At 44.9% G+C, this 288,358-nt stretch overlaps 4 protein-coding genes, 1 non-coding gene and 2 pseudogenes across 8 annotated transcripts; 5 read left to right on the plus strand and 2 right to left on the minus strand.

Moving 5' to 3' along the window:
• The first annotated feature begins 5,196 nt into the window (after positions 1 to 5,196).
• Capn5 (calpain 5) lies at positions 5,197 to 59,514 on the plus strand. The gene is made up of 13 exons (XM_026387348.2): positions 5,197 to 5,303; positions 22,520 to 22,716; positions 29,094 to 29,225; positions 44,360 to 44,568; positions 48,218 to 48,410; positions 49,087 to 49,280; positions 49,829 to 49,906; positions 51,339 to 51,534; positions 52,183 to 52,305; positions 54,121 to 54,317; positions 55,342 to 55,457; positions 55,968 to 56,104; positions 57,203 to 59,514. The coding sequence occupies exons 2-13, from the start codon at positions 22,552 to 22,554 to the stop codon at positions 57,383 to 57,385; spliced, it is 1,923 nt and encodes a 640-aa protein (XP_026243133.1). The 5' UTR covers positions 5,197 to 5,303; positions 22,520 to 22,551; the 3' UTR covers positions 57,386 to 59,514.
• Omp (olfactory marker protein) lies at positions 34,863 to 35,354 on the plus strand. Its single transcript, XM_026387349.2, has one exon. It carries the CDS (start codon positions 34,863 to 34,865, stop codon positions 35,352 to 35,354), a length of 492 nt encoding a protein of 163 aa, XP_026243134.1.
• Trnaa-ugc (transfer RNA alanine (anticodon UGC)) lies at positions 50,540 to 50,612 on the plus strand. Its single transcript has one exon. It is a non-coding gene; the product is annotated as a tRNA-Ala (tRNA).
• Positions 59,515 to 74,057: 14,543 nt separating the features above from the next.
• Myo7a (myosin VIIA) lies at positions 74,058 to 135,100 on the plus strand. Of its 4 annotated transcripts, XM_026387271.2 has the most exons (48): positions 74,070 to 74,168; positions 78,311 to 78,463; positions 83,189 to 83,206; positions 85,033 to 85,217; positions 85,674 to 85,795; positions 85,865 to 86,007; positions 86,258 to 86,371; positions 87,398 to 87,551; positions 88,482 to 88,558; positions 89,185 to 89,304; positions 89,886 to 90,028; positions 90,845 to 91,055; positions 91,534 to 91,669; positions 93,953 to 94,059; positions 99,926 to 100,063; positions 101,709 to 101,867; positions 102,218 to 102,310; positions 103,893 to 103,987; positions 105,080 to 105,164; positions 105,489 to 105,707; positions 106,121 to 106,228; positions 107,275 to 107,484; positions 107,840 to 108,043; positions 108,289 to 108,465; positions 108,944 to 109,033; positions 110,258 to 110,385; positions 112,409 to 112,535; positions 113,205 to 113,324; positions 113,850 to 114,023; positions 114,753 to 114,980; positions 116,266 to 116,436; positions 118,917 to 119,034; positions 119,782 to 119,908; positions 120,897 to 121,066; positions 121,952 to 122,142; positions 122,711 to 122,835; positions 123,350 to 123,507; positions 124,254 to 124,407; positions 125,558 to 125,713; positions 126,182 to 126,287; positions 127,310 to 127,423; positions 128,487 to 128,574; positions 128,752 to 128,858; positions 131,092 to 131,277; positions 131,686 to 131,802; positions 133,132 to 133,215; positions 134,324 to 134,443; positions 135,011 to 135,100. In XM_026387271.2, the coding sequence occupies exons 1-48, from the start codon at positions 74,070 to 74,072 to the stop codon at positions 135,098 to 135,100; spliced, it is 6,519 nt and encodes a 2,172-aa protein (XP_026243056.2). The 4 variants fall into 4 exon arrangements, with proteins under 4 accessions (XP_026243057.2, XP_077653757.1, XP_026243058.2 ...); XM_026387272.2 differs by lacking the exon at positions 83,189 to 83,206 and having other exon boundaries at positions 74,058 to 74,168; positions 120,783 to 121,066; XM_077797631.1 differs by lacking the exon at positions 83,189 to 83,206 and having other exon boundaries at positions 74,058 to 74,168.
• A 15,891-nt stretch (positions 135,101 to 150,991) lies between these two features.
• Positions 150,992 to 252,257, minus strand: Gdpd4 (glycerophosphodiester phosphodiesterase domain containing 4). The gene is made up of 14 exons (XM_077797294.1): positions 252,120 to 252,257; positions 249,256 to 249,315; positions 224,118 to 224,216; positions 223,952 to 224,045; positions 223,046 to 223,123; positions 222,076 to 222,221; positions 221,624 to 221,706; positions 194,677 to 194,833; positions 173,691 to 173,912; positions 172,573 to 172,727; positions 161,539 to 161,686; positions 159,086 to 159,168; positions 158,126 to 158,178; positions 150,992 to 151,038 (listed from the first exon to the last, which is right to left on the minus strand). Exons 1-14 carry the CDS (start codon positions 252,255 to 252,257, stop codon positions 150,992 to 150,994), a joined length of 1,563 nt encoding a protein of 520 aa, XP_077653420.1.
• LOC113181714 (dnaJ homolog subfamily B member 6 pseudogene) lies at positions 166,732 to 167,444 on the minus strand (annotated as a pseudogene).
• LOC113181688 (cofilin-2 pseudogene) lies at positions 233,114 to 233,545 on the plus strand (annotated as a pseudogene).
• Positions 252,258 to 288,358: the final 36,101 nt, after the last annotated feature.

A 288,358-nucleotide genomic window follows, 5' to 3' on the forward strand; every position in this document is an offset into this window, starting at 1 on the left:
GAGTGTACTACAGACACTCTTTAGGTTTTTTTGTTTGTTTGTTTTTACTCTATCTTTCTTTCTTGACCCTGGGAATTGAGCATACGGCCTTGCACACGTTAGGCAATCACTCTACAACTGAGCTGCGTCTCCAGCCCACAGGTTAGGTTTTAATATCCAGGATAGTAAAAAAAAATACAAGCAGTGCTTCAGAGAGGGATGCAATTGAGGGTAACTTAAAGGTCATTTTGTCCTCCACACCCTCTTGTGTATGACATTCACTCTGCACTGGAATACAACATGATATTCCCGTTTCCTGGGCCCTAGGAGAACACGGTCAGTAACCATTCCCTGAGCGCGGGATAGGACTGGCTAACATGCTTATGTTAATATTCCGCCTTAGCACACCAGACCTCTCTGAGCCATTCCCCATGTAAATGAACTCTAAAAAGGGCTCTAAAAAATAGCTTGATGGGTCAGTTGGGTTCAGTGGTACACCCCAGTAATCCGAGCAGCTTGAGAGCCTAAGGCAAGAGGATTGTGAGTTCAAAACCAGCCTCAGCAATTTAGTGAGGCCCCAAGCAACTCAGTGAGACCCTGTCTCTAAAAAAAATACAAAAAAGGGCTGGGGATGTGGATTGGTGGTTTAGTGCTCCTGGGTTGAATCCCTGGTACCCTCCCCCCAAAAAAGCTTCATGGTTTGGTTGCTGAAAGTAAAAAAAAAAGGAAAAAAAAAAAAAGAAAAGAAAAGAAAGAAAAAAATAGCTGGGCACAGTGGCCCACACCTCTAATCCAGCATCTTGCAAAGTTGAGACAAGAGAATCAAGAGTTCAAAGCCAGCCTCAGCAAAAGTGAGGCACTAAACAACTCAGTGAGACCCTGTCTCTAAATATAGTTCAAAATTAAGCTGGGGATGTGACTCGGTGGTTAAGTGTCCCTGAGTTCAATCTCTGGTACCCCAAAAAATCAAAATTAAAAAACAGGCCTGGTGCAGTGCCTCAGCCTGTAGTCCCAGCTATTTGGGAAACTAAGGTGGGAGGACCAGTTGAGCCTAGTAGTTCAAGGTCAGTCTTGGCATCAGACAGAGTAAGAACCAGCCTCAAGGAAAAAAAAAAAGCAAATAGTCATTATCATGGTTTTTACCTGGAGATCCCTTATACACAAGAGCTGTATGGATAGGGGTTCTTTGGCCTAAAGCAGAGAAGATTCCAGACATTGGAAGGGCAAGGAGGTGGAGTCCTGCAAAGAACCAGGAAAAGAGAGATGAAGGGGTAGATCAGCTCTGGGAGATAAAGACTCCCCAGGTAGAAATGTGTTCCCAGTCACAGGGGGATTCAAGGAGAGGTCATGCAGCACTCAAGGAACCTGCAAAGGTAGCCTTTCCCTGGGGTGCAGCGTAGATGGAGTTGGGATGGGCTGGGACCCCAGTTCTGCCACTTACTAATTGTATGACTTGAGGCTAAGTGTGTCATCTGCAAAATGGGGATCCTGCACAGGGCAGTTGTGACAATTAAGTGGAAAAACACTTACACATCAGGCCATTAGTGGTGCCAGTAGATGACTAAGCTTATAAAAACCCACCAGCAGTGTCCCAGGGTGAAAGCGTCAAGGCCCCACCCCTTCTGCAAACTTGTTGGGCAGCCTGGCTCTTCCTGGCTGATCCTTTCTCCCAGGAGCTGGGCCAATGTTTGTCCCCTCACACACCAGGCTGGGTGCCCCGGACAGGCCACTGTCTCTCTAGGCCTTTGGACTCATCTGTTAGAAAAGGTGGAAGCTGCCAGAAACAGGCTTCAAGGTGGGTCATTTTAGTCCTAACATTCTAGGGTGACTGGGACTCCAGCTAGTCATGCATACAGGCCTCTGCAGCTGGGGACCTTGTGTCTTCACAAAATGAGGGGTTGGGCTAGGTGAAAACTACGTCCAAAGGCCACTATAAGGGCTCCACATGGATCCACCAGGTGTTAATGTCTAGGGGTGGCTGAGTTCGTTGTCTCTGTTCAGCAAATAATTGAAGAACAGGACAGAGATAGCAGGCGAGCAGCAGGGTCAATGCCAAAGCAACAGAGACAGACTTCTCTGGAGAGAAGGGGCCCCAGAGCCGGGAGTCCAGTGGGGGCATCTTGGTTTGTTCTTTTTATGGTCTCTGGATTTCCCGCCTTTCCTCTGGATGTCCACACTATCATTGCTTGGTGGCCCCTGTGTCCATGCATCTATTTTAGTTTTTTAAATTGGAGCCCCACACCTAGGGGTACAATATGCGGGTCTGTCTGATTGGATCCCCTGCTTGTGGTACAAAAGTACTAGTTCCCACTAATAACTCTCGTCAAGCAGGAAGTTGACCTCATTGGAAGACCCTCTCCGTGCTCCTTTGTTCTGGCCCTGCCACCAAACTCTTTGCTGGACATCTTGCCCTGGCTGCATACGCCCTTTCTATATCTCCCTCATAGTCAGTCCCCACAACTTCCTGGTATGGGTGCTACTATGCTGGTTCTACAGCAGGGTCGGGTCCCTTGCTCAAGGTCACATGGTTAATATGAGCCCAGGCAGACCCCATGCTCACAATCATTACATGATACCCCTATCTAGCTCCAACATTCTGAGATACGGAGAGGACCTGAGCACCCTCCTATCCCGGCTGTTTTGTGGGCTGAGGAAGACTCCCTTTTCAGACACAACCTCAACTCCACCTTGGAACATAAGAAGTCACCCCACAGAGGCAATGCTGCCAACTACCCTATGTCATGGGCCCTTAATCAGGCCCCAGGACTTACCTGTGCCTGATCATCATGCTCTTCAAGAAGCCCATTTTACAGACAAGGAAAATGAGGCCGTGAAAGGATAGAGGACTTTCCCAGATCAAACAGCTGGTAGCTGGCTGAGCAAGGACTGGAGTCCAGATCTGCTTAGTTCTCCCTGAGAATGAGCCTCTGCTCCTGACCTCCAGAAGATTTAGCCTCATGGGGGAAGCTAAGACCTGGCCAGCTCTGAAAGGGGCAGCATAAGTGGAGGGCCACAGCCAGAATGGGAAGGCTGAAGAGGCAGCAGAGCCTTGTGGAGATGGTAGCTTATGACAGGGACTTAAAGAGGCTTTCTAATAGCAGTAACTCTAACCTAGGCCTGCAGATGTCTGCAGATGCCTGCAGATGTAACTAACAACAGGATAGAGTTTGGCATCTCTGCCTTTATTTTGTCTGTCTCCTTTATTACCTTGAACTTTGTGACCTGCTCAGCTCTGCAGGTAGGCATATGGATCATTTAAGGAATGATCACCTAAAAACTGGTAATACAAAGTTAATTAACCCTAAATTCACCTAACCTATCTCATACCCTTTCAAGACTGGGCAAGATTTGCAGGGACATTTACAGCATCGTGTTTCAGACTCCTGGAGTGGTGCCTAGACATCTCCAGTTGTTGCCCTACACCTTCCAGGAAAAATGGAACTATGCAGGCACATCACCACAGGAGGAGACTGACCCTAAGTAGGAGCCACCATTTCCTGGGAACAAAATACAGTTTTGATAGATAAACATCCTGAGAAGCAAATGAAGATTGCCCACTCAAGCAATAAAGACTTCTGAAGTCACGTGGTAAACCAGAACTGGATAATGATTAACCAGACCACAGTTTGACCAAGACTTCTTAATTATGCATATTTTCACTCCCTGCCCCAATTCTTCCTCTATTTAAACCTGGCTCCTGTCGGCACTCTGAGACAAGGCTGAGATGCTGGATCATATTTGGCCTTTCCAATATGGCCATACTAACTAAAACTCCTTTCCTGCTTTTCACTATTACCTTTTCTGTTCAGTTTTTGGGGAGAGTGGCTGGACCTGGTTTGTTGAACCCAACCCAAGTCAGGCCTCTGGCCAGGACTCCAGTAACAGCATTAGAGCTGGGGTCCCAGACGTGGCAATATAGAAAAGGTTGCAACTGCCTTTCAGTGGTTTGGGGCTGAGGTGGGGATGAGCTCTGAGATGAGTGTTTAAGGGCTGGTGGTGGTGGTGGGGCTCCCCCAGTACAGGCAGTGTAGGGTTAGGGGAATGGGAGAGTGATATGGCTTACAGTCTTGACACATTGCTCTTGGGTGGTGGGCATCAGTTGCACATTTGAAAAGTCTTTGGCTGAGTAGGTGGCTCCCAAGGGGGGTTGAGCTACACTTGTGGGACATTTAGGTGGCCTGGGTAGAGGGGTGAGACAGGAGAGCAGGGAGAAATCTGGGTGACTGAGAGGCTGATGATATCTTTGATGGAGACTGGAGGGAGGATAGATGGGCCTGGGTTTCAACTGCTGCAAAAAATACACGATGGTCGGCTCAGTTAAGTCAGATAAGCCTGGGCTCTGCTGCCTCAGAGCCCAGGACTCTACACCTGCCTGCCCCAGCCCCAGCTACATGTCAGACTTGTTCTGCCATAAATCTTCTCAACCATATTCCCAACAGTCTGGAGTGGGTGGGAATGATAGTTCCCATTTCACAGATTAAGTAACCAAGGCCCTGTGCCTTCCAGGGTATTCTTGGAGACAGTCACAGAGATTGAGCTCGGGATCCAGACCCCTTCTGCTGCGGTCTAATGAGCACAAGTAAGTGCTCAGTATGGGTGAAGGAGCCGGCTTGCTCACTGACAAGGCCCTTTCTGCGTGTCATGGGAACCTGGATTTCTCCTCCTCCATCCAAAAACTTGAGGATGGATGGAGACGGGGAAGGGAGAGGGGCTGGCGGCCATCCTGCTTTGGCCCTTGCTCGCACACAGTACAGGATGCATTCCCAAAGTCAGCCGGCTTCCTCTGCACGCTCTCCGAGGGTCTTGCACTCTGCCCCGCCGGATCCGGTGCCCAGCAGTCAGTCCCAGGCCCTCGGGGTAGCTGCCGCCCTGGTCTCTGCCCAGGAGGGCTTCTGGGGATACTTCTTTACCGGGAACAGAAATAGGGTGGGAAGGAGGGAGCGCGGGGGTCCCTTGGAGATGAGAAGGGTAGGCGGGTGGACCGGCCCAGAGCCGCCCTCCCAGTGCACAGCGAAAACCCAGCGACCACCTCCGGGTGCGCCAGCCCCACTGCGCGGTGCCAGTTCGCATGCGCACAGTACTGCGTGCCCGCCCACCCCCCTGGAGGCCACGCCCCTGGCCTCCAATGGGTGGAGGCTGCGGGGCGGGGCCGGGCGGAGCAGCAGAACCCCGGGAGTCCGAGCTCCAGCCCCCGCCCGGGGCCGCCTCGGCTGCAGCTGATGCCAGAACCCGAGGCCACAGCGCTGGCCGGTCCAGTCTTGCTCCAGTGCCTGCTTGGTGAACGACCTCCCAGGAGTCCGGCTTGAGCCGCGGCGGCGCGGCAGGTAGGAGGCGCTGCGCGGAGGGAGGCGTGTGCGAGCGCGAGCTTAGGTGTGTGTGTTTCAGGGGTGTGTGTGCGGGTGCAGCGCCGGCCAGCGCGTGCCCGGTGAGCACAATCGGAGCAGGGGGTCGTGTACCCCGCGGACCCTGGGAGTGAGGTGAACGCTAGTCTGGAGGCCCGGGAGGCAGGGGCCTTGAAGATCCGCCGGGCCCCCAGGTCTCATCCCCACCTCCACCCGCAGCCAGAGGCTAGGGGCTTTTTTTTTTTTTTTTAACCTACTCTGGGTGTTCTGGGGGAGGACGTGCTTTCCTAGTGCAGACGCGCTGGGGCGCACTCAACACACGGGTTTGACTGTTTCTTTTCGTTTTCCTTACAAGTCCCCTTTCCCCTTCCCCCTCACATCCCTCCACCCATTCGACCTCCCAACCCCTCTGAGTTCCCCTTTCACCCCCGCCCCACCCTAGCTTGAGAAAGGCCAGGACCCCTGCCATCAGAGCCTGTTACCGTTCTTGGTCCACCTACCCAGGTTGCATGGGGGGGCCTCCTTCCTTGGCTGCTGGGCTGGATGTATGACGTTGGGGACAGGGCGGGGTGGGATGGGATCTGGGAGAGAATGGCTCTTTTTTGATCCTGTCCATGTTCCCACCTGATTGGGGGGTCTGGGGAGAGGAGCCTAGGGGACCAGAGGTGAAATGGGACTGAAGATCCTTAATAGGTGCCAAGTTCTCTGCTGGCTGCATTTCATGTGGTGAATTGCAGTCCCAGGCCCCACACAGATGAGGAGAATTGGGCACAGATGGGTGAAATGAGCCTCCCTATTGGAACCCAGGGCCACTGGTCTCAAGCCAGATTCTCCTGTGCCAGGGGTTGGAGAGACAAAAGCTGAGGGCACCTGAGTGCTGAGGGAGACTTGGTGTGAGACCTCCTGGTGGAACCACTGTGCCCTGGAAGGATCATGGCCTCCCAGGGTCCTTGGGCTGGTTCTTGCTCCTGTTTCCAAGTCCTGGGGTGGGGATGGAGACAGGGGAGTGGGTGGGGTTGGGTTGGGTTTGGTGAGTCCAGCTGCTGCTGCCCCAGGCCAAGCCAGAGCTTCATGCCACACCAAGAGGTAGGTGCTCTGGCAGAGTGTGCCCTGAAGTGCTACTTTTCTGACAGGGGCAGGTGGGTCAATGGATGAACCCCTATCTAGAGGGCCTGGAGTTCTAGGCCTGGTCTGATTCTTGACTGGGAACTGGGATTAGTTCACTTTCAGAGTCACCGGACAGGGTCTAGAAGAAGCCCACCAAGCAGAAGAGAAAGGGTGGGACTTTGAAGGCCTAGGGAAGGGTGAGAGCGAAGGCCTAGAGGTGTGAAGCTGCGTCCAGGGTTGGGACTACATGGGTCAGGTGTGTGTCTCAGCAAGAGCCATCTTAGGCTACTGTGGGGGTAGGAGGAGCCACCATTCAGGCAGCCTTCCCCTGCAGGCTCTCTGTATAGCCCAAAGCCCTGCCCCCAAACTGGGCACCAGGAGGCCACTCTAACACCACTCCCACCTGCAGGGTCTGTCTTCTTTCTCCTTGAGACACTGGCTGTTTGTCTTCCTTCCTGCCTGTGACCTTGAGGCAGAGACACTCCCCTGTCTCAGTTTTCCCATATGTGAAATGGGGCTATGTGCAGCCTATCACGGGGGTTGGGGGTTGATGAGGAGGACGTAAGATGGGGTCCCTAGAAGCACTTTACTAGGTACATGGTGAGGGGTAGCCATTATTTTTATAGATTTTTTTTTAAGAGAGAGAGAGAGAGAGAGAGAGAGAGAGAGAGAGAGAGAGAGGGAGAGGGAGGGAGGGAGGGAGGGAGAGAGAGAGAATTTTTGAATATTTATTTTTCAGTACTTGGCGGACACAACATCTTTGTTGGTATATGGTGCTGAGGATTGAACCCGGGCCACACTCATGCCAGGCGGGCGTGCTACCGCTTGAGCCACATCCCCAGCCCCGGGGGGTAGCCATTATTAATAGTAGTTGACAATCAGCATCATGTTTTCTTTCCCTGAGGAGAGAGTGGGGATAAGACTTTGGGACAGGAGCAAAAGGGAGTGGGGTCACTAAAGTGGGAGTCCCACTTGACTTTAATGGATGAGGGGAATTGCTGGACCCTGCAGGCCCCCCACATGGATGGTCTCTGGCTGACCAAGTCCCTTGGCCTCGCCAAAAGTTCCTATCCCCTGGGAAGAGACCGGGCAGAGCCTGCTGGGAGCTCCCTCAGTAAGTCCTGTGACGGTTCCCTTAGGAAAGCTCAGCAGGAGCCCTGGACTTCCCAGGCTGGGGAAGGAAGGGTCTGCCACCCCCTCCCTGCAGCCACTGGTGGTCTCTCTGTAGCTAGCATTGTCACCTCAGCCCCCTGCCCTGTCTCTGTCCCCACCTATGCCAACACATTGGGTGCCTTTGGAGCCCCTTCCTGCAGCTCCTCCAGCCTGCCCAGACACCTTTCTGCCCGTCACTCCTTGCCCTGCCTGGGTCAAATATTGCTTGCTGGGGTCCCCAGGCTTGGCCTTCAAGGCCCATCTCTGCAGCCTTTTCTCTGGATTGCTGGGGCTACCCTGAGATAGCTGCAATCTTCCCTTTGGCCTCAGGCCTTGCCTTTCCTCATTCATTAAAGGCAAAGTGGGCCAGGTCCCTTTGGGATTCTAATCCAGGTTGTCTTGGACACAGGAGTGTAGCATGTGTGTGTTTGCTGGATAGTAATGGTGGACTTACTGTTTCCCTTTCTCTTTGTTCAAACAACCTTTCTGGGGACCCCAGCTTTCCCAGGCCTGGATGTGTGGGGTGCCACTGGCTGAGGCTAGGATGGCTTGGAGGTATGTCTTGTGGTTTTTCTGCCACAGTAGGACATGTGGTCAGGTGAGGCAGAAGGGATCTGTGGCCCATCCATTGGAACCCAGCTGCCCATCACTGCAGGTCAGGCCCAGGAGAGTGGCCCAAAGCTGAGAGCCTGCTGGCCTGATCCACCTGCCCCTATCTAGCCAGCGTCTGCCATGGTGCCAGGTGACTTCTGCCAGTGAGGGACTCAGGTGATTTGCTACTAATAACAGTAACTAAGACACTGACATGCTTGTGACTTTGTTTTATGTTGGAGTAGTTCAAGGTGTAATGATTTTCTCCCTCACTCGCTGACTTGCCTGAACAGGGTGAGAGGGTGGGCTCCATTACCCACCTGTCCACTGCTCTTTATTTTATTTATTTATTTTTATGTGGTTTTGAGGATGAACCCAGTGCCTCACACATGCTAGGCAAGTGCTCTACCACTCAGCCCCAGCCCCAGCCCCTGTCCACTGTGCTTTAAGAACCGTGTTTCTTGCCTATTGCTGCTGTAACAAAGCACTAGCGAGCTAGTGATTTAAAACAATACAGATGTATTCTCTTGAAGTTTTGGAAGTCTTGCTGGGCACAGTGGCACACATGAGACTGTCTTGCTAGGCATGGGGCACATGCCTATAATCCTGGCAACTTGGGGGGCTGAGGCAGGAGAATTGCAACTTTGAGGCCAGCCTGGGCAACTTAGTGAAACCCTATCTCAAAAAACAAACAAAAAAGAAGTCTTTGTTTTGAGTCTTGTGGGGTTAAAAGTCAGGCTGGTTCCTTAGGAGGCTCAAGGGAAGATCCATTCCTTGTCTCTTCTGGCTTCTGGTGGCTGCTGGTATCCTTTGACCACATCACCCAGGGTCTATTCCATCGGGTCATTGCCTTTTCCTCTTCTGTAGTCACCTCCTCCCTGCCCCCTTTCTTTGCGAGGTGCTGGGAATTGCCCCGAGGGAGGGTGTTGTGCATGCTCACCATGCACCCTGCCACCGCAGAGCTGCACCCCTATCCCTGCCTCCCTCATAAGGACGCTGTGGTTACATTTAAGACCCAGCCAGATAAGCCAGGATAATCTCCCCATCTCAGGATCCTAAATCACATCTGCAAGTCCCCGAACCATATAAGGCAACACCCACAGGTTCTAGGGACTTGAATGTGGACATCTTTGGGGCCATTGTTTAGCCTACCACGGTTGTGGTGTCATTGCTGGCACCATGCCCAGCCCTCCTCCCGACCCCTGATGCCCACAGCTGCTGGCCTCTCCAGTCACAGTTCTCATTACCCCATGAGGTCACTCTCAGTGTCTCAGCCTGGGAGGCTGCAGGCAGGGTCTGCGGCTGCTGCACCTGTAGATTGGAAAGACCTTCACTTTCTGAAGACGTTGGCTGCTTTGCCCTTCCCTGGGTTCACTCTCCCCACCTGAGGATTGGCATATGGGTGGGACATCTCCGGCCTCGCCTGCTATCCTGAGTCTCTGATTGACCCCCTGCCTGGGCACGGAGAAGAGATATTGGCATTCAAAGCTGCTATGGGCAGGAAAGGACACACTTCCCGCAGTGAGCAGGGCCTAGGATTGCTGTTAACATGCTAATGGCCCCAGGCATGGTCAGCCATGCGTGTGTCTCCAAGGAGGGACTCAGCCAACCCCAAAGAGCCCCTGGCCCACATGCCATGGACCCTGCCCCAGCATGGGTCTCCATTTCACCCCCTCAGCCAAGGCCAGGTCATACCCGCCTTGCTTCTCTCAGGGGCAGCATTTTGTTCATTTATATATTTATTTTTAAATTTAAAATTTTGGGGGGTTGGGGGTAATTGAACTCAGGGGCACTCAACCACTGAGCCACATCCCCAGCCCTATTGTGTATTTTATTTAGAGACAGGGTCTCACTGGTTGCTTAGTGCCTCACTTAGTTGCTGAGGCTGGCTTTGAACTCATGATCCTCCTGCCTCAGCTTCCCGAGCTGCTGGAATTGCAGTCGTGCATCACCGTGCCTGGCCTCTCCTTTTATTTTTATATTTTTTCTTTTTTGGTGCTGGAGGTTGAACCCAGGGCCTGGTACATGCTAGGCAAGTGCTTTTCCACTGAGCTATAGCCCTAGCCCTTTCTGTTTTATTTTGAGACAGAGTCTAAGTTGCCTAGCCCTTGAACTTGAGATCTTCCTGCCTCCACAGGAAGATTACAGGCATGTGCCACCACACCTAGCTGCTCTTATATTGTTAGTCTGGCTTTCAGGACTCTCCACCACTCAACATTTCTGAGCTACCCCCTCCTTCTATTTGTCTGTTTGTTTGGTACTGGTGATTGAACCCAGAGGCTCTTAACCACTGAGCCTCATCCCTAGCCCTATTATATATTTTATTAGAGACCAGGGTCTCACTGAGTTGCTTAGGGCTTTGATAAATTGCTGAGGTTGGCTTTGAATTTTCGATCTTCCTGCCTTAGCCTCCAGAGTCGCTGGGATTACAGGTGTGTACCATCATGCCCGGTGCAATCCACCCTTTGAGAGCTGGCTCAAATGCAGCCTCCTCCATGCAGCCTTCCAGGCCCTGTCTGAACGACTCCTCCCTCTGGTAGCAGATCCCTCTGTCTTCCTGAAGTCTCCATCTCTCCCTCACCAGGCTGACCCCTAGGGCAGAGCCCTGACTCCTCACTGCCTCCTTGGACAGGCACAGAGCAAATGTGAGTGAAGAGGATGGGGGACAGACCCTGAGTGGGACCCCTACGGCTGGTGAGGGTCACCATCTTAGCCTGAGGGAGAGGTGGTAGGTCACACAGAGCAGCACTTTGACATGGGACAGGCTGCTGCCTCTGCCCTAGATGCTTCTCTTTCCCGTCTGAGCCTCTACGGTTAGAAGAGCACAGCTCATTTCTATAGTTGTGCAGAACTTGCTCTGAGGAATGGCACCTCAGTTTCCCTGCATGAGAAAAGGGTACCAGTACTCATCAGGTTTTCAACCTTGCAACCAAGAGGTGGGTGTGTTTTTCTTTTTTTAGGGGCATAGCTTGCTTCTGTAGGAAGTGGGGAAAGAGGCTGTCCTGTTGACAGACCCACCATTGGAAAAGGGCAAGGAGTGTCCCTCTCTCCCCCTTTCCTCAGCAAGAGCCTGGAGGCCAGAGAGGGCATGGGCTTGCCTGGTGTCACACAGTGCAGTAGAGCAGAAGTGGCTTTTGTGATCTGAATAAGTGCCTTTGCTAGATTGTATCCCCTGGAAGGGGTGAGTGGCACCTGTGTCCTGGACTCTGTATGTTACATCCTCACCCTCCCCTGGTAAGAGAGAGAATGCCCCTTGCTAGGAGTGCTCACTGCTGCCCCTCAGCCCAGGGCCTTCTCTACAGAACATGGTGCTGGCCTGGGGGCCCCTCTGTAGTGTGACCCACTGTCCTGGGTTGCCCACAATGAGGGTTTGTCCTGGGATGTGGGTCTTTGAGTGCCAAACCCATGGCAGCCATCTCCTGAGACTTGAGACAGCCTGGGGAGAAAGCCCCCACCTTCAGGTTCTCAGGTTCTTTCTGTCCCAACCCAAGGCCCAGGGAACCTGTCGCCCATCATCCTGCCTACATCCACCTCCCAGCTCCCTCCTGTTCCTGACACCCTGGACAGGACCCAGTTCCCAAATCAGGAACAGCTGTGGGGTCCGGCCTTATGACTCAGTCAGGGCCACCCAGAGCCAGGCCAGGAGGCCTGCTGCTTCCTCACACCCGGGCCACCGTCCATGAGGACCAGATGGGACCCTGTGCCCTATATGTAGGTCTGGCCCTGCCCTCTGGTGCTCTGGGTCTCCTAGCTGCCTGGTTGGAATTTTAGTTTTGTTTTTGGTGGTGCTGTGCGTGGACCCCAGGGCCGGTGCCTGCTGGGCAAGTGCTCCACCCCCCAGCCACAGCCCCACCCCGTCTGTAGCCAGGCAGGGAATGGATTGGACACAGACAGAAATGATAAGCGGAGGGGAGGAGAGGAAAGACAGGATTTCCCGGCCCTGGTGCCAGCCTGCCTGGTGTTGGCTGGAGTGACTCACAGGGCCTGGCCACCTCGGCTCTGGAGCCAGAGTCCAGGAGCCGGGAGACAGAGGGCCCGAGCCAGCTCTCCTTCCCCACCTGCCTCCCCCCATCCTGTTGTCTGTCGCTCCTCGCTCCTCGTTATGAGAGATGGGTCCTGGGAGGTCAGAATACACCAACAACAGAACAGAGACCTACGTTAAAAACATTCTTAAAATGGTGGCCGGCCAGCCGAGCGAGCGGAGGTTGGCAGTGAGGCGTGGGATAAACAGAAGCACTGGGGCTGGTCTGTGGCTCAGTTGGTAGAGCACCTGCCTAGCGTACTCGGGGCTCTGGGTTCGGTTCTCAGCACCATGAAAGTAGAACCACCACCAACAAAGCCCCCGAACAGAAACGCAGGTCATCAGTCAGCTACCAAAGGCTGAGCCTCCACCCTGTGCAGGCACCCCCATGGCATCTGCCACCCCTGGCCGGGGTCACTCCATCAGCATCTGACCCCTGCTTCTCGGTGTCCCCAGTGGGAGCTGACACCACTCAGCCTGGTGTCCCCAGCCCTGCAGAGCTGTCCTGCCATGCACACCCTAAGCCTCTGCCTGAGGCTGAGCTTTCTGGTCCTGCCTCCTCCTGGGGCATTTCACCACTGAGCCACATCCCCAGCCCATTTACTTTTTATTTTGAGACAGGGTCTTGCTGAGTTGCCCAGGCTGGCCCTGAACTTGCGATCCTCCTGCCTCAGCCTCCCATGTTGCTGGGATGCATGCGCCACCCATCATCCCCAGCTCAGCCTCCAGGAAGCTTGCAGCCTTCCCTGCTCACATCTCAAAGGGCAGTGGGGGGTGGGTCTTGACTGGAGTGGGGGTAGTAGGAGGTTGAGGAAAGGAGGTGAGGGGCGTGGGGGACTTTGCCAGGTTATGGGTGGGAGCGTCTCTGTTTTCTTCCATTGGCTCTGGATGACACCTACCCTGTCAGGCCTGTGCCTCATGAGGCCCTCCTGTGGCCTGTGGGGGAGGGGTCGAGACCGCCCACTGCCAGTTGGCGCCCTGTAGAGCTGGGTCTGCCTCCCACGGGCCTCTGGAATGCACTCCTCTCCGTTCATGTGTGGCCTTGCCAGTTCTTAGCCTTGCTTCTGGTATCTCTGCCCTTATTCGTGTCTTTTTCTAGTCTATCCTCCGTGTGGCAATGTCTTGTTTTGTTGCTATAACAGAACACCTGAGACGGGGTGGTTTGTAAAGAGGTTTATTGGGGCTCACGATTCTGGAGACTGGGAAATCCAAGATTGGACCCCAGGTCGCATCAGGTAAGGACTTGATGCTGCTTCATCTCATGGTAGGAGGCGGAATGGAAGCAGGCAGGTGGGAAAGAAAGGGAACTGAACTCTTGAGATGGGTAGCCCATTCCAGGGCTGTGACCCCATGACACCGCCCGCCAGGATCCACTTTCCAATGCCACCTCACTGAGGAATTCAGCCTCAGCGTCAGTTCTGGTGGGGACAGACCTGATCCAGCCATGCATGGCAGGCTCCAGCGGATCTCACTGAGACAGGTGTAACCGGTTCTTTCCCTGCTCAGCACCTTCCGGGGCTTCCTCACCTCAAGACAAGACTGATGCCTGTGGGGGGCGTCCAAGGACCTCTGACTGGGTCCTCTGTAGCCTCCTCTATGATCCTTTTCCTGAGCACTGTGCCCGCGCTCCTCAGGGCCAAGAACATCTCCTGAGATGGTCTGAGGCGGCTGTAAGCCCTTGCCAGGCCCCAAAGAAATCTGCAGGTATGGGCTCCACTGGGATACAGGACATCTCATCTGGACCCTCTGGGACTTGAGCGCTCTGAATGGCAAAGCCACAGTGTCCTGAGAGAGAGAGGAGGGGGCTGAAGATCAGAGAGGTGGAGATCTGCAGAAGGTCACACAGCCTGTAGATGACAAGGCCCGGTCCAGGCTGACACTCTCTCCTGCTCTGCCTTTCTGGATCATCCACTTAGGCTTCTAGTGTCCAATGTGACAGAGCTGTATCTGTGAAGAGCCCAGATCTGTGAGGGCCTAGGTCTCCAGATCTAGCCCTCCTCCTTCCCAGGTCCACTGTGCTGGCTTTTAAATACTTTTAATGAAGCATGACTGATCCACAGAAAGGTGCATCAATCATGAGCATACATGGACTACCAATGTGACAACCCCAAGCCAGACGTAGTGGCACAAGCCTAGCAACTCGGGAGGCAGAGACTAGAGGATTACAAGTTGGAGGCCAGTCTTGGTAGTTTTGCAGAGGGCTGGGATTGTAGCTCGGTGGTAAAGTACTTGCCTAGCATGCACCAGGCCCTGGCTTTGATCCCCAGTACTTGAAAAAATAAAAAATAAAGTGACCACCCCCACATAACCACCACCCACGTCACTAAAGAGTTTTGTCATAATGACAGAAGCCCCATCATGCCCCTTCCAGTCCCAAACCCTAAAGGCAGTGCATTAGTTTGGATCCCGAATGTCCCCCAGATGCCCCTGTGTAAAAGGCTTCATCCCCAGGGAGGGCCTCTTGGAAGGTGGTGGGACCCCGCAGGACACTGAGGGTGTGCCCTTGGAGGAGGACTCTGGGACGCTGGTCTCTTCTTCCTCTTTTTTCGCTCCACAGCCATGAGGAGGTGAGTGGTTTTGCTCCCCCATGGGTTCCCGCCATTGCCACCCAGATCCCCACCAGAGGCCTGAAAGCAACGGGTCCCCAATCAGGGACTGGAAACTCCAAAGCCCTGAGCCAAAACAAACCTGTTCTCTTTAGAAGCTGGCTATCTTGGTGTTCGTCCAGTAATGGAGAGCTGAGAGTGGTCACTCTCTTATTTTCTGTTCACTATAGATGAATTATGCCTGCGTTTCCTTTTTTTAAAAAATTAAAATTTGAATGGACAGAAATTATATATATTCATGTACAGTATGATATTTTGAAGTAGGTATACAAGTGTGGAATGGCTAAATCAAGCTAATTTGTTTGTGCGTGGTGAGAACACTCAAAGTCCTCTCTCTCAGTAACTTTTAAGATATGATACATTATTAGCTGGCATGTGGTGGCACATGCCTGTAATCCAGAGATGGCTGGAGACTTAGGGAGGAGGACCACAAGTTAGAGACCAACCTCAACAAGTCAGTGAGACCCTGTCTCAAAAATAAAAAAGGGCTGGGGATGTGGCTGAGGATCCAGCCTGGATGGAATCCCCAGTATTGAGGGGTGGGGGGAATGCGCCACATTGTTATTAACTATAGTCACCATGTTGTATAGCAGGTCTCTTGAACTTATTGCTCCTGTCTGAAATTTTGTATCTTTGGCCACTGTCTCCCCAGCCCTCCTTCCCTAATACCCACACCAGGCCCCTGACAGCCATCCTTCTATTCTCAATCAGTTCAGCATTTTTAGGTTCTACATATAAGTGAGACCATGCAGTTCTCTTCTGGCTCATTTAACCTACTCTCCTCCAGGCTCGTTCATGTTGTCACAAATGACCAAACGTATCTCCCTCTTTTATAAGGCCAAGTAGTATTCCATTGTATCTGTGTACCACATTTTCTTATCCGTTCACTGGTTGATGGATGCTTGTTTCAGTATCTTGGCTGCTGTAAATCTCTCTGCAGTGTAGCCATCTCTTCACCACACTGACTTCATTGCCTTTGGATGTCACCCAGCAGTGGAACTGTTGGATACAATGGTAGTTTTTTTTTTTGTTGTTGTTGTTGTTTGTTTGTTTGTTACTGAGGATTGAACCCAGGGGTGCAATGGGTTCACCCCCATAACTCAGTGTTTAATCAAAGAGATGTTAACCACTGAGCCACATCCCCAGCCCTTTTTTTAATTTTATTTAGAGACAGGGTCTCACTGAGTTGCCTAGGGCCTTACTAAGTTCCTGAGGCTGGCTTTGAACTTTTGAACTTGGGATCCTCCTGCCTCAGCCTCCCGAGAAGCTGGGGGGTTACAGGCACGCAGGCTGTGCCACTGCATCTGGCTATTTTTAATTCTTTAAGGAATCTCCCTGCCGCTTTCCATAAGGGTTCTCTAATTTACATCCCTCCTACCATGCGCAAGGCTCCCCCCCTCTGTGTTCTTGTCAGCACTTTTTGGTGGTAGGCATCAAACAGTATTAGATCCATTTGGTTTTGATTTGCAATTACCTGATGATCAGTGATGTTGAACTTTTTCTTTTTCATACCTGTGGGTCATTTGCTTGTGTGTGTGTGTTTTTTTAATGTCTCTCTGCGTCCTTTGTTCATTTTTAAAAAATAAGGTTGCTTTATCCCTGTGGAATCATATAAGTTCCTTCTATATTTGGGACATTAACTTCTTATCATGTATACAGTTTGCAAATGTCTTCTTCCATTCTGTACCTGCCTCTTCACTCTGTTGGTGATTTCTTTTGCTTTCATTTGGTGTAGTACCATATGCCTATTTTTTGCTTTTCTTCCCTGTGGTTTTGGGGTCAGATGCAAGATGATCATTGCCTAGACCAATGTTGTGGAGTTGCTCCATGTGTTTTCTTCCAGTAGTATTACAACTTTAGGTCTAAAGGTTAAGTCTCTAATCTGCCTGAACAGATTTTCCTGTTATGATACGTGTCTTCTGCATGTGAACGTCCAGTTTCCCAGACCACTTACTGAGGGGACTGGCCCTTCCCTGTTGTGTGCTATTGGCACCTTTGTTGAAAATCAGTCGACCATAAACGTGTGGATTTAGTTCTTGGCTCACTCTTCTGCCCCGTTGGTCCCTGGGTCTGTTTTTATATTAGCACCATGTTGCTTTGATGATTGTGATTTTGTACTATATTTTGAAGTCAGGTATTGTGATTTCTCTAGCTTTTGCCCTTGTTGCTCGAAGACGTCTTCCTTTCATTTTTTTTTGTTTTTTTTTTCTTCCTTTTGGGGGTCTTTTATAATTCCATTTCAATTTTAGTATTCTTTTTTCTATTTGTGTGAAAAATATCTTTGGAACCTCCTTAAGTACCAAAAGGTTGCACTGAATCTGATTGCTTTGGGTTGTATGGATGTTGTGACACTATTAATCCTTCCAATCCTTCAAGAAAGAATCTTTTCATTTATTTCTGGACTGGAGCTGATTTACAGGCTCACTGATTAGTAAGTATTCAAGTTTGTTGATTTTGTTGTTTTGATTCTTCCCTTTTCTACAGATTAGGGATTGAATCCAGGGTGCTCTACCACCAAGTCATATCCTCAGCCCTTTATAGTTTTTATTTTGAGACAGTCTCACTAAGTTGAGGCTGGCCTTGAACTTGAAAGAATACTGATTTTTGTACATTTCTCTTATGCTTAGTTTGTTGAGAGTTTTTCTCATGAAGGATACTTGGTTTTGTCAAATGCTTTTCTTGTATCTAATGAGATGGTCATGTACCTTTTGTTTTTTATTCTGTTTACATGTAATGTGTATCCCATTTATTGATCCTTGATTCCCAGGGATCAGTACCACTTGATCATAGTGAATGATCCTTTTAATGTGCTACTGAATTCTGTTTTCTATTATTTTATTGAATTGTTGTTGTTGTTGTTCTGGTACTTAGGATTGAACCCCATAGACCCACTACCACTGAGCCACATCCACAGCCCTATCTATCTATCTATCTATCTATCTATCTATCTATCTATCTACCTACCTACCTACCTACCTATCTATCTATCTATCAATCAATCAATCAATCTAAGAAAGGCTCTCCCTAAGTTGCTCAGGGCATTGCTAAGTGGGTGAGGCTGGTTCTGAAATTGCTCTCCTTCTGCCTCAGCCTCTAGAGTCACCAGGATTGTAAGGGTGCACCAACATGCACAGCTGTTGAGGATTTCTTGCATCTATGTTCGTTAGGGCTGTTGGCCTACAATTTTCTTTATTTCTGGCTTTGGTATCAGGATTATCCTGGCCCTGCTTTCATTGTTTGGTATTATGCTTGTGAGATCCGTCCATGGGGTTACATGCAACGGTTTGTTCATTTTCATCATCCTTTGGGAGTGCATTATGTGGATATATAACAACGTATTTATCTGTTCTTTTGTTGATGGACATATGGGTTGTTTCTAATTTTCAGCATAACGTACTACCAGGATAAACACTGGTCTACACGTAACTGGTGAATATGTGCATGTGGTTCTGTTGGACATATTCTTAGGTGTGGAATTACTGGGCAGTAGAGTATGCATTTGTTCAGCTACACTAGCCATAGTCAAATGCCTTAGCAAAGTGTACCAATTTGCATTCCCACCACCAGAGTATAAGAGTTAAACCTGGGATTTTCTTTTCCTTGGTATGGTGCTGGGAATGGAACCCAGGGCCTTGCATATGCTAGGTAAGTGCTCTATCACAGAGCTACTCATTTTTGTGAGCGTTTATGGCGTTTTTCATTTTAGCCATCCTAGTGGAGGATATCCTGGTATCTAGCTGTGGTTTTAATTTGCATTTCCCTGATGACTAATGAAGTCAAGCTCTTTTTCTTATCCATGTGGATGTGCTCTTTTTTTTCCTTGAAGCATTATTGGTTTACCTTGCAGTTAGATTTGCAGTCTACCTAGAATTAGTTTCCGTGTGTAGTGGCAGGTAGGCGTCAGGATAAATCTTTTCCCATATGAATAGCCAATCGACCTAGCACTGTTTATTAAAAGGGTGATTCTTCCTGAATGCACCATGCATGGCCATACCTTAGGTGTCCCTATGTTTGTGGCCTATCTGGCCCTCCTTATTCTTTTCTTTCTTTCCTTCCTTCTTTCTTTCTTCTTTTCTTCTTTTTTTTTTTTTTTTGATACTGTGGATTGAACCCAAGGGTGCTTAACCACTGAGCCACATCCCCAGCCTTTTTTTTGTTTTATTTTTTTTTAAGTTGTACATAACGCAATACCTTTGTTTAGTTTATTTATGTATGTGGTGCTGAGGATCGAACCCAGTGCCTCACCCATGCCAGGCAAGTGCTCAACTGCTGAGCTACAACCCCAGCCCGCCCCCCAAACCTTTTTATTTTTAGAGACAGGGTCTTGCTAAGCTGCTTAGGGCCTTGCTAAGTTGCTGAGGCTGGCCTTGAACTTGAGATTCTCCTGCCTGGGCCTCTGAGCCACTGGGACTATAGGTGTGCGCCACCACGCCTGGCCCTACCTGGCCCTTCTGCTCTATTCCACTGGTCTGCCTGGCCATCCAGCACTGTCTCAGTGGGAGAGCTTTGTGATCCGCTGGTTAACTGGTAGAGTGAGTCCCTTAGCTTGTTCTCTGCAAATCTCTGGCTGTTCCTGGTCCTTTGTGCTGATTTGAGGCCCTCTTGCTCCTGAACTTAGACTCAACTGTGCCATTGGTTTTTTTTAACGCCCTCCATTATCTCCCATCAGAGGCTCAGAGAGGTAAGTGCCTTGCCCTGCGTGCACTCAGCTCCAACTCAGTCTCAGCTCCGCCTGGGAGCTCCCTGCCCTTACCACCGGCAACTTTTTATTTTTCTTTGACTCAGCTTCTTTTTTCCCTTCTGTTTCTTTCTGCGACGCTGGAGATAGAACCCAGAGCTTCACCCAGGCCAAGCAAGTGCGCTTCCTCTGAGCTACATCCCCAGGCTTTTAAAAACAAAATTTATCTTGAGACAGGGTCCAGCTAAGTTGGCCTTGAACTTGTGATCCTGTGGCCTCAGCCCCAGAGTCACTGGGACTGCAGACGTGCCCCATCATGCCTGGCCCCGTCAGCTCTTGTGGCTGGTCCCCACTTCCTGCTTCCAGGTGCTGTGGGTTCCCTGCAGTTCCCCTAATGCTGTTGACCTCAGGGTCTTTGCATAGTTGGCCCCTTCCACAATCTGCTTCCAACTGCTCATAGCCGACTGAGGTGTCCAGCGTGCTGCTCCGAGTGGTGGCGTCTTGTTCAGTGCTCTCAGAGGCCCAAGTCCTGGCACCTTCCCTCTTCCTTCCATGCATTCCCATGGTCCCAGCTACTCGGGAGACTGAGGCAAGAGGATCACAAGTTTGAGGCCAGCCTGGCCAACTTAGTGAAATCCTGTCTCAAAGTAAAAAGGGCTGGGGTGCAGCTCAGTGGTAAAATGCCCCGGAGTTAAATCCCAAGTGCCAAAAAGAAAGAAAGGGGGGGGGGAGGGAGGGAGGAGAGAGAAAGAAAGAGAGAAAGAGAAAGGAAAGAGGGCAGGCTCTCAGGGCAGCTGGGATGCTCAGATGTCCTGAGCCCCCCTGGGCCCTGGCTGGCTGAACACTGTGTAATTTTGCTTGAGGATGGGAAGGGCCAGGCCTAGAGCTCAGGCCCATAGAGAGCGGCCAGCTGAGAGGCCAGCTTCCCTTCTCCTGGTCGTCTGCGGCTTCAGAGATAAGCAGTGGTAGTAGTTGGCTCCGATGCCTCGAGCTGCCCAGAGTCAGATGCTATAGGCTCTGGGACGGGGTTCTGATGCAGCAGGAGGGCTGTCAGCCCAAAGGCCCAGAAGACCCAGCATAAGGACCAGCCTGGCCCTCAGGGTGAGGTGGAGGGGCAGTGGAGCTGCATCTCAGCCCAAGGCCCCACCCGTTCTCCTGGGCCCTGTCTGGCCAGACTTTCCCCTTCTTTTCCCTGGGAGCCGGCCCAGAGAACACTCACCAATTTTGCTGTGTGACCTTGGCCACCCACTCCACCTCTCTGGGCCCTCTGGGCTCTGAAATACTGGAACTACAAAAGCTTGTTTCTGGGCTTCTGCTTCCAGCTTCTCTCATCTAACTCTTACAGCTTAAATTGCTTCCTGAGCTGTGCTGCTGGGAACCCAGAGTGTAATGACACGGCCAGGTCCCTGTGGGCCAGAGCCCTCTCAGGCTCTCCCAGGTCTTCTCCCCTGGCCTCCAAGGCTGGGGCTGGGGGGAGGCCAGAGGGCGTGGGGTGATTGGCCTGTCTGGACAGAGGGGAAGACAGAGAGGTCACATGGTTGGCCTGAGGTCACACAGCAGCCCCCGTAGGGATATGGGCGTGGAAGATAAAGTAGCTGCTGGTGCAGAACAAGGAACAAGCCAGCTGTCCTGTGTCCGAGTTCTGCTGTCCCTTCCAAGACCACATTCTGCTTGGTCTCATGCCTTCCTTCCTGTTTCCCCTCATCGTCCGCTTCCTGTGGGGCCCCAGCTCCCTCCAGGGTGTGTGGGGAGCCCTGCCTGCTCAGCCCTTGCTCCTGAGAGGCAGGGTTGTGAGGCCGAGGTGGAGGCACCGAAGTCTGAAGACTGGGCTGGAGTCCAGGCAGTGCAGGGGGGACGTGGGCAGGTGGCATCCCTGCGCCTTGGCTCTCTTTCTGAACCGTGGCAACAAGGTCCCCCTCCAGCTCTGTTTTCAAATAATAGACTCAAACTGTCATTCAGGGGTCTTCCACACGGTGTCCCAGGGCTCCTCCCTCCTGCTCCTCCTGCTCCTCCTGCTCCCCCTGCCCGGCCTTCTCCCAGCCTGTGTTAATTATAGCGGCATCTTCCAGTTATCCAAGCAGCACCATTCCCATGGCAGAAATGAGAAAATGGGGGCTCAGAGAGGCTGCGTGACTTGTTCAAGGTTGCCCAGCAGGTGAGGGGTGCAACTGGCCTCTGCACCTACATCAGTCTTCCTCTCCAACATGGTTTTGGAAGCCAACCTCCCGAGCCTCCTCCTCTCCCAAGTGAGGCCGGGAAACTTGCTTGAACCTTGATGGGGCTGCAGCATTGCCCGGGCAGGCCCAGGAGGAGTAGATCCTCGAGGTGTGGCACTGTTGCAGCCTTGATGGGGTGAGAGGGTCCAGCTAGCAGAGGTGGCACAGTCATTCAGGTGCTTGGTCTCTGAACACCTGTCAGTGTACCTGATGTGACAGTCTCTGCTCGCTGCTTGTTCCTGCCCTCTTCTTCCCTCCTGGAGGCTTTTCCTGGCCACATCCAGTCTCCCTTGTTTTTGGTCAGCGTGGGGGTGCGAGGTGCAGGGCACGGGCTGGGAGTGAAGGCAGGAACCTGCTCCCCACAGAGACACTGATTCTCGGTAGATCAGAACTACTCATCTCAGGTGCAGGGAGGAAACGTGCCCCTCCTGGCTAGAGGTGAGGGTTGGGAGGAAGGAGAACTGGGGATGAGACCCAGCTGCTCTCCTGTGGGTGTGGTGCCAGCCCCGGAGGGGCTGGGTTGGCCACTTGTCTGTTGGGTCCCCAAGGTCTAAGGAAGCTGGTTAAACAAAGAGGGAGGGAGGGGGCGTGGCCAGGCCGGCCCTGAGCCCTGACTGGTGGCCTGTGGGCCTGGCATCCCCTCCAGGCATCCGAGAGGAGAGAGCCCAGATTGCAGACTGGACACCGTACGCCGGCTGTGTGGCCTCTGCCCTCAGCTCCTCGGCTTACCTGGATGGTGAGGGTGGTGAAGCCCACTTCATGGGCTGGTGCTGACAGGGCCCCAGGTACCCCATGAGTGATGGCCTGTGTGCCTTCTTGTCCTCTAGGTGTTCTGCCTCCCCCTGGGGCAGCGGCCACCATGTTCTCCTGCGTGAAGCCTTATGAGGATCAGAACTACTCGTCTCTGAAGCGGGCCTGTCTGCGGAAGAAGGTGCTCTTCGAGGACTCCCACTTCCCCGCTACCGATGACTCGCTCTACTACAAGGGCAGTCCAGGGCCCACTGTCCGGTGGAAGCGGCCCAAGGTCAGTGTCTGGCCCCCATGGAGCTGGGCGAGCAGGCCAGAGACCCCAGGCTGAGTCTGCAGGGACACAGGGATACCTACCGCCCAGAGAGCAGAGGGTCCTATTTTGAGCCCCTGTTATGTGATGTGACCTGGGCAGGGGTCCAGGAGAATGGGCCCTCACCCCACAGCCACCACTGCCCAGCTAGGCCCACCGTGGAAAGTGCACCAGGCCCATTCCCCTCTAGGGTTGTTTTGGCCTGTGGGTGTGGCCTTGGTTTAGTAAAGTGTAGAATGATATCAAGTGTAAGGGATTTCCTCATTATTCTCATCCTCATGGTTTGGCAGTCATCTGTTCCTGTCAAAATGAAAGCGTTTATCATGATGACTGATAAGTAAGGATAAGGGCAGTAAGAAGTAAGAGCCTGTGCTTCTTGTTGTGAGATTAAAACAGGGCCTGGCTGTTTTAAGGGGAGTCTTTTCCATCAATATTGGTCCTGATGGACTCTGGCACCTCCTGGCCACTCCCCTGTCCCGGCCTCAGGACTGAGGCCGGAGTGTGGCCCCATGGGGTGACTGCTCTGTCCTGGGTGGGAGGCTGGGTGGGGAGAGGACCTTGCAGAGCGGGTGTCCCCGGGGGGCCGGCGTGAAGGAGAGACTGCTAGAGATCATAGCTCAGGCCCCTCCCCAGGTCCCATGGCCATGTTAGTGACATGGTGAGGTGTGTCCCACAGAAGGGACTTCAGTGGAAGACTACTCTACCTGCCACCCGGACTAGACCTGGAGGAGACTGTGACTCCTCCTCAGTTCTCAGATAAGGCATCTCAGCCAGGGGAGAGGCAGGAAGCTCAAAGCAGGTGGAAATGGCAGGCCCGGGTGCCCAGGGTGGCTGGGGCCAGGGCTCTGGGTGGGGCCCATGTGCAGGCTGAGGTGCTGGCCCTTGCTCTGAGGGTCTTGTGCAGCAAGTGACAGGATCAGGTTTGCATTTTACAAAGTCTTGGACTTTGGGGGAAAGTTAAATTTATTGTTCAAGCTCCTCTCCTAGGCAGGGTCTGAAACCCCTTTCAACTCACAAATCCCCATGCTCTCTTTTGGATTGGAACCCTTGAGAGTGAGGGGAACAAGCCAGGAGAGGAGGCCTGAACCCCAGATCACCCAGTGAGTCACTAGCAGGGGTGGGCCAGTGCCCTGGAGTCCTGCCTCCCTGGACCTTCCTGTGACACCAGGTGAAGGGTCTCTGGTCCTCTGGCCCCTGCATTCATCCTCTGGAATTCCCCAAAGCCTTCAGCCTGGTCACAGAATTTTGGTGGCCCACCCTCTCACGTCATTTTTCTTTGTCAAGTGGGTGGGGAAGGAGGCTACCCTCAAAGGGCCTTTGTAGGGTTTTGGTTCCGGGAAGAGGAGTGGACACTCACTCTCTGCCCTTTTCTTGCTCCACCCTTGCTTGCTGCCCTTGTCCTGGCCCTCTTCCTGCCCTGGACCTGTCACCCAGACTTAAAGATGCCCGTGGCCTGGGGACCCGGAAGGAGGCTGGTGAGGCCTGGCTGGGGCAGGTAGGGCAGGCTATGGCTCGGCCTGGCTGTGTGACCTGGGGGAGTCTCTGCCCTCTCTGGGCCCAGGAGCCCTGCCTGTCTGTCCACCTCACCACCTTCCTCCCTGGGCCCTTCCAGCCTGGCTGACAAGCAGGAACGGGGCCGCTGTGCTGTGGGAGGGGTGACAGCGTGTGCTCCTTGGTCTTGAGGGACGAGTCTGGGGGGTCCACGAGGCTGCAATAGGGGGTTCAGCTGTCTGTGGAGAGGCAGCTCAAGGACTGAACCCCCTGGGGAGCCACAGAGGACCAGGAAGTGAGACCACACGATGGGACGTTGACTGTGTGGATTTAAAGAGTGTGAGTGGGCAGCGCCTGGGCCCTGGACTTCTGCATGGCTGGACAGAGGTCTATGGAGCAGGAAGTCAAGCCTCTGTGGGCGGGCTCAGCTCCTGATCCGCAGCTCTCACCGCTGCCCAGTGAACCTTGGCCCTGGGGCAGCTGTGTGTCACAGGGAGGCCCAGCTCCTTCCTCAGCCCAGGGATCCTTTTTCACTTCTACCCCATTTCTGACTCCTTTTCTCTAAGTTGTTGTGACAGTGGCCCTCGGTTCTTAGAGGTTCTCCTCAGCCACCCTCCCTGCCTGGGGCGTCACCTCTTATTGACTCTGCAGGTGGGACCCAGCCTGGTCCTCTTCCCCCTCCACCCAGGGCACCTGCTTTAGGCCCAGCCCTGCTGCAGCTCATTGTGTTTTGTTTTTCTCTCCAGTACAGCAAACACCTGCCGGCCTCCTTCACAGGCTGGTCAGGGCGAGGCGATGGGCACTGTCAGCAAGGCCTAGGAGCTCGAGGGAGACCCAAGAGTATGGACAGTGCCACCTTCCAGCTCTCTCAGGCTCAGGGCTGGGTAGGGGGCCACCTGACATCCCTGTGGGGACAGAGTGCCCCCATCCATCACTCTACTTACCTCACGTGGAAATCAGTGTGGGGGTCACTTGGTGGAACACAACATGGGACAAGTGGGGGTCCTACAAACTGGTGGCAGCTTTGGAACCCCCCAGAACTTGTCCATCCCTACCCTCTGGGGCTCATGCCCATTTCCTGGGGTGGCCTCTGCTCTTCTGTTGTGCTGAGCAGTAGACCCCTGAATGTCCCCAAGCAGACTGTCTGCTTCGAGGCCAGGTGCCAGGCAGGCCTTTGCCCTGGCCAGGAGCCTTGGCACCCTTGGCACCCTTGGCACCGGGACAGGTTCAGGGCAGCAGGGGAAGGCTTGTTAAAGGAGGTGGCCTTGAAGGATGGGAATGGTGACAGGAGCCATGGGGGAGGCAAGCCTGGGGCAGAGGGTGCAGGTCACACAGCATGACTCACGAGAACACTGCCCTTTCCTGTCCCAGGCAGAGGTCCCCCTCCCAGTGTCCCCAGTTGCCAATTCCTTCTGTGATCTTGAATTCTGGAGCAGGGTGACCTGGGTGAAGGTGGGCCGAGAACAGGTCAGGGAGCAGAGGCCAGAGGTGCCGCTTGTGTGTGTGTGTGCGTATGTGTGTGTGTGTGGGGGGGTTTGTGTGTGGGTGGGTGTGGACCTGCTGCCTGTGCACACCTGTTTGTACCCTAGGACAGGGAACCTGAACTTCCTGTTGTGCCAGGGGGAGGTGACTGAGGGCTGCGCCTGCATCTGGTCCAGCCGGTCCAACAGGCTGGGAGCCACAGAGGAGGGAGAGGTGACCACAGGTGCAGAAGTCTGTGCCCTAGAGGTGTGTTGACCAGAGGAGCCTCCCCAGCCCTCCCGTGGCTTGGCCCAGGGCCAACCCTGGCACTAGCCCTCCCAATCCTGTTTACAGCCCCAGCAGAACCTGCTAGACCCTGCTCACCCTGGAGGTGGGCAGAGCTCACAGGCTGGTGGGGGAGACCCCAAGGCATGGATAGTGGTGGAAGAGGGCGCAGGCCAGGCCTGGGCGGGGTTGTGTCAGAGGTGGCCTCTGTCTCCGGCTGGCCCCTGTTGTGGGGAGTATTCAGAGTTCTCATTTGTCTCTGGAGCCGCTCCTCCCATCAGCCCTCTCCACGCCTGTTTGATGGTGGCCTCTGTGATCCCTCCAGGCTCGGGCTGTGACAGCTCCGCTCACATAGAGCTCAGCTCTCATTCCTCCTGCTCAAGGGAGACAGGGACCTGTGGACAGGTACCGTCCCTGACTCACTCTATGGTACATGTCCAACTGATGACCCAGGAAAGGTGGAAGGACAAATGCCAGTCTGGAGAAACCTGGCCCCATGGTGGTGGGTGATGGTCTGGGTATCCCCTGGCCCCTGAGCTGGGCTTAGAACAGATGCAGGGGGACAGGTGAAAGAAGGGTGGCTTTGTCACCCATAACCTGGCCTACCTGGAATTTCTAGAGCCAGACTTGGAGTTTTGAGTTTGAGTCTCAGTTAACCTCTTCCTCTGTGGTCCTGGGCAAGTGACCTAACTTCTCTGTGCCTTGGTTTCCTCATCTATAAAAGGAGATGCTAGCAATACTGGTCTTGCAGGGTTGCTTTGGGCAGTGCCTGGCTTGCAGTGTGTGCGTGGTCCTCGAGAGCTATTTCTATGATGGTTCTTTTACAGGTGCCCCAACATGGTCTCTGAATTCCAAGTGCCACCAAACTCACTTGGTTTCTGCAGCTTACAGCTGAGGACCCTAAGCCTGTCCAGGCAGGAGGAACAGGCCCAGGCCTCAGGTGCTCCCTCCCAGGCTGTCATGACCTTGGTGGCACTGCCTGGGCTCAGCCTCCTCCATGGAATGGGGCAGTCATGTCTGCCACAGGCTGGGAGCATCTGAAGTGGAGGGCACCTCACAGTCACCTCATGGCATGCCCTGCAGTGCTGGTCTCCCCCTGGCCTGCCCTAGCTGGGGTCCTCCAGATATTGAAGCTCCTCCTTCCTTCGGGCCCTCAGGCAGATGCTGAGTCATCACCAGGCTGGGCTGGGAGGCGAGATAGGAAGGCAGCTGAGAGGTCCTGGGGACAGGATGGGGCAGGCTGCCTCCCTTGGTCTCCTGTGACCTGAGATGAAGCACCCAGACCTGCTGTGGGGAAGCCTCCTCGCTGCTTGGCTCTGGGTCACCCTGCGGTTCCAACTGGAATCAGGGGTCGGGTCTGGGGAGCCGCTCATGTCCTCTGGGAGTTGATCCTTTCCTCCGTCCTGTGATACTGGTTTCTCTGGAAACCAGGGGATTCTCAAGCACCTTATGAGAGCTGAGGGGCCCTTTGTCCCACTTCCACCTGCCCAAATCTCCGCCACTAAGATCTGTGGGGGCCTTAAACAGCCCTGCAGGAATAACAGTCTGTCTCCTTTGCACAGGTGAGGAAATGGAGGCACAGAGAGGTTGAGCTACTGGCCCAGACTTGTACAGTTAATGAATAGGGAGCAGGAATTGGAGTTCTATCTTCCTGGTTCTGCTACCATCTACTGGCCACCTGTGGTAGGGCCTCAGGAGCTCTGTGGTGATTGATGGATGGAGCTCAGGAGCAAACTTGCAGGTGACCTGCTGTCACCTCCCCCTGCAGTATGACTAGGGCATGTTGTTCAACCATTCATCTGTAAAATGGGCATATATTTCCCCTCTCCGGGCTACGGTGAGGATTGACCATGGTGCTAGCAGGCTGTGTGGCACATAGAAGACCTGAATCAGTGTCTCCCTGATCCCACCCCTTGGGGGACAGTCACTTTCAACTCTGTGGAGTCAAGGTGCTGGTGAGAGAAAAAGAGGGGCCTGGGGTGGCCAGCTGCATATGCAGCGCTGGCCAAGGCCTGGATGGGCAGTAGAAGAGACCCCCTCTTGTGCCCAGCCCCACACTGCCTGGCCCACAAGTGATGCAGGCAGCCCCTGGCTGTAGGTGGGGCTCAGCTCTAGGCAAGGATTGTCTGTCACCCTGCAGAGGACTAACCAGCTGCCCACCTCAGGCCTGGGGTGGGATGTCAGCCACTATGGGAAGCCGGGGAATGAACCCTTTTAGCTTGTGTCTGAGGTCAAAGTCCATGGGTCTCCCACTTCCCAGCCTCAGGGAGCCTTAAAGGAAAACTCTGGGTGAGCTTGGTGGGAGGGTCTGGTGCGGAGACCCCCTGCCGGCTTCCCTGGGCTTCCAGGAACTAGGAAGGGCTGGGTCCCACAGTTACCAGGTTGTGTGAGTCACTTCCCGGTCCAGTGGCTGCCCAGCCTGGCTTCCTGTCATGTCCTAGGGAGTACACCCCCTGCCATGGCTGCCAATCCCCATGGGAAAAGCAACAGGATTTTATGTTCCACTCGGGCATTTTGTATGGTATGCCTTTAACAAGCCTCTGCGCTACTGTGGACCTCCATTCCTGAAATGGAATAGCAACTCCATACTCCTCAGGGGTGTGGGGATCAGATGAGAACAGGAGGGGCATCAACTCGCCCCACCCAAGCCCTCTGTTGCCACGCCCCACCCGCTGTTCACTCCTCCCCACCCTCAGATAGCCACGCCCCTGCCCTCTGCTCTCTAGGCCACGCCCTCTGCTCACTAGGCCACGCCCTCTGCTCATCACTGTCATTTTGGTGTTGTCTCACCTCCCCCTTCCCACCCCAGGGCACCATGAGGGCTGGCTGGTCAGGGAGGGCCACATGGATGGGAAGAAGGTGGTGGCCGGGGTCCAGCCTCCTGACCACCTTCTACAGCTTGTTCATCATCATGCCATTGGCAGAAGCGCGCTCTGGGTCAGAGAAGGAAGAGGGCATCCAACCAGGAACTGGGGAAGGCTGGGTCTGGGGAGTGGTCTGCCAGGTTAGGCCCTCAGTGTGTGGGGACGGGGAACCTCTGTGCTGGCAGCAGGTGGGCATCCTGTGCTCCTGGGGCCCTCACGCTCTCCCTGCCCTCTCTGTAGGACATCTGCGAGAACCCCCGCCTCTTTGTGGATGGCATCAGCTCCCACGATCTGCACCAGGGACAGGTGGGCAACTGCTGGTTTGTGGCAGCCTGCTCTTCACTCGCCTCCCGTGAATCGCTGTGGCAGAAGGTGAGGCCTGGGGACGGGGCTGCTGGGGCACTGAGGCAGCCTGCGGCCCTCACTGCCAGGCAGGTGTAGCCCTGATGTGGCTGGAGACTTCCTGAAAGCCTGCTCCAGGGCCAGGTGGTGACCTTGGCCCCTCAGCACTGGTCAGGCATCAGATTTGCCTTCCCTCCACCATTAGCTGAAGATCCAGAGGCAGGTGCTGGTAGCATCTGTGTAACTCTAGGGGGATCCTGATGTGTCCCCTCCACACTGTTGGGTGCCTAGTGTCTCTGGAGCCGAATATATACCTGTGACATATGGAACCTTCCTGCATGATTTTCAGTGTGGAGTCAGCTGTGATGGGGCTCAGGGCAACTCTGCCAGTAACCTGCTGTGTGACTTGGGCTGTTGCTATCCTTCTCTGGGCCTTGCTGTTCCCAGTTGTTCAGCATGAGTGGTCTGGACAATCTCCAGCTTCTTGACTGGTTCTACACTGCTGATGTTCTTGACCAGTCCGGGAGGGCCACAAGGGTGGGGGGAAGGTGGTGGCCCAGGTCCAGCATCCTGATCACCTTCTACAGCTTGTCCATCATCATGCCATCCAAAGGTTTGGGGTTGGAACAAATGGACTCTGGTCTTGCCATCTGGTTCTTTTATGGCAGCACTTAGCATTGGGACCCTCAAATCCAATGCTTCCTTTTGGGGAAAACAGGGAGGCTGGAGTGGAGGCCGAACTTGGTGAATTAAGGCAGGGTTTGTAGAGGAGACCTGGGCTGAGCACAGGATTAAGCTCCAGTGGTTGTCTCTTTCCCTTCTCTGCTCTTCCTAGGAAGGGGTGGGTGGTGGGCTGTCATGGGGCATTGAGTTGCCCAGGCTCAATCTGAACCCCAGCCTTACCAGTCGGAAGCTTTGTAGCTGACCTCAGGTTATTCCTCTGCAGAATCAGAGTAGTGGCCTTGCCAGAAGGTGGACTGACATGCTGTCCTTACCATGCTTGGTGTGATGTGACGCTCAGTGGACGCAGCGTTAGGAACATTCCTGGAATGTTTGTATGCAAGCAGGGTGCAAGGAGCACAGTGTGTTTTTCTTCATCCTCTGAGGCATCCATCAGCCATCAGAGGGAGCTATGCCCTTGGCCGAGGCTGGGACTCGGGTCCCTTTTCTCAGGTCTTCTTAACAGGGTGTGGCCTCTCACAGCCACCCAGTGGGCATCCCTGAGGCCTGGCCTCTGAGGCTCCTGCAGTGGTCAGGGCAGCTGGCTTTAGGGCTCGCAGGGCCTCAGCAAAGGCAACGGCCACAGCTTATAGATTTGGGTATTCAGGGGCATCCAGGCTGGGAGAAAGCTGTGGGGCCTGGCCCGATTCTCTAGGTGGAGGTCTGGTCTCCATTCTGCAGCCTCCAGCCCGCTTCTTTGAGTCCAGAACCAGGCCCCCTGCCCCTGAGCCCCAGCACCCCCAGGCGAGGACTCATGTGGGGCTGGAGGTGGCACAAGGGAATCCTTCGGGGCTGCCCCCCACCTCCCACCCGCCCTATAATTGCCTGTTTATCTGCTGTCTCCCCCCTTGAGGTGAGCTCCCCACAGACAGAGCCGGTCCAACTTATATCTTCCCTTGGAGCCTCACAGGGGCCAGCATAGAGGAGCCTCTGGAGAGTTTTGGGAATGGAAGTCCACCCCGAATTGTTCCACCCAGCTTTTGACAGGCAGCTCCACTGCCAGCCTTTCTGACAGTACCTCTGGGTCTAGGAGTGGGCTGGTGCCGAACAAGATGGGAGGAGCTCAGCGCTGTGTGCCTTGCCCCAGGCCTGGCCCTTGGTCCCTGTGGCAGCTCCCCATCTTTACTGCTGGAGGAAGAGGCTGAGACTCACAGGAGGAGGCCTGGTCTTGATGCTGTGCCTCCTTGGGCAGGCCTGCTCTTATCTCTGGACTGAAGTTTCCTCCTTTGAGGGGTTGGGACACCGGCCTGGGTGGTCTTCCAGGCTGCAGAGCCAGGAGGCTGGTCTCCTGTAGCTCAGGTCCCCAGCCTGAGCTAATTGCACTCTGCCTCCAGGTACTGCTGTGGCGATAGCCCCTGGGTCCTGGGATGAGGCTCCAGGGAGCTCATTACTGTGCCTCACGCTCCCTGACGGGGCCCTGTTTGTTGTCACCCCTCACTTTCTGGGCCTGTTGCCCTGCAGGGCCTCCCTGCCCCACCCTGTTTTCTCCCTGGAAGGGCAGTGGAGGGGACAGGGGTGGCGTTTAGCCTGGGTTGCACCTCTGCCCCCCCTATCCAGCTGCACACTCCAAGAGGCTAGGCCTCAGAAGCAGGAGCATGGTACCTGACACGCGCCCTCCTCCAGGAAGTCACCCTTCACTCTTCGTTCTTAAAGTAACCTGGGACCAACAGGCTCAGGATTCGCCATCATGGGAGGAGGACCAGCCCTTGGCTCCCAGCACTCTGCACACTTAGCTCCCGCCCTCGCCTCTTCCAGACACCCCTGGGCAGTGGGCTCCCCTTCCTATAGGCTCCCTGGTGGGGCATCCTGGCCTCCACATCTCACTGCGTGTTCCCTGCAGGCAGGGAGGCGGTGGACTTCAGGTGGCCAGGTTTTGTGAACCTGAAATCAGGAAGTGGCAGTTGATAGCACTTGCCAGGAGACCATGCCTAGGCTGGACCCAAGGTCGTCTATGAGCTCCCCTCCCTGGGAGCCTGGTGCAGCCAGAGCAGAGGCCAGGCCTGCTGCCTGAGCCATCGTGTCCCTGGCCGTGGGCTGGCCTAGGCCTTGGAGGAGCCATCCAGGCCCCCAACTGCATGGAAGTTGGGGGTTGCAGTACTGGGGCGGGTTTGGGAAAGGCAGAGAAGGCCGGTGCAGACAGTCTTGGTTCCATTTTGTGTTTCCCGCTTCGTCCTGGCCCTTTAATATCAGCAGTTCCTGTTCTCAGTTATTCAGCAGTTTGCTCAGTGCACGTTCATGGGCACCAACTGCACCCCAAGTGCCACAGAAGGTCCTGGAACAGAAGGTGTGGAAAAAGTCCCCAAACCACAAAGTCAAGTGACTTTCGTTACCCAGTAGCCTCCAGTGTTAAGGATTTTCAGTTGTTGATGTTGTTGTTTCTTCCATTTCGGTTAAGAAGTTTTATTTTAATTGTGCAAGTTTGGAGCCTGCGTTTCTCCCCTGAATTTGTTCCTGCGTCCAGCCGTGGGTGGGTCCTCCCCAGTGTCTGGCAGCTGAGTCAAGGATATCAGCGCATCCAGAACCGCCTGCAGCCTCCTGCCTCCTTCCTGCCACTCCTCCGGAGCCTCTGCACCCTCTGTTTCCTGCTCCCCTCCTCCCTGCACTGTCCCCCCCTCCTGTGGCCCCTGTCGCCCCCTCCCTCCTGCCCGGTCTGTGAGGCCCAGCCTCAGCCTCCTCCTGGTTGCACATCTCCACCCCGCCAGAGATGAGGCGCTCTCCTGTGCTCCTAGATCCTCATCCAGCTGTCTGCGCTGTCACCTGGGTTCAAAGGGTGTGGCACCTCCAGGATCCTAGCCTTTTATACCCCAAGAACTGCTGTGTTCTGGGGATCACTGTGCCCCTGTGGCTCGTGTCTCCGCTCCGCCCCTTACTCCCCACTGCCCTGGTCTTAGTTCTGGGTTCCATCTCTAATAGCCTTCACCTTCAGTCACCTCGGTCACTCCACAGCCACAGCCTGGGACAGCTCTAGGTGGTCTGCAGTCAAGGCTGGGTCTCTCTGGCCTCAGCTTCCTGCTCCAGCACATTGCTGACCTGACTTCATTCGGGCCTCAGCCAGTGCCCTGAGCTCTCCCACCTGCCTGCATCCTCTTGTCCTTGGCCCACGGTCCCTCCAGCAGCTATTCTCGTATCAGTGTCACTTACTCATTCAATAAACATTTCTGTGGGCCTCCTCTGTGCTTCCCTTGTTCTGGGTGCTGGCCTAGGGTCCTAAGCAAGATGGGCCCCGTCCCTGCCCTCTCAGGGTTGGTGGTCTAGCAGGGGACACCACAGGCAGAAACGAAGCCGACATACAAGTGAAAAGCAAAATGTAGAGCCAGGAAGGGTAGAAACTGTTCCTTCCCAAGGAGGAAGGAGAAGCTTCCCGGTGTCAGTTCATCAGCCAAGTTGTTCCCCCGCCCCCGCCCCTCCAACTATAAGGTCAAAGGTTCTGATCAGGCACTGAACTCCCACTCTACAGAACCAGGTACTGTCTCCTTTGGTACCCCCATGCCATTCATGTAGCTCAAGATATCACTGATTAACGTAGCTTTCATCCAGCAACTGACTCTGCTTGTGGTTCACGAGATCCTTCAGATTTTTTTCTGTTGTTACACTTGGCCCTGGGCCTCTTTCCTCTTTCCTTTGCATATTATGGTGGTAGCCCACCCCTCTGCCCCATCCCCACCTCAACTATGCTCACATACCCCAGTTCTCTTTCATGTGTCCTGTTGTGTGTGTGTGTGTGTGTGTGTGTGTGTGTGTGTATTCTAAACTCAAACCCAAGGCCTTCCTCCACCACTAAGCCACATCCTGCCTTTTTTTTTTTTTTTTTTTAGTTGTAGATGGACACAATATTTTATCTTATTTATTTTATCTGGTACTGAGGATCAAACTCAGTGCCTCACACATGCAAGGCAGCGTTCTACCACTGAGCCACCACTTCAGCCCCCTTGCCCACTTTTGATAACAGAGCTTCTACTTCCTGTTGGATGCTAGAGACATAGATGTTTGTGATTCTTCCTTGCCCTCAAGTCTCCTGGGGTAACGGGGAATACGTGATAGGACTTTGGTAGAAGAGAACTGTGGTCATGTGGTTGCCATGGCACAGGGTGGAGGAAGGGCCAGGTCAGAATCAGCTGGTCAGTGATTCTCAAAGCTTGGTTCCTGGGCCAGCAGCCTGGGAGGTGGTTGGGAATGCAAATCCACATCCAACATGGATTAAATCAAAATTTCTGGGAGTGGAGGCTGACAGTCTGTTTCCAAGTCCTACAAGTAATTCTGATGCACACTGGAATTTGAGAACCAGGCATCTGGGTGGGACATGATGGTGGCAGGGTGGGGGTCCTGGCAGCGGGAATGTAGGGGAAGACTCCCTGACATTTAGGAAGTAGAATGTACCAGCCTTGGTGGTTGGATGTGGGTGAGTGAAGGGGAGGGGAGCTGGGATGTTGGCTTGAGTGACTCCAGGTCTCCATCGGGTACACCTGTCTGGTCCTGTTCTTGCCCCCCATAGGGGTCTTCCAGCCTCTCCTGCGAGCCTCCAGCCAGTGCTCCCTCCTCCCCGCATTGCCGTGCAGAGCACTCCCTTATTCACAAACAAGCAGCTCCCAGCCCATCCGTGTAGTCAAGGTGGTTTCCACAGCAGTTGACATCAGCGTCCTTGTCCCCGGGGAGCCTAGCACCCTCCTGCCTGCCTGCCTGCCTGCCTGCAGCACCTGTATTATCACGTCCAGGAGTGGAGAGGAGGCAGGTGGACTCCCACTTCTCACCACACCCTATTTTGGAACTGGGTGGGGTCAGAGAGGGCCAGTGACCTGAGCGGAGGAGAGGAGAGGAGGGAGGGCATAAGGGGAGGTGGGGCCTCTAGGTGGCCTCTTCTCTCTGCACTGAGGCCCCAGCCCATTTGTCTCTTTGACATTGGCGGGAGCAGCAGGAGGAGCAGCAGCAGCAGCCAGCAGCACTTGGGCCATGGCGGAGGACGGGCCACAGAAGCAGCAGCTGGACATGCCGCTGGTCCTGGACAAGGACCTGACCAAGCAGATGCGGCTGCGCGTGGAGAGCCTGAAGCAGCGTGGGGAGAAGCGCCAGGACGGCGAGAAGCTGCTGCGGCCGGCGGAGTCCGTGTACCGCCTCGACTTCATCCAGCAGCAGAGGCTGCAGTTCGAGCGCTGGAACGTGGCGCTGGACAAGCCCGGCAAGGTCACCATCACCGGCACCTCGCAGAACTGGACGCCCGACCTCACCAACCTCATGACGCGCCAGCTGCTGGACCCCGCTGCCATCTTCTGGCGCAAGGAGGACTCGGACGCCATGGATTGTAACGAGGCCGATGCCCTGGAGTTCGGGGAGCGCCTGTCGGATTTGGCCAAGATCCGCAAGGTCATGTACTTCCTCATCACCTTTGGTGAAGGGCTGGAGCCTGCTGACCTCAAGGCCTCCGTGGTATTCAGCCAGCTCTGAAGGGGCCGCCCTCTGCCCCATCTGCCCCCACCCTCTTCCTGCCTGGACCTCCCTTCCCCACCTGTGTTTTGGGGGGACATTCTTCTAGCTGCTCAGCCTGGATTCTGCGTGGCCAGAGGCCCCCTGAGTCCATGTCCTCCCCTCCTCCTCTCCTTTTCCCTGGTGTCAGAGCTCTGGCTCCCAGAAAGATCCCACGGCTCTGTAGTCTAGAAGCTTCACTGACCACTGATGCCACCCCCTGTAGATGATAGAGACCTGGTAGGGGCTCATGTGGCAGATGGAGAAGCTATAGGCACCTGCCTTCTCTGCTTCATTGAGAGGGAGTGAGACAGTCAAAGACCAAGAGAGACAGAGATTCAAACCACCAGCCATCTGGCTTCCTCCAGAGACGGGAGATGGAGATGACAAGAGCAACCTCCTCGGGGAATCCAGGAAGAAGGCTTCTGCTCTCCGCTGGACGCAGCACCCTCGGCCACCCTTGTCAGGAGGTGAACACCCAGCCTGAGGACTCGGGAAGGTGCTGCTTCTGCAATGACCCAGTGTGGTCCCAGGATGCCTCAGGACCCTCAGGACATGGGGCAGGGTTGCTGCAGGGCTGATTTGGGTGGTGGGGGTGCCTTGGGGTTTGTCGCCCAGTGCTGGCTGTAGTGGAGAAGTGAAGGAGAGCTATATACAGTCACACAGATCTGTCTACCTGTATACACACATCCATCAAGACGGCATGCAGGGCTCACACAGTGCACACTAGGGTCTATTCCTGCCCTGGGGACACGCCTAATTTTAGATTATCCATTGAAAAATTGCTGCTGGTTCAAGGGTGACTTTTGGCAAGGGGTTGATTGACATGACCTAGGTTGAGCCCCGTTGGGGGCTTCCTGAGCTGGGAGTCTTTGAGATTCATACAGTGAAGTGGGAGCAGTTTAGTAAAGGGTTTCCTTCTGCCTGGGGGGAGGCTGGTAGAGGGATCCAGGGCCCTGGAGCTAGAGATGGCATGTCCCCTTGGGGAAGCAGGCCTCGCCAGCTCACTGGACAGAGAGAAGCAGGCATTTCCTTCAACTAGAGCAGCTTTGGCATTTTCTGGGCTGCTTTAGGGGAGCTAGGGGAGGGGTGGGTAAAGCCTAAAGGGGTGGTTACAATGGCTGATAATCTCAAGTGGGCTGCAGGTGACAGCAATGTGATGGAGAACACTGGCCTTGGAGGTCACTGGGGGCATCCACTCACCAGATGGGGAAACTGAGGCACAGTTACTGGCAGATTCAGTTCCATCCCTAGCCTCATTCCACTTCCCATTGCAAAGGCCCAAAGCCCCCGTTTGGAGGGGCCTGACCTGCTGCCTGGATTCAGACTCAGGCACCTCCGCAAGTGCCCCCAACACCTTGTCGCAAGGCTGGCTTTGTTTGGCCCTGGCCAGAGACATCCTTGGCCCTGAGACATCACTTGGCCCTGAGAAGAGATGTACTGAGACCTAGAGGGTCATAACCATCCCCAGTGTTGGGGCTGGTGGGGGCAGGCCCCCTCTCAGAGATGTAGAAGGTGGTGTCGGAGTCAGGATTCTGTAGTGAGAGATGGGCTGTGGTGAGCTCTGGGCTGTGGTGAGCTCTGGTCCTGTGAAACTGTGGCTCTGGGGTCTGTTCTGGGACATGTTTGGAGAAGTGCTGGCCTTGCCTATAGCCATTGCTGCCTTACTCTCTGCTAACTGTGGGATGGGAGGAGGTCAGACCCCGGGGCAGTTTCCCTTTCTGCCTCTTTGCTTGCCCTCTCCTCTCTGGACCCCCCAGACTGCTCTTCCCCACTCTGTCCCATCCCGACTTTCTGGGAGGTCCTGAGTGCCTCCACTGTGCCCGCTGTGCGTGCCCAATAAAAGCCGGTGTGTCCTGCCTCGGTGGTGTGCGTCTCGCCGTGAGCACCACTGCCCCTCAGGAGCTCTGCCGCTGCTCTCCCAGTCCTGTCCAGTGCCCTCCCATCCCTGGGCAACCCTCCATGAGCCTCTCCCAAAGTGTCTACCCCCACTCCCGCCAGCAGTCATGGATGAGGCCCAGAGCAGTCAGGTGACCGGCCAGGCCTCCCTCAGGCCTGGGTTTACTGGGCCTCCTGGCACCCCTGCAGCAGCTTAGCCAGCCTGTGTGGGGTGGAGGGAGCCATGCTGAGGCCATGCTGTCTCCAGTCTCCCTCCCCACAGGGCACTGGGCAGGGGTGGATGGAGCACTGGATGGCCAGGGTGTGGGACAGGGTCGGTCCTCTCTGCTACCTGCTGGATGGCCTCAGAGTTACCGGCCCTGGATCTTCTGTCAGTCCCTGACCCTGTCCTGGCCCCAGGCTTTCCAGAGGGAACAGCCTGGCTTTTTCTGTGAGTTCCCTCTCTGCCCTACCCTTTTGAGATTGTTAGACTAGTGACCAGATATGACTGATATTGGTACCAGTGCAGCTGCAGGGCCACATCGCCTTGGTGTCCCGTTGGTCCTTCTTCACAGCTCTGTCCTTACCTCCTCTGTCCTTACCTCTTGCTCATTTTGAACAGAGACAACTGAGACTCAGAGGAGGAGGCTTCCTGTCCAGATCATAGAGGGATTGGAGGGGCTGGACCAGGGTCAGGAGTAAAAGGTGGAGCACCAGGCCATGGCCCTGTGGACCTTTGACCCCATTGAAACTGTTATCTGCAATGGGCTGGGAAAAGGTGTCCCTCTGCCCCTTTCCTGAGATGGGGGTCAGAGGCTGCATTGTGGTTTTGCTTGGGAATGACCCTGCTTCAAAATGCTCCCCAAGCTGGTCTTGTAGCTCCTTTTCTCCTCCAGTTCAGGGCCTCCCCATTTCCTGCCCCCACACATCCCCCTGACAGCATTCGAAGAATCCCCCTCCCCCATCTTCCAGGAGTCTCTGCCCTCCCAAGCCTGCCTCCTGGCCACTGCTGGAAACACCTCTGAGAGTCAAAAATGTAGCCCTCCCTCCGTGGGAAGAGGTAGCACTGGCTCTGTTCTCAGGCAGGGGGAAATGACCCACTCTCCATGGAAACCACGAGAAACCGTCGGGTGGGGAGACCTGACACTTCCTGAGCCTCTTCCCAGAGAGGCAGCATGGTAAGTGGTGAGGGCCCCTGCCTTGCTATGCACTGTCCCATTGGGTAACCCTGGGCAGCCTCTCTGAGTGGCTCCCTCCTCTGGTGACTCAGTCTGATGACAAGGTTGAGTGTCAGTCAAGCGCGACAGAACTGGCACCTGGCCACCCTCTCTGGGTTTGCCTTTTTCTGTCCCAGTGACTGTAGAAGCGCGGCCTCACTTCAAATTATTCTGAGGAGGGTTAGGAGAACCTGACTGCTGAACAGAAGCTCCAGATTCGGAGAGGGGGAAAAACTGCCTGAGGCCATCCAGCAGGGAGCAGAGAGGCAGGCCTGGGATGAGCAGGTCTTGGTTCCTGCTGTCCTGATCTCTGGGCAACAGGACTCTGCCCTCCCAAGGAGACAGGGATGGCACGCAGCCTTCCTGGCTCCTCCAGTTAGAGTATCTGAAACTTAAGGAATTTCAGATTCTTGAATCCAGAAGCTGGGAACTGAGGAATCTCAGATGCCTAGCATCAGGAACCTGCTAGGTCTGAGGATTCCAAAAGGCCTGTGGCTCATTTTACCCAACTTGGGTGACACAGGGAGCAGCAGCCCTTCTTGCCACAGCCACTTTGTGGCTCAGAAACGCTCTGAGCTGGGCCTTGGGGTCCCAGGTAGACATCTGGAAAGCTTTCTCCCACGCCCCTACAGCTGCGCATACAGTCACACACACACACACACACACAGCTCCTGAGCAGTACTGCCCTCCCCCTCCCCGGGCTCCTCCTGTTCTCTGTCCCATGACCTGAGGCTGCTTGAACCTGGTGGGAGGTTCCCAGGACAAAGCCCAGGAGCTGGGGCACCAGGGGGCGCTGTGGTGCCCATCACAGCCCTGAGATTTGGGGTGTGTGCTGCAAGAGGCCACGCCCCCAGGCAGGTGAGGGAGGCTCCAAACCCCACCCAATCCCTGCCACCAGCCAGGTCAGCCCAAGTTACCCCACAGCCAGTGGTGCTGAGTTTCCCTTTCTCCCCTTGGGAAGGAGGCCACCCGGTGGCTGCAGCTCCCCTCTGCCCTGAGATTTGCAGCCTTGAGTGCCCACGGAGGTACTCCACAGCCAACAGCCCCATCCAGGTGTGCACAGCCCTACGCAGTATGTGGTGCACCTCCAAGGCCTTCTATTTGAGTTCTTGTGATGGTCCTGGGGGTAAGATAAGTAGATGAGGAAACTGAGGCTCTGAGATGTGGCCCAGTCCAAACTTAAGTCTCTGAGATGAGGTTGTGTGTACAGGGTCACCAACTGGTCAAGGGCCTCACCAGTGACCAGAGCTGGGGATTTTCCTCCCAGAAAGACTCCAACCAGCTTTGGAGCTGGGCCAGGCCCTGTGCCGGGTGTGGCGGGGGTCTGAGGAACTTCTCCCAATGGGTGGGGAAAGGGAGCTGTGCTGGGGAGCAGGAATGGGGGCTAGCACCTGAGGGCCAAGGGAAGGGGGTGCAGGCAGATCACACACACACACACACACACACACACACACACACAGGGGGGAGATGGCAGGAGGCATCGTGGTGTTTGGTGGTTGTGGAAGATTTCTGAGAAGCCCACAGGAGGGCATGTTGAGGGACAGAGTTGAGAGGATCAGTTGAGCCCACTCACAGGCTCCTGTTGCCAGGCCAGGCTGTGGTGTCCCTGATGACAGGGAACTTCAAGCCCAGAGACCACAAGAGCACAGAGCTCCAGCAGCCAGCAGCTCATGCCAATCTTACTGCTTCTATGCCCCCTGTCCCCAGGCAGCAGATCATTTCTTCTGTGAATGTTTCTGGATACAGCTCTGGAAAAGAAGCACTCTTTTCAAAAATAATAACCACAATACCCATATACAACGGAAACATTTTAAAGTAACTCCTTAATGTAGGTGGAGTATCCCTTATCCAAGATGCTCGGGACCAAAACTGTTTCGGATTTCAGAGTTCTTCTGATTATGGAATATTTGCATATCCTTTATCAGGGAAGCATCTCTTTTCTGAAAAATCCCAGATCCAAAATGCTTCTAAATCCCAAACACCATGTCAGTGCTCAGAAAGTTTCAGTTGTGTTACTTTTCTGTTACTTTAACAAATACCCAAGATGAATCAATTTATAATGAGGAAAAGGTTAATTTTGGCTCATGGTTTTAGAGGTTGCAGTTCACTCATGATTGAGCAGATCCATTGCCTGAAGACCTTTGGTGGGGAGGCAGCAGATCATGGTAGGAATAATGTGTGATGTAGCAAGACAGTCGGCCTCATGGCTGGGATCTGAAAGCCACACAGGAGACCCAGGTCCCACCATCCCAAGGGCACATCCCTCTGTGACCTAAAACTTCCCACATAGTGTCACCTCTGGGAGTTTCTACCACCTCCTGATAGGGCCACACTGGGATACAAGCATTTAACACATAAACCTTTGGGGGACATTCTAGATCCAAGCTCTAGGAGTAGGGATGCTCAATGTATATCACCAAATGCCCCCAAAGTATTGTAGCTCCCAGTTCAGGCTGCAAACCGTAGACATCTTACACTTTATTTGAATGAGATCAAAACCAAAGTCCATATTGGCAATTGGTTGTTTCTCTTTCATCTTTTTACCTTTCCCTGTAATTTATTTATTGAAGAAACAAAGGTCATCTGCCCTGTGGGATTCCCAGTCTGGGTGTTGGTGACTGTCTTCCTGGTGTTGTTTAACATGTGCCCTGTCCCCTGCGTTCCTGTACTTAGGACTTAGCTCTAGAAGATGGAGGAAATTGAGGTGCAAATGTTTTGTGGTGTGACTGATCTGCAGGAGATGCCGTGTCCTTCCCTGGGCGGTGAGGGGGGGGGCATGAAATGTCTGTTTATCTCTTTTATGGTGTGAGGAGCTGGTGTTGATCACTGTCTAATCCACTAACTCTCCTATGGTTATAGAAGGAGGTGGTCCAGTATTGTCACTTACTCCTCATTTATTAGCTGGAATTCTTTCCCAATTGGAGATTTCCCTTCATCTTCTATTTGGTTCACCTCTGGCACAGTGTGAGCAAAGGCTGGATCAACTGATTTTTTTAGTTTCAAGAAAATGAGTTAATTCCCTACTCTCCTCCAAGATGACTCATTATTTGTTTTGTATCATGTGGTCTGATAACTTAAACAGATTTGTTGTACTCCGCTGCAGCTGCTATCCTTATTGATGCTCTGGTGGCCCATTTGTGGTGAATGGGAACCTCCTCAGGCTGCTTCCTAAATCCTCTGACAGGTTCCAAGAGTCTTGGGTGGCTTCCTTGAATTTGGGCGTGGTGGCTATAGGGTAGGAAGGTGGAATTGTTTAGTTTCTCCCACTCAGTGTCCTCCTGGCAGCAGAGGGGTGAGCTCGTGGTGGGGAGGCTGGCTGGGGCTCACCCCACACCAGGTCCACTGGCTGTGATACAGGAGGGGAAGTCAAGGCCCCCAGGAATTCATGACTCACGATCCCCAGGCCCTGGAGCCTCATTAAGTGCTTCTTGAGCCACAGAGGGCTCAGGGCCAAGCCCTAAGTTTAGCTAGTGATTCTTCCAGGTCCCAGCATACCTCCCTGCACCCGGGAAGGCCTCCTCCTCCCTCCCCACACAGTCCAGAGCATCCGGAGCAGGGCCACTGGAGGGAGGCGTGTGCAGTGGAGAGGGAGGCCAGGCTTGGGTTCTCAGCTCAGAGCTTCCTACTTGTGCCGTAGAGATGATCGCCCCACCCTGCATGTATCTCCCCCATTTTCCAGAGACAGGGCCTTCCCATGTCACCCAGTCTCTGGCACTAAGCCTCTGGATTCAAGTAAACCTCTAGCCTCAGCCTCCGAGTAGCTGGGGCAGCAGGGAATGCCACAGTGCTTAGCTTGGCTCCTTTTTGATATAGCTTTCAGTCTTGAAAGCAAAATGGGGAGACAGAACGAGGGGAGGGGCAGAGGCCTTGGGGGTTTTTACTTTAAAAGGACAGAGTTGCCTGGAAAGAGAGCTGAGGAGCGGGAAAGGCCACGGTGGTCTTGAGCCTTAGGCTGGGACACTGGGCCAGGCTTCCTGGCTGGGTGTGATCCTGCTTCCCTCGCCTCTGCCCAGGGCAGCCTCTGCAAGAAGCTTCCCGGAGCCCTGCCGCCAGGCTGGCTGTGAGGCCAAGGCAGTTCTGGAAACAGTGACCAGCCTGCCCGCCGGGCCCCTAGCAGGGCTCCATTAGTGGCTCCAGTGCTCTCCCGGAGTTAGCATTTTCATTTTCGTGGTCTCAGATGTGCCGCTAGGGAGCATTTCCCTTTGCCAGTCTCCCTGCTGATGGAAGAGGCCTGTAAACAAAGGCGTCCTTAATGAGTGCAGGGGTGGGGTGACCGCAGCCTGTGGGCGGGCAGGGCCTCAGCATGTGGGGCTCCTGGCGGGGGTCCAGCTCAGCCTGCATGCCTGGGTGCCCGGGTACTTGGGCATGGTTTTCTTCTAGAAAGATCTGCTTAGGGTCTGGGTGGGCTCAGCCACACCTGGCTGGCCAGCCCCTCCTCCTGACTTGGAGGGGTGAGAAGTTGCCCTTCCCTGCCCACCTCCTGCTGCCCAGGTTACCTCTATCTGCCCTTGTGTGCTTGGGGGACATCCTCTGCTGGCTCTCAGATGCCCGCCTCCAAGGTAGGACCCCTGGTCCCTCCCCACTGGGGCCCTGCATATACCCATGTTAGCTCGGCTTGTGGCCTGTACGCCTGCCTCTCCTACCAGACTGGAGGACTTTTGAGGGCAGGGACCATGTCTGGTTCCTCTGTCCAGCAAGTGCTGGGCACAGAGTAGTCCACACTGATGAAGAACTCATTCTTTATAAAAAGACTCGTGTTTGAATCCTGGCTTCAAACCAGATCTGTGTGCTTACAAAGAATGCGTGTTTTTTCTGGCTATGTGGTCATAGACAAGTTACTTGCACTCTCTGAGCCTCAGTTCTCTGATCTGTTAAGTAGGGATGGATAATCGTAGGCTACCCATACGGTTATTGTGAGAATTAAATTGAGGGACTATGGTGGTCTCAGCACAAGGCCTGGTATTTAAATAATAGATTAATTTCTGAGTCTAAATCAACGTCTGGATTTTTGCTTCAGTCAGCACACAAGTATATTCAGGTCACTCTCTGGACCTGGCCCTGGCCAGGTGCTGGGTATATGCAGTGACCAAGAACAGCATGGCCTTGCCCTCAGAGGACTGCTGTTCCTAGTGTCAGTCACTGAATACAAAGTCACTCAGGCATTTAATGTATTTAGCTCAATAACTGTAAGTATCTAAGAGAAAGTGGCACAGCCGTGGGTCTGATGGATGGGTCTTGATCCTGCCTGGAGTCAGGGAGGGCTTCCTAGAGGAGAAGGATGGAACTGAAGGATGAATGGAGGTCAGGGGGTGAAGAGGCAGAAGAGGAGCAGGTGTAGGACTCCTGCCCAGAGACTGGAGCACACAGGGCTGGGGCAGCGGTGGGAGCAGAGAAACGAGGCTGAAGGGACAGGGGGCAGAGTCCATTCAGGAAGTAACACAATCAGGTCAGGGGTGCCGGTGTGTGTGTGGCGGGGGAGGCAGGTGTGGATGCTGGTACAGTGTCCTCAGGACAGGTGATGGGGCTTGGGGCAGGGTGGGATGGGAGGAGGCTGCGCCTGAGCAGCTGGCCCTGATGGAGACCTGCAGAGTGAAGAGGCCAGTGTGGCTGCCAGATTCCGCTCAGGCTGGAGCAGATGTGGCGGGAGAATGAGGAGGCGGGCGGGAGGGAGGGGGAGCCCATTGGAGCCTCGTGGCTGAGCTGGAGGAGCCCGAGGGAGCCCCAGCCCCGGAGCCTGGAGGAGCAGGGGCTGTGCGGGGGTCTTACTGAGTCCCACCGGGTTCATGGCGCTGACGGGTGCAGCGCAGGACTCCGCGCCATCCTGGGAGGCACACACCCCGTTCCCCTGGAGCTGGGTGTCCCCTCAATGCGCCCCATCGTGTCTCCACCCAGGTCATCCCAGACTGGAAGGAGCAGGAGTGGGACCCTGAGAAGCCCGACGCCTACGCTGGCATCTTCCACTTCCACTTCTGGCGCTTTGGGGAGTGGGTGGACGTGGTCATTGATGACCGGCTGCCCACAGTCAACAACCAGCTCATCTACTGCCACTCCAACTCCCGCAATGAGTTCTGGTGCGCTCTGGTGGAGAAGGCCTATGCCAAGTAGGTGCCAGAAGAGAGCAGGCTTGGGTGGCCAACTCCCATGGGTGGGCACACAGCGTGCTCAGAGCTCAGAGCCCTGGGCATGGCCAGCTAGAGCTGTGCTGCGTAGGGTAGAAGCCTGGACCCCAGGAGGGAAGGCTTGGCTACCTGGGGGGTGGGGAGCCTAGAGCCCAGGCAGGTGTTCTGCGTTAGTTGGGGTCAGGGCCAATGCTCACGCTCATAGCAGTGGGTTTCTCAAAGGTGATATGGTGGGACCTTCCCCAGGCGCCTCTGCTGGGAATGTGGTAACCGAGATCCAGCCTGAGTGTGGAGGTTGGGCAGATGCCCTGCTCAGAGGCCTCCCCCTGTCCACTCACCATGTCTCTACCTGACTGTCCATCTATACTATTTTTGCTGACCCCTCTTCCTTCTCTGTGCCAGACTCTGTGTCCCCAGGACAGGGCCTCACACAGAATGTGCATGAACAAAAGTTTGCCGAGCTATAGAGGGCTTTGGAGCAGAGTGACCTGTCCAGGCCTTTGCAGCACTGGGGTGGGCCTGGACAGGAGTGTCGGGGCCAGAGACCAGGCAAGCCAGATTGGTGGGAGCCGGTCCCTGGTTCCTCCTCCCAGACCCATGTGTCAGTCTCCTAACAGAAGAGGGGAAGAGAGGGAGAGTCCAAGGAAAGGAAGAAGGGAGGAAAAGGAAAAAACTAACAGTAAAAACAACCCTGGCAGGTTCCATTTTTAATCTTAAGAAAGCAAAGCCTGCCCCCTGGTGGCCACTGAGTCTCCACCATGGGTGCTGCCCTTCTGGAGAGAAGGCTCTGGTCTTACTCTTGTGGTTTTTTGTTTTGTTTTTAATATATTTTTTTAATTGTAGATAGACACAATACCTTTATTTAATTTTTTTATTTTTATGTGGTGCAGAGGATCGAACCTAGTGCTTCACACATGTGAGGCGAGCGCTCTACCACTGAGCCACAACCCCAGCCAGCCCTTGCTCTTGGGTTTTGGGTTTTTAAAAAATTTTTGTATTTATCATTGTTTCCTTCCTCCATTTCTCCCTCCCTCTTTCCGTCACTCCCTCCCTCCCTCTGCCCCTTCCCTTCTTGACAGAGTCTTGCCATGTTGCCCAGGTTGATCTCAAACTCCTGGGCTTAAGCAATCTTCCTGCTTTAGCCTCCCAAGTGGATGAGGCTGCTGGGGTGTCACCATGCCTGGCTTGCTTTTATTTTTTTAATAAGCAGTTTTGTAGTAAAATAAACCCAACACAACATTTCTCATTTTCATCGTGTGTACGCCCACAGTTCAGTGGCATGCAACGAACTCACCACCGTCTACACCAGAAACTTTTTATTATCTCTAATGAAAACTCTTACACATCGAACAGTAGCTTCCTCCTTCTCCTCCCCCAGTCCCAGGGGACCTCTGTTCTGCTTTCTGTCTCTATGAACTTGCCCTATTCTAGGTTCCTGGTGTAAGTGGAGTGCTGTATTAGCCCCTCTGTATCTGGCATCTTCTACAAAGCACCATGTTTTCAAGGACCATCCGTGTTATAGCAGATATCAAAGGTTCCTTTCTCTTAACGGCTGAGTGACAATCTCTACTTGAATACATCACATTTTGTTTCTCCATTTGTCCATTGGACTCCTGGCCTGCTTCCACCTTCGGCTCTTATGCATAGTGCTGCCGTGAACATGGGTGTGTCCATGTGAATCTCTGCTTTCGCTTCTTTTGAGCACACACCTAGGAGTGAATTACAGGGCAATTATGTTTAACTTTTTGAGAAATGACCAAACTGTTTTCCACAGTGGCTGCATACTTTGTGCTTGCTTATTTTTTTACATTTACTTTTTAAAAACACTTTTTTTTTTTTGGTAGTTGTAGATGGACAGCATGCCTTTATTTTATTTGTCTATTTTTATGTGGTGCTAAGGATGGAATCCAGTGCCTCACACATGCGAGGCAAACACTCTGCTACTGAGCCCCAGCCCCAGCCCACATTTACTTTTTAAATTATAAAATGAAAGATTTGTAGAAAGATCAGCCCCTGCCTTCCCCTTCCCTGTTTTGGTCTGAGCATCACCATTGTAGCTTGGCCCCTGTCCTACTCTGTCACCATTTACCCTCTTTCCTACTGGGCCTCTCCCTTCCCCTCTTCCCCTCCCCCACCAATGGCAACTCTTTCAACTTTTTTCTTTTTTGGTGATACTTTTTTAAAAATTTTATTTGTTCTTTTTAGTTATACATGACAGTACAGCGTATTTTGACATATTATACATAGGGGAGTATAACTTATTCTAATTGGGATCCCATTCTTGTGGTTGTACATGATGTGGAGTTACCCTGATCACATATTGAAATACAAGGCTGGGAAAGTTGTGTCCAGTTAATTCTACTGTCCTTCCTAATCTCCTCCCCCTCCCTTCCCTTTGTCTAATCTAGTAAACTTCTATTCTCCTTCCTACCCTCCCTTGTTATTGGTTAGCATCCACATATCAGAGAGAACATTTGGCCTTTAGTTTTGGGGAATTGGTTTATTTCACTTAGCCTGATAGTCTCCAGTTCCATCCATTTACTGGTGAATGCCATAATTTCATTCTTTTTTATGACTGGGTAATATTCCATTGAGCATATATGCCACATTTTCTTTTTCCATTTATCTGTTGAAGGACACCTAGGCTGGTTCCATAGCTTGGCTCTTGTGAATTGAGCTGCTGTAAAATTGATGTGGCTTTAACTTTTTTTTTTTTTAAGAAAAAAGGGGGGCGGGGCTGGGAATCAAACCCAGGCCTTATGCATACCTCCAGCCTCTTTCAACATCTGTGAGACATTTTTGTTTGTGGGTGACCTTATAAAAACCATGTTTCGGGGGTGGGGGTTGTTGTTTTTGTTTGTTTCTTTCTTTCTTTGTAGTGCTGGAAATTGAATCCAGGGTCCTGTGCATGCTAAGTGTTGCTGTTTTGTGTGTATATATTTTCAATTTCCATCAACAGTATATGTTATATATCTCTTTCTGCTTCTGAGTTTTCATTCAGAGTTTCTTTTTTTTTTTTTTTTAATCCCAGGAAATGGGACTTAGGTCCCTCTGATTTTATGGTTTGTCCTTCCTGGCTAATAAGTGTTGTTGTTGTTGTTGTTGTTTTTTTAAGTGAATCATGGTATACTTAAAACCACAATTGGAATTCACTTGCATTGATTTTCAAATGTACCAAGCAAGCGCTAGCATTTCCCAACCTCAGGAATTCTGTACATTTTCCACAGCTGCTTCATGTTCCAGAGTATGGGTACAGCTTTAGTTTTTAAAATCAATTCCCCATTGTTAGGTATTGAGGTTATTTCTGCTTTTATATCATTATAAATCATGTCACTTATCCAGAATTGGGGTGTCAAAAGGTATATGAGCCTTTAATGCTTTTGAAATGAATGGCTAGGTTTTGGGACATCTGATCTGTGAAGCTGGAGCTGCTAAGTCCTGGGGAAATTTGAGTGGAAATTGACGTGGTTCACTGGGAGTCGGGTCTGGGTTCTAGTGTTGGCTATGCTGTGGCCTACTGTGTGACCGTAGCAGTTTGCTTGAGCTCTCTGAGGTTCAAAACTCTCCCCTACAAGGTGAAGGGTGTAGCCCAGCTGGGATGCACTGGGAATTCTTGCTCACTGCTCCCCAGGCTGGCGGGCTGTTACCAGGCCCTGGACGGAGGCAACACAGCAGATGCACTGGTGGACTTCACGGGCGGCGTTTCTGAGCCCATCGACCTGACGGAGGGGGACTTCGCCAATGACGAGGCCAAGAGGAACCAGCTCTTTGAGCGTGTGTTGAAGGTGCACAGCCGGGGAGGCCTCATCAGTGCCTCCATCAAGGTGAGAGCCCAGAGCAGACCTCCATGTCACCAACCCTGACTGGGACGGGAGGTGGCCGTGAGGACAAACTGGCTCTAGAAACCTAGAAGGCCCTGACTTGTAGCGTTTTCTGGTTGAGGTGTGTAAATATTTCCACCAGGGTTAATTTCCAGTTACCGGTGTTTTAACAGTCAATTCTCAAAACCTCTGCCTATTTCTGGGTGTGGTGGCACACACCTGTAATCCCAGCTACTTGAGAGGCAGATGCAGACAGGAGAATCACAAGTTCAAGGGCAGCCTTGGCAATGTAGAAAGACCCTATCTCAAAATAAAAAGGAGGGCTGGGGATGTGGCTCAGGGATAGAACACCCCCAGCTCCATCCCCAGTACCATAGAAAGAAAAAAGAAAAACCCTGAATATTTAATGATCAGCTGAGCCAGGGTGAATCAGCTTCTGCCCTCCCTGGGCTGGCCCCACTGCAGACACCTTCCTTTACGAGAGACTGCTGCCTAAAGCTCTGAACACCCCACCACTCGGTCACCACCCAACCAGGTCTGCCTGTACGGGAGGGTGCAGTTCCTGTACCGGCCTGGAGGGGGCGGTGCGGCCTCCTTGCTCTGGTTCCTGGGCCTTTGCCCCCCTGGGTTCGGCTTCCAGCCTGGCCCCACCTGTCTGAGCACCTGTGTCTTCCTGCAGGCTGTTACAGCAGCCGACATGGAGGCACGCCTGGCGTGTGGCCTGGTGAAGGGTCATGCTTATGCTGTCACCGACGTCCGCAAGGTGCGCCTGGGCCATGGCCTGCTGGCCTTTTTCAAGTCAGAGAAGCTGGACATGATCCGCCTACGCAACCCCTGGGGCGAGCGGGAGTGGAATGGTCCCTGGAGTGACACGTGAGGCCTGGGGATGGGCACCACGGGCATGAGAGTTTGGGCAGGGATGGGGTGGGCTCCATGGGGGTGCTGATACTGGACCTGGGCCTCGAAGGGTCTGGGGGAGGATGAAATTAGAAAAGACTTCCTTTGGAGTGTTTGTGGGGCAGTGGATTCAGCAAGGACAGAGGCCTGGAGGACAGCTGACCTATAAGGACATAGTGACCAGTGTGGTGAGTGGGTTGGGAAGGAGGGTAAGCTGACAGTGAACGGGGTTGATGCTCTGTGCTTGTTCACGGCCATGAGGCCTGGAGTGGAGTAGGTGAGGCCCCGCATAGTGACAGGTCACGTCCCCTCCCTCCCTGTCTGCGGCTTTCCTTCCTGTCCTCCCAGCCCTAGCATGATCACAGCCCATGGGAGAGGGCAGACAGGGCTTCTCTGAGCAGGGCCCCAGGGGTCCTAACCACACTGCACTGAGGGTGGCCTCACGCTGAGCTGTCCCTTGGGGTGGTTCTGGTGGGGCCCGTCCTCTTATTCTGCTCCCTTCCTTCCTGGCACTCACATCCCAGCTCAGAAGAATGGCAGAAAGTGAGCAAGAGTGAGCGGGAAAAGATGGGTGTGACCGTGCAGGACGATGGCGAGTTCTGGTGAGTGTGCTGGTGCCTGGCACCTGGGTCAAGGGGACCACCTGGACCTGGCAAGGAACACCTGGTGGTGGGGGGGTTGGCTGCCAGGGCTCCAGCACAGCCCCATCAGAAGCTTGCTGTGTGGCTTGGGACAAGTCACACCATCTCTCTGAGCCTCAGTTTCCTCCACTGTATAATGAATTGGGCGGCAATGAGCCCTTTATCCCTGCAGTCCCCTCTGCCCACCTGAGGGACCCCGGGCTGCTCTTGGCAAGCAGGTTGAGGCACCAGCAGGTGGGGGACTGAGCACAGGGGCAGCAGGTGGGGGACTGAGCACAGGGGTACCCTGAGTGCTCAGAGTAGGGAGGGAAGAGGAGAGGCCTCGCAGAGGAGCTGATTCCTGAGCTGAGATTTGGGTACAGAGTAACCTTTGATGGTTGAGGAGAGAGACATGCCCCAGAGGTGAGAGGGCCCACCTCTCAAATTCGGGACGAATTCAGAGGAGAGAGCAGCGGGTGTCTGGCGTGGCTGGGAAAACAACGGAAGCCTAGACCGAGGAGCGTGGGCGCCACCGCTGCCTTCATTCCCCTGTGTCCTGCCCCGACTCTGCCAGGCTGTGTTGTTCTTCAACAGAACACCTGGTTTGTTGGGGCTGGGGATGTAGCTCAGTTGGTAGAGTGCTTGCCTTGCATGCACAAGGCCCTGGGTTCAATCCCCAGCATCACCAAAAAAACACCTGGTTTGGGAATTTAGCCCCTCCTGGAGACATATGGGTTGCCCACTGCGATGTGGGTGCCATGAGGCCTCCTAGGCAGACCAGGGGCAGAGGGCAGTGATCCTGGCACCCCATCGAGGACCCTCCTACAGATGCCAGGGGAGCTGCTGCCCGAGTCCACCCAGGGCCTTCATTCTGTTCTCCTGTGGACAAGATCTGCTTTGTTCAGTCTGGCTCAGGGGTCAGTCGAGCCCTTGGCCTGTGGAAAGGACTCCTGTTAAGGCCCTTCTCTCTGCACTTCCCCTGGCCCCGCCCAGGCTCCTGGAGGTGTGCATAGCACAAGGTGCCTATAGCAATGTCCTGGCCACAGTCACCCACCTACCGTGGGGTGCCCACCACCGCTTTATTGAGGCTTCCTAGCTGATGTACAATACAATGGATGGAAACCAGCTTTATACACTGCAGAGGGCAGTACTCAGTTATCCATCCTCTGTATGTGTACATACAGCCGGCCTTTGCCAGCTACTCCGTTAGAGTTTGTATGCCAGCTGTTATTGCTGTACTTGACTTCTGCACTAGCCCTGTGAGGCGCCTGCTGGTAGATTCAGCCCCATTTTACAAACGAGGAGACCATTCTCTGCAGGAGGCCATGCCCTACGTGAGCCATGGTTTAGAGCATAAAGGGTGGGCAGGCAGGAGGGCCTGGGGGCTGCCTGGCTCAGCCCCTTCCTCACCCAGGATGACCTTCGAGGACCTGTGCCGCTACTTCACCGACATCATCAAGTGCCGCCTGCTCAACACATCCTACCTGAGCATCCACAAGACGTGGGAGGAGGCCCGCCTGCGCGGCGCCTGGACTCGGCACGAGGACCCTCGGCAGAACCGCAGCGGGGGCTGCATCAACCACAAGGACACCTTCTTCCAGAACCCGCAGGTGGGCATCCCCAGGGATCTCACCCTGCCTCTGCAGCGACTGCAGCACCCCCCCCCCCCCCCCCGCTGTCCCTCCAGGGGCTCCTGCATGACCTCAGGTACATCTCTACCCCTCCTTGGGTCTCGGCATACCTGTGTGTACAGTAGACGGTCACAGCAGTCCCAGCTGGCTGTCACGAAGCCCTACACTTAAACCTGACCTGCAGACAGTAAAAATGAGGAAACTGTGACTCAGGGACTTCTGAGTGTCTGGTCATTTAGGACATTTAGTGGTGGAGCTGAGGATCAGCGCGTGGTTTCATGGTAGCATAGTCGTGCCTGTTCCTGGGGAACTTGGCCGGGCTCAGCTCCCCGGCAGCAGCCTCTGCCCTGCGGCTTCCTCACTCACAGCCTGTGAGCACTGCTCAGCCCTGGGAATCAGTGTGCCTTTATTGAGCATCAACTCAGTGTGCCTTTATTGAGCTGGGCCTTCACGCAGAGTAGCCATTGTAGGTGTGGGCAGGCCCATGTCACAGAGGAGGGACGCAGCGGCTCAGAGAGGTGATGGGACTGGCCCAAGCTGATGCAGCCAAAGTGTCTGGTCCTGGTTCAGGAACCCATTCACCCCGGAGCCAACAGGGTGACTGTCTCTCCTTGGCCATCCCTGCAGTACATCTTTGAGGTCAGGAAGCCGGAAGATGAGGTGCTGGTGTGTCTCCAGCAGCAGCCGAAGCGGTCTACCCGCCAGGAGGGCAAGGGCGAGAACCTGGCCATTGGCTTTGACATCTACAAGGTGAGGCCAGCTGGACCCCTGCTGAGGGTGAGGGGAGCACGGGAGAATTTGGTTTGCCTGTGCCTGGGACTAGAGCACCTCAGTCTCTGACAGCACCCCAGCTGCTCCGTGACATCATGGGGATACAGTGGTGTGGGCCCCGCCAGGGCGTGGCTTCTGTGGGAGCTCCCAAGACCACAGGCCCAGGTGAGGGAGGGGAGGACCGGGGCTGGGGCTGGGCTCTGAGGGCTGCTGCCCTTCCTCAGAGCTCAGAGCCTTCTCCTGGGACCTCCGTGTGTCAGAAACCGTGCCAGGACAGGTAGGAGCATACTTGAGATGAGCCAGGTGGGCTCACTGTGGCCACTCCCCCCAACCTGGAAGCTGAGGCCATCCACGTGTGAGGCCCAGTGTGTGGTGACAGGTGGCAGAGTGGGATCCATGTCCTTGTCAGACCCCATGAACTTGATGAAACCACATGGGTGTGCTGGGTCCCTGGCCTTCAGTGTGTTCAGTCACATCGAGGCGATCTGTTCACATCATTGTACTGCATTCGCCACAGGCTGGCCTGTTGTGACACCGTGACCTTGACATGTCACGGCCTTCACTAAGGTGGTCACGGCATGTTGTGGCACTTACTCTAGGACTTGCCTAGCATGTCATTTCATAGATTTGTGCCATGGTTTGGGCGGGCCATGGTACAGTAGTCCCCTCCTCCATGGCGGGTAGGTCCCAGACCCCCACCCCGTGGATGCCTGAAGCTGCAGACAGTACCAAGTCCTATGCACTGCAGTGTCACCAAGACGACCACTAAGTCACTGGTGCATAGATATGCTGGAAAAAGCCTAATCCTTGCCCTGAGGGGTGAAAGGAGCTAGTGGGAGATTTCACCACACTATTCAGAACAGCAAGAGATTTTAAATTTCTGAATTGTTTATTTCTGGAATTTTCCATTTAATTTTTTCAGCTTATAGTTGACTATAAGTAACTGAAACAGTGGAAAACAGAATCATGGATATGGGGGACTGCCGTACCTGATCCTAGTATAACAGTGAGAAACTCCAAGGGACTTGTTATTAGGGGGTTCCTTATGATCCGCTTTCTTTGTGGTATTTGGGATTGAGCCCAGGAGTACTCTGCTACCAAGCTACATCCCAGCCCTTTTTACTTTTTACTTTGCGACCAGATCTCACTAGGTTGCTGAGGCTGGTCTTGAACTTGCAGTCCTCCTGCAGTCCAAAACAGCTGTGATTACAGTCATGTCCCACTGCTTTAACTCCTTGCCTTCAGTTTTGTTTTTTGTTTTTTGTTTTTTTTTGTACCAGGATTGAACCCAGGGGCACTTAACCACCAAGCCATATCCCCAGCTCTCTTTATATTTTATTTAGAGACAAGGTCTTGCTAAGTTGCTTGGGGGCCTCGCTAAGTTGCTGGGGCTGGCTTTGAACTCATGATTCTCCTATCTCAGCCTCCAGAGCCTCTGGGAACACAGGCGTGCACCCGGTGCCCTTTGTCTTTAATAGCTTTTATTAAAATACAATTCATAGACCATCCAATTTACCTATTCAGAGTATATGATCTAGAGACTTTGGGTGTGGTTACAGAGTTAGAAACCACAATTTTAGAACATTTTCATTCCTGAAAAATGAAACCCCTCACCCAATCCTAGGACCTGCTTCCCCTCAGCTTAGGCAAAACCCTAATCCACTTCTTTATAAGATTAGCCCATTTTGGAATTTCACACGCATGGGTTCCATTGTCCTTTCCTGGTGGCGAGGGGACATGGGGAGGGCTGGGTATGCCAGGTGGCACAGTGGCCAGCCCCTCCTGTGTCCGCAGGTGGAGGAGAACCGCCATTACCGCATGCACAGCCTGCAGCACAAGGCCGCCAGCTCCATCTACATCAACTCGCGCAGCGTCTTCTTGCGCACGGACCAGCCCGAGGGCCGCTACGTCATCATCCCCACCACCTTTGAGCCAGGCCACACTGGCGAGTTCCTGCTCAGAGTCTTCACGGACGTGCCCTCCAACTGCCGGTGCGCAGGGACTGCAGTGGGCCAGGGTTGCGGGGTGACAGTCCATGCCAGGCTGAGCAGAGTCTGCAGTCCCAGGGGCACTTGAGGTCTGCCCAAGGTGTGGAGCCTGGGCATCCAGCCTCCCTGGGCTGACCGCCTGCCCATCCCCTGGCCCTTCTCCCCTTCCCCATGTCTGTCCTGGCCTCTCGGGCACCACCAGCAACAGCAGCTCCTGTGTGCGCTGCACTTCCCAGTTACAAAGAAGCTTCCACTCACCTCATTTGATCTTCCCACACCCCCAAGTAGGGGGCCTGGCCACTCTGTTTTACAAATGAAAACAGGGATCATCGTTAGAAAGGTGCCCGAGGTCATGCCGAGGTGTGGTCATGTCAGGCTGGCCCACTACCCAGCCTGATTCTAGCCTTGTGGCCTTTCTCCCCTCCCTGAGGGAGCTGGCTCTGGGGATCAGGGACTGCCGAAACCACCCCTGTCCCTGTGGGAGAGCAGACCTTGTGTATCCTCCACTAACCTCGCCACCTTGTCATGCAGTCCAGACTCACTGTCCCCAGGAGAGGGCCCTGCCCACATCCCAGCCCCAGGCAGCAGCTCCCCGTGTGGTCTTAGATGACCCCAGGCCTTGCCAGCCCCTGCTCCACCGCTTTCCAGTGTGTGGGAAGGGGCTTTCCCCTGGGGCTTTCCCCTGGGGAAGCCTGGTGCTTCCCCACCTATAAAAATGGACAAATAACAGTCTTGTGTGTCCCCAGACTTTTTGAGGATTAGAAATGACACCACCTATGTCACCCAGCAGAGGGCCTGGCACTCAGTAGTAGGTGCTCATAAAATTATTCCCCTCTCCCTACCAATGGGATGGGTGCCCTGGATAGGGATAGAGAAGGCAGGAAGCCCTGAGCTTGGGTGGCTCGTTCTGCCCATAGAGAAGGACCCAGGACTAAATGAATGTCTGTATTAAACCCTCCTCTCCGCTTGCTCACTCTGAACCCCCTTCTCACTGTCTCCCCGGGCCTCTTTGTCCTTCCTGGATTAGAGAACTGCGCCATGATGAGCCCCCCCGCACCTGCTGGAGCTCCCTGTGTGGCTACCCCCAGCAGGTGACCCAGGTACATGTCCTGGGGGCTGCTGGCCTCAAGGACTCCCAGACAGGTGAGCTCGCCCAGGGAAAGGTCTGTGTCTCCCCCCTGGCAGTTGCCCCAGGCCCTCTCCTTTCTCAGCCTCTAGAACTCTCTTCTGACACTCAGCTGGTCAGCAGACCTTTCCTCACACCCACTGCAGGCCAGCCATTGCTGGGGGATCCTGGCTCAGAGAGGAGTAAGGCTGCTTCTTGCTCCCAGAGTCTTCCTGGGTGGTAGGGAAGTCAGATGCTGGGACAGAGAGCTGGTAGGGAGGGCTCAGGGAAGGTGACCTGGAGGCTCGTGGAGGTACTATGGTAGGAAGCTTGAGACGAGAGAACCTCATGGATAAGGCCAGACATGGCCAGGGCCCTCCTGCCATCTGCCAGTGTCTGGAAGTTAAGGTTCCCTGGGGTGGGCCAGGCTCTGCTCTCCCCTTCTGAATGCCTGAGCCCAGGGAGGCACTTCACCTCCCAGACATCTGTCCTACCGGGGCCCTGCTCCAGCCTCCACCTTCACCCCAGCTCCCCCTCCCCCTCCCTAGGGGCTAACTCTTACGTGATCATCAAGTGTGAAGGGGACAAAGTCCGCTCAACTGTGCAGAAAGGGACCTCCACACCTGAGTACAATGTGAAAGGAGTCTTCTACCGCAAGAAGCCAAGCCAGCCCATCACTGTGCAGGTGAGCCCACCTGCCCACAGGCTCCAGGGCAGAAGACCTTTGCTGGATTCTGGTTCTCCATCTGTCCCTGCCTCCCCAGGTGGCCTTGGCATTCCCTTGGCTGCCCCTCCTGGTCACCCTCAGTAGGTGGGCCAGTTGTTTTAGCCAATGCAATCCCAAGACCCAGCAGGGTCAGTCTCTCGGCTGTGGACAGTGGTCATCTCTGATAACCTCGCCCATGGCCTCATAGCTATTCTTAGATTCCCCTGTAGTGGCTCCACCTGGGAAAGCGGCTGGAGACCAGTGTGGCTGTTTCCTAAGAGCTCTGAGCAGGGGTGGGAAAGCCAGTGTCCTTGGAAGGCCTTCCCACCCCTCTCAGGCTGGAACGTGATGATTTTGAGATCATTACCAGGAAGTTCTGTATCCCCCCAGGCTCAGAACAGCATCTCTCTGGGTGAAAAAACTCTGTGAACAAATGCTGGGGTACCCCCGGAGAGCCCCAGTAGATTTTCTAAGTTTTCTTAACATTGGGTCCCACTGGATCAAATCAGACTCATAGATATTGGAGTGGAAAGGACTCGACCCTCATATTGACCCTCATATTAAAGATGGGGAAACTAGCCGGGCACTGTGGTACACACCTGTAATCCCAGCAGCTAGGGAGACTGAGGCAGGAGGATCGGGAGTTCAAAGCCAGCCTCAGCAAAAGTGAGGCCCTAAGCAACTCAGTGAGATCCTGTCTCTAAATAAAATACAAAATAGGGCTGGGAATGTGGCCCAGTGGTTGAGTGCTCCTGAGCTCAATCCTGGGTAGCCCGTCCCCCCCCACCAAAAAAAAAAATGATGGGAAAACTAGAGCAGAGGGTGTATCACTTGTCCAAGTTCATCCTAGGTCAGCAGCAGAGCTAATAAGAACAGATATGACTTTATAGGTGGAAGAGCAGTTTGAGAGACGGGGAGCCTGAGACTCTGGATGGGGCATGCCCTTGGCCAAGGCAGACCACCCAGGGCTCCTTGGCCAGGCTTGCACTGCGGGAAGTGAGTTTGAGACCTAGCGGTCACCACCAGCACCTACCATAGACAATATGGCTCCTACCATAATCTTCTGTCTCCTCCCAGATCTGGAACCACCGAGTCCTGAAGGATGAATTCTTGGGCCAGGTGCACCTGAAGGCTGACCCGGATGACCTCCAGGCCCTGCACACCCTCCACCTCCGAGACCGCAGCAGCCGGCAGCCGAGCGACTTGCCAGGCACCGTGGCTGTGTACGTCCTCAGCAGTGCCTCCCTCACAGCTGTCTGATGCCTGCCCATCTACCGGCCCCAACAGTCTCACCACCACCTGCATGTCCCCACCAGACTTGGGACCAGCCTGGGAGCCAGATGCTGGGGTCCTTTTCCACTCTTTTACTGACTTGGTGTGTGACTTTGGTAGATCTCTACCCTTCTCTGGACCTCAGTGTCCTGAGGGCCCCAAAGCATTCCCTCCTTGTTGGGGAGTCCCCTCCCCACCCCAGCTGTCACCACTGCTAAAGGACTCTATCCGTTGAAAACATTTTCCCCAGGCTCTGCTGTCTGCCGAGGAGTGCCAAGAAGATGTCACTTGTTTACACACAAATTGCCATGTCCCCAAGCCCCATGTGTCCTGCCCCTTGTTTCCCAGGCCCACCTCAGTCTCCCAGAATTCACTTTTTCTGTCACCTACACTTGATTTCCAAGCTACTTTGAAAGAGCGCTTGCTAGGCACTTGCTGGGGTTCTGCTCAGGCTGGAATTTGGGACATGTGCAGGTGATTCCTGTTCGTTCTCTGATCCTGTTCACTCAGCCATCCATCCCCCGCCCCAAATGAAGAAGCAACGCTCACAAGTCAACAGGTGAAGGGAACCACCCAGCCCCCACCTTGGGCCTCTGTCTTCAGGTCCCCCAGAGGCAGAAGCCCAGGCAGGCTGCAGCTATCTTCTCATTCCAGGTTCTGATCCACTCTCAGCCCCTGGTTTGAGGCAGTGGCCCTCGTGGGAAGTAAAGGGCACCTTCCTGAGTCCCCTGCCTGGTGTTGGAAGGAATGAGCCCCGTTAGTGGGCCAGGCAGGCAGCGCGGCTCTGGGGACCCAGAGGGAGGCACAGGCTCCCCTTGCTGCAAGACCCCAGCTTCCCGTAGGAGAAAGGACTCCAGGGTGGGAGGTGCCAGGCCTGCTGGGGTCAGGTCACCTATTGGGCATGGCAGGAGACAGGTGACTCCATTGCCTCCCCAGAAGCTCTCCACCCACATCTTCCCCCAACAGCTAATGGGGCCACAGTGCTCCTCTTACTGCCTGGACCAAAATGTTTCTTTTAGTGTTCTCTGTATTTAAAAAAAAAAAAAAAAAAAGATCTCAGTTTTAACCAGGGGGGTTTAAAGGAGATTCTGGATCCCCCTTTCTTTTGATACCAGTTTTGCTCACCCTCTAATTTTATTTTGATTCCACCCGGGCAGGGACATGGGCGAAGTCAGGCCTTCTCAGAGGAGGTCTGCAGGAGGGTGAGGAAGAGGGTGTTTGTACTTGGGTGACTGCAGGCTGGCGCTGTGTTCTTGGAGAACTTCTGTGAAGTGCTGGTGCCGTGACCCACTGTACCCTCCTTGGACTTCGGACCAGGCAAAGCAAATGGAAAGTCCAGCTGGCCCCAGGACAGCAGTTCCTTTAGGAACCTGAATTTTCTACTCCAGAGTTCACTGTTCAGTCCAGTGTTCTGGCTGGAGGTGCTGGATTCTCTGATATTGCCACCTTGCTCTGGGGCTGGCTCTGCTCCTGGGTCCCGCCCTGGAATTGAAAGACCTAGAGGACCCAGGGCTGGAACTGTGCATGTGACCAGGAGCAAGTCACTTAAACCTCCTGTGCCTCTGATCTCTCCCTCTGCAAAATGGGGCCAATGATTCCTATTTGTCAGCACCCACAGGGCTAAACAAGGGCAAAGCAACCCCTTTCTCTATGTATCTCTGTATGCAACACACTATATTTTCCTGTAATCACCGCTTCTTGTCTGTTTCAAATTAAGATTCCTGAGTCAGGTATGCCAGCTTGGGCCTCTGGGGCTGACCCGTGGGTCTTTGCTCAGCCATAATCCCCTAGGTATAGGGGCAAACTGGGACCAAGTGGCTGATTTGTGTAGGTTTCAGCCTGGGGGCTGATCCTGGCCTCCCACCTACAGCAGAACTGGAACAGCAGCCCCTCCCCTCGAGGTGGGCCAGGCTGGTTCCTGGCTGTGCAGGGATCTCTGATCCCCAGGAAGGTGTGGGGTCCGAACAGGTGAGAATAGATGGTGGATCAGGGAGAGCAATTCACCCATGCGCCCAGGAGAGCCTCAGAGTCGGCATTCACAGATGGGCAGGGCTTCCAGCCCACACCAGCCAGACCTGGGCTTCAGTCCTTCTGGGGCCCACTGCCAGGCTGGGGGAGAGGAGGCCTGTTCTGTTCTCAGAATAAATGTTTCTGCAATCCAGAAATATCTTCTTGTGTCTGTCTTTCCCCCTCTGCAGGGGATGATACAATGGGTGACTGTCCTCTGGTCAGCAGGATAAGCCTACAGCCAGTCAGTGCTGTTGGCTTTACAAGCCTCACCCTGGGGACACAGGGAGACAGTCCGTGCTCTGGAAGATGGATCTCCAATCACGACAAACACTGTAGGAAGATTGCTAGGCAGTGTGGGACTTCCCAGGGGGCTCCTTTCGCCTGCTAGGTCAAGCAGGCCCAAGCCCTGATACAGGGGTGCAGAGGCAGCCGCACCAAGGACACCATTAAAGGGCTTGTGAGGCCCAGGTGGATGTGGGAGACCAGGCAGACCTGTGGAGGGACCAAAGCTGCAGCTGGAGCTGGGAAGCTGGGGCCTGGCTCCCCTCCAGGGGTCTTGCTTCCCTGGCTCTGTGGCCGAGGAGACTTCGTCCAGCAGGTGGTGCTGTTGGGCCATCGGGCCCCCACAGGCCCCCACCCATCCATGGTTGGTTTCCCTGCAGATGTACCCCAGGTATGGAGCCTAGGGAGACAAAAGTGCCCCTCCCTCTCTGGGGCCCAGAGCTATAGGCCAAGGGTGGCAAAGACAAAGGGCCAAGTCTCAAGAAGTCATCCTCCTCCCAGCCCCGGGCTGCACAATGCTAATAACAGGCTTTATGCCCTTCTTTGTCCTCAGTCCCTTTCAAATCACACACTTTACCTCCCTTGGTATGTGTTCCTGGTGCACTGGGGTTGCCCCAAGTTGTCTGGTTCACAAAGTTTCTGGATGACTGTGGAATAATGTGCACCCCACCCCCCCAGAACATGTTGTGGGGCTGTGTTGAGTTGGTGAGCTTCAGGAGGTGGCGTCTGAGCCCAACCTCGGGAGGTGGGTCTGGGGCGCGGGCCAGTGTGTCTGGGAGCGGGTGCCAAGTGCTGGGCTAGCTAGGACCCACCTCCTGCCATGGGCTGCCTGCCCCTGTGCTGTGGGAGTCTCACCCAGCCACCTTAGGAGATGGTGGGCTTGCAGGGAGGCAGGTGCACCTGAGCTGCCAGCAGTCAGCGACCAAGACCAGAACAGACTTCCTGCCCTCGTGCCAAGTCAGCAGGTAGCAGGTTTGGGCAAATGACAGAGGCACCTGAGGCCAGGAAGGGTGGGGGCCTGGGTCCCACAGGTCTGCCCAGGGCTCTGCACAGAGCCCTGGACAGCCTCTGGACATTAGTCCCAGCACAGCCCATCCCCCACGCTGATGTCACCACACCCAGACCTTGGAGGCCCCCTCCGGCTCCGCCTCCTGGGAGAAGGCTCTGGAGTGAGAAAGGAGGGTGGCAGTGCTGGCTGGACAGCCTCCCTGGGCAGAGAGAAGGGCGAAGAGAGACCAGAGAGAGTCGGAAAGACCCAGAGTGACACCCACAGCGGGCCTCGGAGTAAGACAGGCAGGGCAGCGTGTCTGCAGGCCAGTTACGCTTGTGCCCTGCTTCCTGAGTCCTCTGTGCCTGTGGCAGCAGCACCCAAGCCGGTGGGGTGCTGAGAGTGTGCTTCTGGGACCCAGGTAAGGCTGGGTTGCTCCCGGGCATGGGGAGAGGGAGCTTAGAAGAGTCCTGGGTAGGGGCTTCCTCTGGAACCCCTGCCCCCATAGCCCCTTGCTCCTGGGCTTCCTGCCACCCACAGGGGTGCCTCCACAGCAGTCCTTGAATGAAATTGTCCTAAGCCTGGAAAGAAGGAGGCTTAAACCCTGGAGAAGGGAAGAGCCGAGCGCATAGTATCTGCTGAATTGTTGCTGAGCAGGAGCTGGGGTGGGGGGCGTCCTGGAGCAGACATGCTCTGTCCTTGGATAAATCACTTCCTATTTCTGCCTCAAATTTCCTATCTGTGACATGGGGGTCTGAAGCCCATCAGCCAGGACTGTCCTGGGGAGAAGGCAAAATGGAGCATGGGCTTAGAAATATAAATGCCATCTGTGTTTCCTATCATCAATTTGAAAAGCAATGAGCTTGAACAGGGTCTAGTTCCCATTTTTAGAAATAAATCATATATCTCATAGTTTCTCCTACTGTGTGGGCCCTAAGTTCTACACCCTCACCAGCCTCCATGGTCCCGTATCTTTTGTAACAACTCTGATCTGCCCCTGGTTGTCCTGGCTCATGCTGGCCTTGGATGCTGGCAAGTGACCTGGGAGTCCTCTTCAGACATAGCTCCCCATGGCAGCTACCTGCGGGCCCTTGTTGAATTCACTTCCCTACCGGTACCCAGGCTAGTGCTGGTCTCCAGATGGACTGTGTGCCCACTGAGACCAGGACTCAGCACAGGGGTCAGGGCTCAGGTGTCAGGCAGTGTCATGGGCAGAGGATCAAATGCCCCGGCGCCTCTGAATGGGTCCTTGTGAAAAATTGATGTTCATCCTGAAGGACAGGTCTGGGGCCATCAGGGCCTCTTGCCAGGGCCCATGGGCCAGGGCTTTAAGAGCTACACCTAGTCCCAGGAGTCCTTCCCAAGCCCAAATCTGAGCCTAGCCCTGTGCTGGCCAAGGCTAGAGATAGGGGATGGCTCAGACTCAGGCCACACCCTGTGCCGAATCAAATCCCCAGCTTTCAGGGCAGAGGTGGGGACAGGCCCCGACCCAGAGAACAGAATACGTGTAGTCAAGCCTGGGATGAAGGGAGACACAGAGGACCTTGGAGGCATGGACAGGGTCAAGGGAGGCTTCCTAAAGGAGGTACCATCTGAACTGAGCCATGAACCACAGACAAGATTTTTCTTGTCTGAATTCCAGGTGGAAGGGCCAATGTAAGCAAAAGCCAAGAGGTCTGAGAAGAGCGGAATATTGAGTGACAGGTTGGGGAGAAAAAAAGACTTGAGATATGGGCAGGGCCCCGATTGGCTGGACCTTGAAAGCCAGACTTCAGGGGCTAAAGTTGCCTGTCCTGAGGGCAGCAGTGAGTCTGGCAAGGTTTTAGCTCAGCTCATGACTGTCCCCAGCCTGGGCTGCCCTTTCACCTATACTCCTAGGACCACCCTGAACGGGGAGGCCAGAGACCAAGTCCTAGTTCTGAATTGCCCTGCCCTGCTGTGTGAACTTAGCAAGGCTTGGTCTGTCCCTGGGCCCCTGTGCTTATATATTTAGGGTGGGGCTAGACTTGTTCTCTCCTGGGAGCCCTTTGGGAATCTCTGGATGACAGAGCGCCTGCTGTTCTGGGCAATGGGGCTGCTGACAGTGGCCAGGGCTTCAGTCACGTGGTTTGGGCTGTGGCCAGAGGGAGAGGAGCCAGGGAGGGTTTCCTCCAGGGAGGAGGGGCTGGAGCTTTGGGAGGAGCCCAGGTGACCCTAGATAGGCTCAAGGCTCCCTGGGCTGGCCTGCTCAGAGGCTTGACAAGGTCCCTCTCTCTGCAGAACCGTCTCTGGCTGGCGGCAGCAGGAGGACTATGGTGATTCTCCAGCAGGTGCGTGCTCCCGGCCCTGCTCTCCCTTCACCTTTGACCTCTCAAGGAGTCACCTTGTGGGGTGGCTCATCCTGCTGCCATCCCATCCTCTCTCAACTAGATGCTGAACTGTGGGTTATCCTCTCCAGGCCTTTCTCTTGAAAAACTCCTACTCTCTGCTTCAAGACCCACTGGGAACTTTCCCGCCTCTCCCAGGCCCAGGCTGGAATCTGCTCCCTCTGAGGTCCCTGTGGGGCTTCCTTTTCTCACCGACTCACCCCACTGGGCAGAAATGATGGATTTCCCACGTTTCTGAATCCCAGGTGTTTCAGGCAGAGGAACAGCATGTGCAAAGTCTCAAACGTGGGGAAGCCCTGGGGGAAAGGTTTGGCAAGTCTGCTTAGGACAGGTTGTGATCCTGAGGTGTCCTGAGGGCCTTAGGCAGCAATGGGCAGGGCTGACATGTCCTAAGCTGGAGCTCCCTGGGGTTTATGGAAGAGGCAGAGGTGCTGCCCCTCAGCTGAGCCCTCTGGTCCCCCTTCCTCCCCGGGGCCACCACAGCCTCCGACCCTCAGCCCTTTCCCGTGACTGGTCTGAGGCTCTAATGAGCTTCTGGTCTCCAGAGCGGGAGCCAGGAATGTGGGCCCTGGGCCAGGTGGGCCTGGCACAGGGCCCTGGGGCTTGTGGGGCTTGGTGCTGTGGGGCTTGGCCAGCAGCTTCCTGTTGTCCTGGGCCATCAGAGGTCAGTGGAGCAGACTTGTCTTGCAGCCCAGCAGCCACAAGGGATGTGTGTGTAAGAAGGCAAACTTCAGGGTGGGATCTAGAGGGGGAAGTGGCCCCTCGAGCCCTTGATCAGAATGGCCAGAATCGACAAGAGGGAAAACGTCACCTTCACTGAGCGTTTGCCATGTGCCACAGGGAGCTGGGTGGGAGGGGACAGAAGGAGGGCCTGGGCTTCCATGGCTCCCCAAGGGTGTCTTCCCCCAGGGATCTCTGAGGCAGGCCTCTGGCTGACTGGACCTCCTGTCCCCTTCCCCTACTGCCACCTTTGCATGCTGGCCCACCTCACTCTGTGGGGAGCAGGGGTCTGTAGATGAAGGGGCTGTGCCCACCCTCAAATAGGAAATAATCTTTTGTTGCTTCTTTGGTCCAAAAAATGTCCCAGCTCTGGGTTCCACAAGTGGAGGCCTTGGGCTTGTTCTCTGAGCTCCGTTTCCCCACCAGTAAGAGAAGATGGAGGCCCTCTTTTCCCGGGGCTGCTCTTGTGAGGCCAACGTGCCATGACCGTGCTCTTTCCTTACCTGCCGCCTGGCCTGGTGTCTACTCCTCCCCCCACCCCAGGGATCCCCCCACCGCCTTGGCCTCCCCTGCTCCGCCTCGCCTGTCCACGTCACTCCTTCTCCCTCCACTGCCTTCCCGGGCCTCCTGGGGAGCCCCAGAAATGAGGGACGACCTTCCTCCTCCTCCCCACACCCCGTCAGCCCCAGGCGTCAGCCCACTCCAGAGGAGCTCTGTGCTGGTGGGCTGGGTCAGCAAGCACACCACCACTTGACCTCAGAGTCCCTCCACTGTCCAGCCGCGTGGCTGTAGGACAACTGCTGCACTATGTCCACGTCTGAACACCTCCCTCACAGGAGTGTCTGGGACTGAGACACCAGTGTCTATGAAATGCTTAGCCCAGCTGCACAGAGCTCAGGAGAGCTCAGCTACCAGTGATAGCAACAGTGCTCCTGGCTGTGACATTTCCCCATCCTTTGTTTTCTCACTTTCCTTTGGATGAAAAAAAAAAATCTCAGGAGACCTCAACCAATACCATGGTTCTTTCTCCACAGGTAGGATGTCTCCATGTGGGACTTATCTAGTGACAGATTCCTCCATCCATGTACTTACCCATCATCCCAGCCCGGCCGAGCACCCCACAGGGTCCCAGGCACAGGAGATATCTTCCTCAAAATGGACTAAGAACCCAAATCTCTTTACTCATGAAAAAAGCTTATTCATTTGTTGAGAATTTTCATCATCAGGAGAAGTCCCCTTGGTCCTCCTCTATGCCAGACATGCTACGCATGATCTCATTCTATAGCGATAAGGCTGTGAGGTAGGGACCTTCATGCCCATATTGCAATGGAGAAGCTGAGGCTCCTGGTAAGCTCGGGGGGTCCAGATAGGACTGGGAGCCAAGATGTTGAGGGGGACAATAGCCAGGAAGAGGAGGCCCAGGGATGGGCTGCAGCGAGGGCCCAGGGGAGACTCGGGAACAGGCCCAGGGCTGGAGAGAAGAGGTCAGACTGCAGGCGCTGGGTGGCATTGCAGCTCTTGCCTAGTGACCCTGTGGCAGCCTGGACAGGCCCGTTGTGTTTATGGCCTGGGGAATGGAATGGGGGTGCGGGAGTGAGTCAGAGGCTGCCCTCTTCAGCCACACTGTCACCCACCCACCCAAGCAAGGTGCCACGGAGCCCTCCTATTTTCAGTCCTGAAAGAGTTTCCAGACCAATTGAAAAATAGCTGGAAGCCTGTCTTTTCTTTTTTCTTTTATTTAAGAAATGGAAGCCTGTCTTTTCCAGGGGTAGTGAGGAATTGGAGAGGCCAGGAAAGGGAAAGGAAGAGTCCAGGAAGGTCCTAAGGCCATTGCAGTAGCCCTTGGGAACACATTGGGGAGACCGACTGGCCGGGGTTGCAAGGTCCCTGGTGGGGGGTGGAATGAGAACCCGGAGCTCAGTGGTGCACAGGACCCGCTGCTCCGAGGCCTTCAGGCAGGGCTCTCTCGTCCCAGTCTGACGTGATTTCCTCTCTGCAGTGGGGCCAGGTTGGGGCCATGGGTACTTGGCCCAGATTTATGGGCAGAGGGAAGTTTGCAGATAAATTCGTGGGCTGTTGATGTCGGTTTGGGTTGATATTTTTAGTAAAATATAATGTCCTTCTTTATCTTCTGTAACAACTTTTTGTAAATATACATATCAAAATTTACCCAGAGCCTTCCCAGGCCAGGCCAGCACCCTGCCATGACATTACAGTCCCAGTCCTTTTCATTTTTTTCTTTTGAGACAGGGTATCCTAAGTTGCCCAGGCAGGCCTTGAACTTGTGATCCTCCTGCCTCAGCCTCCTGCATAGCGGGATTACAGATCTACCACACTGCAGCCAGCTTGGTAAACAACTGTTGGCTTTAAATGGGTTCAGAGGACATTAGTGTTGATACCCCAGCTCTCTTTTGGTTGCTACTTGCATGGAATACCACCTATATGAAGTCCTTCCCCTGGAGCCCGTGTGTGTCTTTGGGTCTCAAGTGGAGAAGCTGAGGCTTATCATAATTGATTCTGTGTTTTTATTGTCCCCTTAACTAAAGAATCCAATCCATTTACATTTAAGGCAATTACTGCTAAGGGTGGGCTTAATTTTACTTCTGCTGTTTTGCTGTTTGTTTTCTTGTGACCTTTCCTGTGACTTTCCCCTCTCGGTTCTTTTGTGTTTGACTGATTTTTTTCCTCATCTACTATTTTAATTCTCTTCTCTCTCCTTTTTTTTTTTTTTTTTTTTTTTTTTGTTCTTTTTGGTACTGTGGACTGAACCCAGGGTGCTCTACCACTAAGTAATATCCCCAGCTCTTTTTACTTTTATTTTGAGACAGGTCTTGCTAAGTTGCCAAAGATGGCCTTAAATTTGTGGAAGCTGGTTTTGAACTTGTGATCCTCCTGCCTCAGCCTTCCAAGTTGCTAGGATTACAGAAATATACCACTATACCTGGCTTTGATTCCTTCCTCATTTCCTCTTCTGTGAAGTTTCTTTCTTTTTTAAATTAATTAATTAATTAATTAATTAATTTTTATTTATTTCTTGAGACAGGGCCTAGCTAAGTTTCCCAGGCTGGCTTTGAACTTGTGATCCTCTTGCCTCAGCTCCCAAGTGGCAGGGATTAAAGTATGCGCCATTTCTCCAGGCTTTTCCCCCTTTTTTAAAAAAATATATTTTTTAATATTTATTTTTTAGTTTTAGGTGGACATAATATCTTTATTTTATTTTTATGTGGTGCTGAGGATCAAAACCAGTGCCTCATGCATGCTAGGTGATTGCACTACCACTTGAGCCACATCCCCAGCCCTCCCCTTCTTTATAAATTGTTTGTTTTTATTTTTCTGGAACTGGGGAAGGACCAAGGGGCATTCTACAACTGAACTACATCCCATCCCTTTTTATTTTATTTTGAAACAAGGTCTCACTATGTTGCTGAGTCTGGTCTTGAACTTGCAATCCTCCTGCCTCAGCCTCCTGAGTCTCTGCAGTTCTAAGCATGCACCACCATGCCCGGCTCTGACTTTCAACTTTACTCTATGGTTATCCTTACTAGTGTTCCTTTTTTTTCTTCATATGGTTTTGACTTACTGTCTATTATTTTATGATTTTTTTTCCAATTTTTCATTTTTGTAAATATACATAACAAAATTTACTGTCTTAACCCTTTTCACATGCACAGTTCCATGGTATTACAAATATTCATAATGTTGTGGTAGCTATTGCCATCATCCATCTCCCTAATCCTTTTTATCTGTAATACTGTATTTCTGTCCATTAAGGAATAACACTTTATTTTTTTCCCTAACCCAGCTCCTGGCCATGTCCCTTCTACTTTCTGTCTCTATGACTGTGACTACTCTAGGTGTCTCACATCAGTGGAATAGCACAGTATTTGTCTGTTTGTGACGGCTTAATTCAGTTAGCATAATTTCCTCAAGGTTCATCCATGTTGTAGCACATGACAAGATTCCTTCCTTTTTAAGGCTGAATAATATTCTATGGAATCAATATACCACATCTTGCATACTTAGTCACCCATGAAAGGGCACCGTGGTTGTTTCCCTGTTTTAGCTCATGTGAACAGTGCTGCTGTGAATATAGGTGCACAAATACTTCTTTGAGACCTGCTTTCAATTCCTCTGAGTATATGTCCAGAACTAGAATTGCTGGATCATATAATAATTCTATTTTAATTTTTTTCCCATGGTGGCTGAACTATTTTATATTTCTGCAGCAGCAATAAGAGTTTCGATTCTTCCACATCCTAGACAATATTTATTTTCTGATTTTTGATATACACACCCTAATGAGCATAGAGGGGCATTTCATTATAACTTTGATTTACATCTCCTTTAAGATTAGTGATGTTGGGGCTGGGGATGTGGCTCAAGCGGTAGCGTGCTCGCCTGGCATGCATGCGACCCAGGTTTGATCCTCAGCACCGCATACAAACAAAGATGTTGTGTCCGCCGAAAACTAAAAAATAAATATTTAAAAAATTCATTCTCTCTCTCTCTATTAAAAAAAGAAAGATTAGTGATATTGACTATCTTTCATGTGCTTCTTGTCTGTATATTTTCTTCAGAGAAATGCCTATTGAAGTCATCTGTCCATTTTTTTAAATCTATTTGTTTGTTTTATTGTCCTTCCATGTCCTTCTATTTGTAGCATTTTGTATAAGACAGGTTGACTAGTGACAAACTCCCTCTGCATTTAATTATCTAGAATTGTCTTAATTTCTCCTACCGGGTGGTACCAGCCTTATTTGGGTTTGGGTCTGTCCTCCCCCCCCAGGCAGGGAGCTCTGAGGACTTGTCTTGTGGACGGTATCCTCTGTGCTTTGCTCTGAACCTGAGCTCAGTGAAGGATGATTTTATGGACAGGTGGAAAGTGCTCTGAGTCCACCACCAGCAGTCCTTTGTGTCTGAGGAGCTGGTCCCTGTCCCAGTGAAGTCCAGGGGCAGGTGGGCAGGGACAGGTGTTCAGGGCTTGGCTGGGAAAGGACCTATCTGGAAAGGTGGATCCTGGAGAGAGTGCAGGAAGGGGTGAGGGTCACTGTGGTCAGTCAGCTTTGTGCTGGGGGAAGAGCCCTGCTCGCTATGACTAAGGGCAGGGAAGGAGGCCTCTCCCCGGCAGCCCTGAGCCATGAGGCACCACTGCCTCCTTCCTTGCCCTTTCCCTGCCCTTTCCCTGCTCTACTCCCTACTGCTGTTTGCTGGGGGAGCAGCTGTGCTTCCAGGAGTCCAGAGCTGAAGGTCAAAAATGGACACAAGAGAGAAGAGAAGGAATAAAGGAAGAATGGAGGGAAGAGGGCAAAGATAAGCAGAGAGAGGCCAGAAGGAGGCGTCACCTGGGAGTGACCCGGCCTGGGCCTTCCAGGCCAAGTTAGTGACCTCTGGCTCACCACCTAGCATGGACTGGAGGCAGGTGCCCAGTCCTGTGTGGATCACCCACTGTGGGTGATCTCTGAACTATCTGGTGGCTCAGTGTCCTGGGGAACCCAGGGGCCCCGGCACCAGGCCTCAGTGGCTCTTCCTTGGGCTGGAATCCCTCAAGAGCTGACCAGGGGCCAGGTGAGGAGGACCAGACACTGGCTCTTCCGGGCCTTTCCCCACAAAGGTGCCCCTGAAGACTGATTTTTATCCGTTTTCAGTCTCCAGAGGTAGCCAGCGAGTCACAGGCCACCCTCCCTTTAGTCTGAGTTCTATTCAAGAACATCCCTGCAGGGGGAAAATACTGATTTTTCTCCAAAACTGCCCCGAGGGTGCGTGCGGTTCCAGGTGCCAAGTCCCCCGGGGCCCCCAGGCTAGGCTCTGCAGCCCTGGAGAAGCCACCTGGAAGCCCTGCAGGTGGAGGTGCCAGGGTCGCGGAGATGGGAGGGGTCCGGGCGGCGAGCGCCCCCTCCCCGTTCCCGCCGCGGGCGGGCGTCACCTAAGCCGCCGTTGCCATGGGCCCGCGGCAGATGGCCCGGTTTAGGGTTCCCCGGCAGCGCGCAGGGGATTAGGTGAATTAGGGAGCCCGATCGGTGCCGCCGCCGCCACCAGACCCTCGGCGCCATGGAGGCCCCCGGCAGCCCCGCTGACCCCGGAGAGGCGCGCGCCCCGCAGCCGGGCAAGTGGGCGCTGGTGCGCCACCTGAACCAGGCGCTCAAGACCTTGGCCGTCCTGCCGGTGAGACCCAGGCCGGCGGGGAGGGCAACGGCCTCAGTGTCCCCGCGGGGCAGAAGCCGGGAAGGCGTAGGGTCACAAAGCCCCGGGGCGTGAGGAAGGTCGACAGCCCTAGGGTGCTGCCTGGGATCCCTGACACCCGGACCCCAGCAGGAACCCGGCCCAAGGCAGCCTCCCTCGGCGCCATCTGGAAAGTTGGTCACCGAAGAAGGTGGGGGGTGGGGGGATCCAGATGGGCTAAAGATTTACCAGCTTTTGCTGGGATCCAGAGCAGGGACTGTCCCCAGGTGCACAGAAGGACCTTAGCCATCTGATTACCCATTGGCTGACTGCCAGCCTTCCGGTCCCCTCTATTTAAAGGTTAGCAACTGGACACTGCGCTGTACTCATGGGTGCCTCTGGCTAGACACTTAGATCTCCCTTCCCACCTGTGAAATGGGGCTGAGAAAACCAGTGGCCCAGGCTGATAAGGGAGACATGTGGTGGGGGCTGGGAGTCCACATTCAGGTGTCCACATTTGGCAAACAGGGACTGAGCCCCAAGCCCCGGAAGGAGGGAAAGGCAGAAAGTGCTCAGGCCCTGTGGGAGTTCATATTGATCCCAGACTGGCCAGGGAGAAGGAGGGGAGCAAGGACAGCCCGGTCTGCAAGCCTCTCTTTGCATTCATCAATTCCTTCCATTTGAAGTCTGATGAAAGTGAGGTCCAGAGAGACTGAATGACTTACCCAAAGTCACACAGCATCAGTGGCAGAACTGAAATTAGAACCTACTGTGACGGTGTGCTGGCTTTTCCAGGGGTAGGCCCCACTGGGTTTTGGAGTACCCTTGAGAATATTTAGACTCATTCTAGGAAGTTATCACTCGGAGACTGAGATCCTGCGGAGCTGGTGGGGTCCTAGGGGGCTCTCTGCTCCAGCCATCCTTTTGACATCAGGAAAGCTGGCACTTGGCCCAAGTTAGCCACACTGAGGCATGTGCCTCGTCATAAATGGGATATCACTTCAAGGTGAGGTTCCCGGAGGGGTGCCTCTCACAGTGCATGAAGTTGTGCACCAGATGCCATCATGGTGGCCCGGGCACTGGCCACAGGGATGGGAGGGTTGTGGGATTAGACCTAGAGCCCAGGTCTCCTTCCTTGCTGCCCTCCTGCCCTCAGTTAAACTTGGTTTTCTTTCCTGTCTTCCTCCTTCCCTTCCCCCACTCAACTAGTGATTCCCTCCCACCCTATTTTTGGTTCAGGCTCTGTTTTCCAGAGGCTAATAGGCTTATCTCACTGGTTTGATGAGTGTCTGAGCCAGGTTCCCTTTTCTCTTTGGACCTCGGTTTCCTCATCTATAAAATGGGAACCCTTACTTCCTGGCTACATGCTGATTCCAGGGCTGGCCCTGGGATCACACCCCAGATGTCCTGTGGTCTCAGAATTCCCCCTGAAGCCTCTGAGTTACCATTTTAAATTTCTCCTTCAAGCTCTGACCTGGAGCAGAAATCTTCTAGTGACAGCCTGAGGTTAGAAGAGTCTAGTCATTTTTGCTTGCTGTGTGACTCTGAGTACCTGGCTCAGCCTCTCAGATTCTCCATTTCCTGCTTGTTTCAGATATATATATATTTTTAAGTTGTAGTTGGACACAGTGCCCTTATTTTATTTATTTATTTTTATGTGGTGCTGAGGATGGAACCCAGGGCCTCAGACGTGCGAGGCGAGTGCTCTACTGCTGAGCCACAATCCTAGCCCCTTGTTTCAGTTATTTTACTATCATTATTATTTTCCTGTGTTCCTTCAGTGGGAACCATCTTTTCTGTTTGCTGGGCCAAGGGACACAGGTTACTTTAGCTGTCCTCAACCTGTTGTCAGCTTTCCTTTGGGCCCATGAGTCACCCAAGGCCAAGGACCCTGTCAGTGCTTTCTCTTGTGCTCAGGGCTGGGCCCAGGGGATGTCAGGAAGGAGCACTGGGTCTGGAGTCTCTGGGGCCTGGGCCTCAGTCCTGGCCCTACCACAAAGCCACTGTATGAACTTGGGCACATTTTCGACTCTTGAGAGATGAAGTAGAGGCTGAGTGCTCAGCATGAGGACAATTCACGAAGGCCAGGGGAGCGTCCAGCTGCTGCCAGGCGGGCTGCTCTCCCTCCTCCCGGGCCCACTCTCCCTGGCTCTCACACCCTCTCACTTCCACACACTCACTCCTCTCTGAGGCTTCTGCTGTGCTTGGCTCTGGGGAGTCACAAATGGGAGGCTTGGACCAGCCTCCCCTGGGTGGGAGAGGCCCAGCCCACCCTCTGTGGAGCCCCAGGGGTTACTCCACTCCTCACCCAGCAGCCAGGGTGGGATTTTGAATGTCAATCTATCCTGACATTTCCCCATGGCTTCTTGTCATAAATTAGAAGAAGGTCCAACTCCTGTCTGTGGCTCACAAGGCCCTGTGTGACCTGGGGCCTGCCCTGGTTCCCACTCATTTCTTTGCAGCCTGGGCCTGTCCCCTGCCCTGGACAGGAGAGCAGCCTGCAGGGGCAGCTGGTGGAGGAGACCCAGCAGGGGTAGGGCAGGCAGAGGTGGGGGTAGGCAGCCTTGGGAGGAGCAGTCGCTGGTGGGGTAGGAAGCTCAGGGCCCTGGAGGATGGAAGGGGCAGCTCTGGGAAGCACCCCAGAGCCCCAGTCCTGCAGCTGATGCCTGGTAGACCAGGGTCTCCCCGGCTCCGGAGCCCCTCCATGCTCTCGGACATTCTGAGAGGAAGCTTGGGTTTTGGGTTCGCCGTTCCCTAACATGCCCTGACTCCTGTCCCAGAGAAGCAAATTTCTGATGGGATCAGGAGACTGAAAGAATCGTGAACTGACCTTGGACTCAAAGAGGGATGAGAAGACTGAGGCTCAGAGATCAGCTAGCAGAGCCTGGCCCGGAGCCGTTCCCACTGGGCCACCTCTGGGTCACCCAGAATCAGTTTCATCAGTGTTGTTTGTAATTGCTGCTCGTTATGAAGTTACATTTTTATTAGGATGTCTAAGTTCTCCCACACACCTGAGAAAACACCCCCCAAAAGAGTACTTTTATTAGGATTAGAATAAAATCTAATCTTTCACCCCAAAGTCAGCAAAGACCTTGGTATTTCTGGGCCTGGTCCACTCTGACCTTCATCTCTTCCTCAGCCCCTGTTGCCACACCTCCTTGTTGTTCCTTCCCACCTCCCTCTGTCCAGATGACTCCCCTGCCCTTTCTTTGGCTCCTGCTTCTCAGATCTCAGCTCCAAGATTTCCTCTGCAGAGCGGCCTCATTGGCTCCTGAGGCTCAGGGTGGCTGCCTGACTCTGCCGTTGGCATGGTAACTCCCTGGGAAGCACTCACCAATGTCCAAAGGGACTATGTTAATAAATGTGCTCTGTTATTTATTTTCTGTCTTCTTCAACTAGAAAGTAGATTCCGTTGTCACTGCGCCACCCCCAAGGTTAGGCCAGTTAGTGCCTTGGACACAGCAGGTGTTCGAGAGATACACGCCTGTCGAACACATCAGTGCTGAATGCGGTTGTTTGGCCTCTGTGAGCCTTCAGTAGGTGCTGAGAGCCAGGCCGTAGGCCAGATGCTGCAGGGGACACAAAAGTGACACAGTGTCCCTCAAGGCTGGGGCTCTTCCCACGAGCCAGGAGACAATGTGGCTGTCTCTTATCCCAGGCTGGGCACAGGGAGTGTACTGAGAGGAAACTGTTACTAGGATGGTGAGACTTGACCCTGGAGAGATGGGCCCTGCAGCCTTGGGTCCCTGACATCACTCCTTGGACAGAGACGTTGTACTTGGGTGGCTTGGTGTTTGTGCCTAAACTCCCCCAGTCCCTCATACTCATGTAGCGGGCAGAACCATGGGGGAGCCGGGCTTTGGACGGGCCAGGGCTAGAGCCCTGCTGTGTGCTGTTCTCCCTCTCTGAGCGTCTGCTCATTCTTCGGTGAAGTGGGGAGAATAATGGCTGCCCCAGAGGAGAGGCGATGGCACGACCCAAGCTCCAGCCCAGGGCCTGGCACCAGGCGTTTCCAGCAGGCATGGTTCCCCATCCTCCCTCTTCTGGTGGTGGGTGTGGGCTTGGGGGCATCCTGGAAGGGCTGTCTGGTTCGCCTCCTGCTCAGCCGTCCTGGGATTCTCTCTCTCCCCAGGGGGACTATGTGTGGATGGACCTGAGATCCGGGCAGGAGTTTGACGTGCCCATCGGGGCGGTGGTGAAGCTCTGTGACTCTGGGCAGATCCAGGTGGTGGACGATGAAGGCAACGTGAGTCGCCCCTCCCTCCACCTGCCCATGCGACACAGGCTGATCAGTGTCCCGAGGCAGGGCCCGGGAAGTAGCCGCTTCCCGACGTAGTCATGGGGCACAGAGGCAGTGCCTGTGCCCCCTTCTGCCTCTCAGGCACCCACCCCATGGAGTGCTCTCCTCCTTTCCAGCAGGAGGGGACTCCCCCTGCCCGGCTGCCCTTTCCATCTCCACAGCTCTTCCTTCCTCTCCGGCCGGGGACTGGGGTGAGGGGTGGGGGCAGAAAACGCCCCCCCCCGGGGGGGGGGCAGGGGTGCTTCAAGGTCAGACAGACTGGATTCGAACCCTGCTGCCTATTTACTAACTGTGCGACCCTGGTCACGGCTCCTTCTCTTCTGAACCTCAGTGTCTCTCTGTAAGATGGGGTAACAGTGAATGTGTCCCAGTGCAGCTGCCCATAGGGAGGCCGCAGCAGAGCACCTCAGGACAGCTCCGGTCGGTGGGGAAACGCCTAGAATCTCGCTCTCGGGTCGTGGCACCAGGTGAACTTGTCCTCCTTGAGGCTGCCCTGGGAATCCCTGGAAAAGATCCACCCTCGACCTGTCCTGGCCCAGAAGGAAAGGGACACGGGAGAGAGAAGTGTGATAGGCGGTGCTAGTGGGGCAGGTCTGAAGTAGGGCCTTCCCTGGAGAAGGTGGGTGGCCTATTCAGGAGCCACAGGGACACCCTTGGGCCTCTGATCTGTGTGCTCAAGTACAGCGCTGGCATGTGTAGGTGGCTTGGGGGACGTGTAGGTGGCATGGGGACATGTAGATGGGATGCAGAGTGCACCGTTGCAGCTTAGCAAGGACACGAAGGACGCAAGGGAATTCGACTTATGATAACTTGTATCGTTTCCAGTGCTTTGCCTGAGACACCGGCTTAGCCTCCTAGCCTGAGGGGGGACAGTCAGGACCAAGAGGAACAGGAGGCTCCGCCAGGGAAAGGACTCAGGGGTCCTATCTGTGGAGTGGAGGCTCCTGGAGGCTCAGGAGGCCCAGGGAGGTCCTATCCATGGAGTGGGCAGGGCCACCCCAGCTGCCCTTTAGGTCTTCAAGGGCTTACAGAGCCCTTTGATGCATGCTCTGTCTTTGGGTCCTCGTGGCATCTGGGAAGGGCAGGGTGGGCAGCGACTATTCTATGGAGAAACTGAGGCACAGAGGGGGACCCCTGCCTTGTTGCACAGCTAGTGACGTGGCTGGAGGCCTCTATGCCTGCGTCTCCCCTGCCGGCACACAGCCACAACGATTGGACTCAGTTTCTGTTTACCATGCTTTTGTCCCCTGGGCTCTAGAACCAGAGGGCCAGCCGTGTCATCCCTCTAGGAAGCCACAGTGAGGCTGTAGTCACAGCAGCAGGGAGCACGGCTCTGCTGTCAGGGAGACCGGCCCTGAACCCACCTGAGCCTGAGGGTGGGGACTGGGACTCTGCAGGCTTGAATTTCACCTGGGTCAGGTTGCACGTCAGATGGTGTCCCGTGACCTGTGTCACCTGATCCTGAAGGTCCCCTCTTCCCCTCCCCCACCAAGGCCCTGAGTGGGAGCCATAAGAGGGGGAGGGGCACAGCTGGCTGGCAGGGGGTACCAGGTGAGGGAGCTGGGGTTTGCCTCAGTGGCACAGGGTCTCAGGGGGTCTGGACCCTTCTTTCTGTGCCCCCTCCCCCAATAGGCCATTGTTCTTTACGTCTTTGGGCTCCCACAGACCCCAGCAACGTGGAAACAAGGACCCTGCAAGTCACATTTGGTTCCCCAGAGCCCAGCAGGGCACGTGCCCAGGGGAGGCTCTTGAGAAGGATGTGTGACAGGTTATGGGTCTAGTCCTCACTGGAACCCCAGGGCCCCCTCTGTCCTAGCCACTCCTGCAGCTTGTGCATGCTCCTTCCTCTCCTCTGCAGAAGACCTGTCTTCCAAGTTCAGTTCCAGGCCAGCTCTTTGCCAATCACACCCTGACCCTTGGAGTTGCCCATGCTCTCTCTCTTTCTCTCCCTCTCTCTGTGTGTCTCTGTCTCCCGAAGTCTCTCTCTCTGTCTCCCTGTCACTGTCTCACTCTCTGGCCCTCTCGGTCTCTGTTTCACTGTCTCTGTCTCTCTGTCCTGTCTCTGTCTCTCTGACATTCCCTTAGGGCCCAGCCTTGATGGTAACCTGGTTGTACTTTGGCCAGAGCCGTGGGGGCAGTGGACCTTGCGCTGAGGGCTGTGGGCCTCTGCAGGGCGTCCTCCCACACCGCAGGCTCTGGACTCTGACTTGTCACTGGAGAACAGGGGCTGTGATTCTCAACAGGATGTTGTGAGGAACAGGGAGCACACGGGGTCTTTATAAAACAAAAAGCATTCGAGGGCTAATCCCCAGGGCTAGCATTTGCCAGGCCCAGTTCTGCATGGAGAAGCCTGGCCATTAGGTCGGTCAGTGCTCCCCACAGCCCCAGGAAGAAGGCATCGTATCCCCATTCCCACTCGAGGTAGAAGCTCCAGGGGGTGAGGTGCGTGAACCTCCAGGGCACGCATGACTGGGCTCTTTCTTGGCCTCTGGCTGAGCTGTCCTGGGGAGATGCTGCGGGGCAGAGAGCTGGCCCAGGAGCCCTTTCCCTCTGGCCCACTCCAAGGCCTGGGACCAAGTCAGGCAGAGAAGATAGGCAAAGGGAGTTTTCCAAATGGATCAGCCTTTATCAAGAAATAGGGTGCCTGGAGAAGAATGTTCCACAGGGGACTGGAAAGTTCTGATGGATTCTCTGACCTCACCACTTGGCCCCCTGGTGACTCAGGGAGGCTGCTTGAGGGCCTGACTCAGGTTAAATGCTCCTTCCCTGGAAGGGCCACGAAATGCCAGGGAGGGCTCTGCCTGGCCCTGCCCTGATCCCTCTGAGTGCCTCAAGCAGGCCACCACTCTGTCCCAAGAGGTGGGCCCAGGCAGGGGCTTGAGGGTTTAGAGGGTTGAATGGGCAGGACTGGGTGACTGGGGGGCGGGGATGTGTTGCCCAGATTTCTTCTAATGTCTAGATAATGGGGTTCCTTATGCCAGAGAAGAGCCAGAGGAGGTGCAGGTGGGGTAAGACATGACAGGCATCACCTCAGTTGGGAGGTGGCAGAGAGGTTCCTTTTCCCCACAGTAGTCAGGTTCCTGTGTGGTTCCATGGAATAGGAGGTCTGTAGGGCTCTCCTCAGGCCGTGGCCACACATAGAGCATAGGTCAGGCTCTTGTTTCATGCAGGGTCTGTAAATGTGAGGACAATGTGCTGGAGACCCCAGGGAGGGCAGCTCCTAGCCCCCTGGGAAACCAGCCTTTTGCAAACTGTAGAGAGCTGATGAGCCTCTTGGGTGCACTCGTCTGCCACCTCCTGGCATCGCGGGGTATTGCAGGGGAGAGCCCGGAAGGCCCCCTGCATGTTTCCACTCCTGCTCTCGGGAATGGAAAGTTCTCCCCTTGCTCCACATAGGTCATCAGCAAGACTGGTGAAATATATCCCAGTGGGTCCACTTCTGTCATTGCCACTGCTACTGCCCTGCCCCCTAGTTTTCCCTTGAACCTGCTGCACCTACACAAGCCTCAGAGGCGCTGTTTTTACTGCTCCCCGGGCCTGACATTCCCTCCTGCCATCTTTTTACAGAGATCTCTTTGTCTTCACTCAGATCTTAGCTCAATGCCACCTGAGGGGACCCCTGACCACCCCATCTAAAGTAGCTCCCTCTGCAGTTCTCTATCACAAGTGCCCCTCAGTTTATTGTTGGCACTATCTGAAATTACTTTTATGTATTTGTTTACCAGAGTCTGGATTTGAAGCCAAGTCTGTATAAATCCAATTATTACACATTCCACTCTGTCCTGCAAAGCGACCAGAGGGAATCTGGTCCCTTTAATGACAACTGTCTGGAGGGACTAAAGTCCCTGTCCTGCTTACCTCTTAGGTCTAGAGATAACCCCTTAAGAGGAAGAAGAGCTGCCTTAAGGAGTGGGACAGGCAGTAGCCATGCTAAGACTCAAACCTGTGAGAACTGACGGTGTTTGCCCCCCAACTCCCACAGCAGGCCCACAGACCCCAGGCTTCAGCTCCTCCAGGGCCTCTTCCTAAGCAGCACGCAGCCTGGGCCCAGGCAAATAAGCTGACCCCAAGGACTGTCCCTCCTGCAGGAACACTGGATCTCCCCGCAGAATGCCACACACATCAAGCCCATGCATCCCACCTCAGTCCACGGTGTGGAGGACATGATCCGTCTGGGGGACCTCAACGAGGCCGGTATCCTGCGCAACCTGCTCATCCGCTACAGGGACCACCTCATCTACGTGAGTACGCCATGGCCCACTCCAGCCCAACACTTGCCCAGGGACCCAGGCTCCTAGGACAGGACAGGGACTCTGCCTGTAGCCACTTGGTCTGAGGCTCGTCGTCCTCCCAGGCCTTGCTGGTGGGCTCTGTGGCTGGAAGAAGGGCAGATTACACTCTAGGCGCAGGTGCCTTTGTGTGCCTTGACACCACTGGGTGGCCAGGCCTGGTCAGTGACAGGCTTAGCATGTTGTCCAGGATCTGGGGAGCTGGGGCTCTCTTGGATGTTTGCTGTGGGACTAACACTGGCTCCTCAAGATCAGGGGAGGCTGACTAAGGAGTTTGTACCCTTTGGAGGGAGGAGGAGGGCCTCAAAACCTGGATATTCACACCAGCCCTCCCTCCCTTCCCCAAGGATAACTGAGCTGGGACAGCCCTGATCAACGGGGTGGGCTAGAGAACTGCAAGACCAGGCCCTGGAGATCACTGAGTCTACAGGTTTTCAGGCTTTTTGATCACAGGAACACTTTATGTTGGTAAAAATTATTAAGGGCCCCTTTCTCTTGTCCCTGGAGGGCAAGTGGCCACCGGAGGTTCCTGGAGCTCTCTGTGGCCATCAGTCAGGCCTGGGCCAGGTGATAGATGAGTGGGGTGCCTGCCTGTCCACCTGCCTGTCAGAGGAGGCGCCTGTCAGAGCTGATGGATGCTCCACAACTGCCCGTGTGCTGAGGCCTGACCCCATGCCCACTCCTACCAGGAGGAGCTCAGGGCCTCCTTCACACGGGAGCAACAGGGGATGATGGGAGTCGTCCCTGTCAGGGATCCGGCTGACCCATGGCTTAGAGCAGGAGGTTCTAGGGTGTGTTTCAGGGATTTTACAGGAGAATCAGCTCCTCTCCAGGAGAGGAGTAAGTAGGCCGCATCCAGGAACAGGCAGACACAGAGTCTTGAGGGAAGGCGGGGTACAGGGGAGGCACCAGCCTGACTAGAGTCAGTGACTCTTGCTTGTGAAACTGGGGAAAGGTGGTAATAGAATTAGCTGCAGCCGCAGAGGTCAGCCTGGACATCAGGGATATCCTGTCCTTGAATGAGCTGACTAGGGATCAAAGAAAGTAATTCCAGAGGTTTAGAGATTCTCAAGTGGTTGAGCTCAGTGGTTGAGTACCCCTGGATGCAATCCCCATTACTACACCAAAGAACAGTTCCTAGCAGGCACCTTTCAGAGCTCCCCTCTGGGTGGAGTTGGGGGAGCTCAGAGGAGGTGAGCAAGCCCCGTGCTTGAATAGGGCTCTGGCCAGGGAACCCAGCCATGGCTCTCAGAAAGGTGCATCTTGGCTCATCCCAGGGCCTGAGACTCTGGGTCCGGAGGTGCGTGGAGGATGCCGCACCTTGCTGAGTCTGTGGTTTTGTATCTTGGTGGATACAGAAGAGCAGGGCTGTAAAGAAGCATCCGGGCTGTTGCCTACCCAGAAACTGGACCTGTCCCTACCCATGGCAACCCCGTCACTTCATGGATTGAGTTACCCTGTCGTAGCCCCGTGCACTAGGGATTTCTTCAGGTTACCTCACTGCTCACAGAGGAAGCTGGGTGGATGCTGTTCCTATCTGCCTGGGGCTTTCCCGGCCACAGATCAACCCTGAGCATCCCAGAAGAGGGGCGGGCCCTTGGAGGACACCTAGCAGCCCTGACTTGATGGTCCCAGAGCCAAGGGTCACCCCTCAGTCCTATGGGGAATAGATGGCGGAGTTGGTGGAAGCCCAGGAGTCCTTGATGCTGAGCAGAGGCTGCAGCCCTGACTTGGAGGTGGGAGGCTGGGTCCAGCCTTGGCAAGTAGCCCTAGGGGAGTCCCTGGCCATCCAGTCTTAGCCTTCCTGGGCACCATGGGCTCTTATGTGGGGACAGTGCCCCTGTGATTCTGGGTAGGTGTTTGAGTCCCAGGGAACACCCTTGTCTCCAGGACCTGCCACCTGCTATGGAGGGGTGCCCAGGGTGGCAGTCCTGGGGACTTTCCAGAAGAGGGGAGCAGGAGGTGGAATTGATTTCTGCCACATAGAGATGCCTGGTCTCTGCCCAGGACTTGGGGCTCTTAGGGACCACATGCACTGAGTCCTTGGCTTGGGAATAGTATTTCCTCCAGTGCTCCATGGAGCAGGTTTTATTCCTGGAGCAAGAAGGTCTTGGCCCTTAACTCTCTGCTGCCCTGGACCTTCAGAGGGGGCCAGGGTCTCAGGGCCAGCTGCGGCCAGGCCTCCTGCTCTCTTCCCACCACCTGCTGCCAGCTCTGTAGGTCCCACGGATGTGTTCCTGGGGGATGGGGGAGCCTACGTGGAGAAGGCAATGCAGGGGTTAGCGCCAGTGACCCTCGTTCACCCACCCCCTATGAGCTGCTGGGTGACCTTGGCCAGTCTCTCTCCTTCTGGAAGCTTCCATTCTCCATCTGAAAATAAAGAATTCACCTCCAGTGGCCTCCTGGGAACAAGGGGTGATGGAGCAGGACCTGTGGAGTCCGCGTCCCAAGAGGGTCTTACTGCTGATTGGTTGTCCTTGCTCTCCTGCGAGGGGGGGGGTCCTCCTTACTGAGGAAAGAGGTGTGAGTGTGTATTTTTAAATGGTTACACGTGCTACAAAACAGAGTTTTCCTTCTGACCCATAGAGAACCACTGCTACTGACTTCATACTGATCCCCCGAAAGACTACGAGTGAGTGTGTGTGTGAGAGTGTGTGTGTGAGTGTGTGTGAGTGTGTGAGAGTGTGTGTGAGTGTGCGTGTGGTGTGAGTGTGTGTTTGTGTGTGTGAGAGTGTGTGTGTGCGTGTGGTATGTGAGTGTGTGAGTGTGTGTGTGAGTGTGCGTGTGAGTGTGTGTGTGTGGTGTGAGTGTGCGTGAGTGTGCATGTGGTGTGAGTGTGCATGAGTGTGCGTGAGTGTGTGTGTGAGAGTGTGTGAGTGTGCGTGTGGTGTGAGTGTGTGTGTGAGTGTGACTGTGGTGTGAGTGAGTGTGTGTGAGTGTGCGTGTGGTGTGTGTGTGTGAGTGTGTGTGTGTGTGTGAGTGTGTGTGTAAGTTTTCATTTCCTTCTACACAGAAAGAGAATGCCCCTTTACACTCTTGGCCGCCTTGCTGTTAGCCACCTTGGGGCCCCTCCCTGAAGTGTGGCGAGGGCTGCCTCAGGGTGCTGAAGCCCCTCCCTGCTAGTTTCTGGGGACAGCAGTTAATGCTGTCCACTCGGCACATTAAAATAGTCACGCTTTCAGCCACTCAGCAAACACTGCTGAGCATGTCCTGTGTGACCTGCGTGGTGCCAGGCACTGGGGACAGAGGCCTTGAACCAGAACAATGGAGGTGTCAGGGACGTGAACTGAAGGGACTGTGTGGGGCAAGACGGGTCACAGGACTGCTGTTTCCTGGAGGAGGTGTCATGTCAGCTTGGACGGAGGGATAAGAAGGAATTAGCGGGGTGAAGGGCGTGGGAAGTGCGTTCCTGGCCCCAGGGTTTAACAGGGAGGCCTCCCAGCAGCAGCAGCGGTGGGAGCAGGGGCCAGGGCTTGGGGCCCTGTGGGCAGGGAAGGGAAGTGGACTTTGCCCCGAGGCTGTGGGAAACCGCTGGATGGAAAACATGGTCAGATCTTTTCAAAGCCCACCCCACCCAGGCTCTGAGTGGGACAGAGAGGGACGGCAGGGACAAGTGTGGGAGCCGGAGGACCCCCACTGTGGACTGCTGGGAATGAGGGTGGCCTTCGCCAGGAAGGAGGGGGAGGGGGCAGAAGGTTCTGGGGCCTCCTAGGTCCCTGCCCTGGACGGAGGGGGAGGAGGCTCTGTGGGCGCATTGGGGGGTTGAGGGGGAGCCAGTGGAGGGAAGGGGGAGTTCGGGTGCTGACATGCTGCTGAACATCCAATGGGGACCTCAGGAGGCGGGGGAACAAAGGGCCCTAGGTCCAGAAGAGGACCACAGGAGCCATGAGCAGGAGAAGAGGGTCAAGCCCTGGCCCAGGAAGTTTCTTCATGGTGTCTCAGTGCCTCCCTGTCCCTTTCTCATCACCGTCCCTGTCCTAAACTTGGCTACCGAGCCTCTCAGGGTCACTATCTGGCTCATTAGGTCTGAAAGGGTATCTGCCTCCATTCTTGGTGACCGCTGTTTGTCCCTCACGGCTGCCAGGGTGACCTTTTCCAACAGACCTCCCAAATGTCATGCCCTTCCATGCCTCTTGCCTCTGTGCTTGATACCCACTGGCGAGTCCTGTGGCTTTCAGGGCCCCCCAACCCCCACCTTGAGGAACCCAGGAGCTGCAGGTGAGCTCCCATGGCTCAGCCTCCCCAGGGCTGTGGGGAGACAGCGGGAGTCAGCCTCCTGCCCGTGGTGACGGCTGAATGGAGGAGCAGCCCGTATGAGCAGGAAGTAATAGCAAGCTGGTGCTCGTGTCCCAGGCTCCTGGCAAGGCTGAATCCTTGTCCTTTAGTCTTTACGGCAGACTGAGAGGGGGTGCTGGTTTACAGATGAGCAGAGCAGGGGTTGCCCTGGGCATGTCCTCTGTGGCCGGTTCTTCCTAGGCAGGTTCCCCACCTGGAGGTCCCTCTAGCTGCCTCCCATAGCTGGGCAGGACTGGGTTGTAGAGGGAGGTGGCCGAGGTCCCCACCTGGTCCGTCAGCCCGGCCTGGCCACGGGAGCATTGTCCATGGAGAATGCCCTGCTCTCCTGTTTCCCACTGACCGGTCCCATTTTCTCCTGCTCCGGGTGCTTTGCAACCTCAGACCAACTGTGGAGGGCGGGTGAGTGTGACGCAGAGACCCCTGAGGCTCTTTGGGCTTGTTCACTTGGCCTGGCTGCTCCCTGGCCCCCCTCTGCCTCCTGCTCCCCGCCCCCTCTCCTCCTGCCTGGCTCTGCTACGGGGAGTCAGCACTGCGTGTCCCTGCTTCTGGCTGGGGCTGCTTGGATGAGGCTTGGTGGGAAAGGGGAGCCCTGGGCCGGGAGAAGGGTGTGTCTGGCCAGAGCTCCTGGTCTGGGGGTCAGAGCCAGGCCTGGAAATGGGTCAGGATTGCCTGGCACAGCCTCCCCTGGCCCAGGGTGGGCTTTACCCTGGCCTGAGAAGCTGGGAGCCTGGCTTTCCTCGTATGGCCTCATTGAGGCTGCTGGAGCATGGTGGCAGCTCTGGTGTCACTAAGCCCTGTGAGGGGGTGGGGACAGGCTAGGCTGTCTCCTCTCCTATAGGGACACGCTTTTCTTCAGCTTCTCCAGGTCTTGAATGTCAATACATCCATCACCAATCACAGGCTGGGCCTGACCTTTTCAAGCTTTAGATTTGGGTGGGAATAGGGAGGGTCAGCCCCTGAACGCCTCTCCCTGCTCTGATAGCAGGGGCCAGGCCCTGCTGTCCCTCCTGTGGCAGGGCCCATGCTCATAATGGGGAATCTTGCCTATGGGTGGGCAATCCACGCACCCACAGAGTGTCCTCGTAGAGAGAACTGCCAGAAGGCTGGCCCTGTGCCTATGCCACCTAACAGATGGAGGTGCTCTGTCCCCCGAGCACAGAGGCTCCCTCGGCCCTGGAGCAGTGCTGCAGAGAACAGGCCCCCAGCCACACATCTCAGCCCCTTCCGCCCTTCTATGTATTTATTTTTCTTTTCAGTTCTGGGGATTGAACCCAGGTCTTGTGCTTTACCATGGAGCTACATCCTCAGTCCTTTTTTAGAATTTTATGTTGAGACGGGGTCTCACTCAGTTGCCTACATGGCCTTGAACTTGCAGTCCTCCTATCTCAGCCTCCCAAGTAACTGACATTATAGTGCCCAGATCCTTCAGCTCTTTTTGACTTATTTCCCTTTTCCACATCCACCCTGTCTCCCCTCTGGACAAGGTCCAATTTATTAATTTCTTTTCTTTTTCTTTTTTTTTTTAAGAGAGAGAGAGAGAGAGAATTTTTTAATATTTATTTTTTAGTTTTCGGTGGACACAACATCTTTATTTTATTTTTATATGGTGCTGAGGATCGAACCCAGTGCCCCACACATGCCAGGTGAGCGTGTTACCGCTTGAGCCACATCCCCAGCCCCCAATTTATTAATTTCACTCCAAAAGTATGGTTTCAGGGCTTGGAGGTAAAGTTGGGAGCCAATATTTAAGGTGTACCTACTGTGTGCTGTAAATATTAAAATATATCATCTCTCCAGGCACGGCATAATAATCCTAGCTGCTTGGGAGGCTGAAACAGGAGGATCTTAATTTCAAGGCCAGCCTGGGCTACTTAGCAAGACCTTGTCTCAAAAATCATGGTGATGCAGCTCAGTGGTGGAGTACTTCCTTTGCATGTATGAAGCCCCTGGTTCAGTCTCTAGGATCACACACAAAAAAACTCCCTTAATCTTCATAAAGTTGTCACATGTCATTTTGCTAGTCTAGAAGGCTAGACTGGACAGTCTTCAGGCCCACAGCTAGCTTGAAGGCCCTGCCCCTGCTCCTAAGAAGGCAGGACCCTACCCAGGTCTGTGGAGCTCCAGAGCCAGTGCTCTTCCTTCTGGACGGAGCAGGCAGAGCTGGAGCTTTCTGAAGTCAGTCTAGAGTCCGACTTTGAGAGCTCACCCTGACTTGTTGCCCGCAGACGTACACAGGCTCCATCCTGGTGGCTGTGAACCCCTACCAGCTGCTCTCCATCTACTCTCCAGAGCACATCCGCCAGTACACCAACAAGAAGATTGGGGAGATGCCCCCCCACATCTTTGCCATCGCTGACAATTGCTACTTCAGCATGAAGCGCAACAGCCGTGACCAGTGCTGCATCATCAGGTGGGCAGCCTCCTCTCCGCAGTCGTAGGAAATGCCACAGAATGCCTCAGGAACCATTGCATATAGCACAGAGAATCTCCTCCCTTTTCCCAGGTCTTACATCTCCATTAATGCTACCCAAGCCCACGCTAGCTTTTAAAGCCAGTCCTGCCCCCTACTGACGGCTCCTGTATGCTTAGTTGAAATCTCAGATTCCCTTTTTCTCTTGGGCAGAGAATAAAAGGCCAAGGCTTTGACTGAGCCGCTAATGTGTGCTGAGCTTGTGGCAAGCGCAGGTGGAGTTGGGAGGATGTGTCTGAATGCAGGGATGGAGGGTTGCTGGTGGGCATGGCAGAGCCCTGGTCTCCTTTAGCCCTCCCCAGCCCTGGAGAGTCCAGCTGTCAGTCATAGCACAGATAGGGTTGCTGCCTGTCTCAGCCTGGGCTGAGGCCTGGCCCGCCTCCCCCTCCTCTGCAGTGGGGAGTCTGGCGCAGGGAAGACGGAGAGCACAAAGCTGATCCTGCAGTTCCTGGCAGCTATCAGTGGGCAGCACTCCTGGATCGAGCAGCAGGTCCTGGAGGCCACCCCCATCTTGGAAGGTAAGACCAGGGCTCGGAGGATGGGGTGGGGATGGGTCGGCCTTGCCCATGACCTCTACCCACCCACAGCATTTGGGAACGCCAAGACCATCCGCAACGACAACTCGAGCCGCTTCGGGAAGTATATCGACATCCACTTCAACACTCGTGGCGCCATTGAGGGCGCCAAGATTGAGCAGTACCTGCTGGAGAAGTCGCGTGTCTGTCGCCAGGTGGGCCCTGGGGTGCAGGATCAGACTAGGTCCTTCCTTGGCACAGAACCCCAGCCTCTGTGGGTGGACACACACCATCTGCCCATCTCTGGCAGGTGCTCACCTCCCTGTACTGCTGCACTGTGGAAGCCCCAGCTCCCCGGTACAGCCACTTGCTAAAATAGTGAATCATGCTTACCCTCTTTCCCCTCTTGGACCTTCTGTTTCCTGATGGCCTCCTCCGGCCCCCTCACCTCTGCCCACGCTGCAGGCCCCGGATGAGAGGAACTACCACGTGTTCTACTGCATGCTGGCCGGCATGAGCCAGGAGCAGAAGAAGAAGCTGGGCCTGGGCCAGGCCACTGACTACAACTACCTGGCCATGGTGAGTCCCAGGCAGGCACCCTGGGGAGGGGACACTTGTCCCAGGAGGGGACACCTGTCAGAGTGAGGTGGGGGCAGATCCAGACCACACCCACACAGCCCCCAGCCCCAGGCCTGGTGGTAGGAACTTCCATGTGGACCTTCTCCTGTCCCCTGACCTGCCCCAGCCTATCTGGGCTTGTCTATGCCATAGCCTGTCCCCCTCTGAACACATGCCAGCTTGCTCTTACATCTCAATGAATCCTTACCACAGGCAGGCTCTTACACACAGACCCCAATGCAGGGACACATGGACATATGCACCCACGTGTCCACGCAGTTGAAGAGGTCTGCATACGGACCTGGCCATGCACATGAGCTATGTGTTGTCTTTGAGGACGTGAGGACAGGGCCCTCTGCCAGGTACCCCAGGATTGCAAGGAGCTGGCTGCAGAGGCCTCAGCCTTGAGAGCTTGCTGGTGACAGGGTCCGGTGCCAGCTTCTTGCTGCTGTCTGGACACCAAGGAGAAGTGGGCCTTGGGGCCATCACTGCCACCCAGCATGGGGTGGGGGACCTGGGGGCCATGTGCACATCCCTGGGGAGAGCCTGGCCAGGCCACAGGGATATGAGTGTGGCTCCAGCACCTGAGGTATGTGTGTGCTGTGGAGTGACAGGCCTTCTAGACACACTTGGACACACACAGCAAGGGGCAAAGTCCACCTGCAGATCCCTTCCCTCTCCCACCGGGGAAGACATCAAGCCACTGACAGGAAGCATGGTAGGGCCTGGTGCTGTGAGTGCTGGGCAGGTGACAGGGGCAGGCCTGGAATCTGTGACCTGGCTCCTCTCACTTGTGGGAAGTGTGTTCTCGTCAAGCCCAGGCAGGAAATTTCTAGACTTTCTAGACTTGGTGCTCACTTGGAGGAGTCGGGGCACGAGCCCTGGGCTGGTCTGGCAGAAGCGACCCTTCTGCTCAGGTGCTGCCTCCTGGGTCCCCGTGGTCCCCCTGATGCCCTCCTGCTCTCCACTCTCCCCTTTGCCCCCCAGGGTAACTGCATAACCTGTGAGGGCCGGGTGGACAGCCAGGAGTACGCCAACATCCGTTCCGCCATGAAGGTGCTCATGTTCACCGACACGGAGAACTGGGAGATCTCCAAGCTCCTGGCTGCCATCCTGCACCTGGGCAACCTGCAATACGAGGGTGAGGCTGCGTGGTGCCCAGCCCTGTGCCACGGCATGGCACCTGGCTGCCCGTGGGCTATTGGTGGTATGGTTTCTGTGCCAGTGAGTACGCTCTTTGGGACGGAGGTTTGGGAGATTTGGAGAGCTCTGCGGCCCTGACACCAGCCTTAGGTGTGGCAGCACTATGAGAAATCCCACCACGGTGGGATACAGGTGAAGTTATATTAGGAGTCGACCATGGCCTTTTAAGACCCCTTCCCCACTTGGTTTCTTCTTTACAGTTAAATGTCTTAGAGAATAAATCTTTGAACTAGTTCCTACTGAAGTATGAGTGACCAACTAACCATTTTCTGAAAGGAAGAAGACCGGGGAAGGGAACAAGCTCACATATCTGACCCTCCCTGGGTATCACTACACCTGGAGAGGAGATGGTCCCCTGAGGCAGGCACTGACTCCCATTCTGCTCTTCCCCTGGTGCCCAGTATGGGTCCTGGGCACAGTAGAAGCTCTAGGAAATTCATTCCATGAATGAATGTTCTCAGCATGAAGGCCGTCAGCATTTGTGAATCTTGAAAGATGAAGAGAAAGGGTGCATCAGGCAGAGGGAAGAGCATGTGCAAAGGTCTTGTGGCCAAAGGTCTTGAGGCTGATGCTCTGGAAGCGTGGGGTGGAGGTGGAGAGGTGCAGCTGCTCTCTGCTGCGTAGATGCCAGGCAGGTGCCAGGTGCTAGCATGCAGGGTGCCTACCCTTATGGTGCCCACAGGCTCTTGGTAAGAACACTCATCAAACAAACATTGACCCAGAGAAGCACTTAGTCATGGTACTGCTGCCCTCTGGGGACAGGGCAGGTGCCTGAGGGTAGTTGTGGCAGCTTGGTCCTCCTAGGACTGTCCTCTTGTTCCCTCTGCCAGTCCTTCCTGCCCGACACTGCTTCCTTTGCTGCCCGTAGCCCGCACATTTGAAAACCTGGACGCCTGTGAGGTCCTCTTCTCCCCGTCGCTGACCACAGCTGCTTCACTGCTGGAGGTCAGTGCCTGGCCTCGTAGCCACTCCTGCTCCTGTCCCTCTGAAGACAGTGTTGACTTGGAGCTTGGCGGCTGGGATGTGGGAACCAGGTTGTCGGAGCCCCTGGTTGGGAGGGTTGTTTAGGCTCAACACTGAGAACCAGATGTGTTCAGGGATTGGGTCCCAGGGAGCAGATCCAGCCTAGGACGCTGTGGGGGCCAGGAGGCCTGGGCTGGGGGCCCTGTGATGCTCTGGGCCGTGTGAGCCTGTGTGTCCTTCTTGCATCCTGGGCTCTCAGTCTGCATTTCTGGGTCAAGGGCCCTAGTGCATCAGTGCCATCTGTCATGCTCAGCAGGCACTTATCACCTGGGCTGGGAAACTGGGATAAATAAAGCCAGAGCTGGGGGGCTGGTCCTAAAAGGGACAGGTAACATGCTGATGGGTTGAGAGGGACCATCAGGGAGAGAAAGTCCTTCCAGGCAGCATCTGGGTAGTTTTGATGGTGGAAGCATTTGGCTGAGGCCATGGGGAAGGGCATTCCTAGTGGAGGGAACATTTTGGGACAGGCTGGTGGGAAGGGGGAGGGCAGTCCAGCTGTGGGTGGGGGAGAGACGGGTGGCAGGTGAGCACCTGCGTGTCTGCACCAGGTGAACCCTCCAGACTTAATGAGCTGCCTGACAAGCCGCACCCTCATCACCCGTGGGGAGACCGTGTCCACCCCGCTCAGCATGGAGCAGGCGCTGGATGTGCGAGACGCCTTTGTCAAGGTGGGCCCTTTGTGGAGGCTGGGTTATTGGTGGGCAGGACGGGGGAGTCCTCATAGCTGGCCTCGCTCCCCACCTGCCCTGGGCTGGAGACCAGGCTGGCACCACCCGCCTCCCTCTGAGTCCCACATGTCCATATATCCCATCAGAGGTGGCTACTGTGCTCCTGGGGCCTTTCAGCTCCCCCCTCAGGCCCTAGACCCTGAGCCTGCTTTGGTCAGCTTTCCCATCCAGGGGACGCTTTCTTTGGTCTTTGCAGAATACATGGGCCCACCTGACCTGCCCCGAGTCCTCCCTATTTCTATTCACATTCTTGCCCCTCACCAAGTCCCCCAGGCTCTGGGGAGACAGATGGACGGAGAGGTGGGCGCCTGGAGGAGTTCTTTCCAGCCTGCTGGGCTGGGGAAGGCTCTCTTGGGGGGGGGGGAATTGTCCCAGCAGGAGGGAGTGGGGGAACAGTGTGAGGAGGGGCCTGGGGCTTTCAAACAGCAGGTCATTCCACAGCCAGGGTGGGGCAAGGCCACATAGGTCCAGAAGCCTGCTGTCCCCAGAGGGGAGGTGCGACTGGTGTGGCCACCTTTCAGGGCATCTATGGACGGCTCTTTGTGTGGATCGTGGACAAGATCAACGTGGCGATCTACAAGCCTCCCTCCCAGGAAGTGAAGAACTCCCGCCGGTCCATCGGCCTCCTCGACATCTTTGGGTTCGAGAACTTTACTGTGAACAGGTATCTTGTGGGACTCTGCTGAGGGAGGAGGGGTTTCTTTGGGAACATGGATATGAGAACTATCCTGTTGCTCCCGTCAAACCACATGGATGAGGATCCAGGCTCTTGGAAATTTTGACTTTGGTCATGTGGAGGTCTTTCTTCCCTCCCTTTCCTCCCCAGGGTCAGCTGAGGCCAGCCCAGGTGGTGGGGGAAAGCCCTCACATGGTCCTGGACGCAGGAGGTAGCCTCTGGTCCCCAGGCCCCATAGCCACTGCTGACCACCCAGTGTCCAAGCTGCAGGGTGCCTTGAAACAGGTGAAGCTGAACCAAGCTTGAGTGCCAGGGTCCCAGCCACCCTTGGGGACCTGTACCTCTTGAGAGCCATGAAAGGGGCACAAGGTGGCACAAGTGGGACTGGGGACAGCCAGCTCTGGCCCACTGCCTAGCTGTGTGGCCCTGGCTGTGTCAGCACTCGAGGCTCTGCTTGCCAGCCTTTCAGCCCCCTCGCACCTCTCGATGACACTTTATGGTCCACCTCCCCAGCACCTTGGCTCCCCGCTCTTGGGTGCTCTGACAGGCCTCTCCATGGACCTGATCTGAAGTCTTACCTGTCATTTGACCTTAGGCAAGCCCTTTGCCCTTGCTGGGCCTCAGCATCCTCCACTGCAGGTGGAGGGGTGGCCTTGACAATCCAGCCTCGCCTTGGAGGCCCCAGAGGCCCTGACAGGAGCACCTTGCTGCAGATCGAGGCAGAGCAGCCACTGGGTGGCAGGGCCGGGGCCTGAATGACACCCCCTCCACCCCCTCACAGTGTCCTCTTCCGTGTCCCCGCAGCTTCGAGCAGCTGTGCATCAACTTTGCCAACGAGCACTTGCAGCAGTTCTTCGTGCGGCACGTGTTCAAGCTGGAGCAGGAGGAGTACGACCTGGAGAGCATCGACTGGCTGCACATCGAGTTCACCGACAACCAGGACGCCCTGGACATGATCGCCAACAAGCCCATGAACATCATCTCCCTCATTGATGAAGAGAGCAAGTTCCCCAAGGTGGGCCACAGCCCACGGGGTCCCGGAGAGCGGGCAGGTCCCTTCCCCACTCTGAGCCTCAGCTTTCCTCATCTGTAACATGGGACTCATGACACCTGCCTCTCAGGGTGGCTCGGGTCAACTCCAGTAGAGTCGCCTGACGTGTGGGAATCACCCACTGTCCCCTGGGTCCCCGGCCAGACAACAAAAATCCAAGCACACAGTTGGTGCAGGATAGATGTTCAAGACACAGACTATGTCTTGGAGTCAGGGAGGAGAAGGGAGGTAGCTCTCAGGATTTTAATCCCAGGAAGAGATGTTCTGGAATGTTCTTTTAAGATTGTAGGGTTCCAAAGCACCCATTTCACAGACAGGAGGCAGAGGTCCCCAAGCTCCCGAGTGGGGTATAAAGACACAAGAAGGGCGTGCATCCACGGGCTTAGAGGGAGCAGGGCCTGGGGAGGGAGGGTGGCTCTCAGCGGTCCTTCTGTCCCTGCAGGGCACGGACACCACCATGCTGTACAAGCTGAACTCACAGCACAAGCTCAACACCAACTACGTGCCCCCCAAGAACAACCACGAGACCCAGTTTGGCATCAATCACTTTGCAGGCATAGTCTACTACGAAACCCAAGGTGTGGGCAGGCTCCAGGGTGTCTGCGTCTGCCTGTGTCCCCAAATCCTACCCAGGAGAGAGGCCTCAGGGTCCTGGGATACAGAGAGGGAGGGAGGGGACCTTAGAAAAAGTGGGGCTCAGTGCTCTTTGTTTTTCCAGAGTTTTCTTTTTTAATATATTTTAAAATTGTGGTAAAGTATATATATATATGTAATATGAAATTTACCAATTCAGTGGGATTAGGCACATTTACAATATTGGGCCATCCTTACCACCATCTACTTTCTGGACCTTTCTGTCACCTACACAGAGCTTTGCCCCTATTATCAACAGCTCCGTCCTTCCCCCACCCCACCCCTCATCATCTCCCTCTACTTTCTGTGTCCATGAATTTGACCATTCTGAGCACCTAAGTGGACTCCCACAATATTTATCCTTTTTTTTTTTTTTTTGGTACTGAAGATTGAGCCCAAGGGTGCTCTGTCACTGAGCTACATCCCCAACCATCCTTATTTATTTTATTTTTCTATTTTGAGACGGGTCTTACTAAGTTGCTGTCAAACTTGCGATCCTCCTGCCTCAGCCTCCCAAGTTGCTGGGATTACAGGCATGTACCAATGCACCCAGCAATATTTTTCTTTTTGCATCTGGCTCATTTCACTTAGCACAGTGGGTTCATCCATGTTGCAGCCCGCATAGATTTTCTTCATTTTTATGGTGGATAATATTCCAGGGAATGGCTCCACCACATTTTGCTGATGTGTTCCTCTGTTAATGAATATGTGTGTGCATAATGCTGCTGTGAACATTGGTGTACGAGTATCTGAGTCCCTGCTTTCAATTCTTTGGGAAGGGCTCTATGTTCTTTTGTGTATATGAGGAGACAGGCTCAGAAGGCGGGTTGACTGTCTTGACATGTCATGGCACAGCCTCTTAGTCCCAAAATCAGGCCTAGAAACAGCCCCTTACCCACTAGACTCTCCAGCGACAAGACCCAGTGTGAGAATTGAAAAGGATGCACACACATGGTCTTTCCTCCTGAGGATGCGTGGCTGGGTTCATTTCAAAGCTTGAAGGTGGGAAGAGGCACGAGAACACAGGCTCATCACAGGAACTGGTCAAAAGCCTGCGGCCTGCCAGTGTCCCGCCTCTTCCATCCTGGTGTAAAATGCTGCCCTCACTGGTGTCTGTTGTAGGTGTCTCTACACTGAGTTCCTGCCAATCAGCCCCAAAGATCCCAACCATGGTCAAAGGTCAAGGGCATTCAAAACAAGCTCGGAGGCTTCTTGGGGTCACACTGCCTCACTGAATTGATCCAGAAGTCTTAGTGCCTCCGTGGGCCGCACCACAGTGACAGGTTTTACCACTGTCATCTAACAGTTGAGGACATTGGGGCCCCAGAAAGCAGACACCCCTAAAGTCACATAGTGAAGCTGTCCTAGAGCCTTATCACTCCATCCCAACACAAGTGCCCCCTTCCATTACTGTGTGCCTCCTGTGACTCGCCCATCCCCAGACACCAACACTGGGCAGCCCAACACTGGGCCTCTGTGCCATCTGCCATCTGGGCATACCTCCTGCTTCTTGGTGGCATTGTCCTCCCCTGCCAGGCATCCCCAGCCTGTGGGCCTCCCATCCCTAGCAGAGATCCCCATGAACCAGTTCCTAACTCCCCAGTACTGGAATGGCTCTCACCTCTGGGGTCTTTGTGGTGCAGGGCCCTGCCCGGGTGGGCACCAGGAGTCCTGGGTTTGAGTGTTAACTCTGCCATGGCTGGCTGTGTGGTGTTAGATTACTCTCTTAGCCTCTCTGAGCATCAGTTTCCCCTATCATTGGACGGGGAAGATAAGTCCTGGCCATCCCCTCTACATAGCGGGCTGTGAGGACACTTTGTAAAACATATGTACTGTTCAACCACGAGGTCGTTTTCATTGGTTCCTATACTGTTAGCTTGTACTGGGTGGGTGTGTATTCTCTCCAGGGCTTGTACTGGGTGGCCTAGGATGGTTCAGTCAGGCAGGTGACGCAGTCCTCTCCCAGAGACCAAGACCCCCTGTCCTTCTTGGACAGGCCGAGAAGGGGCCAGTGTGGGTGGGGGGACAGTCCCTCACTTTCTCTGATCTTAGGCAAGATGCTGTCAACTGTAGGTCTCAGTGTCCCCCGCTGTGAAATGGACCTGGGTAAACTAGGTGTGTCTTGAGGGTCCTCGTGGCTCAGTCACTGCTGGTCTGGGGGAAGCATGAGTCTGGTTTTCAGGGGCTGCCACAGCTGGTGAGGTCTGACTGCTCTTTCCCACTGCCAGGCTTCCTGGAAAAGAACCGGGACACCTTGCACGGGGACATCATCCAGCTAGTCCACTCCTCACGGAACAAGTTCATCAAGCAGATCTTCCAGGCTGACGTGGCCATGGTAAGGCCAGCGGGTTTTCCACTGGGCAGTGCGGGCCCCGGAAGCCAGGCCTGGGTCTAGGCCCAACCCTTGTCCATCAGAGGAGCTCCTAGGGCCACAGAGCAAGGACAGGGCTTTGCTGAGGTTCCAGAAGGGACCTGGAGAGGTCTTCAAGATGCTCCCGTCTGGCCCTTTTGTGGTGATTGGGGGTGTGGCTGGGGTACAAGGCCCAGAGAAGGGCCACATGAGAGGTCACGGAGCAGAACCCGGCCAGGACTGGATTTCCCAAGGGGGCGCCCCCCTCCAACCTCCAGCAGGTAAGGGAATGAGGGGGGCGGGTCCTGCCTCAGGAGATGGGATGGGTGTGGCATGCAGTGACACTCAGACCCTGCACAGGAGATAGAAAGACTGCCCCCCCCCCCCCAGGCTGTCTAGTGGGCCGGTCTCCTGTTTGCCCTGTTATTCCACATTTCTCTCCTTTCCTGGAGGATGCATGGAAGGGCTCATGGGGAGGGTAGAGTCCCCACCCCCTCAGCACCTGTGCAGGTGACCAAGCTGCTTTGGGACACCAGCCGTACAGAGAGGCCAGGACCCCAGGCCTGTGCCAGAGGGCCTCCCTCTGTCCACAGTGCGTTGGGTCCTCTATCTGCTGACCTGGCCTGGGCCCTGCGTCCACTCACCTGCCCTGTGGTTCCCCTTGTAGTTTCTCTGTGGGTACTCCTCCGGCTCTCTCCGCCAGGCAGCGGCTTCCACCAAGGTAAAGCCTCAGCCGGGGGCAGGATGGCAGGAGAGGCCTCGGCCCCGTGGGGCAGAGGCGTGGGGAAAGAGTGGGGCTTTTCTGCCTTTTGTGGAGTGTGTTTTCTGTGGAGTGGTTTTGGAGTGGTTTGGTTTGGGTTTTGAGTTGTGTGTGCTGTAGCTGTCTCGGTTTCGTAAAGGAGGAAACCGAGTCTGGGAAGAGGGGCAGGCCTTGCGCAGGGGGCACCAGGAGCTAAGGCAGAGCCAGGACTCCAGCCCCTACCTCCTGCCCCTGCCCCTCAGCTGCTCCTCCACCGGGACCTGGTGGCTCTTCAGGGCCTCTGACGATCTCAGACGCAGGGGACGCAGGTGGTCTTCTCTGCATTTTGCAGATGAGAGGCTGAGGTCAGAGAGGGAGGGATGTGACATCAGGGGCCACCATTGCCTGGGTGTCCTTTCTGCCACCTTCAGGGTGTGGCTCCTGGGGTGCTTCAGATCCCAAAGGTGCCAGGTGTCCCTTAGCACAGTGTGGCACTGCCTCCCCTTTGCCTTCCTTTTCTCAATTCAGTTTCCTCTCTGCCCAACGCTGACATCCCGCACATGTGGCCTAATGCCGGGCCCCTCCTTCCCCAGGGGCCAGAGCCTCACAGAGCGCAGGAACAATCTAGAAGCCCTCCAACAGCAGGTCAGGGAACTTGTCTGAATGGTGGCCCCTCTCCTCTGTTCCCCCAATCACACACACACACACACACACACATACACACACGCAGAGCCAGGCAAATGAGGTGCACGCAGGAGTGACCTCAGGGAGCGGGTTCCGGCGCCTGAGGCTCCAGCACCCAGGCCAGCACCCCTCTGACCTACAGCTCAGGTGTTGTGGGTGAGGCAGGTGTGGCTCGGGGTCCTGCGAGCTCTTCTCTTTCCTGTCCCCAGATGCTTCGCTCTGTCCCCTGGTCTCTGCACACCTGTTGAACCCTGTCTTCTCCTCCCACCCTCTGCTCTCTGTCCTCTCTTTCCAACCTCCTGGAGGTGCCTGGAGCCTCTATGTGTCCTTACTGTTCGGAGGCTCCCTCCCTGAGGTGAGCAGCAGTTTGCTGAGGACACTCGTGGAGGTCCAAACGCGGGAGCCTGGGCTCCCCTGACTCCCTCCATTCCAGAGGGGCCTTCAGGAGCTGAGGTCACGGAACAGCAGTGACACCGTGGCCTCCGTCACATCTCCTGGGCACTCCTCTGGGCCAGGCTGTGAGCTAAGCTAGCTCCTGTCAGGAGCATACGTCACCACCTCTTGCAACCCGGCCACTGCTGTCACTCAATTTTACAGGTAAAGAAGCGGGGCCTGGGGAGGCCAGGGCACTGGCTCCAGGTCACACAGCTCGTGACACGCAGCGATTAGAACTCAGCTCTGTCTCCGTGCAGTGCAGGGATGTATCCAAGGCCACACACAAGTGAGGGCTGAAGTGTGGTTTTCCGAGTCCCTGCTGTTCATCCGTGCTGTGTGTCACCACTGGGACAGAAACCGCTTCCTAAGGGCTGGAACCACGATCTCTCTCTTAAAGGGGAAGGAAGGGCTTGGTGGATTGTGAAACATTAGGTCACAGCCGGCCAAGTGGCAGTGTGGCAGCTACAAGGCTCTCCTCAGGAGGGAGCCCACAGCACCCCCTTCAGTGATCTGCAGGCCCACTCCCCAGGTTGTCATCCTCTGCTGCCCCACCCAGCCCTGGCTGATGTAGGGACAGTCATGCCCTGAGGGCACTGCTCTGGGGCAAAGTGCATCCTGATTAACATCCAGGCAGCCTGCAGGGGGCCTGAGGCTCGCCTGCCCCCCTTGGCTTGCTTCTGTGGAGCCATTTAACATGGACCTCCTGACTTTTCAGTCTTCCTCACCATCTGCAGATTATCCCAGAAAACAACTCCCAGGATTTCCCTCAACCAAATCGAACCCTATCAGAAACCCAGACGCCTAAGATGGGAGAGCAGGCCCCAGAGCCTCAGGCTCCCGTTCAGTCCATGAATATTTACCAAGTGCCCCCATGGGCCGGACACTGTCTCAGGTCCTGGACACACAGTAGTGAACAAAACAGAAAAAAAAAAAAAAAAACAATAATTCTCTGTCCTCCTGGGACTTGTGTTCTAGGAAAAGCAGGAAATCGTTAATAAGACAATGAATAAGGACAGTGTGCCAAGTTAGTGTAAGTGGTGTGGGGAAGACCCAGGAGGGAGGGAGGAAGGAGGTGGTGGATGCTGTGGCTATGCACAGAAGTCCAGGAGGGGCTCACTGTGAGTCCGTCCGGTAGGGAGGCCAGGAGGCCAGCTCATGCATCTAGAGGGAGGGCTTTGCAGGGAAGAGGGGGCAGCCTGTGCAAAGGTCCTGAGGTGCTGCCTGGGGCTTGCTTGGCAGGGTCCAGAGGCTGCGGTGACTGCAAGAGGGTGAACAAGTGGAGTAGTCTAGAGAAACAGATCCACTGGGCAATGTGGGTTCTTACAAGGACTTGGTCCTCCCTACAGCACTCTGTTCACTATTGGGAGACCCTGGAGGGTTTTGGGTCAGGGAGACATGTGATTGGACTGTTTTAACAGGCTCCCTGGCTGCTGTGTGGAAGGAGAGGAGGGGTGTAGAGTGTGGGTGACAGGGCAAGGAGGTTAGGAGTTATCACAATAATGGGAGAAAGTGAGGCTGGGGCCTGGACCAGGCTGATAGCGGAGAAGGTGGTGGGAAGGGGTGAGCTTCTGGAGAAATATATGTGTGGTTTTTGGTAGTGGAGACTGAGCATTCTGCTGCTGAGCTACACCCCCAGTCCTTTTTTTTAATATTTATTTTTTAGTTATATGTGGATACAATGTCTTTATTTTACTTTATGTGGTGCTGAGGTTTGAACCCAGGGCCTCACACAGGCTAAGTGAGCGATCCACCTCCGAGCCACAACCCCAGCCCATCCCCAGTCCTTTTTATTTTTCTTTTTTGAGGCAGGGTTTCACTAAGTTGCTGTGGGTCTTGCTAAGTTGCTGAGGCTGGCCTTGAACTTGCAATCCTCCTGCCTCAGCCTCCCTAGTCGCTGGGATTACAGTCATGCACCACCACACATGGCTCTGGAGATACTTTGAAAATGGAGCTAGTGAGATCTGCTGATCTAGTGGATGTGAGAGGAGAGGTGTTGAGGACAGTTCCTAGCGTTTGGGCTTGAGGGATGGTGGGCAGTGTCTGTGAGCCCATGGATGACACCAGAAACTAGTTCGATAACACTTCAGTTGAGGAAAGTGCTGATTGTTCCATGTGCCAAGCCCAGCAGTAAATAAGGTGGGCCCTACTTGCCCTCACAGGGCTCACAGCTGGCGGGGTCGACAGACAGAGAGGAGCAGCTCCAGTAATGGTCAAAATCAAAGGAGGGTGTGTGCAGCGTTGGTGTGCGTGTCCCGGGTACATCTGGGAGTGGTTGCAGGTGCTCTCTGTGCGGGTGCGAGGCAGGCAGGGCCTCTGCTGCAGGCTCGGTTCAGGCTGACCTGGACAGCTCCCCGTCTAAGAGGGAGGCCACCCAGTGCTGTGGCTGGATTGGGTCCCTTGGCAACTCTGGAGCCACAGACTTGTGTTGCGTCTCATGGCTAAGCACTCAGGGTCACTCCAGGTGAACTGGGCTGCACAAAATAACCACCACAAACAGAGAACTGCCTTTCTCTTTGGGTCCTGTGACCCCAAAGCAGCTCTGACCTTAGGGGTCTGTGGAAAGAGAGAGAGGAGCACGTGCTGAACTCTTTTATGGGGCAGAAGCCATTCAAATGAGGCAAGGAGTAAGATTACAAGGGAACAGGGGAGCAGAGCTCAACCCCTCTGGGTGCGGCCTACTCCTAGGGCCACTCCCAGGCCACACCTTATTATCCCAGCGAGGGAAAAGACCGGGTCACAAGTCACAGCACTACTGTGCCAGACTGCAGTGATCTTTCAGATCCCCCGGGGTGCATCAGGACTTAAAGGTGTATGGCTCTGGAGAGGCCCCCCCAGACCTGACCATCATTCCACTCCCAGTTTCCCTGGGCAGACTCCTAGACTGCATGCCCAATAAAACCAGGATGGAAAGCACTGAGATTTCAGAATTGCAAGCAATTGCTGATTCTTGGTGGGTTTCGTTACAGCCTGGTGGCAGATTGTCTAAATTTAGTATGGATTAGGCAGGCACCTCTGCCTCCCAAATACCTCACACATCTACACCTGCACCCTGATTTTTGACACAGGACATGACATTATAACTATACAAATAAAAAAAACCTTACAATAATACTCAAATGTATCTATAAGAACTTTTCACCCAACTGAAAATCACCAGAACAATAAAACAGAAATGCCGTGGATCAGAACCTGGCTTCTCCTCCAGCTTCGGTCAGCAGAGAAGGCTCGCTCCCTGTTTATTTGCTCTCAGGCCTTCTCCAGCGCTCCCCCTATTTCACAGTAACCTGGGAGGGGACCCTAGCAGGGCCAGGATGTGCAGACAGGGTGGCACTGGGGGAGCCAGCTCCTGTGCCTTCTAAGGAAGATTATCCAGGCCCGCTGCCCCACCCCCAGCCTGCTGCCTCTGGCTAATCCGCAGCCGCAGCCAGGAGGTCAGGGCAGCTCCTCCTCTCCTCCCCCACAGTCCCCGGGGACCTGCAGTGGCCATCCCTGGGTGCCACTTATTGAAATACACCTGACCTCTGACCCTCTTCACTGCCCCATCAGGTGGATAGATGACATTATTTTCACTTGGAAAACTGAGGTTTAGCACCTTTTCATGATCTGCCCAAGCCACACAGCTTGGAAGCAGTGGGCCAGGGTTCCAACATGGGTTTGCCTGATCCCTGTCTCTAAGACGGCCCCAGGGTCCTGAGGTGGCCACTTTCATGGGAAGGAGAGGATGAGACTCAGACAGGGTTGACATCTTGCCGAGAGTCCCCCAGCCTACCAGGAAGGGAGCGACCTAGAGGGATACCTGTGGAGGTCCCGTGAGGCTCCCTGGAGGGGAGGTCTGGGGGCCAACTGCAGCCCGACCAAAGGAAGACAGATTCAAACGAAAACGCTGTCTGCCCGGGCCCCCTGACCTCCCCTCCTGCTTCCCTGGGGCGGCTGCTGGAGGCCGGGAGGGGGCAGGCACAGCCCCTCCCATTGCCGTCTGTCCATCCCCCCCAGGGCGCCGAGACCAGGAAGCGCTCGCCCACACTCAGCAGCCAGTTCAAGCGGTCGCTGGAGCTGCTGATGCGCACGCTGGGGGCCTGCCAGCCCTTCTTCGTGCGCTGCATCAAGCCCAACGAGTTCAAGAAGCCCATGGTGAGTGGAGGGCTGCGAGGGGACCCTGGAGGCTGGACCAAGGGTGGACGAGGGTCGGGGGATGATGCAAGACTTCGTCCTCTCTGGGGAGTGGCCGGCACCTGAGGGCTTATAGAACTAGACTCCCATTGACTGGAGACGGCAGGTGCACCAGGGAGAGCGAGATTCAGTCCAGCTTTACCTCCTCCTAGCTGGAGACTGTCTCTTGAGTCCCTTTATGCCTCAGTCTCCTTGTGGATGGAAATGGGGCGATCACACCCACCTCCTGGGCATAGTCTGTGCAATCACGTGGGCAGGTTGCGGGGCACACAGCGCTCAGTAGATGGCAGCTGGGGGCAGTGCTCCTTTGAAAGATCCCTCCCTTCAGCCCAGCGCAACTCCCCCCTCCTCCTGGAAACCTCCCCTGGCTCCTCTCACTGGGACTGTCTTCATTCCTCACTCTTCTGATTAACACTTATTGGGCCTTTTTTGTGGAGGGAGCCGACCCCTGTCCTGGGTTGGAAATATGTGTGGGTGTTCAGGGACATTGAGGGGCTTATGCCCTGCAGGATGCCAGTGCCCGCCCTGTCCCTCCACAGCAGGCTCTGGGAGGTGTTGTTTACCCAGAGCTGGGGCCCTGGGTCCGGGGAGGGAGGGAAGGAAGGCCAGGGAAAGTGGCCCAGAGGGAGAGGAAACAGGCTGCGGAAGTCTACCATCCGCACACACTGTCCTCGCCAGGAAATCATTTCCCAGAGTGGGTGACGCCTGTCCCTTTGGGGACTCTGTTTGTAGGGGCCTGAGAGTCCCAGGGCTCCAGCTATCTCTCCCTCCAGGGCAGGTGGGCCAGGAGGACTGAAGCTGGAACTGTAGGGCACCGTCTCCCCTGGCCTTGAAATACCCCTGGAACCCTCTGTCAGCAGGGCCTAGGTCTGGACCTTGGTCTGTGGTCTGGACCTTGGCAGGGACCTCCTCACTGGTCTCCGGCCTCCTGCCTGCCACCCCTGCACTTCAGGGACAGCACTCTCAGATGCCCATCTAGTCTGTCCCTGCTCCACACCTTCCCTGGCTCCCCAGCCCCACCTTGGTGGCTCCCCACAGCCCCCACATCTGCCATGCACATCTCTCCCTGTCCCTTCAGTGAGCCCCCGGGGCTGGCCCTGCCCTGCCCTGCAGTCGTCACAGAAACAGCTTCATGAGTTAGAAGACTGTGCCTTTTCTCTGTTGTCAGCAGCCAGAAAGTTGTCTGAATCGCTAGAGATCTACAATGGCCACATGAAGGGCTCCCTGGGACAGTGCCGAGCACCCTCTACCAGCACAGCTGGACTGTCCTGGACTAGCCTCTTTGCCCTCAAAGTCCCCCACTAGGTCCTTATCTGTGCATTGGCTCACCCCCCACCCTGCCTGACCTTAGAATACCACTCCTCATCCCTGAAGCCCCCTCTGGACCTCCCAGGGACCTGTCTCCCCTGGGCTCCCACATGGTGCAGCTCCCCACCACGGAGTCCTTGCTGCCAGCTGCCATGTGGATGTGACCTGTGCACCTGGGTCCCCCCCTGGATGGCTCCTCGTGCCGTGTTACCTTGGCCTCTCTAGGCCTTTGCTTAAGCACAGGGCAGGGCTGGCCTCCTGGCAGGAGCTCACCTTGACCCCTTGGCTCTGTTGACAGCTGTTCGACCGGCACCTGTGTGTGCGCCAGCTGAGGTACTCGGGCATGATGGAGACTATCCGAATCCGCCGCGCCGGCTACCCCATCCGCTACAGCTTTGTGGAGTTCGTGGAGCGGTACCGTGTGCTGCTGCCTGGCGTGAAGCCAGCCTACAAGCAGGTACCAGGTCTGAGGTGCAGATGGTGGGAGGGTCGGCCTCCCGCGCTGGCCGGGCAAGAGCCCTGGATTCACAGTGGGTCAATGAGCTGAGCAGGTGACATCTGCTCGTCCACCTCAGAGAGTGCTGAGAAGGTGGGGGCTGGACAGTGGTCAGTCAGAGGGCTCCAGTGGCCATGGTGGTCATCATCTGACTTTCACATGGAGTAAATGGAGGTTTGGAGAAAGTGGGTCCCTGCCTGGGTCATGCGACCAGTCGGGGCAGAGCTGGGAGGGCCCTGCCTCCTAGCCTCAAGAGGGACACTTGGAGGGCTTCCTGCTGGTGAGGCTGTCCATTCCCTTGTGCCTACCAGGGCAACCTCCGAGGGACATGCCAACGCATAGCTGAGGCTGTGCTGGGCACCCATGACGACTGGCAGATTGGCAAAACCAAGATCTTTCTGAAGGTGAGCACATCTCGGTCCCCAGGCTGCCTTGGGGGCTGTCAGCTCCCATGGGTGGTGTCCCAGAGCTCCCTACAGAGTGAGTTGCCAGGCCAGGTAAGGCGGCCTTGGTGGCAAGGGGAAGGGAGGCTGGCATTTGGGATCCCAGCGTCCTGAGTGAGGCCATTCCTCTCCTTTCCTTGTCAACACAAAGAGATGGGCCCGGGGTGGTCTAGAGTGTATCTTAGGTCCTTTCCTGTGACTTCCTGGCAGGCGGGGTTCACCCTGGGTGCCTGCCCATCTCTGGCCCCCTCCCAGCCTCCCAGAGCACAGCAGCTGGAGCTGGGCTCCCACAGGCCAGAGCAGCTATCGGGGGGAGCAGGAAGCTGGCCCTGGGAGTCACGGCCTTGGAGAGCTGCTGTGAGTGGGCCATGGAAGGGCAGCTGAGCAGGGAGTGTGGGCTTCCTCATTTCCATTTCCGCTGGGTTAGATTTCTGGCTGTCCAGGGTAACAGGGCAGGGCTCCTGCCAGTGTGGGGGTGTACTGCCAGGACAGCTGGCCGAGGGAGAGGAACCTCAGCGGGAGGGAGTCTGGGGTCTAGTCTGATTCCTTTTGGGTCGAGGGGCTTGGAGTTCGTCCCTTCATCTCCCGGAGCCCTCCTTTCCCCTGGATGTCCACAGCCTGCATGTCCCACAGCCGCTGGCTGGAAAGCACCTCTGCCAGGCCTCGGAGGGGCTTTCTGTGATCTCATTAAGTCCTCCCCGCAGTCCTGTGGGGTAGGAAGCATGCCCATTTCCCAGGCCCAGAAAGGAGAAGTGAGTGTCCCCAGGTCAGGCAGCTAGGATGCAGAGAGCAGGGCTTCTAGCCCGGGGTGGTCTAATATCCAGCCCCGTCAGAGGAGGACAGGCAGGGAGCACCATGTCATCTAGAGCCGGGGAACTCAGAGGAGCATCATCATCTCCATCCCTACCTTTCTGGGCTCTTTAGAAATGGTGACATTTTAAGAGGTCAAAGGTGGAAGTTTCATTCATTCTTCTGTCCTCAGAAGCCCTGACTGAGCCGCTCCTCTGTGCTGTGTGTCTGGGATTGTTTGGTGGAGGTGGCTCTCCTAGGAGAGCCTCACCTGCCCACAGGCAGGGCCATGTCAGCCTGGCCTGCTGTGACACTGCCCTCAGAAGCCAGCACAGCATGGCGCAGATGTTCTGTTCATGTGTTGAATGAACCAATGAGGCTTCTTCCAACTGGAGTGAGGGTTGGGTCAGGAGCTAGCAGGAGAAACAGCTGGAAATGTCAGCTGCTGCCAGGATTCTAGAGAGAAATGACAGTGGCCTGGGTAGGGTCCTGGGAAGTCTCTGCTTGGGCAGAGATGGCCATGGGGCAAAGCTGGGGGGCGTGTGAATGGGCCCTATGACCCTGTCCAGGGAAATGATGGCTGTTCTGCTCCGTGGGTCCTGCTGGGCCTCTTGGAAACCTCCACAGCCCCTGATGCGATGGGAGGCCACCCTTGGGTCCGAGCATGTGTGGGAGATTGGGTGGCGCCCCTGAGCCCTAGGCCTGGCCTGGAGGAGACACTGTCTGGGCGCTGCTCAGGAGCTGTGCCTTCCAGGATCACCATGACATGCTGCTGGAGGTGGAGCGGGACAAGGCCATCACTGACAGAGTCATCCTCCTCCAGAAGATCATCCGGGGGTTCAAAGACAGGTACGTGCCCCAACAGCTCCTGCCACCCCAGCCCAGGTTAAGGTGCGTGTGCCCAGGGGGCTCACTCTGTTCCCACATGGACACCAGGAGTGGACAGGCACACTGCGGTGCACGCGTAGAAAGCACACACATGCTCACACAGACAGAGGAACCAGACGTGAGATTCACAAAGTTCCCCCGTGCTAGGTAAACCAAGGAACAGTGCGCTCTCCTGTGGGCACAGGTGGGCACATGAGGCCGTGAGGCACACTCACGCACCCTCTGTTCATCTCGAGGCCAGTGGAGTTTCCCAAAGAGGAAATTTGAGATTTTGTAAATTACAAAGTGCGTCTTATATTTTATGTAAGGGACGTGTGTACGCTTGTGACAATTCGCAAATGGGCAGGACTAACTCGAATGTGATTCAGCTCCACGCAAATCTATGACCTGCCCCTTTTGCAGTACCTGTGGCCCTTCCCCCACCCTGTATCCATTCACCAGTCCATCTGCCCTCTTCTGTCTGTCCCTTCTTCTATCCATCCATCCACTGATCCCCGCCCACTGGGGCTCATTTGCTGCGGCTGCATCCTTAACCCCTGTCTTTTCCCACTTTCCACACACACTGCTGTCTGATGTGTGGTCTCTTCGTCCTCCATCAGGCTGGAGACGACTCTCTGGAGAAGCAGCCTACTGTGTGCAGGAGGACAGCCCTGAGCTCCTCAGAGTCAGACAGACAGGGGCTCTAGTCCCAACTTCAAGTCTCAGCTTCCTCATCAATAAAATTGGAAGTTAGACTGTTGAAAGCTCTTAGTCTTTTACATTATTTTACTAATTTGTTCAGACACTCCTTTATCAAGTACCTTTTGAATATCTGCTTTAATGGGCTCATGTGACCAATCTGTGAGGCAGGAAGAGTGGGCATTATTCTACCCTATTTCTAGAAGAGGATGCTGAGGCACAGAAAGGGTCAGTGTCTTGCCCAAGGTCACACAGCTGGGGCATCACAGAGCTGGGTCCCAGTGTGCTTTCCTGATCCCAAGCCAGTTGTACCCTGGCTGCCTCTAGAACTAGCTCTGTGCTCTGAGATTCACTCCATAACCACGGCTGTTTCAGGTCCAACTTCCTGAAGCTGAAGAATGCTGCCACACTGATCCAGAAGCATTGGCGGGGATACACCTGCAGGAGGAACTACGAGTTGGTGAGCCTCCCAGGGCCTGCCCCTACCTGTCCTCCAACCAAAGTCCAGGTCTAGTCTTTGTGGCTCTTCCCAACTGGTCAGCAATGTTTGCTGCTTTTCTTCGGGAACGTTTTGGTGAGTTGTGAGTACTCTGGGGTTACCAAGACCTCAGAAGGGACCCCCAGAGCGGCTGGGTCCTGTGGACCTCTGTGAAGCAGCGCAGCTGCTGCCTCGGGAGGAGGCCTGTCTGGAACTGGAGACCTGTGCAGTGGAGGCTGCTGCTGGCAGGGTCCTTCTGGGAGGGGTGGTGGCTCAGTCTCTGAGTGCAGGGCCATGTCCTTGCAGATGCGCCTGGGCTTCCTGCGGCTGCAGGCCCTGCACCGCGCCCGGAAGTTGCACCAGCAGTACTGCCTGGCCCGCCAGCGCATCATCCAGTTCCAGGCCCGCTGCCGTGCCTACCTGGTGCGCAAGGCCTTCCGCCACCGCCTCTGGGCGGTGCTCACCGTGCAGGCCTACGCCAGGGGCATGATCGCCCGCAGGCTGCACCGGCGCCTCCGGGCAGAGGTGAGGACCACAAAGTCCCAGCACCCAAGCCCTGTACCCAGAAGGGGTGTCCACCGAGGTGTGTGCTGCCTCAGCAGATGGGTCAGCCCTGGTGTTGGCCAAGGAGGCCGAGGCCTAGGGGGGACTTCTGGCTAGGCCAGCTCTGAGGAGTTACAGGACTGAGGAGTTACAGAGCCCACTCCCACCCTCCCAGCCGAGGCTGGGCTGGGCCCCAGTCACCCTAGTGGATCTTCAGGGCCCCCGCAAACCTGGTTTGGCTTTGAGATCCGACCTGCTCTGGAGAGTCTCAGCTGTCCGTTTCCCTGTCTGCCAAACTGCTCGTCAGGTGCTCTCAGTTCCAGAACCCAGGCTCACCCTGCCATGACAAGTACTGCGCCAGTGTTTTGACATTCCTTGGCTGTCCCTTTCCTTAGTACCTGAGGCGCCTAGAGGCGGAGAAAATGCGGCTGGCGGAGGAGGAGAAGCTCCGGAAAGAGATGAGTGCCAAGAAGGCCAAGGAGGAGGCAGAGCGCAAGCATCAGGTGAGCTGGGGACACCTGATGTCCTGGTCTGCTGGCTGGCTCCATGGCTTTCCTCCAGCACAGCCACTCATCACCTGTCCTGAGACCCTCCTGCCTTCAATCAGGAGGTGTCTCTTCTTAGGCACACTTGGCGCATGTGGCATTTGGCCCATGTCTCGGTTCTCACTGGGCCGAGCAGGAGGCACCTTCTCTCACGGGGGATAAAAAGCCTGAGCAGGGGGACAGCCCCGAGGGCCATGCAGCCCGATGTGGGAGCACCAGCCACAGGGCTCCTGAACACTTGGACTGAGAGCACTGAGATACCTGATCTAGATTCTGGACGCTTAGTCGGAGGCGAAAGGACTGAGGAGACCTCAGTGTTTCTATAATACTGATCACAGGTTAAGATGATATTTGGTAAATAACATTATTAAAATTAACATCACGTTTCTTTTTTGGTACAGGGGATTGAAGCCAGGGGTGCTTAAACACCGAGCCATATGCCCAACCCTTTTGTACATTTTCTTTAGAAACAAGGTCTCGGTGAGATGCTGGGGGCCTCGCTAAGTTTGTGAGGCTGGCTTTGAACTCACAGTCCTCCTCCTCAGCCTCCCAAGCCACTGGGATTACAGGCATGCACCACTGTGCTCGGCTTCTTTTTGCTTTTTAAACTATGGCTACTACATGTGTGTCTTCTATCATATTTCTGTTGGGTAGTACTTGATCTAGACCTCCGCCCTGTGGCTGTGGGATTTCTGGGTTGGTGCGGGGTGAGCTGCCTGGGGCAGAGGTTCCAGGCTGAGCCCTGGGGGATGGGCAAGGCTGCTCCAGAGGCCTCTCTGTGGCCCAGAGATGCTGGGCATCTCTCTGCCTTGCACCGTCAGGGCAGAGCTGAGCGTGGCCAGGAGGGGAAAGATGGGGGTGCAGTTCTTCCCTGCACTCAGGAGGCCCTGGTAGAGGTTAGAACTGAGGCTGTCCCAACCTTGGGTTCCCTAAGGAAAGCGTGCTTCCTGAGGCTGTGGCATTGGATGCCGATCCCACCCCTTCTGCCTCACCCCAACCTTCAGGAACGCCTGGCCCAGCTGGCTCGTGAGGACGCAGAGCGGGAGCTGAAGGAGAAGGAGGCGGCTCGGCAGAAGAAGGAGCTGCTGGAGCAGATGGAGAAGGCCCGCCACGAGCCCATCAATCACTCTGACATGGTGGACAAGATGTTTGGCTTCCTGGGGACTTCGGGTGGCCTGCCAGGCCAGGAGGGCCAGGCACCTAGTGGCTTTGAGGTACCAAACTGGGGACAGCCTACACCCCACTGTGTGATGGTCCTTCCTCCTCTTGTGTGTGTCCCCTTGCATTAAAACCCAACTGACCCCTCTGAGCAGAGAATGGTGATGAGCTGGCTCCCAGACCCCATCCAGACCCTGCTGGCCATGTGACCTTAGGCAGGTCACTGTCCCTCTCTGGAGCCTTCTTGAAGAACCACTGTGTTTGGGCAGCAGACAGGACATGCAGAGCCCCGACCCTCCTGGAGGAGGAGCTGGCTCTGCGGGGAGGATGTGAGATGGCAGTCAACCTGAGTCTGCTTCAGGCCGTCCCACCCGAGGCCCACATGGCAGGGAACCCCTCTGTGTCCATCAGGACCTGGAGCAAGGGCGGACAGAGATGGTGGAGGAAGATGTGGACGCGGCCCTGCCCCTGCCTGACGAGGACGAGGAGGACCTCTCTGAGTACAAATTTGCAAAGTTTGCTGCCACCTACTTCCAGGGCACAACCACACATTCCTACACCCGGCGGCCACTCAAACAGCCGCTGCTCTACCATGATGATGAGGGCGACCAGCTGGTGAGGCCTGCCTGCTGCTGGTCCCTGCTAGCAAGGCCGGGCTGGGGCTGGGGGTGCTGCCCGGATGGCATGTCCTGGGTGGGCAGGGCCTGGGTCTGACTGCCGTCTCCTACCTGGGGCGCAGCCTAGGGCCACACCACGTGGGCGGGTGTTTCTCCAAGCCCTCTCCTCGAATCCCGGGCTATCTCCATGGTGTTAGCAATGTCCTCTGCTCCGGTTTCCTGACATCTGCGCTCTGCCCCCAGGCGGCTCTGGCAGTCTGGATCACCATCCTGAGGTTCATGGGGGACCTCCCGGAGCCCAAGTACCACACAGCCATGAGTGACAGCAGCGAGAAGATCCCTGTGATGACCAAGATTTATGAGACTCTGGGCAAGAAGACATACAAGAGGGAGCTGCAGGCCCTGCAGGGCGAGAGTGAGGTCAGACCAAGGTTCCCCCCTCCCCCCCCAGAGTTGATGACCCTCCCAGGCCAGTGGAGGGGCCTGCCTGGCCTCAGCGCCCTCAGCAGAAAGAGCACCCTGCGATTTGCCTCCCCTCCCCTATCCCCAGCCTTCTCTCTCTACTTATGGAAGCAAAAGTGTGAAAGTTGTGTAAACTGTGAAGTGATGGTGACCCAGGGGCTCATGGCAGAGCAGGGCTTTGCTGTTGGAGCCAGCTCCTGTGACGACTCTTTGGGGGAACTGAGTGGGGGGGGGTCATTATGCTTTTCTGAGTCTGTTTCCCATTTGCCAGCTGGCTGGTGGGGGTGGGTGCAGGGTGCAGGGTGGCAGGGTGCAGGGTGGGGCGTGTCTTGTGTCAGTGTGGAGGTCAGCTGATCCCAGGTGCAGCCCACTGTCAGGTGGTCTTGTCTTTGCTTTCTGCCCAGTCACTTGCCCCTGACCCTAGTTGGTCCTACAGGCCCAACTCCCTGAGGGGCAGAAGAAGAGCAGTGTGAGGCATAAACTGGTGCACTTGACCCTGAAGAAGAAGTCCAAACTCACAGAGGAGGTGAGAGTGGACCCCGGGGCCTTAAGCTGCAGCCGACTGAACTGGGACCCCCCAGGAGCAGGAGCAGGAGTCAATGCTGCCTGTCTTTAGGGGACAGGACAACGTGGTGGGAGGATTGAGCAGACAGGAGGGCATGGAAAATGCGGTGGGCTGAGGCTGGGGCCAGGGAGGGCTTCGCAGAGCAGGAATGGGGAGTGTCCGAGTGGTGCAGGGTGAGGGGGTCACACCTGCCTGGGGCGTTTGATCAAAGGACCTTTCAGGTGGGCGCTCCTCTGTGGCTGAGATGGCAGAACGTCTGCTCCCCTGAGTGCTCTGAGCTCACTCAGTCGGTTCCCTCATCTTCTGAGCACTGTCCTGGTCCTAGGGCTCCAGGGTGGTGCAGGCTGGTGGGGGCTGCGACGCAGACACAGACCATGACATTCACAGCTTGGGCCAGCTCCCCACACGCTCCTCCTGGCACACACCTGAAATACCTCCTTCCCCTTTTCTTCCTGGGAATCTCCTCTTCCCAGGATCCTCTTCCTTGCCCCTTATTACAAAGTCAGAGGCTCCTGTTTTGCCTCTGCCCTTGTCCCATCCCCACCCGATGCAAGATGCTAGTCTTGTGGGCTCAGATTTGAATCCCAGCTCTGTACTTGGAATTAGAGGAGCCAAGGCAAGAAAATGCCCACTCCCAGGGGTCATGGGAGAGGGGCCCAAGATGGCAGCAGAGGTGCTCAGGAGATGTGGGAATCTTCCACAGCCCTTCCCATCTGTAACACACACTCCAGCTGCTCACTCATCTGGGCAGAGTGTGGGGCTGCTGCTGTGGCCCCAGACCGGGGGCACTGATTCCTAGGAACCAGTTCTGAAGCTGGGCACACTGGGGTCAGGGGCCTTGGTGGAACCCAGGGTGTACTCTGGTGCCAGAGATGTATGAGGGACCCCACCCCAGAGAGGGGGGTTCCATTCTGGCTGAACGGTCCTCCTCCAGTGGAGGCTGGGAGTGGGTGTCAAAGAAGGTTTGGGGGAAACTTCTTCCAGAAGCGGAGGTGCCAGGCCAGTGCTCCCAGGCCATGTGAGCAGCTCTTGGCCCAGCATCTGGTCTGCAGGGAGGGGTGGTGGCAGCAGCAGGGTCAGTGATGGGGAGCCCAACTCCTCTGCCTGCTGCCTGGATCTGCTCTGGAGACTAGGCAGTTTCAGGTCCCCAGCTTCACCTGCCCTTAACTGTGTCCCCTGGCCCAGGTGACGAAGAGGCTGCATGACGGGGAGTCCACGGTGCAGGGCAACAGCATGCTGGAGGACCGGCCCACCTCCAACCTGGAGAAGCTGCACTTCATTATCGGCAATGGCATCCTGCGGCCAGCACTGCGGTCAGCACCTGAGGGGCCCAGGGAGGCCACGAGGGGGCGCCCGGCACCCCCGGGCAGGGCTGGAAGGCTTATGGCAGCTGGGTTGTGACTTCATCACCTTAGCAACAGATTAAGCCAAAGGCCTGTGTTTGCCTCTGCTGCCAGCTGGCTGTGTGACCTCAGGTTCCTTGGTCTCTCTAAGCCTTTTTTCTTATTTATAAAGGAGAAAAATAATGGTGCCCCTCCTAGGCTCGTGGAAAGCCACAAAGACAAGAAGTGTGTAAAAGCCACGGAGCACAGTAGGCCCTCAGTAATAGTAACTATAACTATTGTTACCTGAGTTCAGGGTCACCATGGGCAGCATGCCGGGCGACCCTGCCACTGTACCCTCCCCTGAGGCCAGGAGAGCTCTATCTAGGCCACAGTGGTCAGGGATGTGAAGCGAAGACCTGGGAGTCACCAGGAGCAAGTAAGGGATCCGCCCAGCTAGGCGGGGTGAGGGTGGGCAGGCTTCCCCCACCGCAGCAGAACAGGAAGGGGTGAGGTGAGCCGAGCCCATGAACTTGTTTGCTGCTGGGGGCTGGCCTTTTGGGGCGGGGGTCAGCCCCATTTTCCTGATGAGAAAACAGGTTCAGAGTGGGGAAGAAACTTGGCCTCCCAGACCTCCTGCCTTCCAGGAGAGTCTCCTCCCATCGCTCCCCAAAGCCAGGTACTGCCTTGCTTGAGGGCCACCCCTCTAGAAGGGAATGGTAGCCACCCAGTCTTCTTATTGTCACAGCCTCCATGTTGGGATGCCTGGACCAAGAGTTGGAAGGCTGGGGGATGAACTCCCTGAGGGACCACGCCAGTGCCTGTAGTAGCAGGGGATAAGATTTTCACGGGTCTGTGGCAAGTCGGGAACTGCAGCTACGGTTTTCTAACTTTAAGCATTGCTCTTGGTTCTGAGATTTAGACCTCTGGAATTTGGGGCCTTTTTTTTTTTTTAAAATACTGGGATTGACCCTTGGTCCTCACACATGCCAGGCAAGGGCTCTACCACTGAGCTGCACTCCCTACCTGGCTTTGGATATCTTAGATGACCTTCGTTTTAGGAAATAGGGTAGTGTGCAGGGTGTGTGTATAGGTATGTGTGTGTTTCTTATTTTGTCATGATTAAAAAGAGTGGGCAACTTCTGAAATTTAAATCATATTGGCCCACAGTCACTCAAAATTGGAAAGCCACTGAATCAGATCATCCCTCTTCCTGCCCAGGGCAGCCAAGGGGAGCAGCAAGTGCCCCCTGGTGGTCAGCATGCCACCATGCGCCCTCCCTCAGCCCTGAGCCAGCAGGCTCTCTTAAAGGCTTAGGGACCAGGAGAGACATTGCTCACAACAGCAGTGACCATCACAGCTCCCCTTTCATGAAGCCCCTATGCCAGGCCCTGTGCAGGGTGTTTTACACACCTTGACTTATATTTTTGCACAGCAATCCTGAAAGGATCCCTTTAAAATGAAAACAAAAATTTCTTTCATCTTAGTACAAAAGTAATAGCCACTTAAAATCCCAACATTACAGGAATGCATCTGGAGAAGTTAGAGTCCCCATTCATCCAGCCCCAGGTGCCGGGCTTGTTTTTTGCTCTACCAGCTGCCATTAGTAGAAATTGTCCCTGACTATGGGCTGGGGTCAGAGAATGGAGCCCACCCATCTGCCTGGGGCAGCCAGCAGGTCGGGACCAGACAGGGGCAGGCCTGTGCTTCTCATCAGCATTGCCACCAGGGGTTGTGGCTGCTGTGCCCAGAGCAGGATACATACCACCCTTTGCATGGTGGACTCTGGATTGGAGTTATCAACGTGCTTCCTGCCTGATGATCCTGTCTCTAAAGCAAGATTCTCTTCGGTGGCTCCCTAGAGCGCTGGGCTCAGCCTTCCCCACCTGGCCCACACTGCCTCCCCCTGCATGGTCTTGGGCACATGGGACCACACCGCGATGTCGCATCACACCTGCTGCTGGGAGTGGTGGGGCTGGGGCTATTCCTCTGAGGCGGTTCTCCTCCTGCCTAGGGATGAGATCTACTGCCAGATCAGCAAGCAGCTCACCCACAACCCCTCCAAGAGCAGCTACGCCCGGGGTTGGATCCTCGTGTCTCTCTGCGTGGGCTGCTTCGCCCCCTCTGAGAAGTTTGTTAAGGTAGGGAGGCCCCCAGGAGGAAGAGGAGCCAGGCCCTGTCTTGGCATCAAGAGGAGAAAGCAGAGGAGGCCGCTCAGCAGGGCCTGGTGACCAACCCTATCAGGGGCCTGGGGCCTCTCAGGCTTCACCACCCCCCACCCAGACCCATCCTACTGGGGTCCTGCTGCCAGGCAGCCACCACTTTGTTCAGTCCCACCACCCCTGGCCCCATTCTACTAAGCTGGAGTCAGTCAGGAGGGTGTCTTGGGCCCTCTGAGCATGTGACTTGGGTCAGGCACTTCAGTTCAACTCGGAGCTAGGCCTTGGGTACTGGGGGTGCCAGCCTGATTGGAGGGTGCTGTAAGCTTGGAGGAGGTGGTGGAGTCCAAACAGGGCTCTGGAGGAGGACAGTTATGCCTGGGACAGGGGAGATGGTGGTGCGGGGTGAGGCTGGAGACATGGCATAGAAAGATGGAGCTGGACTGTGTGGGTTTCTTGCCGAGCCACAGTACATGTCTTGAGGGCCGCGGGAGCCATGGCTGGAGCATGGAGAGGAGGGGTGTGGGCAATCCTACCTTGAGAGGCAGGTTCCAAGTGTGGGCAAGGTGTTGAAGGCTGCTGGAATGGTCCAGGCTGGGGCGGCCTAGGGAGGCTGGCTGGAAGCTGCCTCATTGGGTCCCCTGTCTGTAGTACCTGCGGAACTTCATCCACGGGGGACCGCCTGGCTATGCCCCGTACTGTGAGGAGCGCCTGAGGAGGACCTTTGTCAATGGGACTCGGACGCAGCCGCCCAGCTGGCTGGAGCTACAGGTGCGTCCCTGCCCGCAGCAAGTGTGTATTCAGTGCACCCCAGTGTCCCAGAAATGCTCCCCGCTTTGAGTTCTGTTCCTCTGTTCTGGAGTCCCAGGCCCTTCAGAACAGAAAAACCCCCAAAGGATTGATGGCTTTGTACCAAAATCACTTGGGCAAGAGGGATTCCCTCTGCATCTCCGAGGCTCTGCCAGCAACCTGGGGATGGTGATACTCATCTTGCAGGGTCTTATGATGTCCTTATGTGAAATAAGGTCAGAAGCTCGACCTGTGGCAGTGCCCAACCTCCCAGCCCTAGGGGCCCGGCTCAGAGGCCTTGCTCAGGGGCCCTGAAGGTCCCATTAGAATGGGCTGTGGAGCACGGCTCCTCAGGCACCTGTGACAGGGATAGTGTCCTGGTGGGATGGCAGGGACCTGGGGTCTAGGGGCAGATCCCATTCACTCAGTGGGAGCAGGAGGCCAGAGTCCAGAGAGAGTAAGCTGGTCAGAAGTGAAGGGATCCTCAAACTCTGGGGTCACTTCCAGGCCACTAAGTCCAAGAAGCCCATCATGTTACCTGTGACATTCATGGATGGGACCACCAAGACCCTTCTGACGGACTCAGCAACCACAGCCAAGGAGCTATGCAATGCATTGGCCGACAAGATCTCGCTCAAGGACCGCTTTGGGTTCTCCCTGTACATCGCCCTGTTTGATAAGGTAAGGCGGAGCCGCATCACCTCCTGACGCCACTCTGGGTGGGGGAACTACCTTCTTCTGTGCCAGTGCTAACTCCTGGCTCAGGTGACTCCAGCCAGGGGTAGCCCCGGTTCTGGCTGACTCATTAGGACGGGTGCTGGGGGCGCTCTTCAGTCGTGTGGGCCCAGGTGGGAGGAATCCTCTGTTGGTGCTGAGAAGGAACAGGGCCCCGACAGGCAGCAGGCAGCCAGTTCTCTCACAACCGTTCCCTGCGCGGTTGCTATGCTGTGGGCGGGGAAATGACAAGCAGTCACACATTTCTTCTGTAGCAGTGTGTGTGAGCCTGTCGGGCTTGGGGACTCAGGCTCCTCTGCTGCCTTCTTCTCCACCCGGCAGGTCCAGGGTCAGAACCTTGTTCTGGACACTCTACCAGGATTTTTCTCACTTGTAGATTTCAGTGACAGTTTGTCCAACAGCTTCACAAAGGATTTGTACTAGGAAATTGCAACTTCCACATAAGTGTGCCCATGACTGAGGCTGGAAAGTTAATAACTTGGGGTGCCAGCTCAGAACCCATGGGACCTGGGGATCCCATTTGGGTCTGCCTTCTAGGGGACCTAGGGCACACCCTGCTTCTCTCTGGGTCTGTTTTCCATCTGGACCAGGACCACAGCTGGTGGCTTCCTGTAGTCCTTCCCTGACTCCATGCCTGCCCACCCTTCTACTGGGCCTTCTCTCCGGTGCCCACAGGTGTCCTCCCTGGGCAGTGGCAGTGACCATGTCATGGACGCCATCTCTCAGTGTGAGCAGTATGCCAAGGAGCAGGGTGCCCAGGAGCGCAATGCCCCCTGGAGGCTCTTCTTCCGAAAAGAGGTCTTCACACCCTGGCACAACCCCTCAGAAGACAACGTGGCCACCAACCTCATCTACCAGCAGGTGGTGCGCGGGGTCAAGTTCGGGGAGTACAGGTGTGAGAAGGTGAGTGAAGGCAGATCCTCTACTGCGCTTGCTTGGCCCACAGACACCTTTTTACCCAATCTGGGCCAGGTGCTCCTGTCTGTGACCTATCATCAGCTAATGCTGAGAGTGGCTGCTTGCAGCTGGACCTTCTCCAGGCCTCTGCTGGACTTAAGACAACCTGCCTCACAGGAGCTGTGAGGAGGAGATACAATGATGGTAGCGGGGGCTTTGAAGAGTATACCAAGTTCCACCCCTGGAAGGTGTCCTACACGTTGCTGTGACTGCATGGCATAGTGTGTGTGCTTATGGTTCTGGGTTAGTCCAGTAAACTCTGCTCTGAATGGGAAACAGATTCAGTCCTTTAGACCAGAATTTACAAGTATGTATCCTCTGTCTCCTCCTGAGGACTGGAGCAATGTGGTCGTCTTGTTTTTGGTGATGGTGATGGTGCTGCTTATGGTATTTAGGGTTCTGCTGGCGATTGTGATGGAGGGTGAGGATAGGCATGAGGACAGTGGTGCCTGGTGGTGGGGTGGTGGAGGTGGTGATGGTGTTGGTGCTGGTGTCGTTATTGGTGGTGGTGATGGCAGTGTTGATGGTGGTAATGATGCTGTTGTTGGTAGTGATGTTGTTGGTGTTGGTGCTGATGGTATTCATTGTTGGAACAGCCATATTAGTTGCTGAAATTCTGAAATGCTTCAAACTCATTGGAAAATATCGATTGCCTTTAAGGCCCCCAGAATTTTTCTCTGTTGCCCCTGCTGCTGGAGCCCTGGGGAGACCCAGGTAGGCATCACCCAGCAGAGAGGCAGCAAATGCCCAGTGTCCACCTGGTCCTCTGAAGCCTGTGTGCAGAGCCACTGGTTGTTCACTACTTGGACACCCCCAGGGGCAGAGTGATGGTGATGGAGACGGTAATGGTGATGCACTCCCTCTCTGCTCATCCCCCGTGGTCCCAGGTCTCCCATTATCCAGGACAGGCACATCCTCTTCTTCTGCTCATCCGCCCCGGTTGCTGTAGCAGAGGGCTGGACATGCAGTGGCTGGCCCGTTCCTGGCAGGCTGACTGGTCTCTTCAGCTCATATGCCCCTGGTCAGAGTCCAGCATAGAGCTAATGGGACCCAGGAGAAGGCAGGGGTGTGGCCCTCAGGAAAACCCCAGCAAATCAGTGAAAATGCAGGGTCCCAAGGGGCAGGGCCCAGAACTACAGGAGACAGGGCCAGGAGAGCAACCTGAAGGCTTTAGGAGTCTGAAAGGGCAGAGGGTACGGGCCGCATGCACGACTGAGGTCCCTTCCCACAGGAGGATGACCTGGCGGAGCTGGCCTCCCAGCAGTACTTCGTGGACTATGGCTCCGAGATGATCCTGGAGCGCCTGCTGAACCTTGTCCCCACCTACATCCCGGACCGCGAGATCACACCCCTGAAGACACTTGAGAAGTGGGCCCAGCTGGCCATTGCTGCCCACAAGAAGGTAAGAGGGCATCAGGGGATGTGGAGCCGGGGGAGGAGCGCGCAGTCTAGGCAGTCATGGTCCCACCTGGCATCTCCTGATTGTGGGGCTGCGGGGGTCAGGACCTCCACACTTCTCCCCTGTGGACATGGGTTCACATGGGTCTTCTGTCATCCAATGTTTTGGTCAGCTTTTTTTGTCACTGTGACCAAGAGATCTGACAAGAAAACATAGAAGAGGAAAAAGATCACTTTGACTCACAGTTTGAGAGGTTTCAGTGCATAGATGGCCAGCTCCACAGCTCTGAGCCTGAGGTGAGGCAGAGCGTCCCAGTGGAAGGGCATGGTGGAGGGAAGCAGCTCAGGACATGACCAGGAAGGAGAGGGAGAGAGGGAGAGAGGGAGAGAGGGAGAGAGGGAGAGAGAGAGAGAGAGAGAGAGAGAGAGAGAGAGAGAGAGAGAGAGAGAGACTGACATTCACCAGGAACAAAATATAAACCCAAAGGCACACCCCCATTGACCTATCTCCTCCAGCCACACCCTAGGTGCCTATAGTTATCACCCAGTTAATCCATATCCATGGATTAATCCACCTATGAGGCCACACCTTTCATAATCTACTTATTTCACCTCTGAAATTTCTTTCCTTATCTCACACATGTGCTTTTTGGGGACACTGAATATCCAAACCATAACAACCACTCTGGGCTGGGAACCAGGGACACAGAGAAGAGTCAAATTCAGTCCTACAGCTTCCTGAGGTCACAGGGTCTTGTGGTGGCCTCGCCTGGTGTCTCAGGTTGCAACTAGGAAATGCCCCTTCTTTTCCCTAAAAGAAAAGAATGCCAGCAGCCTTCCTGTCTGGAGAATGAGGTATAGCCCCTGCTTGCAGCCCCAGGTCTGTGACCAGATATGAGCAGTTCCCAGCCAAGCTCAGGGGCCTGCCTAAGTGGGGCACCCAGGTGGGCTGGGGGCACTGACTACTGGCAGAGGACCCATAGGCCTTCCCATATCCAAGAGATCCCTGCTGTCTCACAGCAGACTCCTCTTGGCACACTAGTGGACGCACTCTCTCATCCCCTGCATCCAGGCCTCCCTCACATGGAGCCCCATGCTGCCCTCGCAGGGGGCCAGATGTGAATGACTCTTGTGGGGTGGGAAGGCTGTCAGTTGGCTGGAGCTGTTTTAGTGAAGCAGTACAGGCTCGGGGCTGAAAGGACAGACGTTTACACCTCTGTTCCAGAGTGGAAGTGTGGACTGGGGTGTTGGCAGGGTTGGTTTCTATGGAGGCCTCTCCTGGCCCACAGGTGGCATCTTCTCCATCTGTCTCCACATGGTCTTTCCTCTGTGCTCATGCAAGTCTGTGTCCAGTTTCCTCTTCTTATAAGGACATCAGTCATTGGGGTAGGATCCACCCTAAAGATGGCATTTTAACTTCCAAGAGACCTTAATCTCCAAATATGGTTACCAGGGGGTTTAGGACTTCAACACATGAATTTGTTGACAGGGTGGGGGTGGTGGACACCATTCAAACTAAAACGGAGAGGTATTTTAAAGACATCTCATTCTGGGGGCTGGGGTGTGGCTCAGTGGTAATGTGCTTGCCTAGCATGCGTGAGGCACTGTGTTCGATTCTCAGCACCACATACAAATAAATAAAATAAAGGTCCATCAACAACTAAAAAAAAAAAAATTAAAAAAAAATCTCATTCTGAAATAATTGCAAACTTCCAGAGAAGTTGCAAGTTCAAAAACTAGACCTGTTATGCACATTTCATCTGGACTAAGCCACCTTTGCTTTGTGATTCTCTCTCTCTCTGCATACCTACATATTATTTTTCTGAACATTTTGAGATTCTTTGCAGTGTCAATGTCAAGCACGTCACCCTGAGTGCTCACTCTTCCAAGGTCTGACCTTCTCCAAGATGAAAATGGGGCAGTCTGAGCTGGCACACACCATTATCTTCATCCTTGTCTGTGTCTACATATTGTCAAAACCATGAGTTCATTCTGATTCTTCTAATTCCACCTCAACGCACAGAGGTCTCACAAGGGCCTGGGGGGACGTGTTTGGGGTAACAAAGCACTAGTGCTTTTGTTCCTTGCCAGGGCCATTGCAGTCCCCTTGCTGCTGGCCTTACCTCGGGTCTGTAATCCTTCCTCTGTACCTGACCTTTCTAAGGCCTGGACCTACCCAGTTTCTGCTAAACTGGGAACTCCCTGGGGGTGGCACCCATGTTTTCTCTGTGTCCCAGGACCTGCACAGAGGCAGTATTAATCCACACAAGGGCTCACTGATATCAACTGGGGGTGGCGTGGGCTGCTGTGGAACAGGGTGAGGCCATCAGGAACAGAGTGAGGCCATCAGGAACAGGGTGAGGCCATCAGGAATGCACAGGAGGGCACAGGAGCCCTGGGCCACCTCTGACTAGCGGCAGGGATGTATGATTTCTAGAACTTATATACTGTCTTCTACCTTCTTTCCTTCTCTGTCCTCTCCAGGGGATTTATGCCCAAAGGAGAACGGATGCCCAGAAGGTCAAAGAGGATGTGGTCAATTATGCCCGCTTCAAGTGGCCCTTGCTCTTCTCCAGGTTTTATGAAGCCTATAAGTTCTCAGGTAACCCCTGGTCTCCCAGTCTCTCAGTTCACAGCAGAGAGGGAACTTAGCCCAGCTCCCCGTCAGCGGACTCCTGCCTGCAGGGTGCCTGCTCTTTTTAGATCATGCTGCAGAGTTGCTCTGTCAACCTGCAGTCCAACAGTGACTCCATGACACATAGTAGGTGCTCATGGTGTGCTGGGTTGAACAACTGGATGAGGACTGGAATCATTAAAGCACCTCACGTGGATAGAAGAGGATGGGTGGGCCAGCTGTGCTAAGCTGTCTCCCTGAAGCTGAGTGTGGGCGTGGTTGTGCCAATTGCCCAGGCCCTTTGCTCAGCCGTCCTTGGGCCATCGTTACTGGGCATCTGCTCTGTGCCAGGCCCTGTGCTGATGCTGGGCTTCACAGAATCACCAGATGTAAGGGCCACAGGGAGCCGTGGGGCTCTGTTGTCCAACCCCACATTCCACCTTGGTGCAGGAAAGGACTTGTCCAGAGCTGCACAGAGACCATGGCAGATATGACTGAAGCCGGGTTTCCTGACCCAGCACTCTCTTCCCTGCACCTTATCTCCAAATATGGTTACTGCACCTTGGGTTTTGGCTTGTTGAGCCGCTGTGCTCTCTGAGCCGCAGTTTTCTTGCTCACAAAATGGGAATCATTATACTTCTGTCCTAGTCGCCTCCTTGACAGTTATGATAATCAGGAGGGGCTGGATCCAGGAGTGGGGAGGCCACCTTCCAAGTGTCTCTGTCATTGTCCCAGGCCCCAGTCTCCCTAAGAATGATGTCATTGTGGCTGTCAACTGGACAGGCATCTATTTTGTGGATGAGCAGGAGCAGGTGCTTCTGGAGCTGTCCTTCCCAGAGATCATGGCTGTGTCCAGCAGCAGGTGAGGAGGAGCACGTGGAGCACAGATGGACCTGCAGGGAAGGAGGGGGTACAGGGCATCACGGGTTGTGGGGGGCACAGGCACAGTGGCCTGTCTGGCTTCACACAGCCGAGCTGTTTGTGCTGCGCTACGCAGCCCTCAGGCCCCTCCCACAAGGGGCCTCATGGATGGTAAAGGTGGCTCTGAGGTCGCCTCAGCAGGGTAAAAGGACAGTCAGAAGCAGGTCAGTGTGTGCAAGAGAGGGCTAGACTTGGGCTTCAGGGCTCACCTCTGTGTTCCCATTCCTAAAGTAGGGTTCTGAATATTTTCCTTCGATAACAGGGAGGAAGTAATAAATGATAGGAGAGCTTTTAGTAAACCTTAAGGTGCGCTGCACATAGGCAGTGGGGGCAGTTTTCTGAATTAGACCACCTCTCCCAGCAGTGCAGCGCCCCCTCCCCCAATATGGAGCTTGCAGGAATATTTCTGTGCTGCATCTGATGTGGTCACATCCAGCTCTGAGCAGGCACGTGCTAAACACGTCAGATTCAGTGGTGACAGACCTCTTAGAGCTTCAGTAGAGGGAAACAGACATCAAAGAGGCCATTGTAGAGAAGGGACAGTGTGATAAGGACTGGGGGAGGACATGGTGGACTTCTCGAAGGAAGTGGTATTTAGGCTGCAACTTGAAGGACAAGTTGGACTTAGATTTGGCAAAGGCAAAGGGCAAGAGGGCTAGGCCAGCCAGGGCCTCACCTGGCCATGCCTGATGCTGGCTAGGGCTCTGAGATGCGTCTGACCTGGGCCACATCTCCCCCTACTGGACCAGACCTTGCTCTGGCTGGGCTCCCTGGGTCTGGGCCCCTCTGACTGGACTGGGCTTGGTCTCCTTCAGGGAGTGCCGTGTCTTGCTCTCGCTGGGCTGCTCTGATCTGGGCTGTGTAGCACCTCACTCGGGCCGCGCAGGACTGACCCCGGCTGGGCCCTGTTCTCCGTGTTGGTCCTGCAGGGGAGCAAAACTGACCGCCCCCAGCTTCACGCTGGCCACCATCAAGGGGGATGAGTACACCTTCACATCCAACAACGCCGAGGACATCCGTGACCTGGTGGTCACCTTCCTGGAGGGGCTCAGGAAGAGGTCTAAGTACGTGGTGGCCTTGCAGGACAACCCCAACCCTGGTGAGTGGCTGCTGGTGTGAGTAGCTGGGGCATTAGGCAGGCCCCACACCTTGGCCCCGGCCCTGCGCTTCAGGCTGCGAGGACCACGTTACCTGTCTTAACCTGTCCTACCCGGGTAACGGGCCGGTGGCAGAACACTGCCTTCACCTCTGCCCAAGAGGAGCCTTCTTCTCTCCACCCCTTGGTCCTCCATTCTTATCTCCTGTCACCTTCTCCACATTTGATCAGGGGTCCCCTCAGTGCTCTCCAAATACCCTCTGCCATCAATGACAGCAGCATGACAACCACCCTGGCCAAGCACCTCCAGGGCTGCCTAGGCCTGTGCAGAGTGTGGACCTGCCTTCAGTGGGGAGGGAGGCAGAATGATGGCCCAGGGACAGCACAGTGACCAGAGAAGCCCCAGGGCTGTGGGTGCTCAGAGGAGAGTCCCTCATATAGTCCAGAATCCATGGAGGAGGCACAGAGTGAGCAGAGCGTGTGGGGCGGAGGGCAGAGGACCACGTGCAGAGGCAAGAGAAAGCCAGCGTGTCCTGGGGGAACTTCACATAGTTAGGTGTGACTGGAGTGTGGTGGCGGGGCAAGAAGCAAGGTGGAAGGAATCAGGGAGACCAGCTCCCAACAGGCTCAGCAGTGTAGGTCTTCTCCTAAGGGATATGGGGAGCCACAGAAAGTTTTTGAGCAAGAGTGTGGCCCCCTCTGGTGTCTTTGTGCAGAAGGTTGTGACAAGGTAGAGGCCAGGTGGCCAGGTGGGCAGACATGAGTGGGACAGGGCCTCAGTTCTTCAGTGGGGAGGAGTGGCTGATGGATCATCAACCTAAATAAAGATGTTCCAACCCAGCCCCTCTCTCTGCCCCCATGTCGCCCCCGCTCACCTCTGCTCCAAAGCGGGTGAGGAGTCAGGCTTCCTCAGCTTCGCCAAGGGAGACCTCATCATCCTGGACCATGACACCGGGGAGCAGGTCATGAACTCAGGCTGGGCCAACGGCATCAACGAGAGGACCAAGCAGCATGGGGACTTCCCAACCGACTGTGTGTACGTCATGCCCACTGTCACCATGCCGCCACAGGAGATCGTGGTATGTGGTCTGGCAGTGGCAGGTGGGTGGGAGGCTCCTCAGACCCCTTTGTCCTCTCTCCTGTCTGTAAAGTGGAGTGAGGGACTGTGATAGATCAATGGTCTCCAGATGCTCAGTGGGGGGCGGGGCTGAGGCACCACAGACTCCAACCTGTGTCAGGTAGGGAGGGGCCTAGTGCGCACATCAGAGGAGGAGCTGCCAGGGGCAGGGATGGGAGGAGAGTGGCCAGCGGGAGGGGTCAACCTGCACTGTCTGAAAGGCAGTGTGGGCACAGCTGGGCTGGGTGCCCTGTTCTCCCAGAGACCCTTGGAGTTCTGCTCTGAGGATGCAGAGCCCGGCTTCCCAGGCGGCTCCTGAGCCTGGTTGATGCAGCTTAGAGCCCCTCAGGATGGAGGCGGAGTAACCTGAGGTCCTTGGGGAAGGAAGGGGACTTGGGGTCAGAAAACAGTGGGTCAATACCTGTGGAGACAGTCCCCAGCCACAGGTTGCAGGACACTGGGCTTTTACCATGTAATCCCAGTGGCTCCAGTTGAGGGCTGACATGAGCTCCCTGTCTCTTGACCTGCAGGCCCTGGTCACCATGACCCCTGACCAGAGGCAGGATGTCATCCGGCTCTTGCAGCTGCGAACTGCAGAGCCCGAGGTGCGCGCCAAGCCCTACACGCTGGAGGAGTTCTCCTACGACTACTTTAGGTGCCAGCTCCTGGGGACGAGAGAGAGGATGGTGGGCAGAGGCTCCTATGGGCTCTGGCCAGGGGCTGAGGAGCTTTGCCATGCCTGCCTGTGAGCAGGGCCTGCCAGGGTCAGCAGCAGGGCCGTTTCCATCCCGGAAATGATGCTTTCCTGCAGGCGCACGGCATCGTTCCTTGAGATGGTGGTGACTGCGCCCTCCCAGGCATGTCCTGGCCCTCAGTGTCACACACCAGTGCCTGTTGCAGCCTCACTATCCTGTGGGGAGACAGCAAGAAAGTGGGGGGCTCTGGCTCTGCTAGCCCAGCACTGTGCCCAGGAGGCCTGGTGGGCAGGGGGCAGAGGCTTTCTGCAGGAGGTGGCTTCTGCACATCTGCACATCTGGTGGCAGAGCGGGGTGGGGACAGCACTGCCTACTCCTGCCCGTGGCTTCCAGGCTGCTGGGGGGCTCCCCACTGGGGTTCTCCCCAGGCTGCCTGCAATGGGATGGCTGCTGACTGTCCCTGTGCTGTGGCAGGCCCCCACCCAAGCACACGCTGAGCCGCGTCATGGTGTCCAAGGCCCGAGGCAAGGATCGGCTGTGGAGCCACACACGGGAGCCACTCAAGCAGGCCCTCCTCAAGAAGATCCTGGGGAGCGAGGAGCTCTCGCAGGAGGCCTGCATGGCCTTCATCGATATCCATGCTGCACTGGGTGGGGACAGGTGGGGACAGTGGGGCAGGGGCTGCTGGGCAGGGAGGCTTTTCAGCTAGATACCTTTTTCCTGTTGAGGGTTGGCTGGGTCCTGGGCACACGTGGAGGCACATCTTACAGTATGCAAGGCCCCACCTCTCCCACTGTCTCCTTTGACCCTGTCATTCAGTTAATGGATAGTATTGTGCCTGCTGTAGGCCAGGCATGGAAATGGAGCTGTGACCAGAGCCAGCCCCTGGCCTCATGGGGGCGATGTGCTAACAGGAACCAGTGCTGGGATGTGGCATCTAGGCTGAGACCTGAAGGCTGAGTAGGACCTGGCAGGCAACCGGGAGACAGCTGGGGAGCATCCCAGACAGAGGGAGCAGAATGCACAAAAGTCCTGAGGCAAAACAGGGCACAAAGTAACTCAGCCCATCTGGAGGACGTGGGCTGACTAAGGAAGGGTTCCAAGCCCTACTTAGAATTTGGGCTGTGTCCTGAGACCAGAGGGAGCCCTGGACAGGGAATGGAACAGCCACACTGGTGACTTGGGGAGTCCATCCTGGCTGCCGTGAGGGTTGGGGACTGAGGAAGGGTGGCCTGTGAAGCAGCCGTGGCGGATGGGCAGATCACTCCAGTTTTCTAACTTAGTAGCCTGAGGCCCAGGGTCAGGGGGAGGGTGGCCTTCTACCTCCGGGGTCAGTGTGTGCCCCACTCAGCCACAAGCCCTTCCTTGACAATCCCACCTGTTCTCAAGTACATGGGTGACTACCCATCCAAGAGGATGCGCTCTGTCAACGAGCTCACAGACCAGATCTTTGAGGGGGCCCTGAAGGCTGAGCCCCTCAAGGATGAGGCATATGTGCAGATCCTGAAGCAGCTGACGGACAACCACATCAGGTGAGCGGGTGTGGGGTGCGGGCAGCACTGCTCTGCCTGGAAACACGGCTCCCTTGCACAGAGGGAGCTGCCGGCTCCGCAGCCACTCAGCCTAGCTTGGCCTGCAGCCCAAGGTCAATCCTCCAGAACCAGGTGGTAGGGCTGGGGGTTTAGTTCAGTGGCACAGCGCTTGCCTAGTGGGCTTGAGGCCCGGGGTTCATTTCTAGCACTGCAAAAAATGAGAAAGGAAGATGGGGGCAGGGAGTGGTGGCTGTACCCTCCTGGTCTGTCCTCTGTGTTGATCAGCATGAGTCCCTCCAGCTGCTGCTTCTCGAACCTGTGTGAGCCTCTGTGGATGGCTTTCTTCAGGCCTGCAGGCCACGGGGGCTCTGGGGATGGCTGGACCTACAGGTTTAGCCAGTGTCCTGTCCTGGCTTGGGCTAAGGCTGTCAGTTGGAAGCTGTGGCTGAAAATGCTCATGGGTCACGGTCAGCAGCCCAGAGGCTGTCACCTTCTCCCCACTGGGCCAGCCAGAGCCAGGAGAGGGAAGTCAGCCTCCTTCTTCCTCAGAGACTGAGGAAGCCCTGACCTGTTCCATCACCCCACCCGCCTTCCTCCCCAGGCTCATCACTCTCCAGCTCTTGCACACATTCCCTCTGGAACTACAGACCTTTCACACGACCAGACATTTGTACATGCTGGGCCCTGCTGGCAGGAAAGCCCTCCATTCCTTTCTTTGCCTGTCAGAATTTGCTTCAGCCTTCAAAGACCAGATCAAATGCCACCTCCTTGCTCAAAGCCCTCCAAGCCTCCCGCCTCAGTCCCAAGTAGGGGGCTGGCCTAACTCAGTGCTGTGCCCAGTGTGGCGAGTCGCAGTATAAACTGCACGTTCCTCCTTCCTGGGGAAAGTCTTGCTGTGAAAGTGAAACCTCAGCTGACCCCAGCGGAGCCCCTGGCCATAGTGGGTTTTCACTCTGGCAGGGTCACCCGGTCCCCATGTGGACTGGTAACAGTACAAGGCCTGGCATGGGTGGGCGGCCACAGGGTGAGTGGCACTAACTGGATCCCGCCACAGGGATGTGGGTGGTGCTGGGCCTTGGGATGAGGAACTGGGGGTGTGGCCCTGGGATTACACAGGTCCCTGTGACTCCTACGGGGCCTCCTCCCACAGGTACAGTGAGGAGCGGGGCTGGGAGCTGCTGTGGCTCTGCACCGGCCTCTTCCCACCTAGCAACATCCTCCTGCCCCACGTCCAGCGCTTCCTGCAGTCCCGCAAGCACTGCCCGCTCGCCATTGACTGCCTGCAGAGGCTCCAGAAAGCGCTGAGGTACAGGGGCTGCCAGGGACAGGGAGCAGCACTGGGTTGGTCCTCGGCCTCACTGGGCTCATGGGACCAGCCCTTGAGGATGAGGATGACCACACAGCTGTGGGGACCTGTTCCTGAGCTCCTCAGATGCCAGCCACAGTTGCACTCTGGACAGTTTGGGAGTCTGGTGGCTCAGAGGTGCTTGGTACATCCCTTTAAGTGCGCCCAGCAGGCGTGCACCCCTGGGCCACACTCAAGACCCTACAAAACCCTCTGGTACCCTGCACTTTGTTTGCCCTCTAAAGCCCTATGCCACCTGGGCACTGTTATCACATTTCCCAGATAAAGAACTCAAGAATGTAAGAAGTGGCTGGTCCTGCTGTAGGAAATGAGGAGGAGGGTCAGATCCCAGTTTGTCTCCAAAGTTTCCTCTGTTCCCTGGTCCCATTGGTCCCCCTTCTGATCCCACCCTTCCCTGCCCATTTTCAGAAATGGGTCCCGGAAGTACCCTCCGCACCTGGTGGAGGTGGAGGCCATCCAGCACAAAACCACCCAGATTTTCCACAAGGTCTACTTCCCTGATGACACTGATGAGGTGAGGGCCCCTGGCCTCTGGGTTCCATCCCCCAAGAGGGTGGGGTTCCCTCAGCTGACACAAGGTGGCCTGGACTGCTCACCTGCCACCCCAACATGGGCCACCTTATCCTCCTGCACCTTGGTGGAGTCAGGGCTCAGTTTCAATCTCACAGACTCCGTGGGTAAGAGCAGTTTCTTAGAGAAGGCTTCGCCCCAGTTCTCCGTCCCTCCTTCTGAGGAGAAGCTGCCTTGGAGAAAACTCTGTCCTGCTGAGCTGGACTCTAGCAGGCCACTTCCCTGGTCCCAGCTTTGTTCCTGGGCATGAGGCCAGGCTGGACTCCCCACTGCCCCAGGCCCACTTTCCTGTTGGCAGGACCCCAAAGCCCCTTCCTGCCCCTCACATGATGTGGTCGGGGTCCCTCCATCTTGGTTCTGTCTTCCAAGGGACCTGTTGTCTTTGTCACATTCATGGTCAGGCTGCCTCAAGACCCCCACTCCCTGCTCCGTCTCAGCAACGCGCATCATTCAGACGAACCTGAGTGCAACGTCTAAATATTTAAGTCTGAAGAGAAGTTTAAAAACTTGTCTGAGTTTAGAGACTAGAGACTCAGAAATGTCATAAGAGGGTCCCAGGGGCAAGGACAGAAGAAATTCCTAAATTCCTTTCCTGTCTGTCCCCTCTAGTGGAAGCCGTCCCCAAGTTCCTCTGCTCTCTTCATCTGAACTTTGCCAGACTCTCCGGTCCCCTCACCCATTTTGGAATTTGCTTTTCCCTTCCTCGGGTCTCTCTCTGTCCACTCCAACCTTGAAGCCTGGCTCTGTTGTCCCTCATGATCCTGCAGCCAGGCCTGGGGCTGGGAGGCCACGGAAAGTCCTTCCCAGAGAGCCAGGGACTGAAAAGGAGTTGCTTTTTCCTTTGTTGAAATGCCAAGTCCAGCTCTGGACCCCCGGGGAAGCCCTGTGGAGGGCAGGGCTTGGTCTAGAGGCGCAGCCAGAGGCCAGGCCCACTCTGCAGACGCTAAGTGAGCCCTCCCCTCTCAGGCCTTTGAGGTGGAGTCGAGCACCAAGGCCAAGGACTTCTGCCAGAACATCGCCGCTCGGCTGCTCCTCAAGTCCTCCGAGGGATTCAGCCTCTTTGTCAAAATTGCAGACAAGGTGGGTTGCCGACTCTCTTCCTGTCACCTGCCTGCCCAAATGCTGTGAGATTTTTCTGGGGCCATGGGAACCCGTGGGGAGGTGTCTTCTGCCCACTCCTTCCTACAGTCATCCCTGCAGGCTCTCAGTCTACAAAGACCTGCTGCCCCAAAGCCTCTCCCTTGGAGTCATCCACATGGCCTCAGACCCGTTGGGGGCCATCTGCCCAGGCAGTCTATGTTCTGGACACACCAACTGCCATGCTGAGGCCAATTAACCACTGAGATAACCCTTGAAGGGCAGCATGATTAGCCCCCTTGAACCCATGAAGTCTCAAGTTTTCCACTCTGCCAATATTTCAATGAAATTGACACAGGCTCATTAAAATCATAATCTAGAGCCTCTACATGACTATAATAATGCATATTAATCAACATTAAGTAGTATGATTTTATAATATAATTATATATTTAAAATTTTTATAGGTGTCCACATTTGGGTCGATAGGACAAAACAGACTAATAGATCCCAGAACTAGAGTTCAGAGAGGTTAAGTAACTTATCCAAGGTCACACATCAGGAACTCAGATCCAGGTGCACAGCCCACATCCCTCCAGCTCTGTCCTTGGAGGTCTTGCAGTTCCCCTTCCACGGGAAGGCTTTCTGACCGTCTCAGGCAGAGTTGGGGGCTCTCTCCTTTTGATCACTAATGGATCTAGGTACATCCCCATTTATCTTCTCACCTCACCACTGTCCCTGTGCCAGACACTGAGGACCCAGAGATGACCCTGATGAGGTTCTGCATCTAGAGAGCTCAGAGCCTGTGGGAGAAGCTGGAAGATTCAAGGCAGGGGGACTGGGCCTCATTTGTGGCCATGTTCCCCTGGGCCTAGGCAGTGGGTGGGGTGACTGTCCCTCGGCAGGAAGAGGGCTGTGTTCTTCAGACGCTGACCAGGCAGTTGGGGCAGGGCAGGGCTGATACAGGGAGTGGAGTTTTTCTGGATAAGAGGAGTTGGGTAGGAAAGTCGGAAAAGGCAGTATTGCTTTAACTAAAACGAATGGACTACGACGGCCACGTCCCTAGGTCATCAGCGTCCCAGAGAATGACTTCTTCTTTGACTTTGTGCGACACCTGACAGACTGGATAAAGAAAGCACGGCCCATCAAGGATGGTAATGAGGCTGGGTCCTGGGGTCACCTGAGGCCCGAAGAGGGCAGGTGCTGCTCAGGGCTGTGCTGTGAGGCCCGTTGGGTGGGGCCCAAGCAAGGGCCTCCTTGGGGGCTTGGTTGGGTGGGGGACGGACCCTTCAGTGCTGGGCCTCGGGGTGACGGGCTGCTCTGTGCTGCAGGGGTCGTGCCCTCGCTCACCTACCAGGTGTTCTTCATGAAGAAGCTGTGGACCACCACGGTGCCGGGCAAGGACCCCATGGCCGACTCCATCTTCCACTATTACCAGGTGAGCTGCCCAGGGCCTCTCTGCTCCTGGGGCTACCGTGCTGCAGTCTGGCTGAACTTGTGAAGCAGAGTCCTGCGGGCCTTGCCAGGTGAGGGGCCTGAAATAGCCGGCCTTACAGGGCTTCCTGGGACCCGGGGCCCAGGGAGTGGCCTGACTTCAGATCCCTCTCTCTCCTGGTCTTCCAGCCATCATGGCTTGATCACTCTTCCTCTGAGCTCCCTGCTTCTTCAGGCCCCTCCTTCGGTGCCTGGCTGTTCTCTGAATTCAAGATTCTGCTGCTACAACTGAGCATGTCCAGTGCTTCTAGACAAGTCTGCAAATGTTTTCTGGCACAGGCATGCAGGGAGTCAGGAGGGAAGCTTGCATGTTGACCTCTAATATTTACCTGGCACCTTTCACTCCTGTCCTTCCAGTTAACTCCAGAAGTAGGCATGTTGTTTCTATTTTATAGAGAAAGAAACAGACTCAGAGAAGCCAAGTGATGTAGTTTAGGTCACACAGCAGATAGAACTGGGGTTTGATTCCAGGGCTCCATGATTGCAGTTCAGTGCTCTTTCTGGGCTTCGGTCTGCTTACCATTCTGGTGGGAGAGACAGACCAGGTTGCTAGGAGGAGGAGGTGGGGGTTGCCATGGTGGAGACACACTGCCTGGGATGCAGGGTTGCCCCGTTTGCACCTGGTATCTGCCTCTCCCTGCCAGTTCCACCGATGCAATGTGTAAACCCGAGAGTCAGCCTTGACCTCTCCCACTGCCTGTCTCCCACATTCTGAATCACTTGCCTAATGATCTGACCTCCGGACTATCTCTGACACCGCTGGGTCTCCCCATCACCCCCTGCCCACCTGGCTCAGTCACCATCCTCCTTCCTTTGGCTGGTCGCAGCCTCTCCCTGGTCTCTCCCATTGGTTTTGTTTTCCCCCAGTTCACTGTGCGCAAGACAGCCCTCCTGCTTTCCAGGCCTCTTCAGGGCCTCCTGTTGCTCTTGAGGTACACCCCAAAGCCTGACTGGGCCCTGCATGGTGGTGCCTCTGCCTCCTCTTGGACTTGACACCCCTTGGCTCCATTCACTGCAGCTACAGTTTTTCAGAGTCTCAGGTCTGGCAGGGCCTTTGTCATGTCACCCCGTCTGGGATACTCTTCCCTCAATCCCTCCCCTTACCCACTGAGCTTCCAGATGTCTTATCTTGAAGAATTCCCTGTCCTCACGGTGGGATCACATCACTTTGTTATATGTTCTCCTAGCACCGTGAACAGTACCTTCACAGATTATAACCATACGTCAGTTTGTTGTGTATTATATCCTGCTCTTGTCTTGAGACTGCAAGTTCCATGAGAGTAGGGTGAGTGTTGTTGCTTAAAGGGCCTGACTCATAGCAGATGCTCAACAAGCGTTCTTTGGACTGATGGGTGGCTGAATGGGTGAATTGGTGACTCAGTGAATGGATGGGTGGAAGGGTGAGTGCTGAATGAATTTACGGGTGGATATTGGTGGGTGGATGCATGGACAGATGGGGAAGTGGATGGGATGGTGGCTGCCTGGGTAGGTAGACCCATAAATGGGTGAGTAGATGGTAGGTGTGTGGGTGGGCAGGGAAGTGGTCAGATGGTGGTTGACTCATCTCTGATCAGTGGGGCATCTCCCAGACATCCTTCATTCCCTGCCCTTCCCACAGTGGATAAGATAATCCTAAGGCTCCAGGTGTGGTGGACAGTCCTAAGGCTCCAGTGCTGGCCCTTCAGAGGCTGCATCTCAGCTTTTGGTCCATTCTCCCTCCTTAGATGCTCTGGTTCTGGGTCTGGAAGTTCAAGGGGTAGGGCTGGTACTGCTGCAGCAATCAGTCAGGACCAAAGGAACACAATGAGAGGAGGCCAAAATGACTGGCTCTTCCAAGAGAGGACAGGCCTAGAGAGGAGAGCTGGGGGGCAATCTCAGTTTCACCCTGAACTTCACTTTTGAAGCAGTTCTGTTCTCACTGGACTGTTAGAAGGGGAACTGGGACAGTGTTTTGGTATGGCTGTGCTTCCGAACTGCACAGTACCGAACCTGGAGGCATACTCGCTGTCTCCCTGTCCTATGACATCTCCCCTAGGGAAGCAGGATCAGTGGAGGCTGAAGAAATGGTGGGTCCTAATATGGGGGTAAGGCAGGAGTCCCCCCTTCTTAGGGTGGTGGGGAAGGAGTCCACTTCCTCCAGCTCCCTCCACGCCTGCGACCGGCTCTGTCTCTGGCAGGAGCTACCCAAGTATCTCAGAGGCTACCACAAGTGCACACGGGAGGAGGTGCTGCAGTTGGGGGCACTGATCTACAGGGTCAAGTTTGAGGAGGACAAGTCCTACTTCCCTAGTATCCCCAAGCTGCTGAGAGAGCTGGTGCCCCAGGACCTCATCCGGCAGATCTCGCCTGATGACTGGAAGCGGGTGAGCGTGGGGCTGGCGGTGGGAATGGGAGACCCCTGAAGTGGACTCCAGGAACCCCAGGGGGCAGGTTGGCAGGTGCTGGCCAGCACCCTAGGGAGTGCCTCTTGTGGCTCCTGATGTAATCAGGCCACCCTCCAGTCTGCCTCTTCTCATCTTCCATGGGAAGAATTCAGAGGCCCCATGGTGGTGATTTGTCCTGTCCTGGTTACCAGGGTGACCTGATTTTATTGGATCCTCTCTGGCCTGCCTGCCTTGGGGAGAGGAGGGAGATCAAAAGTCCATGAGCTGGGATAATGGGGGGACCCCAGTGGCTCCCGGGTCTGCCTGTCCTACTTCTGGTCCTGACAGTGCTCACGGCAGGAGGCAGGGAGCTGTGAGCTGTCTGTCCTGACCCCCCTCTCCCTGCAGTCCATCGTCGCCTACTTCAACAAACACGCAGGGAAATCCAAGGAGGAGGCCAAGCTGGCCTTCCTGAGGCTCATCTTCAAGTGGCCCACCTTTGGCTCCGCCTTCTTTGAGGTGAAGGTATGCCACAGGGGGTTCCTTGGAGAGGAAGAGGTGAAGAAGGGGACAAGAATCCTCCCCAGGACTGAGGGAAGCAGTGATGGTCTTGGACGCTGCCCTGGCAGGGAAAGGAGGGATGCACCTTTAGCCTCGAGCCAGCGGGGTGTCTTGGCTAGTGTTCCAACCCTGAGGACAGAGGAACCAGATGCTCAGCCTGGAAGGGAAGGCAAGGCCAGAGTAATGGAGGGTGGACTGTGCTGTGACCCTGTGGAGTACTCGCCTGGGTGGCAGAGCTGGGGAAGCCCTACCCAGACTGGAGAAGCCTCCTGACATTTTAGGGAGACCTGAGAAGTGTACTTTTAGCAAGCAGCCCACATGGGCAAAGGCCTAGAAGTGTGAGAGCTCAGGTCTGGGCAGGAAATGCCAGGGGCTGCGTGCGGCTGGGTATAGGCAAGCAGGCTGCAGTGAGAGGCAAGCTGGCAAGCAGGATGGGGGGCTGGGTTTCCTCTTGCAGGGGGAGTGAGTTTGGAGGGTTTTGAACAGGGATGACAGTGCCAGGTGGCCCCTCTGGTCACAGGGTGGAGGATGGAGCAGAGGGTCATCACCAGAGGCAGGAGAATGGTGGAAAGGCTGGGATGAGGAGATTCAGGGATGATCCCGCCGCACATCTAGGATGCAGGCTCTTGAGAAGCTTGGCTGTGCAAGGAGCAGAGTGGGAGAGCTGGGGGCAGCAGAAGGTTCAAGGAGGGCTTTTTAAAGATGGAAGACCTTGCTGGGTACAGTGGCACATGCCTGTAATCCTAGTGACTGGGGAGGCTGAGATAGGAGGATTACAAGTTTGAAAACAGCATGGGCAATTTAGCAAGATCCTGTCTCAAAATAAGAGGGGCTGGGGCTGGGGCTCAGTGGTAGAGCGCTCGCCTTGCCCGTGTGAGACCCTGGGTCTGATCCTCAGCACCACATAAAAATACATAAGTGAAATAAAGGTATTAAAAAAATAAGAGGGGCTGGGAATGTAGCTCAGTAGTAAAGTGCCCATGGGTTCAATCCCAGCATTAAAAAAAAAAAAAAAAAGATCCTTTTGGGCTGAGAGAAGGATATAACAAAGACTCCTAGAGAGGTAAGGGAGAGGGATGAAATCACTGCTGGGGACCCAGGGAGGGATGTGGGGACAGCACTGGGAGCATGGCGCAGCAGAAATCACAAGGTCATGGCAGGGCCACCAGCACCTCTTCACCCCTGGCACAGACCAGGTTGGTTTTATTCCAGCTGAGGGCACTTCTTTCCTATCTCCAAGTGCTTTTCCTGTTCTGGATCCCCGTATGATGGTTCTCTATCTTTCTTTTCTAGCAAACTACAGAGCCAAACTTCCCTGAGATCCTCTTAATTGCTATCAACAAGTATGGGGTCAGCCTCATTGATCCCAGAACCAAGGTGAGCAGGGACAAGAGCGAGCAAGCAGGTGGGGTGGGGGGCAGGGAGCTGCTTTGCCTACACTTTAACCAAAGTCCCAGACACAAGCCTCTGCCGGCCCAACTCACTGGCACCACTCACCATGCATCTTGAAAGGTTGGTTGCCTTGTCTACACCCTTACCCCTCATTTGCTCCACCAAAATTGCTCTCCTGGAGTTTCTAACGGTTTTTGGTGGTTTTTTTTGGGGGGGATGGGGTGGGGGCGGAAGGATGGTGGTATTGGGGATTGAACTCAGGGCCTTGCACGAGCTAGGGCAAGCACTCTACCACCAAGCTACATCCTCAGCTCTTTTAATTTTGAGACAGGGTCTTCCCAAGTTGCCCAGGCTGGCCTTGAACTTGCAATCCTCCTTTCTCAGCCTTGCAAGTCACTGGTATTATAAAATTCTTGCCACCAAGTCCCAGTAACTCCTTTTAGTCTACCTTGCCTCTCAGCATCATTGGGTGCTATAAAATGCTTCCTACTTCCAAAATGTTCTGTCCCCATACTGGCCAGGAGGCTAGTCTGTGCTGGGGTAAATGCATGTATATGGGTCAGAGTGGCCCTGCCCCAGGGCCAGGAAGCATAGTCCTACCATTTCCCCAGAAGGGGTACACCTAGATAGTTGGTGAAGAGCACTAATGACCATTATGTTCCCTGGCATCATGTGCCACACATTCCCAGTTCTCCTTTCTCTCTTGGTCATTTTTTCTCAGATACTTTTGTGGGTTTCTTCTCTACTTGGCCCATGGATATGGTATTTCCCAAGATTCCACCCTGTTTTCTTCTTGGTTCCTTCCTTACACCCTCCCTGGTCATCTCAGCCAGGCCCACAGTGTCAGTTCAGTCAAGTTGCCCAAGTTTCTAATTTTGGCTCCAAGTGCCCAACAACTTCCCAGATTTCCCTGGGTGTCTAGCCGGTTGGTCCAAACCAAGGCGAGGAGGCAAAGGCACCTGCTTCTCACAGCAGCTTCATGCAAATCTGGCCCTCTTTGAGGACCTGAGACCTTCTGTGAAAGGTGTCTCTGGGCTGGACCCAGGGAGAGTGAAGCCATGCTATGCAGCTTTATGCCCATCCTGCTCCCCAGGACATCTTGACTACTCACCCTTTCACCAAGATCTCTAACTGGAGCAGCGGCAACACCTACTTCCACATCACCATTGGGAACCTGGTGCGCGGAAGCAAACTGCTCTGTGAGACGTCACTGGTGAGAACTCTTCCTCGAGAGCCTGGCGGGGTCCCAGTCTCTCTTGCAGCTTCGGCCATCCTCTCCTCCCAACCCCTACAACAGGAATGTAGGGGGTGGCCTGGGGTCAGGGTCAAGGGTCAGGTTGGTAATCAGTTCAGTTTGAGGCTAGCTTAAGCCTGGGGTCTTAATCTGGGGCTGAGGACTAGATCCCTCATTCAACTTCTTTTTCATTATCTGGGGATTGAGCCTGTAGTTGTAGCCTGTTCGCCCTGAGTTTGACAGTAGAACCATTAGCACTGAGGCCTCTTGGACCAAACTCAAACTTTCAAGGTATCCAGGATGTGAAGGACCACAGGCTACGTGCTTATTGTGGGATCATACAGCTTAGAACCTGAGTCATCTGGCTGGATAACTCCAAACCCTCAATTGTGTCGACGGAAAGACTGAATGCTGAGTGGTACAGGATTTGCCTTGGTCCTGGTTCTGGTTCTGTTCACTGCACAGTGTCCCAGGAGCTGTCTGGGTCTAAATGGCTGGGCTTGGTTTCACTTTGTGCTCTGCTTATTTTCCCACCCCTGCTCCCAGGGCTACAAGATGGATGACCTCCTTACTTCCTACATCAGCCAGATGCTCACAGCCATGAGCAAGCAGCGGGGCTCCAGGAGTGGCAAGTAAACAGTGGAAGGAGGTGCTGGCTCTGTGCCTGCTCTCCAAGGAGCATCTGGCTCAGGCCCATCCATTACTCCTGAAGCTGGGAGGACCTTTGCCATCCAGGCATGGAGGCTGGGCTGGCCATCTACTGCAGACCACACCAAATGGGGCTCTGAACTATCTCCCACGAGGTCAACTTCCCTCCACCTGTGCATGGCGCCTGTGTTAGCTCTCATCCTAGCTTGCTGTGGTCTTCCCAGTGCAAGAAACTGTGCTCCTTCAGTGCTTCTCCTGTCTCAGACTGGATCTATCATGTGACCCCCTTTGACTTTCTGGGTACTGTGGGGGCAGAGGAATTGAGAGCTCTCCATACTGGGAACAACCAAATTAAGGCATTGAATAGGATACTCTGAAACTCAAGGGACTAGGTCACTTCCCCTACATGCAGCATACTTGGCTGGGGTGAGGAGCATGGACAACTTTTGCATATTCCAGTGTGAGTGCTGAGTCCTGCTAAAGTCTCCCTGATCATCTCAGGGCATAAAAGTACATGTTTTGTCCTCCGGTCCTACAGTGTCTTTGCTGGGGGAGGGGCAGAGATCTACAAAAAAGTGTGCTACTTCCTTGGTCTGTGGCTGCCTGGCCAAGCTGCTCTGGGTTTGATTTTGGAGTGCTTTAGTTCAAGGTATACTTGAAAGTATCTTAAATGGATCAGATGGCACCACAGTGGGTTGGAGGAAAGTGCTGGACATCAAGTCTGAGATGTGGGGACTTCATTGTGCGTGGGCTGGGAGATTAGAGGAGGAACCATCTTCTGGGTCTTAACTAGGACCAGGGGAACCAGAATGGTCCTTGCACCCTGCCAGACAATTCTCTTTGGCTCATCAAGCCATATCAAGAACCCCTCAAACAATGCTTATGTCCAATGGGTGTTTGCAAAATGTTGCTTTGCATCCAGGATGAGACAACCAATTTTGGGCATGACTGGGGTAGGTCTGGAGATAGGAGCTTCAGGCAGAGGTGATTCGGGAATGGGGAATCTCCTGGGTTATGGCTGGGATGAGTGCTTAGAGACACATCAGTGTGAGATAGGAGTGTTTGTGATTTGCCCTCAAGTTAGAGCTAGGTCCTGCTTTCCCTCACACATTCAAGTGTCTGGGTCATCCACACCTATGTGCCCAACCACCCTCCAGGAAGTGCTATTTCTGATCTCCCCAGCTGACATTATCCCTGGGTGACACTGGTGATTTTATATCCCTCTTAGGGGACACTGGTGGTTTGGCAAGCCCTGGCAGAATAATATCCTCCTTGAGGAATATTTGTGGTTCAATATTCTCTTTGGTGGACATGGTGGTTTGACATTGGCATCATTCTTGGCGGGCATGGATGGTTTGATGTTTTTTTTGGGTAAACCCTGGTTAGGTTTTTTTGAGGACCTCCTCTTTGAGGACTGCTATAAAATGGAGTGAGTTTAGGTATCTGATGTTTCTTTTGATTCAAGCTGGCTAGTAGATGGTCAGAGTTCAAGAGTTTTCCATGACTATTTTTCTATTGTAGAAACTGTTTTCTGAATGTCTGTGGAGGTTAGAAAAGACAGATTCCTCAAGTGTCAATTGCCCAGTTCTTGTTTGCTCTATGTGTACTTGCTAAATGTTAAAACAGCCTCCACTCCAGACTCAGCTTGTTCTCTACTCTTCCACCCCCAAGCTTTTATGCAAGCTTAGAGATGGTCCTCCAGTTTTGTGTGGGGCAAAAAAGTTTGTGTGAGGCTAAAGTTAACCAAGGAAACTCTTAAAAGAGAGGGACTAACACTAGCTTCCAGGTTATGCATTTTACAATATAAGATGATTTGCTTTCAATATGGAATTAAGTTAGAAATTGATGACAAAGATATCTGAAAAAGTTGGGGCTGAGAGTTTAGCTTAGTGGTAAGATTATGGATTTATTTAGCATGTGTGAGACTCTGGGTTTCAATCCTAATGCCTTAAATTTCCCAAAAAAGATATCTGGAAAGTCCCCTAATTTTTGGAAACTAACATACTTTTATAAAAACATATTTTTTGATTGACAGTAATTGTACCTACTTATGGGGTTCTATGTGATATCTTAACACGTTACATTGTGTAATAAGCAGATCAGTTGACGTATCTATTACCTCAGACATTTATCATTTCTTTTGGCTGAGAATGTTCAAATTCCTTTCTAATAACTACTTGGAAATATTCAATTAACTGTCAACTTCTATTTATCCTAATGTGCTCTAGAACATTAGAAGTTATTCTTCCTATCCAGCTCCACCCCTACACTGGCTAACCATTATGCTCTTTCCATCCCTCCTTCCCCTACATCCTTCCCAGGCTCTGTAAACACTATTGTATCCTCTAATTTTATGAAATTAACTTTTTAGCTTTATACATATAAATGAGAACTTAGGGTATTTTCTTTCTTTGCTTAACTTATTTCACTTAAAATCCTTTAGATCCACTCATTGTTGCTGCACAGAATTCATTCTTGTCAACAGAATTTCATTCTTTATAGCTTAATAACATTCCATGGTATATGTATACCACATTTTCTTTATCCATTTATCCACTGATGGACACCTAGGTTGATTCCTTATCTTGGGTTTTGTGAATAGTGCTACCATAAACATGAGTGCAGATGCCTCTTTATTTCTACGGGATATGTGGATCATGTGGTAGATCTACTTCTAATTTTTTGAAGCATTTCCATATTGTTTCCCATAAATGGCAATACTAATTTATTTTCCCACCAACAGTGTCTGAGAATTTCCCTTTGCATCCTCTCTAGCATTTGTTATTTGTCTTTTTGAAAATAGCTATTCTAACTGGGATGACATAATCTCTCATGGTTTTGATTTGCCTTTTCCTGATGATTGGTGATGCTGAACACTAAAAAAATTTTATATTTTATATGGACATTGTGATTCTCTTTTGAGAAATGCTTATTCAGGTAATTCACTCATTTTTAAATTATTTGTGTTTTACTATCAAGTTGTTTGAGTTCCTTATATACCCTGGAAATTACTCACTCAACAGATGAATGATTTGCTAATATTTCCTTCATTCTTCAGGTTGTTTCTTCTTTTTGTTGAGTTTCCTTTGCTATACACAATATTTTTAGTTTGAATCGCATTTGTTCATTTTTGGGTTTGGTGCCTGTGCTTTTGTGGTCATATCCAAAAAACTCTTTGCTGAGACTAATGTCCTGAAGCATTTCCCTTATGTTTTCTTCTAGTGGTTTCAGTCTTGAGTCTTGTCTCTGATCCATTTTGTGTTGGTTTTTGTATGTAGTGAGTGATATAGGAATCTAGTTTCTTTTTTCTACCAATGGATACATAATTTTTGCAGCGTCATTTGTTGAAGAGACTTTCTTCAATGTATATTCTTTCTGTTTTTGTGAAAAAATGTGATTGCTTTTATGAAAGCACCATGTGATTTTTGGTTACTGTCATTTTATAGTATGTTTTATAGTCCAGTATTATGACTCCTCCAGTCTGTTATTTTTGCTTGGGATTGCACTGGCTCTTTGGGGTATTTTGTGGTTCCATACAAATTTTATGAGTCTTTTCCTTGTCTTTGAAAAATGTCATTAGTAATTTGACAGTAAATTAATAGCATCAAATTTGTAAACTGATTGGGTTATATGGTCATTTTTAACAATATTAAATCTTTAAATCCATGAAGATGGGATATCTTTCCATTCTTTGCATCCTCTTCAATTTATTTCAGTGTTCTGTAATTTTCATTGTAGCAGTAATTAATGTCCTTGATTAAGTTTATTCCTAGGTGAGTTTCCTCCCATTTTGGTAGCCACCGTGAATGGGGCTGATATTTTGATCTTTTTCTCACCAATTTTGTTATTGGATATAAAAAAAGCTACTGATTTTTCTGTTGATTTTGTGTCCTGCAATCTTATTGAATTTGTTGATCAGTTTTGAAGCAGTTTGTAGGTTTTTCTATATATTGAATCATGTTATCAGCAGACATCCTCTTTATTTCCTTTTTTATATTACTCTACTTAAGACTTCCAATGTTTTATTGAACAAGAGGTGGAAGCGGATATCCTTGTCTTGCTCCTGATTTTAGAGAAAACTCATCTTTTCCACATTCAGTATGAAAAAGGCTATGAAGTTGCAGGACACAAAAAAAACCCCTATTGTAATATTTTTTATGTGCTATCAGATTCGATTTTTTTTTTTTTTAGAATTTCTGGATTTATGTTGACCAGGGATATTGGTCTGTAGTTTCCTTCTTTTTCTTTTCTTCTCTAATATATATATATATATATATATATATATATATATATATATATACTCTGTGTACATTTTCTTTATCCATCATATATATATATATACACACACATACATATATATTAAAACAAATATATATATATATAAAAGGACCAAGGAGTAGGAGATGGGAAGGGAGGAGGGAAGTCATGGGGACTGATATTGGTCAAATTATATTGCTATATTGTGTGCATGTACTAATATGTAACAACAACAAATTCCATCATTATGTACCACTATAATTCACCAATAAAAAATATGGGGAAAAAAACAGACCGAATCCTTTCCCTCTTGGAGCTTATAACCTGGGGTGTTTGGCAAGGGCTCTCTGCTTCAAAACTGGCACTTCTTGCTGCATCCTCTGAAGAGGAAGAATGCTGTGTCTTCACATGGTAGAAGGAACAGAAGGGCAAAAAGGGACTAAGATGCTCCCTTCATTTTTCTTTTTTGAAGCATTTTTATTTTATCAGTTAAAGGGGGAGTTAAAGGAAAATCAATGACATAGACAATAAAATTAATATTATAGGTTAAAAATATGTATAAAAAATAAGAACAGTTGTCTCCTCCATTAGAGCTAACTGGCCAATTTATCTAAAATTGTAATTTTCCTTATCCCAATTTTTTCCTTTCTTTTTTGTACCTGCTTCATATTTCCTTCCCTCCTACACTCAGTCCTCCCCTTTCTTATTTCTGTAGCTCTTGCCAGTTAACTAGATGCTATTATTTTACTTGATAAATATTGTGTAGCTGTACTCCTAGGCTGTAAGCCTTGGTCCCTTTTCTCCACCGATCTCCCTTTGATTTACATGAGATCCACCAGCACCTTTCTTTTCCTTTTTCCTCTCTAGCTTCCACATATGAGAGAAAACATACCTCCCTTGACCTGAATTTGACTTTCACTTAACATAGTGGTTAGTGGTCTCTAGTTCCATCCATTTTCTTACAAATGCTATAATTTCATTTTTCTTTATGGCTGCACAAAACTCTGTTGTGTACATTTTCTTTATCCATTCATTCACTGATAGACACCAAGACTGGTTTCAAAGTTTGGCTATTGTGAACTTTGCTGCTGTAAATATGGGTATGCATGTATCATCATAGTTTGCTTATTTTAATTTTTCAGGCTAAATACCGAGGTATGATATAGGTGGGTCATATGGCAGTTCCATACCTAGTCTTTTGAGGAACCTCCACACTGGTTCCTAGTAGTTGTACTGATTTACAGTTCCATCAAGAACATAAAAGTGGTCCTTTTTCTCTATATCCTTTCCAGCATTTATTATTTGTATTCTGTTGACTGCAATTCTGACTAGTGTGAGATGGAACCTCAATGTAGTTTTGATTTGCATTTCCATAGCAGCTAACAAAGAACATTTAAAAAATATATTTGTTGGCCATTTGTATTTCTTCTTTTCAGAAGTGTCTGGTTCTTTTGCCCATTTATTAGTTGGGTCATTGGATTTTTTTAGTGTTTTTTCATATATATATATATATATATATATATATATATATATATATATTCTAGATATTAATGCTGTCAGAAGAGTAGCTAGCAAAAATTTTCTCCAATTCTGTAGGTTCTCTCTTCATAATTGTTTCTTTTGCTTTTCAGAAGTTTTTAAATTTAATGTCATCCATTTATTAACTCTTGGGATTATTTCTGGAGATTTAGGTAGGGGTCTTAATGAGAAAGTCATTGCCTAAGTCTATGTGCTAGAGTGTTGACCCTGTATTTTCTTCTAGGAGTTTCATAGTTTCTATTCTAACTCCTAGGTCTTTGATTCATTTTGAGTTGATTTTTGTGCAGGGTGTGAGATAAGGGTCCAGTTTCATTCTTCTACATATGGACAACCAGTTTTTCCAGCACCATTTGTTAAAAAGCTGTCTTTTCTCCAATGTGTGTTTTTAGCATCTTTGTCAAGGATCAGATGACTATAGATGTGTGGGTTTCTCTGTTTCTTCTATTGTGTACTACTCGTCTTTTTTTTTTTTAATCTTTATTTTTATGTGGTGCTGAGAATCAAACCCAGTGCCTCACATGTGCGAGACAAGTGCTCTACCATTGAGCTACAACCCCAGCCCTATGTTTCTGTTTTATGTAATACCATGCAGCTTTTGCTACTATAGCTTTATAGTATAACTCTAAGTCAAGTATTGTGATACCTCCAGCATTGTTTTTCTGGTTTAAAATTGTTTTTGGCTATTCTGGGTCTTTTACTCTTCTAAATGTTAGGACTTTTTCCCCCCGTAGTTCTATGAAGAATGTCATTGGTATTTTGGTGGGGATTGCATTGAATCTGTATATTGCTTTTGATAATAAGGTCATTTTAACATTAATTCTGCCTATGCATGAACATGGGAGGCCTTTCCATCTTTTGAGGTCTTCAATTATTCCTAGATATTTTATATATTTTTGAAGCTAGTGTGAATGGAATTGTTTTCTATATATATATGTTGTAGTTGGCCACAATATCTTTATTTATTTATTTATTTATTTATTCTTATGTGGTGCTGAAGATCAAACCCAGAACTTTGCATGTGCTAGGCAAGGACTCTACAGCTGAGCCACAACCCATTCCATTTCTTTCTCAACAGCTTCACTGTTGGTATACAGGAAAGCTATTGATTGTTGTATGTTAATTTGTAACCTGCTACCTTGCCAAATTTGTATATTAGCTCTAGCAGTCTTTTGGTGGAATCCTTTGGATCTCCAGGTAAAGAATCAAATCATCTGCAAACAGTGATAATTTGATTCCTTCCCTATTTTTATCCCTTTTATTTCCTTTTCTTGCCTAATTGCTCTGGCTAGAATTTCTAGCACTATATTAATTAGAAGTGGTGAGAGTGAACATCCTTGTCTTGTCCCAGATTTTATAGGAAATGTTTTGTTTTCCCCCATTTATTATGAGGTTGCCTCCTCCCTCCCCCACATAGTCTTTATGTTAAGGTAGATTCCTTCTATCCTAGTTTTTCAGTGTTTTTTATCATGAATTGGTGCTGAATTTGGTCAAAGGACTTCTATGCATCTACTAAGATGACTAATTTTTGTCCTTAATTCTAACCATGTAATGAATTACATTTATTATTTTGTATATATTAAGCCATCCTTACATTTCTGGAATAAAACCAACTTGGTTATGGTGTACAATTTTCTTAATATGTTGTTGAACAAGATTTAATAATTTTTATTAAGTGTTTCTGCACCACAATTCATCAGGGACATTGGTCTATAGTTTTTCTTTCCTTGAAGTTTCATTATCTGGTTTTGGTATGAGTGTGATACTGGCTTCATAGAATGAATTTGGAAGTCAATTTTAACTTTATGAAAAATAAAATTTATAAAGTCACTTTCAATTTTATGAAATAACTTGAGAAATATTGGCAGTAGTTCTTTAAAGGTCTGGTAAAATTCAGATGAAAATCCATTTGGTTCTGGGCTTTGATTTGCTGGAAGGCTTTTTATTACTGCTTCTATTTCATTACAAGTTATTCATCTGTTTAGGTGTCCTATGGCCTCTTGATTCAGTTTTGGTAGATTGTATTTGTATAGAAATGTATGCATTTATTCTTGGTTTTCCACTTTATTGGAGTGTAAGTTTTCAAAATAGTCCCTAATGGTTCATTGTATTTGTGAGATGTCAGTGATGATTTCTTCTTTTTCACCTCTAATTTTGTTAACTTGGGTTTTCTCTTTTTCCTTTGATTATTTTGGCTAAGGGCTCATCAGTCTTGCTTATCTCTTCAAAGAACCAACTCTTTGTTTCATTGATCCTTTGTATTTTTTTTTATTCTCAAGTTCATTGATTTTGGCTCTGATCTTATTTCCTTTATTCTACTCATTTTGAAACTTGTTTGTTCTTCTTTTTCAAGGGCCTTTTAGATGCATCATTAGGTTGTTTAATTGGGATATTTCTGACTTTCTTATGGAGGTACTCACAGCTATAAACTTGCCTCGAAGAACTGTCTTCACAATGTCCCAGAGGTTCTGGCCTTTTAGATGCATCATTAGGTTGTTTAATTGGGATATTTCTGATTTTCTTATGTAGGTACTCACAGCTATAAACTTGCCTCGAAGAACTGTCTTCACAATATCCCAGAGGTTCTGGTATTTGTTATCACAATTATCATCTAAGAATTTTTAAATTTCTCCCTTGATTTCTTCTATCAACCATTCATCATTTAAGAGAGTACTGTTCAATCTCCATGTGTTTATATAATTTCTGTAAGGTTTATTTTGTGTGTGTGTTGATTTTGAATTTCATTCCAATCATGATCAGATAAGATGCAAGTGATTAGATCAATAATTTTGTGTTTCCTAAGAGTTGCTTTGTAGCCTAAAATATGGTCTCTTTGGAAAAGGTTCCACGAGCAGCTAAGAAGAAAGTGAATTTAGGTGTTGTTGGATAAAATATTCTACAGATGTCCATTGGTATTTATTATTTTTTAGGTCTTTAGAATCTTTACTGAGTTTATGTCTGGATGACCTCTCTATTGGTGAGAGAGGTGTGTTGAGACCATCCAGTATTATTGTATTGTCTGAGTCTTTAAACTGAATGGTATCTGTTTTATATAATTAGGTACACCAACATTTGGGGCATAAATATTTACTGTCACAATATCTTCTTGTTGGATTGTGTCCTTTACCAGTGTGAAGTGACCTGTGTTTCTTCTGATTTTGGCTTGAAGTCTGCTTTGTTGAATATAAGCATAGCTATGCCTGATGTTTTGGGGTTCCATTTGCATTATATATCAATTCCATCCTTTCACTTTTATCCTATGGCTGTTTTTGCCTGTTAAGTCACGTCTCTTGAAAACAGCATATACTTGGGTCTTGTTTTTAAATCTATTTTGCCACCCTGTTTATTTTAATAAGAGTTAAGAGCATTACAGTCAATGTTATTATAGAGGTTTACTAATTCCTACCCCATGATTTATTTCTAATGTTTAATTTGGTCCTGTTTCTCATTTGCTTAACTACTCTTCAAATGAGATTTGTCCATTTGAGAGGTCTATGGTTTTTGATTTCTTTTATGTGTAGTATTTCTTTTAAGTATTTTCTGTGGTGCCAGTTTAGTAGTCATGTATTCTTTTAGTTTCTGCTTATCTTAGATTTTTATTTCTTCCTTGATTTTATAGGATAGTTTTGCTGGATGTAGCAGTCTTGGTTGAATTATTTTCTTTCAGGACTTGCATCATTTCAAGCCCTCTAAGTGTGACCTCACGCTTTTCTCTTAGGGCTTTTAAAATTCCATCCTTGTTCTGTACATTAGGCATTTTAATTATAAAGTGTCATGGAGAGGTTCTTTTTTGATCTTGCCTATTAGAGGTTCTGAATGGATGTCCATCTCATTCTGAAGGTTTGGATAATTTTCTGTTATTATTTCCATGAAGTTGTTATCCATCCCATTATCATGCATCTCAAAACCCTCTTCAATTCCAGTGATTCTTAAATTTGGTCTCTAAATGTTGTGTCAGAGTTCTTGTGTATTCTGATCATGGTCACTTCTTTTCCTTTCTTTAATGCTGTCTAAATGTTCAATGCTGGCCATTTTGTCTTCCAGGCCTGAGATTCTGTCTTCAGCATGGTCGACTCAATGAGAGAGATTTTCAACTGAACATCTTATTGTGTATTTCATCCAAGATTTTTTTTTCAATATTTCAATCTCTTTATTGAATTTCTCATTCATATTCTGTACTTACTTTCTAACTTCAGTTGTTTTTCTGTATTCTTTTGGAATTTGTTGAGTGTTTTTATAATAATTCTTTTGAATTCTTTATCTGATATTCCATCCACTTCAATATCTTTGGAGTCAGTTGCTGGCGAATTATGAATTTTAGGAGATTCCATGTTATCTTGTTTTTTTCATATTTCTTGTAGTTGTGTGTTGGATCTTATGCATCTATTGAAAGGGATTTCTCTTCCACTCTTATGAGTGGGCCTTTTTAGGGCACAGTCTTCACTTGCCAAAGTGTCCTAGAGTGATCTAGATTGAGACCACCTTATAGGTATGGTATTCTGTTTTTGCTACAGCAGCAGATGTCCATAGAGGGGGACCTTGGGGCCCACTCCTAGCTGTTTCTACTTGGGGCTTGGTCATCAGTTTGGGTGTTTGTCTCTTCTATTCTTTGTATTATAGATGAGGATTGAGTATTATTAATTTGTGTGTATAGCAAGGTGCACTGTCTTTTGGTTGAGTGTAGTTGAGCAGCAAAGTTTCTACAGCAAAAACAAAAAGTAACCATAAACTAGACCTGGCATTAAAGAAAACAACAGGTGTCAATTATGTCATCCACAGCAGTAATATTTTGCAACAGCACTAATGGTGGGGGAAAGAGTTATATAAACCAACCAGTTCCAAAAGATGGTAAGAGTAGAGCTAATTAAGAAAATAAATGTTACAGGAGGTAGTAAAGAGTTTACTATTTCAAAAAGTGAACAGAGAGAATAGCAGAAAAGATGTAGCAGGTGATGGTTGTAACAAAGGAGGAAAAAAATAGAGGTAACAAAGTGAAGGGAGAGAGAAATAGAGAAGAACAGAATTTGGCTGTTAGCAGGAGAAAAGAAAGAGAAACAAATGAAAACAACATAAAACGAAAATATACAATCCAAAACCCTAACCCTCAAGAGATAAGGCAAGGAAAAATAACCACATTAAAAAATGCTAAAAAGTAAGGAAAATAACACATATGTTCATGAACCACTCAGCACAAAACAAACACACACACACACACACACACACACGCATAAAAAATGAAAAAGGATTTTTAATGAAAAGTGAAGGAATCATTTCCACTAAGATGGTCAAAATAATCAATGAGAATAATGGTCATTGTCTATGCCCAACTTTCTTTCTGGTTCTTCTGGGGGTTGTTAACCCCATTCCTCTTTTTACTTTGCTCTCCAAGTTGCCAGTTGGAGTGGCTTAATACTGAAACTGGTTCAAATAAGTCTCAGCTTATCTTCTCACCTGTATGAGGTAGGATGGGTTGGGAATTACTGTCAGTTGGAGTTTTACCTGCACTGACCAGATCCTTGTACTCCTAGGGTGAGGCTGCTGCAGAGTTCTATGGAGGGAGTTCTGGGGCCAGGGCTTAGGTCTAATTGGGTCTCAGGGGCTTTGTTGGGTGGTATCCGCTATGGAGAGATTAGATCAACACACCCCTGGGGCCTGGCAATTGCCAATCTATTGGGAGTATGGATCTCGGGAGCCTTGTAGGGCAGGGGAACCAATCTTCCACACACTCTGCTGCCCATGTACACAGTCTTCCTAGGCTTAGTCCCTGAGTGTATTCACACCTGCCCATTCAGATGCCAGACCAGTTTCAGCTGGTCATGTGAGCTGCCAGAATCAAAGGAGAAAGTGAATTGGGTTCCCCTTTGCTTTTCTGATTTGCATCCTCCTGACTGATATCTTCTCTGTGCCTGTTTTGCTCCCATTCTGCTAAGTACATCCTAGGCACTTGCTAGGACCCTGTGGTAGTGTTTGCTGTAATCTCACAGCTTCACAAGCAGTAGCTGCAACTTGGCTGCCTCAGGTTGGCTCCTGCCTGAGCTCTCCATGGCCACTTTAGAAACACAGCATTTTTCAAACACCAGTCTAGGCTGCTTTTCTGATCTCAGGTTTTTCAGTACTAAATCTTTCTGTTGTGTCTCCCCCTATGTTCTCCCTCCATGCTGAACCAGCTCCACTAATGCTGCTACTACCATGTCAAAACCAGCTTGGCTTCAATGTAGTGTTTCTGATACTGGTCTTAAAAACCAGATTCCCAGTGTTGAGGATTAAACACCTGAGAAATACCAAGGCAAGAGGAGGGGACCCAGAGCTGGTGCCCATGGGAGTGGAGGTGTCTTGCATTTTTATAGTTGTCAGGTTTGCTACTAAAAAGCAGGAAAAGAGATGCCCAAAGGGTAATTGCTTGTGTTGGAGAGTGCAATCTTTCTCCTCCCCTGGAGGTGTTAGCAACTGATTGATGAGGAACTCTATCTACCCATTTCCTTTTTCTTTCATAATCAGCTACCTGTCCTTTGCCCCAGTCTCATTTCTTCTTTTAATGTAACCACATTTCTGAGTCTCTAAGAAACTCTGTCCAATATTGAGTTTTAGTGAAATGCCTCTTTCATGCACCTTGCTGAGAAGCAGTATTCCTGCTGCATGAATCCCAAGTCACAGAGTAACCACAAATGCAGTCTTCCTCTAATCTTCCATCTTGAATTAATCCTTCAACTTATAAGAGCATTACCCATTCATGAAGGTAGAGTTTTGGGTTCATAACAATCACTTCCCCAAAAGCTTTACCTCTTAATACTATTATATTGGGTATTATGTTCCAACATATGAATTTTGGAAGGATCAATACAAACTATAGCAACAACACATCAAAATCTATGATATACTTAGGAGGCAATACACAAGCATATGTAGTAGGAAAGCTGTATCAGTAAATGACTACATTTGAAAAGAAAGTCTCAAATCAATGATTTCAGCTACCATCTTAAGGAGTTAGAAAAAGAGCAAATTGAACCCAAAATAAATAAAAGAAAATAATAAGAGTGGGATATGAAGATATTTTTGTACACCCATTTTTATAACAGCAATAATAGTAATAGTCAAAAGGCAGAAGCAACCCAAGTATCCATCTGTGGGTAAATGGAAAAACATGGTATAAACATGAGATGGAATATTATTCAACTTTAAAGAGGAAGGAAATTCTAATACATGCTACAACATGGATGAAACTTGAAAATGTTATGCCAAATGAAATAAGGAGGTTAGAAAAGGGCAAATATCATACAATTTTACTCACTAAGCAGAGAATTTGGTCACAGAGACAGAAAGTAGAATGGTGGTTGCCAGGGGCTGGGGGAAAAGGGGAATGACAAAAAGTTATATTTAAGGTATTTAACTTGATTTTTTTATATACCTACATATTGTGAAATAGTCACCATAATCAAGCTGATTAACATATCCAACATACCACAGTTACTATTTATTAAATTTTAATGGTGAGAACCTTTATGTTCTACTCTCTTAGCAAATTTCAAGGAAACAATATAATGTTGTTAACTATAATCACATTGCTGTACATAAGATCTTCAGAACTTGTTCCATCTTCATAACTGAAACTTTGTATCCAACATTTCCCCTGTTAACCCTCCCCTTCCCCATGGCAATCACCATTTTACTCTCTGCTCCTGAGTCTATTTTAGATTTCACATATGAGTTCATGTAGTGTCTTTCTATGTCTAGCTTACTTCACTTAGTAAAATGTTCCTCCATGTTTACCCATGCTATCATAAATGGCAGGATTTATCTTCTTTTAAGGGTTAACAATATTCCACTGTATAAATATACCGTATTTTATCCATTCATCTATTGATGGACATTTAGGTTATTCTCTTATCTTGGCTATAATGAATAATGCTACAGTACCCAGAGGAGTAGAAATATCTGACAGGTTGACTTAATTTCCTTTGCAAATATACCCAGTACTGGATCAAATGGTAGTTCTACTTTTAATTTGCTAAGGAACCTCTCCATTGTTTTCCATCATAGTTTTGATAATTTTTATTTTTACAACAATGCACAGGGTTCTCTTTTTCTACATCATTGTCAACACTTGTTATCCTTCTTCTGATTATAGCCATTCTAGCAAATGCAAGGTAATATTTCATTGTGGTTTTAATTTGCATTTCCCTAGTCATTAGTGATACTAATTTTTTATAACCCATTGGCCATCTGTATGTCTTCTTTTGAGAAATGTCTGTCTGGGCAATTTGCCTATTTTTAAATCAGGTTGTTTGCTATTGAGTTGTTTGAGTTCCTTATATATTTTGGTATTAACCCCTTATCGGAGGTATGGTTTGCAACTATTTTTTCCCAACCTACATTCTGTTGACTGGTTCCTTCTCTGTGCAAAAGCTTTTTTAGCTTGATGCTTGTCTGTGTTTTGCTTTTGTTACCAATGTTCTTGAAGTCATATCCAGAACAATATCAACAAACTTTCCCCCTGTTTTCTTCTAGTTGTTTTATGGTTTCAATCTTTTTTTCAATTCAGTTTGTTTTATAGATTGAAAAAGTTGGGATATGGGCTCCAGTGATAACTGTACAATGTGGATGTAATTAATACCCCTGAACTGTATTTAAAATGGTTATAATAATAAACTTTGTTATATATATTTTAATACAGTTTAAAAAAGGACAAGTAAAAATAATGTTTAAGATTGGTGTTAAAAGTTTTATGTTGTCTAGCCTATTTAATACATACTCTGTTCATCTTCTTTTTCAAATCCCAGTCAATCTTCAAAATCCAATTCTAATTCTTCCCTAGATTAATTCTAAAATAATGTAACTTTTAATTTTCTGGATCCCAAGAAATATACTGCCTAAATGAATTTATGTGGCAATTAATCATGTTATACCATGAAGAATTAAATATATGAATTTATTTATATTTGTTTTGACTCTTGCAATACACTGAATCTTATTTGAGGGAAATGGCAATATCCTATTCTTGTCTTCAAGCAAGAAGACAGGCTCTAGAGCTTATACCTGGGTTTGATTAATGATGTATTTTTAAATATTCCATTTTTATCTCATCATACTTCTTCTTTCACTTGGTAGATCCTAGGCCTGCCTTCCTTGGGCTCCTCCAGATGACAGGGATCCAGGCATGTGTTGTAGTTCTGGATTTCTTTCAAGGCCAATGGCCGTGGGGTGGGTATGGGATTATGCCTTGGTGAATCAGTGAGCCGCATGGTATTAGGAAGCATCCGCAAAACACTAGATCATAAAATATGTGTATGGAATAAGATGCTTGCCCCTGACCCATGCCCATGCCACTATCATTCCCTGGCATAGGATGGCATCACTATTGCACCTATCCCCTAGTCTTTGAGAGCCTGGGTGATCACAGAGGGAGCCAAAGAATACACCACTTACCTCTGGCTTCCTGAGAGGGTGCCTTTATTACATGCTGATATTCACCACAGTCATTCCTTAGAAGAATACTATGGAAGAGTTAGAATGTAAAGACAACTGTTGTAAGACAACCCAGAAAGCAACTAGCTCCAGTTCCAAGACTACATGTCACAGTTTCTCATTTGCCTATCCCTTTGAGAGGCACTGTTTATAGAAAGCCTGGTCCAGAATGGTTATGTAGAAAGCCTGGATGACCCTTCTGTATGACTTCTGGACAACTCCTCACCATCACCAGCCTAAGGCACACAGAGGAAGAGGAAGAAGAAGAAGGAGACAGGTGTGGCTAATTTTTCTTTGGTTGAATTTTAAAGGAGGATGTGGTAGAATATAGTGTTTCAAAGGATTCTTCAGAGTGTACTGATGTGATCTCTTGAATTTGTGTTTCAGATGAGTACTCTGTGGAGGGCATTGCTAGCTCTGCTAGCTCATCTATCTTCAAGGAGGTAACTGTAGTTTGGAAGGTGGACTCGCTGTTATCCTCCCAGGGGGATGCTTGGGTATGTTTAATAATCTCCGTGGACTTCACTGATTTATCATCACTATCAATAGGTGTCAGTGGTGTGATCTTGTTCTTGGGAGCTTGTACAAAATGGAAACTTTCTGGATGTTTCTGTACATTCCTGGTTAAAGCCGGCTGGAGGGGTACAGGAATCCAAGGAGTTTGCGCGATTCTGGCAGGAGGCTTTACAGGTAAGCGTGAAACTTCTCCATGCTCGTTGTGTTCCCCTGAGAGGCTTGTGCTCAGACTATCTGTGGGATAGAAAAGACACAAATATAGATTCCTCAGATGTCACTTCTCCAATCTCTGCCAGTCATGCATGAAATCCAAATCATCTCTCAAATGTTAGCTCCTCACTTACCCAAAGTGCTTTCTTCCAAGCTCTCCCCTCTTTCTCAGATTTTGTACAAATTTTATTATGATCCTAGAAATCATCCTGGGACTGGCGCTGTTGCTGAAGAGTCTACTATGAGGCTCTAGTTTACTATGGAGGCCCTCAGAAGGCAAGGACTAACATTTGCTTACAGTTTATGTACTTCACAATCACTGGTTACAAATCAGTTTAAACAGAAAACTGAATACATCCTCAATTAGAATGGGGGCTTTTTAAGGGCACAGCCTATGTTTTGTTTGCCACTAAATACAGAGTGAATAAAAGTGTCTGTCATACAACAAATGCTAAACAAATAATTTTTGTTTGATAGAAAGAAACAAGGTAGAGACTTTAAATAATGTAATTAAAAAATTGAGACTAATCCTTTTGTTTAAGGAAATTAAAAACTAGATGATATAAAAACAAGAAAACTTCTTAAAACTATCAAAGAGTTTAGAACATGGTGAGAAGAACTATGGGGCCAAAATCTAGCAAATGAGAATCTGAAAAAGTAAGCCTAGAATGCTTAAGTTATTTTTGCCCTGAGTATATCTGAATTTGCAAGAAACATATGAGCTTGATTTTTTTTTGTTAGCTACAAAGGAAGAAGGGGATTTTTATTGGATTTGAACTGACTTTGTAGGTCAATTCCATGATAGCTAATATTAGCTTTTCTAATTTATGAACATGATATATTGCTCCAATTATTTAGGTCTTCTTTCAGTAAATTTTATAGTTTCCAGTAACTATACCTTCCTTTGTGAGGACTTTCTAAAAATTTTCTATTGGTGCATTATAATTATATATAATAATGGAATTCATTATTACATATTTGTGCATACAATATAACAACACATTTTGGTCAATTTTGTTCCCCAGTTCTCCTTTCCTCCTCCCTCTTTCTGGTCCCCCTTCCTTTATTCTACTGGTCTCTGTTCTATTTTCATGATCCCCCACACTCCCCACTTTCTCTCTTTATCACAACATATGAAAGAAAACAAATGACTCTTGCCCTTCTGAGTTTGGCTTGTTTTGCTTAACATAATGATCTCAAGTTCCATCCATTTTCCTGAAAAGACATAATTTCATTCTTCTTTATGGCTGAACAAAACTCCATTGTGCATATATACCACATTTTCTTTATCTACTTGTCTATTGATGGGTACCCAGCCTAGTTCCATAACTTGGCTGCTATGAATTGTGCTACTATAAATATCAATATGCATCTTTTGCTATAGTATGTTGACTTTAATTCCTTAGGATAAATAATGAAGAGTGGTATGGCAGGGTCATATGATGGTTCCATTTCTAGTTTCATAAGGAATCTCCACAGTGGTTGTTCTAATTTATAATGCCACCAACAGTGTAAAAGTGTTCCTATTTCCCCACATTCTACCAAAATTTATCATTATTTGTATTCTTGATGACTGCCAGAGTGAGATGAAATTGCGTGAGGACTTCTTTGATTAAAGCCTATTTAGTCTGATATTAGTATAACTACTCCTCCTTTCCTCTTCACTTACTATTTGTGTGGAATATCTTTATTCATTTTTCCACTTTCAATTCATTTGTCTCTTTGGATCTAAACTGAGTTTCTTGTACAGCAGCATATAGGTGGTTCATGTTTTGTCAAATTCATTTTGCTAATCTCATTTTTTAGGGCAGTTTACATTTAAAGCAATAATTACTAAGGAGGGATGTCTGTCACTGTGCTACTTTTTTCCACTTTTTTTAAAATGCCTTATAGATTTGGTTTGTTTTTCTTTTGGTCCCTGCCTGCATTTCTTTGCCTTTTGATAGTTTTATTCTAATGTGTGTTGGTGTGAATTTGAGTTCATCCCACTTGGAGTTCCTTCAGCTTCCTGAATATTTATACTCATGTCTTTCATCAAAGGATAATAAAATTTAAAAATTTCTAGTGACACTGATTAATAGTTTGACAATGAAGACACAAAATTATTAAGGAATATGATTATAATTACAGATGCTTCAATTATCTATAATAATGAATGTCCTCAGAGATGAGACATTATATATACTTTTTTCTGACAAATATGAAAATTTAGATCAGCAGGTCTTAAACCATCATTTAGGAACTTCTGGAGGTCTGTAAGACCCTTTTCTGGGGGGTCTCTAAAACCAGAGTTACCTTCATAATAATACTAGTTATTTTCTGTTTTCTTCCTTATTGTCTCATTAATGTTCAGTGGAGTTTTCCAGAAGCCACATGATAAGTGATATTACAAGAGACTGAATTCAGAAGCAGAAATTAGAATTCTTGTCCTTTATTAATCCAGACATTAAAGAGATTTGGAAAATTTTAAAATAATACACTTTCATCATATTTTTGTTTTGTGGTTATTTTTCTAAAAATTATATTTATGTTTTACAGAATAGATTTTTAAAAACTATTTTTAAATCAATCAGTGCATGTTTGAAAATTTATAATATGGTAAATAATGACAGATTCTAGATGTGCTAAGAAGTAGGAATATATGATCTGTATCCAGAAATATCAGTTAATATAAATAATAGAGATGATGAGACCAGTGAACAAGAATATTAAGACAGTTATTTTAACTATGTTCAGATATTTAAAGAAAACACAAATATAATAAGAGAAATATAAAAAGGACCAAAAAGAACTTGTAGAGATGAAAAATACAATATTTGAAATGAAAATTTTCCTGTTTGAAATTAACACCAGGTAAGATTACTGAAGTAAATATCAGTGAAGTCTAATATAGGATGGGAGGCAGAATGCTTTATTAGCCTCCAAGTTTCCTAACTTCCAGTATACATCCCTTGTAAATCGCCTTCCCTTGAGTAGGGTGAGATCTGTGACTATAATGGGACATGATAAGTTTGTTATATGATGAAAACAGTGAGATAGTTGCTTCCGTGATTACATTATATTACAAGACTCCATCATAGCAGACTGGAGAGATGTTCTCTTATTGACTGAAGAAGTAAGTTGCCAAGGAACATATGGCTAGGACTTGAGGGTGGCCTTTAGGAGATCAGAGCAAAACTGCCAATAGCCATTAAGAAAGCAAGGACGAGATGTCAGTACTATAAGGAATGAAATTGTGGTAATAATTAGTATATTTGGAAGGGGACCCTAAACCTCAGAAACATTTGCAGCCACATTGTTATTCTGATTTCAGGCTGGTAAGACTCTAAACAGAGAACTTTTCTAACCTATAACTGTGGCACAATAAATTTATGTTTTTTAAGGTTTGAGGTAAGTGTTTATACAGCAACAAAACCCCCTAATATACACGATAGAATATACCCACAATGAAGCAAAGAAATTATAGGCTAAAAATAAAAATGATCAGAATCTCAGTATTATCCTGTATCACCTATGGGATAATGTCATACTCTCTAACATCCATGTAATTCGAATCCCAGAAACAAGTGAAGAAGAGAAAGGGCATACATTTTTTTGAAAAAATTAAAAGACTGAAAATTTGTTCAACCTGATGAAAGTTACTCTGACAAATGTAAGCACTTGAGCAAACCCTAAGCAGGATAAAAATATGTGTGTGTGTGTAGCACACACACCTCAAAAGTAAATCATAATTAAATTACCAAAAATCAATAATAAAAGGAACAATCTTAAAAAGCAACGAGGGGGGAAAACATATTAAAATAGAACAAAGATAAGAAAATTCAAGACTTTTCCTAATAGGCGAAACAGAAGACATGAAACAGAAGACGGTGAGAGAAGTGCATTATATTAGGAACCGTGTCATCAGCAAGTACATCACTGCCCATCTTAGAGGTGGTTGTGGTTTAAGATGTGATACTCCTGAGGCTCCATCATCCTTAACCTGAATGGATCTAGGCTCTGGTGTTTGCTGAGGTCCTGGCTTCTGTCTAGTCTTCCTTGTTCTTTCTCTGATTTTAAACTTGGCCCAACACCTTCTATGTGTTTCTTGGAGATACCCAAATAGCTTTAAAATACATTTTATTTCTGCTTAAAGCAGGCAAAATTGAACTCTCAGGCATCTTAAGATCTTTTAAAACAGGGAACATTTTACATTTATTTTATTTTTACATCCTTATCATCATTTCAACATGGCAGGGAATAGGGACAAGTTAACTTAGTACTTCTAAGGCATTTATAGCTATCTCCTTCATCCAAACTTACAGTTTTTAAACTTTTCCTTCAAAACCTCTCTGCACGTTTCTGAAGTATTTCCATGCTTAAATCATTTCTTGGATGGATTATTGTTATAGACTGAAATATTATCTTGCCTTCACCAAATTTATGTTGAAGCCCTAACACTCAATGTGACTATATTTGGAAACAGGGTTATTAAGAAGATAATTAAGGGTAAATGAGGTCATGAGAATGTGTCCCTATTCTGGTAGCACTGATGTCTTTAAGAGAAGGAAGAGATCTCTCTTTTTACAAACAATCACACAGGAAAGGCCTAAGAGGATGCCTGGGAAGGTAGCTACATATAAGCTAGAAAGAAAGCTCTCCCAGAAACCAAATTTGCTAGCTCCTTGATCTTGGACTTCTAGCCTCCAAAACTATGAGAACACAAATTTCTGTTGTTCACACCACACAGTCTATGTTTTCTTTTGTTTGGTTTTGTTTTCTGGATCGAACCCAGAAATGCTCTGACACTAAGTTGCATTACCATCCCTTTTGATTTTTTAAATTTTGAGGCAAGATCTGGCTAAGTTGCTGAAGTTGGCCTTGATCACAATCCTCCTGGTGCTGGGATTATAGATGTATAGCACTGTGCTTATCTTTTTTTTTTCTCTTAACAGCAGCCCTAGTTTACTAATACAACTATTTATAATGATAAACAGCTGGAATACAGCCCTCAGACTTCTTAACATAGCCAGTAGAATGATCTTAAAATCCATGAAACAGGGAACTGAGATCTCCCTGCCACTTAGAAATTTAGATGAACTTGGCTTAAACTTAAAGTTTTATAAAGCACATAAGATAAAGACTACTGAACTCCACTTAATTTATTCAAATTTCTAAACTAAGGTTTTCATGGCCCCGTGGATCCATTCCCACGATCCTAATTCAATCATCTGCTAGCTGGTACACGGAATCTTAGGATTTTCACTATTGTTCACAGAAATGAAATTAACTCATGATTTTATGACTGCACCTTTACTTAAAGACTAGGAACTATGGAAGGAAACAATAAACCACAATACAATTTCTGCCTAATTGGTTTTCCCTCTGACATTGCGCTGGTTTCCAAAACTATTACCTCACTGTGTGATTATCCTCATAACCCTCTGAGAAAAAAGTTCTAGCTTCCCTTCCTTTCGCTGGGTGTATCTCACTTCTTTAATCACATATGACCTTACCACTCAAATGTTTGAAACACATTTGTCACCTCCTGATTGCCTGAAGCTCCATCAAGCATCTTCACCTCTACTGGGCATGGTAGCTACTCTGCAGCCTGGACCTAGGTGCCTGGCTTAATGTGTCAACTGATAAGCTGCCTGCTTCCTCACTGCTCTCTCTTAGGCCACCCTTCACAGTTTTCATTTATCTTCAACTTCTCCCAGCGTACCTGGCATAAAGTTGGTACTCAATAATTGTGTGATGCATGAATATATGAAGAAGTAAACAAATTAACACTTATGCTTGAAATCTTCCAACGGATCTCATTACTTAGAAGATAAAGCCTAAAATCTGAAGCTTGATATAAAGGGTCTTCCAGAATCTCTAGCAGCCTATGTAGCCATCCCTTATTAGACAAATAACGTCCTCAAACCTTGCAGATGCTCAAGTCTCTTGTATAAAATAGATATATAATGCATACATATCCTCCCATGAAATTTTAAGTCATCTCTAGATTACTTTCAATACCTAATATGATGTAAGGGCATATAAATAGTCTTTTCCTTATATTGTTTAGAAATTGAAGTCATGTGCTGCATAACAGTGTTAAGCTCAATTATGGACTGCATATATGATAGTGGTCCCAAAAGGTCACAATAGAGCTGAAAAATTCCTGTCTTCTAGTGAAATTCTAGCCATCATGACATCAAAGTATAACACATTACACATCTGTGTTGATGTTCTTATAAATAAATCTACTGTATTGCTAATACTTGATGATAAATTATTTATAATTTAATAACTATCTTATTAAATATATATATATATTTAATATGCATAAAATATATATTTAAATATATCTTCTTATAAAAAGGTTTACCATAAAACAGTATGTCTTTGTTTTGTCAGCAGCCTCATATATTTCATGTTTACTAAGTCTCTCAATTATATCATTTTCTCCTGTGCTTGATTTAATACCATGTTGTTTTGTTCATCATGGTCCTAGGAACACTAAGTTATACCATCTATACCATATACTATATATATATATGTGTATATATATATATATATATATATATGTACTATATATACTACCATACTATTCCTTATATATGCACACACTCCTACACTATATGATGTACATATACATAAATATATATAGACTCTACCTAGGTTTGTGTAAGTAACTCTATGATCTTTATACAACAATAAAATCACCTAACAAAGCATTTCTGAGACTGTATCCCCATTGTTAAGCGACACAGGACTCATGACATTAAAAAAGTCTACATGATCAGTACAGACACAACTGTCGTAAGCCTGACTACATAATACACCTTAGCAACAACAACATTTTTTTCAAATATTTTCCAATGGAGTTTGGTTGAAACCCATGGATAAAGGTGGAACTGACTATACTTCCAGATTTCTTCCTGGTCCCTTCCCCCTGATTTCCCAGACACCCTCAGCTGTTGTCAGAAACACAAAAAGCAGATCCTGTCTCTTTGAAGCAAAGGAAGTGATGAAGGAAAGGAGTGGGTGAGGCCTCTGCTTTACCTGTGGGAGGACTGACACTTTCCTGCAGTTTTTCTTTTTTAATTTCTCTCCACCTAGAAGGAAGAAAACCATCCATAAACTCACAGGCCTTTTTGAAAAAAGGCAAAAAATCCATGGCAGTGGTCAGAAAAGAAACATTATCTGATCAGATTCTCACATTAGCAGGTTTATGCTTCTCTCACTTTAAAGGTTAAATCACAAATTAGGTAATAATGGGGTCTACAGAACCATGGTCTTGGGGCTGGAGATGTGGCTCAAGCAGTAGCGCGCTCGCCTGGCATGTGTGCGGCCTGGGTTCAATCCTCAGCACCACGTACAAATAAAGATGTTGTGTCCGCCGAAAACTAAAAAATAAAATAATAAAATTCTCTCTCTCTCTCTCTCTCTCTCTCTTTAAAAAAAAAAAATAAAGAACCACGGTCTCCTCTAACTAACCTTCTTCTTCCAGGATGTCCCTTTGCTTTTCTAATCTTAAAATTTGCAATCCTATTGTATTTGTCCTGCAAGTATTCTCAAATGTCATTTTCTTTAACAGATAACTATATCCCGGAAAGGGACAGTGATTTTCCCAGAACTACCCAGCAACAAAAGAGCAAAGCCAGTTCCAAAACTTATCCTTCCCGGTCTGTGACCCTGGTCAAAACTCTGCTCTTTCATTTTGGCAAGTAGAAAGGTGGAGGCACTTGTTCTAGACAACCCCTATCCCCTCCCAACTGCTCCACACTGAATCTATAGTAACAGACTTGATTAAATGTTAGAGAGGGTCCTTGTCCTGAAAATATTATCTTGTGTTAGAAAGAGGAAGGTGTGGCAGCATAAGAAGAACGAGAAGTTCAGATTGTAAGGCCCATCTTGCCATGTATGATTATAGGAAGAGTATAACTGTTTCTTCTAAATTTCTATAAAAATCCATTTTTTTATTTGAACAAAATTCATTTAAAATTATAAATATGTACTTACCAGCAATAAAAAAATATAGCAATAATGAAAACTGCAGAAACAATATCTGTGAAAAGCCATATGAACAGATACTTTGTTGGTGACTGCAAAACATAAAACAAACCACTGTTAAAGAACTTTACAGTTGGAAGGAGTTTTAGATGCTATGGGCTAAGTCCCTTGCTCTGCTGTCTAGGCTGGAAGAAGAGAAGAAAGAGGGGCAGACTAGGTAAAGAAGACTTTATAGATGTGGCAGTCTCAAACACATTAATTATTAGAAATTATGCAGCTATTCTAAGTCATTGTCACACACATGCAGGGGATGTAGAAAGGACAAAACAGTATTCACCCTTCATCTCTAATTTCTCCCCAAATGGCCTAACTATAAGTCAGCAGTGCTTGTTACTGTAATTGTTCAATGTGATTAAATTTTGCTCACATCTATAAAATGTGAGTGAAAAAAGTATGTCATTATTTTACTCAGTTTCTGTGTTGCTATGACCAAAAGAACAATCTAGAGGAGGAAACATTTATTTTGTTTTAGAGTTTCAGTCCATGGTTGACTCACTCCATATCTCTGGGCCAAGGTAAGGCAGTACATCATGGCAAAAGGGGATGGCAGAGACAAGCAGCTCAGGACATAAGTAGAAATATAGAGAACTCTTTGCTCACCAGGAACAAAATATAAGCCCCAAAGTCACACCCCAGTGACCTACTTCCTCCACCCATACCCACACTTACCTACAGTTACCACCCAATCAATCCATATTTGGACTGATTCACAAATTAGGTTATACCTCTCATAACCTAATTATTTTATCTCTGAAAATTCTTGCATGGTCTCACACATGAGCTTTTATCGGGGGCAACTTATGTTTAAACTAGAATAGTCATCTTCAAGAAAACTAAGTCAAATGAAGAAAGACTAATTCGAAAAATAAACTACACCTGGTTTTGGTGTGGGTGAAACACTAAGAGTAAGATAGGGAGACTATAAAAATCTTGGTGGATTCCTCATATCAATTGTTTCTCTCAGTGACTTTATGTTCTTTTTCTGTTTTAAAGAAACAAAAAATTAGAAAAATAATAGCTAGTTCATTTGGATGTTTGAATAAGCAAGAGAACATAGAACTCAATCAGCTTAAATATCCCCAAAGACTTTACCAAAACATAAATGAATTTTAAATCCAAATAAAATATGTGAATTATATTTTATAAACTATTGATAAAAAGAACCACAGTATTCCTTTCAAATCTATAAAAGCCCCTTTACAATATGACTTTGCTGTGACCCACTGACATGGAAAAAAAAAAGCTTTCAGAAATACCAGCATCATTTAAGTAAAAGTATACTTGCCAAAGGAACAACTTTGAGACATTATTGATTCAGGGAGATAGGTATAGAGCATGTATTGCTTTCTAAATTATATATTTTCATAATGACTGAATTTCATATAATGAATTTTAAAAACAATGATTTTTGTAATCAATTTTAAAAACCAAATATTAGAAAAATATATTGTGTACACATTAAGGACAGTTTATAGGAACAAGTGGGTAGAAAGGCTTCACCTATGCTGATGGATCTGTCATCCAAGGTTTCCTTCATTATTATCTCCAGAAAGTTGCTCAAGTCAACAGAGAAAAAAGGGGTCAGTGATTCCATATTTCAACCAGTGGGCTTTAATGCAGTACCTACCCTATGAGACTGTCAACTTACTCTCTATATAGATAAAAAACACAGGCTGGCATGGTGGCACATTCCTGTAATCTCAGCTACTCAAGAAGCTGAGGCAAGAGGATTGCAAGTTTGAGGCCAGCCTGGGCATCTTAGTGAGACCTTGTCTCAAAATAAAATAATAAAATATGGGGGACTGGGGATGTAGCTCAATGGTAGAGAGCTTGAAAAGCGTGTGCAAGGCCAGATTCAATCCCCGGTACCACAAAGTGTGTGCGCATTTTCTCTCTCTCTCTCTCTCTCTCTCTCTCTCTGTCTCATATGGTAACTGGTTAGCCAAGGTTCCAAGGAAGACAAGTGAACACTGGTTCACCTCTTCAGAAGAATTTTGCTTGAGTCATGTACACTTGGTTTTTCTTTCCACATCCCATTGCCACTGTTGCCATACCTCCAAGCAAGGCAGGAGTACAAAAAAAAAAAAAAAAACCCTCTACAGTCAGATCTAATTATGAATATTACATCATGAGGTCCTGTGCAGAGACATCTTGGAGCTCATGGGGATAAAAATAATAGTGGCCTATTCAGAGGGCTAAGTTACAAAACACATTGTAAAGATTCAATAAATAAAAATCATAGAAGGATCTGGGTGAAAGAATGGAGAATGCCACATCTCCATTATTTAAAGAAGTCTTTGTTTTTAAGTAGCTCTTCCTCGGACTGCACAGTGGGCAACATAGGGGAGGGGATATAGACCACTATTGTACCAGGCTTAGAATAATCTGAACAAGCGGCTTACCATGAAGAATTGAGGGTGATTAAGCTGACTCAGGAGTGGAATATTGTCTGTGGTCACTGAGTTAATCCTGGAGCACCAGGCTAGTGAGTATAGCCAAGGCTCATTGACAACGTATAAGTTGATGTTGATGTTAGCGGCTTTATAATCTCTGGAACAAAAACAGAACCCACAGGGTATTTAGATCCAGTTTAGCTCTCAACATCTTAAAGAGAGGAACAGCCACCATGTTTGTGAAAGGCTGTTGCCTAAATCTGCAGTAGTTCATCCAGAGACAAGATTCAACTTGACAGAAAGGTTCATGCAGAGATGAAGGATTAAATCTAGTAGCTCTATTTCCTATAGAAACAGTGGTATACTGGTAAATTAGATTTCTTAAGGGAAATTTAACAAAAGAAAAAGGAAAAGGAAAGCCTTATTTGGGGCATTTTAAAAGTTTCATGGTGTAAATATATTCCTACTCCAATTTCAAGCTACCACTGGGGAAATCAATTCCCAGTCTCTGACTCTTTAATAGTTGTCTTCTACAAGCTAGTATGAGGTATCTCTGGCACATACTCATGTAACACCTGCACTTAGCTGTATCACTCACCACCCCTACTTTAATGTATTCCAGTGCTTATGACCCTACCCCTACTCCAATGATCTGATCACCTACTAGTCTTCTTTACTTGACCATCAGCAAGTTAAAGAATAATGTCTTTTTCACCCCAGTATATTCAGACCTAGTATAATACCTGGCTCCATAAATATTAGTTGGGGGCATAAAATAAATATCAATCTGATGAATGTTTTAAATTTCAAATATAAAGAATTGTTATAAGAATTGGATTAAAGGGAATAAAACTCAATTTGTCTCAAGGCACTGAATGTTAGTAGAAAATTGTACACTGTCTATAGAGACAGGAAAAAAGTAAAGGAGTACTTAATAATTCTACCAGGTTGTCATTTTTAGGGATTCAGTCCTACTCTGAAAACATACCGCATTGGTACCGTCAAAAAAATTTTTTTTAAAATGCTGATATGGTATGTCACATTGGAAATTGCTCGGTGCAAGCCTGTGTTTGAGTCCCAGCTCTTAACATTAGCCTGGCAAGCTCTTAGCCTCAGCACATAAACTTTAAATAATCTTCTACTGCCAGTACTACTAGCAATTAATTTATAAGAACTACCTCTAAGAAAATTCTACAGACCACCTTAAGATAAATTTTAAAAAGAAAAAAAGGAAGGCTGGGATTGTAGCTCAGTGGCAGAGCTCTTGCTTAGCATGTATGAGGCACTGGGTTCAATTCTCAGCACTGCAAATAAATAAACAAATAAATAAATAAATAAATAAATGTCTATCAATAACTAAAGGGGTGGGGGAGGAAAAGGAAATTAGGCAACCAGTAGTAAAAAGTTACTTCTTGTACTTTTTGAAACCCAAACTCAAAAACCAATCCTATTTCTCTATATTAATAAGGAATATACAGAAACTGAAATTAAAGACAATACCATCAATAATCACTTGAAAGAAAACTACATATTTAGGTACAAATGTAAGAAAACAAGTATAAGCTCTTATGTTGAAATTACAAAATACTGATAGAAGTAATAAAAGAACATTTTAATAAACGGGCTGGGGCTGGGGCTCAGTGGTAGGGCACTTGCCTGGCATGTGTGAGGCACTGGGTTCAATTCTTAGCATCGCATATAAATAAATAAAATAAAGGTCTATCAACAACTAAAAATATATATATTAAAAAATATTAAAAGAAAATGGAGAGATGTGTTCATGGATTTCAATCCAATTCGATAAAGCTGTCAACTGTCCCCAAACTGATCTGTAAGTTTAATGTGAGTTCTATAAAAGTTCCAACAAAGTTTTTTTGAATAATTAAGCCAGCTGATTCTAAATTTTTTATGGAAAGGCATAGTCCTAGAATATTAAAACAATCCTTGAAAAGAATAAAGTGAGAGGGAATCACTTTACTGGGTATTAAGGCTTACCATATAACTTATGATTATCAAAACAGGCACATAAATCAGTGGACCAGAACAGAAAATTCAGAAACAGACTTACATAACTATGACTAAATAATTTTTGACAAAGGTATAAAAACAATCAATAAAAGAATCGTATTTCAACAAATGATACTGAAGAGCTGGATGGCTATAGGTCAGGAAAAAAATATATCAAAATCTCAACCTAAACTCACACTATATATAAAAAAGAACTAAAATGGATAACAGATTTGAATGCATAAGTAAAAATATAAAACTTTTAGAAAAATATAGGAGAAAATCTTTGAAGTCTAGGGCAAAGCAAAGAGTTCTTAGACTTGAACTAAAAATATGATACATCAGAGTGAATGTTGCTACTAAGTTGGACACCATCAAAGTTTAAAAAAAACAAAATAAAGTTTTACTCAGTGGAAGACCTTGCTAAGAAGATGCTACAGATAATATTGGGAGAAAATATTTGCAAACCATATCCAACAAAGAACTAGAATCTAGAATATATAAAGAACTCTCAAAATTCAACAATAAAGAAAAGAAAAACACATTTTAATGAAAAGAACATACCACTAGAAAATTAGGACATCAGATGTTCAACATCATTATCCATAAAAGAATAAAAATTTAGACCACAATTATATCACTCTATATCTATCAGAATAATTAAAATACAGTAACAACAACAAAAATTGGCAAGGATGCAGAAGCTCTGGATCGAATATTGCTGGCAAAAATGTAAAATGGTATCACCTCTGAAAAAGTCTGGCAGTTTCTTATTAAACTGGCCATGTAATTACCATAACTCAACAACTGCATTCATGGACATTTATCCCAGTGAAATAAAAACTTGCATTCATATACAAATCTGTATATAAATATTCATAATAGTTTTATTTGTAACAGCTCATAAATAGAAACAATTGTCCTCAAGTTAGTGAATGATTATACAAACTTAAGTATATCCATCCATACTATCACATACTACCCATAAACAAAAAGAAACTAATATTAATAAATTGGAGACTTGGACAAATCTCATGGGAATTGTGCTAAATGAAAAAAAAATAGCCAATCCCAAAATGTTGCATGCCGTATGAATTGACTTGTTCTTGAAATAATATTACAGAAATTTTGCCATGAGTTAGGGTTTGAGGCAGTGAGGAAAGAAATAGAAGGAAACAGACTTTGGTTATAAGAGGACAACACAAGGGATAAATGTAGTGATGGTCTGTATCTTGGTGGTGGTGTTGGATCCACAAATCTGCACATCTGATAAAATTGTAGAGAACTGTCCCTCCACCCCCAACATGCATCATGGCCCAGTGATTTCTGACAAAGGTGCCAAGAACATACTATGTGAAAGGAAAGAATAGAATTAAGAACAAAATCACATAATCATCTCTGTAGATGCTGCAAAAGTGTTAGATAAAATTCAGCACCCATTCATGATGAAGAACAACGAAGAAACTAGGAATAGAAGAATTTACCTCAACATCATAAAGGTTTTATAAGACGAACCCAAAGCCAGCATCATACTTATTGAGAAAAACTGAAAGAATTTTCTATAAAATCAGGAAAAAGACAAGGATGTCCATTCTCACCACTTCTATTCAATATAGTACTTGAAATTTTAGCCAGAGCAATTAGGCAAAAAAGGGAAATAAAAGGGACATAAATAGGAAAGAAACAAGTCAAATGATCACTGTTTGCAGATGATATGATCCTATATTCACAGGATCCAAAAATCTCCACCATAAGACAGCTATAGCTAATAAATAAATTCAGCAAAGTGGCAGGACAGAAAATCATGATACAAAAATCAACTGCTTTCCCATATTACAATAATGAATCTTCTAAAAAAGAAATAAGGAAAACATCTCTGATCACAATAGTCTCAAAAATAAATACCTAATGAAAGTTATTGAACACTGAAGAAAAAAATTAAAGAAGACACTAAAAGATAGAAAGACCTCCCATATTCATGGATAGGTACAATTAATATCGTTAAAATGACCATATAGCCAAAAGTAGTCTACAGATTCAATGTAACCCCACCAAAATACCAATGACATTCTTCTCAGAACTAGAAAACACTGAGCTAAAATTCATATGGAACAATAAAAGATGCAGAATAGTCAAAGCAATTCTAAGGAAAAAAAAAGAAATGCTAGCTGGGCACAGTGGCACAGGCCTGTAATCCCAATGGCTTGGGAGGCTAAGGAAGGAGGATCACGAGTTCAAAGCCAGCCTCAGTAACAGTGAGGCACTAAGCAACTCAGTGAGATCCTGTCTCTAAATAAAATACAGTGGTCAGGTGCCCCTGAGTTCAATCTCTGGTACCAAAAAAAAAAAAAAAAAAAAAGAAGAAGAAAAAGAAAAAAGAAAAGAAAGAAATGCAAGAGGTGTCACAATATCCAGTTTTAAATTATACTACAGAGCATTAGTACCAAAAACTGCATGGTACTGACATTAAAAACATACACATAGACCAATGGAATAGAAAACACAGAGATAAATGCACACATGTACAGTTATCTGATCCTTGACAAGGTGCCAAAAACATATTGGAGAAAAAACAGTCTTTTTTCTCCCCCAGGAAAAAATGCACCAACACATTCACATTTTTTTTTAAAGCAAATGACAAAGATCCAGTTTACCAGCTTTTTTAAGCCTAAGCTTAACATTACTTTAAACTTTACTAAGTTGCCAGCATTCATGCACAACTAGAAAACATACTTAAATTTATATTAAACCAGAAATGTATTACCATTAATATATTAATATCTTTAATTACTAAATACTGGGGAAAAAATCCAAATTATTTCTATAGAAGACTCATACTGGCAATGTTAGCTCACAGCAAGCTGACACTACTACTTGGCTCACATGTCAAACACAATGGAAAGCATATCCATGCTGGTGTTAGGATACTATCTTGTCCTAGCACTATTCAAAGTCAAGGCTCACCTTGGATTATGTTTAATAAAAAAGCAAACTGCATACAAATATTACAATTTTAAAGACAAAAAACAAATGGTCCTACTGTGTGATCCTAATAATAAACCCAAAAGTCTATGACAAATAGGGGCTCTGATGAGCTGTTTATAAATAATTTAGATTAGGTACAATTTTACTGAAGTCAAGTTTGTCTGAAATCTTCAAAAAAATGTTCCTGTTAATCCTCAAATGGTGCTTGAATTACTTGCTATCCAAATGTAGCAGCTGCTCCTTCCATTTATCATTAAGGACTTTAACTGGCCATCTTCTTCAACTGCTACTCTTTCTTGACCATTTTCCACAATTCTTTTTATAGTGATTACTATTTTGGTAAAAGTTGATATAGATATGAAGTTACCCATCCTATTGCTACCAAATGATGTAGAAGAGAGTGAAGTAAGGCCACTGTGACCTAGTGACCCAAATGAAGTAAATCCTGTATCAAATGAAGACAATTCACCTCCAAATTATGGAAATCCACTGAAAGCAGAGAAAAGTGAGCCTGCATCTTGGTTTTTGCTTCCTTAGAGATCCCTTCAGTTCCCAAAAAAGTCTTCAAATGAGTCTTCAAAGAAGTCGAATGAAAATGGGTCCTTTCCACCAAAAAATTCCCTGAAGACATCATCTGGGTTCCGGGATGTGAAGCCAAATTCAAATGGACTGTCAAAATGACTTCCACCTCCACTTCCACCATTTAAGCCTTCTTTGCCATACTTGTCATAGATGTCCTGATTTTTAGCATCTGATAACACCTCATATGCCTCAGCTACTTGTTTGAATTTTTTCTCTGCTTCTTCTTTATTCTCAGGATTTTTATCTTAATGCCTCTTTAGTGCCAGTTTCCAATATGCCTTCTTGATATCCTCAGGTGAGGCTTGTCTCTGCATGCCTAAAACTTCATAGTAATCCACCATGTTTTAATAGATTGTTGGAACAAGTCAAAGGACGCAGCGGATGAGGCGGGTGGACAGGTGCTCCTAGTCTGGCATGGCTGTACTCAAAAGACAGTCTTTCTAACAAATGATGCTGGGAAAACTGGATATCCATATGTAGAAGAATGAAACTAGATCACTGTGTCATCCTGCATAAAAGTCAACTCAAAATGAATCAGTGATTTCAGAGGAAATTCTAGGAAAAAACAAGGTCAACACTCCAACACACAGATGCAGGCAATGACTTCCTCAACAGGATTCCTAAAGCTAGGGAGTAGTACCAAGAATTAATAAATGGAATGGCATCAAATTAAAAAGCTTCTGCACAGTAAAGGAAATAAGAGTGTAAAAGAAGAAGCTATGGAATGGAAGAAAAATCTTTGCTAATATTCTGGCAGAGAATCAACATCCTGAATACATAAAGAACTAAAAAAAATCACTACCAAAACAAAAACAAAAACAAAAAAAGAACAACCCAGTCAATAAATGGGCCAATGAACTAAACAGACACTTCTCAAAAGAAGAAATACAAATGGCCAGAAAATATATAAAAAGATGTTCAACATCTTTAGTGATCAGGGAAATGCAAATCAAAACTACACTAAGATTTCACCTCACTCTAGTTAGAATGCCAGTCATCAAGAATACAAATAATATAAAATGCTGGGGTGAAGATGTGGGGGGAAAAGGAAGTTAGTAAGATTGTTAGTATGACCACTATTGAAATCAGTATGGAGGTTTCTCAAAAGACTAAGAATGGAGCCACTATATGACCCAGCTATACCTCTCCTTGGTATTAATCCCAAAGACTTAAAGTCAGCATGCTATATATAGTGATTCACGCATACTTATGTTTATAATAGCCAAATTATGGAACCAGCCTAGGTGTCCTTCAGTAGATGAATGGATATACACACATACATACATTCATACACACACACACTATGGAGTTTTATTCCATCATAAAAAGAATAAAATTATGTACTTTTGTCAGAAAACGTATGGAACTTGAGAGTATTAGTTAAATAAGCCATACTCAGAAAGTCAATGGTCTCATATTTTCTCTCTTTTGTGGAAGCTAGGGATAAAAAAGGAAGAAAAGAAAAAAAAGAGTGTAGAAAATCTCATGAAAATAGAAGGAAGATTAGAAGAGTACAGGAGGGACCAGGGGAAGGGAAAGGGAGGTACAGGAGGATGAAATTGACCAAACTGTTATGTGCTTGTATGAATATTTGACAACAAATCCCACTATTATGTATAATTATAATGCATCTGAAAATGGTATCGAGAAAACTGCATATCCATTTGCAGAAGAATGAATTTAGGTCCTTATCTCACATTATATACAAAAATCAATTCAAAATGAATTAAGATCTGAAATGATAAAAACTACTTGAAGAAAATAGGGGAAAATCTCCAGGACACTGGTCTGGGAAAAATGATATGTGACCCCCAAATCACAGGCAACAACAACAACAACAACCAAACAAATGGAATTACATCAAACTAAAAAACTTCTGCAGAGAGAAATAATTAATAGAGCAAGGAGACAACTTAGAAAGTGTGGGACAATGTGTATAAACCATAATTTTGATAAAGGGTCAGTAACAAAAATACATAAGGAACTCAACAGTAAGAAAACCACTTGATTATTTAAAAAATGAATTAAATACTCAACATTACTAATCCTCAGGAAATGCAAATTAAAATCACAGTAAGATATTACCTTTCCTCTGTTAGCAGGGTTATTATAAAAAAGATGAAAGAATTTAAGTGTTGGCTAGGATGTAAAGAAAAGGAACTTATATATTGATGGTAGGAACGTAAATATAGGAAATCAGGCTGGTGGATCATCAAAAAACTAAAATTAGAATTGTCATTTGATCCATCAATCCCACTTCTGGGTATGTATTTGGAGGAAATGACGTTAATATGGCAAAGAGCTATCTGCACTCCCATATTCAATGCAGCATTATTCATAACAGCCAAGATATGAAATCAATCCAAGCATCTACCAGTGGATGAATGGACTAAGATGATGAGGTATGTCCAAAAAATGGAATCTTGCTTGGCTTTGAAAAAGAAGGAAAATGTCATTTGTAACAATATGGATGAACCTGGAAGACAACATACTATATAAAATAAGCTAGGCATAGAAAGATAAATATTGTATTATTTTACTTATATATGGAATCTTAAAAATATTCTGGTTATAAGCATTATAAATATTTAAGCTGTAACTGTTTACTCTCTTAAAATTCTTTATTCTCTTGAAGGAAATGGTTTGTAACAGATTCCTGCTCATGAACTGTTCATGACTTACTTTGTATTAAAACTATAAGAAAAAAGTTTATTTCCCATACTACAGTATATGCCTTCCTTAAGGAGATGGATGGTGTCTTGCTTATGTTGACCTTCATATAAAATTATCATGGTATATTACTGTACATATTTCTACTCAGTAAATATTTACTGAGCTAAACTAAACTTCTTGACTTTAGGACTCAGGAAATGATCCTCCATTAAATCTGATGTCAGTGGAAACCATGCCCATATAACCATGGCCAAGAAACAACTTTAAAGGCATAGAGGGGCAAGAAAAGAATTTGGACTCTGTAGTCTGTCCACCTTATATCTAAATACCAGGTTCACCACTGACCAATTATATTAACTTTCGTGAACTACCTAACCTCTTCAAGTGGGAAATGATGATAAATCCACTGTACAACATAGTTGGTAATGATAAAGGCATAGATGGTGATGATTTAAAGTCTTCTTACATTTGTTCAGAGCTTTGCTATGTGCATAATATGAATGATCACATTTAATCCTGTAATCCTAATTACAGCAGGTACTATTGTTACACTAATTTATAAAGGAGAAAAATGACTGTTAGAAACTTGTCCAAAGTCACATGTGTAGCTAATGGGTAGGCCTGAATTTGAAGCACAGTCTGCAGTCTAACAAATACAGAACTTGACCCATAATAAAGATTCAATGAATGGAAGCTATTATAATTGTTTTCAACTAGTAGATTACTCTGTTAACACTAAGAGACGGAATCATCTGAGACCTGGTTTCAATTTGAGAAAAGATGTGAAGAAATAAAAATATCTTCAAAATAGAGTAGTCAAGTAGAAAAATCTTCTGAATGGGAAATAGAACATAAAATATGTAATATATAAATATGTATTACATGTATATAATAGACAAAATGTCACATTTATATACATATTAAATATATATATATAAATATATACAATATGTAATATATTACATATAGATACAAATGTAAAAATAGATACACACATATATAATTTTCTGACAGTCTGGCTAATGCCTTGGGATGCAGAATGGCACAAAGTGGAATTTTTATGAAGGAAATTTTAGGGACATAATTAAGAAGTGATTCCAAACAGTCAAGTCTGGAAGAGTTATTTTATTTCCATGTGTTTTAATTCTGAAATCTATGTTCAATTGTATATTTATACATATGGTAATTAAGAATTTTACTTGCTTCTCTAAAATTATGGCATTTGCAGGTAAATGGAAGGAATTAGAGAATACCATGCTAAACAAAGTAAGCCAATCTCAAAAAACCAAAGGCTGAATGTTTTCTCTGATAAGTGGATGCTAATTCATAATGGGGGGACATGGAGGAACTTTGGATTGGCCAAAGGGGAAAACAGGGAGGGGAGGGGGCTGGGGGATAGGAAAGATGGTGGAATGAGATGGATATCATTACCCTACGTACATGTATGATTGCACAAATGGTGTGACCATACTTTGTGTACAACCAAAGAAGTGAAAAATTATGCTCTATTTGTGCACAGTGAATCAAAGAGCATTCTGCTGTCATGTATAACTGATTAGAAGGAGGAAAGGAGGAAAGGAGGAAAGAAAGAAAGAAAGAAAGAAAGGAAGGAAGGAAGGAAGGAAGGAAGGAAGGAAGGAAGGAAAAGAAAAGAAAGAATTTTACTTGCTTCTCATGCTTGGCTACTTTAATTTTTTCCTAATAATGGTTTATATATATTCTTAATTATGCCTATAAGACATATGGCTATCTAGATCAGAAAACTATTGATGAGGCACTTCAATCCATCTGGTAAGAGGAAATAAACAAGTTTTGAGTTTGACTTTTCAATGATTACCATATATAAAACAGAAATATGGCCAGGTGTAGCTGCATACACCTGTAATCTCAACTATACTGGAAGCTGGGGGCAGAAAGATCACAAGTTTGAGACCAGCCTGAACAACTTTGTGAGATGCTGTCACAAAATAAATGAAAAAGGGCCAGGAATGTAGTTTTAGTGGTAACAACTGCAGCAGCAATGAAAAAAAAAAAAGACATGCCAAGTATACAAAAAAGTGTGTTGAATGGTAACAGACTGGAGCACAGAGGAGAAGGAGCTCAAAACGCATAGTCTACTTTAGCCCGTGGCCAGCACAGGCTTCATAAATGAAGGTTCAGTTACGTGAGAAATCCGAAGGGAGTTTGAATTAAAGAGACAGACTCTAATTACCTTTAAACCAGCTCCAGAACAGTTTCTCCTACCTCCAGCCTCCAGCTACCTATTAGGGTATTGAGGTTTACTGAAGAGGCAAGAGAGAGAGAGAGAGAGAGAGAGAGAGAGAGAGAGAGAGAGAGAGAGAGAGAGAACATGCCAGGGAGTGGACTTTTACTGGGGAACAAAAAAATTCTGGGAAAAATCCCATCCGATGAAGATTAAGGGGGGCAGTGTCCCAAGGTCAGGTGCAACGATTGGGTCTTCAAGGGTAGTGGCCAGACACGCCTCCATACGGACAAGCCCTCGGACCTAAGAAGGGTGGGGAAAGCTCTGAACACAAAGATGTGTCTAAGCGCCTCTCACCCAGCCAGGGAGACAACTCAAATCACATATGAGGATGACCTCCCAGTTTACACTTGATAAATGTCTGTTGGCAGAGAAGGGAGGGGAGGATAGGAAGGAGAAAGTATAGAATTCCAAGTATATAACCATAAAAAGATATCCTAAAACGAGAAGAGGTAGTTCAGTTCCTTAGGTGGAATGTACATTCTATGCAAGAAATGCAATACATGCCAAGAGAGGTGTGGTTAAACACTTACCTCAACCCATTGTAGAATAACTTCTTGTAGTCAACATTTATTATATTGATATTCTCTTTTGCTAGGTCTTCAATGGAGAGTAAACGACCCACATGCTGAAAACCAGGAGCCATATACTTGACATACTTCCTATCATGAGATGGCAACCAAAAAATCTGTAAGGAGAAACAGGAAGTTCTTCAGTGGATAGTTAGCTGTCTATGTACAAACAACCCCATGGGAAATGGATCAGACTTCACTTCAGCACTGGTAGTAGTCAGTAGGAAACATAAAAAGATTCAGTCCTTGGTGAAGAGAGTCAACCTGGTTAATATTGTCCAATGAACTCTTATAATGGGGCCTTTCACCATTGCTGTTCTGGAGCTGAGTTTTATTAGGACTTCTTCAGTTACCAATTAATATCAAGGATCAAGGGCCCACTGTGTAGAGAAAGCTTCACATTGAAAAGTGGATGAGGAGTTGGTAGATATGGATGAAAGGTGGGAGTTAAAAAAAAAAAAAACAAACCTCTTCTTAATTGGTGATACTAAAAGTTTATCATTGAGGGGAGATATTTCCTGTCACCAAGGATACTATTATGATTCATCTGTGGAAACAGTTCCATTCTCAAGAAGATATCTGTTTCACTCATAATACTCCCATATTCTGGGAATTTAAGCCCTTTGGAATGACTGAGTATCCAAATGCAGAGAGCTGCTTCTGAAAAACGTGATGATAAAAATCTCTGTTCAAGAAAGAACCAGTTGTCTTTCTATATTATTCATTAAATCTAAGTCTTCAAAGTCTTAATGCTATGAAGGCTTTTTCTAACAGGCCTATGTTGGTCATAGTGCAGGTCACATCACAGCTGTTATACACAAGCCTCTTTAACAAGGTGCTGATATTCCACTTGGTTTAGAATAGCAAACAGTCTCAATATTTTCCCTCACTGAGATAAATTTAACTGGGTCTTTCTCAGATAATCACATGTAGCTGTATAAAAAATTATTTCCATTTCTATAGAAAGCAAAATTACTTAAGGATCCCAGGGAAGACCTATAAGGTAGGTCAAATTCAACTACTGTGCTCCTGGACATGCTACCCACCTCCCAATTTCTTTCATATATACTTAAACATACCAGATGTTGCGCAATTTTCGAGTCAAGGATCACCCTTACTACTTCACGAACAAATGTGTTTCTGAGAGGATGTTTTGGTGGAGGGCCAAAAAGATCAAATATCAGAAACTTTTGTTCCTTCTTTGCAATTTCCAATAAATCAGTTAGTTGTGGAATTGACTGGTTGCTTGCTCTTTTTTTATCAGCCTCTGATATAGGTCCCATATTGAAAAATGGTCTGCGCTAAAAATAAATACATCAAAGAAAGCATTGGTTTCCATCAAAAGCATTTTCCAGTTCTCTGCTTTATAGCCTCACCCATAGCTCTACCTCCATTTGCTCCATTACCACTATAAACCACAAATCGCTCAGAAATATTAGTTCTGAGATAAGAGTTGCCAAGGAGAGAAATACAATGTAATCACCATTGGTAATTAGTTTTTAGAATGATTTCTTCTATATCCTAGAACTTCTTGTATTTGCATTAAAGGTCCTCTATGTTCTTATCTTGATCTTGCTTTGAACACTTTTCTTCTATAACTCAAAGTAATATATTCCTTTTCAGTCTTCTTGTTTTCCTGCATGTGCTCTTACAGTTCTAGTTTTGTGTAATAGATGGAACATATGCTTTGGCTTCAAAATGAATTAATAAATTCAATTCCAATTCTACACCTCCCTCATTTGCCTTCCTTGCTATATCCACCTGCAAAAATCCTACCCTTAACCTTCTCAAATGTTACTTCCTTCATGAAGCTTTCCTTAAATATTCCAACTAAAGAGACTTTGTGGCAATAAGCCCTGATGCTCTATTTTTATGCCTCTATAAGTGTATTTCTCATTGTGCTGTCTATAGATATTTGTAGCTGTCCAAATATCTAAGTCTAAATACTGGCTCAATAAGCTTTATGCTGTACAACATTGGAAAAATCATTTAAATTCTCAGACTTCATTGCCCAAACTACATAATGAGGGAACAGAGGGGTAATCCACATATTTCTTAGGATAAGATATGTGAAAAAATATTTACAGGATCTGGGAACACATCTGGCACATAGAAAAGTGGAAAATTCACATTTGTTCCTTCACATTCTACTGACACTGGAATGTAACTCTCTCATAGCAGGAAGTGTCATATATTTTCAATGCTCAGCATTTTCCCTTATACAAAGTAGGACATACTAAGTTTGCTATATTAAATTTAACAGAAGCTACTTTTATTATCACTTGTCCATTTTAGATAATCTGTGGGTGAATTCAGTGATAAAAGCCTACTTCTTGGACTGGAGTTGTGGCTCAGTGGCAGAGCCCTTGCCTTACATGTGTGAGGTACTGGGTTCACTCCTCAGCACACATAAAAATTAAATAAATAAATCAATAAAGAAATTGTGTCCATCTACAACTAAAAAATATTTTTTAAAAAGTCTACTTCTTAGGAAAAGGAAACAATATATATCTTACATTTTCTAAAGACTCAAGAAATGTTTTTCTCTATACAATTTTACCTCATTCTCATACCATATTTCCTTTTCTTTCTCTATTTAACTTCCTAAACAATCTGCCCTTTCTCATATTTTTCATACATATTGTAGAATATCCCAATAAAATTGCCAGATCAGAAGGCAAAACACGTAAGTTAAACCATGGTCTAGATCTGAGTTGTGGGTTACAACTTAGGTTTTTTTTTAATTCTCAGAAAAATAGGTATTTATTATAGAATTCAAGATTTAGTTAGATAGTGCAAGATCCAGATCAACAGGATCACTTAATTATGAGGAAAACTTAAAAGAACAGGATAGAAAAGATTAACACAGGACAAAAATTCAAAATAACAAAAAATAATGAAAATTTATCAGTAGGAGAATTTAACTCCAGTAAGTTTTAAATAGTATCATGGTATTGACCTAACATCTGAAGTAAACTGAGATTCATTTTTTATATTTATTTTTTAGTTTTTGGTGGACACAACATCTTTATTTTATTTTTATGTGGTGCTGAGGATCGAACCCAGCACCCGTGCATGCCAGGCGAGTGTGCTACCGCTTGAGCCACATCCCCAACCCCTGAGATTCATTTTTGTTTATGTAAGATAGGAGACTTAATCAGAAAAATAAAACAGAATGGGATAATGTTGGGTTTAGACTATATTCTACATATGGTTGAACATTTTCAAAAAAGTCATAGGAAGTACAGAGCTAGAAATGAAACAAACTTATGATTCTTCAGGTAAACAGCTAGTTCCTCAAATAAAAAGAGACTAAAAGGTCCTCTGTTCTCTATGCCTAGGCTGATAGATATTACAGATAGAAGAGCTATTGGAAGAGCCAATGTATCCTCTTTGTTAAGAAATAGGACAATTATTCAAAATGTGTCTAATGACATCACATCAAGGGAAACATTCTTAGGAGAACTATCTATAAATATAGATGAACAACAGAAAGTTTTCTGTTGAAATAGATTCCACTCCATCTAACACTAATCTCACTACCATAAAAAATCAGATTGCTAAGAGTATTAAAACCATTTAAGAACTGGGGATTTCTAAACAATCCTAAATCCTCTTCCATGTCTCAACATAAAACTGTAACTCTGAGACTGCTGTTTTAAAGAACACTCCTTTCTTCTCTAATGGCACTTCCCTTATAAACTTAAATGTGAGGAATCTATTTTCCAAGAAGAACCACCAGAAGAAATGTACCACAAATTATTTTTAAAAGCCTCAGAAAATTCTGCTGTACATTTTCAATTTATAGTTGGTATGGACGTTTGTATATAGATTAAAAGATAATCAAATAGACTTCTAGTTTCACGTATAAGGAACTTGGAAGATGTCATTCTATCTTAAACAACAAGTAAAAAGCTGAACAGACTGAAAAATCAACTTCTTGGAACTTGAATCTGTAGAGAGGAAGAACACAGACAAACCTCTTCCCACAAGATTCAGGAGAGAGGCAAAAAGAGGGATCACAGCTTCCCAGAGTAATGTTCATAAATAGAAACCACCGAGGGAACCAGGGCTGGGATAAGGAGAAACTAAACTGCGATTGATAAACTGCTGGAGGTTCAGTGTGGTCAGTGAGTTAAAAACTCGAGGAAGACCCAGTGTTAGGGCAGCCCACACACTTTTGAGTTTTATCTACAGGCGCTCAATCAAATTCTCAAAAATATGAGGGAGGGGAATATTTATATCTTCAGCAGGGGGAAATTTAAAAAAACACTTTTAAATACCTTAGAGTACTCTGCTTCTTAAGAAGAAACTATTTGCCAGGCATGGTGGCACATGCCTGTCCCAGTGGCTCGGGAGAATTGAGAGTTCAAAGCCAGCCTCAGGCGCTTAGCAAGACACTTAGCAACTCAGTGAGACACTGTCTCTAAATAAAATACAAAAAGAGGACTGGGGATGTGCCTTAGTGGTTAAACACTCCTGGATTCAATCCCAGGTACAAAAAAAATATAAAAAGAAGTAATTATTTCACCTGCTAATGTTTTTATTAGAGTGCAACAAAATAAAAGGAAAGGAAATAATTTCAGCTCTCTTTAACCATTCTGTTCTATCTGAAGAGGTTGGGTGAGTTAAAAGTTCTTTTGAGGTTCACAGTATAGAAGCACAAGCTCACTAAAAGACTACAATCCAGTCATATAACTACATAACACTTCTCCCATACACCAAATCATGACATTATTAAACATCTATATATAGTAGTTCCTTTTATCTGGTACATCACGTTCAGCTATCAAAAAAATTATAAGGCATGCTAAAAGGCAAAATAACACAATTTGATAAGACAGCAAGAAGTGGAACCAGGGACCAGAAAAAGAAAAAAAAAATCAATGGAGCTGTAAGGTTAAAGTTGACAGCAGGCAAAACAGATGTAAGGAAATAAATATAAATCCTACAAAAGAATCAACAAAACAAAAAGAGCTATAGATTAAAAAAAAAAACTAACGAAAATGAAGAATGCCCTTGATGCGCTTATTAGTACATAGGGCCTGCTAAGGAAAGAATCTCTGAGCTTCATGATCTATTAATATAAACTTTCACACTTGAAAAACAAAAGGAATAAAGACGGAAAATATCAGAATATGTAAGGACTATTGGGGACAAGCAGGAAAGGTAGAGACAACTATACTCCCATGTTCATTGCAGCATTATTCACAATAGCCAAATAAGAACTCAACCTGTATACACCAATGGGTGACTAGATAAAGAAAATGTGGCACACACATACAATGGAATATTATTCAGCCTGAAAAAGGAAGGAAATTCTGTCATTTGAGACAACAGAGATGAACTCAGAAGACATTATGCTAAAGCAAATAAGCCGGGCACAGACGGACAAATGCCACATAATTTCATTTGTGTGTACAAAGTTGAACTAAGAAGCAGAGAATAGAAGAGAGGTTACCACAGAATTGATGGACTGGGGACATGTTGGTAGAGAATACAAAATTTCATAGAGATAAGTGGAATATCATCAACAGATCTATTTTATTACATGATTATTATAGTTAATAACAATGTATTATGTACTTAATTGTTAACAGAGTTGATTTTAAGTATTCTCACCACAAAATAATTATGTGAGATAATATATGTTAATTAGCTTAACTTATCCATTATACAATGTACATACATTTCAAAAGAGCCTGTTGGGGCTGGGATGTAGCTCAGCTGCTTGTCTAGTATGTGTGAGGCTCTGGGTTTGATCCCCAACACTACAAAAAAACAAAACCAAAACCAACCGAACAGAAAACCCAAAGTGTTGTACATCATGTATAACAATAAATTTTCTAGAATTCTGATAGGGATTACACTGAAGCTATCAACCAAATTAGAAACAATATTGACAATGTATAAACACAATATAGCTTTCCATTAATTTAGATCTTTGGGGTTTTTCTTCTATAGTTTTCAGTATACAAATTCTGCATGTATGATTTTTTTAGATTTATATCCAAGTACTTGATTTTTTTTAGTGCTATTACACAGCCATGATTTTGTTAATTTCAAATTCCAACTTTTCATTACTAGAACACAGGAATACTACTGACTTTTATATGCAGATTTGGATCTTGTGGCATCACTTATTACTTAAAAGTTCCTAAAACTTTTAAAAACAGATTATTTTAAAATTTCTTTTTTATTTTTTTATTGGTTGTTCAAAACATTACAAAGCTCATGATATATCATCTTTCATACATTTGACTCAATTGAGTTATGAACTCCCATTTTTACCCCAAATACAAATTGCAGAATCACATCGGTTACACACTCACGTTTTTACATAATGGCATATTAGTGACTGTTGTATTCTGCTACCTTTCCTATCCCCTACTATCCCCCTCCCCTCCCCTCCCATCTTCCCTCTCTACCTCATCTGCTGTTGTTCAATTCTCTCCCTTGTTTCCCCCCTTTCCCCTTACAACCTCTTATATGTAATTTTGTGTAACATTGAGGGTCTCCTACCATTTCCATATGCTTTCCCTTCTCTCTCCCTTTCTCTCCCCCGAATCGTCTCTGTTTAATGTTAATCTTTTCCTCATGCTCTTCCTCCCTGTTCTGTTCTTAGTTGCTCTCTTTATATCAAAGAAGACATTTGGCTTTTGTTTTTTAAGGATTGGCTAGCTTCACTTAGCATAATCTGCTCTAGTGCCATCCATTTCCCTGCAAATTCTATGATTTTGTCATTTTTTAGTGCTGTGTAATACTCCACTGTGTATAGATGCCACATTTTTTTTATCCATTCATCTATTGAAGGGCATCTAGGTTGGTTCCACGGTCTAGCTATTATGAATTGTGCCGCTATGATCATTGATGTGGTCGTATCCCTATAGTTCGCTCTTTTAAGATCCTCAGGGAATAGTCCGAGAAGGGCGATAGCTGGGTCAAATGGTGGATCCATTCTCAGCTTTCCCAGGAATCTCCATACTGCTTTCCAAATTGGCCTCACCAATTTGCAGTCCCACCAGCAGTGTACAAGTATACCCTTTTCCCCACATCCTCGCCAACACTTATTGTTGTTTGACTTCATAATCGCTGCCAATCTTACTGGAGTGAGATGGTATCTTAGGGTGGTTTTGATTTGCATTTCTCTGACTGCTAGAGATGGTGAGCATTTTTTCATGTACTTATTGATTGATTGTAAGTCCTCCTCTGTGAAGTGTCTGTTCAGGTCCTTGGCTCATTTGTTGATTGGGTTATTTATTATCTTATTGTTTAATTTTTTGAGTTCTTTGTAAATTCTGGATATTAGGGCTCTATCTGAAATGTGAGGGGTAAAAATTAGTTCCCAGGATGTAGGCTCTCTATTTACCTCTCTTATTGTTTCTCTTGCTGAGAAAAAACTTTTTAGTTTAAGTAAGTCCCATTTGTTTATTCTTGTTATTAACTCTTGGGCTATGGGCGTCCTATTAAGGAATTTGGAGCCTGATCCCACAGTATGTAGATTGTAGCCAACTTTTTCTTCTATCAGACGCAGTGTCTCTGATTTGATATCTAGCTCCTTGATCCATTTTGAGTTAACTTTTGTGCATGGCGAGAGAAAGGGATTCAGTTTCATTTTGTTGCATATGGATTTCCAATTTTCCCAGCACCATTTGTTGAAGATGCTATCCTTCCTCCATTGCATGCTGTTAGCCCCTTTATCAAATATAAGAAAGTTGTACTTTTGTGGATTGGTTTCTGTGTCCTCTATTCTGTACCATTGGTCCACCTGCCTGTTTAGGTACCAGTACCACGCTGTTTTTGTTACTATTGCTTTGTAGTACAGTTTGAACTCTGGTATCGCTATACCTCCAGATTCACACTTCCTGCTTAGAATTGCTTTTGCTATTCTGGGTCTTTTGTTTTTCCATATGAATTTCATGATTGCTTTATCTATTTCTACAAGAAATGCCGTTGGGATTTTGATTGGCATCGCATTAAACCTGTAGAGAACTTTGGGTAATATCGCCATTTTGATGATGTTAGTTCTGCCTATCCATGAACAGGGTACATTTTTCCATCTTCTAAGATCTTCTTCTATCTCTTTAGGGTTCTGTAGTTTTCATTGTATAAATCTTTCACCTCTTTTGTTAGGTTGATTCCCAAGTATCTTATTTTCTTTGAGGATATTGTGAATGGAGTGGTTTTCCTCATTTCCATTTCTGAAGTTTTGTTGCTGATATACAGGAATGCCTTTGATTTATGCGTGTTGATTTTATATCCTGCCACTTTGCTGAATTCATTTATTAACTCTAGCAGTTTCTTTGTAGACCCTTTTGGGTCTGTTAAATATATTATCATGTCATCTGCAAATAGTGATAATTTAAGTTCTTCTTTTCCTATTTTTATGCCTTTAATTTCTTTTGTCTGTCTAATTGCTCTGGGTAGTATTTCAAGAACTAAATTGAATAGAAGTGGTGATAGAGGGCATCCCTGTCTTGTTCCAGATTTTAGAGGGAATGCCTTCAGTTTTTCTCCATTTAGGATGATGCTAGCCTGAGGTTTAGCATATATAACTTTTACCATGTTGAGGTAAGTTCCTGTTATCCCTAGTTTTTCTAGTGTTTTGAACATAAAGGGATGCTGTACTTTGTCGAATGCTTTTTCTGCATCTATCAAGATGATTATATGGTTCTTGTCTTTAAGCCTATTGATGTGGTGGATTACATTTATTGATTTCCGTATATTGAACCAGCCTTGCATCCCAGGGATGAATCCTACTTGATCATGATGCACAATTTTTTTGATATGCTTTTGTATTTGATTCGCCAGGATTTTATTGAGAATTTTTGCATCCAAGTTCATTAGAGATATTGGTCTGTAGTTTTCTTTCTTTAAAGTGTCTTTGTCTGGTTTGGGGATCAGGGTGATGTTGGCCTCATAGAATGAATTTGGAAGAACTCCTTCTTTTTCTATTTCTTGAAATAGCTTGAAAAGTATTGGTATTAATTCTTCTTTGAAGGTTTTGTAGAACTCCGCTGTATACCCATCCGGTCCAGGGGTTTTTTTTTGTTGGTAGTCTTTTGATGGCTTCTTCTATTTCTTCCTTTGTTATTGGTCTGTTTAAATTGTGTGTGTCTTCCTGACTCAATCTGGGCAGATCGTATGACTTAAGAAATTTATCGATATCTTCACTATCTTCTATTTTATTGGAATATAGGGTTTCAAAATACTTTCTAATTATCTTCTGTATTTCTGTAGTGTCTGTTGTGATATTGCCTTTTTCATCCTGTATGTTAGTAATTTGAGTTCTCTCTCTTCTTCTCTTCATTAGCATGGCTAAGGGCCTGTCGATCTTATTTATTTTTTCAAAGAACCAACTTTTAGTTTTTTCAATTTTTTCAATGTTTTTTTTGTTTCAATTTCGTTGATTTCTGCTCTAATTTTAAATATTTCTTGTCTTCTACTACATTTGCTGTTGTTTTGCTCTTCCTTTTCTAGGTTTTTGAGGTGTAGTATGAGTTCATTTATTTGTTGGTTTTTTCTTTTTTTGAGGAAAGAACTCCAAGAAATGAATTTCCCTCTTAAAACTGCTTTCATTGTGTCCCATAGATTCTGGTATGTTGTGTCTGTATTGTCATTTGTCTCTAAGAATTTTTTTTATCTCCTCCTTTATGTCTTCTGTAACCCATTGATCATTCAGTAACATATTGTTCATTTTCCATGTGATGTAGGATTTTTCCTTCCTTCTTTTATCATTGATTTCCAGTTTCATTCCATTATGATCAGATATGGTGCATGGTATTATCTCCACGCCTTTATATTACTCCTATGGTCTATCTTTGAGTAGGATCCATGTGCTGCTGAGAAGAACGTGTATCCACTTGATGATGGTTGATATATTCTATATGTGTCGGTTAAGTCTAGGTTATTGATTGTGCTATTGAGTTCTATAGTTTCTTTATTCAGCTTTTGTCTAGAGGATCTGTCTAATGGCAAGAGCGGTGTGTTGAAGTCACCCATAATTATTGTGTTGTAGTCTATTTGACTCTTGAACTTGAGGACAGTTTGTTTTATGAACGTTGCAGCACCATTGTTTGGTGCATACAAATTGATAATTGTTATGTCTTATTGGTGGATGGTTCCTTTTAACAGTATATAGTGTCCTTCTTTATCCCTTTTGATTAACTTAGGTTTGAAGTTGATTTTATTCGATATGAGTATGGCCACTCCTGCTTGCTTCCGAGGGCCATGTGAGTGGTATGATTTTTCCCAACCTTTTATCTTCAGCCTGTGTATGTCTTTTCCTATCATATGAGTCTCCTGAAGGCAGCATACTGTTGGATTTGTTTTTTTGATCCAGTTTACTAGCCTATGTCTCTTGATTGGTGAGTTTAGGCCATTAACATTTGAGGTTACAATTGAAATATGATTTGTTGCGTGTGGCCCGGGTTCGATCCTCAGCACAACATTACAAACAAGGATGTTGTGTCTGCCGAAAACTAAGAAAAATAAAATGGTAAAATTCTCTCCCTCTCTCCCTCTTTCTCTCTATCTCTGTCTCTCTCTTAAAAAAAAAAGAAATATGATTTGTACTTCCAGTCGTGTTTATTTATTTATTTATTTTAGTTTGGCTAGTTTTTTTTTTTTTTAAAGAGAGAGTGAGAGAGGAGGGAGGGAGGGAGAGAGAGAGAGAGAGAGAGAGAGAGAGAGAGAGAGAGAGAATTTTTTTTAATATTTATTTTTTAGTTCTCGGCAGACACAACATCTTTGTTGGTATGTGGTGCTGAGGATCGAACCCGGGCCGCACGCATGCCAGGCGAGCGCGCTACCGCTTGAGCCACATCCCCAGCCCAGTTTGGCTAGTTTTTACTTTTTGGTTATTTTCCTCCCCCTTTACTGAGATACCTCCTGCTGTTGGTTTTGGGCAGTATTTTTCAATTCCTCTTCTTGTAGTATTTTGCTCAAAATGCTTTGCAGTGCTGGTTTTCTGGCTGCGAATTCTTTTAGCTTTTGTTTATCGTGGAAGATTTTAATTTCATTGTCAAATCTGAAGCTTAATTTTGCTGGATACAGTATTCTTGGTTGGAATCCATTATTTTTCAGCGTTTGAAATACATTGTTCCAGGATCTTCTCACTTTCAAAGTCTGTGATGAAAAATCAGTCGTTAACCTAATTGGTTTACCCCTGAATGTAATCTGCCTCCTTTCTCTTGTAGCTTTTAATATTCTCTCCTTATTCTGTATGTTGGCTATCTTTGTAATTATATGTCTTGGAGTTGGTCTATTATGGTTTTGAATGTTTGGGGTCCTGTAGGCTTCCAGGATTTGGCAATCCATTCCATCTTTCATCTCTGGGAAGTTTTCTAGAATTATTTCATTTAATAGGTTGTCCATTCCTTTGGTTGATTCTCTATGCCTTCTTCTATCCCGATGACTCTCAAATTTGGTTTTTTTATGACATCCCATATCACTTGAATAGATTGCTCATGGGATTTATTCATCTTTTCTGTGTTGACTATATTCTTTTCAAGTTGATAAACTTTGTCTTTATAATCTGATGTTCTGACTTCTACTTGATCTAGTCTATTTGTAATATTCTCGTTTGAGTTTTTAATTTGGTTTATAGTTTCCTACATTTCTAGGATTACTGTTTGATTTTTTTAAAGATCTCTATCTCCTGGTAAAGCTCGTTCTTTGCCATTTGAATTTGTTTAATTCATTTTCAAAATATACTTTTATTGCTTGGACTTGCTGTCTCATGTCTTCTCTAATATTCCTTTCCATCTGAGTTAGGTATGCCTTGAGTTCTTTCCCTATCCATGTTTCTGATGCTTCTAGGTCCTCCTGTAGATTTAAGTTGTCCTGCATTGTTTGTACTCCTTTTTTCCCTTGTTTTTTCATGATGTTCACGTTACTTTCCAGCTCTATCTGATTGCTGTGTTTCTGCTCTCTTCTATAGATTTGTTTTGGTTTTCTTTATCTCTATTGTCTCTCCTTTGTGTTGGTAGACTATGCCTGCTAAAGTGGATTCCGCTGGGAAGGAATTCCAACGGCAGAGCTCCAGTGACGTCACCTCTCTGCTATGGCGGGCCCCAGGCTCCTTGCCAGGGTGTCCGAATGGGGGGGTGGGACTGGACTGTCTCTGGTTGGTTTCAGCTCCCGGTCGCCGGCGGGCAGGCGATCTCTAGCCGCCCAGACGCGCGGTAGGTCGCCGGCGGGCGGGCGGGCAGTCTCCAGCGGCCCATCGTGTGGGCAGCGGGTGGGCTGTCGCCGCAGGCGGGCGTTCTCCAGCCGCCAAGTCATGTGGGCAGCGGGTGGGCTGTCGCCGGCGGGCGGGCGTGCAGTCTCCATCCGCCCAGTCTCGAGGGCCTGGCCTCTAGTCCCCTGGTTTCTCCTGTTAGTCCTGGTTTCTCCCATTAGACCAGATTTCCCCTGAATGATGCCTCTCGGCAGTTCAAACTGTACTCTGGGCCTGCCGTTTGTTGGGTGTGGATGGTGGCTATTGGGAACCCCAGCACTCTATTGTTTTGATTTTTTCCGCTTGCCCCTCCCCGAGCGCTGGCAAGACAGGTTTCGTTTTCGCCAATGATGGGAGGGGGAGTTGAAGGTCAGGTGTCTCTAGTTTTCCCCACGTGTTTATGCAGCCTCGATCTGATAATCTCTCCCCCGGAAAGCCTAGGAGGGATTTTATGCAAATTCCCTGCTGTATGGGAGATGAGCTGAGTAACACACACCTCTTTTATTGTTGCAATCTGTTGGAGAGTGGTGGTGGTTACTTCAGCTCTCCAAGATGGTGGCCGCTGGTTTCCTTGGTGGAGTTTCCATTGTGGGGGATAGATCTGTACCGCTTCCTTCCCCGTCTGAAATCCCAAACTCAGCCCGGGGTTCAGTGCAGGCTCAGCCGGCAGGATTCCACAGAATCCTCAGCAACGTTTCTCTCTGCTTGCTGGCTGCTTCTCGGCGGCGCCCCGCCGTCTAAAATTTCTACCTAGATAATCAGGCCGTGTGTGTTTGTTCCCTTAAAATCTATTCATCTGTAAGCCTTTTACAAATTTTCCTGCTGTCTAGGATTTTCAGTGTGATGCTGACTAGCAGTGGTGAGGAAGGGCATTCTTGCCTTGTTCTCAATTTTAGGAAGAAAGCTTCATCCTCCTACCATTAAGAATGTTATTAACTGTAGATTTTTGTTGGTATAGTTTTTTTTTTTTGCAGTACTAGGGACTGAATTCAGGGGCACTCTACCACTGACCTACATCCCAAGCCCTTTTATTTTTTGAGATAGGGTCTTGCTAAGTTGCCCAGGTTGTCCTCAAATTTGCTATCCTCCTGCTTAAGCCTTCTCTGTAGTTGGGATTACAGGTGTTAACCACCATGCCTGGCTAGATGTAGGGTTTTTGAAGTTCTCTTCTGTTAGTGTAAGGAAGTTCTCATGTATTCTTTGTTTAAGATTTTTTTCAGCACAAATGGATTTTTTTTGTTGTTGAATGTTACTGAATGCTTTTGCTACACAAATTTAAGTGATCATGTAGTTTTTCTTTAGACTATTTACATAATAAGTTACACTGAATGATTTTTCAATGTTAAACTAGTCTTTACTTCTAAGATGGACTTCACTTACATCATAATATATTTTCTTTTTTACACAATCATGAATTTGAGATACTAGCATTTTCTTGAGGTGTTTTCTATGTCCATATTATTGTTATCATGGTTAAAGAGAAGCATTAATCACAATTAGTTTATTAGTTTTCTATTACTGTTGTAACAAATCACCACATACTTAGTAACTTAAAACAACATAAATATTTTTTTTTCTTGTTTGTTTTGCAGATAAGAATTCTTATGGGTCTCACTTGGCTATAATCAAGGTGTTGACAAGGCTCTGTTCCATTTTGGAGTCTATAGGGGAGAATCCATTCATGCTCATTCATGCTCATTCCCATTATTGTCAGAATTCAATTCCCTGTGGTTGTAAAACTGTCCTCTCTGTTAGCCCATTCCTAGCTTCTAGTGGCTATCTGATTTGACTCATAGCTTCCTTCCCTTATATTTGAAGCCAGCAATGGAGAGCTGAATCCCTTTTATGCTTTTATCTTTCCTGCCTCTCTCCTCTCCACTGTTAGATCTCTCTATCCACATCTAGGAAAGTCTCTCTGCTTTTAAGGACTTGTTTGATTATATCAGGCTGACCCAGACAATTCAGGATAATCTCCTCACCTGAAGGTCCATAATCTCAATTATATCTGCAACGCCATTTCTACAGTATATGGTAACATATTTATAGGTTCCAGGAATTGGTGCATGGACATTTCAAGAAACCCTTATTTTCCCTACCATATATCATTCTAAATTCTCCAAACAGACATAACAATTACAAATGTGTATACTTTTAACAATGGAGCTTCAAAATGCATGAGGCAAAAACTGGTCTGAAGGGAAAAATAAGCAAGTCAACTATTGTGGCTGAAGGCTTCATCATGCCTTCCTCAGTAAGCTGAAAGAACAAATGGGCAGGAAATCCATAAGACTAGAGACAACTTAAACAACATTATTGCTCAACTGGGCCTAATGCCACAGAACATTACTCCACAACTGCAGAATATACATCCTTGTCACATACACTTGGAACATTCATCAAGACATGCCATATTCTGGACCATCAAACAGTTCTTATAGAGAAGTGTATGTAAGAAGTCAGACAAAGTATTTACTCAGGCAATGACAGAATTAAACCAGAAATCAATAAGAAGATATCTGAAAAATTCATAAATATTTGGAAATTTGAAAAAGAGCTCCTAAATAATCCATGGGTTAATGATCAAGGATCAAGTGAAATTTTAAAATATTTTGAACTTAATAAAAATGAAAATACAGCATATCAAAATCTGTATGATAAAGGAGAAACAGTGTACATAGGTAAACATATGATTTTAAATGCTTATAATATTTTAAAAATCTAAAATCAGGAACATAAGTTTCCACCTTAACTAGAAAAAGAAGATTAAAAAATCAAACCCAAATTAAACAAAAGAAATACAAATTTGAGCATAAGTCAATGAAACTAAAAATAGGAAAGTAGAGAAAAACAATGAAACTAATCACTATTTCTTTGATAAGATCAATACGATTGTTAAATCTCTAGCCAGCTGACAAGTGATCACATATTATGAGAATCAGGATCCTGATTAGTCACTAAATGGATAATATAAACAACTCTGTCCACAAATTCAACAACTTAGGTGATATAGATTACTTCCTCAAAAGATACAATCAATGCTCATTCAAGAAAAATGAATGCCCTTATATCTACTTATGAAATTGAATTAATAAATAAAAAGCTTCCAACAAAGAAAATTGCAGGCTCAGGTGTGTTCACTGTTGAATTCTACTGAACATGTAGGAAAAAATAACACTGGTTCTATTCTACACAATCTCTTCCAAGAAACAGAAGAAGACAGAACATTTTCCAACTCATATTATGAGCCCAGCATTATCCTAATATCAAATCCAGATTACAACTATATTAGAAAAGAAAACTACAAACCAATATCCTTCATAAACATCCTGTGAATTTTTAATCTCAGATATTGTAGTTTTTAAGTCCTCAATGTGGCAGGAACTGTAAAATATAAAAAAAGGAGCTCTACACACAAAATTGTAGAGATAAAAGGATGGATTCAAAGTACCAAGATATCTGTTAATTCTCATGCCCAAAATATGTTCTTACCTTCAAGGGGAACAGACCAAAACTTTTAAAAATAATTATGTATTATACTCTCTCCTTCTCCTTCTCCTGCACCCAGGGCCTTGTGCATACAAGACAAGCCCTCTACCAACTGAGCTATATATCCAAACTCCTCTTCTCCTTTCTGATATTGTTGCTTACCATAATAAATTAACCAGACTAAATCAGTTTGTTACCATCAAATATTTTCTACTCTATTACAATTTTTGTCTGAAGATTTCTTCTCTAAGATACAGACTAGAATTTGGAAATGACAGACTCAAAATCTTGGCTGAAAGGACTGTGACACATATACTTATCTACTGATACTGCAAGAAATAAATAAATAGAAATAGGCTTCCCAGTGTAAGATGACATTGCCTTCTCTAGTACACACTAACCAGTCTTTATTAGGAGAATTAGTCAAGATTTCTAAGGTCTATGGATCTGGAGTTTTGTGAAGCAGACTGATAATCCAATACGTAGGAAGACATTAACTACACCAGGCTAAATGAATGGATATGTGCAATCTAATCAAGACTATTAATTTTGAACTTTGTTGGTAATTGTTTTAATGTTCTATTTTCTGATGGGCATAAGAGAAAGACTTTAAAAAAATTTCCTCTGACTCATTTGCTTGTGATAAATATTCTTTGAATTTAATATCATCTCTCACTACTTCCTTGTAATGCAGAAAGAAATATTTTTACTTCTTCTCTACTTCTCTTGGCACTACTAAGGTTTAATTTGCTTAGGTTCAATAAAAATATGTCCTCCTTTCTTGAATTATAACTGGATAAAGTGTGCAATCAAGGCCATATCTGGAGGTTAATATTTAAGAACATATTGTATTCAACCAGGTATGACAAACTCCATGACCTTGTCAAAAACACAGATATAGGGGCTGGGGTTGTGGCTCAGCAGTAGAGCACTCGCCTGGCGCCTCCAAGGCCCTGGATTCGATCCTCAGCACCACATAAAAATAAATAAATAAAAATAAAGGCATTGTGTACAACTAAAAGAAATGAATATTTAAAAAATTTATATAGATATAATTTATAGTTGGAACAAATGTTGATTAGCCTTCCTCAGCAAACTATCTGCTATCTATTGTATACCATCCCAGCATTATAGGTAGTAAGGAAAGTAACAGCCTAGCATAAAAAGGAAAGCAAATTTGCCTACGTTTATAAAGATATAAGTGAAATACTATGGATATGAACTTCTTATTTTGTAAGTAAAAGATCTCTAAATGGTACATACTATTAAAAATGAAACTCTAGGGCTGGGGATGTGGCTCAAGCGGTAGCGCGCTCGCCTGGCATGCGTGCGGCCCGGGTTCGATCCTCAGCACCACATACCAACAAAAATGTTGTGTCCGCCGAGAACTAAAAAATAAAATAATAAAAATTCTCTCTCTCTCCTCTCTCGCTCTCTCTTTAAAAAAAAAAAATGAAACTCTAGTTGGGTGTGGTGGCACATGCCTATAATCACAGTTACTCCAGGGGCTGAGGCAGGAGGATTGCAAGTTTAAGGCCAGCCTCAGCAACTTAGCAAGATCCTGTCTCAAAATAAAAGGGCTGGGGACATAGTTCAGTGGTACAGCAACCCTGGGTTCAATCCCCAGTATCACCAAAAAAAAGAAACACCTAAATAATCTCTAGACCCTAACTTAATGGCCTTAGTAGTTTAATACAATCTAACTCTAGACATCTGATTACATACATAACAAGGAACCTTATGTGTATTAATTGATCCTTCTTACTGCATCTATGTCAATTAATAAGGCAAAATGTCACAAAATTACAATGAGACAAACTTCTAAAAAATCAATATAAATTATGATAACAACAGAAAACTTAAATTATTCAAAACTTTAAAAATAAGGCAAGTAGTTGTTGCTTCATATCAAAATATCATGGCAGATATTAAGAACAATTGAAGATTATCTATCTGACACTTAGGGGAATGTACTTCTGCTTGAATTCCTCTTTACTTCTGATCAGAGCCCTGATTATGTAAAGTTAGATGTTAACTTGAGGAAACTGATGAAAACAAAAATGATTTTTGTCTAATAACAATGTGAATGATTTCTTTCGTGGAAGTCAACCCCTCAAGTTATGACTTTATTTGTCATTTAGTATATTAACCAAGTACATGTCTAACTTAGCAATCTAATTTCAGATTTTCTTTGTTCCACTGGTTAATTTCTTACTTCTCTTTTGAGTGGGTTTGACATCCTGCCTAGTCCCTCATTAATGTGCTAAAACAAAAGCTGGACTCATGTTATTTGTAAGAATATTGTATCTGTGTCATTGTGAAAATTAAACTTTCCTAATGAATACAAGAATTCCACAAATGTTGGTTGGGCTAAAGAAACAGGAATTTGCAAGTACTTTACAGAAGAAATACAAATGGTCAAAAATATATGAAAAAATGTTCAACATCTTTAGTAATTAGAGAAATGCAAATTAAAACTACACTAAGATTCTACCTCACTCCAGTTAGAATGCCAATTATCAAGAATACAATTAACAATCAATGTTGTCAAGGATGTGGGGAGAAAGGTACTCTCATACATTATTGGTGGGACTGCAAACTGGTGCAACCGCTATGGAAAGCAGTATGAAGATTCCTTAGAAAACTTGGAATGGAACCACTATTTGACCCACTTATCCCACTCCTTGGTCAATACCCAAAGGACTTAAAATCAGCATACTACAGTGACACAGCCACATTAATGTTCATAGCAGCTCCATTCACAATAGCCAAGCTATGGGAACAACCTAGGTGCTCTTCAACGGATGAACGGATAAATAAAATGTGGTATACATACACAATGGAATATTACTCAGCCATAAAGGAATGAAATTATGGCATTTGCTGGTAAATGAATAGAAGTGAGACTCTCATGCTAAGTGAAATAAGCCAATCCCCAAAAAGCAAAGGCCAAATGTTCTCTCTGATATGTGGAAGCTAACCCAAAACAAGGGAGGGTGGGGAGAGGGGAAGAATAGATTCATTGGATTAGACAAAGGGGAACAAGGGAAGGAAGGAGAGGGGAATAGGAAGGATGGCAGAATTAATTGGACATAACTTTCCTAGCCTTGCATTTGAATATACAGTCAGAGTAAATCTGCATCATGTACAACCACAAGAATAGGATCCTAATTAAAATAAGTTATACTCTATGTAGGTATAATTTGCCACAACACAGTCTACTGTCACGTATAAATAAAAAAATAAAACAAACAAAAAAAGAAACAGGAATTTGGCTGAGCTTTTAGGAACAACTCCCAGACTTTTTGTATTTATTCTTATTTCATTATCCATCAGATTGGATCTAGAATGTCCCCTGAAGCCCCATGTGTTAAAAGCTTTTTCACCCAGAGTGGTACCATTGGGAAGTGGTGGAATCTTTCAGAGGCAGAGATCCTGTGGGAGGTCTCAGGTCACTACAAGGTACACTTTGAAGAGAATTGTGGGATCCAGGCCCTTCTTCTTTCTCTTTTTTATTTCACAGTTATAAGGTGAATGTTTTTGCTCTGCCACATTTTCCCCACCATGATGTGCTGCCTTGCCACAGGCCCAAACCAACAGAGCCAATTAATCATGGACTGAAACCACTAAAACTATGAGCCAAAATAAACCTTTTCTCATTAAAGTTGATTATCTCAGATATTTGTTACAGTAACGAAAAGGTTACTACCACGAAGACTGATTTTCACAAGTAATCTCAAGAAACAATAAATATACTAATGAATAATGACTAATTTATAACCATCATCAATTAATCATACCTATGCCAATAATCACCAGAATAATCTTGACCATTAAGTTCTTTTCTGTAAAAAAATTACCCAACCCTGAAATCATTTAAATCATATGGTAATATCCTTTCAACCACCTGCTGACCACACAGTATGAAAACAAAGAAAGCACCACAAACAAACCTAAAGTCCCCCAAATAATCTTATTTGAACCCCTGATTTCAGGATATTCCTCATTAGCACACTAACAATATAATGAAACATTATATTTAATAAAAATATTAAATATTAAATATCCTAGTTCCCATATGGTATATAACCATGACCACTGACAAGAAAAATGACTATTATTGTCTCTCTAAAAGAGAGACACTACTTCTAATAAGAACCAACAAGAAAAATCACATATTAACTAAAATCATCAGCCATTCATTTGTCAACACTACTACTCCATCAAAAATCTCAGAATGATGAAACATTGGCTCAATATTAAAAGTAAATTTAATTCTTCAAATCCTAATGAAACTTTTATGAGCATTACATCATACATCAGATATCTAACAGCCCTTTTATCTACAATACCCATTGCCAAAACATCAATTATGGCTAGCTAATCCAATATATGTATGCTGATGTATATATCTAGATTTTATGTGCTCATGTATTCATGTATGATGAGACATATTACATGGCCTAATATGCATAGAAATCTGGAATATCAGAGAAACCCCAACATCTACACATAAGGAAATAGCATTTATAGGCTATGTACTCCTATGAGAACAAATATTTTAAGGAGCTATGGTTATTATAAATCTACTTGCAACTATCTCTTATATTAACACTAGCTAATAGAATAAATCTGAAGTGGAGTCTCTAAAGTCTATTTTTACATAATGCTTCACTAACTTTTCACTATTTTTGTGTGAAACACAATCAAATAACTTTCAAGATTAACATCAAACTTAAATAAAATTCTATTTCACCCTTAGTACATCATTTTTAAAAACCTTAATATTTTTTTCTTTATTTACAGCTACCTGATAAGGGAGCTATTACCACAATTGATACACCCCACATACTCTGGTATCTCTGCTGTCACATGTGCTATCAATATGGATGCCTAATATCTATCATAGTGAAATGTCTATTTTCAAAATCAGTGTATCTGGGCAGAACCTATGTCACATGTATTATCCCTAGCTATAAGATAGGCTAGAAAATATAAGTTGTTTTGTTTTCTTTATCCTGAGAAGACAGATTTGATCTTTATAAAATGAAATCTGATTTTTTACACATTTTAAAATACCCAAAAGGACTTGGTGCAGTGGCACACTTTGGTAATCCCAGTTACTTGGGAGGCTAAGGTAGAAGGATCACAAGTTTGAGGCCAACCTGGGCAATTTAGAGAGCTCCCGTTTCAAAATAAAAAGATAAAAAGTGCTGGAGATGAAGCTCAGTGGTTCCTGGATTCAATCCCCAGACCCACAAAAAGGAACAAAAATAAAAATTAACAAAATAACCCTAAAAACACTCAAAAGATAATTCTAAGCTAACTTGTTATTTAAGAATTTTTTATTTAAGAATTGCTAAAATCTTCCATCAACATGTTTTCCTGATTCTTTTCCTAAACTATTCCCTATCCCTAACCCTTCCTTCTCTATCTATGTATCTCCCCCCACACACATACAAACACACATGTATGCACACTCTATAATGTAACCTCTGAAACACATCACCACCATTGCCCATGGTTCTCTTTATTAATGATCTCCCCTTAGCACAAATGGTATCTCTGCTTTCTCTGACTTCCTCAAGGTGAACTACTCAACTCTTGCCTCAAAACTACATTTTACACAGTACAGGCTTTATATTTTACTACACCCATTAGAAGCCTACTCCTTCCAGAATCAGCCATCCTCATCCCTTAAACTGAACTAGAAATTATTCTTGCGTGTTCCTGAAAAAACTGAAATTAACTCTAGTTTGGCACTTATCACAATGTATCATAATTTTGTGTTTACACTTACCTTGTGAACTCCATTAGGGCTGGAGGTATGCTTATTCATCATTATATTTCATATGCTTAGTACCCAGTAGGTACTCAATATCTATTTGTTGAATAGAAAGAAGGAATCAAGAATAAATATGTTTCCAGGCTGGGAAAATAGCTCAGTGGCAGAGTCCCAGGTTCAATCCTCATACCATCAAAAGAAAAAACAAAGTCTTCTACGAAGTATAAATATGATTCCTCAGTCTGCATAATATATAAGACTGTGAGCTATTCAAAATACCTAAGAAAATACTACATACACAGTGGGCACACTATCAAAGTTTACAAAATACTTGTGTAAATAGGAATTAAATGACAAGAATAAGTTTACAAGGTTATTTTCAGACTTTCTGTGAATGTAGAGAGCAGTAATCAGACTCACTGCATTACCAGAAAAGCCCTTCACCCTGCTACTAAACTAGGATGAAACTGTGTGTACACTTATCTATCTTTACCTTTATCTCCAGGGGCAACAAATTAATTCAAACAAAACAGGAATACAATCCAAGTTTATAGAATTGAGGAATGTGTCTTACCTCTGGTTTTATAAACCATTTACCAGCATTTAGAGTCTTTAGAAAATCCCAAGTGAATAAGGCAGGGTGTTTAAAGGCATCTTCAGGCAGAACTTCCTTGATATTGGTTGTTCGTCTCAGGTCATAGTCATGCATGAGATAAGGCACATGATCAAAACTGCAGGTAGAGGGAGATAAGTGGGAAGGGGTAGACATGCTAAACTTAGCCATGCTGTCAGACAGAATCCCTAGAAAGCCTTTTAAGGTTCAAAGTCTTTCTAGGACTCTTTACTCTCTCACAAATCTCAACAAAGGCCTAAGAACCAGTCATTTACACCTCAATATCAATATTTTTCTGGCCCAGGGATCAATCTTTCATGTTAAAATAATACTAGTGATGGGAAAAGAGTAGCTTCCCTATTTACAACCTTTCTGGCATTGGGAAAGTAATAGTGGCCTGAGAATAAAGTGAAAGGGATAAGGACAAGGCAGGGTTCTAGAGAAAAATTCTGTGGAAGACTTCTTAGTATGATTGTGGGGATCTAGAACCCTGCCTCTAAAATAGACCATATACTATGCCACAAAGCAACTTTTGGCAAATACAAAAAAGTAGAGATACTACCATGTATTTTATCAGATCATAGTGGAATGAAATTGAAAATCAATGACAAAATAAAAATTTCTCCATTACCTGGAGACTAAACAATATGCCACTGAAGGAACAATGGGTTGCAGAAGACATCAAGGAGGAGATTAAAAAATTCTTAGAAGTAAATGAGAACATAGACACAACATATCAAAATCTCAGGGACACTATGAAAACAGTACTAAGAGGAAAATTCATTGCATGGAGTTCATTCTTTAAAAGAAGAAAAAGTCAACAAATAAATGACCTCACACTACATCTCAAAGCCTTAGAAAAAGAAGAACACATCAGCAGCAAAAGCAGTAGAAGGCAAGAAATAATTAAAATTAGAACCGAAATCAATGAAATAAAAACAAGAAACAATTGAAAAAATTGAAAAAACAAAAAGTTGGTTGTTTGAAAAAATAAATAAAATTGACAGATCCTTGCCACGCTAATGAAGAGAAAGAGAGAGAGAACTCAAATTACCAGCTACTTGATGAAAAAGGTAATATCACAACAGACACTACAGAAACACAGAGGATAATTAGAAATTATTTTGAAATCTTATACCCCAATAAAATAGAAGACATTGAAGGCATCAACAAATTTCTTAATCATACGATTTGCCCAGATTGAATTAGGAAAATATACACAATTTAAACAGACAAATATCAACTGATGAAATAGAAGACATCATTAGAAGCTTACCAACCAAGAAATGCCCAGGACCAGATGGACACACAGTTGAGAAGAAGAACTAATACCAATACTCTTCAATTTATTTCAGGAAATAGAAAAAGAGGCAGCACTTCCAAACTCATTCTATGAGGCCAATATCACCCTGATCCCCAAACCAGGCAAAGACACATCAAAGAAAAAAAAAAAACTTCAGACCAATACCTCTAATGAACATAGATGCAAAAATTCTCAATAAAATGCTGGCAAATCGAATACAAAAACATATCAAAAAGATTGTGCACCATGATCAAGTGGGATTCATCCCAGGGATGCAGGGTTGGTTCAACATACAAAAATCAATAAATGTAATTCATTACATCAATAGACTTAAAGATATCTTTGAGAATCATGTTATCATCTCAATAGACACAGAAAAAGCATTTGACAATACAGCATCCCTTTATGTTCAAAACACTAGAAAAACTAGGGATAACAGGAACATATCTCAACATCATAAAGGCTATCTATGCTAAACCTCAGGCAAACATCATTCTAAATGGAGAAAAATTGAAGGCATTCTCTCTCTAAAAACTGGAACAAGACAGGGATGCCCTCTTTTACCACTTCTATTCAACATAGTTCTTGAAACACTGGCCAGAGCAATTGGACAGATGAAAAAAAATTAAAGGGATATGTATAGGAAAAGAAGAACTTAAATTAGCACTATTTGCTGATGCTATGATTCTATACCTAGAAGACCCAAAAAACTCCACCAGAAAACTTCTAGAACTAGCAAATGAATTCAGCAAAAAAGCAGGATATAAAATCAACATCCATAAATCAAAGGCATTTCTGTATATCAGTGACAAATCCTCTGAGAAAAGAAAAAATTTCTGTATATCAGTGATAAATCTTCTGAAAAAAAGAAAAAATCCTCTAAGAAAAAGCTAAACATGAAAAAAACAAATAACCCAATAAACAAATGGGCCAAGGACCTGAACAGACACTTCTCAAAAGAGGTTATACAATCAATCAACAAATATATTAAAAAATACTCAGCATCTTTAGCAATTAGAGAAATGCAAATCAAACTACTCTAAGATATCATTTCATGCCAGTCAGAATGGCAGCTATTGTGAGGACAAACAACAATAAGTGTTGGTGAGGATGTGGGGAAAAGGTAAACTCATACATTGCTGGTGGGACTGTAAATTGGTGCAGCCAATATGGAAAGTGGTTTGGAGATTCCTTGGAAATCTGGGAATGGAACCACCATTTGACCCAGGTATCCCTCTCCTTTGTCTATACCCAAAGGACTTAAAAACAGCATACTATAGGGACACAGCCACATCAATGTTTATAGTAACACAATTCACAATAGCTAAATTGTGGAACCAACCTAGATGTCCTTCAGTGGATGAATGGATAAAAAAAATGTGGCATATATACATAATGGAATTTTACTCAGCAATAAAAGAGAATAAAATCATGGCATTTGCAGGTAAATGGATGGTGTTGGATAATGTGAGGTTAGCCAATCCCCCCCCAAAAAAATGCCAAATGTTTTCTCTGATATAAGGAGGCCAACTCATAGTGGTATAGGGAGGGGAAGCATGGGAGGATTAGATGAATTCTAAATAGGGAAGAGGGATGGGAGGGAAAGGGAGAGGGCAGGGTATTAGCAAGGATGTTGGAATGTGATAGACATCATTATCCAAAGTACATATATGAAGACATGAATTGGGTATCAATATACTTTATATACAAACAGAGATATGAAAAATTGTAGTATATATGTGTAATAAGAATTGTAGTGCATTCTGCTGCCATTTTTAAAAAAATCAATTTAAAAAAGGAATATGGAGTAGCTTAGTGGTAGAGTGATTATCTATCACATATGAGACTCTGTGGGTTCAAATCCCAGTACAACACATACACACAAATGAATATAAATATTCATATATGTGTGTATATATATATATATATATACACACACATACACACATACATTCATACATGTACAAGTGTTCATGTATGTATCCCCAAATGAAACATGGATATAATGACATAAAAAATAACAAGATATAAAAGACCTCGAAGGCAATATCAAGCAGTATTATAATCAAGCAGTATTATATGTGTAAACAAAGTCCTAAAAAGTTTGGAGGAACAGAAAAAAATATTTGAAGAAACAAAAGTTTTAATTTTTTTTTATTAAAATCATACATTAGCAGATCCAAGAAGCTTAACAAATCTCAGGAAGCTTGAACACAAGACACACACACACACACACACACACACACACACACAGTATTAAGAATCATTATTAACTGAATTGGTGAAAAGCTGAAGATGAAAATGAAGTTCAAACATCAAAAGTAGCCAGGGGCAGGAGAAGGCATAAAACTTCTCATTAAAAATTAAACAAGATAGGAAACTATAGAACAACATTTCTGGCAAGAAGCTCTGGAGATTGAACCCAGAACATATGCTAGGCAAGCACTCTACTATTGAGCTATATTCCCATACCAGGAACATATTTCAAATGCTGAAAAAACCAAACTATATTAAAATTGGAGTGATAGGGAAGATAGCATGGTCCTGCACAAGGATAATTTGCAAATTTTTGAAGTTTCATGTTTTAACCGCTATACAATAGTAATTTTACTATCATTGATATCTAATTTCTCAATATGTTCAATAACTCTACTACCCCCATAATTGCATTAGTGAAATTTTACAGACATTTTCAATCAGCTTCTTTAAAATTGTTTTAGATGTTGATGGACTTTTATTAATTTTATTTCTATGTGGTGGTGAGAATTGAACCCAGTGCTTCACACATGCTAGGCAATTGCTCTACCCCTGAACTACAACTCTAACCACTTTCCATCAGTTTTTTTTAATAGCTTTGTTCTAAACTAACTGCAGCTAAAAGGAATTTCTCTCTTTTCTCAAAGTGGTACCAGATATCAGGCATAGGAGCAGGTGCATGTTGAATGTGAATAATGACAGATATTTGCCCAGCCTGGGGCACTTAGTGAAGAGAAATAAGTTCATTAAAAAGTCCTTCATATAAAAGTAGGAAGACAATCATCCCAGAATATGGGTAAAATACTAGCAATATGAAAAAAAGAGGGGAACAAACCATCCCAAATAGATCACAACACAAATGATTCCACTAACACCACAGTGGAGGAAATGCCAGGTAAAGAATTTACAAAGTTGATAGTTAAAATGTTCAATGGACTAAAAGAAGATATATGGAATAAACTTTAAGAGAGAAAATACAGGAAGTGAAATCACTCTTCAATAGAGGGATTCTGAAAAAGAACCAAACAGAAATCCTAGAAATGAAGGATTCAAAAGGTCAAATTAAAAATTCAGTTGAAAGAATCATCAACAGATCAGACTACACAGAAGACAGATTTTCAGGCCTCAAAAACAAAGTATACAATATCAAAAACAAAGTCAACAATAAAGATAAAAATCCATGACCAGAATATTCAAGAAATCTGGGACAACATTGAGACCAAATCTAACAATTACTGGTAAACCCCAAGATATAAACTAAAGTAATATACAATCTTTTCAGAGAAATAATTTCAGAAAAATTTCCAAACCTTAGGAATGAGACAGAAATTTAAATACAAGAGGCCTTTAGAAACCCAAACAGACAAGGTTTAAAAAATTATATGCTACAAATAAATAATTAAAATGGCTAACATATAAATAAGTATAAAATTTCAAAGGTTGCAAGAGAAAAAATGTCAGGTCCCAGTTAGAGGTAAGCTGTTTAGACTAATCTCTCAGTCTAGACTCTAAAAGTCAGGAGGGCTTGCAATATAAACAAATTCTGAAAGACAATGAGTGCCAACCAAGATTTCTATATTCAGAAAAATTATTCTTCAGAACTGAAGATGAAATAAAAACCTTCCAAGATAAGCAGAAACTAAAAGAACATATTACTACAGAATTAGTCATTAGCCAGTTCTACAGAAAATACTGAATGAAATATTGCACAAGAAGAAATGTAAATGGTCTGAACTCTCCAATTAAAAGACATAGACTGGGGCTGGGGTTGTGGTTCAGCAGTAGAGCACTCATGAGCATATGCATGGTGCTGGGTTCGATCCTCAGCACCATATAAAAATAAATAAATAAAATAAAGGTATTTTTTAAAAAAGATTGGCAGAGTGTATTAAAAAACAAAACCCTACCGTATGTTGTTTACAAGAGACTCACCATATAAGCAAATATATCCATGGTCTAAAGGAGAAAGAACTGGAATAGATATATTCCATGCTTATGGAGGATGAAAGTAAGCAGGAGTAGCTACTTTAATATCTGACAAAATAGACTTCAAGCCAAAATTAATCAGGAGAGACAAAGAAGGTCACTTCATACTGCTTAAGGGAATTATCCAACAAAAAATATAATGACTCTAAATATTTACATCCTAAATGGCAGTGCATCTAGTTAAATAAAAGAAATCCTACAAAATATAGATGCAAGTAGACCCCAATACAATAATGTTGGTGATTCAACACGTCTCTCTCACCAACAGATAGGTCATCCAGGCATAAACTAAGTAGACTTTTCAGGCCTAAACATATTATAAATCAAACGGGCTTAAAGACATCTATAGAATATTTCATTCAACAACAGCTAATTCACTTTCTTTTCAGCTGCTCATGGACAAATCTCCAAAACAGACCATATTTTAGACCACAAAACAACTCTTAGAAAATACTGAAAAAAAATACTGACCTAATTAATTCCTTGTATCTCATCTAATCATAGTGGAATGAAATTAGAAATAAATAACAAGAATGGGCTAGGGTTGTGGTTCAGTAGTAGAGCACTGGCCTGACACATGTGAGACACTGGATACAATCCTTAGCACCACATAAAAATAATCAAACAAAATAAAGGTATTGTATCCATCTACAACTTAAAAAAGTTTTAAAAACTATTTTAAAAAAGGAAAGAAATAACAAAATAAAACCCAGAAAATATTTTAACACATGGAAGTTGAATAATATGCTTTAGAATGAGGAATGGATCATAGAAAAACTCAGGGGAGAAGTTTAAAAATTCTTAGAAACAAATGGGAACAAAGATAAAACATTAAAATCTCTGGGACAGTATGAAGGCAGTTCTAAGAGAAAAGTTTATAGCATTTATGCTTACCAAACAACAATAACAGAAAGATTCCAAGTAAATGATCTAATGTTATACCCAAAGACCCTAGAAAAGCAAGAGAAAACGAATCCCCACACCAGTAGAAGACAGGACATCATTAAGATCAGAGCCAAAATTAGTAAAATAGAAAATTTTAAAAATACAAAGAATCAATGAAACAAAGAGTAGGTTCTTTGAAAAGATAAACAAGATTGATAAACCCTCAAACCAACCAAAAGAGAGAGAAGACCTAAGTCAACAAAATTAGAGATAAAAGAGAAGATAACACCAAAGATATCACAGAAATCCAAAGAATCATTAGGAACTATTCTGAAAACCCATATTCCAATAAAATAGAAAATGTAGAAGATACTGACAAATTTCTAGACACATATAACCAACCCAAATTGAACCAGGAGGATACACAAAACCTATGCAAACCAATATCAAGCAATGAGATTGAAGTAGCAATTAAAAGCTTTCCAACAGGGGCGGGGGTTGTGGTTCAGTGGTAGAGTACTTGCCTAGCACATGCATGGCCCTGGGTTCGATCCTCAGCATCACATAAAAATAAATAAATAAATAAAGGTATTGTGTCCACCTACAACTAAAAAATAAATATTAAAAAAAGCTTTCCAACAAAGTAAAGCCCAGATCCAGAAATATTCTCAGCTCAGTTATACCATACCTTTAAAGAAGAACTAACCCCAATCCTCCTCAAATTATTCTATGAAATAGAAATGTAAGAACACTCTCAAATTCAAAAAAGCCAATAATCACTCTCATACCAAAAACAGATAAAGACATATCAAGGAAAGAAAACTCAGACCTATATCCCTGATGAACATAAGACAAAAATTCTTATTAAAATATTAGCAATTTACAATAAAAACACATTAAGAAGATTATATACCATGATCAATCTGGTTTTATCACCAGGGATGCAAGCCTGATTCAACATACACAAATCAAAAAATACAGTTCATCACATAAAAAACTAAGAACAAAAATCACATGATCCTCCCACAAGTTTCAGAAAAAGCCTTCAACAAAATTCAGTACCCATTTATGATAAAACACTGAAAAAACTAGGACAGAAAGAACTTACTTCAACATCATAAAGGCTGTATATGACAAACCCAAAGACAACATCATACTTAAAAGAGAAAAATAAAGCATTTCCTCTAAAATCAGGAATAAGACATGAAGTCCACACTTACTGCTCCTATTCCATATAATTCCTGAAACTCTAGCCAAAGCAATCTGGCAAGAGAAGGAAATTAAAGGGATACAAATAGGAAAAGAAGAAATCAAATTATCTCTGCTTATGACATTATCCTATACATAAAGGATGCCAAAACTCCACCAGAATACTTCTAGACCTGATAAACAAATTAAGCAAAGTGGCACGATACAAGATCAACAAACAAAAATTAATAGCTTTCCTATACTCTAATAATGAATCTGCTGAAAAGGAAAATAATTCCTTTTACAACATCCTTAAAAAATTGGAAATAAACTCAAGGAGGTGAAAGACCTTTAAAATGAAAATTATATACACAATATGCCACTGAGGAAAGAAATTGAAGAAGGCCTTAGAAAAGGCAAAGGCCTCCTATGTTCTGAACAGACAAAACAAATACTGTCAAAATGACCATTTTTCCAAAATCAACATACAAATTCAGTGCAACCCTTGTCAAAATATCAATAACATTCTTCATAGATAAACAGTTCTAAAATTCATATTTGGGATTAATAGTTCTAAAATTCATTTGGAACAATAAAAGACCCAGAATAGCAAAGCAATACTAAGCAAGAATGCGGCAGGCATAACAATAACTGATCTTGAATTATACTACCAAGCTATGGTGACCAAAGAGCATGATGTTGGATCAAAACAGACATGAAGACCAATGGAATAATAGAAGACAAGAAGACAAGCCTACATGGATATAGTCATCTGATACTTGTCAAAGATGCTAAAAACATATGTTGGAGAAGAGACAACCTTTTAAACAAATGGTGCTGGGAAAATTGGATATCCATATACAGAAAAATGAAATTAGATTTCTACCCTGTACAAAGGTCAACTAAAAGAGATTTTAAAACCTAGGAATTAGACCAGAAACTTTGCAACTGCTAGAAGGAAATATAGGTTCAACATTCTAACATATTGACACAGGCACTGATTTCCTTAACAAGGTCTCTAAAATGTAAGAAATAAAACCAAAATCAGTAAGTGGGATAGCATCAGATAAAAAAATTCTCTGCACAGCAAAGGAAATAAGAGAGTAAAAAATGTGCTTACAGAATGGGAGAAAATCTTTTTCAGTTACTCTTTGGTGGGGAATTAATATCCTGAATATGTAAAGAACTCAAAAAACTTAACACCACTGCCCCCCAAATAACTCAATCAATAAATAGGCAAATGAACTAAACATATTTCTCAAAAGAAGAAATACAAATGGCTAAGAAATATATGAAAAATGTTCTATATTCCTAGCAAAAAAGGAAATGCAAATCAAAACTACATTGAAGTTTCATCTCACTATAGTGAGAATGGCAATAATCAAGAATATAAATAACAACAAATGCTGGCAAGAATGTGGGAGAAAAGGTACACTCATACAATGTTGATGGGACTGCAAATTAGTAATTGTTTTGGAAAACAGCATTGAGATTCCTAAATTGACTAAGAATGAAATACCATATGACCCAGCTATCCCACCACTTGGTACTTATCCAAAAGTTAGTTCTTTTAGTTAATCAGCGTACTATAGTGATACATGCATATCAATGTTTAGAGCAGTGCAACTCACAAGAGCCAAGTTATGAAACCAGCCTAGGTACCCATCAACATATGAAAGAATAAAGAAAATGTGGTAATACATACACAATGGAGTCTTACTTAGCCATAAAGAAGAATAAATTATGACATTTTTGGTAAATGGATGGATCTGGAGAATATCATGCTAAGTGAAACAAGCCAGACTCAGAAAGTCAAGGTTTAATGTTTTCTCTCATATGAGGGAGATAGAGAGAAATAAATAATTAAAAAGGGGAGGAGTCCCATGAAAACAGATGGAAAATCAGTAGAATAGAGGAAAGGTACTGATGAGGAGGGAGGAGAGATAGAAAAGGGTAGGAAATGCAGGATAAAAGTAACCAAATTATGCTACGTGAATGTAAGAATACATCACAATGAAATCAACTTTATGTATATCTATAATTTAAAAAAATAAATAAATAGAAGGAGGACCAGTCAAGTAGAGGAAGGACAGCAGAAAGATAGAGGAGAGGGGGGAATGTGGGGGAGGACTGGGAATGAAAATGGAGCAAATTATATTACATGCAAGTAAAACTATGTCAAAATGAACCCATTATGTATAACTGACGTACTAATAAAAACATTAAAAATAATAAAAATTTAAAAAGTGCTAGGATGTAGCTCAGTGGTATACTGCTTGCCTAGCATGAATGACGGTGGGTTCTAATCCCAGGAGATATATATATATATATATATATGTATGTGTATATATGTATATGTTTGTATGTATATATGTGTTTGTGCATATAGATAGATCTCCAAATGTTATTCTTTGGATCTGAGGTGCCTCCAAAAGCTCACATGTGAGACAATGTGAGAGGGTTCAGAGGGGTTTCGGTTGGGAGAGCCTTAACCCAATCAGTGAATCAATCACCTGATGGGATTAATTGAGTGGTAACTGAAGGCAAATGGGGTGTGGCTGGAGGAGGTACAGCATTGGGGGCGTGCCTTTGGGGAACATATTTTTATCTGGCAAGAAGAGGCTCTCTCTGCTTTCTGATCATCATGTGAGCTGTTTCCCTACCCCATTCTCTTACACCATGTTGTTCAGTCTCACCTGAAAGCCTGAGGAATGGAGCCGGCCTTCTATGGACTAAGGTTTTTGAAACTGTGAGCCCTCAAATTTTTCCTCCTCTACAATTTTTCTGGTTGGGTCTTTTAGTCACATCAGTGAAAAAACTGGCTAAAACACCAAATGAAACAGAAATGAAATAAAAAATAACAGAGTGTAAGTGACCTACAAGGCAATATCAACCAGTATTATATATATATAAATAGAGTCCTAAAAAGTACAGAGGAATAAAAAAATTAAAGAAATAAAAAACAAATTTTTTTTTTTAATTTTTAAAAAGTTTGATGAAAATTATATATCAGCAGATCCAAGAATCTTAATGAATCTTGGAAAGGATAAATACAATAGTACACACACACACACACACACACACACACACACTGTTCTAAGGATCACTATTAACCAAATTGGTGAAAAACTGTAAGTCAAAAGTAGCCAGGAGTGGGGGGCCAAGGGAAAGCATACACAGAGAAGAATAAAAAGGAACATACTGCAGACTTCTAAATAAATAAATAAATAAACAAGATAGAAACCTATGGAACAACACTGCAGTGAGGGACTCTGGAGATTGAATTCAGGGTCTTGCACATTCTAGGCAAGCACACAACCACTGAGCTATATCCCAGTCTAGGAACAACATATTTTAAATGATGAAAGAAAACAACTGTCAACTTAGAATTTTATACCCAGCATAATATCCTTCAGAAATGAAGGGAAAATGAAAATATTTTCAAACAAACAAAAGGCAGGATAATTCATTTCTAGTATACTTTCACTATTAGCAAAGTCAAAACAAATTATTAGCAAATTAGAAGTGACACAATTGGAAACCTGAATCTACACAAAAGAATAAAGAATGCCAGAAATGACTGATAGTGATTAAATGTTAAAAACTTATTTATTGTTTAATCTTTTAAAAAGATAATTTGTCTACTAAAAGAAAGAGTTAATACGAATATATGGTGAGCTTCATGATAGTTCCCAAGCAATGGGAGAGGTGAAACATCAATACAGTTATGATTTATATTTTACACAAAATGTATAACATTTAAAGAGATGTTTCAGATAATATTGTAAGCTGTAGCACAATCACATACATGCAAAAAGCTATATAGTTAATAATATGAAAAGTGGAAACTAAAAGCTGAAAAATACTCTATTAGTCTAAAAGTAAGCAGGGAAAGAGAAAATAATAGAATGGTATTCATTCAAGTCAGGTCTAAATTTTAAAGGGTGATGAAAAGCTTCAATAATCAAGGTAAATACTACTTTAATGTAATGTTTTTAAAAAATCAAAATTAATGCAAATATTCATTATAAACAAAATATTAAATTTAAGCATAGATAAGATTAATATTACTGATTTTTTCTTTTGCTTCACACTCTAACATGGCTTGACATGACATCTTCATTGAAATTTTCACATTTTGTTCATCATGTATGTTGAAAGGCAGAGAATTTTGAGAGAAATTACTGATCGCACACGCACACACATACACACACACAAACACACACTTGTTAAATGTAGCATTTAAATTTACTTCCCTTAAATAGATACAAAGAAACTGAGCTGGTGCAGAGGAAGTGGGGGCAAAAGATACACCGCTTATTTAATCTTTTTCCAACTCAGCTTGCCTGGACACCCAGTGACTGCTGGCAAGATGTTTCCTTTTCATCTACATGAGAAAGTCCGTATGTTTCATTCTGTGTTCCTGAAATCCCCAGAAAAGCTAAGAAAAACACTTCAGAGAGAGATTGATGGCTGGGCTTCTGTGCTAAAACTTTTACTAGAGCAATGGAGATTAAATCTCTGCGCGGATATCAGTTGTAAATAATTTATTTACATTACTTGCTTCTGAGATACAGACATGTGACCTGGTTTCCCAACGTTTTTCAAAAATATGTTCAAAGGAAAAGTTTCAGATATTCAGGTATATAAGCCCTTTTTTCATTGCTATAAAGAAATTACCTGAAGCTGGGCACTTAGGAAGAAAACAGGTTTATTTAGCTTAGAGTTTTGGAGGCTGAAAGTCCAAGATCAGATGGTCCCAGTGGTCCAGCCTTTGCAGAAGAGCCTTAATGGCAGACGGCACCATTATGGGAGGACATATGAGAGGGAGAAATCAGATGGCCAGACGGGCAGCCATAGCAAAGGGGAGTGGCCAGGATTGCTCCTTTTATAACAACCCTCTCAAGAGCACTCACTCAAGATTCTCATGAAAACCACCTAAATCCCTTGAGGTCAAACCCCAGTGACCTAAGGACCTCCACTGAGTTCCAGCCTTAACATTGCTACACTGAGGACCAAGCTCCCAACACACGAATACTTGAGGGCCAGTCTCAAGCCATATCCAAATCATAGCAGCATGTTTGGCATTTCTTAACAACACATTTGTAGTTTTACAAAGTGGGGTGAACATTCTGAGACATCCCTTACAATCATTTTATCACAAATGTCAAAAATGCTAATGTTTTGAGGGAAAGAAGAGGAGGAGGGGGCAAAGATAATCACATATGAAAGATCCAGAAAGAAAGAAAAACAGGACACTGGGATGTTCTGGAAGTCAAACAAAGAAAATGTTTTAAAAATAAGGGAGTGAGGCTGGGGTTGTGGCTCAGTGGTAGCAAAAGTCCATAAGAAAGTGCATATGTTTCTGTCTGTGTTCCTGAAATCTCCAGAAAAGCCAATTCAAGGAAAACACTTCAGAGGTATATTGATGGCTGGGCTTCTGTGCTAAAACTTTTACAAGAGCATTTGCCTAGCACATGTAAGACATGGAGTTCGATCCTCAGCTCAACATAAAAATAAATAAATGATTAAAGTCATGTCCATCTACAACTAAAAGAAAAAAAAGGATGGGTGTGTTCAAATGCTGAGGGGTTAAGATGAAAAATGAAAATCTTCCATCATATTTGGAAAGTTTGAGGTCACTGGTAATTTAGTAAGAGTTCAGAGTGAAGTCATGTGTAAGAAACCTGGTTGGATTAGGATTACCTTAAAAGGGTTTGGAAGAATAAAAAGTAAGACAAGAGCTGTGGCTCAGGAACATCACCTCAAAATAGGACTACAGGAGACCATATACACCACCCCAAAAAACACTTCTTTGGCACACTGATTGCTTCAAGCCAATTGTTTTGAGAAACTACACAGAAATAACTCTGAAAAATTGTCTTTTGTTAATGAAATTTACATCTATAAAGAAAACTTCCATTTGTAGTAAAACTCCTTACTCAAGAAGAGTTACTTTGAGATGTTTATTACCTGAGAGGCTGTATAACAAGGCCACTTTCATTCACCACACTTGCCCTCCTCTCACTCTCCTAAGTTTGTCATACTCTTCCCTCATAAGTTCCATGGCCCCAACTCCATTCCTTCTGTAGTTAAGGAAGCTTCAATCACCTGTCTTTTTCCATGAATCTCATATTTTTGTGGGATTCCCAAGTTTCCTTATGTAATTAATTTTTTTCCTGATAATCTCTTATGCCGATTTAATTTGTAGACCAGTCAAAGAACTGAGAAGGGTAAATACAAACAAAAAATCATTCCTTCCCTACAGTAGTATAAACTCTTTGGGAAATGTTGTTTGAAAGAAGGTAAAGACACAGGAATAAACTGGAGCAGGATGCAGGTTTTGGTAGTTTTAAAATTGCAGGGTGAATTCTCTCTTGATTTTATAATCTGTATGTGTGTGTGTGTGTGTGTGTGTGTGTGTGTGTGTGTTTTTCTACATACTTTTTTTTAAAGCTGATGGTATTTTTATTGTTAATTTGAGATGCTGTAGATTCACATAAGTTTATAAGAAATAATATTAGATCCTGTATATCCTTTCCTCAGTTTTCCCCAACAACAGTAACATCTTACAAAATATACTAAAATGTCACAAGGAAACTGGCATTGATAATATCACTGACCTTAACTAAATTTCATTAGTTTTACATGTACTTATTTGTGTATGTTTAGCTCTGCTGTTTTTATCTCATGTACAGCAACATGACCACCACAGACTATTAAAGTTATAAAGACTTGTGCTGCTTTTGATAGCTATATCCCTCAAAATAACTGATTTTTCTTCATCATTCTAATTTTGTCATTTTGAAGGGATATACAAACTTTTGAGACTCTTTATTCATTCAACATAATTCCCATAAGATCCATCCAAATATGGCATGTTTCAACAGTTCATTATTTTTCACTGCTGAGTAATAATCCATAATATGGATGAACCAGAGTTTGTTTAACCATTTACTTCTTGGACCTCTTGGAGGACATTTGGGTTACTTCCAGATTTGGGCTTTTGTTAATAAAGCTGCTATAAAAATTAACATAAAGGTTTTTGTATCAACACTGTGTTTGGTTGCTGTTTCTCTCTTCTGGAATAAATGCTCAGGAGTCTATATTTCTGGGTTGTAGGGTACTATAATTTGGATTTTTAATGTCCTCCAAAAGTCTATGTGTTGAAGGCTTGATTTCCAGACTGTGGTGCTAGTGGGAGGTGGTAAAACCTGTTCGCAGCGGGCCTAGTGGAAGGAAATCAGGTCACTGAAAGTGTGCCATTATAGGAAATATTGTGTCCCTGCCCCTCCTCTCTCTCTATGCACTTCCCAGAAGCCTCGAAGCACATGGGCTTTGCTCCAACATGTACTCTCCGCTGTGATGTTCTGCCTTGCTACGGGCCCCAAAGCAATAGAGTCAACCAGTATGGACTGAAACCTCTGGAACTGTGAGCTAAAATAAACTCTTTCCCGTATTATGTGAAGTTTGTCATGGGAATGGAAAACTGACTGATACATACAGAAACATTTAGTTTTATTCAGAATCCACCAAATTTAACCTATATGGCTATAGCATCTTATACTTCCACCAGCAATGTATGAGTGATCAAATTTGTCTGCTAGCATTTAGTGTTCTAATTTTAAAAACTTTTAATTAATTTTAACTGATACATAAAAACAAAAAAACATACATATTTATGAAGAATGATATGATGTTTTAATATGTGTATACATGGTATAATATTTAAATCAAATTAAGTATCTCTTGGTCCTCCAACACCATTTTTTAATAAATTTATTTATTTTTTCTAATTTGTTATACGTGGCAGCAGAATGCATTTCAATTCAAAGTACATATATAGAGCACAATCAATCATTTCTCTGGCTGTACACAAAGTAGAGTCACACCGTTCGTTTCTTCATATATGTACTTAGGGTAATGATCTCCAACTCCTTCCACCATTTTTCATTTACTATTTCTTTATGGTGAAAATACCCAAATCTTTTTCTTTTAGTTTTATAAAATACATAGAACATTATCATTTTATTGAGGCCCTTCCTTCTAGAACACCAGAACTTTCTATTCCCACCTAAAATAACTTTGAATTCACTGATCAACTCCTCCTCATTCTTCCCTCTCTCAATTCTCCCTTGCCTCTGGTTACCATTCTACTTTCAACTTCTGTGAGATAAACTTTTTTCAATTCCACTTACGAATGAGATCCTGTGGTACTTGTACTTCTGTGCCTGGCTTTTTTTTTTTCACTTAACATAATGATATACAGTTCCAATGGGTTCCACATGTGACAGGATTTCATTTTTTATGGCAAAATGATATTCCATTGTGTATCACATTTCTTTATCCATTCACCAGTTGATGGATACTTAAGTTGTTTCCATTTCTGGCTATTCTGCCAAAACAAACATGGGATGCAGGTGCCTCTTCCATATACTGACTTATTTTCTTTGGATAAATTCCCAGGAGTATATAATATGGTAGTTCCATTTTATTTTTTCTTCTGTTGATACTGCAAATTAGACCCAGGTCTTTGAGCATGCTAAGCACATGTTCTACAGCTGAGCTACATCTCCAGTCCTATTATCTTCTCCTTCTTCTTCATTTTTCAGTGCTGGAAATTGAACCCAGAGCCTTGAGCATAAGAGGCAAGCACTCTACCACAAGGCTACACACCAGTCCCTTATTTAAATATTTTCTTAGGAATATCCATCTTGTTTCCCATAATGTTTGTACAAATTTATACTACCACCAAACAGTATGTAAGAGTTATCTTTTCTTTACATTCTCATCAGCATTTGATATGTCCCTCTGATAATGCCATTCTTTATAAAAAAAATTTAGATATTGATGGACCTTTATTTTATTCATTCATTTATATGCAGTGCTGAGAATCAAACCTAGTGCCCCACACATGCTCTACCACTGAGCCACAACTCCAGCCCAAATACTAGCTATTCTTAATAGGAGTGATATTTATTATGGTTTTCACTTATATTTCCCTGATGAATAATGTTGTTGAACATTTTTTTCATATACCTGTGGCTAGTTTGTATGTCTTACGTTCAAGAAATATCTATTTAGTTCCATTGCCCATTTTAAAATCAGGTTGTTTTGTTGCTATTGAGTTTATTATATATTCTGGATATTAAACCCCTTGTTAGAGGTATATTGATTGATATAATCAATCAATTAGATATAATCCCACTCATCTATTTTTGCTTTTGTTTCCTATGCTTTTGGCATCTTATTAAAAAAAAAAAAGTCTTGCTTATTCTGTTGCCCTAAAGTATTTACCCTACTAATTTCATAGTTTCTCAACAATCTTAGTCTTTAATCTATTTTGAGTTGATTTTTATAACAGGGATCTAGTTTCTTTCTTCTTCATATGGATATCAAAATTTCCCAGCACCATTTGTTGAATAGGCTGCTCCTTCTAGACTATGTGCCCTGAAAAATCAGTTGTCTGTAGATATGTGGGTTTCCATCTAGGTATCTATTCTGTCTCACTTGTCAATATGAGTTTTTATGCCAATATCATGCTGTTCAAATTGTGATCGCTTTGCAATATATTTGTAAGGCCTCCTACTTTGTTCTTTTAACCCAAATAGCTTTGGCTATTTGTGGGGCTTGGGGAGTCCAATACAAGTTTTAGGCCTGTTTTTCTAGTTTTGTGAAAAATGCCATTAGTATACTGACAGGGATTATAAGGAATTCAAAGACTGTTTGGGTAGAATGCATGTTTTAAAAATATTGGCTCTTTGAATCCATGAACATGAGATGTCTTTCCATTTTTTGTGTTCTTTTCAATTACTTTCATCAATGTTTTATAGTTTTCATTTTAAGATGTTTTATCTCTTTGATTAAAAAGTTATTACTAATTTTTTTAGCTATTACAAATTGAATTGCCTTCTTGATTTTTATTTCAGCTAATTGGCTATTGGCCTATAGCAATACTGATTTATTGGGGTGGGGGGGTCAGAGGACTCGTGGTGCTGGGAATTAAAGCCAAGGCCTCACACATGCAAAGAATATGTTCTACCATTAAACTATGTCCCCAGTCCAACCGTACAGATTTTTGTATGTTGATTATGTATTCTGTGAATTTAATGAATTTATTGGATTTACCAGTTTTGTTTTTTAGCAGAGTCTCTATCTGTATAAAAGATGTCACCTTTGAATAGAGACAACCTCTCTTCTTTTTTCCCAGTATGGATGGCCTTTATTTCTTTCTCTTACCAAATTATCTGGGCTGGGACTTCCAGTATTATACTGAATAAAAATGGTAAAAGCGGGATTCCTTGTCTTTTTCCAGGCTTCAGAAAGCTTTCAGCTTTTCCCCATTCAATATGATGTTAACTGCAGGCTTATTACAAATGATCTTTATTATGCTGAGGTACAATCCTCCTATATTTAAATTTGTCCAGAATTTTTATCATTAAGGGATGTTGAATTTTATCCAGTGTCTTTTTCTGCATCTTTTGAGATGATCATGTAGTTTTTGTCCTTTATTCTGTAGATGTGTTTTATCATGTTTATTGATTTGCATATGTTAAACAACCCTTGTATCCCTGGGATGAATCCCACTTTATTATGGTGAATATCTTTGGATTTGGTTTGCTGAGGATTTTTTCATGTATGTTCATTGGGGATACTGGCCTGTAGCTTTCTTTTTTGTTGTTGTTGTTGTTGTAGTTGTGTTCTTGTCTGGTTTTGGAATCAGAATAATGTTGGCCTTATAGAATGAGACTGGAAGAATTCCTTCCTCTTCAATATTTAAGAATTAGTATTAGTTCTTATTCAAGTGTTTGGTAGAATTCATTAGTGAAGCCATATGGTCCTGGGCTTTTCTTTAATGGGACATATTTCATTGCTGATTCAATCTTATTATTGATCTATTCAGGCTTTCTATTTCTTCATGATTCAAAAGTGGTAAGATATGTGTACAGGAATTTGTCCATTTTTTCTGTTATAAAATTTGTTGGCATACAACAGTTCATATTAATCTTTTTTTAAAAAAGAGAGAGAATTTTTTAATATTTATTTTTTTAGTTTTCAGTGGACATAACATCTTTATTTGTACATGGTGCTAAGGATCAAACCCAGGGTCGTGCATGCCAGGGGAGCGCGCTACCGCTTGAGCCACATCCCCAGCCCCTCATATTAACCTTTAATAATACTTTGTATTTCTGTGGTATCAATTGTAGTCTTTGCCTTTTCATCTCTGGTTTTATTTGAGTCTCTCTTTTGCTTAGTTTGGCTAAGGATCTGTTAATTTTTTGGCTTTTGAAGAATTAGTTCTTTCATTTCATTGATATTTTGCATTGTTTTCTTAGTCTTGTTCATTTATTTCTGTTCTGATCTTTGTTATTACTTTTCTTCTACTAAATTTTGGGTTTAGTTTGTTCTTGCTTTTCCTGCTCCTTGAGATGCAGGAATAGGTTGTTGACTTGAGACTGTTCTGCTTTTTTAAACGTAGGCAATGAATGCTATAAACTTCCCTCTCAGTACTACTTTCGTTATATTCTATAAGTTGTAGTATGCTGTGTTTCCATTTCCATTTGTTTAAAGAAATATTTTAATTTCCTTATTGATTTATTCCTTGCTCCAATAGTTGTTCAACAATAAGTTGCTTAGACAGGCATGTTGGAACACAATATTTAGGAGGCCCAAGTAGGAGGATCACTTGAACCTAGGAGTTTGAGATTAGCTTGTTCAGCACAGCTATACCTCTCTTCAAAAAAAAAAAAAAAAAGCAAGTTATTTAATTTCAATTTCAATGTGTTTGTACAGTTTCTAAGGTTTTTTGGTTACTGGTTTCTATTGCATTTTGGTCAGAAAAGATACTTGATATGATTTCACATTTTTAAAATTTGTTGAGACTTGTTTTGTGGACTATCATGTGGCCTACTATAGTAAATGTATGACGTGCTGTTGAGAACTGTATTTTTTTGTTGTTGGATAAAATGTTCTGTAGATGTCTGTTAGATCCATTTGGTTGAATGGGGTGTTAACATTCCCCATTATCATTTTATTGGAGTTCACCTCTCCCTAAAGGTCTATTAATATTTGATTCATATATTTGGTCATTCCAATATTGGGTGCACATGTATTTAGAATTACTTCCTCTTGCTGAATTGACCGTTATCCTTATAAGACCTTTCTTGTCTCTTTTTACTACTTCTGATTTGAACTGTACTTTATCTAAGTATGGCTACTCCTGCTTTCTTTTGGATTCCATTTGCATGGAATATTCCATGCCATCCCTTAACTTTCAGTCTATGCATGTCCTAAGAGGTAAAATGAGTTTCTTGTAAACAACATATAGTTGGGTAGTGTTTTTTAGTCCACTTATGACTCTGTGTCTTTTAATTGAACAATTTAATCTATTTACAGTTAATTAATGATTGAGTTTTACTGCAATCATTTTAAACTTGTTTCCTACTTTTAATGCAAATATTTCTCCCTTTTTTATACCCTTCCTTTATGGTAAAGTGACTTAACCTATCAGTGTATTTTTGATTCCTCCTTGCTTATTATTTTTGGTTTGTCTATATTAGATTTTTGCTTTATGGCTACCATGAGGATTATGAAATATCTTTTGTTATAACAAGTTATTTGAAATAATAACAATATAACACTATTGCAAAGAAAAAAGAGAAAACAAACTAGTAAAAACTCAACACTTGTACTCAATTTCTCTCCACATTTTGAATTTTTGATGTTCTTTATCTTTACATATTGCCTATCTTAACATATTTGTATAATTATTACTATTTGTTTAGTCTTCTTATTGAAGATATGAATTACTTACATCTCATGTGTACAATAATTAGAGCATTCTGAATTTGTATAATTACTCTTGCCAGTGAGTTTTATACCTTCTAATGTTTTCTTCTTATTCACTAATATTCCTCTTTCAGTTTGAAGAACTCCCTTTAACATTTCTTATGGGATATGCCTGGTAGGACAGGTCTCAGCTTTTGTTTGTCTGGGAATGTCTTTATCTCTCCTTCATTTCTGAAGAATTGCTTTGCTAGTACAATAATCTTGTTTGGCAGTTTGTTGTGGATCCCCACTCCCACTTTAGTACTCTGAAAAATCTCATGCCACTCTCTCCTGGTCAATAAAATTTCTGCTGAGAAGTCTGTTGTCAGGGAAATTGGGAAAACTTCATGCTGTTTCTTTTCTCTCTCTACCTTGAGAATCTTCTCTTTAACTTTTGAGAGCTTGATCACAACATATATTGGAGTAGCTTTAGTTGAGTTGAATCACTGGTGACTTTAGACCTTTCTATACCTAGATATCTGCATCCCTTCTCTAGGTTTGGAAAATTTTCTTATTGTCTCTTTGAGAACTTTTCTATCCCTATGGCATTCTCAAGTTCCTCTTGAACCTCAATAACCCAAATATTTGCTCTTTTAATGCTGTCACAAAGTTCCTATAAGCTTTCTTCATTTCTCTTCATTCTTTTTATCTTCTTCAACTAGGTATTTTCAATTTGCCTGTCTTTGAGTCTACTAATTCTCTTATTTGATCTATATTGCCTTCTATCATGTTTTTAAATCTCATTTAGTATATTTTTCAGCTCAAGCATTTGTATGGTTTTTGAAAACTGCTTCTATCTCTCTATTAAGTTTCTCTCTTAGAGTACAGAAGTTTCTTTTTTATATTTGTTTTTTAGTTGTAGTTGGATACAATACCTTTTTAAAAATTTTATTCATTTATCTTTATGTGGTACTGAAGATCGAACCCAGGGTCTCGCACGTGCGTGGTGAGCGCCGCTGAGCCACAACCCAACCCGAGTACAGAACTGTTTCTGTGTTCTTTTGAAGTTTAGTTTCCTTACAATACCTGTTTTAAATTCTCCATCAGAGATTTTAATCATAGAACAGATTTTACTATCTGTTCAATTTCTTGTATCTTAGTGCTTTTTAAAAAAAATTTTTTTGATGGTACTGGGAATTGAACTCAGGACCTCACACATGCTAGGCTAGTGCTCTATGAGTGAACTACGTCTCCAGCCCTTTTTGAGACAGAATTTCATTAGCTTGCCCAAAATGGCCTCAAACTTGCTATCCTGCTGCTTCAACCTACCAGGTAGGTAGGATTATAAGAGAATACTACTGTGCCTGGCTCTTGCACTTTCTTTTGACTGTCAGGTTTGTCATAGTTCCCAGAAAATCTTAATGCTAGCTGGTGTATGACACAATAGTTATTTGTTTCAGTCTTTATAACCTGGCTTTGTGCCTGTTTCTCCAGAAATTCTGTTTTTCTCTAAGTAAGACTCCATTCTTGCGAAGCTCCATTTTTGTTTTACTACTGAACACACTCTAAAACAATGCATGCTGTGAGTCTACTATTGGTACATTGCCAGTTTCAGCACTTGTGGATGATCCAAGCCCAGGTTTATCCTAAATCCAGAGTTGGTGTTTTGTTCAGCATGAACTGGGGAGTATCTAAACAGGGTTGTCCAACCCCACAAACCTCTCTCTGGGTCTGGCATAAGCCCAGATGCTTCAACCACAGTCACCACCAGCATATGGTCAGCCACTACAGAATTCTGCCTGGCTCTGAGCAGAATCACCATAAAAAGGACCAGCATCAGGCTCTCACGATATGTTTGTGTCCATTAACACCATAGTACTGTGTTATACTCTGAGCCCAAAACCTGCCAGGACCAGCATAGCACTATGCTATGGGGTACCTACTGCTGGGATGGGTTCATGGCCCATGACCACTGCAACCAGTAATAGGTGATGCTGGCTGATCAAAAGACCTATATACTGACAGTCTGTAGTCTCTGCTTGAAACCAGGGTTGTTCCATCCACAGAAGGCTTGGGGAGGGGGCCTATTAGGATCTGCCCAGTGTTAGGTTTCATCAGCTGGCCACTGAGTTCCAAGTTAAGTTCCTATGCTTAACACCCTGTCCTACCACAGATACATGAGTCTTGCTCTACATATGCTATCCAAGTTTGGGGTAGTGTTGGTATTGTCGAACCCAACTTATCATCTAGCCTTGATGACCAACCTCAGGAAAATGCTATCCCTAGGCCAGTGTTTGCAGAGTGAACCACTCCACCAGCCCTGGCACCACACACAGAGATCAGTGCCTCAAGGATAACACTAAGCTAGGTTGCACCTATGTCTTCTGCAAGGATCTGCAAAATCTCAGAAGTGTACATAGGCTCACCCTGAAGTTGGTGATGATGCAGGCTGAAACACAAGTTTACCACACCAGGATGCATGCAGTTCTCTTTCTAGTGCCAAAGAAGATCTAGAGGCTCCATCTGGGACTACTGGCCTGGGGATATCTCTGCTACCCAAGGTTAAGGGATGGGTGATGGAGACAGTCCCTCAGCTGTCAAGGATAGTATACCTCAGTTTCTTAGTTGCAGGAACACAAACAATCTGGAAATGGGGATGTGCACCAGGTCCACTCCAAGGCTGGCAATGATGCATACCAAAACTTCAGTCTGTCCCATAAGCCTAGGGGCTCTATCTGCAAGCTCTGGGCTGGATATAGGGGTCTTTGGTTTCTGCCTGATGATGAGTCTCCCAAGAGCAGGTCTAGCATTGAGCGCCAACATAGTATCCTTGCTAGCTTTTGTGCTCTGCTCCCCAGGAAGTAGAGTCTTGTTTTTCTCTTTGCTGCCTAGAATTGAGGAAGCAGTGATATGGGCAACTCTTTCCTTCCTGTCTTCTTCACTGCATTTTATATTAAAATCAGGCACTAAATTCTCTCACCTTGTTTCCTTAGCTCTTGTGAAGATAACTATTTAAACTGGTATGTCTATGGGGAGACAATCGCTGGAGAGTCTTACTCAGCTGCCATCTTGCTCTGCCTCCTGTCTCATTATTTTTTAATTTAGTCATTCAGATAGATGAGCAGTATTGTCACTTTTTTTTTTTGTCCTGAGAATTACACTCAGGGGTTTTACTACGGAGCTACATCCCCAGACATTTTTTTAAAATCTTGAGACAGGGTCTCATTAAGTTACTTAGAGCCTTGCTAAGTTGCTGAGGCTGACTTGAATTGATGATCCTTCTGCCTCAGCCTCCCAAGTCACTTGAACTATAGGCTTACATACCATTGTGCCCAGCTATCAGTGTTAGTCTTAATTTGCATTTTCCCAATGGCTAGATGAAGCTTAACATCTTTTCACATATTATTTGCTAACTATATATCTTCTTCATTAAGTTCAAGTCTTTTACTTACTTTCTACCTGGATTCTTTTTTAAATTATTGAGTTTGGGAAGTTCCTTATAAATCCTAGGTATAAGTCCTTTGTCAGATATATGGTTTATCAATATTGTCTCCCAATCTGACACTTGTTTTTTCTTTCTCCTAATAGAGTCTTTCACAGAGCAAAAGGTTTCCAATTGATGAGATCCCATTTTTCTTTTTCCTTTCATAGGATAATATTTTTGGTATAAAGAACATTTACCTAGCCCTAGTTTCTTTTATGTTTTGTTTTCCACAAATTTTATGATTTTAATTTAAATCTATGATCATTTTTGAGGATTTCTTTTTTTATAAACCATACAGTTTAGGTTAAAGTTTGTTTTTTTAAAAAATTCATCTTTGTTCATTCATCTTTGTTTTTAATTCCTCTGGATGTCCAACTGCTCTAGGAACATTTGTAGTAAAATATTGTACCATCGTTTTAAAATTTTTCCATTTATTTTTGTGCATAATATTTAGTAGCACTGATCATATATACAATGTTGTGCAACCATCACTAATTTTCAAAACTTTTTCATCACTCTAAATAGAAACATTACAACCCATTAAGTAATAATTCTCCACTTCTTCCTCTGGCTCTCGGTACTTTCTAATCTGCTTTCTGTCTCTATGAATTTGACTATTTTAGATATTTCAAATAATTGGAATCACATAAACGTATCCTTTTTTGTTCAGATTGTTTCACTTAGTGTACTGTTTTCAAGGTTTATCCATGTGGAAGATTTAATTCACATTTATAGCTAAATATTATCCTATATTGTACATGGGTGAGAGTGGTATGGCACATTTTGTTTATCTGTTCATCTGCTGATGTACTCTTAGGTTGTTTCCACCTTTTTTGGCCACTGTAAATGTTGCTGCAATAAATATGGGCATTACAATTATATACATCTGTTCCAGTCCCTGTTTTCAACTGTTTTAGGTATGTATCTAGGAGATGAATTGCTAGTTCATATGGTAATTCTATGTTAAACTTTTTGAGGAAGCACCAAATGGTTTTTCATAGCAGCTGTACAATTTTACAACACAACAATGAATAAATCCTCATCTATATATTATTTCCATTTTAAAATCATAGCCCTATTAGTAGATGTGAAATAGTACCTTATTTAGTTTCAGTTACATTTCTGTTAAACAACTGCATGTTATCTTTTGAGAAATATCTATTCAGGTTCTTTGACCATTTAAAAATCAGGTATCTTTCTGTTACTGAGTTTTTTTTTAATATGTTCTGGATATCAGTGAAGCCATTTTATGATAGCTGCTTTAAATTCTTCTAACATAATTACAACTATTTCCTTTGAGACTTTTGTAGGTTTTGGTACGTATGGTATATGATTTTCTACTTTTGTACCTTAGGGTCTTCTTCCACCTCTTTTCATAGTTAACCACATTTACTACTTAGTAGTTCTTGATATTAAATTTTTCCTATTCAAATTACTGGTGTGGGTTTCATGTCCTGAATGGATCTTGAATGATATGGGATTTGGGGTAATAATAAAGTTTTGGGTTATGACCATGAATGTGGTGGAGATACGTGGAAAAAATCATAATTGGAAACAAAATTGTCAACAGCAGAGAAATTAAGGAGTTGGAAGGATCATCTATATCAAAGTTGAAGTCACAGAAGTAAGAGAACAGAGAAAGACAATGTTCCATGAGAACAGAGAAAGACAATGTTCCATGAGTTCATTGGCTCAGAACCTTTACCACATTATATCCATGACCATTGGGCAGTTCCACAAATGACTCTAGGAGCTCTGCTAGAATAATAGTTTTAATCCCGATTCAAAACATCCTGTGCAGAACAGGTATCATTGTTGGGTAATGTCAAGAATCCCACTCTGGGATGAGGAAATCAATTCTAATCTTTATTTATCATGTACCATCTAGTCTTATGACCTGAGCCATCAATTCCCATCTTTGGATCCAGTTTCAACATCACAGTTTTCTCTGCAAAATAAAATGTTCATTTCTTTTCTGTTTGCCTCACAGAATGACTATGAAGAGACCTTGTGCACATCACATAGACTAATAGAAACTTCTGTTAGAAATGAAGTATTTCTACTTTCTCAACTACCCTGGTACATACATTCTACAGGGAAAACGTTCTTTTTCCTCTGTCCCTGATCTAATTCAAGTCTCCCTTTGTCTTCCCTCGGACCATTTTTACATTCTGCTATCTAACTCCCAGATAACTCTTTCTAAAACTATGAGGTGACCTAAAATTTCTCATGGTTTCCATTACACATTTAGGGATCTCCATGAACCAGCCTTGGTAAGCCTTAAAAACACACCTCTTCCTCTGCTCCTATCTCCAAAGGAGATATACATATACATACAGGACAGTTCAATGATCTATAAACTTATTATTTCTCAGTAAGATGCTTTAGAATAAGCTGATACATGTCTGGAATGTTTTTCTTCCCTGATCTCTGGTTGGTAAAATAATATTTTTCCTTGAAGGCTCAAACCATATAGATAGAGTATATGGATTTTTTTCTTTCTTTCACAGATAGGAGGTAACCTCCTCTTCCACTAAGGCTCCTTCTATACTTACATATTCTTTTCTGGAAGGCTTTTGACACAAATAGCCTTATTCTGTGATTATTTGTAAATATGTCATGTCTTCTTCATTAGTTGGGAATAATTCTTTAACTTGACCATATCTTATTCATTTGCATCTCCCCAGCACTCAGAAGAACTAGAATATAATAGGTGTCTAGGGAATGTTAATTAAATAAATTACGAAGGCAACATACAGGTTAACTTGTAAACATGGTTTGCAATAGGGACAAATTTGAATTGTGTGTGGAAACTACACAGAGTACATCCAGTTTGTAAATCCATGGTTAAGAATATGGAGGTACAGAGGTATAGTTTGTAAGGGGGGTATGGTTCACTTACGTAATATGTGTTTATGTGCCATATGGACAGAGGTGAAACGCCCCAAGTCTTGCTCTCTCTATATCTTAGGCCAGGCTGATTCTCTACCAATGGATATATCCCCTCCTGTCCTCTATCCTAGTCCCTACTTTCCTACCTTACATGTATGTCAGTCTCCAGTCCATATGCCCCTTGTTCAACAGCTTTCTCAAAGGCCATCACAGTATTCTCTGGCCCTGCCTGTGGAAGAAAGGAACATCAGGCCCTGTGCCTCAGAGTCTTTCCTCTCAAAATCCCTTTTGTGGTAGGGATGAAGTCCAGGAATGAAAGGGCTTTGGGAAGCAGACCTCGGCTTCCTTAGAACTCTTTTCAAAGATCCTGTCTGTATTCCTCTCTGTCCAATCTGACATTGGACATAGCAAAGAGAATTGGACAGGAAATTAGAAAACCTGGGTTCAAGTCAAACCTCTACAATTAACTCCTTATTCTTGTCATATCAAAGCAATTCTTGTTCTCTCTAGGGATTTGTATGGTTCTGAGCTTTCCTCTTCTCATCTACATGCCCTGTACATACCTGTACTCATCCATGTTTATCCTGCTCATACTTACCATGGGTGCACCTCTGTGTGCAAAGAAGACAGGCTTAGGCCCCAGCTCCTCCTTCTCCTGAATGCAGGGAGAATAAACCCCCAATGGCATTACATACAGGCACAAAAGGATAAGAAAAAAGGGCAATCCAGCAGCAATTTGTAGAGCTAAAAGAGTTGGAAGGAGAGGGAAGTGGAATAAAAGTGAACAAATGGAAAGCCATACCAAATAACACTACACTAGCAGCAGTCTAAGTAAATCCTGGAACCATGGGTTTCACTGACTCTGTGGACTGGCTAATTTACATTCCATTTCTATCACATCCCCACTTACTTTCAGGGATAGACACAAACATCCAAACATAAGACATTATTATTAAGACAACGTTACTCTAACTAAAAATTGACAAAGAATTGTAGAGAGGGTAGGTAAAAGGGAAAGAATGGAAGGAAGGAAAGGGAATGTTAAGAAATAGCTTCTCAAGAGGAGAAGTTTGTTTAGTTCTGAAAAAGCCTTGAAGCCTATATGGATCATCCTAAATCCTTAGGGCAGTGCAGTATAGTGGAAAGGGCACTAACTGACAGAAATCTGGATTCCAAGCCAGGTTCTATCACTTCCTAATTGTATGACTAAGAACATCTGACTTAACCTCTTTGAGTCTTCATTTTTCTTTTGTAAAACAGGATGCCTTGCTGCTAACATCAATGTTATAACCACACTGACTCATAATAGTTACTCAATAAATTCTAGTTATTTTCTTTCCTCCTTCCCTTCCTTACCACATACATGCATTTCCACATGCACACAGACACACACACACACACACACACACACACACACACACACACACACAGAGCCTGTCCATAAACCCATTATTACAGTCATTTCCCAACACTTACTATTTTAGACCTTTGAGGACTTTACCCATTTGTACATTTTAAGTTACAACCTATGCTTCAGTGACTTTCAAATCTATGTCTCCAGCTCTAACCTCTTAACCTTGTGAATATATTACATCTCCTGAGTCTTGCTTTCTCATAAGGTGTTATCTTGCGTCTTCTTTTTATAACTAAAATTTAGAAAATGAAAAAGAAAAGAGTTTACTATTGTCCTTTTTAAACTCCTGCCCCAGAAGTAATTTCTAAAATTTTCCTCTCACCCACACCACACAAATACACTATATAAACATACAATGGCACCACTATCAAATCAGATGGTCTCTTACCTGCATCCCTCCACAAGCCAAGAAGTAAATGCCCCTTACTGAACCAAGAGTAAACAGGGAGATACAGAAAGAAGATCCTATGGTTTCTCAGTAAGGATGGTAAAAGATAACTCCATTCTCAAAAAGTTTAGTGTACAGATTCCATTTTCTTCCCTTTCTGTTACAGTAGGGGAAGGGTAAATGGAGAGGAAACCAGTGGCAGAGAAATTTCTGTTCCCATTGTAAGTCCCCAGATATGACAGGGATTCACAGGGGCCTGCTTTGAATAACTTGGATGTAATCATTGATCTTTGGACCTAATGTTACTTGAATTAGTAACATTTGAATACAAACTGAAGGAACTGTGACTTGCACCACACTCTGGTCAAAAATTTAAATGGCCTTTTGTCTCCCTAGAGTAGATATACAATAACATAAAGATACAACTTATTTTTCTAGAACAAAGATCTTTAGAAGAAGATCTGCTTCCTCATGGAAACAGTATATGGAAACAGTATGACAGGCCACATAGGGTAGTGAGTAAACATAAGAAACATGCCTATGTAACAAGCTAAAGGAATTTCAAAGAGTGTAGGGATGGCTATCTACCAAGTTTCTATTTTTCTGCATAGAGTATGTAAGCTAAAGCCAGAATTGAAGGGATCAGGCAAGAACCCACCCCAAATGACATACCTTCTCTTTCCAAACAGCCCATATACATGGCCAAAGGCCAGGAAAGGATAACCATCACAATTATGCTGATCGGCTGTACAACAGGTGCAAAGATCTGGGAGAAAGTTAAAAGTCAGGCTAGACATATATGGACAGATAGTACTAAGAGCTACAGAATGATGCTTACCTGCAGTGACAGCCCAGCTATCAGCCACTTATCTTTCCAGAATATGCATATAACACACAGTATGAAGGTGCATAGCGTAATCATTATCATAATCAGGATCTGGGGAAACAAAAAGGATCTTCTGACTTGTAGGCACCAAGTTTGGGAATTTTATGTGTATATTTACAATATCAGGGACCTCATCTCATCCTTTTAATCTAATCATCCTACAAATTACAATGGTGGATTCAATCATTCACTTTAGCTCCTCAGTCTTTGCTGTACAGCATACTGGAAAAAAATTACACAATTATGTGGCTTGATGTATTATTAATTTATCATCTCTAGTCTCAGTCTTCAATATGGCTTGGTATCTCTCAGTTTCAACAATAGTCACTACAAATCCTCACTTTTTCTTTAAATCTCAACTCAATTAGATTTTAAGTAAAAAATATTTTGAAATTGCCTTTTTGACATCTGTCTTCCTCGACAGAGTATAAGCATCACAAGATCAAGGACATTTATATTATTTATGATTATATCCTCAGTGCCTTGAAGAATACCTGGCACATGGTAAGCATTCAATAAATATTTGTTGAACAGATGAAAAATAATCTGCCTACCAGAAGACTATATGGTTTATAAAGAAAGAACATAAAAACTAAGACATAATTTTAACTTCTTCTACTTCAAATGTATAGTTTTCCTAAATGTGTGCTGCTATCTAGATAGTTCTTTCCTTTCCATGGTCTATCTAAAGTAATTAAACGTACAATTAAACCTCTCGCAAAATAACTTTTTGCTAGCGAATTCTACCAAATACTTCTGAAGAAATGTCTCCAAACTTTTACAAATTCTTCCAGAGAATAGAAGAAATACTTTCTAACTTTTCTTATAAAGCCAACAAAATAGTTATACCCAAATTTAATAAAAGCATCGTAAGAACAAAATAGTAGACACGGATATCTTTTACGCATATCGACGCAAAAATCTTAACTTATTAGTAAACTAAAAGCATCACATCACAAAGGTCAAATCAGACTCTTAAGAATCACAGATCTTACTGAACACCAAACTTCACAAATTATTTAAATGATTCAAACAATCATGAGATAAAGATAAAATATGTTCCCTTAGAGAAATCTAATCATGTCAAATATAGCTATTCATTTTTAAAAAGTCTTTCCTCCATTAGTGATGCATCCTGCTTTAGGACTTAATTATGAGATGTGTTTTGAGCAAAATATATAAAAACACTGCTTTAAAGAAGGAGCCATTCTGGTTTTGAAGCATCCTTACTTGTTACTCCATTAATCTTACAACTTTAGCAAACCATGTCTTCCACAAAAGAAATCTATATATTCCAGCAAAGGTGGAATCTATTAAGATTTATATATTTACAGCAAAGGTACCTAGATATACCCAGTCTATCCTATTAGAAATGTTCACAGAAAAGGACTCTGTTATCTTTTGGTTAATAAATACTTTAAATGTATTTACTAGGAGATCAGATTATTAGCATGATTAAAAGGAGTTTTGTCTGAGGCCATTCATTCATCTCTGGATATTCCTACATAGAAGATGAAGGGGTTATGAGTTTGGTATAAATTCTTTCTTCCTGGGTTTATTCTGAGAAAAACAAAACTAAAATTCCAAGCATCACAGATTCTAGTGGCTTCAATTTCCATCATTCTAATAACTCTAAAATTTATGTTTTCATGTGTACTTGTTATATGATAACAGACTTAAGGACATTACTTAAATGTTCTCAAATTTGAGAAAACCAAGTATGATATCACTATCATGCCTGAAGAAGTTCACAAAAAAGCAAGAGGCTGTCACTAGAGCTGCTTAAGCCCATGGCAAAATAAGGGAGGCTATGCTGGAAATATGCTGTAGGTTCACAGATGATTGAATCAAGTTGCCTATTCTCTAGGGCCAGATATGTACCTTTTTTATTTTTTTAATATTTATTTTTTAGTTGTAGATGGATACAATTGTTGAGAGCCACAGCCAAAGGGGCCCCAGCAAACTTCCAGCTGCCAACTGATTGGCTCCTCTGCGGTGATGCTCATTGGGCTGTTTCCCCGCCCTGTCAGACCACAAAGCTGCTCATTGGGGGACTTTTTTTTGGCTCCACCCACACAACCCAGCCAATCAGCCTCAAGAGCAGGAGGAGGGAGGGAGGTTGAGAGGCTTGTGGGAAGCCGGTGGTGGCAGTTGGGCTCTGAAGGTTTTCCTGAGGAGCTGTGTGGTGTGGTGTGTTTCTAAAAATAAAGTTCGTTTCTTTTGACAAGTAGCTCCTGAACTGTGCCCAGCCAGACTGCGGCACACAATACCTTTATTTTATTTTTATTTTTACATGGTGCTGAGGATCAAACCCAGGTCCTCGCACATGCTAGGTGAGCACTCTACTGCTGAGCCACAACCCTAGGCCTAGATACCAGCCTTTTGAGATTAAACCATGCTAGTATCTTTTTTTTTTTTTTTTTGGTATTTATTTATTTATTTATTTATATTTATTTTTAGTTTTAGGTGGAAAACTAAAACTAAAATATCTTTATTTTTCATTTTTATGTGGTGTTGAGGAACAAACACAGCACCCCGGGCATGCCAGGCAAGTGTGCTACCACTTGAACCACATCCCCAGCCCATATTTATTTTTACTTTGTTCTTATTAGTTACACATGACAGTAGAATGCATTTTGACACACTGTACACAAATGGAGCACAATTATTCATTCCTCTGGCTGTACATGTATATAGAGTAAAAATGTCTTTCTCATTCTACAGTCCTTCCCATCCCCATCCCTCAAGCCCTCCACCCTTTCCCCTCTGCACAATCCAGAGTTCCTTCATTCTTCCCTACCCATTATCAGAGAAAACATTCGGCCTTTGGTTTTTTGGGGTTTGGCTTATTTCACTTAGCATGATATTCTCTAGTTCTACCCATTTACCTGCAAATGCCATAATTTCATTCTTCTTTAAGGCTGAATTATATTCTATTGTGTATATTTACCACATTTTCTTTATCCATTCATTTGTTGAAGGCCATCTATGTTGGTTCCACAGTTTAGCTATAGTGAATTGAGCTTCTATAAACACTGATATGACTGTGTCACTGTATTATGCTGATTTTAAGTCCTTTGAGTATAAACCAAGGAGTGGGATACTTGGGTCAAATGGTGGTTCCATTCCAAGTTTTCTGAGGAACCTCCATACTCCTTTCCATAATGGCAGCACCAATTTGTTGTCCTACCAGCAATGTATGAATGTACCTTTTCCCCCACATCCTTGCCAACATTTATTACTACTTGCAATTTTGATAATTGCCATTCTGACTGGAGTGAGATGAAATCTTAGGACAGTTTTGACTTGCATTTCTCTAATTGCTAGAGATAATGAACATTTTTTCCATATGTTTGTGGATTGATTGTATGTCTTCTTCTGTGAAGCATCTGTTCAGTTCTTAGCCCATTTATTGATTGGGTTTTGTGGCTTTATGGTGTTAAGTTTTTTGACTTCTTTATATATCCTGGAGACTAGTGCTGTATCTGAGGTGCATATGGTAAAAATTTTTTCCTATTCTGTAGGCTCTCTCTTTACATTATTGATTGTTTCCTTTGCTGAAAAGAAGCTTTTAAGTTTGAATCTGTCCCATTTATTGGTCCTTGATTTTATTTCTTGTGCTTTAGTAGTCTTGTTAAGGAAGTCTGGTCCAAAGTTGATGTGATGAAGATTTGGGCCTACTTTTTCTTTTATTAGGCACAGGGTCTCTGTTCTAGTGCCAAAGTCTTTGATTCACTTTGAGTTGATTTTTATGCAGGGTGAGAGATAGAGGTTTAATTTCATTTTGCAACATATGGATTTCTAGTTTTCCCAGCACTGGAAAAGGCTATCTTTTTCCAATGTATTTTTTTGGTGCCTTTGTATAATATGAGAAAACTATAATTATGTGGGTTTGTCTCTGTTTCTTCTATTCTGTACCACTGGTCTACATGTCTATTTTGGTGACAATATCGTGCTGGTTTTGTTACTATTGCTTGGTAGTGTAGTTTAAGGTCTGGTATTGTGATGCCTCCTGCTTCACTATTCTTGCGAAAGATTGCTTTGGCTATTCTGGGTCTCTTTTTTAAAAATATTTATGTTTTAGTTGGACACAATAGTTTTATTTTGTTTATTTTGCTCAGGATCGAATCCAGGGCCTCAAATGTGCTAGGCAAGCGCTCTACCGCTGAGCCACAACCCCAGCTCTGGGTTTCTTATTTTTCCAAATGAATTTCATGGTTGCTTTTTCTAGTCCTATGAAGAATGTCATTGGATTTTAATAGGAATTGTATTAAATCTGTATAATGTTTTTGGTGGTATGGTCATTTTGACTATATTAATTCTGCCTATCCAAGAGCATGGGAGAGCTTTCCATCTTGTGAGGTTTTCTTCAATTTCTTTCTTTAGTGTTGTGTACTTTTCAATGTAGAGGTTTTTCACATATTTTATAAAATTGATTCCAAGTTTTTTTTTTTTAGGTTACTGTGGTATTCTCAATTTCTCTTGAGTGGATTCATTGCTTATGTATAGATATGCATTTGATTTATTTATTTATTCATGGATATTGATTTTATATCTTATTTTATATCTTGCTACTTTACTAAATTCATTTATTACCTATATAAGTTTTCTGGGGGAATTTTTTGGATCTTCTAAATATAGAATTGTGCCCTCAGCAAATAATGATAGTTTTGAGTTCTTCCTTTTCCTATTTGTATCTCTTTAATTTCTTTCATGTATCTGATTGTTCTGGCTACAGTTTCAAGGACTATATTGGAGTGGTGAAAGAGGGTATTCCTATCTTTTTCCAGTTTTTAGAGGGTATGCTTTCAATTTTTCTCCATTTAGAAGGATGTTGGCCTTGGGCTTAGCATATATAGTTTTACAATGTTGAGGTATGTTCCTACTATCCCTAGTTTTTCTAGTGTTTTGAACATGAAGAAATGCTGTATTTTGTCAAATGCTTTTTCTGTTATCTATCAAGACAATCAAATGATTCTTAAGTCTGTTGACGTGATGCATTATGTTTACTGATTTCCACACATTGAAGCAACCTTGCATTCCTGGGATGAACCCTACTTGATCATGGTGTGCTGTCTTTAATGTTTTTGTATGTGATTTGCTAGAATTTTACTGAGAATTTTTGTGTCTATGTTCATCAGGGATATTGGTCTGAAGCTTTCTTTCCTTGATGTGCCTTTGTCTAGTTTTGGAATTAGGGTGATACTAGTTTGGAAGGGTTCCTTCCTTTTCTATTTCATGGAATAATTTGAGGAGTATTGGTATTAATTCTTGTTTGAAGGTCTTGTAGAACTCGACTGAGAATCCATCTGGTCCTGGGCTTTTCTTGGTTGGTTGACTTTTGATGGTGTCTTCATATATCTTTGCTTGAAACTGATCTATTTAAATTGTGTATGTCCTCCTGATTCAGTTTGGGTAGATCATATGTCTGTAGAAATTTGTCGATGTCTTTGAGATTTTATTGGAATATAAATTTTCAAAAGAGTTTCTAATTATCTTCTGTGTTTCAGTAGTGTCTATCATGATATTTCCTTTTACATCATGCATTTTAGTAATTTGAGTTCTCTTTCTCTTCATTAGTGTAGCTAAGAGTTTATCAATTTTATTTATTTTTTCAAAGAACCAGCTTTTCGTTTTGTCAGTTTTTTCAATTGTTTCCTTTGTTTCAATTTCATTGATTTCAGCTCTAATTTTTTTAAAAAATATTTTTTAGTTGTAGTTGGACACAATACCTTTATTTTTATTTATTTATTTTTATGTGGTACTGAGGATCAAACCCAGTGCCTTGCAGTAGAATGCTCTACTGCTGAGCCACATCCACTCAGTTCTGATTTTAATTATTTCCTGTCTTCTTCTGCTTTGGGTGTTGATTTGTTTTCCTTTTTCTAGGGCTTTGAGATGTAATGTTAGGTCATTTATTTGTTGAATTTTTACACTCTCTGAGATGCAGTACTCTGACTAAGTAAAATCTTCGTCACAGAACAACACAGGATGCTGCCTCCCTCTGGCCCGTCATCTTGGAATCCAACTCCTATTTTTGGTTTTTAACTTGATTTAGATACTTCTTTGATTTACCTTTCATTTAGTGTAGTTCCTCCCTTTGCTGGTTTTCTTTTTTTTTTTTTTTTTACTTCCTCCTCATGGAATATTTTGCTGAGAATGTTGTGTTGTGCAGGCTTTCTAGTTGTGAATTCCTTTAACTTTTGTTTATCATGGAAAGTTTTTATTTCATCATCAAATCCAAAGCTTAATTTTGCTGGACAGAAAATTCTCAGGTGGCATCCATTTTCTTTTAGAGTTTGATATATATTATTCTAGGACCTCCTGTCTTTGAGGATGTGGATTGAGAAATCAACTGAAATAAAAATTGGTTTCCTCTTATGTGTAATTTGATTTTTTTCTCTCATAGACTTTAAAATTCTATCCTTATTCTGTATATTGGTCATTCTTGTTATAATATGCCTTGGTGTGGGTCTTCTGTAATTCTGTACATTTGGGGTATCCTGTAAGCCTCCTGTAGTTGATTTTCCACTTTATTCTTTAGATTTTGGAAATATTCTAATATTATGTCACTGAAAGGATCATGTATTCCTTTGGTTTGTATCTCCACTCCTTCATCTAGTCTTAAATTTAGTCTTTTCATGTTATCTTATATTTCTTGGAGTTCTGTTTACGGTTTCTTACCATCTTCTCTGTAAGGTCGACTTTATTTTCAAGAGTATATATTTTGTCTTCATGGCCTGAGGTTCTATCTTCCAAGTGGTGTAGTATGTTGGTGATACTTTCCATTGAATTTTTTATTTGGTTTATTGTTTCCTTCATTTTGAGTATTTCTGCTTGATTCTTTTTTATAATCTCTGCTTCTTTATTTAATATTTATTTTTTAGTGGTAGTTGGAAACAATAACTTTATTTATTTATTTTTATGTGGTGCAGAGGACCGAACCCAGTGCCTTGCATGTGCTAGGTGAGCGCTCTACCGATGAGCCACAACCCCAGCCCTCTGCTTCTTTATTGAAGTGATCTTTTACTTTCTGTATTTTCTCTCATATATCATCCTTTCGAAGATCAGCCTAACTATGTACCTTCTAAACTCCTTTTCTGACATTTTTTCTACTGTGTTGTCTATGGATTCTAATGTTGGAACATCTTGGTTTGTTTGAGGAACTTTGTTCCCTTGTTTTTGCATGTTTGTGTGTCTTCCCATCTAGCAGTATGGATCTGAAGCAGTACAGTTTTTACCCTGTAGTCTTATAGTGTCCCTGAAGGCTTCCAGTACCTTACCTTTAAGAGGGAGACCAGTATTAACAGCATCCAATGCAAACAATATACACCTTTAAACCAAATAACTCCTATTAAGCATCTACAGTTTTGTCACAATAAACTGAAATGATGTGTTCAATTGTTGACTACAATATAAACAATAAGTTTACTAAAGGGGTTGACCATTTCAAATGATAGACAATGAGAGAAGAGAAGTAGTGCAAGAAGTGATGTTTCTGAGGGAGAAGAAGAGAAGATTGAGGTAAAAATAAGAGTGAAGGAGGAATTAATAGAGGATGGCTATGAGAGAAGTGAGAAAGAGAATCCACAGAGAAAAATTATACATATTACAAAAACAATAAAATAAAAATTTAAGAATATACAACAAAATTATAACATATTATTCAGACATCCCATTCCTCAACAAATTGATATATGAAAAATATTTGAATTCAAAGATGGCAGAGATGTTAGGGGGGGTCCTCAATGGAAAACTGAATAATTGCTTCCATTAGCTTTTAAAAAATTTCTCAGTTTCCCTTCTCTGCCAATAGGTGGGGTTATCTGAAAGTTGTTTATGTGTCTTCCCATGTAGCACTATGGATAGTAGCTCTAGTGAGGTGGGTGCTGGACAACTGGTTGGGTGGGCAAGTCAATATAGCAAGATGCTCTCACAACTTCTTCCAGGCTTCTCACTCTTTGTAGCTGGCGCCTTCCATCCCTGCACACTTCAGGACTCACTGAGCTGGAGAAAACCTGGTTTTCTTGAGTTTCTCCAACTTTTGCTCTCCAGGGGTACTGCCCCTAATCTTGGGTTTTCCACAGGCTTGCTAGACCAGACTAACCCTCGCTGCTCTCTGAGGGAGCTGGGCTTCAGGTTCCCCAGGCTCCATCTTGCTGCAGACCCAAGATCTCAATGCCCTTTCATCTTGCAAAGAGACCACCAGAGATGCACTCACACAAAGGAGCAACCCTGCAAAGAGGCAGCCAGATGGCAGTCACCACCACATCCAGCAGAAAGACCTCAGTTGCCACCAGACTTTCAGGTACCCTGAAAATATATCTTCAGACCCTGGCTGGTGTCCCCATACTGAGGCAGCTGTTCCCCAAGATGGCAGCAATGATGGCGGCAAACCGCAGGCCCTGGCCAGTGTCCCAAGATGTCTGTGGCTGCATGTAACCAAACCTGCAGGTATTGTGACAATGGACTTCCAGGCAGCAGGCAATCTGCTGGTGGTCTGCAGGCTAAAGTGGGCAACTGATGGGTGGTCTTTAGGCAGCAGGTGATGGGTAGGTGAAAGGCAGGAGATGGGCAGGCAAGAGGTGAGCAAATGGCAGTGGAGAGGCGGCAGTCAGGGAGTGATCTGCACTCAAAAGGTGGGTGATATGATAGTAGATGGCTGGCAATCGTGGTGGATAAATGGGGGATAAACATCAGGGTATCAGTGGGCAGCATTTGCTGCTTCACAGAGAAACAGTATTTTCTCTGCTTGAATCTCAAGTCAAGAGTCACAGAGCAACAAGAAATGCTTCCTCCCCCTATTTCGCCATCTTGGATCTCTTGCTAGCATCATTTTAAAGAAATTCAAACTGAGAAAAGATCAAAAGGACTTCAAAGGAGAAATTTCAGGGGGGTTATAAGAAGATAGGCATTGTTTGGGTCACAGAGCCAGAGCTGTAGGCACTATGGCATCTGGAGTTAGAGTGAATGACGAAGACATCAAAGTTTTTAATGATATGAAAGTAAGGAAATCTACATAAGAAGAGATGAAAAAACAAAGCAGTTCTCTTGGGTTTAAGCAATATAGACAAATGGGTAATACTGGTGATACTGTAAAGGACTCTTACACATCTGAATTATCACTGATATACTCTGTACAGTGTCACATATGAAACAAGAATGTAGAAAACCTAGCATTTAATATTCTGGGCTCCCCAAAATGCACCCTTAAAAAGCAATATGATTTCTGCTACCTCTAAAGATGCCATTAAAAAGAAATTTATAGGCATTAAATATGAATGGCAAGTAAATGGCTTGATCATATTAAGGACCATTCAACACTTGGAGAGAAACTGGGAGGCAATGCTGTTGTTTCACTTGAAGGAAACCCATTCTAACAGTCAAGTGCTATTTACATTTTAAGGGATTTTCATTTCTCTACTTCAGTCCACTGGAATAGTATTAAGATTTTATTTTTTGCTTTCCCTTTCCTATGGGCCCTTCCATCTATTTGCCAGTGATTGCCATTAGATTTTAATATGGCTATTTTTAAATAGGACAAAAGGAATGCCTTCCTGTCTTATTTTAGCCAAAATATTTGGTTATATGCCTCCCTGTAGCAAACACTACAATGAATGTGATTGTTAATGTGAATAGTTTAGAATTCTGCAAAAGGTAACCAAGTTCAATGCCTTAAATGTATTATCCACTGGTCAAATGGTAAACCTTTCTCTATTATTTTTAGCTGTACTTGACTGTAGTTCTGCGTGGTGCTATATAGCATTTATATACTTTACCTACCTTGGCAAGTCTTTCTGGGACAGGGCATCATGGAAGTAAAAGCACTTTTTTGGTTTTAGTCCTTCCCAAAGGAATATTAATTGAATTTCATAAACTGTCATCAATTTATCCTAGACCTCAGTGTTCATTCCTTTTATCTGTATGTTTCTTTAAAAAAATAGCTATTTTTGTTTTCCATTGAGTAAAGTATAGAAGTTTTATGTTCACCATGTGAATCTTATAATATTAAAAATATTTTGAATACTAGTCATGATGGCAATTTATGTATAAAAGACCCTTAAATTGAAAATTGTTTTGAATCTAACTCTCCACCCTCACAAAAATGGACATATTGAATAAAAATGAGAGCATATTTTAAAAAAAGAAAAGAAAGGAAGATTATAGGCATTGACTCCACCAACAGAGTTTCAGTCAAGATTTTCAGAGAAGAGTCCCTGAAAACACACACACAGTAAAATGACACAAGGGAAACAAACCAACTGTGCATGTACCTAGATGCCAGCTTGTGCCACCTTGCAGGACAGTGCTCTTGTCTTCCTCCTCTTCCCCTACACTCCATTTGTGGGGAGGAAAGATGAAAGGACCTCCATGCTCTCTCCACCAATATAGATTTCCAGCCTTGGATCAGGTCCAAATAGGGAGGGGAAAGCTTTAAAATCAATAAAGCTGTGGTTTGGATTATTATAATGAGCTAACTTTTTTTTCATTGGTTCTTTAAAAAATTTTTTTTAGTTGTAGTTGGACATAATACCTTTATTTTATTTATTTTTACCTGGTGCTAAGGATCGAACCCAGCGTCTCCCACATGCTAGGCGAGCGCTCTATCACTGAGCCACAACCCCAGCCCGTCACTGGTTCTTTTTTTAATATTTAAATATTTCTTGTTCTTTTGTATTTTTATTTGCTCTAATTAGTTATACACACTAGTATAATGCATTTTGACACATCATACATAAATGGAGTACAATTTCTCATTCTCCTGGTTGTATATAATGTAGAATTACACCAATCATGTAATCATATGTACACATAGGGTCATTATGTCAGATTCATTCTATTATCCTTCGTACCCCCAAATCTCTCTCCTCCCTTCATTTTCCTCTAATATAAAGGATCTCTAATATTCCCTCACCCCCTCCCTTATTATGAATCAGCATCTTCATATCAGAGAAAACATTCAGTCTTTGGTTCTTTGGGATTGGCTTATTTCACTTAGCATGATATGCTCCAGCTCCATCCATTTACTGGCAAATGCCATAATTTCATTCTTCTTTAAGGCTGAGTTATATTCCATTAGGTACATATACCAAATTTTCCTTATCCATTCATTGGTTAAAGGGCATCTAGGTTGGTTCCACAGTTTAGCTATTGTGAACTGAGCTTCTATAAACATTAATGTGACTATATCACTGTAGTACACTGCTTTTAAGCTCTTCAGAGATAGACCAAGGAGTGGGATAACTTGATCAAATGGTGGTTCCATTCCAAGATAACAAGATCAAATGATGTTTCCATTCCAAGATTCTGAGGAATCTACATACTGCTTTCCACAGTGGTTGCACCAATTTGCATTCCCACCGGCAACATACGAGTGTACCCTTTTCCCCCACAACCTTGCCAACATTTACTGTTGCTTGTATTCTTGATCATTGCCATTCTGACAGGAGTGAGATAAAATCTTAGAATAATTTTGATTTGCATTTCTTTATTTACTAGAGATGTTGAACACTTTTTTTCATTTTAGTTATATATAACAATAGGATTCATTTTGACATCATTATAAAAGCATGGAATATAATTTGTTCTAATTCAGACCCTAGTACTTTCCCTTTCCCTCCATCTCTCCTACCTGACCCCACTCCTGTTCCCTTCCCTCTGCTCTACTGATGTTTCTGCTATTTACTTATACTTCTTTTTTTAATTAGTATCTTGTGGATGTACATGATGGTGAGATTTCACCATGTATATTAATACACGTACAAAGGAAAGTTAGATCAGATTCATTCCATTGTCTTTTGCCTCTCCCATCCCTCTTCTCTTCCCTTCATTCCCCTTTGTCTACTCCACCAATCTTCTAGTTTCTTTTTTATCCTACCCTTTATTTTGGATCAACTTTCACTTATCAAGAGAAAACATCTGAACTGTGATTCTTTGGGGACAGGTTGATTTTACTTAGCATGACAGTTTCCTTGAACTAAATATTTATGTATGTATGTATGTATGTATGTACCAGTGATTGAACCTCAGGGCACTTAACCACTGAGCTACATTCTCAGCATTTTTTTTTCTTTTTAAGAAAAAGGAAAAAGAAGGTTTATTGCTTTGCTAGCAAAGGAGAAACACAGGGGACTCCAGTCCCAAAGGCTATGCTTCTGCCCATCAGCAGGAACAGGGGGCTTTTAAAGAGGTGATTCAAAGGCTATATTCCATGATTGTCTGTCAGATTTGTGATTCACTTGCTAATTTGGGATTGAGTCATTTCTGAGATCTTCTGGTACCGTTCCCAAAGTCTATATTACTTTCTGTATTACTTCATTCTTATGGTGGGTGTGTACTCAAGAACGGATGAATCTGCCTAAAATGGGGAAGAAAGATAATCCTATTTCCTCTGAGATTAGAGAGTGGGAGAGATTATGGAGGAGCAGGGAGAGAGAAAGAGAAAGAAACATGTCCATTTTAAAAATAAGTTGCAGTGGCCGAGCATCAAGGGTTATATTCAAACATAAAGTGGACCACTGTTACATTTCCCCTCTGTCAATTTCTACATTTCCATTTCTATGGAAAAATGGGTGATGACACCTCCAAGCTGCTTCCTGCTGAAAGAGGGCAAAGTTAGGGGGAAGTAACTCAAAGTCCTTATTCTCTATCAGTTGGGGCATGAATAGTTAAGGGTATTCGGAATCAAAGCAGTTCAGAGGTCCACAGTGGCAGATGGCAGGTGACTGGAAAAGGCACACAGGGAAGGGATCATTCTAAGACAACAATAAGCAGATAACAAAGCATTACTTTTTTGTAAAGAATTAGCACAAAAGCAGTTAGTTTTTAAGCCAGTCTCTGAAAACCATGAAGACAACAACTCATAATCATATCAGTAAAAAAAAAAGATCAACTTTATCAATGTAGGAAGTTAGGAAAATTTGTAGGTCTATGAGATCAGGCTCAAATTAACTCAGGACAAATTTGTGACTCAAAAGAGTCCTTTATGATCATTATTATTAGCCACTCTCACCCAAGAACCCTTCCTTTATAGCCTCCAGCTTTACTTACTTTTGGTAGAGCTAACACAAGTGTACCTCTTAGGTTACATTTAAAAAACCATTGTTTTTCCTTTTAAATGTCCATGTAGGGCTGTGCTAATGTTGAAAACTCAGTCCTTGTCCTCAATACCAATCCAATAATGGAGGACACGGTTTTGGGAAAAAGAAAAAAGAAGGTTTATTACTTTGCTAGCAAAGGAGAAACAGAGGGGACTCCTGTCCCAAAGGCTGCGATTCTGCCCATCAGCAGGAACAGGGGGCTTTTATAGAGGTGATTCAGAGAAAATGAGATTAGGGAGGAGAGATCAGGAAAGAGAAGATAAGGAAGGAGAAGTTTAGGGAAAAGAATACCAGAGAAGATCAGGGGAAAGAAGATCAGGGAAGAGGTTAGGGAAAAGAAGAACAGGTAGGAGAAATTTAGGAAAAAGAAGACTGGGGAAAAACATGTAAGTTTCAAAGCCACAAGGGATACATTCAAGTGAACCCCTGTTACACTTAGGCTATAAGTGTAACAATGGTCCACTTTATGTTTAAGTTGGTCAAAACTGACCTTGTTCCTACCTATTCTTCAGAGGCAGCTGAGATTCCTCAGAGATCACTCTTGGGGACATGTCTGAAGCCTCTTGACTCCTTTAGCTTTCCTCAACCAGTGGTGCCATCTGCTAGGATGGGACAGAGTCTTGCTGACAATAAGTGTCTTCTACTGGAAGTATCAGGGATGTTTCTGTCTCTGATGACTCACTCTCCTCTTTGCAGAATGTGCACTGGTTGGCTTCTTATTCTCTAGGGTCCTCTCCATCTCCTTGATAAGCAGATCAGGTGACTCACCAGAGCTGCAGGGCCCAGAGAGGGTTCCCATTGTTCTCTGAGTCTTGATTGACCTTATAGGGCAAGGGCCAAAATGTTGACTATTTTTTCCTTGGCGCTTTTACTTCCTTGACTTTGGTTTCCACATTTTTGGTTTTAAACACCCAGCAACCCAGTTTCACCAGTCTTAAAGAGGGAGTCACAGGTTATAACTTCAACATCTATAATCTTAGTTACCTCTTTCATTTAATTGGGGTTAGTGTTAATACTAGTAGTCAGCATTATATATACTATCTTTCCTATAGGTGATGGCTTATTATCTCAAATTAACCCAGGTGTGTTCTCATTCATTCTCTCTCTCTCTCTCTCTCTCTCTCTCTCTCTCTCTCTCTCTCTCTCTCTTAAAGAAGCAGTACCTCTACAAAATGCTAACAGGCAACAGTTATATAAAGTCTAAAAGGAAAATACAAAATAAAATTATAAAGCAAAAACATGTTATGTAATATCTGTGAACCAAAAAAAATAACTTTTATAATCTTGAAACTTTACTTAGTTATACATTATATCCCTTGTTTGAGATCACAGTAGTCTTTACAACAAAAATCAATCTTTTGAACACAACTTTAAATGAGATGAAGTCTAGCCTATTTTGAAGCCATTCCCACATAGAATAAGGTTGGAGGCAGAGCCTTATTTCAGGTAAGGCAGAGCTCTTTACAAATAACAATACAACATTACATTTAAAACATGAATCAAAGAAAGATTAAGAGAGCTTTTAACTGTCTTTTTGTGGAAAAAGTGGCAGAATGCTTCCATGTTTTACAATGTCACCTTTAGACCAGGATCACCTTATTATCTTCCAAAAATGCATTTAAATTCCAATTCCAGTGTGAAGAGTAACACAAAATTGTATATATAGTTTATTGACAACAGCTTACTTTATCCAGTTATAAAACATCAAATGACATGAATAAATACCAACCAAATTTGTTATTTTTATTTTATCTGAGACTTTTGCTACACAAAATTTTAATTCAGAGAACACCAACTTGGAAAAGTGCACTCCTAAACTTTACATTTAATTAACTTTTAGAGTACAATTTAGAATCCAAAGTGTACAGCATCAAATAATCACATGTCTGCATGGGTTAATAAAAATAAAAGGATAGCTTTAAATCTCTTATACATTTAGGAAATGGTGTTAATGATCAGAAATTGACTTAGTCAAAGACAGGTCTCCAAAATGACAGTGTGGCCGGTCTATGTGAGATATAATGTATATAAAAGAGAGCACTTATTGGTTATCTCGCCAGTAAACTTACATAAACTTTCATTTTATAAACTTTTAAATAACACTTAGACAAGGCTTAGACAGATATAGTTCTCAGATGCATACATATACCTAATCACATGTATTTAGTCAACCACATCTGTCTAAACCATATACTTATAATCTAAGTGACAGTTGTTTGTTTAACCAGTTACAAAGTGTTTATGTCTTTAAATCAGGTACAAACCCTAATTCCTTTAAGATTTAGTTTCCCCAGGTAATAAAACCTAATACAAGAAAATTATCTTGATAAGAGATCCATGTTTCAGACTTTGCTTCATATAATTGCATTAAATTTCCAATAACTCTGTGCAATTATAGCCAATGTAATCACAAACACAAACTTTTTGAGATTTACCTTCCACAAACTTCTGCTACTTAGACATTCACAACTTTACATCCTTAGTTTTATTCTCTTTCCTCTTGGACTTTAGCCCAAGAATACTACTTTACTGGAAAAAATACTTTCTCATCCAGAAACATTTCTTTTACCTTCTAATTTTCTATACTAAAATATCTCCATACCTGTATCATTCCTTTATCTTTTTTAGTTTCAGTTTCAACCCCTTCAGTATTCTGAAACAGACCTTATGAATGTTACCTGTGCATGCAATTTACACAACAATTTCATCCCAGGAGAGAGCTGGACAATCCAGAATGCACAAAAACTGTGCCTTAATGGTTTTTCTCGCAGTTTGCATTTAAGGGGTTGGCGAACAGTATATTTGAGCCTGACCTGTTTCCCTTATCATTATCATAAGGCTTACTAAGTGAGTTCCCCATTGTCAATTGTACCCAGAGGCTCCTTTGGGATCTTTTTCTCATACTAGGCATATTGATATGTAATGCAGGAAGCCCTTTCCATCCTTTTTATTTATTTTTTATTTTTTTTTTAGTCTGACAAAATTTGGTTTATTAATGACCTTTTGCAATGACAGAGATGTAGGCACTCAGTAAAAGTGTGTTGAAAAGGGTTCTCCACACTTGTTAGCTTGTGTTAGCTGACTCTGGGGAAGGTTTAAGGAAATAGGACTTTGCTCTGGATTGGATATTGTCAAGAAGCAGGTATGATTCTGATGGGTACCTTAATTCTTATCTAGAAGGCAGGAGGAAGGAAAGAAGCTCACTGCTTTTCCAATTATATGGAAAAGTAGTAGTCACTTCTATTACCCAGGATAGGGAATTCGGGGGGTCCATTTTGTGGTTAGGATAACTTCTTTGTTTTGATCATGGTCCTACATGATCGTAGAGTGGCCTTGTTTCTGTCTTTTTTTTTTTTTCATCTTTTTTTTTATTGGTTGTTCAAAACCTTACAAAGCTCTTGACATATCATATTTCAAACATTAGTTTCAAGTGAGTTATGAACTCCCATTTTTACCCCAAATACAGATTGCAGAATCACATCTGTTACACATCCACATTTTTACATAATGCCATACTAGTGACTGTTGTATTCTGCTACCTTTCCTATCCCCTACTATCCCCCTCCCCCCCATTTTCTCTTTCTATCCCATCTACTGTAATTCATTTCTCTCTTTGTTTTTTCTTCCAATTCCCCTCACAACCTCTTTTATGTAGTTTTTTATAACAATGAGAGTCTCTTTCCATTTCCATGCAATTCCCCTTTTCTCTCTCTTTCCCTCCCATCTCGTGCCTCTGTTTAATGTCAATCTTTTCTTCCTGCTCTTCCTCCCTTCTCTATTCTTAGTTGCTCTCATTATATCAAAGAAGACATTTGGTATTTGTTTTTTAGGGATTGGCTAGCTTCACTAAGCATAATCTGCTCTAGTGCCATCCATTTCCCTGCAAATTCCATGATTTTGTCATTTTTTAGTGCTGCGTAATACTCCATAGTGTATAAATGCCACATTTTTTAATCCATTCATCCATTGAAGGGCATCTGGGTCGGTTCCACAGTCTAGCTATTGTGAATTGTGCTGCTATGAACATCTATGTGGCAGTATCCCTGTAGTACGCTCTTTTAAGGTCTTCCGGGAATAGACCAAGAAGGGCAATAACTGGGTCAAATGGTGGTTCCATTCCTAGCTTTCCCAGGAATCTCCATACTGCTTTCCAAATTGGCCGAACCAATTTGCAGTCCCACCAGCAATGTACAAGAGTACCCTTTTCCCCACATCCTCTCCCGCACATGTTATTGTTTGACTTCATAATGGCTGCCAATCTTACTGGAGTGAGATGGTATCTTAGGGTAGTTTTGATTTGCATTCTCTGACTGCTAGAGATGGTGAGCATTTTTTCATGTATTTGTTGATTGATTGTATGTCCTCCTCTGAGAAGTGTCTGTTCAGGTCCTTGGCCCATTTGTTGATTGGGTTATTTGTTGTCTTATTGTCTAATTTTTTGAGTTCTTTGTAAACCCTGGATATTAAGGCTCTATCTGAAGTGTGAGGGGTAAAAATTTGTTCCCATGATGTAGGCTCCCGATTTACTTCTCTTATTGTTTCTCTTGCTGTGAAAAAACTTTTTAGTTTAAGTAAGTCCCATTTGTTGATTCTTGCTATTAACTCTTGTGCTATGGGTGTCCTGTTAAGGAATTTGGAGCCTGATCCCACGATATGTAGATCGTAGCCAACTTTTTCTTCTATCATACGCAGGGTCTCTGATTTGATATCAAGGTCCTTGATCCATTTTGAGCTAATTTTTGTGCATGGTGAGAGGAGGGGATTCAGTTTCATTTTGTTGCATATGGATTTCCAGTTTTCCCAACACCATTTGTTGAAGATGCTGTCCTTCCTCCATTGCATGCTTTTAGCCCCTTTATCGAATATAAGATAGTTGTAACTTTGTGGATTAGTCTCTGTATCCTCTATTCTGTACCATTGGTCCACCCGCCTGTTTTGGTACCAGTACCATGCTGTTTTTGTTACTATTGCTCTGTAGTATAGTTTGAAATCTGGTATTGCTATACCACCTGATTCACACTTCCTGCTTAGAATTGCTTTTGCTATTCTGGGTCTTTTATTTTTCCATATGAATTTCATGATTGCTTTATCTATTTCTACAAGCAATGCCATTGGAATTTTGATTGGCATTGCATTAAACCTATAGAGGACTTTTGGTAATATCGCCATTTTGATGATGTTAGTTCTGCCAATCCATGAACAGGGTATATCTTTCCATTTTCTAAGATCTTCTTCTACTTCTCTTTTTAGGGTTCTGTAGTTTTCATTGTATAAATCTTTCACCTCTTTTGTTAGGTTGATTCCCAAGTATTTTATTTTTTTTGAGGATATTGTGAATGGAGTGGTTTTCCTTATTTCCATTTCAGAGGTTTTGTTGCTGATATACAGAAATGCCTTTGATTTGTGCGTGTTGATTTTATATCCTGCCACTTTGCTGAATTCATTTATTAGTTCTAGTAGTTTTTTTGTAGACCCTTTTGGGTCTTCTAGGTATAGAATCATGTCATCCGCAAATAGTGATAATTTAAGTTCTTCCTTTCCAATTTTTATGCCTTTAATTTCTTTCGTCTGTCTAATTGCTCTGGCCAGTGTTTCGAGAACTATATTGAATAGAAGTGGTGATAGAGGGCATCCCTGTCTTGTTCCTGATTTTAGGGGGAATGCCTTCAATTTTTCTCCGTTCAGAATGATGCTAGCCTGGGGCTTAGTGTAGATAGCTTTTACAATATCAAGGTAAGTTCCTGTTATCCCTAGTTTTTCTAATGTTTTGAACATAAAGGGATGCTGTACTTTGTCGAATGCTTTTTCTGCGTCTATTGAGATGATCATATGGTTCTTATCTTTAAGTCTATTGATATGGTGAATAACATTTATTGATTTCCGTATATTGAACCATCCCTGCATCCCAGGGATGAATCCTACTTGATCATGGTGCACAATTTTTTTGATGTGCCTTTGTATCCGATTCGCCAGAATTTTATTGAGGATTTTTGCATCTAGGTTCATCAGAGATATTGGTCTGTAGTTTTCTTTCTTTGATGTGTCTTTGTCTGGTTTCGGAATCAATGTGATGTTGGCCTCATAGAATGAATTTGGAAGAACTCCCTCTTTTTCTATTTCCTGGAATAACTTGAAAAGTATTGGTATTAATTCTTCTTTAAAGGTCTTGTAAAACTCCGCTGTATACCCATCCGGTCCTGGGCTTTTCTTGGTTGGTAGTCTTTTGATTACCTCTTCAAATTCATCCATTGATATTGGTCTGTTCAAATCGTGTGTGTCCAACTGACTCAGTCTGGGCAAATCATATGTCTTAAGAAATTTATTGATGTCTTCACTATCTTCTATTTTATTGGAATATAGGTTTTCAAAATAATTTCTAATTGTCTTCTGTATTTCTGTGGCGTCTGTTGTGATATTGCCTTTTTCATCCCTTATGTTAGTAATTTGAGTTCTCTCTCTCTTCTTCTCTTCGTTAGCGTGGCTAAAGGTTTGTCAATCTTGTTTATTTTTTCAAAGAACCAACTTTTAGTTTTGTTAATTTTTTCAATAGTTTCTTTTGTTTCAATTTCATTGATTTCTGCTCTGATTTTAATTATTTCTTGCCTTCTGCTGCATTTGCTATTGTTTTGCTCTTCCTTTTCTAGGGCTTTGAGATGAAGTGTGAGCTCATTTATTTGTTGGTTTTTCCTTTTTTTGAGGAATGACCTCCAGGCGATGAATTTCCCTCTTAAAACTGCTTTCATTGTGTCCCATAGATTCTGATAGGTTGTGTCTGAATTTTCATTTATCTCTAAGAATTTTTTGATTTCCTCCTTTATGTCTTCTGTAACCCTTTGATCATTCAGTAACATATTGTTCATTTTCCATGTGATATTGGATTTTCCCTTCCTTCTTTTATCATTAATTTCCAGTTTCAATCCATTATGATCAGATAAAATGCATGGTATAATCTGCACCCCTTTATATTTATTGAGGGTTGCCCTATGGCATAATATATGGTCTATTTTTGAGAAGGATCCATGTGCTGCTGAGAAAAAAGTATATCCATTCGATGATGGTTGGTATATTCTATATATGTCAGTTAAGTCTAGGTTATTGATTGTGGTATTGAGGTCTATAGTTTCTTTATTCAACTTTTGCTTGGAGGATCTGTCCAATGGTGAGAGAGGTGTGTTGAAGTCACCCATAATTATTGTGTTGTGGTCTATTTGGTTCTTGAACTTGAGGAGAATTTGTTTTATAAACTTCGAAGCACCATTATTTGGTGCATAAATATTGATAATTGTTATGTCTTGTTGTTTAATGGTTCCTTTTAACAGTATATAATGTCCTTCCTTATCCCTTTGGATTAACTTAGTCTTGAAGTCGATTTTATTCGATATGAGGATGGCCACACCTGCTTGCTTGCGAGGACCGTGTGCGTGGTATATTTTTTCCCAACCTTTCACCTTCAGCTTGTGTATGTCTTTTCCAGTCAAGTGAGTCTCCTGGAGGCAGCATATTGTTGGATTTGTTTTTTTGATCCATGTCACCAGCCTATGTCGCTTTATTGGAGTGTTTAAACCATTAATGTTTAGAGTTACTATTGATATATGGTTTGTACTGCCAGCCATGTTTGATTATTTATCTCGTTTTTTTTTTTTTTTTTAAATTGCGTTTGTTTCACCATGATTAGCTTTCCCCCCTCCGTCTGTCTTTACTGAGGTACTTCCCACTGTTGGCTTTGGTTATTGTTTTCCATTTCTTCCTCGTGAAGTGTTTTGCTCAAGATGCTTTGCAATGCTGGTTTTCTGGCTGCAAATTCTTTTAGTTTTTGTTTATCGTGAAAGATTTTTATTTCGTTGTCGTATCTGAAGCTTAATTTTGCTGGGTACAGAATTCGTGGTTGGCATCCATTGTCTTTCAGTGTTTGAAATACGTTGTTCCAGGATCTTCTCGCTTTCAGCGTCTGAGTTGAGAAGTCCGTTGTTAACCTTATTGGTTTACCCCTGAATGTAATCTTTCTCTTTTCCCTTGCAGCTTTTAATATTTTCTCTTTGTTCTGTATATTGGATATCTTCATAACAATGTGTCTTGGCGTTGGTCTACTGTGATTTTGTATGCTCGGTGTCCTGTATGCATCTACAATTTGTATATCTGTTTCCTTTTTTATTTCTGGAAAGTTTTCTGTAATTATTTCATCTAGTAGATTACTCATTGCCCTTGTTTGAATCTCTATCCCTTCCTCTATCCCAATGACTCTTAAATTTGGTTTTTTTATATTATCACATATCTCTTGTATGTTTCTCTCATGATTTTTAACCAGCCTGTCTGAGTTGGCTAGACTCTTTTCCAGATGATATATTTTGTCTTCATTAGCTGATGTTCTGGCTTCTACTTGCTCCACTCTATTAATGATACTCTCATTTGAGTTTTTAATTTGGTTTATAATTTCCTTCATTTCTAAGATTATGGTTTGATTCTTTTTTATAATCTCTATCTCCTGATAAAGGTGCTTAACTTCTTCTTTTATCTTTTTATGTAATTCATTCTCAATGTGTTCTTTTGCTGCTTGAATTTGCTGTCTTGTATCCTCTTTAAGGTTCCGTTCCATCTGTCTCAGGTGTTCCATGAGTTCTTTATATGACCATTTTTCTGGTGACTCTATATCCTCCTGAATATTTGGGCTGCCTTGCATTGTTTGCACTCCTTTTCTTCCTTGCTTTTTCATGCTGTTCATATTGTTTCTTGTTCTGTTTGACTGCTGAGTTACTGTTTACTCCTATAAATATATTTGATGCTTGGGAGGAAAGGTATTAGAAGGGATGGGAAGAAGTCACTAAAGAGAATGAGAGTAAGCAGGTAGAATTCAAGGAAGGGGGAATAAGAAAATTGAAAAGAAATGTAAAGACAGGAGAAAAGAAGGATAGAAAAAAATAGAAGATTAAAAGGAATTAAAAAAAATAATAATAGTAGAAATGGAAAATGAAATTAAAAATTAGAATAAAATAAAATAAGATGGATTAAAAAGACATTTAAAAAGACAGCAAAAAAAAAAAATTATAAATGCAGTCCTAGAGTTCTATTAACTGCTCTTCCAGTAGATGGAGCTATGTCCACCGGGCCAAGTTTCTCCTCTCAGTAGACGGGAGTCAATCACTGTGCAGCAGTTCTTCCTCTCGGATTGGGTGGGTCTCCACTCCTGCTGTTCGGCGTGTGGGCGGGGCCTTTTGCAGAGCTGGTCAGGGGTCGTTTGCAGCACCTGGCTGGAAGGTGGAGGGTAGTCGTCTGCAGCTCCTAAACTCGCTGCAGCATGTGGCCTGCGGCCGGCTGCGGTTCACAGAGCCAGTCGGGGGGGGGGGGGGGGGGGGCAGTCAGGCAGCAACTGCTCCCAAGTTCGCTGCAATGTGTGGGCGGTAGCCAGCGGAGGTTCACAGAACCGGGATGCGGGGGCCCAGGCAGGCAACACCCGCTCCTAAACTCGCTGCAGCGTGTGGCCTGCGGCCGGCTGCGGTTCACAGAGCCAGCTCGCGGGGGCCCAGTCAGGCAGCAACTGCTCCCAAGAACGCTGTAGCGTGTGGGCGGCGGTCGGCTGCGGTTCACGGAGCCCTCCCGCGGGGGTCCAGGCGGTCAGTGTCCGCTCCTATATTCACTGCAACGTGTAGGCAGCCGCCATTTGGCGGCCCCGGCGGGACTGTGCCCCTGCTCTGGGTTGCCGAGATTCAGTATTCTGTGACAAGCTGACTCCTCCAATTAAACTTACTAGTTCCCGGAAGGTCTCCTTTCAGTGGAATTTTGCTTAAAGTCTCTCAGCAGGACGCATGTGGGTGTATTAATGAGTCTCTCTGATCCCCTTACCACGGAGGCATTGTATGTGCTGCCTCTTCGCTGGCAGCCATGTTGGAATCCCCTCCATCCTTTTCTTTAGGCTTCCTTGAAGATCCCTTTGTAGAGGCTGCCTCCAAAACGTAGGTTGGCCTTAGTTTCTGTCTTTTTCTTTTTGGAGTGAGTTGTTTATTCTGCCAGTCTCCCCATGCACTTAGTTTGATGGGATATTTTTATAGCAAGGAATGCTTTGCCCCTATGATGGCCATCCCCTGGCCAAATGAGGTGTCCTGTTAGATCTTAAAATGGGAGACAATTCTCATTCCCAGGTCATAAATTGACTGTGCTGGAACCTATTGCAACATCCTTTGTGGCCAGCAGCTTTACCTACCATGGGCAAAAGGGGCTCGAAGGCATAGCAGAGGTCAGGTTCTCTTTAGCTGTTTTCCTATAGCTAAGGCAGATTTTCTGGGACTTTTCCTCCCCAGTTTAGGGCTGGTGTCCTTGACCTACAGTAAGATGATCTTTGGCTTCCTGGGGCCAGGCTAAGAAACAGTGCTGGGAGTGTCAGCACTGGGTTTAAAATATTTAAATCTTTTATAACCCTTTCTTCTGGTGTCCTGCTATCCTTGCATATCAGAGGCAGTACCTCTGGCACCTTCAAATTAGTCCCTGAATGGTTCAGACCCCTATCATGCAACTGCATAAATGCCTATACATACAAAATCTCTTTCATATACTTTAGCCCCAACAGATCAACTCCAAAGGCCAGACTGTGTTACAGTAAAATGTCCTTCTCTTAGACAGGCTTATACCTATAGGTGGTATAGAAAGCCAAGACCTCTCTGCTCAAGAGACTACTTGTAAGAGCAATGTAGCATGGCCCATGTCTTAAAGGGCCAGTAACAGAAATAAAAAAACACAGACAAGAAAAGATCACTGAAACAAGGGCTGACAGAAAGGAAGCTTTAAAATAGACAGACCTGCACATACAAATTTCTTCCACTTACATTACTTTTGATAGACCAACTCCAACTGCAATTATCCAGAAAGCTATTCAAAAGGGACATCATTATAGTAAAACATTATCTTAGATAGGCTTATAACTATAGGGGGGTCCTATAGGTGTTCCTTCACAAATGAACCAGATGTGTGGAATCAGGGATCTCAGTGTGCACACCAGGGGCTTACCAAATGGCCAAAGTTGTGAATTTCCTGAGTTCAGTTTCCTTTTTCTCAAAGTGGACCACAAGGAGCAACCTCCACTGTACAGGGAGAGAAGGTGGGAGTTCCCCAAAGCAAAAAGAGCTTCATAGCTGCTGGGACAGTCCCAAAGTCCCTTCCTTCACTCAAAGGAATAGCTCTTGGTTCAATCTGAGGCAAACTCACCCATCTCCTAACTCTCCAGCAGTTGGCTCTCAACAAGTTTGCCAGCCACCTTGCATCTTCAGCATGGAAGTAGGGTTCCTTGGAGAGCCAGGCCTGCCCAAGAAAGCTGCAGCGGGGGTTGCTCTTGAGTCCCATCTGGGTCACCAGATTTGTTGCTGAAAGTTTGGTCTTCATCCCCAATGCCAATCCAATAATGAGGACACGGTTTTAAGAAAAAGGAAAAGGAAGGCTTATTGCTTTGCTAGTAAAGGAGAAACACAGGGGACTCCTGTCCCCAATGCTGTGAATCTCTCTTTTTTTTCTTTTCTTTCTTTTTTTTTTTTTTTAGAGACAGGGTCTCACTGAATTACAGAATTGCTTAGGGCCTCACTAAGTTGCTGATACTGGTTTTGAAATCACGATCCTCCTTCAGCCTCTCAAGCTACTGGGATTATAGATGTGTGCCACCACAGCCAGCGATGAACTAAAATTTTTCATGATTGAAAGGAGAACGTTCTTGTGACTAAAAAGGACTGGGAAAGTAAGAAATTTGCCTAAGATCTCACTAGGTTGGGAAGAACAGGGCCATAGAGTGAGTTCAACATGAAGTAGTGAGAAAGAATAAAGTTTGGGTTCAGTTCCTTCAGTAAATTGATTACAACTTTAAGAAATTTAATAATTTTAGTTAAAATTGTATCAACAGATCTCTTTTCTCTAGGGCAATAATGAGAGAAGGGCAATCATGTATGGTAACTCTAAATGCCAAAGAGCACATTCAGTCCTGATCTCAAGTCCCCCATGACAATCAAACATCCTACCTTATGACACGTGTGCAGGTACAGTTGTATCCTTTCCCAAAGCAACAAAGATCCAAGTATCTGCAAAAGTGAAAAAGAAAAAGGGGGTTAAAATCACCAAATTACTGTGTAACCCGCTGTTCTGTAGCTCAAAGTTTTTCTCAGATCCTGGAAACATATTTACTTCCTGCTATTCCTGTACTTTTCAGCCTCTAGGAGCTTGTGGTGCTGCTCCTCTACCTGCAAGCTCTCCTTCTCTATGCTACTGACACTTTAATCCAGTTCGAATGTCACCTATTTGTAATTTTTGCCAGCACCCCCAGGAAGAATTCATTATTATTTCCTCTTGGATTTCATAAGTTGCCACACTGATACCCTTTCTGAATTCTTGCCCATTTCTTTTCCTTATGATGGACTTTACTAGCAGTGTAATTTACACTCACCTGTAAGAGAATAGAAGTCAGAAATCAGCCCTTCCAAGGGTCTCAGGCTGATGATATAACTACACTGGTAAATTCTAGATTTAAATCTAAATCCAGTCAGTCATCAAGTCAGTGTGGAGATGGAAACTAAAAAGTAGAGTCCTCAGATGCTAGGATATTAATGATAGTCTGAATGCATCAAAATAATTTCATCTATATGATTTCATTTATTCTTTACTCATTCCTATAAAATGTCATTTTATTAAATAATATTATTATTTTCATTTGAAAAGGGGAAACTGAGGCTTAGAAGAGTTATATGACTTGATCAAGATTACAGTGTAACCTAATAACAGAGCTTGAAATAGAATCCAGGTCTCCTTCCTTTTTCATTGCTCTTACAATTGCATGTACCCATAAAGGCTAGAGTGGAAAGTTAGTTAATATACAGACCTTTACTGGACACTAGAATTGATTCTACATTAAAAGCAAACAATACCATTTTATGTTAATTTTGTGTGTGAAAGTGGCACAATTCAGTGGCCAGAATTTGGCCTAGAGCTCATACATCATATGCATTTTTCCTAGTAAAAAGAAAAGTGTATAGCTAGTCTCTCTGCTCATAGCCACTTTCCACATCAAAACTTCCAAAATGATTTTTTCTTTTTCTTTTTTCTTCTATTTTTTTTTTTTTTTTTTTGGCACTGCTGGGGTTAGAACTCAAGGGATTGATACTAGGCAAGGAAAGCACTATGCCACTGAGCTTATACACCCAGCCTCATAAATACTCTTTTTTGGTATTGGGACTTGAACTCAGGGTGCTTAACCACTGAACCATATCCTCAGCCTTTTTAAAAATATTTTATTTAGAGTCAGGGCCTCTGTAAGTTGCTGAGGTTGACTTTGAACTTGTCATCCTCCTGCCTCAGCCTCTTGAGCCACTGGGATTATAGGCGTGCACCACCACACCCAGGCCCAAAAATGATTTTCTTAAAATACAAACTTGATATATGCCAAATGTCATAGCCTTACTTTCCAGGCCTTCCGAAATCTATCTTAAGCCATGGTTTACCATTATTCTTCATTATGCCTTACACACTAACAGAAAGGAACTGTTGCTTTTAATGAGACATCTCATTTCGTTTCTGTCTTGCTACTTTCTTTTTTTAAAAATATATTTTTTAGTTATAGATGGATGCTATATCTTTATTTTGTTTATTTATTTTTATGTGGTGCTAAGGATTGAACCCAGTGCCTCACATGTGCAAGCCGGGTACTCTGCCACTGAGCCCCAGGCCCAGTCCCAGCCCCAGCCCCTGTATTGCTACTTTCTTATGATATATTCACTCATCTGAGAATGTCCTTCCCTATTCCTATATCCATAAGTCCAAATTCATCATCCCTTCAAAGTCCCACTCCAATGGTACCTCCTCTGAGAAATTTTATTTAATCTTATTAACTGGAAGTAACCCCTTCTTTCTCAGAATCTCTGCAGAACTTCATTTAGACCTCTCTTAAGTCATAACATTATAATGTTCTATGTTATTTTTGTCTATGACTTAGTTGCCCTACTAGATTGTGAATACTGAATGAAGGAACAGTGGTAACTTTATGTCTTATACCCATCTTTATGGAGTACTTTGCATAAAAACAGAAACTGATTATTTTACTGATTTCTGTATATTCATTACTTATCACAGTGTTTTCCTCATTTAATAATTAATAAATTCTGATGGAAGAAAGATCAGTACAAATGGCAATAGATCTAGGGGTTGGTTTCTCTATTAGACAGGAAATCCGTCAGAACACAGAATAGTGAAATCAGAGAAAGGTATTTGCCCTATGTATAAATAGGCTCTAAGAAACTCTTACTAAAGTTATCCTCTCATTCAGCTCTCCATTTGCCCTTGCACAGTATAAATTTGCCTCACTACACAACACTGCCATGGTGAGGAACAAAAGCAGTCACACTATTACCCAGACTTGCTAAAATTTCCACTGCATGAGGTTCTGAGTTTGATCCCTAGCACCAAAAAAAAAAAAAAAAAAAAAAAAAAAAAAAACAGACTAACTAAAATGTGCTTTGCATGTGGGCTAGGAGGCTAGTTTCTACACATTAGAACAGGTTTAATTTACAAGGCCCAGAAAGACTGCTGATATGAAGCATGGGTATCTAAAAATGACATTATTGAGTAAACCATAGGATAGGTTATAAAAATGGGGAATAGACAAAGAATGTTCTGCACCCTTTCAAAGGGTTAAATTGGTTAGACACATCCTGTAATTGCATAAGCTTCTTCCCTCATCCATTGTGCATAAAATTCACATGGCTGATATAAAGCATGACTCATACTAAGACTAGAGTGATCACAGGTTGTAATGGTTTCCAACACCAATTAGATACTATCACTGACAGGAGTGCCTCATGAGGCTATTAACAGAGAAAGGGAAAGCATTACTCACCAACAGCAATGAAGTATAGGCAACCATGACTGCAGCAAAACTCAGCAAAAAAATGGACCAGAAGAGCCAGTATCCTGTTCCTAGATAAACAACCCTGAAAAAATTAGTTTCAATCCTTAAAATACAGCAGAAATCCATAGCAGCAACTGCATCAAAATATGGGGACAAAATAAGACCAGATGGAGCACAAGATAATGGAGGGATAGGAGAAGCCCTTGGTGAATAGATCTGTGAGAGCTTTGGTAATATTTACTTGAGTTTTAACTTCATTCTATAGGCAATAGGGTACATTAATGCAGCCTCTATAAGGCAGAACTTTTTAAAAGTCATTTAGAATAAAAATTCAAAAGTTATATCTTCTTTTAAAAAATATATAAAATCCATAATACCAAAAAAAAGAAAAGAAAAAAAGAAAGAAAGAAAAGAAAAATGTATCCCATAAGTTTTCTGTCTTAAAAAAACTATTAATTTACATTTTGGCAGGTTCTTTATCCATGTGCATGAATATTTTCTTACACAATTGCAATACTAACTGCCATGTTAATTGCTCAACTCTGTGTAAGAGATTTGGGTCCTTTAAAAACATTCCTGATTATTCTATCCCTAAAGTACTATATAAGAGAAAATTGGTAATGATTTATTAAAAACAACATTATACTTGGTCTAGAGATTACACATGTCAAAGAATTTAGACTTTTCATTTCAAGATAATAGAAATTACCTCCTTTCCATATAAAAACTGGAGAAATTATATCTTTAAATATGTAAGTGCTAGTAAATATACAAACATATTAAAAATAATAAAAGGAAATTCCCCTCTTAGAGTGGCTATAAGACATACTACAAAGAAACAGGCAACTACCCTTCCAAGTAAGAGCAATCCCAGATCAAGACACTGGGAAGAAGAATACTCTATAGATGAGCTCTCAACCAGGAATCAGAAAACATGTAAGGAAAGTCAACATAGGAACCCAATGAAGCCAACAAGAAGAATTTATATCCAAGAAAACATAATTAAGGCTGGGGATGTGGCTCAAGCGGAATGTGCGGGGCGCTGGGTTCTATCCTCAGCACCACATACAAATAAAATAAGGATGTTGTGTCCACTAAAAACTAAAAAATAAATATAAAAAAGAAAACATAATTAATAGAATAATCAGAAAAGTTCCACAAAAATAAATATATTTAAGATCTTCAGAGAAGTAAAGAAAAGACATCCATGAAACAAGAATAGGATAGTTTACTATAAGCCCATGTGGTTATCAAAACAATCAAATGGATCATAAAAATTTTACTGAAGTAAAAATCATAAATGAGGGCTGGGGATATGGCTCAAGCAGTAGCGCGCTCACCTGGCATGCGTGCGGCCCGGGTTCAATCCTCAGCACCACATACAAACAAAGATGTTGTGTCCGCCAAAAACTAAAAAATAAATATTAAAATTCTCTCTCTCTCTCTCTCTCTCTCTCTCTCTCTCTCTCTCTCTCTCTCTCCCCTCTGTCTCTTTAAAAAAATCATAAATGATTGCTACTAGTGGTCTAGACAATAAATAGTTTAAATAGTGATATTGGTTTTCCTTCCAAGTAAAAAAGAAAACCTAAGATTTGCTATTCAATGTGATCACTTTTTTTCCTAATTATTTTCCAGCCACATTCAAAATTTAAGAAAAAAACAACCTACATGATAAGCAGAATCTAAAAGAATTCATGACTACTATTCTGATACCACAGGAACTACTTAAAAGAACTACTACACACAGAAGAAATCAGAAACCACAGATCTCTCAAATAGACAAATCTCATTTGAAGAATAGCTAAGCAAATGAAAAATAGGACCAAATTAAATGTTAGAAATAAATCACAGTGGTAGAAATTAATAAATCTCTCTCCAAGATAACACTGAATATAAATGCTCAACTCTCCAATTAAAAGACATAGGGGTGGTCCAGTGCCAGACTAGCCATGGACAAGATGGAGTTTTCTTCTGAGTCTTGCTTCCGAGTCTTGGCTTGGCCTGTTTTGAGACTGCACTTGGGAGGTATTAAGGAGGGAGTCTCCACTCCAAACATCCCAGTATGCAGGACTATCTCTTAAATAGATTTCTCCAAGTGGAACTGCCCAGTGGGGCTGCTTCCTTGTGCATCCCTACAAACTACATCTTCCTCATCCTTCAGAAGGCCATAAACCCCATAGAACTCCTCCTGAGTTCTAGATGGTACTTTGGCTTCAGCATTAACATTCTAGTCCTGCCATTTACCTTGAAAGCAGGTGATAAAAGAGACCAAACTATTTGATCCTCCTTTGAAGCAAGAAGATAAAACTGGATAGAGGAAAAACACAGAAAGGAAGTCTTGTCAGTAGAAGCCTGAGAAGATGAACAGATTAGAGAAGCAACAAGACTTGGGAGGCAAAGTTGTATCCATCAAATTACAGACTGAGGAAAAAAAAGGATGTGAATATAAGAAAATTGAAAAAATCCTTCCTTTGCTCACAGACCTTATTTCTTTTAAGGCAACACATTTTTGAAGTTTTGAGTTTGAAACCATTTAGACTTAACCTTGAGGGAAGGTGTGCAGTAGAGTCACCAAGTTTACTAGCTGAAAATCCTCTACCACTGCTTATTTCTCATGATAATAGCCCCTTGTAAGTATAAATCATTCTGGAAATGCCTTCAGTATAAAAAGCATGTCCCCTCCAATAGCAAAGCATTCACACTGGGGGAAAAAACCTATGAATTTACTGAATGTGTGAAAACTTTTATGCATATGTCACATTTCACTGAACATAGAAGTCATTCTGAAGGTAAACCTTGTGCTTCTAAGGAATACTGAAAAGCCTTTAGCTAGGTGACAGATTTCATCAAGCAGCAGAAAATTCATGGTAGAGAGAAAACAGTGAATATAGCAAAATACCTTTGACTATTAGAAAATTTGTATTAGAAAACTGAATGAACTGAGTATGATAAAATTTTCTCCCAAAATTTATCCCTTTCTCTGCATATGAGAAGTCATACAGAAAAGCCTCGTAAATGTAAGAAATGTGGAAATATCTTCAGACAAAAGTAAATCCTCATTTATCAAAAAATTCATATTGGGCCTGGGGCTATAGCTCAGTGGCAGAGCACTTGCCTTGCATGTTTAAGGCACTGAATTTGATCCTCAGCACTACATAAAAATAAACAAATAAAATAAAGGCATTCTGTCCATCTAAAACTCCAAAAAAATTTTTTTGAGTTCATATTGAAGAGAAACCTTGTGAATGTGTAAAGCTTCCATTCAGATATCTCACACCTCAGTTAGCAGAAAATTTATAGTGGGGAAAGCCCCTTTGCCTATAAGGTATGTGGGAAAGTCTTCAGCCACAAATTCAATCTCATTAAGCATGAGCATTTTCACAATAGAGAGAAACCCTTTGAATGTAACGATTGTAGGAAAACCTTTGGCCCAAAGCAGTACATCATTAAACATCAGAATACTCATACTGGAGATCAGCTTTGTGAATGTAATGATTGTGGAAAATCCTTGAGCCAGAAGGAAAACCTTCGTACCCATAGAAAATCCACACTGGAAAGAAACTTTTTGAGAGTAAAGACTGTGGGAAAGCTTTCACTCAGAATTCCAACTTCATCAGATACCAGAGAACTCACCCAGGAGAGAAGCCTTTTACATGTAAAAAGTGTGGTAAAACCTTTAGTGGTTTTATTGAGCATGAGAAAATTCATATTGGAGATAAACCCTTTAAATGTAATGAGTGGACAGAAGAAGTACCTTATAAAGTATCAAAACATTCATACTGGAGAGAAACCCTATGAATGTAATGAAGGTCCATACAGGTAAGAAGCTTTATCAATGCAGTGAATGTGGGAAAGCTTTCAGCCAGAAGTCACACCATTTTAGACACCAGAAAATTCATACTTATTAAAAACCCTATGAATATCTGGGAACATGTGCATCAGAAATTTATATCTCATAATGCATCAGAAAGTCATTCTGAAGCAATGCACCACAAATGAGATGAACTTGTACAAATGCTAACAACTTTCAGGACACTGAGAATTCATATAGAAGAGGAAGAAATTTGTGTGATAAAAAGACTCTGCCAACAACAAAAATCCTACAGTCAAAATGGTATAGGTAATGTTGAAACTATGGAGGTATTTCCACTAAAATTGTAACAGAAAACAGGCCTGCTACTCCATCAACATAGATGTGAAGTTCTTAACCAGTGTAATTTTAAAAAGTGAGTTATGTTAGAAAGGAATAGACCAAAAACAGATGGTATGATCATCTAAAAGAAATGAAACTCTGGTGGTATTGATTCAGCAGAGGGCAAGAGATTCCAGAAAGAGACCTATGCATTTAGTAATACTTGCAATATTAAAGAAATCTGTCAGATGAGGAAATATGGGACAATTTAAAAAATTATTCGGAGGTAATTTGTTCTCTGAAGAGGAGAGGAAAGAAACCATGATCACACAAGCAAAATTCATGGGGACTAAAGAGAGAAATATAAAAAAGTCATGTACTAAAATGGCTGTGACCTCAGGAGTAGGGAAACATTCCTTCATATGAACAAATTTTAAAATATTTAGCAGTTTTAGTTTTAAATGTATATGCTCAGGAGATAAGTACTGGGAACTTTCCTGTGGCTTGATTTTCTGTGGCTGTCAAATATTGGAAACAAAAGCCCATTAGGAACAGAAGAAAAGTTCTTATGATGGGATACTATACATCTGTAAAATGCAACAAATGAGATCCACATGCTACTAATGGAAGGATCTAAAATTAAAATCACATTAAGGGGGGAAAAAGTGGCAGAATGATGCTTATAATATAGTAACTATTTGTAAATTTGAATTAAAACTTCATGAAATTTAGCACTTTATATTGGTAATGAATATATATGTGTATGTAAATTTTCTTAAATGAATTGGAGAAATACAGACCAAACTTTTGATAGTAGTGGCCTATGAAGAATGAAGGGGAAGGAAATGAGTATGGGAGGTAGGGTGGGGAATGGGCTTCAGCTTTTTATATATAAACATCCATTTCTCTTAAAGGTTGCAAGTAAATATATGAAGATACTAGCTAATTCTGAATTGTGGTATGTGGATATATTATTTTTTGTACTTTTATGTACTTTTAAAAATTTCTCAAAGTTATTAAGAATGGAGGTGAGGTTAGGAACTCTGTACTTGTAGAAATCATGCTATAATGGACAAATTCCCAACCAAATATGAACTTTTTATAGAAAATATTTCTAAAATTTTATCAATGATGAGTGGATGGACTTGCTATCTATGTAATGTGAAATTATGTATTTTATTAAAATTAGAATGACAGTATACTAAAAAAAGATATAGGTTGGCAAGAATGGATTAAAAAACATGACCTAAGGGCTGGGGTTGTAGCTCAGTGTTAGAGTACTTGCCTAGCATATGTGAGGCACTGGGTTCAATTCTTAGTACCACATATAAATAAATAGAACAAAGGTCCATAGACAACGAAAATACATTTTAAAAATCCCAATTATATGCTGTTTGCAAGGAAACTGCTTTACAGGCAAATACAGCCACAGGATAACAGTGAAAAGATGGGAACTGATATATCATGCTAATGGAATCCCAAAACAATCAGGCGTAGCTATTCTCATATACAACAGAGCAGACTTCAAGCCAAAATGAATCAGAAGAAACACAGAAGGTCACTTAATACTTGTAAAGGAAACAATCCAACAAGAAGATATTGTGACAGCAAACTTATGCCCCAAATGCTGGTGCACCTAATTATGTAAAACAGACACCATTCAGTTTAATATTCAGATAGCCCATAAAACAATAATACTGGATGGTTTATGTCTGTCATCCAGACATAAACTCAGTAAAGACTCTATAGACCTAAAAATAATATAAATCAATGGACTTAACAGAAATCTACAGAATATTTCATCCAATGATAGCTAAATTCACTTTCTTCTCAGCTGCTCATGGAACCTTCTCCAAAATAGATGAAATTTTAGGCTGCAAAGCAATTCTTAGCAAATAAAACAAAACAATTGATCTAATTCCTTGCATCTTATCTGATCATATGGAATGAAATTAAAAATCAACACACAATAAAACCCTGCAGTAACTATATGAACAATACTCTTCTGAATAATGAATGAGTAATAGAAGAAATCAGAGAAATTTAAAATTCTTAAAAATCAAATGAAAATAGTGGTACAATGTACCAATATACTAGAACCTCTGGGACACTATAATGATGGTTCTAAGAGGAAACTTTATAGCTATAAGTGCCTATATAGGAAAATCAGAAAGATCCCAAATAAACAACATAATGATGTATCTCAAGATCCTTGAAAAACAAGAACTAATTCCATATAATATAAAAATCAGGAATAAACCAATTCCAGTAGAAAGAAGGAAATACTTATGATGAGAGCTGAAATCAATGAAATAGGGAATAAAAAATACAAAGATCAATGAAAAAAACAGCAGATTCTTTGAAAAGATAAACATAATTGACAAAATAAATTAATAAACAAAATTAGCTAAAGTAATCAAAAGAGAGAAGAATCAAATTAATAAAATTAGAGATAAAAAAGGAGATATCACAGAAATCCAGAGGATTGTAGGGACTATTTTGAAAACTCATATTATAATAAATTAGAAAACATAGAAGAAATGGCTACATTTCTAGACACATATTATCTGCCAAAGTTGAATCAAGAGGACATATAAAACCAGTAATCAGCAACATGATAAAAGCAGTAATAAAAAGTCTTCCAATAAAAGGAAGCACACATGGATTCTGACCTGAATTCGATCAGATCTTTAAAGAAAAACTAATGCTAATACTCCTCAAATTATTCCATGAAACAGAAAGGGAGGGAATATTCTCAAATTCTTTTTAAGAAGCCAGTACCACCCCCATACCAAAACCAGATAAAGACACATCAAGGAGAGAAAACTACAGACAAATATTCCTGATGAACATAAGACACAACAAATCCTTAATAAAATATTAGCAATCCACATTCAAAACTACATTAAGAAGATTGTACGCCATGATCAAGTTGGTTTCATCCCAGGGATGCAAGCTTGGTTAATATACACAAAGCAATAAATATTATTTACCACATAGAAATAATTAAGGACAAAAGTCACATGATCATCTCAACAGCTGCAGAAAAACCCTTCAACAAAATTTAGTACCCACTCATGATTAAAAAAACATTGAATACTAGAAATAAAGGAACTTAACTTACCATCATAAAGGCTATATAAGACAAACCCATAGCCAGCATCTGAGTGCACAGGGAAAAACTGAAAGTATTTCCTCTAAAATCTGGAACAGGGCAGGGGATGTGGCTCAAGCGGTAGCGCGCTCGCCTGGCATGCGTGCGGCCCGGGTTCGATCCTCAGCACCACATACCAACAAAGATGTTGTGTCCGCCAAGAACTAAAATCTGGAACAAGTCAAGGATGTCCATCCTCAATACATTACTAGAAATTCTAGCCTGAACAATTAGACAAGAGAACAATTAGACAAGAGAAGGAAATAAAAGGGATAAAAACAGGAAAGAAAGAAGTCAAATTACCACTGTTTACAGATGGTATTATCCTATACCTAGAAGATCCAAAAAGTTCCACCGGAAGACTGCTAAAAATAATAAATAAATTCAACAAAGAAGCAGGATACAAAAACAACATAGAAAAATCAATAGCTTTTCCATACACTAATAATGAAACTGCTGAGAAAGAAATCAGAAAAAAATTCCATTTACAATGGCCTCAAAAATACATACATAGGAATAAATCTAACCAAAGATATAAAAGAACTCTACAATGAAACTTATGGAACACCAGAAGAAGACACAAGAAGATGGAAAGACTTCCCATGTTCATGGATAGGCAGAATTAATATTGTTAAAATGGCCATATTACCAAAAGAAATAAACAGATTTAGTGCAACTCCATCAAAATATTAATGACATTCTTTACAGAACTAGAAAAAGCAGTTCTAAACTTCATTTGAAAGAATAAAGACCAAGAATAACAAAGCAATTTTAAGCCAAAAAAGTGATGCTGGAGGTATTACAACACCTGACTTCAAATTATATTACAGAGCTATAGAAAGAAAATTGCATGGTACTGTCATAAAAACAGACACATGAACCAATGGAACAGAAGAGAGAACACAGAAGCAAACCCACTCAGATACAGTCTTATTATCCTTGACAAAGTGCTAAAATCATAAACTAGAGATAAGAAATTGGGAAAACTGGGTATCCATATGTAGATGAATGAGACTAGATCCTTATCTCTAACTCTGCACAAAAATCAACTCAAAATGGATCAAAGACCTAGGAATTAGACCAGAAACTATGCAACTCCTAGAAGAAAACAAAGGGTCAACATTCCAATATACAGGCACAGGCAACAACTTTCTCAATAGGACTCCTAAAGCTCAAGAAATAGTATCAAGAATTAATAAATGGGATAGCATCGAATTTAAGAGCTTCTGCACAGCAAAGGAAACAATTAAGAATACAAAGAAAGAATCTTCAGAATGGGAAAAAAATCTTCGCTAGCTACTCTTCTGAAGCATAAATATCTCAACTACATAAAGAACTCAAAAAATTTAATATCAAAAAGCCAAATTTGGGCTGGGGTTGTAGCTCAGTGATACAGCACTTGCCTAGCATGTGTGAGGCACTGGGTTCATTTTCAGCACCACATATAAATGAATAAATAAATAAAATAAAGGTCCATTAACAATTTAAAAATATTTTTTAAAAACCAATTCAATAAATAAATGGGCAAATGAACTAAATAAATATTTCTCAAAAGAAAAAATATAAATGTCCAACAAATATATGAAAAATATCTAACATCTTTATTAATTAGGAAAATGCAAATAAGAACACTAAGATTTCATCTTACTCCAGTTAGAAGGCAGCCCTAAAGAATACAATAATACAATAATAAATGCTGGAGGGGATGTAGAGAAAACGAAATCCTTTTACACTGTTTTTGAGACTGTGAATTAGTACAATCGCTATGGACATCTGTAGCAAGATTCCTCAAAAGACTATTATGGAAGCACTATATGACTCAGCTACACAGCCTCCTTAGTGTTTGTCCTAAAGAATTAAAGTCAGCATATGTATACATGCATAACCATGTTTATAACAGCACAATTCATAATAGATAAACTATGGAACCAGTGTAGGTGTCTGTCAATAGATGAATGGATAAATAAAATGTGAAATAAACACAATGGAGTTTTATTCAGCCATAAAAAAGAATGAAATTATGTCATTTCAGGAAAATAGCTGGAACTTGAAAACATCATGTTAAGTAAAATGAGCAAACTCAGAAAGTCAAAAGTCATGTTTTTCCTCATATGTGAAATTTAGAGAAGAAAAAAAAAGGAAAAGAAGTTGCAGAAGATGGGGGCTATCATGAAAATCAAAGGAAGATTAATATGATAGAAATACTGGGGAATACTGACCCAATTATATTGTTATATCATGTGCATGTATGAATATATAACAATGAATCCCACCATTATGCACAATTATAATGCATCAATAAGAAATACAAAATAAATAAAACTTAAGTAAGATTTTAGAAGGCTGCTCATCTATTTCAGTTTTAGGGACACTGGAATCAACTAGTTAATATCATATGAATCCTCAAGTCAGGTCATTCTTATCATTGTGCCAATTTTTGTGTCCATTACAGTAACAATACTCACCTTACCTTTGGCAATTAAGTGCTACAATTTGTTCCACTTAACCTTGGAATCCCATCATCCCTATTAATTCAGAGAGCTTTGTTTGATGGCAATACTTTTCTGTGTCATCCCTTTACTACTGAAAGTAGCTCATTATACTCCTCATTATCACTAAAATGCTCAATGGAAGCAACTGCTTTGTCAACCAAGCCTTCCCCCATCTACTTGATTAAAGATTGTCTATACCTGACAACTTAAATAAATATTGTAGAGTGTAGTGGTGCATGCCTATAATCTCAGCCGCTCAGGAGGCTGAGGCAGGAGGATTGCAAGTTCAAGGTCAGCTCAGGTTACTTAGCAGGACCCTGTCTCAATATAAAAAGGTCTAGAGGGCTGGAATTTGGGATTGTGGCTCAGTGGTAGAGTGCTTGCCTAACAAGTGTGAGGTACTGGGTTTAAACCTCAGCACCACATAAAAATAAATTTAAAGGGGGTGGGGATGTGGCTCAAGCGGTAGCGCGCTTGCCTGGCATGCGTGCGGCCCGGGTTCGATCCTCCAGCACCATATACAAAGATGTTGTGTCCGCCAATAACTAAAAAATAAATAAATATTTAAAAAAAAAATAAATAAATTTAAAAAGGTATTGTGTTCATCTACAACTAAAAAAAAAATTAAAAAGGGCCTGCAGATGTAGAATAGTGGTAAGTAACCCCTGGATTCAATCCTCAGTGTCATACATAAATAAATAAATACTACTACATGTCATAGATAACCACTGTCTGCTTTATCACTGGAAACAAGGCTCTTAAATTTAATAAAATCAGAGAATCAATTCTAGATATTTCAGAATCAACTTAGAGAACCCATCCTTATGGTTCTATTCTTCTAGAACGGGAACTGATAATAATTTCTTTTTTTCATTTTCTTGGTAATAGGTATTGAATTTAGGGGCACTCAACCACTGAGCCACATCCCCAGCCTTATTTTGTATTTTATTAGAGACGGGGTCTCACTGAGTTGCTTAGTGTCTCATCGTTGCTGACGCTGGCTTTGAACTCGTGATCCTCCTGCCTCAGCTTCCCAAGCTGCTGGGATTACAGGCATGTGCCACTTCACCCGGCACAATTTCTATATCTTTAGGAGTTTGATCAGAGAAACAGAGCCACTATGAGTAATACAGAATAAGATGTTATAAGGATTAGACTTAACACAATTATGAGAATTTACAGAGAAATCTGTATTACAGAAGTCATCCCTACATTTGGTGTTGGGCCTTAAGTCACTATATGTTAGTCAGATTGGCACTCCAGAAGAAAAGCTGGATGTGAAGTTGGGGAAAACAAGGAAAAACTGAATCTCCACAGATGACTTGGAACCCATAGGACAAATTCAACCTGGTGACTGACTCTTAACCACCTCAAGCCTCAAAGGCATGAGCAACTTACAGAATCCAGCACTCTTTGGATGAAGTTGGATGAAATCTTGGTCCAAGATTCAGGCTTAAGAAAAGACATGGAGGAAGTTGGGGAAGTTTCAAATCCAGATGTTCTCCCACCCCAATTTCTGATGTGAGAAATAATGTATGTGTGCTACCATATGCTTATTACTCTTCTTCGATCTTTAAGCATATAAAAAATGCTGCTGCCTTGCTTCTTCTTTCCAAATCTTGTGCCAATTTCTCTTGAAATTGAAACTATACAGGAAAGATAAATGAAGGTCCAGCATAGCTAAGTTGACAAGAGAAATTCACCACAGACATCAAACCACAGGTTTAGGAAGCTCTGAGAATTTCAAGCAGAATAAGAACAAAGAAAACCATACTCATGTGCTAAGGCTATAGATCAGTGGTAGAGTGCTTGCCTAGCACTTGTAAGGCACTAGGTTTGATCCGCAGCACCACATAAAAATAAATAAATAAAAGAAAGATATCGTGTCCATCTACAACTAAAAAAATTATTTTAAAAAAGAAAGAAAACCACACTTATACACATCATAGTAAAATTGCCAAAAATCAATTAAAAGGAAAATTCTTAAGAGTGAGCAAATAAAAAACAGATTACCTTCAAAAGATCAAAAATAAACTAAGAGCAGATCTCTCAAGAGAAATAATTAAAGCAAAAAGATAACAAAATAAGAGATTCAAAGTTCTAAAAAACAAAAACTGCCAAATTATAATTCTATACCCACAAGCTGGGGTGATAGCTCAGTGGCAGAGAACTAACCTTGCATGCATGAGGCCCTGGTTTAATCCCCTGCACTGCAAAAAATAAAATAAAAATTTAAAAAAAAGAAAAGAAGACAAAGAATTCTATACCCATCTAAGATATATTTCAAGGATAAAGATGAAATAAAGCCATCTTCACAAAAACAGAAACTGAGAAAAACTGTCCCCAGAAAATTCTCTTTAAAGGAAATTCTAGGGATGTTTTTCATACAGGAAAAAAAAAAAGAAAGAAAGAAAAGCTTACACAAAAGATCACAGCTGGGTACAGTCGCTTATGCCTGTAATCCCAGTGGCTCAGGAGGCTGATGTAGGAAGATCACAGGTTCCAAGCCAGCCTCAGCAAAAGCAAGGCACTAGCAACTCAGTTAGACCTGTCTCTAAATAAAATATAAAATAGGGTAGGGATGTGGCTCAGTGATTGAGTGCCCCTGAGTTCAATCCCCAGTACCAAAAAAAAAAAAAAAAAAAAAAAAACAACAGAGATGCACAATGAAATAAAGAACAATAAAAAGGTAAATACATAGATTGATGTAAGTGAATATGTCATATTGTTGAATATGTCATATTGTTGAAAATGTAGGTAGGATTGTAGGATTAAAATACAAGATGATAATGGCTTATAAATCAGAAGAAGGCAAATGAGGTTAAGTTGTTTCAAGATCTTTGTACTACCCATAAGAAGGCTAAAACACTAGAAATATTATACTTCAATAAGTCAAAACTATACATTATAATTTTTAAGGTAAGTACAAAAAAAGACTTTAAGAGTGGATATGGTAAAAATGTGGATATACCTTCCAACTTAAAAAGGAAACAAATAAAATAAATATTTAGTACAAATAACACAAAAAAGAGGAAAGAAATAATACAGAACTGACAGGAAGATTATGATTATAAGCTCAAATATTATTACGAAGATTTGTTTTATTTGGAACATAAATGATAAATATTACCAAATTAGATTTGAGAAACTCAACCATATACTATCTATAAGAGAAAATTCTAAAACATAGAATATAAAAAAGTTAAAAAGCAAAAATTTAGAAAAAATAACCATGCAAAGCTAATATAGATAAATTAGTATCATATAAAATGACTACTTTCAAAATAAAAACGTGAAGAAAGTAAGAATATGCCTACTGTAAAAATACAAAGAATAAACTTCACTAAGATTGAAGACTTCATTAGTATTTAAATTGTTCCCAACTTTTACTTTGCATTCTGGAGGTGGATGATCACAGTGGGAATGATGGCAAGGAAAATTATAGAAGTTGGCCAAGGAGCATCTCAGTCTTGGGTGAGGGTTTCCTTTGTGTTTATGGTCAAGAGAAAAGCCTGCTGTAAGAGACAATTTTATACCACACCTGGAATAGCAATTCCAAAAATTGTCTATGGACTAGTTCTTCACTAGAGCACTGTGTAACAAAAATAACAGTGACCAAAAGTGACCAGCGTAGATTGATGACCAGAGGTTCCCCTCACCACCATCATACTATTTTTGCTATGCAAAGCTTCAGGACCTAGATTCTATGCAAAGGATGGGAAGAGAATCAGAAAATTTTGGATATTATATTTTGTACAAACTTTGTCATTTATGGATGCACAGATCTCAGTGCCAAATATTTTTAAATTTATAAGCACAAATAAAAATTGAAAAACAAGTGTTGGGGAACAATTCAGAACTAGTTCATAAGTGAAGATTGTATATAAACTGATAAAAACAAACTTACTGAAGTCCCCTAAAGAATAATTGGGCAAAGGAAGAAAAATATAAAAAGAAAATGTATTGTTGGGCATGGTGGCACACACCTGTAATCCAAGCTATTTGGGAGGCTGAACCAGGAAATCATAAATCCCAGACTAGCCTGGACAACTCAGTAAGACCCTGTTTCAGAATTATAAAATGTTTTTTAAAGGCTCAGTGGGAGAGTGCTTGCCTTGCAAGCCTGAAGCCTTAGATTCAATCCTCACTACTGCAAAAACAAAAACATACAAACAAAAGAAGTTAAATAAACTAGTTTGTGAAACTCAATGATTCAAATTATAGCAAAATAGAAATAAATCCATCAAGAAAATTAAAAGTAATCAAAATTCAATTATTTAAAACTGCCACTGACAGATGAAAAAAGAAACTGTCATATACCTCTGATTTAAGTGGAATAAGCTATAACCTTTTGAGTAAACACTTTCACAATGGGCATAATGAATTTTAACAGTAAACACTGTCTTTGATTTAATAATGTGACTTGTGGAAATCTAGTCTAAGAACATTAGTCAGAATATGAAAATTTCTCTGTGTTATTATTTTATCAAGACAAGAACACTAGAAACATTCATAATGCCTAACAACAGATAGCTAAATAAGTATATTAGCATCTTCATGTCATGAAATATTCTGAAACCACTTTGAATGATGTATATTGAAAGTTCTAATAATTTGTTAAAATGTTTACAATTATTTTAAGTGAAAAAGGAAAGCAAAATTATATAAATAGTATGAACCTAAGAATATAAAAATAGACACAGAAAAAAGGCTAGAAAATATATACCAAATGACTATCATTCAACAATGTGGCTGAGCAGATATTTTCTAATTTTTTGCATTTTTAACATTTAAAACAAAAAACCATATTTCCTTCTATAAAAAAGAAAATAAATTATTTTTTTAAAAAGCCTCATACCCAAATACAACCTTCTCCCTCAAATACCACATAATGGATAATGTTTGCTACAATGTTAGAAGGCAGCAGGCCAGAAAAACTGGTCTGGGAGCAGTCCAGGAGTGGGAGTTCAACCATGAAAGGGGGCTGAGAAGGGACACTTGTTCCTGTGTTCAGAATTCCAGGAGGTCCCTAAGGGAGGGAGAGGCTGTAGGAGAAGAAGAGAAGGCAGGGTTCAGGGGCGGAGATCATGAGGACCAAATAGTGTTAGCTCAGTAACCCAAACAAAGAGACTAAGATGACAGAGAATCATTATCTGAGAAGGACTTAGGGACACTGGAAGCACAGAGAAAGGTTCCCACTGAGCCAGATTTGGTCTTCAGTGTGAGACTGAGGTAGAAGGGAAATAGAATAGGTTAGGGTGCTATTAAGCATCCTACTCCTGTCCCAGAGTCAGGTCTCTTACCCACAAGATGAAGAAGTCTAATTTTGTCCACCCTCCCTACTATGTCAGATGTTTTCAACCTAAGGTAGAATCCAGTTGGCTATCAGATCAAAGAGCTCTTACATAAGTAAAAGTACAAAAAGTAAAACTCACCAGTCAAAGCTAAAGTATTCATTGGAGGTCTCTACCCACACGAACAGCAAAATCACAGACAATAAAAATGAAATTATCAGGAACACGTGAAAGAATTGCTCTCTCTGGAAAAAGAAAAAAGTCCTTTAGCTCCATTTATCATTACCTCAGTGATTTCTGTATACATTTGACAAAGGTCAAGTATAGTTGAGTGTCATGTATTACCCACCCCAGGCTGGAATAACCACCCTTTTGATTTTTATCTCCACCTTCTTATAACATTTATCACACTGAACTTTAGTTACATGCTTATTTTTTGTTTCTGATGTTATACTATACTACCTTCTTTTAAGAAAAGGAACTTTTCTAACACATCTCAGTTTTGCCAATATCTAGCATAGTTTCTTGAATGTAGCTGGCTCTCCACAATCATCTTTCAGAGGCTTGTCACCTCTCCATCTACCAAATATTTGTTTGGTGATTCATTCATTATTCATCATTGCATGTAGTCATTTATCTACCCACTCTGGAGTGCAATAGGGAATTAGTACTTTTTTGAGGATCATTAGGACTTCATAAGCTACTTTCACTTGGTTTATTTCTCCTAAAAATCACACGAATTAGATATTTTACAGAAGAAAGCTCAGAGAGGTAAAATAATTAGCTAAGATCAAATAGCTAAGAAGTGACAGGAGCAGGACTAGAACCCAGATTTGTGTGAGCTCAAAGCCAGAACTGAGGATTATCTTTATAGCGGAGGATCCAAACTAAGTCTTGAAGGCAACTCCCAACACTGAAAACCATATTACAAACCAGCAGCCACAGACTGTTAAATCCTTCCTGAGATTGCTGAGTTATAATCTTAAGTGCCTCTGATAAAATAAGTAAGCAATTCCACTTCTTTTAACTCTGTGTTTAATCTGTTGAAAACATAATAATTCTAAAACCCAAGGGAGTAAGAATAAAAAATAAAACAAAATGGATAACAGAAAGGGCATTTGAAAAAGTTGAAGTGAGACCTTAGGGGTATCTGAGTGTAAAAGGATGAACAACACAGGAGTTGACTTTGGTCCTAAACACATTTTCTACACCAATCTTGCATGGACTTTTAAAAACTTGTTAAAACATAACATCACTCATCAACTCAAAATTCTCCCAGCGCTTCCGATTGTATTAGAATATCACCACTGGGCATGGTCACCCACACCTGTAATCCCAGCTACTTGGGGACTGAGGCAGGAGGGCCACAAAGCCAGCCTGGGCAATTTAGTGAAACCATGTCTCAAAATAAAAAAGGCCAAGGATGTAGCTCAGTGGTAGAGCACTTGCCTTGCACAAATGAGGCCCTCAGTTCAATCTCTCATATGGGGGATGAAAAAAGAGTATGACCTAAACTGCCCTCCATGGCCCACAAGGTCCTACCTGATAAGCCCTTGACCATTCCCCACCTCATCCCATTACACATGCTGATTCCTTCTAGATGCATGTTTCTCACACAACCAAATTTGTTCCTACCTTAGGAGCTTTTTACTTAATAGTTCCTCTGCCTAGATACTTTTGCTCCCTAATACCCAAATACAACCACAATATACAATATTGACTCAACCACCTTCCATTCCAGTTTCTAACACAATGTCCTACTGTGGCATCTTGAAAGCTCTTGATACTATCTTAAAGCATTCTTCTTCACTTATTGTTTATTACCTAATTCTTCTATTGAGATTTAAGCTGCAGGGAGGTCCAGGAGCCTACTCTATCTCAATTCTTCTTTTTTTTTTTTTAGTTGTAGATGGACACAATACCTTTACTTTTATTTATTTTTATGTAGTGCTGAAGATCTAACCCAGTGCCTCACAGATGCTAGGCAAGCACTCTACCACTGAGCTATAACCCCAGCCCCTCTATCTCAATTATTGAAAATGTTAAATAATTTTTTGTTAAATAAATCTATTTCCATTTTTAAATTTTCAATGTGACCACTCTGGCTCAAAACTTTTCAAAGGCTCACCATTACTTATAGGATAATGCTCAAGTATTTTAGCTGGACATTAAATAAATACTCTTTTCCAAACCTACTTTTTACTCCCTTATACATCTCTAAATTCAACACCAGAAAGTCACTCTTTCCCTAAATACACCACTATACTTCTCTATCTCTGGACTTCTACTCATCTTATTCCCTTCATTCAGAATCCCCTGTGCCATCATTTCTATATGTCACTTCCACAAGCTAATGACTCCAATCATAGTTATAATAATAACTAACACTTACTGAGTGTTATGTGCCAAGCCCAAATGGAAATATTTCCCACCTATTACCTCTTCCATTATGAAAACAAATTCTAGTGGTGGATCCTATTGTTATTATCTTCATTATTCTAAGAAAGATTCTGAAGCATTGAGATATTAATGAACTTGCTCACATTCCCACAATGGTGGAATTCTAATCTGGAGATGAGTACTCAATAGTGAAACCATAAACTGAATCTGAGAATCTTTCCTTAGGATACAATATCTTATTACACTCATTCTATATGCTATATTTGTTCCTCTGAGAGAAAAGGAACTTAGAAATCATCTAGGGATCTTGATAGTTATCTAATTCAATTCCCTAGCTGAAGAGAAGCTCAGAGATAACCAATCCAAGGACAGAATCATAATTAGGACCCATAACACACTCCTGGACTCTGGTCTAGGGATTTTTCTATTATACTGTACAGCCTCAAATGTTACTTTTTCCATGAAGCCTTCCTTATTTTTTATTCTATGTCCTTCTTTATAGTTCTCATGTGAATTTCTACCTCACTTCTAAATAATAAATATTTGTAGGGCTCAACCCATTATCTCCATCTTTATCATCACTACTCTAATCTAGGCTGCCAACATCTCTTACTTGAAATACTGCTGTTATTTCTTCTTTGAAGGTGAAGAGCCTTTCTGTATTAATTTTGTCCCTTCTAATATGTCATCCAAACATTCAAATAGTCACTTAAAAATATAGCTCATAACACATTATCAGGTTAAAATTTTAAGGTTATTTTTCCCCCTCTGGTGCTGGGAATCAAACTCAGGGTCTCAGGCGTGCTAAGCACATGTTCTACCATTGAACTATACCCCAGTTCCTGTTTAGTCACTCTTTATTTTCCATATGATAGAGGTCAAATTCTTAAAACCATACAACATCTGATCCATCTCCCTCTCTAATTTTATTTCCCATCATTTCTCCATACATTTCTGATCCACCTAAAATAAATCTATCAATCTGCAAACTCAGCATGTCCTTTGACTCCTTCTTCAATATCCATTCTTCTATAATCTCCAATTCTTCACCTATCCAATTCTTAATCACTTTTGCCTTCTAAATAAAATTATTGGTCTCTCCCTTGATAATATGCCTAAGTACATATACACACAATTATAGCACTTATCTTGCTATACCAAAACTCTGTATACTTGACTTTCCCCCATTAGAATATGCATTCCTTGAGAGTAGTAACAATGTCAGAAGTACTTTTGGTATCCCCTGTGACTAGGTGGAAGCCAAGTATCTGGGTATGAAAGATACAGGGGACAGAACCTACTTCCAATCTACTCCAGGGATGTCTCCAATTTCCTACCTCTTTCCTTGTGCTTCACATGCCAAGCAGAACAAATTAGAGATCCCTTGGTCAGGTTCTTGTACCCTAGTTTAACCTTATTTACAAGCAAATGAAGGTACATGATCTGGCCCTTTTCTCACTTCAACATGCTTATCATTTGATCTCCTATATCATTTAGTCCACCAAAGGGTTCAAATATATGACCTAGAAATAAAAGTGGGGAAAAAAGTGGCCTTCCAAGAGGCCAGGCCACAAGCTATCACTGAGCCTTACTAGAGTTCTTCATTAAGGAAAATAAAGCATTAACTTGACCAATAATAAAGAAGCACTTTGGTTTCCTACTTACTGGGTATTTTTCTCATGAGTATACTTCCCCTCGGAAATTTGCAGAGAAAAGAGAATTAAAGATTCAGGCATTCCTATCATTATTATCCAAAGTACATGTATGAAGACACCAATTGGTATGAATATACTTTGTATATAACCAGAGATATGAAAAATTGTTCTCTACATGTGTCATAAGAATTGTAATGTATTCCGTTGTCATTTATTTTTTTTTTTAAATCAATTAAATGGGCTGGGGATGTGGCTCAAGCGGTAGCGCGCTCGTCTGGTGTGCATGTGGCCCGGGTTCGATCCTCAGCACCACATACAAACAACGATGTTGTGTCCGCCAATAACTAAAAAATAAATATTAAAAAAAATTCTCTCTCTCTCTCCTCTATCACTCTGTCTTTAAAAAAAACAATTAAAAAATTGTAATGCATTGCACTGTCATATATAAATAAGAAAAATAAAATTAAATTAAAAAAGATTCAGGCATTCCTGTAATCTCTAGCCAAAAATATATAATTGCACCCAAAGCTCACTTTTTCTTCAAAGTTCACTGAATGAATAAATGTAAAAGTGAATGAATGAATAAATGAATAGCATAAAAAAGAGAATATAGGAAAGGAAAAATAAAGAATAAAAGTGAAAGTTTGAGATGCAGCTCAAGGGCAAAGTATTTGCCTAGCATGTGGGAGGCCCTGAGTTTGATCTCTAGCAGCACAAACCAAAAAAAGAACAAAAGTGAAAGAAAAAGAAGACAGCAAGTACATGCTTCAGTGAGTTAAACTTTGGCTCCAGAATCTGCATAGGACTTTTTTGGAAGAACTGGTTCCTCAGCATCCCCAGTTCTGAAGACTCCAAAGAGTCATCTACAGCCAGGGGGTATCCCATGTTTCCCACTTTAAAGAAAGTATGCTTCAACTCCTTCTCATCTCTCTGTACCCGAGAGCAGCAACAGGATCCAATCTCAGTTTTTTTCCAATGTCTGTATTCCCAATCGTAACTGTAGCAGCCAGTAAGGAAGGTGACATAGCATTTGTGATTGAAGATACGTTTAATCCTACTATTATAGTCTCTCAGTTTTTGTATTGTGTTCTTTCTTGTGCTCCTTCTTGTAATCCTTCTTGTGCTCCTTCCTATGATCCTTCCTGTGTTCCTTCTCACAGGCTTAATTTTGTTAACCTTCTTAGGCATGATTCACCCTTTTGCTGGAAGGACAAATAAAACAGTCAGAACCTAATATAGCTCCTTAATATATCCTATCCCATCATTCTACAGAAAATTCTATAAAAGGTAATGGATAAGAAAATCTATTTACAATCAAGGATAATATATTGTATTTTGGAATAGAAGATTCTACCTTTTATACCAATCTTGAGCTGTTTTTTTGCTTTTGTTTTTCAGTCATTCTAAGTTTAGGTTTCTCATCTCTAAAATAGGACCATACTCTTAGCCTACCCACTAATAGATGCTAAAGGCATCAAACTAGATAATAAAATGAGATTTTAAAACTGTAATATGTGGGGCTGGGGCTGTAGCTCAGTGGTAAAGCGCCTGCTTTGCATGTGTGAGGCACTGGGTTCAATCCTTAGTGCCACACAGAAATAGATACTGTGTGTTCATCTACAACTAAAAAAAAAAATTTAAAAATAAATAAATAAAACTGTAATATTCTCTTGAAATAACTTGAGATGTTATAGGCCTGGGAGAGGTAAATGAAAAATACAATACTCAATAGCTGCCCCTTTCCTTTCTTACTTCTTCCTTGTGGACTCAGTTAGGGTTAGCTTCAATTAATTTTTTTTCCATTTTTAAAACTGGTGCATTATAATTGTACCTAATGGTGGGATATGTTGTTATATATTTGTACATGCACAAAATATAACAATATAATTTGGCCAATATCACACCCCTGCACTTTCCTCCTCTATCCCTTCCTAATACCTCCTGGTCCCTTTCCTTTATTCCACTAATCGCCCTTTGAGATTCAGCACCACCACCCTCAACACCTTTCTTTTCCTTTTTTCTCTCTAGCTTCTACATATGAAAGAAAACATATAACCCTTGACCTTCTGAGTTTGGCTTATTTCATTTAACGCAATAGTCTCAAGTTCCTGCAAATGACATGATTTCATTCTTTATGACTTAATTAAATTACATTGTGTACATATACCACATTTCTTTATCCATTCATCTATTGATGGACACCTAGGCTGGTTTCATAGTTTGGCTATGGTAAATTGTACTGCTATAAACACAAGTTTATAGTAGGGTTAATGTCAATCATGAACGAAGGAATATTTAAAACAGCAACAGTTAGTTGGGTACAGTGACATGTTCTTATAGTCCCAGACACTTAAAAGGCTGAAGCAAAAGAATTCCAAGTTCCAAACCAGCTTGGGCAACTTAGTATAACCCTGTCTCAAAACAGACAATAAAAAGGGCTGATGATGTATCTCAGTGATAAAGCGCCCTTAGGCTCAATCCCCAGTACAACAAACAAACAAACAACAACAACGACACAACAGCAACAGCCAAAAAAAGACAAAGTTAATTTTTCCTTTGGCCAACAATAGCAACAAAAACAGAAAGAATGAAATATATAGTATGTGGCTTCACAATGGCATTAAGAACCCAGGAACCTTCCACCTTGCATTCCCAATACAAGGCTTCCTTGTCAGGATCCAAATGGCTGTTTAAGCTATAACTATCACCCCAAATTCTAGCTAGCAGAAAAGAGGAAAGAACAAAGCAGGTTACTCTCTCTTATTTCAAGAATATATATAGAAAATTGAACATGACATTTCAATAACAGAGATTTTTCTGGTTAGCAAAAAGGGGGAAGAATAGATATTAAAGGAATACTAAATTTTCTTGCCCCATTATGATAAGAGAGAGCTGTTCTCATACCAACTTAAAGATTGTATGAATTAAGTTTAATAAAAAAAAGAAAAGTAAATAACAGTTATAAAGGACCTGATACTAGGCAATTAGTCTCTACTCCAAAAACTGTCATGTTCCACTATGCTTTTTGTGAATGGCATTCTCTATTATTGTAATTAAGGATACATGGTCTGAACTTTGGTTGTCATAGAATAACAAGGGTTATACTTACTATCTCATCTTATGTGATTAAAACTAGGAGAGAACATGAAACAAGTTTTTAGGCATTAGAGAACAGGCAGTAGAGGAGGGAAATGGAGAAGGGAAATAATGGAAGTAAATATTATTAAAGCCCAATTTATAACCTGCATAGCATTTCCAGGATGAAGCATCAAAGGGGGAAATGAAGGTGGACCCAGTAATACTTATCAGTACACACATGTGAAATTGCCCAAAGCTAGTAAAAGAATCACATAAAAGGAATTGATGGAACAATATAGAAGGCTCAAATAAGGCTGGAAATAGTTGATGTTTCTACCAATGAGGCAAAATATCCTTGTAAAATATAAGATCTTAGCACACTCAGAAATGTATTACTTAAGCAGTGGGGGAAAGTAAGCCTTAGTTAGGCATGGTGGTACATGCCTGCAGTCCCAGCACTCAGGAGGCAAAGGTGGGAGGACAGATTGAGTTTGGGAGTTCAAGATCAGCATTGACAATACAGTAAGACCCTATATTAAAAAATAAGGGGTGGGGGAAATGTTAAAGTCTACTATAATTGTTTAATGAAGTATAAAGGTAACCTTGAAAAGAATAAAAAATGTCTCCAAGTACCTTCACTGTTCTTAAAGAATTCTTTTTTTTTTTTTAATAGAAGCAGCCAACAAAGTAAAATTCATGATATCTGGCATCTATCTAATAAAAAATCTCTGGTTATTCAAGGTGACACCTGCCTATGATCCCAGCTACTCAGGAGACTGAAGAAGGGGGACAGTAAGTCCAAAGAAAGCCTCTGAAACTTATACCCTGTCCCAAAATAAAAAATAAAAAAGGGCTGGGAATATAGCTCAGTAGTAGACTACTTACCTAGCATATGCAAGGGCATAGGTTCAATTCCCAGTACCACAGTGATTATACACACACTCAAAACTACCAGGCATACAAAAAAAATACAACACACATGAAAGAGGAAAAGAATCAAGCAAAAAAATAGTCCAGCAATGTTTCCAATGATAAAATGAGTATATAAGGACGTAAAAACAGTATTTAACTACATTTCATTGTTTAAGAATGCAGAAGAGCTGGGCGTAGTGGCACATGCTGTAATCCCAGCAACTTTGGAGACTGAGGCAGGAGGATCTCAAGTTCAAAGCCAGCCTCAGAAGATTAGCAAAGCACTAAGCAACTCAGGGAGACCCTGTCTCTAAATAAAATATTTAAAAGGGCTGGGGAGGAGCACAGACAGGCCCAGGACAACCCCAGTGACACCCGCGGAGCCCAGGCAGGTCCAGGACAGCCTGCCTGCACCAGTGGTATATAGACAGGACCAGGACAGCCCCGCTGGCATCAACAGATCCTCATACTCAGTCTGGAGACAGCTGACAGCCACAACACTGCATGACACAGAGCTGCATCTTTGAATACATTGCCCAACGCCCCCCACCCTGCACCCCCACCTGACCAGACACTCCATCACGGAAATCAGCCGTCACCATCTTGGGACACCTTCATCACCATCTTTAGTTGGGGCAACTCCCAGCTTGGAACACAGGCTAGGCAGGTACCAGTAGTCCCCAACTCCCTCCTCCCCCTGGCACCACTAACTCCTCAGAGTGACTGCCCAATGCAAAACAGCTCTCCAAAATAGAAGTGCAGCCCCCAGAGTGCAACCCACAAGACCTCTGGAGAGAAAAGTCCCGATTAGGAATTAGAAAGGCAGAGGGTGAAGGAGGAGGACAGCAAGTCCAAGGAAAGCCTCTGAAACTTATACCCTGTCCTATACTATCTTCTTTAGATTCCTCTTTCACATTTCCTAAGATCTAATAACTCTGTATCCTCACCTCCTATCCCCTCAACATCTCATCCTTATACCTCACACCCAGCTCTATGTCCACCATCAGAAACTGTAAACCCACTTGAAAACCTACTGTTCATATTGTAGATAATGATTAACTCACCATTTCTATATATTGTGGCAAAACTGTAAATGTCTTAATAGCATCTATTTGGTTTAAGGTTATATATTGTTTGTATTGGGATCTGTTAATACTGTTCTTTCCCTCAAAGGAGAGGTATTGGAACCCTGCAGGGACACTGTAAACTTATAGAGTAAAAAAAGTAATACCTTGGATCCACAGTGCTAGAAGGGAAGACACACAAACAACATGAAAAAAAAACAAGGGAAAAAGGTGCCCAAACAAATCAAGATAGTATATTATTAGAATCCATGGCTGGCACAACAGAAGAAATGTCAGAGAGGAGTTTAGGATGCACATAATTAAAATGTTCTGTAAATTAACGGATGATATAAGAGAACAAACACAGGCAGCAAAAGATAATTTTGATAAAGAGCTACATAAGTAAATACAGGAAGCAAAAGATTACTTCATTTAGGAGATAGAGGTTCTGAAAAAAAATGAACAGAAATTCTTGAAATGAAAGAAACAATAAACCAAATTAAAAGCTCAATAGAAAGCATCACAAACGGATTAGACCATGTGGAAGACAGGACCTCAGACAATGAAGACAAAATATATAATCTTGAAAAGAATGTAGATCAAACAATGAAGATGGTAAGAAACCATGAGCAGAATATTTGAACTATGAAACAACATAAAAAGACCAAATTTAAGAGTTATTGGGCTAGAGGAAGATATAGAGTTCCTAACTAAAAGAATGAACAATCTATTCAATGAAATAATAGCAGAAAATTTTCCAAACATGAAGAATGAATTAGAAAACCAAATACAAGAGGCTTATAGGATGCCAAATGTACAAAATCACAACAGCTCCACACCAAGGCACCTTATAATGAAAATGCCTACCACACAGAATAAGGAGAGAATTTTAAAAGCCACAAGAGAAGGAATCAGATTACATACAAGGGGAAGCCAAATAGGTTATCAGCGGATCTTTCAACCCAGACCCTAAAAGCTACAAAATCCTGGAACAACATATACCAAGTTCTGAAAGAAAATGTATACCAACCAAGAATCTTATATCCAGTAAAATTAAGCTTTAGACTGATGATAAAATAAAAACCTTCCATGTTACACAAAAGTTAAAAGAATTTACAGTTCAAAAGCCTGCACTACAGAACATCCTCAGCAAAATATTCCACGAGGAAATAAAAACAACAATGAAAATCAGCAGAGGGAGGTAATATATTAAAGGAAAACTAATCAAAGGAGAAACCAAGTCAAGTTAAATACCAAACATAAACAAAAATGGCTGGGAATACAAATCATGTCTCTATAATAACCCTGAATGTTAATGTATGCCAATCAAAAGACATAGGCTAGCAGATTGGATTTTTTTAAAAAGGCCCAACAATATGCTGCCTCCAAGAGACTCACCTCAGAAGAAAAGACATCCACAGACTAAAGGTGAAAGGTTGAGAAAAAACATACCCCTCACATGGACTTTAGAAACAAGCAGGGGTCTCCATCCTCATATCAAATAAAGTAGACTTCAAGCCTAAGTTAATTAAAAGGAATAAAGAAAAACATTTCATACTGCTCAAGGGAACCATACATCAATAAGACATAGCAATTATAAATATATATGCCCCAAACAATGGAACGTCTATGTTCATTAAACAAACTTTTCTCAAGTTCAAAAGGCAAATAGACCACAACACAATAATACTGGGTGACATACCTCTTTCACCACTGGATATAACTTCCAAACAAAAGCTGAACAAAGAAACTAGAGAACTCAATAATAAAACACCACCTCAGCCCAGAGTACCAGAGGGAAAGCCTGCCCACCCTGTGCCCGAGCAGGGAACCACCCTGTGCGGACAGCCACCCCGTGCAGACAGCCACCCTGTGCGGACAGTCACCCCATGCTAGGATTCCTTATTCACCAAAGCATGGCTCTACAGCCCAACACCAGGGTACATATAGGCTGGCGCTGCCATCACCATGCAACTGGGATAGCGCCACTTCTATCAAGGAACAACAATAAGGACCTGGTAAGATATCACCAAGGTCCTTGTGGCCGAGCTGCACCAGAGGTTTCTCTACTAAAGGTGCTAACAGTTATCCTGTTGCTGAGGTAACAGGAAATCTTGCATGGGTTGCCTATCTCTTGTTTCTCCTACTAAGAGCAAAATTCTTATGATTACCCTCTCACTACTCATATAAATACCTCCATATTCTCACATCCTACCTCATAAACATCTCAGCCAACCCTCCAGTCACCTGTCCCACCATCAGAAACTGTAAATATGCAAAACTATTGACAATATGGCTGAAGATAACCAAACTCATCATTTCTGATTATAGTGACAAAACTATAAATGTAAAAATAGAAGGTAACTGATCTATGGCTGCACGTTGGGTACATTCAGTGCTGTAAAATTGATCTCTCCCTAAAAAGTGAGGTATTGGTAACCTGTAGGCACACTATAAGACAATAGAGCATAAACTGTAATACCTCAGATCTACACCTCAAGAGAAGACGACACATAGACATCATAAAAAAAAAAAAAAAAACAAGGAAGGAAAGTGCCCCAAACAAACCAAGACACTACAACAATAGAAACCATTAATAGTGCAGTAGGTGAAATGTCAGAGAAGGACTTCATAACATACATAACTAAAATGATTTGGGAATTAAAGAATGACCTAAGTGAGCAGATACAGGCAAAAATCAATCACTCCAACAAAGAGACAAGAGAACAAATTCAGGCAACTATCGATCACACCAACAAAGAGATAAGAAAGCAAATATAAGTTACAAGAGATTACTTCAATAAAGAGAGATACTGAAAAAAAACAGAAATCCTCAAAATGAAAGAAACAATAAGCCAATTAAAAAACTCAATAGATAGTATCACCAACAGATGAGACCATTTGGAAGACAGAACCTCAGACAATGAAGACAAAATATACAATCCTGAAAATAAAGTTAACATCACAGTGAAGATTATAAGAAACTATGAACAGAACATCTAAGAATTATGGGATACAATCAAAAGACCAAATTTAAGACTTATTGGGATAGAGGAAGGTTCAGATTCAAAATAAAGAAAAGCACAATCTCTTCAATGAAAAAATATCAGAAAATTTCCCAAGCATGAAGAATTAATTGGAAAATCAAATAGAAGAGGCATATAGGACATCCAAAGTGTACAAAATTATAACATCTACACCAAGATACATTATAATGGAAATGCCTAGCATACAGAATAAAGATAGACTTTTAAAGGCCACAAAAAGAGAAAAATCAGATTATCTATAAGGGAAGACCAATTGGAATCTCAGTAGATTTTTTAACCCAGACTCTCAAAGCCAGGAAATCCTGGAACAACATATACCAAGCTATAAAATATAATGGATGCTGACCAAGAATCTTATATCCAGAAAAACTGAGCTTCACATTTGATGATGAAATAAAAACATTCCATGATAAACAAAAGCTAAAAGAATTTACAGCACGAAAGCCTGCACTACAGAACATTCTTGGCAAAATGTTCCATGAGGAGGAAATGAAAATCAACAATGCAAATCTGCAAAGGGAAGAACTACAATAAAAGAAAAGCCAACCGAAGGAGAAGCCAAGTCAAGCTAAATACCAAAAATGACCAGTAATACAAATCATATCTCAATAATAACCCTAAATGTTAATGGCTCAAATTCAACAATCAAAATACATAGGCTGGTAGACTGAATTAAAAAAAAAAGACCCAACAATATGCTGCCTTCAAGAGATTCATCTCATAGAAAAAGACATCCATAGACTGAAAGTGAAAGGTTGGGATAAAATATACTATTTAAATGGTCTATGTAAGCAAGCAGGTGTTTCTATCCTCGTATCAAATAAAATAGACTTCAAGCCAAAGTTAATCATAAGGGATAAAGATGGACATTTCATACTGCTTAAGGGAACCATACACCAACAAGACATAACAGTTATAAATATATATGCCCCAAACAATAGAGCATCAATATTCATCAGTCAAACTCTTCTCAAGTTTAAGAGTCAAATAGATCAAAACACAATAATTCTGGGTGACTTTACACACCTCTTTCACCACTACGCAGATCTTCCAAACAAAAGCTAAACAAAGAAATTATAGAACTCAACAACAAAATCAGTAACTTATACTTAACTGACTATAGAGTATATTATACACCAACAAGCGAATACACTTTCTTCTCAGCAGCACATGAATCTTTCTCTAAAACAGACCATATGTTATGCCACAAAGCAAATTTTATTTTTTTATTTTTATTTTTTTTTTTTAGAGAGAGAGAGAGAGAGAGAGAGAGAGAATTTTTTTTAATATTTATTTTTTAGTTCTCGGCGGACACAACATCTTTGTTGGTATGTGGTGCTGAGGATCGAACCCGGGCCGCATGCATGCCAGGCGAGCGCGCTACCGCTTGAGCCACATCCCCAGCCAAGCAAATTTTAGTAAATATAAAAAAGTTGAGATACTACCCTGCATTCTATCAGACTACAAGGAAATAAAATTAGAAATCAATGATAAAATAAAAGCTATTCCAATACCTGGAGACTAAATAATATGCTACTGAATGTACAGTGGGTTGCAAAAGATATCAAGGAGGAGATTTAAAAATTCTCAGAGGTAAACAGGAACACTGATACAACATATCAAAAGCTCTGGAACACTATGAAGGCAGTTCTAAAAGGAGAAAAACTCAACAAATGAATGACCTAACATTACATCTCAAAGCCCTAGAAGGACAAGAACAAATCAACCCCCAAAGTGGTAGCAGACAGGAAATAATTAAAATCAGAGCTGAAATGGGGCTGGAGTTGTGGCTCAGTGGCAGAGTTCAATCCTCAGCACCACATAAAAATAAATAAACAAAATAAAGATTAAAAAATCAGAGCTGAAATCAATAAAATTGAAACAAAAGAAACAATTAAAAAACTGACAAAACAAAAAATTGGTTCTTTGAAAAAATAAATAAAATTGATAAATAATTAGCCATGCTAATAACAAAGAGAAGGAGAGAGAAAAGTCAAATTACTAACATCCGTGATGAAAAAGGAAATATTACAATAGACACTACAGAAATATAGAAGATAATCAGAAATTATTTTGAAAATTTGTACTCCAATAAAATAGAAAATATCAAAGACATTGACAAATTTCTAGAATCATATGATATACCCAAACTAAATCAGGATGATGATACACCAACTTAAACAGATCAATTTCAAGCAATGAAACAAGCCTACAAACCAAGAAAATCCCAGGACCAGATGGATACACAGCTGAGTTCTACAAGACCTTCAAAGAAGAACTAATGCCAATACTCCGCAAATTATTTCATGAAATAGAAAAAGAGGGAACACTTCCAAACTCATTCTATGAGGCCAATATCACCCTAATTCCAAAGCCAGACAAAGACACATCAAAGAAAGAAAACTTCAGGCCAATATCTCTAATAAACATAGGTACAAAAATTCTCAATAAAATTCTGAAAAATCAAATACAAAAACATCAAAAAGATGGTACATCAGGATCAAGTGGGGTTCATCCAGGGATGCAAAGTTGCTTCAATATACAGAAAACAATAAACGTAATTCATCACATCAATAGACTCAAAGATAAAAATCATATGATCATCTCAACAGATGCTGAAAGAGCATTTGATAAAATACAGCATCCCTTCATGTTCAAAACACTAGAAAAACTAGGGTTAACAGAAAGATACCTCAACATTGTAAAGGCTATCTATGCTAAGCCCAAGGCCAACATCATTCTAAATAGAGAAAAATTGAAGGCATTCCCTCTAAAAACTGGAAAAAGACAGGGATGCCCTCTATCACCACTTCTATTTAACATAGTTCTTGAAACTCTAGCCAGAGCAATCAGACAGATGAAAGAAATTAAAGGGATACAGATAGGAAAAGAAGAACTCAAATTATCACTATTTGCAGACGATATAATTCTATATCTAGAAGACCAAAACATTCCACCAGAAATCTCCTAAAACTAATAAATGAATTCAGCAAAGATGTGTGGAAACAGGTACACTCATACATTGCTGGTGGGACTACAAATTGGTGCAGCCAATATGGAAAGTAGTATGGAGATGCCTTGGAAAGCCAGGAATGAAACCCACCATTTGACCCAGCTATCCCACTTCTCGGTTTATACCCAGAGGACTTAAAAACAGCATACTACAGGGACACAGCCACATCAATGTTTATAGCAGTACAATTCACAATAGCTGATTGTGGAACCAACTTAGATGTCCTTCAGTACATGTATGGATAAAGAAAATGTGGTATATATACACAATGAAATATTACTCAGCATTATAAGAATATAAAATCATGGCATTCGGGGCTGAGGTTATGACTCAGCGGTAGAGCACTCACCTAGCATGTGTGAGGCGCTGAGTTCAATCCTCAGCACCATAAATAAATAAATAAATAAATAAATAAAGTTATTTAAAAAATCATGGCATTCACAGGTAAATGGATGGAGTTGGAGAATATAATGCTAAATGAAGTAAGCTAATCACAAAAAATCAAAAGCCGAATGTTTTCTCTGACATCAGGATGCTGATTCTTCTTTTTTTTTAGCTGTTGATAAACCTTTATTTATTTGTATATGGTGCTGAGAATCAAACCCAGTGCCTCACACATGCCAGGCACTACACTGAACCCTAGCCCCAGCCTCCTTCTCTGTATTCTTAATTTGATACAGAAACAGCTTCTTTTTTTAAATCTACATATTTATAAATATACAACATTTGATTGCCTATAACTTTTTTTTTAAGAGAGAGAGAATTTTTAAATATTTATTTATTTATTTATTTTTAGTTTTCGGCAGATACAACATGTTTGTTTGTATGTGGTGCTGAGGATCGAACCCGGGCCGCATGCATGCCAGGCGAGCGCGCTACAGCTTGAGTCACATCCCCAGCCCCAGGATGCCGATTCTTAATGAGGATTGGGGAGGAGGGCATAGGAGGAATAGACAAATTTTACGTAGGGCAAAGGAGAAGGAGGGGAAGGAAACAGCTATGGGGGTAGGAAAGATGGTGGAATGAGATGGACATCATTACCCTAAGTACATGTATGAAGACACAAATGGTGTGACTCTACTTTGTATACAGCCAGAAACATGAAAAATCATGCTCTATATGTGTAATATAAATTCAATCACATTCTTCTGTTCATATATAACAAATTAGAATAAATAAATAAAATAAATTTTTAAAAAAGGGCTAGGGATGTGGCTCAGTGGATAAGCACCCCTGAGTTCAATCCCCAGTACCAAAAACAAACAAACAAACAAAAACAGGAAAATGAAAATAAGTGTGCTAAGAGAAGGAAGATATCTTTAAAATTTATCTTCTAGAAATGAAAAAACAATATCAGAGGTCAAGAATATGTACTAAGAGCATATTAGATATTGAAGAAGAAAATTTAAATAAGACAGCAGCTAATATAATATAAATATGACTAGACCCCCTGAAACAGAAAAGAGAAACAATAAAGGATTAAAAATAATATTCAAAGAGTTTACAGCTAAAAATTTTACAATTCTGATGAAAACTATAAACCCACAGACCTAGAGAAGCACAACAAACCCTGAGGAAAAGACAGATATGGAAACTAAAAGACACATGATATACTTGTTGCTTAAAAACACAGGTTAAGAGAAAAATCTCACAGCCAGACAGGAAAATAAAACACAGTACATGGATGCCGCAGTCTGGCTGGGCACAATTCAGGAGCCACTTGTCAAAAGAAACTAACTTTATTTTTAGAACTACACACGCCAAACAAAACAGCTCCTCAGGAAAAAACCCTTAGAGCCCAACTGCCACCACCGGCTTCCCACAAGCCTCTCACCCCAACACCAGCCTCTCCACCTCCCACAATCCTCCTGCTCTTGAGGCCAATTGGCTGGGTTGCGTGGGTAGAGCCAAAGAAGTCCCCCAATGAGCAGCTCTGTGGTCTGAAAGGGCAGGGAAACAGCCCAATGAGCATCACCGCAGAGGAGCCAATCAGCTGGAAGTTTGCTGGGGCCGCTGGGAGCCAATCATCAGCCGGCAGCTAGAAGTTTGCTGGCAGCTGGAAGTTTGCTGGGGCCCCTTTGGCTGTGGCTCTCAACACATGGAGACAAATAAAATGACCTTTTCACTTCCTTTCAAGAAAAATGATATCTTGTTGAAAACAATTAAAAGCTAGAAAACTATTGAGTAACAAACTTGAACTGAAGAAAGAAAACCAACACTTGTTAACTACCAGAATTCAACACTTAGAAAAAATTTAAAATTTGCAAAGTGAAAAAAAGATCTTTATAGATATTCAAACTGGAAAAATTAATTACCAGGTGACCTATACAATAATATTAAAGTAAGTCATTCAGTATGAAACAAAAAGATATCAGGTAGAAATATGCATCAACATAAGGGAATGAATTTCATTGGAAATAGTAAATATGTGGTAGATATAATAAAATAATGAACGAATGAACAAATGAATTTTTATATACTAGAAATGAACAAGAAGTTAAAATTGTTAAATCATGGGCTGGGGCTGGGGCTGGGGCTCAGCAGTAGCGCACTTGCCTGGCATGTATGAGGCAGTGGGTTCGATTCTCAGCACTGCATATATAAGTAAATAAAGTTTTATCAACATCTAAAAAATATAAATATTAAAAAAATATTTCTAGTTGTATGTTACACAATACCTTTATTTTATTTATTTACTTATGTAGTGCTGAGGATTAAACCCAGTGCCTCACATATGAGAGGCAAGTGTTCTATTGCTGAGCCACAACCACGGCCCCTTAAAAAAAAAAAAAAAAAAATTCCTAAATCACCCTTTATATCATGGAACAGAAAAAAACATTAATGGGAAAATTAAATGAAATCTTAATTACATCTGGAGTTCAATAAATAGTAATATACTAATTTTGGTTTCTTAGTTTTGACAAATGAACCAGACTCATATAAACAAAAACATAAAGGGAAACTGAAATTGAGAAAGATGTATATGAGAACTGTCTGTACTAACTTTTCAACTTTTCTGTAAATCTAAAATTATTTCAAGATAAAAAGTTTACTTCAAAAAAATTAAATGAAAATTAATTTTAGTCAATTAAATTAAAATGATAATTTATAATAACTATTAGGTAACAATTTAAGCTTATGGTAAATTTTAACAAAATACATACAGAATTTGTATGCTGAAAACTATAATGATCTGATGAAAGAAATCAAAGAAGTCAAATACATAGAAAACTACACCATATTCTTGGGGTAGACCATTCAAAATTGTTAAGATCTCAATTTGGGGATTTTAAAATGGCAGAAGAAAGAAGGTTGCTTTCCTGGTTACTCCGTGGTGTGAAACCAAGAAAGCAGATAGGCAGCTTCTCAGCAAGGTGGGTGAACAATAAAGGCAGGCAGGGCATTACTGGAATTTAATACTGGACATTCAAAGCAGATCAGAGACACAGGAGGTTGGATATAATAAAATAAGGAAGAAATTCCCAGCACCACAGATGCTGCTGTGGCCAGAGTCACCAGAGCAGGAAATGTGGGGTCCACAGGTGATGTAATTGACTAAGAATAGGCTCCTCCACCACACAAGTGGAACCCAGGGGAGATCCCTGGGGTACAGTCTTCCAGCATGAACCAGCAATTGCTGGGCCCTGGAGGCGGACTGATTTAAAAGCTCCAGAACAACTTGCATTTATCAAAGAATATGGAGCATACCAAAACCTAAACCCTGCCTCCAGGAGTTCTGCCTAGAGGATTACCTCTATCACTCCAGCAACCCCACCATGAAGGTGGGGCAAGACTCATTCAAGATAGCCCCACCTAACTGCTAAGAAGGGAAGCAGAGAATCTTTTGTACTCCACTGGAAACAATTCTTTAACTTTTCATTGACATGTTTCTTTTTTTATTTTTTTATTTTTTTTTTTATTTTTGCCTTTTTTCTTTTCTTTGTTTGTGACCTTAATGGTTCATGGACATTTATACTTATTCATATTTTTTCTTCTCATTTTTAGCATTTTTGAAGCCAGTTATTTTTCATGGATCAGTATTTTGGAGACTAGGAAGCTTCATTAGTACTTTTCAATTTTGTTTTGTATTATTTTATTTATATTTTTAATTTTTAAAAAATTGTGTGTGGAGGCTGGAGCGGTGGCTCAGTAGCAGAGCACAAGCCTATCATGTGCGAGGCACTGGGTTCAATTCTCAGCCCCATATATAAATAAATAAAAGTCCATTGACAACTAAAAATTATTTTAAAAAACTGTGTGTGTGTATACATATACACATATAAATGTGTGTGTATATATAAAAATATAAAATAAATACATATATATACACACACACACATATATATATACATCACTTACCTGTTTCCCTTGATTCTCTCTCTCTTTACTTCTGCTCACAGCCAATCTCTATTTTCTCTTTCACTCTTCCTTTATTTTATTCCTTCCATCTTCTTTCCTCCTCTCTCATAAACATCATATCCTACATCATTTCTGTTCTCTCCCTGTCCTCCACTCAAAATTGTAAATACTTTTGCAAACTTACTGTTTTTATTGTAGGCAACAACTGACCATATCATTTCTGTTTATTGTGACAATTAATATGGTATACATCATAGCAGGAATTATTTGGTTTAACACTATAAATTGTTTGCATTGGTTGTTATTATAATTTGGCTATCCCTAAGCAGTGAGGTACTGGAAATGTTGAGGGACACTATCAGTTCACAAGGTAGAAACTCTACTGCCTCAGATCCATTTGGTTAGATGGGTAGGCACAAAACAACTGGAAAAAGCAAGAGCACCAACCAAACACTAAACAAACCAAGATACTTCAATAACACAATCCATAGACACCACAGAGTGGAAGAAATGTCAGAGAAGGAGTTTAGAATGTACATAGTTAAACTGATCTGCAAGACAAAGGATGGTATAAGAAGAGAAATCAGAAAGAAAATACAGGAAGTGAAAGAACACTTTAATGAAGAATTAGAGATTCTGAAAAAAAATCAAGCAGAAATCCTCAAAATGAAGGAGTCAATAAATCAAATTAAAAATTCAATGGAAAGTATTACCAACAGACTTGATGACTTGGAAGACAGAGTTTCAGGCAATAAAGACAAAATATATAATCTTGAAAATAATGCTGAACATGGAGAAAAGATGTTAAGAGGCCATGAAAAGAACTTCCAAGAAATGTGGGATAACATGAAAACACCAAGTTTAAGATTATCGGGATAAAGGAAGGTTTGGAGATATAAAACAAAGGAATAAACAAACTGTTCAATGAAATGATATCAGAAAATTTCCCAAAACTAAAGAATAAAATGGAAAATCAATACAGGAGGCTTACAAGACTCCAAATACACAAAATTACAACATTCCCACACCAAGGCACATTATTATGAAAATGCTAACATACAAAACAGGGATAGAATTTTTAAGGCTGCCAAAGAAAAACAATAGATCCCAGTTAGAGAGAAGCCATCCAGATCTCAGCTGATTTCTCAACCCAGACCCTTAACACTAGGAGGCCTTGGAATAATATATACTGAGCTCTAAATGACAATGGATGCCAGCCAAGAATACTATACCCAACAAAATTAAGCTTCAAAATTGATGATGAAATAAAAACCTTCCATGATAAACAAAAGTTAAAAGAATTCACAACTAGAAAGCTTGCACTACAAAACATAATCAAATATTTCATGAAGAAGAAATGAAAATCAGTAAAGGAAGGAACTATACTAGAAGAATAGTCAACAAAGAAGAAACTAATTCAAATTAAAACCCAGAAATATATCAAAATGACAGGTAATAAAAATCATTTCTAAGTAATAACACTGAATGTAAATGGCCTAAACTCATCAATCAAAATATATAGACTTGGGCTGGGGATGTGGCTCAAGCGGTAGCGCACTCGCCTGGCATGCGTGCGGCCCGGGTTCAATCCTCAGCACCACATACAAACAAAGATGTTGTGTCCGCC

The sequence above is a fragment of the Urocitellus parryii genome, chromosome 4 (assembly GCF_045843805.1).
Source record: "Urocitellus parryii isolate mUroPar1 chromosome 4, mUroPar1.hap1, whole genome shotgun sequence".
NCBI classification, from domain to species: Eukaryota; Metazoa; Chordata; class Mammalia; order Rodentia; family Sciuridae; genus Urocitellus; species Urocitellus parryii.

Bases quoted from the DNA above. Each gene is read 5' to 3' on its own strand.
- Omp (XM_026387349.2), top strand. From the start codon at position 34,863: ATGGCGGAGGACGGGCCACAGAAGCAGCAGCTGGACATGCCGCTGGTC.
- Myo7a (XM_026387272.2), top strand. From the start codon at position 74,070: ATGGACCTGAGATCCGGGCAGGAGTTTGACGTGCCCATCGGGGCGGTG. The intron at 78,464-85,032 runs GTGAGTACGCCA...TGTTGCCCGCAG, and splicing joins ACAGGGACCACCTCATCTAC to ACGTACACAGGCTCCATCCT. The intron at 100,064-101,708 runs GTGAGTGGAGGG...CTCTGTTGACAG, and splicing joins ACGAGTTCAAGAAGCCCATG to CTGTTCGACCGGCACCTGTG.
- Capn5 (XM_026387348.2), top strand. From the start codon at position 22,552: ATGTTCTCCTGCGTGAAGCCTTATGAGGATCAGAACTACTCGTCTCTG. The intron at 44,569-48,217 runs GTAGGTGCCAGA...ACTGCTCCCCAG, and splicing joins GTGGAGAAGGCCTATGCCAA to GCTGGCGGGCTGTTACCAGG. The intron at 49,281-49,828 runs GTGAGGCCTGGG...CTCACATCCCAG, and splicing joins AATGGTCCCTGGAGTGACAC to CTCAGAAGAATGGCAGAAAG.
- Gdpd4 (XM_077797294.1), bottom strand. From the start codon at position 252,257: ATGGATTTCTGCTGTATTTTAAGGATTGAAACTAATTTTTTCAGGGTT. The intron at 249,316-252,119 runs GTGAGTAATGCT...TCACTTTTGCAG, and splicing joins CCTATACTTCATTGCTGTTG to ATACTTGGATCTTTGTTGCT. The intron at 151,039-158,125 runs GTAAAGCAGAGG...GCCTCCTGCCAG, and splicing joins AAGTGTCAGTCCTCCCACAG to AATCGCGCAAACTCCTTGGA.